At 32.0% G+C, this 268,368-nt stretch overlaps 9 protein-coding genes and 2 long non-coding RNA genes across 18 annotated transcripts; 3 read left to right on the top strand and 8 right to left on the bottom strand.

Moving 5' to 3' along the window:
* Positions 1-9,303: 9,303 nt before the first annotated feature.
* On the bottom strand, positions 9,304-16,412 carry LOC127714421 (mannose-binding protein C-like). 2 transcript variants are annotated; one of them, XM_052220473.1, is made up of 7 exons: positions 15,889-16,412; positions 15,189-15,347; positions 13,857-14,020; positions 13,248-13,358; positions 12,386-12,524; positions 11,375-11,572; positions 9,304-9,578 (listed from the first exon to the last, which is right to left on the bottom strand). In XM_052220473.1, exons 1-7 carry the CDS (start codon positions 16,397-16,399, stop codon positions 9,331-9,333), a joined length of 1,530 nt encoding a protein of 509 aa, XP_052076433.1. In that variant the 5' UTR covers positions 16,400-16,412; the 3' UTR covers positions 9,304-9,330. The 2 variants fall into 2 exon arrangements, with proteins under 2 accessions (XP_052076433.1, XP_052076434.1); XM_052220474.1 differs by lacking the exons at positions 15,189-15,347; positions 15,889-16,412 and having other exon boundaries at positions 13,857-14,086.
* A 4,645-nt stretch (positions 16,413-21,057) lies between these two features.
* On the bottom strand, positions 21,058-32,506 carry LOC127715357 (uncharacterized). Its single transcript, XM_052221388.1, has 6 exons — positions 32,339-32,506; positions 31,168-31,331; positions 30,508-30,618; positions 29,819-29,951; positions 28,276-28,473; positions 21,058-21,340 (listed from the first exon to the last, which is right to left on the bottom strand). The coding sequence occupies exons 2-6, from the start codon at positions 31,321-31,323 to the stop codon at positions 21,090-21,092; spliced, it is 849 nt and encodes a 282-aa protein (XP_052077348.1). The 5' UTR covers positions 31,324-31,331; positions 32,339-32,506; the 3' UTR covers positions 21,058-21,089.
* Positions 32,507-34,859: 2,353 nt separating this feature from the next.
* LOC127714165 (uncharacterized) lies at positions 34,860-37,618 on the bottom strand. Its single transcript, XR_007987590.1, has 2 exons — positions 37,554-37,618; positions 34,860-35,713 (listed from the first exon to the last, which is right to left on the bottom strand). It is a non-coding gene; the product is annotated as an uncharacterized LOC127714165 (long non-coding RNA).
* Positions 37,619-50,347: 12,729 nt separating this feature from the next.
* Positions 50,348-57,711, bottom strand: LOC127714167 (zinc finger CCHC domain-containing protein 10-like). The gene is made up of 5 exons (XM_052220184.1): positions 57,555-57,711; positions 54,925-55,086; positions 54,452-54,508; positions 53,448-53,504; positions 50,348-50,496 (listed from the first exon to the last, which is right to left on the bottom strand). The coding sequence occupies exons 1-5, from the start codon at positions 57,593-57,595 to the stop codon at positions 50,358-50,360; spliced, it is 456 nt and encodes a 151-aa protein (XP_052076144.1). The 5' UTR covers positions 57,596-57,711; the 3' UTR covers positions 50,348-50,357.
* Positions 57,712-64,213: 6,502 nt separating this feature from the next.
* Positions 64,214-68,470, bottom strand: LOC127714918 (uncharacterized). The gene is made up of 2 exons (XR_007988000.1): positions 68,205-68,470; positions 64,214-64,850 (listed from the first exon to the last, which is right to left on the bottom strand). It is a non-coding gene; the product is annotated as an uncharacterized LOC127714918 (long non-coding RNA).
* Positions 68,471-71,188: 2,718 nt separating this feature from the next.
* On the top strand, positions 71,189-84,648 carry LOC127714442 (heat shock 70 kDa protein 12A-like). Of its 2 annotated transcripts, none has more exons than XM_052220497.1 (7): positions 71,189-71,266; positions 72,597-72,737; positions 73,038-73,073; positions 77,255-77,571; positions 78,971-79,189; positions 80,191-80,326; positions 83,349-84,648. In XM_052220497.1, exons 3-7 carry the CDS (start codon positions 73,055-73,057, stop codon positions 84,452-84,454), a joined length of 1,797 nt encoding a protein of 598 aa, XP_052076457.1. In that variant the 5' UTR covers positions 71,189-71,266; positions 72,597-72,737; positions 73,038-73,054; the 3' UTR covers positions 84,455-84,648. The 2 variants fall into 2 exon arrangements, with proteins under 2 accessions (XP_052076457.1, XP_052076458.1); XM_052220498.1 differs by having other exon boundaries at positions 77,202-77,571.
* A 3,702-nt stretch (positions 84,649-88,350) lies between these two features.
* Positions 88,351-95,391, top strand: LOC127714641 (heat shock 70 kDa protein 12A-like). Its single transcript, XM_052220703.1, has 6 exons — positions 88,351-88,468; positions 89,063-89,094; positions 90,130-91,483; positions 92,198-92,416; positions 92,868-93,003; positions 94,031-95,391. Exons 3-6 carry the CDS (start codon positions 90,320-90,322, stop codon positions 95,110-95,112), a joined length of 2,601 nt encoding a protein of 866 aa, XP_052076663.1. The 5' UTR covers positions 88,351-88,468; positions 89,063-89,094; positions 90,130-90,319; the 3' UTR covers positions 95,113-95,391.
* Positions 95,392-103,980: 8,589 nt separating this feature from the next.
* LOC127714540 (inverted formin-2-like) lies at positions 103,981-132,323 on the bottom strand. Its single transcript, XM_052220620.1, has 16 exons — positions 131,944-132,323; positions 131,319-131,434; positions 129,030-129,189; positions 128,173-128,246; positions 127,871-127,972; positions 126,811-126,893; positions 125,628-126,091; positions 120,944-121,062; positions 117,267-117,437; positions 116,429-116,686; positions 115,210-115,388; positions 114,591-114,711; positions 113,565-113,729; positions 109,907-110,015; positions 108,502-108,759; positions 103,981-105,172 (listed from the first exon to the last, which is right to left on the bottom strand). The coding sequence occupies exons 1-16, from the start codon at positions 132,311-132,313 to the stop codon at positions 104,043-104,045; spliced, it is 3,879 nt and encodes a 1,292-aa protein (XP_052076580.1). The 5' UTR covers positions 132,314-132,323; the 3' UTR covers positions 103,981-104,042.
* Positions 132,324-140,774: 8,451 nt separating this feature from the next.
* Positions 140,775-187,834, top strand: LOC127714166 (tripartite motif-containing protein 2-like). Of its 4 annotated transcripts, none has more exons than XM_052220181.1 (3): positions 140,775-140,889; positions 179,915-182,119; positions 184,738-187,834. In XM_052220181.1, the coding sequence occupies exons 1-3, from the start codon at positions 140,848-140,850 to the stop codon at positions 184,888-184,890; spliced, it is 2,400 nt and encodes a 799-aa protein (XP_052076141.1). In that variant the 5' UTR covers positions 140,775-140,847; the 3' UTR covers positions 184,891-187,834. The 4 variants fall into 4 exon arrangements, with proteins under 4 accessions (XP_052076141.1, XP_052076143.1, XP_052076142.1 ...); XM_052220183.1 differs by lacking the exon at positions 140,775-140,889 and adding an exon at positions 146,265-146,347; XM_052220182.1 differs by lacking the exon at positions 140,775-140,889 and adding an exon at positions 156,726-156,930.
* Positions 187,835-200,908: 13,074 nt separating this feature from the next.
* Positions 200,909-222,871, bottom strand: LOC127714131 (inverted formin-2-like). Its single transcript, XM_052220105.1, has 14 exons — positions 221,602-222,871; positions 218,644-218,759; positions 218,003-218,162; positions 214,025-214,206; positions 213,632-213,711; positions 212,243-212,808; positions 211,659-211,822; positions 210,461-210,625; positions 209,442-209,699; positions 205,701-205,882; positions 204,797-204,920; positions 204,413-204,577; positions 202,697-202,778; positions 200,909-202,173 (listed from the first exon to the last, which is right to left on the bottom strand). Exons 1-14 carry the CDS (start codon positions 222,062-222,064, stop codon positions 202,013-202,015), a joined length of 2,868 nt encoding a protein of 955 aa, XP_052076065.1. The 5' UTR covers positions 222,065-222,871; the 3' UTR covers positions 200,909-202,012.
* A 16,058-nt stretch (positions 222,872-238,929) lies between these two features.
* Positions 238,930-257,874, bottom strand: LOC127714581 (uncharacterized). Of its 3 annotated transcripts, none has more exons than XM_052220648.1 (8): positions 257,813-257,874; positions 254,671-254,909; positions 253,060-253,125; positions 249,136-249,231; positions 247,727-247,783; positions 246,646-246,702; positions 245,861-245,956; positions 238,930-239,821 (listed from the first exon to the last, which is right to left on the bottom strand). In XM_052220648.1, the coding sequence occupies exons 2-8, from the start codon at positions 254,881-254,883 to the stop codon at positions 239,225-239,227; spliced, it is 1,182 nt and encodes a 393-aa protein (XP_052076608.1). In that variant the 5' UTR covers positions 254,884-254,909; positions 257,813-257,874; the 3' UTR covers positions 238,930-239,224. The 3 variants fall into 3 exon arrangements, with proteins under 3 accessions (XP_052076608.1, XP_052076610.1, XP_052076609.1); XM_052220650.1 differs by having other exon boundaries at positions 247,727-247,780; XM_052220649.1 differs by having other exon boundaries at positions 253,060-253,122.
* Positions 257,875-268,368: the final 10,494 nt, after the last annotated feature.

Below are 268,368 nucleotides of genomic sequence, written 5' to 3'. Positions count from 1 at the left end.
TCTTCTATAGCGTTTTCCAAAAATGTATAAAAGGGTAAAAATCACAATAAAAATACAATTACTCCTATAAGGAGTCGACGGCCAATTTCAGCCATGTTGACATGTCTGCATATCTTGTCCTGCTGATCATTTGGCAAAAATGGTGAAATCATCACTTAAGGACAATATCTCCTATAAGCCGTTGAATGACGAATTTCGCATGTTGACCTCTTCGAAGAACTTGTCTTGCTGATCATTCGCTGATTTCGATATTTTCAGAGATTTTAAGATGATAGACAAAATAAAATGGTAACCATTGTCGTTTAACATGTTTAATGGCCATAACGATAAATTAAGAAAAAAAAACCAGACGACCTAATTTAACAGGATATCTGTGATTAGTTTTTTCTGCATTATCATGTCGGCGGTTGTATTTCGGCGATGATTGCATACAGAACATTTCAGGATGATAAAATATTTTACAGAGTCTTGAGTAAATTTGTACAAAATTCCAATTCAAAACAATAATGAAACATTTTACTTTTGTTTCAAATACCAATATTGGAATTAATGTTAATTATTCTAAAAATAGCAGACCTGATTGAACTGCAACAGTATAATTATAATATTTCATTAATAAATCTATTAAATCAAAAAGAAAGATCTGAAGGAAAGTCATTGTACTTACCTTATAAAGAATATAACAATAAAAAAACTAGATGTGAAATAATACTTTAGAACTATATTTATGAGTTGTGATTAATTTATAATATCTTTATCCCTGTAGTTAAAGTTTTTTAGTACTATAACAAAATGATTTCTGTTTTTACGTAAGTGTAATATACAAGTATTTTAGTATTATCAAAGTATTAAGGTACATGATTTTTGATATTACGATAATTGAATATATTTGGTAACAAAAAAATAAAAAAGAAAAAGAAAAAAGGGGTATCGGTCGACATATTTAAGCCTTAGTAGCTGAAAATCCTCATAATGCATTAACAGCTGATATCTAAAATGTCAATTTACAAACATATTATAATCGGTTATTTTGATTGTTTAAAGATCTTCATAGAAAATCACCATTGTATTGATCGCTATTTCTGTTGTAAATTGTGCCATTTAACAAGTATTTACGAAGACTTCTTTGAAGGTTCCGAAATTGAAGGTGACATTGTAACGAAGTCAGTAAGTGGATAAATAATTTTTATTATGTAATTACAAAGTTAAGACTGGTTCTAAAGTTCAAATGTTAGATTGTTCACAAACTGTCTTTAAAGTGTTGAATTGTTCGAATGTTCATATCGTCACACGGACACGTGATCGTATAGTGGTATAACTGTTCGGTCCTGACTGAGTAATTCGGATGGTTAGTGAATTAATTCCAGCCTACCCACAAGGGGGGAGACCTTGGCGGAATCTCCTGTCGGAATCTATCTGTACGAATCTATCTGCCGTTCGAGTCCAAAGCTGGATCTTATATAGTTCAGTGGTCCATACAAACGGTCCATAGCTGTAGGCCGGTTACGTAGTAGTCTGGTTGTGGAGTAATACTAGTCTGTGGTTAATTGTCAAACTATGCAATTAACCCCTGACGGATACATGTTATTTCACAGAAGACATGGTCATTTATTGGCTGCAGGGTATATGTCTATAATATTCGTACAGATTGTTATTAAGTGTCTAAAGGTTACATGTAATCGTTTCGGATTTGCTGTATTTAGTTACTTCCTGATGATTAACGTATGGAACACAATTGTGTTACATAATGCCTTCCATCCAAAATAGAACGAAAGTTCAATAAAATACGGTATTTTTCATTTTTCTTCCTGTAGGTTATTCTAATAGTTTATTGTAAGGTTTCCGGTAACCATCACCACAAATCTAGTTCATAAAATTCGGCAAATCCAACATCTGGATACATAGAGTTCATATGCTTCATAAAGTTCAAGATTTGGGTATATATTGTGCATACTTTTTCCCGTCACCATTATAGCATATTGTTCATCAACTGCTGGAAAGGGCACACATCTTTGTACAAGTGTTGGTCATCGTCTGCTAGTGAAACCGGTCATCAACGTTGTAAGGTTTACAATCTAGTCCCATTACGAAGTAGTTGACGCATCTAGCTCTGGGTACATCCTTCTCACGAGACTGTTAACATCGGTCTCCGGTTAAATTTCGTCCCTGATCAATGGCGCAGAGGAAGACATCTCTCTGGAAGCAGCAACATCTGTTCCAACCAATTGCGTTAACACCATTTTGTACCCGTTGTTTCGTGGCATTAGAACCAGAACTCGCACTTTTCTTTTTGGCTAACCAAGATATATTCTTAATAATTTAACAGTACAAAATATGGCTATTCAAATGAAGATCGCACCTAACCCACTGATAAACTTATCCCAATTCGGAAAAACTAAAACTTGTTTACTACTTTTTTTTATTTATCAATCGTTTGTTCAATCGCCTTTAGTTCACTGGGTTATTCAAGCCTAGCAAAATTTAATAAAACAATGTCTAGGTAAAATCAATACGTTCTCTTAAATATCGAATTATCTGGTTAAAACAAAAAAACAAAAGAGGGAAAAAAACTGTCGTATACAACTTCTACAATTTTGAGAATCCTACATAATAAAAACAAAGATACGTTTATTTACACAAGACATGAGAAACATATTTACAAAAATACAAATTTACAATCAAATAAGTTTAATTCGATCATTCTATATAACCCCTACACCTACCTGATACCTATAAGAAAAAAATACTAAAAATTATATGTGTTACTTTGTTACCAATTGTAATACTTTTACGTCTTTAACTTTAGTTTCTCATTAATTAATCTTAATGCTAAATGTAGTCCACAAATTTATTCTCATCACTCTTAAAAATATTTAAGATTACATTGATTAAATTTAACTACGTCTTGCGCAATTTGTTACTGACTCTATATTTCCTATTTGACAACAACACCTTGTTACGAAAAAAAAATGCCTTTCTCCTTAATCTATTACATTTTTCCAAAACAAGTTTATAGTTTCTTCATCATAATCTTTCCTTTCTTTTTTATATACATCATTTTAATTTGCTTTAAAACATCAGCAACATACTGCCTATCTTTTTTATACATTTCATTATGACTGAATGTATATATGTTGAGATTTTATTCCTTCTATTTTTTTTTTAAACTTGACTTACTTCTTAAAACCCAAAACAATTTAAAGTTTTTACTATGCTTATTTATGAACAAAACCCATTGTTTAGACTCATTTTTTGTTTTACTACTAAATTAATTATTTTCTTATTCTTATTTTAATTTCTGATAATTATCCTCATAATTGTTTATAAAAAAAAATCAATTTTATTTTAATGCTAGTTTTCCTTTAATATCCATTATCTATTTCACTTAAAGTTTGTCATTAGTCATGAAGTTCATGTGTCTCTAATTTTTTACAAATATCAATCTACCACAAAAATACTGTAAATCCCTTAGGGCAAAACATATCAACATTTATCTTTAATGTGCTATTTTCTGAAGATACTTCTCTTTATCTATTAACATTTATTTTATGTAAATAAGGCGTAATCTAACACCATAAAACAACTTGCACCATTTAATTACTTAACATCACTTATGTTAATCATCCGAAGAAGGGGTTGGAATCTAAAATTATAGACTATTTGTTTTCTCTAAACAAACGTGCATACACACTACCCAACTGCGTAAACCATAATCGTCAATGGCTATAACATCGCAAACATGTGAACCACAATGTACCCTTAACTTCATCTACCAAAGGTTCTAAATCAACCTTCATATATACCGGTGCTCTACTAATTTTACGTAAGATATATATTTTCTAGAATAATTGAATGTATCTTCAAGAAAACAACCCATAATATAAATGCTATAGTATCAGACATTTTACTTATTTTTTTTATTACATATTTACTCTAAACGAAAAACTAGCTTCTTCAAACTTAAAAAAAAAGTTTTATTTTTAAGAATCATACTTATTATATATAACGTATCCTATCTATTAAATAACTGCATATAAAAATAACTAAAAAAATATCTTCAATTGTTTTAAGAATATGTGTATTCATAATTCTTAAATTGACGTACAATATCTAAAAATACTAATAAAAAATTTCGTGCGAACCACAGCTCGTGAACAAACTTCTGATTTTAAGCCTTTTAAATATACGGCCTCACTCCCTTTAAAATTAAAAACTGTACTTAACATGTGTGCCATCCCTTGAAAAGCCATTTCTACTTTTTGCACTGACATAGAAATATCTTGATTGTCCATAAAGAAAAAAATGAAAGTAACTTAGTTCTTACGTTTTATATTCCTTTGCGTTGTTTTAGCCAATCCAGGTCGATCCTGGTCTAAATGGCATCAAATTTACGACTTGTAACGAAGTCAGTAAGTGGATAAATAATTTTTATTATGTAATTACAAAGTTAAGACTGGTTCTAAAGTTCAAATGTTAGATTGTTCACAAACTGTCTTTAAAGTTGAATTGTTCGAATGTTCATATCGTCACACGGACACGTGATCGTATAGTGGTATAACTGTTCGGTCCTGACTGAGTAATTCGGATGGTTAGTGAATTAATTCCAGCCTACCCACAAGGGGGGAGACCTTGGCGGAATCTCCTGTCGGAATCTATCTGTACGAATCTATCTGCCGTTCGAGTCCAAAGCTGGATCTTATATAGTTCAGTGGTCCATACAAACGGTCCATAACTGTAGGCCGGTTACGTAGTAGTCTGGTTGTGGAGTAATACTAGTCTGTGGTTAATTGTCAAACTATGCAATTTACCCCTGACGGATACATGTTATTTCACAGAAGACATGGTCATTTATTGGCTGCAGGGTATATGTCTATAATATTCGTACAGATTGTTATTAAGTGTCTAAAGGTTACATGTAATCGTTTCGGATTTGCTGTATTTAGTTACTTCCTGATGATTAACGTATGGAACACAATTGTGTTACATAATGCCTTCCATCCAAAATAGAACGAAAGTTCAATAAAATACGGTATTTTTCATTTTTCTTCCTGTAGGTTATTCTAATAGTTTATTGTAAGGTTTCCGGTAACCATCACCACAAATCTAGTTCATAAAATTCGGCAAATCCAACATCTGGATACATAGAGTTCATATGCTTCATAAAGTTCAAGATTTGGGTATATATTGTGCATACTTTTTCCCGTCACCATTATAGCATATTGTTCATCAACTGCTGGAAAGGGCACACATCTTTGTACAAGTGTTGGTCATCGTCTGCTAGTGAAACCGGTCATCAACGTTGTAAGGTTTACAATCTAGTCCCATTACGAAGTAGTTGACGCATCTAGCTCTGGGTACATCCTTCTCACGAGACTGTTAACATCGGTCTCCGGTTAAATTTCGTCCCTGATCAATGGCGCAGAGGAAGACATCTCTCTGGAAGCAGCAACATCTGTTCCAACCAATTGCGTTAACACCATTTTGTACCCGTTGTTTCGTGGCATTAGAACCAGAACTCGCACTTTTCTTTTTGGCTAACCAAGATATATTCTTAATAATTTAACAGTACAAAATATGGCTATTCAAATGAAGATCGCACCTAACCCACTGATAAACTTATCCCAATTCGGAAAAACTAAAACTTGTTTACTACTTTTTTTTATTTATCAATCGTTTGTTCAATCGCCTTTAGTTCACTGGGTTATTCAAGCCTAGCAAAATTTAATAAAACAATGTCTAGGTAAAATCAATACGTTCTCTTAAATATCGAATTATCTGGTTAAAACAAAAAAACAAAAGAGGGAAAAAAACTGTCGTATACAACTTCTACAATTTTGAGAATCCTACATAATAAAAACAAAGATACGTTTATTTACACAAGACATGAGAAACATATTTACAAAAATACAAATTTACAATCAAATAAGTTTAATTCGATCATTCTATATAACCCCTACACCTACCTGATACCTATAAGAAAAAAATACTAAAAATTATATGTGTTACTTTGTTACCAATTGTAATACTTTTACGTCTTTAACTTTAGTTTCTCATTAATTAATCTTAATGCTAAATGTAGTCCACAAATTTATTCTCATCACTCTTAAAAATATTTAAGATTACATTGATTAAATTTAACTACGTCTTGCGCAATTTGTTACTGACTCTATATTTCCTATTTGACAACAACACCTTGTTACGAAAAAAAAATGCCTTTCTCCTTAATCTATTACATTTTTCCAAAACAAGTTTATAGTTTCTTCATCATAATCTTTCCTTTCTTTTTTATATACATCATTTTAATTTGCTTTAAAACATCAGCAACATACTGCCTATCTTTTTTATACATTTCATTATGACTGAATGTATATATGTTGAGATTTTATTCCTTCTATTTTTTTTTTAAACTTGACTTACTTCTTAAAACCCAAAACAATTTAAAGTTTTTACTATGCTTATTTATGAACAAAACCCATTGTTTAGACTCATTTTTTGTTTTACTACTAAATTAATTATTTTCTTATTCTTATTTTAATTTCTGATAATTATCCTCATAATTGTTTATAAAAAAAAATCAATTTTATTTTAATGCTAGTTTTCCTTTAATATCCATTATCTATTTCACTTAAAGTTTGTCATTAGTCATGAAGTTCATGTGTCTCTAATTTTTTACAAATATCAATCTACCACAAAAATACTGTAAATCCCTTAGGGCAAAACATATCAACATTTATCTTTAATGTGCTATTTTCTGAAGATACTTCTCTTTATCTATTAACATTTATTTTATGTAAATAAGGCGTAATCTAACACCATAAAACAACTTGCACCATTTAATTACTTAACATCACTTATGTTAATCATCCGAAGAAGGGGTTGGAATCTAAAATTATAGACTATTTGTTTTCTCTAAACAAACGTGCATACACACTACCCAACTGCGTAAACCATAATCGTCAATGGCTATAACATCGCAAACATGTGAACCACAATGTACCCTTAACTTCATCTACCAAAGGTTCTAAATCAACCTTCATATATACCGGTGCTCTACTAATTTTACGTAAGATATATATTTTCTAGAATAATTGAATGTATCTTCAAGAAAACAACCCATAATATAAATGCTATAGTATCAGACATTTTACTTATTTTTTTTATTACATATTTACTCTAAACGAAAAACTAGCTTCTTCAAACTTAAAAAAAAAGTTTTATTTTTAAGAATCATACTTATTATATATAACGTATCCTATCTATTAAATAACTGCATATAAAAATAACTAAAAAAATATCTTCAATTGTTTTAAGAATATGTGTATTCATAATTCTTAAATTGACGTACAATATCTAAAAATACTAATAAAAAATTTCGTGCGAACCACAGCTCGTGAACAAACTTCTGATTTTAAGCCTTTTAAATATACGGCCTCACTCCCTTTAAAATTAAAAACTGTACTTAACATGTGTGCCATCCCTTGAAAAGCCATTTCTACTTTTTGCACTGACATAGAAATATCTTGATTGTCCATAAAGAAAAAAATGAAAGTAACTTAGTTCTTACGTTTTATATTCCTTTGCGTTGTTTTAGCCAATCCAGGTCGATCCTGGTCTAAATGGCATCAAATTTACGACTTGTAACGAAGTCAGTAAGTGGATAAATAATTTTTATTATGTAATTACAAAGTTAAGACTGGTTCTAAAGTTCAAATGTTAGATTGTTCACAAACTGTCTTTAAAGTTGAATTGTTCGAATGTTCATATCGTCACACGGACACGTGATCGTATAGTGGTATAACTGTTCGGTCCTGACTGAGTAATTCGGATGGTTAGTGAATTAATTCCAGCCTACCCACAAGGGGGGAGACCTTGGCGGAATCTCCTGTCGGAATCTATCTGTACGAATCTATCTGCCGTTCGAGTCCAAAGCTGGATCTTATATAGTTCAGTGGTCCATACAAACGGTCCATAACTGTAGGCCGGTTACGTAGTAGTCTGGTTGTGGAGTAATACTAGTCTGTGGTTAATTGTCAAACTATGCAATTTACCCCTGACGGATACATGTTATTTCACAGAAGACATGGTCATTTATTGGCTGCAGGGTATATGTCTATAATATTCGTACAGATTGTTATTAAGTGTCTAAAGGTTACATGTAATCGTTTCGGATTTGCTGTATTTAGTTACTTCCTGATGATTAACGTATGGAACACAATTGTGTTACAACATTGGACTCTTCCGCTATATTGGTTTGTAAAATAGCAGAACACAATATGTTTAGATTTTGAATTGTCATCAAATTTTGTTGCAGGAATGCAATTTACTAATACAATTTTTCATTTAAATGAACAAATGTATGTGATTTTATCTTATCATTACTCATATTTCACAAAGAATATTTTTACTTATTTCGTTTTCTTTTTTTTCAATTTCGCGTAATAAAGGGAGGTTACTCAGAAATTATATAATTTATAAAGGAATCTACAGGGCATTTTGCAATTCTATGTTATTGTAGAAATTTATTTTTCTTGTATATCTTGAAAGAATTTTATAAGAGCTATCTTCTTATACTTTATTTCAAAATTAATCATTTGGTGTATCTCCTATTCATATAATGATGTTTTTTTGTGCAATCTATACAAAAATGTGTAAATTTTTCACAACTTGTAACTCTAAAACAAGCTCGTTGACCTATCATTTTAATTATATTCTAAAAATATCATAATATATACTACATTTTGGCAAAGTATAAAAAAATCTATAATTTTTTGTTCATACTCCCATACACTATAATGGAATTCAATCCGACAGTCATACAAGTGAGAGGTTTATCTATCTATAAAACCAGGTTTAATGCACCATTTTCTACATAAGGAAATGCCTGTACCAATTTAGGAACATGACAGTTGTTTTCCATTCGTTTGATGTGTTTAAGCTTTTGATTTTGCAATTTGATAAAGGACTTTCCGTTTTGAATTTTCCTTGGAGTTCGGTTTTTTTGCTATTTTACTTTATACTACCTTAAAAAAAGTATGAACAAAAATATCGAATTCCAAGGTAAATTCAAAAAGGGGGAAGTCCACAAAACCTGACAAAATCAAACGCTCGACTATATCAACCAACGGAACGAATAGAAAACCAACTGTCAAAAAAGACAAAGACAGTGAATAACAATCAGCATAGTACACTGTTGGAAATTTGTAATTACATTTACATTATTTTCCATTAAGGTTTTTTTTTCATCTTCATATTTCTTTCTAATTTATGAAGATATATCAATTATGTTTCAAGAAAAAAAATACATTTCATGGAATAGAAATTTATTGAGAATTACAACACTGTCTCGCAAATAAATGGATGTTTCTCAGAACATGAGACATCACCCCATTCATAATTACTCTCTGGATACTGCATCAGTAAACAATCCTGGTTGTCTCCCACATTGTTTGGTTGTCCCACGTGCCAATTTGTGTAATTGAAAGATTCAGGGTAACCTGAAGCTGTCCACTCGTATTTGTTTTCAGAATCATAATCGTTTCCATTAATGAAAAAACCTTTTTGACCAGCAGCTGTTAAACCTTTAAAAGAGATAAAGATACATTTATAAATCTGTTTTTTTAAGAACTGTAAAAGGACAGAAGACTGCCAGAAAAGTCATGCTATGTCGGAAGTCTACATTGTATTTTGTTATTATGTTATTCAAATATATCGTTGATATGAGTGCGTTACTTAAATTTTCATTTCAATAACTAGTATGTTAGATTGTTACGAATCATTTGTTTTCTGTCAATTTAACAAGGTTCCACTGCGCCAGTAACACTGCGTGAGTAGAAGTATTATTTTATAGGTTTTCCCCGATTGTGAGAGTTTGGATTCGCCTAGCGTGTGAGGCATACAGAACAGGAGACGCTTACCCTGTTCATGCACCCGGTCTCGCTCACTTTGGATTTCATGCGAATCCCTTGGTTTTTATTTGTTACCTTGATTTTTCTTCTTAGTCGATTTGTGAGATTTGAACATCTGTAAACTTATGTTACCTTAATTCAGCTTTCAAGCGTTGCTATTACTAAGTTTGCAACAACCTCGAGCAAAGTTGATAATAGACCAATTCAAAGGCTACTCGAAACGCTTTATTTATGTAATGAAAATTTGTTCTTTTCGAAGAACCGTACTAATTCCAAAAACGAATACACGGAAGATTATTTCATCGAAATCCTGGACCTTTTTGATCGACAACATATAAGTTGGGTTTAATGTATCGATATGTTAACAGACAGTCGGTATTTCCATGAGTACTACTTGTGCATCCCTAAACTGGCCGACTAGTTTTTGTACTCGTATGAAGCAGAAATCATACAAAACCTTATCAAAGTCAGAAAAAAAAACGTCATGTAAGGTTTTTTAATTTCATTTTCAGATATTGATGATATCCTGTAACTCAATAACCTACATTTCAGTGAATCCTTGTACCTCATATATTCCAGTGAACTTGAGATTAGGGATAATCCGAAACTAGAAGATCTGTTTTATATTTTGACATTTTGGCACAGATGGACGACTTCAAACTAAAATCTATGACAAACGTGATGAATTCAACTTCCCATTTTTCAAAAGTAAAATACCCTCTGCCACATTGTATGGCGTTAACATATCCCAATTGATACGCTACGCTCATGCATTTACACACTATACGGACTTCATAAGCAGGGTGTGTTCCTTGCCCAAACTCTGATCCAACAGAGTTATGAGGCAGAACGACTGAAATCGACAATACATAATTGTTACGGTCACCTTCACAAATTGGTTGACCGATATGATATGTCTGTGTCTAAACTCACAAATAGCTTTTCTTAGAGCTATTTTCCTAATGCTTGTAGTTTAAATGTTTGGTTGGCTTGCTTGCTTTGTTTGTATAAATGTTTGCTCAATCATTGTAATTAAGATTGACATCTGCATCAGCCGGGGCTTCAGCTTGTATACATTAACTGAAATGTTATTGGATGTTAAGTATGATGCAGAGCATAATGTATACAAGCTGAAGTCCCGCCTATCTATTGATTGCAGATGTCAATCTTAATTACAATGCTTGAGCAAACATTTATACAAATAAAGCAAGCAAGCCAACCAAACATTTAAACTACAAGCATTAGGAATATAGCTCTAATAGATTCATGAAAATTGAACATCGGTAAACTACTGTTGACCTAATTCATAAAATTTGCTCTAAAATTGTTGTGTTTTTACAGGACCTAATGCAGGCCAATCCAAAAAACTTGTAGTTCGCTTTGAAATCAGTATTCAAAGTTTTTATTTTCCCAATTTTAAATATTTATTGAAAGAAACGGAGAGAAAAATAGTTAGACAATATACTTACTGACATCTGACTGAATAAGTTTAACCAGATAATCTTGTTCAGCAGCATCTACTACAGAAGCCAGATTTGAATGGATATTTTCTTTCTTACATGTCTCTACAGCATCATACCAAGTTGTTGCTTTACCATGGAATGTATAATATGATGTTTTGCTGCCGGCTGTACGCATAAAGGATCCTGAGGGATATTTAGGTACATCTGTGCAATATACAAATATTTTAGTCAGTTTGCAACATACTTGTTTTTTTTCGTAGCTGTTATTGGTCATGTTAAGTGTATTTTTATATTGCCAATGAAAAGAGACCTAATGTCTACACTGAAACTACATTAGCTACATTAGAATAAAGGGATTAAACGCTCATTAAATACGGTACAATTATGGTAATGTCCACAACCACATTTAGCATATTCATCAACATGTTTTGGAGGAAACCATCTACACATTCTCTATTCGCCTTGCCCCTTGATATGGTAAGATTCAGACAACTGCCAGTTAATTTGAGTTTAAAGAACCATAACTATTACATAAATAGTTTGAAAGATTCTTTTTCTATTTACATTTACATACAATGCAGATATAAGTATTTTACTCTTAAACTTGTCTTACACTTTTCAGCAATTTTAATTTTTAAAAAGCTGCATGGATATAATGGGAACGATTCCAATGACATCAAGTAAGATACTAATATCATCACCGATCAACTCCCCATGCATAAATTTGAAAATCAAACTAAAGTCTTCATCGTTTTTGTGGTTTGGGACAAATTAATCTAGAAAAGTATTCGCTTTGCATGATTTCTGCATATATTTATTAATGTCTGGCTGAACTAGATGTAGATGTGAATTTACAGCAATATTAAATATATAGTCCGCACCTTTTTTCCAAATTTAAAAATGTTTAGAATAGGACAAACAAAAATGGTTGCAAATTATTAAGGCTCCTCCGAACGTTTGATTTAAATTTTACAGTCTTGGATATATCACTGCATTACTGTCATTATTAACTCTTACTTTGGCATGTTGTATTATAAACATATACATCATCAACAGCAATATTTCCATTTTGGTTATGGTTATCATAATAATAACGGCCACTGCTACTGCTGTATCTGTGTGTATGGTATGCGTCATGTGTTGCCTCAAACACTACCTGAAACAAAAGCAAAACATATTCTCTAAACTACAAACACAGCATATTTGTCCTTATTTTTTCAATATTTTTTCAATATTTGTTTTATACCACATCTGCTTCATTTTTATTTAGATCCTCAAATACTATACGAAACGATCCCAAAGGACACCCTAAAACACTACTTACTAAGAATTTCGCTAGGATGACGCTTATTTTGCAGTGTACCTGAATATACGGTGATCTCCCAAAGTTTTAGGAGGGGCGTAAAGGGAGGGTATGTGCATGGAAGAACGCGAAATAAAATTGCCATTTTGCGATGAACGAACAATTACAAATTTCTTGCACGTTGATCTTTTTACCGATTTCACGAAACACGGTGAATAATGAACCCTTTTCACGGCTGCACGTGAAATAAAAATGGCAAAACACGTTGCATGAAAATAAATCTTTACCACACTCTTTTAGACTTGACTGCTCATTAAATGAAAAATACTGACACTTCTTCGCTAGGTTGTTATTATCTTTATCAACTAATTCACTGTATATTATATTCGTATACATGCATTTTTTTCAAAGAATGAAAGAAGTTTGCAAAACTTGACCAAAAGATATTTTATTCTTTGAACTCTATTTAAATGCTTTTTCGAGACTAACATGCTCAAAAGAATTGGTTGCATTCAATAACTTGTTTTAATTTATAATTCATTTACAACTAATCGATCACAATATCTTCAAACAAACCTGAAACATGTCAGCTGTGTATTCTTTGTTAAGGGAAATCTCTGCCATGTGCCACTGATTGTCAACATTACCAGTATGTGTTAACACAGGATATCCCAAACCTCCATGTACCTAGTAGATATTTACATTTGGCTTTAATTTCAAAGATACATAATTTGAAAGGTAATCAACTTTCCGCACTTTTTATAGATTAATATGCTTATATTGAGTTAACAATGCACTGTCTCTTTGTCAGTGTCATTTACTTTTCTGGTTACAGATGTTTAAAAACATTTTGTTAAAAAGTTCTAAATGTTCGTTAAAATTGCAGTGAATGATTTTCTTCAATATTTTGTTTTTCATAACCCATGTTTTGGTTTCTTTAAGTGTACACACTAATGATGAAAATAACACTTTATTAATCGTATGCGTCCGAAGCGACTTTCTGCATTACCTCCATCAGAAAATCTCAAAGCCAAACTTGTGAAAGCCAAGGATTGAAAAGTACCGATCTATGGGAAAAGCTTCATGTACATGCCCAAAAGAGACTTTAAATAATAGCCAATTCATCTACTAGCTTACCTTGTACTTCATGAGTTAAACGGATATCTACTAGTATTCTATTCATACCTGTGCATAAACATTGAGTGTTTTGACATCTTTTCCATACATTGTGTACCAGAATCGAACACAGTAGTTGGAAGCTGGATTAAAGGTTGGCGATATTAGTCTTGATGTTGTTGTACCTGTACTTGATCTTACTGGTGATGTAGCTCGCAGGGCCATATAGTAACCTTTAAATAATTTGAATATTAAAGAGTTTAATGTCTTGATATTGCTATGTTTGATTTACACTTGTTGTCCTCGAGCCTAAAACGAAATCAAAACAAGTAATCAGCAAAGGAACAAATACCTCCGCATCCCCTTTTATGTAAATTAAGCACCAAACTCACCAAATGTAGTTATTGAAGATTTCTTGATAAAAGGTGTTTCAACTTGTCTAAGGCGTTATTTTTCTATAATACATTGTAAGTGTTGCTTAAGAAAGCAGCGTTGCAAGACATTCTCTGCATACAAATAGTTCCCTTACAATGGGGATTAAGCTTTGAAATCGTTTAACAGACAGCAAACAACGACAACCTCTGAATTACAGGATCCTTGCTTGGAACAGGCATGCAAAGAATATGACGGTGTTAAACGTGTTTGTAAGAGCTCAATCCTTCCCTTAATTTGGGACAGTGACGTAACAACACAACATAGGAACAAAATAAAAATGATTAGGAATAAGCTTGACTCATTTTATCGGCATTAAGCAAACACAAAAAAAACATAAAAAACTCATGCTACGGTACCGATCTAAGAGTACCTACGGTTGTTACTGAAAGCTAGTACAAAGTATTATTTAAAGCATTGAAGAAATTATCGTAAATACAAAAACCAAATGCTTTATTTATGTGTTATACATGCAATAATAATGGAACATTAATAGATCAGTAGAGTACATTAAATACACAAACGCCCTTTGATGAAAGTAGGAAATTTTATTTAGTTTTGGTACCACAAAAGTTAAATATATGATGAGGCAATCTAAAATAATTAGCCCAAGAAGAACTGACAAAGATCAAAAGGTACAAGTTAAAAAGACCAACATCATTCCACAAAACAAGCAAAACAAATAAAATTGAGAATGGAAACGGGGAATGCGTCAAAGAGACAACAACCCGACCAAAGAGCAGAAAACAGCCAAACCCTATCGAAATCCGGAGCTGAACTTAAATGTTTTGGAAAGGTGAGGAGATAAAAGTAGTTGTATGCACTGAGAGTAACAGTGTGTCATACTTAGCGCAACACTTACTGGAGCTGGGTTAATTTTTAAAACAATTTCGACTAGTTATTAAGGTTTTGAAAAAGACGTTAATATATTTGTTCAATGATAAAAGCATTTTTGAAAATCATAAATACCATAATTATTGCCATATGTATGATCCCGTTTAGGTCCTGTTTGACTTTCTTCCGTGTGGCGCCGGTCCCAGTTCGTATCATCGTGATGATCTTGTGAGAAATGACAAAGATCAGTGGACTGGAATCCACAATAAAATGTAGTAAAATCTTGGTGTATAGCTTCAAATATAAAAAAAAGATGATATGAATGATCAGATGAATTACTAGTTTTAGATTATTTTTGTAATAACAGGCAATTCAGAAAAAAAACCGCATTGACACATGTGGTAATTGTTTGTTACATGATAATCAAATAGGTCCTTACCATGTGCAAATTGAGAATTTTTTGATTGAAGCTTAAGTTAAGCAGATACTAAGGGCGAATCAAGGATATTCAAAAAATATATATATATGTATTGTGATAATTGAACTGCGATCGATTATTTCTCGATTTGAACCTTGTTCAAATAAATTAACCTTAATTTCATTAAAATTAAAATAATGTTTTGATATTATTGACAAAATAACTGCTTAATTACCTAATTTATTGATTGATTGCTTTAATGTTGAATGGATTGGTGACTGGATGCATGCAAGTATGAATAAGATTTACGATGATGATGATGAAAAGGATGTTGATTGCTTGAATGTAGAATTGCAATATTATTTATTGAACATATTTGAATATGAGACAAAATATCTATTTGAAAAAAAACCCTACCTGCGTTTGTAGAAACTGGCGTTCCAAGTGCTGTCTGACACAACGCCAAATTTCTAGTATTGGTCGCAAGTTTCTGTCGTAGGCCTGTTAGTTCAGAGGTTGCACTATGTAAAGCAGAGTTTAGTTGATCCTTTGTTTGATTGAGTTGAGACTCCATCGAACTTAAAGTATTCGTCAACCTGCTACCTTTTTGTGTTTCCGTTTGAAGTTTAGAATCGGTTGAATTTAATTGAGTTGTTGCATTATTTAAATATTGATTCATGTCAGCCATTAGTTGTTTTAGGTTACTTTCAGTGTATATCATCGCGTTCATATGAGTGGATAAACTCGAAACATCATTGCAAGTGCAAGAACCGGTAATATGACCACCAGATCCAGATAAAGATGTAGATGTTAGAGAATCACATTGTCCTTGGTGTCCTATCTTCATATCATAAGTGCATTGTCCGTTTTTTAAATTACACTGTGTTTTTCCATTTTGAATCATTGGCAAAACCAGGAAAGTATACATCCAAATTTTACAACCTAACATTTTCTCTTATTGTTTTATCAGTAATATAAGTGTATTTCACTACAACAATCACACAATTGATTTAGACATACGATAAGAAACTAATTGTTAGGTCACGAATTTATCAATGTACAGGGACAGATTGCAATTGAACTCATTTATAGATTGAAACAACCGTGAAACACAGTCCTATACAAAATCCCTTTACTTTTCTTTTTCTTTTTAATTTCATACTTTACCGCTGCTGGTAGACTATCAGTCCCCGAGGGTATCATCAGCTCAGTAGCCAGTACTTCGGTATTGACATGAGTTATGATAAACCTTTCTCAATTGTCCGTTTATAGATTTAGAAATTATTCCGAAACTACGGTTTCCACTCCCCTTCGGGAAAGGTGGACTTAGATGGAGTTGAATATTTTTTTCATGTATTTTGTTATTCATATAGCTCTTCAAATGTTTCGGTTCTTATGCATAAGTGGCTTCGAAATGTTCGGCTTTGAGCGTTTCTGATGAAGGTAAATCAAGAAAAGCTCTTCGAACGCATGAAATTTAGAAAGTGTTGTTTTCATTTCTTTAGATGTAAAAAAGTATTAACAAAAATACCGAACTCCAAGGTAATTTCAAAAACTGGGAAATCCACAAAACCGGACAATATCAAACGCTCGACTTATCAACAACTTCAAATTCGTTTGTCTGATTTTTAGCATCATTGCGGCAAACGTCACGAACTCCGTTAACCCAAAACGCTATATAAGATGGTACAATATTTGTTTAGTTTGAAGTTGTTATTATTTTGAGTTATGAAACATCGATTCTAACATAGACCATATACTATGCATAATAATTTTGTAATAACTTTTATGGAATCGTCGTCGTTTTGAAAAAAGTTTGAAAAGATTGTTCATTTTTCTATACCTATATGGAGTCATTTTCTTTCAGAACGATAGGTCATTCTTTCGAAGAATCAACCTGGACGATACCAAGTTTAAATGAAAATGCTTCAACGCATAAAATAATGACCTCTGTAAGGTCCTAAATATAAATGCAAACTATAATTTACTTACACATTTAATTCGTTTGATAGTTATCGTGTGTTGTTGTCAATTGTGAGTTTTCTTTAGGTTTAGGTGTAAGGCAGAAACAGTCCTTTCCCCGGTTAATTAGACTGAAATACCAATAATCGTCGTTGGCGCACATTTTAACTTTCGAAACAAATAACCTAATGTGAAGTTTTGTTAATTTATCATTACAATAAAGGGACATTATTTGAGATGAATTTAATAATGCAAAAACTTTTCATATTACTTTTAATTAAAACAAGCCAGATTTAACACATTCGTGAGTAGGATTTTGAAAATATTATTGATATACACTTTATTGAAAATCATTCTTTGAACTGTATGGATATTCGTTTTTCGTGTTACGCGTACATGTATCACGATTTCGTGCTCTCTTCATGCCAGTTCTAATCTTTTAACGTCTATATATACCTTTTACTCTATCAAACGAACAAATGACCAAATATTTCTATTTTCTATAGGATAACAGCCACGTACTTTATAATGGGTTGGGGGAGTCTAAAATTTTATCCTGATTCTCAGTTTAAAAAAAATTGCCACTATTGCCATTCAAAGGCTGAATAGTTCAATTCGTTAAAAATTGCTGAAAAAATAATTTGCTTTTCCGCGATAATAATGTCATGAGAAAGAAAAGAAAAAAAAATGGCATCCCCCTTTCCTAAACTAAGTTTGTAGAATAAATTACTTACAAAGTGACTTGTAATTTTTCATACACCGTTATCGGGCGGTAACTGTTCATTTGTGTCTTGCTTCATGCAGTTACAGTAATATTTTTGTTGTACCTGGATAATGATTTTAACAGTTTATATCTAGATTAATTACTGAGTTTCATTACTCATTATAAATGAGCTGTAGGGTGTATTTAAACCTGAACGCATCAGAAAAGAATATCCCACTTTAGTGTGGTCGGTAAAATAGAATGCAAATCCTGCAAATCTTTGCAGAAAATAATATTTTTTGACGATATATAAGTCAGATAATGCATATTTTAAGGTTTTTCTTGTAGTATAACACACCTTTGGGTGACAGGATTGCCCAAAGAAAGACCTCCCTACGGTCGGTTTTATTTGATCAATACTGACACCACTCGGTGTACATATAAACTTGAAGGGCCGTCGAAAATAAGGGGGCAAGGTAGTGTAACATCAGACTTTGTATAACAAACTTTTCGCAATACCTGAAATATTTTCTGTGGGCAAAATTCTGTTTTACTCTTTTAAATGTTATATGATTTAGAAAATAATTCATTAAGCATTAATCAGTCAACATCTAGACAAAATGAAAAAAAAAAACAATACCGAAGAAACAGACAATAATATATATATACAAAATACAGAAAACTAAACATTCAGACCTAAATCACACTACAATACAGGGTTTACTCATTTGCTCCAGAAGTGTAAAAGTTTTTTTTCGCTAGTAGCACCTTTCGTGTTGCTCGTTACCAATTCAATGATCAGGTATGAATGAGGAAAGAGAAAACAACACTGTGACTTTGATACATGCATAAAGCTGTAGTGATATGTGACATAGATCTTCGGTAAGCATAATGGTGTCTACAAATCTTTTGTAGATATGACTTTAATTTTGCCATTAACAACCATAAGTTCAGTAGTAAACCTATGTAAATTATGGCTAACGTATTTAATGCATATTTAATTTTTTCACCTGGTTTTGTGTAGTTATAACTTACATATTGAATGTTTTTCGTGTCTTTTTTTCAGAATTTTACATACCACTTTTATCGGTATATTCAAGGGTTTATTAGATTATAGAAATTTGATGATCCAAGACTTTCCCCATTCGATAGTAAAACCCATGATAAAGAACGGTGTCTCTTTGTTTATGCGAAATCTGTAAATAAGCAGTTATAACCGATGCGTTGTGTGAAGAGACTGTTACGCAATTTGTAAAGAGCCCTTGCAACATTTTTGTTCTAAATCACACATTAAAAAAAATATGGTCTTCAGAAACTAGAATTTCTAGGGTTTAAAGGCTATTTAAGCAAAGACCTTTCTGAATGATTCTTTGGTGCAAATCTTGTACACGTTTTTAAATATTTAAGATCGTGATCCTTGATTCAGTAAATATTGTATGTTCATTTTGCAGAGTTTTAGCAAGGTAAACAGTCGTCTAGTCAAATTATTACACATCACTAAATACGGCATTTGTTAAATAAAATGCAAGTAAAAATCTCTTAGCTTGTATGTAACAGTTTCGTTTTTCATTAACCAAAGAAATATGCAAAATCAGAAAGAAAAATACAATTGTATGATATCAATTTCACACAACACGTGTTACTGGAAGCGCCTTCATCGGGTTTGGTCGTTTCCAAACGTCCAAATATATGAAAAGTCTTTTAAAAAGAATTAAAATAAAGTCGGTCTAAAAAGTACAATATAGACCTCTAAGGTCAACTTAACCTGAGGCAGTTGCAACTTAAAATCACACATTTATAATGTGGTGTAAGAGGTTTTGAAAAAATACCGATATCGAAGCATTGGACATTAGGCTAATGGTGTCCTTGGCAGTCGACTAGCATCGCTACAGACTCGGTTATGTTGTAAAATGATGAAAACATATGATACCAATCTTAGTGCGTATATTTTTAATGTTTGCCCAACTTATGCCCAAGACAAAAAGTTTGGGAAGCTAAAAACATTTAACGTTTGTGAATATCAAAAAGAAAAGCTCAGACAATCTCAGGTCTATTTTGCCCGCTGTCATGAGTTGGAATCTTAGATTCAGTACAGTTAAATAATATTTACATTTCAAGTTTCAAGTCGAGTCGTACAAAATCAAAACAGGACAGTTGCAATAGCTCATTCAACAAATCATTACCGAAAGGCTAAACACCTATAATGATACTAACATCCCCCCTTCCTTGGATGTCTTATTACAAAAAAATGTAGACAGCTTACAGTTTACTGCAATAATGAACAATCGTAGGTATCGGATATTCTCTATCAAATGTTAGGTAATCATATAAGATATCTTTTGATAGTTTGCTTCAAAGATGAGTTGTTAACCCTGAACAGTGTCCCAAAATTTAGAGTTCATGCTTGAAGTTCAGTACACAGTGACAATATTTTCATTGTTAGAAACCCCATGGCTTTCATGATAATCAATAAAAAGCGTGTATGATTTTTTTCCACGTGAAAAAAAAACTAAATTGCAGACACCGCCTACCTCCAGATTAATGTACTAGTACTTTGAATGATTTATGTAGTGTGTTATATAGATATAAGATGATGTGGTATGAGTGCCAATGAGACAACTCTCCATCCAAGTCACAATTTGTAAAAGTAAAACCATCATAGATCAAAGTGCAGCCTTCAACACGGAGCCTTGGCTCACACCGAACAGCAAGCCCCTTTTTTTTAGGTCAATTCTATGTTGATATATCCCTTTTTGGCTACTAATACCCATGTATATTTAGTGTAGGTTGATCCATATATTCTTCTGGAACTATACTTTATGTAATGATTAAAAAAAAGTTTTAACAACAGTTTTCAGTTCCATTCGATGAATATTTTCGAAACCTATCAGAATGGGCAACTAAAGAATAAATCGATGTGGTATGATATGATCTATCGTTTATTTCATTAAGATCAAGGCATTGTTGTTTCACAGATAAATGGGTGTTTTTCTGTACAGGACACATCTCCCCATTCATAGTTATCTGCTGGATATTCCATCAGAAGACAGTCTTGGATGTTCCCAACATTGTTAGGTTGACCTTGATGGAAGTTTGTATAATGAATAGTTTCAGGATACCCGGTATTTGTCCATTTGAAATTATTTTCAGAATCCACATCGTTTCCATTAAGGTAAAAGCCATTCTGGCCAACAATGGTCAGTTCTAAAAACATATGTATAAACATCTTATATTTGATAAATACTTAACCTTTGTTTCGATATAAAACAATAAAATATAAATAAAAGTCTTGTCGCTACGAAAGTCCGATATAAATACACATAGTACTTGAACTTTTATACATATTTTCTTAGCGAGAATAATGTAATTTACATGTTTTAAAACATGTACACGAATATTTGCGAAGCTGAAATCCAAAATTGTCAATAGTAACTCTTCAAATACGATTCGTTTGTTGTTCGAAATAAAACGATTGAAGTACACAAGAAACATTGACTGCAATTAAAATAAAGAAATGCCATTATATGTCACGTTCTATTAGACAATTTCCTCCTTCAACTTAGGATTTGACAGTTTCAAATATTTGTTTTACGGGCCTTTTTAAAAAAAATGTGGATTTTCTTGTACAATCAATATTTCTAAAAAAGTGTAAATATTTTTATCCAATTTTTAGATACACAATTTAGTTTTTGGTGTGTGTAACAAGTTCCAGCAAATTCAATATGAAATTTAGCTAGAGAAGTTGCTTCCAGTGGGTTTCAAAGGGTCCAAAAAACCCCAAATTGCTTGTACGAAATTAAAAAACTAGTCTTTTTTACATGCTGGTTTTAATACCAAGCGGAAATTTTTAATTTTTTTTGGTTATTATGAATATATAGGTATCACTGCAGGTATGTATACACAAATACAGGGAATTATTAGATTTTATTAGCATTTTTTTTTACTTTTCATTTCGTACTTTAAAAAATAACAACTACATAACACAAATGAAATAGTGTTGCCAATAAACAACTGATTATATCCCTTGTAACTAAGGAAGTGCTCTCTACTAACTCTTCATCCTCTGATGACGTGCTAAAAGTTACAGGATGACATCATGAATTCATTTCAATGTAGATTAGTTTTGGTGAGTACAAATTACTCCGTAATTTAATTCTATGTCAACTTTGTAACGGCAAAAACATTGATTATGTTTTTGCATAAATATTTTTTTTTACATAAATCATTCAAAGTCTATAATACTGACTCTAATTCAATAAAAACCATTTATCTGGTAGTATTAGGGGCAAGAAAAACATCCGAAAACCACAAATAGGTCAACTACATAACGGTCAACTACACAACGCATCGAATCGTTATGTAGTTGACAGAAAGCGTTATGTAGTTGACAATGCTGAATTAAATTGACTTGAGGTCACCTTGTCGGGCTAATCATCGAACCTTATACTATGATTTAGCATCCATAATTTGAACTTGTTTATCTATTTGCTTTCTTAAACAGAATAATTGTTTTAAAACTTTTTGTGGTGTTTCCAAAGGTACATTTTATCGTATTTTGTATCCGGTAGCCCTGTACCACTAGAATTGGTTGCTTGGTGACTTTTATATACCGTGATTTTATAATGCCGTGAAATATACCTTTAAATAACTGTAACAGGTAACATTTTATCGTATTTTGTATCCGGTAGCCCTGTACCACTAGAATTGATCAGAATTGGTTGCTTGGTGGCTTTTATATACCGTGATTTTATAATGCTGTGAAATATACCTTTAAATAACCGTAACAGTTAACACCAATCGTCTGTGTGATTGATGTAGACATCAGTTTGTAAATATAATGATTGTTTATTGATTTTCTGTCAATCAGTAATAAAGTTTATGTATGCGTTATTTCAGAATCCTCGCTACTTGAATTTAGGATAACTGCGTGTTAAATTTTTGCGTGTGTTTTACCAATCAGCGAAAATAATACACAGCGAAAATTTAACATGCCCATTTTGCCATTAAATCGCGAAATAAACCAGACGCGAAAAAACCCCGATATATATACGGTATATATAAAACATGGTTTCACTTTGCTGCAAAAAATCTGTAATTTTTATTTTTTATCATTCCAGCTGTAATACAAACTAGCTACGATCGATCGAAAGGTAAAATGGGTCTAACAGTGAAAGAAAGACAACAACGTTTTAGGGACAAATTAAAAGGAGACCCAGACAGATTAGAGGCCTTCAGGGCAAAGGAAAGAAAGCGGTATCATGACTACAAAGAAATTGGTATGGTTAAAACTATAAGCGAGATGTCTGAAAGATCAAAAAGAAGTAAAAGAAGGAGATGGAGGTTATCAAAGAATAAAGAAAGACAACAAAAAAAAGACCTTGAAAACGACTTAACTCCACCAGCATCACCAGCTCATATAGAAATGGTAATTCCACAACCACACACATGTTCCCGTCAAAAAATCCAAAGTAAGAAAAAAAGAAACAGAGATCAAGCAAAATGCTATAGAGATAAAGCTATATTAAAGAAAAAGTTGGAAATCACAAAAAGGAAAGCTGAATTGTACAGATTACGTGTACATAGAATGGAAACAGAGAGAAGAAATGTAGATTCTCCAAGATCAAAGACAAAAAAACTGCTCAGAAACTTTTCAAATTATGATGCCAAACACTGTAAAGTGAGAAAAGCTTTAAACTTTCACCATGCACTCCTCAAGCAGCTAAGCGAGAAGTACAAATTAAATTCAGCTAAAAGACACCTATCTGAAGCAATTGTGGGAAGAGTTATAAGAAAATACAAATTTGTTTCTGAAGCTAGACGTACAATTGGAGTACGAGGTGGAAAAGATAGAAGACAAAAGAAAGGTTCAAAGACTGTGAACATGAAGAAAGCAGTCAAAGAGTTTTTTGAGCGTGACGACAATTCACGAATGTCGACAGGAATGAGACAAACAGTTACTAAAAACAAAGAGAAACGCCAAAAAAGATTCATGCTTGATACCCTTCAACATTTGTACAGGAAATTCAAAGCAGAGAGATATGAAACATGTAAAAGTATCAGTTTTACTACATTCTGGAGACTGAAACCATTCTGGGTTAAATGTCCTACAGAAAAGGAACGAGAAACATGTTTATGTAAAACATGTGAGAACTTATCATATATGGCTAAAGAGCTTTACGGAAATGATGTGATATCAACAAAAGATATTTCTGTTCTAGTGGAACAGGTTGCATGTTCAACGGACAGTATGAATTGTATGTTTGGAAACTGTAAGATGTGCAAGGAAAAACAGATTGATCTCAAAGAGTTTGACCAAAACAAACTAGTAACTTGGACTCAATGGGTTACAGAAAAAGAAAAAAGAGAGATAAAAGGAGACATCAAAGATGTAACAATAACTAAAAGAAAAGAAGAAGAGATAACCGCAGGCGACTTACTTGACAAAGTCCATGATGAACTTTGGCTCAAGTATAGGAGACATTCGTTTATGATTGATAACCAAATGAACCATTACAAAAATGTTAAAGGGACATTGAAACCATCAGAATGTTTTTTGCACATTGATTTCGCTGAAAACTACATCGCAAAATTGGCAAGAGAAATTCAAAGTAAACTTTTTGGTGCATCTCAGGTACAAATTTCTCTTCATACAGGGTATTTCGTTACAGGAACAATGACTTCTTTAAAGTCATTCTGTGGCGTGTCAGATTCATTACAACATGATCCCATCTCAGTTTGAGCATACTTGAAACCAATATTGATGCAAATTAGATCTGAATATCCAGAGGTAGATACACTGCATTTTTATAGTGACGGGCCATCCTCCCAGTACAAGCAGAAGATGAACTTTTATTTATTTAGCACAGAAGTATTTGACCATGGCTTCAAGCAAGCATCATGGAATTTTCATGCTTCAGGCCATGGCAAAGGAATTCCAGATGGAATAGGTGCATCCGTCAAAAGGTCGGCAGATCTAAAAGTGAAACATGGAGTAGATATTGTAAATGCAACTGATCTCTGTAAACAGATTTGGGAAGCTAATAGTTCTGTTAATGTTTATCTCATCAAAGAGAAGGACATTTTAGACATTGAGTCAAAAGTGAGGTCCTGCAACCTGAAAACAATACCAGGAACCATGAAGATACACCAGCTATTTACAGAGAAGATGGGTAGTGTCTGGTATCGATCTGTAAGTTGTGAATGTTATGAAAAAGTTTGTGATGGCCATGACCTGCAACCATTCACCCTTTTCCCGATTTGTACTGAAAAAACATTCGTTAAACGAACAAAGCAGATTGAAACGTCTGAAAATGAAACGAAACCCAAGGATGAACCTAAGAAAACAAGAATCGAAAATGATACTGTTGATGAGGACAGGACTGAAGGGAGAAGAAGAGAAGGCAAATACAGGAGATTTCTGAAATTATTGCAAGCATGTGAAACATTTGATGAACTGCAACTGAAGGGTGTTGAAATTCATGAGCAAATAGAAGAGGTGAGTGGGTCTGCAAGAAACAATGAACATTATTCTACAGATATTTTGTCCGTTGCACTTCTCCCAACAGATTACGAAACAAAGGGGGATGTACCCGTGACAGTGAGAGCAGATGGTGACTGTTTGCCAGCCTCTGGCAGTATGTTTGTATTTGGTAATGACAAACACCCATCAGAAATTAGAACCCGAATTATCATAGAACAGGTGATGAATGCAGAGTTCTATCTAAATGAAGATAATCTTTTGAAAGGCTATGATAGAAGCAATTTCAAAACAGGCACATTGATAAAAGGATACACCATGTATTCAGACGAATACATGCATGGCAATCACATCACAGAGACAGTGATAAAGGAAATCTATTCTAAAGAAGTTCTAAAAATAACAAAAGAAAGAACATATATGGGCATATGGCAGATCCATAGTCTTTCTTCAGTCATTGGGATGATGATTGATTCTATCTATCCTGAGAAAGGCAATCCGTCAGTCAGAAAACATCTTTGTAGACATATATATCCACGAGAGGTACGTTCATCAATGCCAGCCCAAATTATGTGGACCACAACTAGGCTTGATATGAATAACAATAACTGGGTGCCCAATCATTTCGTACCAGTCTTGCCAAAGAAATCGTCTTTTGAAAATGTTAGAATAAAAAATGCGTACAAAGAGCTGTTGATTTTGAGATCTCAAAAGCAACAAAACAAAGATAGCGGCAGGATTGAAGACAATACAGTAACCATTGATGCCTGTATTGGAAGTCATGTGCTTGTATTGTATTATGGTCAAGTATATCCTGGTCTGGTTGAAAATGTTGACATGGAGTCTCAGATGGTTTTCGTAGAATGCATGCACACAGTTGGGAAAAAAAATAACAACTGTTTTTCGTGGCCACGAAAGATGCGTGATAGAAACTGGTATGATATTGATGACATTCTCAATACAATTCCACCTCCCGAGGCTGTGAAAGGGAATGATTCACATTTCAAGGTTAATGATTCAGACTGGAGAGAAGTCATGGTACAGCTTGGTATAAAGGACTTTGTTTAATTACTCGATCCTCTGAAGATAGACTCTTTTATTAACTTTTGTTGTTGTTTGAATATATGTTGTTATCAGTCGTCAGTTCCATTGTCAGAAGTTTCAAGTTTACTTTACTCGTGATAATATTGTCCTAAATATGCTATATGTGTTTGCTATCTGATTCTTTTCAATGAAGGTCATTTTTATTCTTGTTAATCTGAGATTCGATTCGAGATTGAGTTCAAGGTTCATTGTTAATTTTTTATTTTCTAGTCAATTAACAGCAAGAAATGCTTTTTTGTCAACCACATAACGATGATGTCAACTACATAACACATATTACAACTACATAACACTTGTCTAATGTTGGTGTTTGTGCCTTATAATACTTGATTTAATCTATTGTTGATAGTTGTCAATATTACAATTGTCATATATTTCAATTTTATGGTAATTCAATTATAAAAATATTATTTTGGTGCAATCTATACTGAGTTTTATAGTTGATTTACACAAGTATTCTGACCCTTCCATTAAAAATCTGCATAATGTTAAAAATATGTTTCTAAAAAGTGTTATTTTAACTGTTTTGAAAAAAGTGTGATGGTTTTCATGGAAATATATATCAAGCAAAATGTAAATATTATTAAAAAAAATTAAGGGACCGAAACTAAATCCGTTATGTAGTTGACATTTGTCACATACTTGTTTCTATTTTATTTTTTTAAATATGTTTGTAGTAGCATTTAAGATTGCATATTTTTATTTCAGGTTGTATTGTTGTTAAACTATTCAATTTCATTTATTAAAGTTGAAAATTGAATATTTTTTTGTATAGTTATTTCACAACTGAAATATCCACATTTTTTGAAAATGACCCTTACTACACTTGCGACATTGTTCTCGTTAATAAGACATTTATAGGTTTCATAACTAGTGAGAATTGGATATAGCTTGATATCAACTCGAGAGTTCAATTTCAATGTAATAATAAACGAGCCTTTGGCAAGTTCATTATTACTATTTATTTAAACATTACGAGAGTTTATATCAAGCGATAGCTAATTCTCAGGAGTTTTTAAACCTATTTCTTTTATGGTCAACACTCTCATGATGTTAAATAAAACATTCCGCGATTCGTGAATCCTGTCTTTTGCATATTCATACCAGTATGACGTTCTATGTCATGTTCCGGTGTCTAACTTTAACATCAGATATTTTAAAACTTTGTGTATGCTTCAGAATGTAATAAAATTTGCCAAAAATAAGATTTTCAGGTGAAAAGTGTGAGTGTTTTGTATATAACTGATAAAAAAAATAACGTATTTATGTTGACGAAATGTACAGCGTTTTAACCTTTGAAAGTCATCAATGACCTAACGAATAGCAAATGGAAATGTCGTAATAACGTCGGAAAAACCAATGAAATTAACGCATTTATAGTATCACATTCTATGCAGTGTGATACGAGAAATATTTCTTCGAGCGAGAAATAGGTAACAGGCCATAACCATAAGAGAAATGGCAGTTCCTGATTTACACAATCAGCATATCGTACGGACAAAGTTAGATTCTTTAATAGCTTCATAAAAAAAAATGAAATTCTGGTAAGAATACATACCAACTTCAGAGTTGATCAAATTTACAAGGAATGATTGTTCTGACGCACTTTTGATGACAGCCAGACTTGAACGGGGATTTTCTTTCCTACATGTTTCCTGTGCATTATACCAGGTAGCAGGTGTTTTATGAAAAGTATAGTAGGACGTTTCGTTAACCGTTCTGCGTATAAAAGAATCTGCAGGAACAGCTGGAAGATCTAAAAAGATGCAAAGAAACATATTAGTCAATTAGATATAAAAAAAAAAAAAAAATTTACCAAACTTAAATTCTGTTACGCCAGACGCACGTTAGGTCTACTTAAGACTCGTCAGTGGTGTTCGAATGAAATCAGCTTGCAGGCCAAATTAAATGCGAAGTTGAAAAGCAATAAAAACACTATGTTAAACTATCGCATTATATAGTTGAACAATTATATAAATTATAAAGTTTGCTTTTACAGTACAACAAACCACCACGACAGTGAATAACGTCAACGTTCTAGGAGTTACCCTCGGTATATGATAAATTCAAAGCATCAATGTATGTGTTACTCTCGCTGTGTACTTGAGGTGAAGATGAAATTAAGAGTATCCATTGACTACTACCTGTAGGAAATAATTTAATTCATTTGAGAGAGTCAAATATTAAGTCAGAATTAACATTTGCTCTCCTTAGTCTAATGAATAACTTATCAGTTTAAATATTTCATGTTATATTTTGCAATCAAAGTCCCTTATTAGTGACCATGATGATGGAGCTTATTTCCTGTCGAACATTTTAAATACTACTACTAATAATAATAAAACTGAAACCCAAATAAAAATATCCTAAAATTTTAAAAAAGCTTGTATGATGTCTTATGTTTAGACAAGAAATTTCATCAATCGATATCTAATTATTCATAGTCACTGGATATGATGAACCAACGTAATAGGAACATTTGAATTCACTTTACTTTTTGGTGGAGTTCTTATTTTGGTGTAGATTTTATGGCTTGTTGTACGTCTTTTGCCGGTTTCATTTTGGTCAGTACGGTTTTGTCTGTTTGCTTCGACGTATGGTTTATGATTATCTTTAGAATGTTTCCTACCTTTTCAACTGATGAATAATCATAGTACAATTATTTTATAAAATATCACCTACAAATATGAACGAATTCAGAATGATAAAGGGGCCTCAGTGGCCGAGTGGTCTAAGTAGTCAAACTACTGTATCACTAGTCTGTCAACACTGAGGTTTTGAGTTCGATTTACGAATGTGGGTAGAAGCGCTAGACTTCAATCTTAATAGACTAGGATTGTCAGTTTTCTCTCTGGGTACACTGGCTTCTTCCACCAATAAAAAATGACCGCTTTGACATAGCACACTTGTGCTGAAAGTGGCGTTAAACACCAACCAATCTATCAAAATGATTGAAAGTAACATTTATTTCCTATAGTATTGTATATCTGTTTTGTGTATGCAGTTAATTGCTTTTGAAGAAATTACTTTCAACTAATGGTTATCTATTTATACTATAAAACATGTGACTTAAATAGATTCTGTGTTAGATAAGTACTTACTATTACAGGTAGTATTATAGATGTAAAAATCATCTATTGCGATATTACCATCATCATAATGATATATATAGGTATAATGTGAATTCGAATAATGGTGTACTTTATATGCATGGTACGAGCCCTCAAATGTTATCTGTTGAAGACAGAGAAAGACATTATAAAAAAACAATGAAAAAGCACGTTATAAATATCATATAAGAGATACAAACTATACTCAGTATAATACACTTTGTAATTATTTAACAGATACGTTCGTAAAAACATTGTTTTTAAAAGTGGAAAGGCACAAGGCAAAAGATTAAAAATGTTAAAATTAATTTAGGATCGTTATCCATGTTATTACTAAAGATAACAAGTTATCTTTTTATTGAAATCATCAATGACTAAGGTGACTAGGGGTTTTAAACTTAAGATAGATAATTTTCATACCTTACACACTGTATTTATTTTGAAATAGGGAGGATGCTCTTGTTGAATTAAATGTTTACATAATTCAAACAAAATGGGGTATATGAGAAAAATGGGAGAAAGGATGTCGATCTCGTTTTCCTGCTCGAAGATGGACATCAAAATGTTCCAAATATATTTAGTCCAAATAATTAGATAACACATAAGAACGATGCAAGAAAATAAAGATTCAAAGCTAATGAACCATATGATTGGGCTATTAAAATGTGACTTTAGCTTACTTGAAAAGAAGATTTCGTATATTCAGGTCCAATGTCAATCTGTGCTAGGTGCCAATAGGGATCAGCATTTCCAACACGGGTGTATATTGGATAACCTCTTCCTCCATGTACCTAAAATGTTGGCACTTATTTGAATATAACTTCAAACGAGGACGAAAGACAGGTCATGAGATATCTACAATTATCATATGTTTTGTACTAATATGTACGTTTTTGTATGTCCAATAATAGCCGGAAGTCGGAGTCGGCTATGTGTATTCGGAGCCAATATTGGTATTTGCCCTCAAATACCAACATTGTTACATCGAATTTAAGTTCCAGTAAAGCTGTCAATAAAAAACAATAAATAAAATATGTTATAAACAGATCAATTAATACATGGCACTTTCCATATTGTCAAATATGGAAAATGCCATGTAATATTTTATAAATACAAACTATATTGAATTAATCACTAATGATATTAGATATCTTAATAGGAAAATATGATCATATAACCTAAAACTTTAATGATTCTGGCATTTCATTATTTTTAATATTTCAAGTATATTGCTAAGTAACAACTGAGTACAATGATGATGTCAAAAATAACTTTTAGTTCAATATGCTACAAATGAACTCGCAATAGACACTAGGATTAATTTTTACAAATTAAAATACCTTTGCATATACATTAAGGGTATCAACATCTTTTCCAAACATAGTATACCAGAAACGAAGACAATAGTTTGAAGCTGGTTTGAATGTTGGCGAAGTTATACGACTGATCGTGGTACCAGCACTAGACCTAGGAGTGTTGATGGTTTTCAATGCCATATAATAACCTGTCGATATATAAGCTCTTTGATTAATATTTTGAATGCAATTTTCACTGGATGGATGGATGAATTGGTGTTTTACGTCCTGTGGCAAATATCACATACATAACATGACGATAAAATGTAAGCGTGATTTGAATTTGAATCCTGTTTATACTGGATCGACACTACTTTTAACGTGCTAGTTCACAAGGAAATATATATGTCACCCTACCCGGAGTCCGAGTAACCAGTCGTTGTTCTTACTCATTGATAATACGTGCGATATTCTCACGCTATCACGGGACAACTGAGGCGGGCATTTATATATTAGTTTGATGTTACATTCATTGATGCAGCTAAAAAAAATAATGGTCCCTAAATAGCTATAGCTATTGGAAAAGTCTGAATATAATTTGTGCGGCGTAAAATTTATCCAGGTTTTACAATTCAAAATAACACTTCATTTAAACTGTGAGCGTTCGAAACGCTTTCTGGATTTACCTCGATAAGCAACGCTTAAACCACCAAAAATGTAAGCCAAGGATGTTTCAGTAATTAGCTTATGAGCAAAAGGGAACTTAAAATATCCAAACACATACACACACATATATACATAATGTCAACTATGCCCCAGCGGAAGTCTGATAAAATTCTAAATTTATTAACGGTGAATTAAAGAAAGTTGAAAAAAGTTGTAAGCTCTATTTTGTTATTAACTTAACCTGCAGCATGAATGATTTAGAAAATTTTTATTTCTACCTCTACTTTTGTACAAAAGTAGCAACTTGAAAGATAGTCAGATAAAACAATTCAAGAAAAGATTGACAAAATACATGTTCTCGCAAGAATTGGCTAGCGTTGACGCCTTGACTTGATATTAATAAAAATATGCTTTAAGTATTTTTGGTGGATTTAGTTCCTTTTTACACTAACAGTTGAAGAACGTTTGGTTTATCTTAACCGGTTATTTTCAACCTAAGCAGTCTGTAAATTCGATTTTGATATTATATCAATGAGTAAAAAATACGAACCATAGCCATTCCCATATGAGTGATCAGTCTTTGGTCCAGATTTTGACGAAATTGATGACGACTGTCGAGTCCAATCGGTGTTGTCGTCACGGTCTTGTGTAAATCTACAGAGGTCAGTAGGCTGGAAACTACAGTAAAACGTTGTGAAGTCCGCCACAGAGGCTGAAAAAATAAACTTTTCTCGCAATAATTATGGAATGTATAGAACTTAATTGTAAATGATCGTTAGTGTTAAAGCTGCGGATTAATATGGCAAACAATTCTTGAATTTTGATTCTTCTTCACTGTGGATTCATTTATTTACGTGGGTACCAATTTTCGTTGATTCAGGAACTTGTACTTTCGTGGATATTTGATTTTGTGGTTAGTTGTGCTAAAGTTTACATTCAAACCTACCGAAAATATATACTGAGGTGAACATTTAAATTTGTTGGAAGCCTATACCTACGAAAATCCACAAAAATTGGTATCCCACGAATAGTAATGAATCCACAGTATTTGTAAATCTGCGAAGACTCTTAATAAAAACGTTTTCTTAAACATTAGTTACTTATTGTTTCGATAAGGGCGTTTTACTAACCTTTTTGGGAAGTCTGCGTCACACCCAAAGGAACCTGACATGTCGCCAATTCGCCGGTCGTGTTTTTCAGCTTTTCTCGCAAGCCTTTAATTTCTGTTGATGCAGTCTGCAATATTTTAGTCACTTCTTCATTGGTTCTATTCAAAATGTCTTGCTTTGTATGTAGTTTATCTAAGATCTCTAGATATTTCTGATTTTCTCCGTCTGGCTGACCTTGGAATGAATTTGTCTTTGGTGAAACGTTATTCAACTGGTTTTTGAAATCTGTCATAGATTTTTGTAGTTTGTCAACACGAGTTTGAAGATTGTTAAGGTCATTGGATACTTTGGTGACGTCATTACATGTGCATGCCCCACTAAGATCTCGAACTTCAGGTGCTGGATTTATGTTGCCTCCATGACAACTTTCTACGCTTCCTAGCTGGACATTATAAATACATTTTCCGTTATAAAAACTACATCCTGGAGTGAATTGTTGTCCATAAGTTTCACTTAAAATACAAATAACAAATGTCCAAATACGATATGGAATCATCATATTGGTAGTCTATGACACGTTTGTTCCTACCAAAACTATAATGTCTGTTTATCTGATCTAGATAAGGTTGGTTTTGAAATCGTAAATGGAACACTATATCAAAATTTAAGCTCAGTACATTACGCATGAATAATATTAGATAATATAATATTTGTTTCATGGCCGTGATATATCGCTACATACTTTTTTAATCAATTGATTTTTTGGTTAAATGATTTAAAACAATTCGCAAACAGTTTCAGTTAATTTAAGACATTTGAACAAATTGATTTTCAGATTGCACTGGTTTTGTCATCAGTGTTGAGGGAATAAAATTATAACAAGTATGCGTATAACCCCGGATTGTATCCCCAATTCGCAATCTCGTTTTTCATTTATAACATTATACTGCATGAAGTTATTATAGTGAGTCCAATTACATTTATTGCGACAGAATAAAATCTTGTACATTTAAAATAAGTGGAATTTATGACTTTTTTGTTATGCCCATTAGGTTCTGTAGCGCATTTATGTACTATTATTGACTTTTCAAGCCTTTAAAGCTGACTCTGAGCGCTCATAATGACGGTTCATCAAGAAAAATTCTTTGAAAGCAGCAAATTGCTTTTAATAGATAAGGCATTTAATTTACACATCTCAATTGATACGTTACGCTCGAGTATGTTTACATTATACTGACTTTATTTGCAGGGATTTGCTCCTTATACAAAAAATGCTCCAACAGATTTATTAGGAAGGACGACTGAAATCGACAATATATAAGTTATATGGTCACCGTCACAAATTGGTTGTCGAAACATACAAGCGACATTTTTACTAAGTCATAGATCTTAAATTACCAGAAAAGTCTTTTAATCTGTATTTTTAATAATTTTATGTGGATTCGCAAGGCGAGTGGTGCATGCATAGCAAGAGACAATTATCCTGTCGACGCACAAGGTCTCTCTCCTTTTATAGTATTTGTTTGTTACCTTGATTTGTCTTCTTAATCGATTTATGTGATTTGAAAATTGCAAAAGAAGTTCTAAACTGAACCATATTTAATATACTTTCTATAAATTTCTCCAAAATTTATTTTCCCTTCTCACCAGTGATAAAAATGTATCAACCAAAGTGACATGTTCAAAAGCATTCTATTCCATTTGCTCTCTAAATAATAATCATTTACCACAAAACAAAGTATGGATATTTGGTAGATATTCGCCAGACAAAAGCAATAGGTATTTTGAAAAAAAAATCGGGAAGATTACTGCAAATTGTCTGATAACATCGATACCACACAGCAAATTCAAAATAGGCCATTATATTTTCTATCTTGAATTATGAAAGTAAACTATATATGTATATCATTAACACACATTCACGAAATAAATGAAATGCAGACAGAAAGTAGTCAAAGGTAGTGTCAGTTAAAGGTTTTATTATTTATTAAACTATATTACATTGTTTTGTTTACGACAGGGTAATGCAGTGTTAAAGGAGATTGCATCTCTCTCTCTCTCTCTCTCTCTCTCTCTCTCTCTCTCTCTCTCTCTCTCGCTTGTCTGTTCGTTTGTTAATTGTAAATTGTAAAAACTTCACTTTCATGCATTTATAGATAAAATCAAAAGGATACCATTTCAACGACAACATCCACAGGCCTTTGGAAAAACTTCCGGTGTTTATTGCGAAAAATATAAGATGAAAGTATGCAAAACTAAGCTGACTAAAACACTGTATTTAATATCCTTTCCCTAGTATAGAATTAACATATTTACACTGTTTTAGATACACGCAAAATGCAAAGTTCAGAATGTTTTCCAATGTTCTTATTCAAATGTCACGTTTGCAATTTTGAGCAGTTTGTTTCAGCTTGATTACGGCAGATAGTTGACACTAACAAATTGTCACAACAGCTGAATAGTTACATTCATCCAGTCAGCATGTTGTCTGAATGTTTTTTCAATTTCACTGTTTTCCGATTATCATTTTCCTTTTCCTTGTTATGTGTTGTTTCTACCACACTAGGGTTAGCTTTCTCCTGAAAGTCTAATAGATTGAAATGTAATTTTGACATATACATGCTAACTTGGAAAAGATCACCCTTTGACACCTGGGCTACTGGTGAGATACGTCTCTTGTAAGGCTGTTCTTGGCATCCAAACTTGCAGGTTGCTATGACAACAATAATAATAACCGATAGAATACCAAAAATAGCAAGTCCTAGTAAGGAAGTTCTTTCCTCTAAACTAAATTCTTCTGTTGAATTACTCATAATCTGGAAAATTTAAACAAATATCTGTGATTACAAAACTGAAAAAGCATCTACAGGAACGTATTGTATTCTAGATAAGAGGTCATCGAGAGCCTCAATCGTTTACCTGCCAGAAGGACCACCCCTTTTTTCATGTTTGTTTTTTCTGTCTGAAATAAAATGCTTATTTCTATTTGTATATATTGAAAGTTATTTATTGATTGACAACAATTCCAATGAACAGTCAATTGACAGTTTCGGTCACGAGTTTAAATGTATAGATTGTCTATATACAAGAGGGGTGGTATTATTGCCATGCCAATATAGCAGGATCAAATGACAAGGATGTAAACAACTGTTGGTCAACGTTCGTGATCCAACAATGTGCAAAACGGATGATGATGATGATGATGATGATGATGATGATGATGATGATGATGATGATGATGATGATGATGATGATGATGATGTCATTTTATGGTTCCTAATAGGAGTATATTGATAATTGTGTAAGAATTGGAATAAGAATAGATTCAAGCTGTATTGCAGATCAATCTATTTTTTTGCGGTGCCTATTTATGTTTAATAATTTTTGAAATAAGATAGGCAAAATCATGAAAATTGATTTTAAATCATGATTTATTACCATATCTCTTATAATGTACAAAATTATGGTTTCAATCTTTCTAGTAATGTCATAGTTCCTAAATTGATGATTAATGGATGATGTTTGCCGTTTCTGTTTATATAATGTAGTTTTCATGTTTTTAAGCAAAATCACTGTTTGAGTCCAATAAATATTGTATCAAAAAGGATATGTATATTCGGTACTGACATGATTTATAACAAACATTTCTAAAATTGTTCGTTTATAAATTTTGAAATTATAAAGAAACTGAGATTTCAACTCCCTCAAGCAAAGTTGACCTTAGAAGGATTTGGCTATTTTTAGGTACTTTTTGGTCATATAATTCTCCACCTGTTTTGGTTCTTATACATCCTTGGCTTTCAAATATTCGGCTTTGGGCGTCCCTGATGAAGGTAGATCCAGAAAAGCGCTTCGGATGCATTAAATTTTATCGTGTTGTTTTCATTTTTTTTTTTTTAAAGTATAACAAAAATACCGAACTTCAATGCAAATCCAAAAAGGGAAAGTCCATAAAAGCTGACAAAATTAAACGCTATCAATCAACGGAACAAGTGGAAAACAAATGCCATATTCCCGACTTGGAACAGGCATTTTTCGGAGAAAATGGTGGGTTAAACCTGGTTTTATAACTAGCTAAACCTACCATTAGTAAGACAGTTGTTTATAGTTCCGTCATATTATCAAAATTGGAAAATATCATATAAAGTTAATGTAGATGAGTGAACACGGACGACGGCAAATGCCAGGTGACGACAATAGCACATGGACATTTGGTCGGGTGAGCAAAAACATATTGCAAAAAAACTAAATTTTATGTTGTCAATTTGTATTAATTCCAGTATTTTTTTATCCTTAAATTAAAATTTGGTATGTTTACAACACATTTTGAATTTGATATGTACACAACACATTTTCAATACTCAGTTAGTCTCACACTACTACTCACAATACTAAACATGTTTATAAATAAAACACACACAATGGTATATGACGGTTCTAAAGCAGACAAAACTTTATACTAAAATATCACAACTCATTCCTTTAACGTAGATATTTTGTCGATATATGTCTAAAATAACATTGACTTATATTGTACCAACACAGCTGTATTAATAAAAATAAAACAAAAGATATGATAATTGTTGTTTAAAATGTTGTATGTTCATATTATTTGTCAATATATATACAATGCAATGACAGACTACTAATACATACGGTTTAAATCATGCATTCCTGATTCTAGGCCAAAATAAACACCGACTGTAACTGGAAATAAAAAAAACTGCTTATTAAATATCAATTATCATAAAATATTTATAATGCAATTGATTTTCTATACTACACTTGTATTAAGTTACATAACGTTCGCTAAAGGAGATATTCAGCATTACCCCTCAATCATTATATTGCATGTAACACTATCGATTCAAACAATATTTTTTCTCTCTCATAATCAGGTAAATACTAAAAAAGTAAGAAGGTACTAAAATTATATTTCGAAGAAGGAAAGACATAAAAATCCATTATAAGTAAAAAGATGAAACGTTAATCAACAGTCAACGAAACACGAGCGCTTATCTTATCATTAGACATCACAAAATGCATAAACTATTCTTATGCCTCGTTCACACGTACATTTAATTCGAATTGAATTCGAATCGAATGCGAATCGAATTCGCTAATCGCGTTTACACACTCTTCTTTTTTAATTCGAATTGGCTAAATCGCATTATCCATGCAATTCGCATTAGAAATGCGTTTTTGTTAATACGAATTAAAAGTTAACGTCGTTAGGTCAGTAAAGCGAATTTGATGCGCAGTGCAATTCGAATTAGAATTAACGTTTGCACATTAAACGTTTCGAATTAGTTAATGCGAATCGAATTCGAATTACGTGTGAACGCAGCATCATATGTAAATAGTGTAACCTTAAATTATTAAAAAGAGCTATTCCCGGCGTGTAGCTCCATACAAATTAAAAATTTGGCAATGAGTAGCAAAAATCCTTGAGTTCATCTTTCTTTCCATTGTTTCATATTTGACTTTCTTTGGTATCTTATCGTCTATGTGCCTTTCAAGCACCCCTTTAATTAAAAAGTAAAATAACATAAATACCGAACTTCAAGGAAAATTCAAAACGGAAAGTCCCTTATCAAATGGCAAAATCAAAAGCTCAAGCACATCAAACGAATGAAAATCAACTGCCATATTCCTGACTTGTAATGCATAATTAGTGATATGACTCATTTTAACTCTGACCTCTTTTACTAAAACTATGTACGAGATATATATCTTGCAAAGTCTTAGCCGTGATAAAGGACATTTATCATTTCTTAATCATTGGATGCAGTTCTAAGTAGTAGCCATGAAAATACAAATTGAATACCACAATAACGATTTAGAAATTTCATCTTCTTTTATTATAGTTAAAATATTACTCGCTTTTTTTCATTAATAAATCTCAGTTGCATCCAGTTTTTAACGAACGTAAATGAAAATCGAAATACCATTTAAAACAAATACACATATCAAAATAATGGTATACTGTAAAAATATACCACTGATCTGTTTGATAATCTGTACATTTCCTGAAAATAAAATTCGACAGCAAACGGTAAAATGTCAAAACAGCAAATAATTTATTACACTGCGTCAAAACTATAACGGACTTCAGAACATAAATATGAAAAAATATCAATAGATCACATTTGAGGTTATACCTACGTAAGGATAATCGAAGTTTCAGGTACGTTGTCTAGTAAAATGACTCTTGCTTACAAATCAGACTACCCGATCAACTAAACTATCATATATTACTATCATAAAATGATATCTAATTATTGTTGGAGTATTATCATCGACCCCCTGATCAATCAAGTTTAACTGAACGCCTAGAGTTTATTCTCTGTCGGTTAAGAGTTGAATGTGAGATAAATCATAACATCAGTTCCATGGTCACAAATAAATGTCTGTACAAAGCATACAGCAAAGTTGTCAATTTGTTCGGTTTTAAGCAGATTATTACAGAAGCAACAAGGGTTACAAACAAACTAAATCATTGCTTGACCATGTTCTATGTAATTGAAGTGAAAGATTTGACAGTCAGGTGTCATCAGTATTGGTCTTAATGATCATTTTTTTTAACCTATTGCACAAGAAAACAACAAAAAAGTGTGTTTTAAGCAACATAATAATGTGACAATCAGATCAAATAAGAACTATGACAAAGAGGAGTTTTTTGGACTTTCTATCACAAGCTGATTTTGGTAAATGTTTCTATTCCTATAGCATCAAGGAGGGATGGCTCGCATTTAAAAACATTTTTGTGTAGACATATAAGACAAGGTAGTCCGACGAATTAAAGAAAGTCGTGTGAAACAGAAAACAGAACAATGGATAACCCAGGAGATTTTAGACAATTTCCATCAAAGAGACTTTTACATAGCAACTTTTAAAAAATCTGGAAAAAATGAAGACTACAAATCATATTGTAAAGTACGAAATTTAGTGCAAAAAAATGTAAGAATGAAAAAGCTGATTATTTGATGACAGCATTGATGAAAACAAAGGAAATCCTAAGAAACTATATGGTCTCATTTTAAAAATATAGGATATCAACAAAACGTTTAATCTGATTGTAATGTCATTCTCAGCATTGAAGAAGAGACATGTTTTGATAATGTTAAAATAACCAACCAGTGTAACAACTTTTTACCACCATTGGTGCAAAATTTGTTAAAAAAACTGCCGAATCCCCAGAAGGTTTTTCATGAGCTGCATGAATCTAATATTGTGAAAACAATTTTATAAAATACGAAAACAACACGTTGTAATTTCATGAGTCCGAAACGTTTTTCTGAATTTACCTTCATCAGGAACGCTCAAAGCATAACATAAAAAAAACAAATGAAAATGTGTTAAAACATATTTCTAAACATTTTGTTTTCAAGGAGTGTAATCTTTACATTACAAAAAGCACAGGTCTAGATGGAATACCAGCCAAGTTTTCATATATGAGACACTGCTCCTATTATAAAGATTCCTATTACTTTTTTGATAGATATGTTGATATCAGTTGTGCTTTAAAGCTTGCTAAAGTAAAACCTCTTTTTTAAAAAGGGGATCGATTAAAGCCTGAACATTATCGCACTGTAAGTATGTTTGTCCCCAGCGCGACGCGTTTAGGGGGACATACAAATACCTGGCTTCCGTCCTTCCTTCCGTCCGTCTGTCCGTTAGGTCTTGTTAGCACTCTCACGTGTACAATTCTTGCCAGATTTTCATAAAACTTAAATCATATGCTTATATCATCAATGTCTCGGACAAGTTTGCATTCTTTTAATTAACATTATTTTGGTTTATTTTTGGAACTTATCATACAACTATGCATTGAACCGTATACATCATGCCTAGACGTTATTTATCATGGATGCATACTCTAGTTTTATTTATGCAAAGTATGAATAAAAATAAATAAAAAAAATTTAAAGGTCTTACATATCTTATATTTGAACATTTCATCTATGTAAATGTAAGTTACCTCATTTGACATCAGTTAACCTCCTTTGAGGTCAAACAACAATCGTAGTTATGAGACATTGTCTTCCATTTTGACCAACAAATGGAAGCATGATTTTGATTTAACATATCCCTTTTTACAAGTTTTCTAAAATATTCATTCTTCACCATATATGAAACAGAGTTGATTAGTTTTCCGATATTAACTGCTAGTTTTTATTATGTCTTTGCGATAATGTGAATTAATAAGTTTCTACCAAAGGACAAATGAGTAATGCTGTTTCTTTGATACCAATGAGATCTTGTCAAATATTCTACATTTTGACTGGGTAAAGTTTGCATTCTGATAAAAAAAATAAAACCAGACTGAAATTTCAAATCTAAAATTAAGCATTATATTAAAGCGATAAGGTACTGACCAACAACATGCGGACAAAAATAAGTCTCATTAAAATAGTCTTGGAAATAAAGAACTGTTCATGATAAAAAGAAACTGTTCATTATGCATCCTACTGAACAAAAAAAAAAGTCTATACCTACAAACCTTGCCTTCCTGGTCATCTAATCCAAACATTATAAAACATGAAATAATTTTGAATCATCGTTAGGACAAAAAATATAAACAATAAAGAATCTATATGCAGTAAAAGTATAAAACGATATAACTATAAAGTTAAAGTACCATAAATATATCTGACGTCAGCCACTTTAACTTTATATTATTGTGTTGGAGCCTGTAGTTGGGTATTTGTCATTGGTTCATGTCTATCATATTTGTTTTTCGTAAATTGTATTGTATAAATTAGGCCGTTAGTTTTCTCGTTTCAATTGTATCACATTTTTTATTTCACGGCTTTTTACAGCTGACAATACGGTGTGGGTTTTTAATTCATATTATGAAAGCTGCACTGTGGCCTATAACTGCTTTTGTCTTCGTCATTTGCACTCTGGTGGATAATCATCCAATGGCATTCAAACACACACACACACACACACACATGATAATGTACCTACAAAATGATTGCAAAAATAGTTTTAGGTCTATGTCAAAACTGAAATAATCATATTTATTTTTGTTTCGGGCAGTTACTTTTAGTATACGTATCAATATGTGCATGAGATGACAAAATAATTTTATAAGTTATATTATTGTACTCAGATTAAGAATTTAACTCCCTCGGGCAAGTTGATCTTCTACGATTTTGGCTGTTCTGTTTAGGTAGTTTTTGTTTCCAATAATATTGGATATTCTGTTAATTTGAATTCCTAAGCTTTTTGATTCTGGACGTACGTACATGAAGGCTATTCCAGAAAAGAAAAAAAAAACATTCCATAAGTTCTGAAATCAGTTTCATATGCACGCTTTTCTATCTTTTTGCAACAACAATTTCTAGGGTATTTGTCCAGGATTTCTCCGAAACATTTACCCTTTTCCAATATAAAGTTTAGAAGACGTGGTATCATTGCTAATGAGACAACTCTCCACCTGACATAAGTTAGAAAAAAATGGTTTTACAAATCAAAAGATAAAGTGTATTCTTTATATGTACGATAATGCTCACTATACAGATGTTATTGTACAGCAATTGCCTGGCAGACAGTGCTATTCCAGTAACAATACGTATGTCATTATCAGTAAATTCTTTAATCGTTGGAAAATACATCCTATACCTGCCTATACCGGTTGACTGTAACCAGCTCAGTATTGAGCACTCCGGTTCTGGCAGGAAAATACGGATTTTTGTTTTATTTTAATTGGCTGTTATCATATTTGGAAAGCATTGGAAACTAAGCAATTATCTCCCTCGTGCATAGCTCTGATTCCTTTCCGGGTTTGGCCTTTACTTTAGATCCTTTTTTTAAGGTTGTATCAGCTCTTCAACTTTTGTATTGTTTTGATAGGATTTTTTTTTGACTCGACCATCGCTGAATAGACATAAATTGTCGAAACGCTCACCTATAGCAGTTAAAGTGGTACCGTTAATGCTATTCCTACCATTCTGGTGGACTGTTAGTACCCGAGTGTATCAATAGCCAATTACCAAGTGGCAAGTGCTTTAGTTTTGGCATGAAATTACGGATTTTATTTTTATTGAAATACGCTGTTATAGAATTTTGAAAATCCTTTGAAATTAAGGAAATATTGCATACCTCTGATTCATTATCCGGGTTCGGCTTTTAGTCTAAAGTCCTTTTTATTTTATCATTTCTTTTACAATGAAACTGGTACCGTTAATGTTGATATTTACCAACATTTCTAAAACTATACAAGCAATTCTGAATTGGAAGTGCAATTGCAGAAGAGAAATAACTTTTTTATTTAAACACGGTGTTGAACGTATAACATTCAAAGCACTAGTTAATGAATTTTAGTCCTTCACTGGTAAACCAATTCTGATCTGAAACGGTCATTTTGTTCTTAACATTATCTGAAAAGTCCGAACAATGAATTACTCAGTCATTTTTAGTCTTTCAGTCAACTTTCAGAATTATCCACTACGGTCAATTAAGTACTGTTCAGACAATTCTATAGCAGTCAATTAATTACAGTTCAATATCTTTTCAGACAATTCAGTATCATGTTGATGTGTACAGATAATTAACAACTACTAAAAAGTCTGAACATAGACAACATCTTTATTGAATGCAAGCGAATTGTCTAAACAGTGCTGAATTAATCGCAGTGGATAAGACTGAAAATGACTAAACAAATTATTATTCAGTCTTTTAAGGGCCTATAGATCAAAATGACTCTTACAGATCAGAATTGGTTTACTAGTGAAGGATTTTATCAGGGTTTTTCATCAATAACTTGAAATGCACTTTTCCGTTGTTAAGTTTCTTATCCTTGATGGTGATGTTCAACTGGCTTCTTCATGTGGAATGTACATTTCACAGTTGGTTCGAAATTTGTGTTTTTAAGTGAGGTTTATTTCAATAAAGCTAATATTTCTAAAACCTTTTAAAACAGAGATAAAGATTACTCGGGGCATTGCACAAGTACAAATGTCATCAACAACTGTAGACGATGTTGCTGTATGAAATCTACTATTCTACAGGTGCCAATTTTGTAGTATAAGATTACTTTTTTGCCAAAGATTTGACTTTTCTACCTTAGGATGCATGTTACGGTTTTGGTGGTAATTGACTGATTGATAATAGCTCACAAATAGTAAATGCATATACATGACACAATTCTAATCCTATTTCCTGATTTGTTCTAGATGCTGCATCGAGGTTTTCTCATATGTTAGCTAATGCACATGTCTATCTATGCTTCTCTGCTTAGAAAGAAGGACTTGGGAGTAAGAGCAGACTGGTCGGCTCGGATGTCAGAACAATGTGTCAAGGTAGGGTGACATGTTTTTCTGCATGGACTGTTATCTTGTTGATTTGTACAAAGCAGTTTATATTACAAGAAATGATTGTAACAGGATGCTGTTACGAAGTCTCCCAAACGAAGCTCCCATAATTCGTAATTCCCAGGGTCGCCTGACATTGCGCAACGTCCAGTGAAAATTGGTTTGGTCCAGTAAAGTTATATGCATTAGTGATGCCTGGGGACTAACCTTGTATATCATTCAAATCATCTTGGCATGACAAACCAGAATATATATGGTTTAGGGGTGGGGATCTCGACCATTTACAAGATACTAGAACATTGGGGGTGGGGAGGAACCCCTGGGGACTAACCCTGTATATCATTCAAACCATCTTCGCATGACAAACCAGAATATATGTGGTTTAGGGGTGGGGATCTTGACCACTTAGTAGATATTAGAACTTTCTTAAATGGCAGGGGGTGGGGGTGACCCCTGGGGACTAACCCTGTATTTCATTCGATGTGCTTTATCATGACAAACCAGAATATATATGGTTTAGGGTGTGGATCTCAACCATTTACAAGATATTAGAACTTTCTCAAATGGCAGGGGGTTGGGATGACCCCTGGGGACTAACCCTGTATATCATTCAAACCATCTTAGCATGACAAACCAGAATATATATGATTTAGGGGTGGGGATCTTGACCACTTACAAGATATTAGAACTTTCTTAAATGGCAGGGGGTGGGGGTGACCCCTGGGGACTAACCCTGTATTTCATTTGATGTGCTTTATCATGACAAACCAGAATATATATGGTTTAGGGGTGGAGATCTCGACCATTTACAAGCTATTAGAACTTTCTCAAATGACAGGGGGTCGGGATGACCCCTGGGGACTAACCCTGTATATCATTCAAACCATCTTAGCATGACAAACCAGAATATATATGGTTTAGGGGTGGGGATCTTGACCACTTACAAGATATTAGAACTTTCTTAAATGGCAGGGGGTGGGGGTGACCCCTGGGGACTAACCCTGTATTTCATTTGATGTGCTTTATCATGACAAACCAGAATATATATGGTTTAGGGGTGGGGATCTCGACCATTTACAAGCTATTAGAACTTTCTCAAATGGCAGGGGGTTGGGATGACCCCTGGGGACTAACCCTGTATATCATTCAAACCATCTTAGCATGACAAACCAGAATATATATGATTTAGGGGTGGGGATCTTGACCACTTACAAGATATTAGAACTTTCTTAAATGGCAGGGGGTGGGGGTGACCCCTGGGGACTAACCCTGTATTTCATTTGATGTGCTTTATCATGACAAACCAGAATATATATGGTTTAGGGGTGGAGATCTCGACCATTTACAAGCTATTAGAACTTTCTCAAATGACAGGGGGTCGGGATGACCCCTGGGGACTAACCCTGTATATCATTCAAACCATCTTAGCATGACAAACCAGAATATATATGGTTTAGGGGTGGGGATCTTGACCACTTACAAGATATTAGAACTTTCTTAAATGGCAGGGGGTGGGGGTGACCCCTGGGGACTAACCCTGTATTTCATTTGATGTGCTTTATCATGACAAACCAGAATATATATGGTTTAGGGGTGGGGATCTCGACCATTTACAAGCTATTAGAACTTTCTCAAATGGCAGGGGGTTGGGATGACCCCTGGGGACTAACCCTGTATATCATTCAAACCATCTTAGCATGACAACCCAGAATATATATGATTTAGGGGTGGGGATCTTGACCACTTACAAGATATTAGAACTTTCTTAAATGGCAGGGGGTGGGGGTGACCCCTGGGGACTAACCCTGTATTTCATTTGATGTGCTTTATCATGACAAACCAGAATATATATGGTTTAGGGGTGGGGATCTCGACCATTTACAAGCTATTAGAACTTTCTCAAATGACAGGGGGTCGGGATGACCCCTGGGGACTAACCCTGTATATCATTCAAACCATCTTAGCATGACAAACCAGAATATATATGGTTTAGGGGTGGGGATCTTGACCACTTACAAGATATTAGAACTTTCTTAAATGGCAAGGGGTGGGGGTGACCCCTAGGGACTAACCCTGTATAACATTTGATGTGCTTTATCATGAAAAACCAGAATATATATGGTTTAGGGGTGGGGATCTCGACCATTTACAAGATATTAGAACTTTCTCAAATGGCAGGGGGTCGGGATGACCCCTGGGGACTAACCCTGTATATCATTCAAACCATCTTAGCATGACAAACCAGAATATATATGGTTTAGGGGTGGGGATCTTGACCACTTACAAGGTATTAGAAATTTCTTAAATGGCAGGGGGTGGGGTTGACCCCTGGGGACTAACCCTGTATTTCATTTGATGTGCTTTATCATGACAAACCAGAATATATATGGTTTAGGGGTGGGGATCTCGATCATTTACAAGATATTAGAACTTTGTCAAATGGCAGGGGGTCGGGATGACCCCTGGGGACTAACCCTGTATATCATTCAAACCATCTTAGTATGACAACCAGAATATATATGGTTTAGGGGTGGGGATCTTGACCACTTACAAGGTATTAGAACTTTCTTAAATGGCAGGGGGTGGGGGTGACCCCTGGGGACTAACCCTGTATTTCATTTAAAGGGCTTTATCATTTAGAACATTTTCAATTAAAAAGATTGTGTCTATCACAAACTGTTTTCAATTTATAATCATTTGAAAATTTTAAAAAATAAAATCCCATAGGGTTCTATAGTAAAACCCTCTTTTCATTTTGCCCCTCAAAGTACCCCTTTATAAACCCCATTGCACAAACAAAACCCTGATTGCACCACTAGACATGTTAGTCTAACATATTGTGAAACCCTAAGTTAATCTGACAAGCGGTTTTGGAGAACGGGTGCGGACAAGTTCAAATTTAAAAGCGGCGGAAGAAGAAGAAGAAGAAGAAGAAGAAGAAGAAGAATAATAATAATAATAAGAACTGAGCAAAAACAATAAGTCTTCCCAAACTTCGTTTGGGAGACTTAAATATCATACTATCATGTTCTCGTCCTGAATATGCACTTAATTTGCCACTGGACTTCATCTATCATTATCATCATCTGGCACATCATATATTGAATGGTATTTTGACCACTGAAAAGGCAGGACTGCAAAGAAATGGAAAAGGAATCAATATATCGGGGTATATATAAGTATATGTTTATATAAGAATTTTGCAAGACCGTATTTCTTTTTTGTCGATGAGAAGGTTTAATATGAATTTTGTTTCATATGAACAAAAATAAAATCGACCAATAGTTGTGATCAATTAGTACCCACTGAAGCAACTTCTGTAATTTTTTTTTTTCAATCCACCATACTGTACAAATTATCAAATATATTGTCAATTACTAAGTTCAGAATTTTTATGATAATGTTGTCAGTGAAATTGTTTTTGGAATCTGGAATGTTAGAATAGAATGTAGAAAATATGTAATGTTTTGATATTGTTGCAATACTGTTATTATATATTAATATCAAAGGAGAGGGTTTTTGGTTTTCTAACATCTCCTCGTTCGTGAATGATATAGGTGTATAAGTGGAAATCCCAAAATTGATGTGAATTCCAAGTTCATTTGTTTGTCAATCAAAATAACTATTTTGCACATAAAAACAATACTGTTCAAGTCTTTGTATGCTGGTACAACAACATACTTGTTGTGAAGAAAGGACATTGCACCCACAACCTCGGACTCCTTCAGATGGTTATATACATGTATGCTTATAGTTCAAGTTAGTTTTTTTTTTTATGTGCTTCTGAATGTGTGACTGAATATTTTTAATCAACTCAGTGACCAGTTAAGATTCATCTAGATGATACTTCACCCCTATTCTAGCATAGTCCTCAACTCCACTAATCGGCAACCTGAAGTTCTTTTGCCTGTTGATAGGATGAAAAATATCATATCTGGTCTTTGGCTAACAACTCTTTAAGTTGTTCCTTTTTTACAAGGTCAAGGTTCCCTGTAATGACATTGCCAGAATGACTATAGTTGTATAGGGACAATGAACAAGAGCAATCTAGAGGTTTGGATTTCACATCCTTGAGGATAAGGGTCTCTGATACCTTTTTATGGTTAGAAATCTTGGATGCAATTGGTTTGGTATAGGTAAAGCAGACTTTTAAGAAAATTCAAATAGAACTTAGCATCATTATACAGTAATATTAGAACATATTGTTGTTAATTCATCAAGTAACATTCAAACAAGAACTATGACTTGTAATTTACCAGTCATTGAATTAAAGATAAATTTTTCATTGGTTATTTAATTTTAGAATTACCTTCAGTAAGGTATAGTTTATTTAAAAATCTTTTTTTAAAAACCACAATTGACAAAAGACAATTAATGGAATCCTCTTTATATTGTTTCTTTCATGAAAACCATTCCTGGTTATAAAAAAATAGCTGAAATCAGTTACGAGTTAACAGTTGTATATGACTGTATAAAAAAAAAGTCTTAACTAAAATATATATTAAAACTCTTTAATAGCCTATTATCACAATTTATGAACCCTGTTCATTACAATTAATTACCAGAAACATACATATTTCATTAATGCTCATGTTTTTCAAATTAAAACTTTCCTCTATGAGCAATTTTTATTGACAATTGAAGTTACATAAGCTGTGTATTATCTAAATCATACCATATAAAATTCTGGATGATAAAAAGTGAAATATAACAAAATTTTCAAGTATTAATTCAAATCACTGAAGAGTCTTATTATTAAAACATGTTTTTGTTTGTATTCCACAGAGAATAAGAAAAAAATGATATTTCATCTTGATGTGTTATTATGTTTCAACTGTGCAGAAGTTGCATTAAACATAAAAATTATAAACTAGAATATAAAATCATGATATCAAAAACATGTTTTATTCCATATCTTTTGTTTATTAAGTTACAAGTACATTTTTAATACCAATGTAAATAAACACGTCAAAATTAATACCGTAGATTCAGAAATTATTGTGATGTTTTTATTAATGCCTTAAATGTGACAGTAAAAGGTTTGCAGTAATAAAAACTTGCATTCATAATTTCAGTAGTGATTTTCCTTCGAAAGACTTTTGCAATCACATTAATTAGAATTAGCATTTTTACCAATGGTAAAGGATTTGCAATAATAAATGCACACATTAATTTTTGAATTTATAGAACTAAAACATCATACACAGTAAATAGTTGAAACAATATCATGGAAAATAATCCTATTATTTACATATCAAAAAATGTATCTACAAAAGCTTCAATATATCCATGAAAAGAACAAACTAAGACATTAATTAGTTATCAATTAATCTTCAAAACCAACTGAGAAATACGATGCATGTAAAAACAAATTTGAACCTTAATCCCAATTTGCTTTTCTGTCAAAGAACTTTCAGTTTCGGTCATGACTGGAAAAATTGACTGTTTCCAGATCCTTGCATTAATTAAATTCCCAAAAATTGTTGTCATGATTTATTTCCTTGTGTTTAGACATATTCAAAAGGTTATTCAAATGTAAACAATTGTTCAGATTTTTCTTTTCTATTCATAATGATTATCAAGACCATTTTATGAAAAACATTTGTTAAATGCTTAACCATAGCCAAATTAGTTACTTTTGCAATGAAGTATCTGCTGTGAAAAAGGTTATCTTGTCAAATGTTTGAAGTCTTTCCTTTTACTAAAACTTAAAATCCCAATTTCTGTCAACAATTTTTCAACTGAGATGGAAAACAAAATCCAACCAAATTAATTGCTGCCTCGGTGAAAGTGAATTGCTTAGCCCGACTTTTTCTATGTATATCAAACAAAGAATTTTTTTATGAATATTTACCAAGAATCTTCAGAGCTAAAAGTATAAAAGGAAAAATATGTTTTCACGAGAAAGGTGCACTGAAATGAATAGCCAAAACCATACAACAATGTGTCAAGTTTTTTTTAGTAGTTTCTGTAGGAAAATAAAGATTACTCTAAAATTTTGTATAAAAACCATAAGGTATGTAAACCTGAAAATTTTTAAACAAATACTGTCTCAATTCTTCTTTCTTTAGCATCCAAATTCACATACTAAGAGCTAGAATGTTATTCATTTATCTTTTGTTAACTATATTTCATAAATTCAGCTTGATTTTCTTCTCCTCTTCTTTTTGCTGCGTTTCTTTACACTTTCATCACTACTAGAATCTGATGAAGATGATGATGATGAACTGTCTGAATCACTGTCTGAGGATGAGGAAGAACTTGTATCACTGTCTGAACTGTAAAATTAAAGAACTAGAGGCTCTAAAGAGCCTGTGTCGCTCACCTTGGTCTATGTGAATATTAAACAAAGGACGCAGATGGATTCATGACAAAATTGTGTTTTGGTGATGGTGATGTGTTTGTACATCTTAATTTACGGAACATTTTTCCTGCTTACAATTATCTCTATCTATAATTAACTTGGCCCAGTAGTTTCAGAGGAGAAGATTTTTGTAAAAGATTACTAAGATTTACGAAAAAATGGTTAAAAATTGACTATAAAGGGCAATAACTCCTAAAGGGGTCAACTGACAATTTCGGTCATGTTGACTTATTTGTAGATCTTACTTTGCCGACATTTATTGTTTTTTACAGTTTATCTCTATCTATAATAATATTCAAGATAATAACCAAAAACAGCAAAATCACCTTAAAATTACCAATTCAGGGGCAGCAACCCAACAACGGGTTGTCCGATTCATCTGAAAATTTCAGGGCAGATAGATCTTGACCTGATAAACAATTTTACTTCATGTCAGATTTGCTTTAAATGCTTTGGTTTTTGAGTTAAAAGCCAAAAACTGAATTTTACCCCTATGTTCTATTTTTAGCCGTGGCGGCCATCATGGTTGGTTGACCAGGTCACGCCACACATTTTCAAAACTAGATAACCAAATGATGATTGTGGCCAAGTTTGGTTTAATTTGGCCCAGTTGTTTCAGAGGAGAAGATTTTTGTAAAAGATTACTAAGATTTACGAAAAATGGTTAAAAATTGACTATAAAGGGCAATTACTCCTAAAGGGGTCAACTGACCATTTCGGTTATATTGACTTATTTGTAAATCTTACTTTGCTGAACATTATTGCTGTTTACAGTTTATCTCTATCTATAATAATATTCAAGATAATAACCAAAAACAGCAAAATTTCCTTAAAATTACCAATTCAGGGGCAGCAACCCAATAACGGGTTGTCCGATTCATCTGAAAATTTCAGGGCAGATAGATCTTGACCTGATAAACAATTTTACTTCATGTCAGATTGCTTTAAATGCTTTGGTTTTTGAGTTAAAAGCCAAAAACTGAATTTTACCCCTATGTTCTATTTTTAGCCGTGGCGGCCATCTTGGTTGGTTGACCAGGTCACGCCACACATTTTTAAAACTAAATAACCAAATGATGATTGTGGCCAAGTTTGGTTTAATTTGGCCACGGAGTTTCAGAGGAGAAGATTTTTGTAAAAGATTACTAAGATTTACGAAAAATTGTTAAAAATTGACTATATAAAGGGCAATAACTCCTAAAGGGGTCAACTGACCATTTCAGTCATGTTGACTTATTTGTTAATCTTACTTTGCTGAACATTATTGCTGTTTACAGTTTATCTCTATCTATAATAATATTCAAGATAATAACCAAAAACAGCAAAATTTCCTTAAAATTACCAATTCAGGGGCAGCAACCCAACAACAGGTTGTTCGATTCATCTGAAAATTTCAGGGCAGATAGATCTTGATCTGATAAACAATTTTACTTCATGTCAGATTTGCTCTAAATGCTTTGGTTTTGAGTTATAAGCCAAAAACTGCATTTTACCCCTATGTTTTATTTTTAGCTGTGGCGGCCATCTTGTTTGGTTGGCCGGGTCACGCCACACATTTTTTAAACTAGATACCCCAATGATGATTGTGGCCAAGTTTGGTTTAATTTGGCCCAGTTGTTTCAGAGGAGAAGAATTTTGTAAAAGATTACTAAGATTTACGAAAAATGGTTAAAAATTGACTATAAAGGGCAATTACTCCTAAAGGGGTCAACTGACCATTTCGGTTATATTGACTTAATTGTAAATCTTACTTTGCTGAACATTATTGCTGTTTACAGTTTATCTCTATCTATAATAATATTCAAGATAATAACCAAAAACAGCAAAATTTCCTTAAAATTACCAATTCAGGGGCAGCAACCCAATAACGGGTTGTCCGATTCATCTGAAAATTTCAGGGCAGATAGATCTTGACCTGATGAACAATTTTACCCCATGTCAGATTTGCTCTTAATGCTTTGGTTTTTGAGTTATAAGCTAAAAACTGCATTTTACCCCTATGTTCTATTTTTAGCCGTGGCGGCCATCTTGGTTGGTTGACCGGGTCACGCCACACATTTTTAAAACTAGATACCCCAATGATGATTGTGGCCAAGTTTGGTTAAATTTGGCCCAGTAGTTTCAGAGGAGAAGATTTTTGTAAAAGTTTACGGACGACGGACGACGGACGACGGACGCAGGACGACGGACGACGGACGCAAAGTGATGAGAAAAGCTCACTTGACCTTTCAGGTCAGGTGAGCTAAAAATACAAATAAAAAAAAAAACAATTGTTTGGGGTTTTTTTGGTTTTCTATTTTCATTTTATTTTTTTTTTCGAGGAAGGGGAGGTGAGTAAATGTGAAAAATAAATTTTACAGATTAACCAATCACCTAAGGTAAAGAACAGTAAATTGAGATTGTTTGAGAGCATTTTATCAATTTTTTCAATACACTTTGGCATGCTCAATCAAATATCTGGACAGTTTGACAACAATTTATACTCAAATGACTATGCAACAACTCAATTATAAAATGTCTATTTTACTGGTGGACCAAATAAAAGTGTCCAAGGTTAATGATTTTTTTCTGTTACTGAAAAACTATTACATACTTGAAGATCAAATGCATCATGTCATTATGATAATTATACTAATGGTGATAGACTCATGTTACCTATACACATACTATAAATATATATTTAGTAAGAATATCACAGAAGCCTAATACTGAAAGAATTCCACAACTTATAAAATAATCTTTAGTAAAATAATGCATGTAGCATTGAATTTGTATATTTATCTGCTGTTCCAGAAAAGTACAATCTTTCAGTATTTAAATCGATCTAATGCAAAGGTTTCTTCTTTTATTCACAAATCAAACTACCTTGAGCTTGATGATGATGATGAAGATGAAGAAGACTCAGAACTTGTACGACTTGACCTGAAATTAACAAGTAAATATAAATATAGACATGAAAACTAGTGTCATACTTGGTATCCAAATTGGCAAAACTACAATTAGAAAATTTTTTTTTCTATTTCTACCAATCCCAAAATTTAAGTGTTATACCAATAAATTTTTAGATTTTTAGACCTAGTCAACAGCCCTACAACATGTACAAAAAAAATGGAACCCCGTTTGAAACCAGGTTACCTATTAGAGAAGCATCCCTTACTTACCCTTTTAATATATGAGTGGTTGGTTTTATTTTCAATACCGCTATAAGATTACCTAGACCTTTATCCTTGGTCGAACTGACATAGATATATCAAGAAGAGTCCATCTTCTCTTCATTTAGAACAATTGTAAAGAAGGAATCCCTGTTGTAATCTTAAATATGCCATAAAGGTTTTATAGACATAAGGAAAGACATTAAACATAATATCAATATGGCATAAAGGTATAATGGACATAAGGTAAGACATTAAATATAATATCAATATGGCTTTGTGCGATGTAAAATAAATCTAATGTGCATTTGATCAATTCTTATTGGTGGGGATAAATTTTGCTCAAAGCTATAGTTTTATGTTTTTGCAGTTTGTATCTGTCCTTTTTTATTCATCCTTACATTTGTCCTTTTGACTGGTGTCGTTTTAGTATTGTTAACTGGATTTAAATCTCTGACTCCCACTTTTAACATATTTGGTTTGGTATCTCACTTGAGTAAAAACTTCCATTTATATATTTCAAAATTTAAATTGCTTTGTTCCATGATGATATAAAACTTTTCTGTCTTTGTACAGATGATGGCACAGCCAATTCATACTTTTTTTCTCAATTGCCTTCTGAAATGAATTATGTCACCCCCTCCTCCTTCATTAGATGAATGGTCAGTGCCAAAAAGCCTCTTCTACATATTTATCACTTAATGTACATGTACATACCTTTTCTTTTTTCTTTTTCTTTGTTTCTTTTCTGGATTTTGTTTCATTAATTCTTTCCTACAATTATTAAAAGGGATCAAGATATCAAATGAGGTAAATAGTTGCAAAAGAAAACAATGCACATGATAAAATTTTACTTGCAATTCAAATATTTTAAACGATTTTAAATTATAAATGATGATTTGCAATTTGTCAACAAATATGTGATTATTTTTCTCAACCAGTCTGAGATACACCTGTATTTCTATAATTCTACATAAATTTATCTTGAAATTATGATTATAATTATTTATCAATATGGCAGTAACTGTATACATAGTAAGGTTATTCCTTTCTTGTCATCAAATTTTTAAACAGACACCCACTTCTATCGTTGTTTTTTTATGTGAATTAGATATATATTCAAACTGGCATAAGGCTAAAACTTGCAATATCAATTTTATATCCCTTATTTTACAGGTACTGATACTTACAATTTCATTTCTCTTTCTAATTCTTCATCTTTCTTCATTTTTTTAATCATTTCTTTTGTTCTGGATGGACGGTGAACATACTTTCTCTTCCCTGTACATTCAAACGTAAAATGGCCCTTCTCTAAACATTTCTGGCATTTATATTCATCTGCACTGGGTTGGCTGTAAATGTAAACAAAATATTTTTATAGAAAAAAAATAGAACTTAAACATTGTTAAAGCAATGCACAGAAAAATTTTTAAATAAATGTGGATAGTGTCCACATGTGGACACAGATGATGCCCCCACTTGCATATCATATAGTTATAAAGGGACATAACTGAAGAACGGTAAAAGTGACGCTACCCAAATTTGAACTTGATCTTAGTTTTGTGGTAATGAATATTGTGTATAGGTTTCATAATGTTTGGTTGGGGCAAACTTAAGTTACAGAATGGAAACTAAAAATTTTGCAATCTTTCGATGTATAAAGGGGCATAACTCAATAATGGTTAAAGTGACACTACCAAAATTCAACTTGATCTGTGTTTTATCAGTGGAAGTCAAAATTAAACATTGCATTGTATAAAGCATTGATTGTAGTTGATTCAATTATAATCATGGACAAAAGAAGATAACTCCAATTTTAAAAATTCCTTGATATTTAGAAGAAAATAAAAATTTTGCAATTTTTCCATTTATAAAGGGGCATAACTCTAGAACGGTTAAAGTGACGCCACCACATACGTACGTACAGACGGACAAGGGTAAAACTTAATGCCCCCACCGCTACGGCAGGGGCATAAAAAATTAAACACACTTGTAATACCTTATATTGTATATTTTGATCATATAATATATTGTTTCTCAATTTGATTGTATGTCAACAATTTGTTAGAAATAATGTTTTAATTGTTAAATATTCTATATATATATATATATACATTGTACATTTGTACAAGTCTAAATTAAAAACAACCTTCAAACCTATGATTGCGTTGGATAAAAACCGCAATTTTTATACGTGTGCATGCAAAACAAATTTCTTATATTTATATATATATCTGTCTTGTATCATTGTTGAAGTTTTGAATAATGAGCTACACTAGGGACAGCATGATAGCACTTCAACATGTCATCTAGGCAGTTATGAGTGTCGACACAGCACTGAATCACAGAATTTTATTTTTGGTACCATATTATTTTAGGTAATCAATTTCCAAATATTATATTTTTTTAATATAATAATTTAATTTAGATCATAAGATAAATATTCATAGAAAACAAGAATACTATAAATTAAAGGCCAAATAAATGAAAAACAATTATGGCATATAGTTACCATGGTTACCATGATAACCAGTTCGTATAAATTAATGATTACATTTATATTAATATACATTTACAGCTAAATAATTATAAAATAAGGAGATGTGGTATGATTGCCAATGAGACAACTTATCCAACAGATCATAAGTGAAGCGCATTTAAGTCACTTGAAAATATACCAATAATATAAGATTACCAATGAGACAACTTTTCCAACAGATTCCTAATGAAGCAGATTTAAGTCTCTGGAAAATTTACCAATAATATTGTCATCATGGTAGTATATATGATTTTACAATTTTGACTCACTTATCTGCATTTTCGTGCTGAAATCTGATCATATCTATCTTCTGGTTTTACAAAATTTGAAGTAAATTTTTTCCAACATTGTTTTTTTACAATGATTTCAGGATGTAAAATAATAACAATTATCAATCAGACACTTTTTCGCATATAAACTAAATATTTCTATAGAATACATTTAGATAACCATGAATCTAAATATATTATCGTTTCACATCCTATTAACAGATTAATTTTCATTTTAGATGGACTAGAAGTGAAACTGGGAGACAACTGCATGAATTAGTTCCTATTGTAGGTAAGACCCAATTCCACTTGATTATCTGAACCCAACTATAGGGAGAATCATGTCTGAGTTTAGAACCGGCTACAATAGGCTAAATAAATATCTCCATTAGATAGGGAAATCCCTCACGCCATACTGTGAATGTGGTGAAGAGGAAAACACTGAACACTACCTACTAAACTGTCCGATATACCACCAGGAAAGAGAAGAAATGGAAAGACAGCTGGAGATTCAAAACATCAAAATAGATCTTCAAAACCTGTTAGCACCAGCAAGTAAGGAGACATACGAAAGAACAGCAGATATAATTGGAGAATATGTAAAAAGTTCAGGGCGATTTAAAGATTCATTTATCCCTGAAAACCCCCGATCCTGCGCCTAACAAATTAACCAATAAGTACCTTGTGAAAATAATAACTGAGAAATTAAGTACCAGGATGAAAAAATCCAGCACAAAGAGAACAGTTGTGTCATAATATTGACCTTAGGATCAGGATCAGGATTTCAAAGAGATTTTTGCAGATTTTTCTATTAATTTGAAACAGCAATCTTGATAATCATATTGTAATGTTTTTAACACAAATTAATTTCAGGTTTCAAAATTTATTTATCTATGTGTTACTAAGACTTTAAAACTTGTCCAGCTGCACAGGTTAAATTTTTCTTTAATTCGAAGTTCGAGTAAACACAACCATTTTTTTGTCCATTTGTTATGATTAACTTTCAATATACCTTTTACGAAATGACGGGGGTCGAAACGTGAAAGAAGTCATTCTGTTGCTGCAGTTTGATCTTGTTATCTAGCTTAGTGACTCAAAAAACCTTTACTGTCTGATAAAATAAAAAGAAATACGTTTCCCCAAATATTATGGGGAGATAACTCAAATTGAAAAAGAAACTCTGAATCGGACGCGGTTAACTGATTTACAGAATTGCCAATTATTCTGCTCCTTACGGAGACACCTCCACTACGATACTCCATCCTCAGAAGATCGAGAAAAAAATGGCTTTAACTTCGTGATTTCTTTTCTTATAACCAGATATTTTAATGGATCCGAAGGTCGGTATTTATTTTCACTTAAGGTTGGAAAGTGAAACTTTACAAAACTTGAAGTGCCATTACATTTTCATTTATATAAATCATTATTGAGACAGAAATAAATAGCTTTTATGTGCAGTCTTATGTTAACTGTCAGCACTTGTGAGCAGGGTAATATGATAAGTAACAATCCTCTTTTTTCATTATCTTGAAATGTATTTTATTAAGAATTTCAAGCCCGGCAATGTTTTACGTATCCAAGTCACAGTTACATTGTATAATACATTTGACGCTTAATCGAAATAAATCTATCCATCAACTTTTACATGTGCTATCTTATATTAGCTTTTCTTGCATATAAACTGTGCCAAATTGCACCCATTATAACAGTTTTTCCACATTCGTTTATTTAAGAAACAGACATTTTTTTATTCTGTCGGTTTATTTGGTAGAGTGTATTTTTATTTAAGGTGGCTCGGCCCTTTAACAGTGCGCATATTTTAACGCATGTTACTAACGACGAGCGCCTTGGAAACGGTCGCCTTGAGGGGTTTTCTCAAAAATAGTTTTGACGACATTGGAACGCGGGCGTGTATGAAAGCACCCTTTCCCGATGTCAACAAACCATGCAAAACGTTCTACAAAAGCCACAAAACAGGAAATACGTACGGTCAGGACTACAGAGTGGTTTGTTCATTTTTCACATAAAAATGACAGAATTATACATGATATATTAAAGCATAACATTTAAAAAAAGAAAATATAAATATTGACTTGTACGACGGTATCTGGTGCGTTCGCTCCAAAAACACATTCTCACCCTACACGTTCGCCCCTTGGATCCGTTCGCACCCTATTTTCATTTAAATACTGGTTGAATATATCAAAAGATGTCTTTTAGATGTATTAGTATATATATGAAAATATTTTGCCAATGACGCAATGTTTAACCGTAAACAAAGGATAGCGATGTAAACTGCATGTCACCTTTCGGCTTTCAAAAACAAGTAAAACCCATATAGTATGCTATAGTATAACGGCATCGGGGTTCATCTGCACGCTATAAATAATAAATAAATAAAACAATAATAAATAAGCTTTATTTAGAGTCGGCAAAGTGTACAAACAGAGTCAACATAAGCTCTAATGAGCTTTTAACCGTTTTATCCGTTTGGCGTTTTTTAACATTTTGTTACCGTCATAAATCTATTTTTTACTTGAAATATCTTCATTTCCAAGTATTGCTGGGATCTTATTCCGGAGTATGTGAAATATTTTCCCACTGCAAAATTTTGATAATATATGTAGTTACGTATTTTTTATTTGCCAAAAATTTTTGAACATAACAATTCCGGAGTATGGGAAATATTTTAACACTGCAAAATTTTGATAATAGTTAAGTATTTTTTATTTTCCAAAATTTTTTTTGGACATTACAATTTTCAAACAAAGACTAAATACTTGACAGTCACACATAACATTTTTATTTAAAGATTTATATACTTTATCAAATAATGGGCACGAAAATATCTAACAAATTTTCTCGTATCATGATTCTATGAAATTTGGAACTCTAGTACTATAACATGAGACCTCGGGGCCAATGTTTTCTATTTATAATATTTTCCTTTTACTTATTTTGCTATTTGTTAATTTTCTATTTTCTGTTGTATCTATCAATATGCCAACAGAGTTCGCATTAAAAAAAGAAAGAGGAAATATCAGCGTAAAAACTTAAATAATTGATTAAGAATGAGTTATCATAAAAGACTAACGGAACTCGAGCAACACATTTTTTGTTTTACGCAGAAAAAAAACCGGACATTTCAATAATTTGCAGTTTTCAACCTTTGATCATGTAGATGAAAGAAAATTGGTCAATAGCAACCGGGACCTTACTAGTATTCCGGCCTTATATATCGGTATATGATATTATCCCTCAATACCACATGCTTTGCGGCGCAAAATATTTGGCTTGACCAAGTCGGGATTTTGCCTAGGACACACATCCGCAGTCTATCGGGCAGTTCCAAACACTACCAGTTAAAGACATTATATATGCACAAAATCTATACTACTTACTAGGTTCAGGAAAAGTTGGGATTGTAATATTAAAACTCCGCCCAGTACACAGGGACGCTATAATAGTCGGTGATATTGGCAAACTTTAACTCCTGTCTTACTTTTTGACATGCGTTTTTTTCAAAAGGGAAGCTAATAAGGAAAGTTCTTGATTTAAAAAAATTAAAGTGGAGTGTGTCATTGCGGCAAGAGATATGCATGACAACTTTTTTAATGATGTGTGAACACTGGTTTGACCCACCTGCTAGCTGCAAAGAAACGTAATTATCGGCCTATGATGATAATATGGAGATGCAATTTTTTATACCTTTTCATATATTGAGTAGGTAAAAATGTAACCTTTTCCCTATTATGCTTGGGTTTCATGTAGTGTAATGTAAGACTAGAATACCAAAGTCTTAAAAGAGAAAATTTGGTTGATAAAATCACACCCGGGAACACCAAGAAAGATGACAGACGAAGAAGTTATGGAAACTTTATTGACCTTATCATATATTTTTGATAGTTTTCCCGACCTTTTCACATATTTTCAAGCTTGAAAAGGTGACCTATTCCAGCGGCACGTCCCATCACCTTGAATATAGGAAGTGCCCCCTCCCCCACCCCACCCGAGATAAATACGCAGCCTCGTATGGTAAAAAGGAGGAATTTTGTCCATACCAAGCATGCATTGTCCATTCATTTTCTAGCGACAGTCCATATAATTTTTGTGTTAACAAGAGTGCACAAGCTGAAATGTCTCACCTGCTTTACTAATCATCATTCATGATTGGTTTTATGTTGATATTCCTAAAGATAAAGTTTCACTACAGGTATCAGAAAAACTTAATATTATCAATGATCATGAAAATGATCAGATAAACCAATCCAAGCCAGCCTTACACAGTGGCGGAGCCAGAATTTTTCATGAAAAGGGGGGGGGGGGGTGACTGTCTAAGAGAGGCCTGCTCCAGTCATGCTTCAGTGATTCCCTATATAATCAACCAATGGGCCCTCCCCCTAAATTCGCCTCTGTTACAATCACCCCATCAACCAAATATTTTAAACATATATATAGTATGCCAGTAACAGACAAAACCATGAACATAAGGTTAAGTTCAGATAGACCCTGCAAGACAGGCATATTTGTTTTTCATTCATTATTTTGTACATAAATATGCCATTAGTTTTTTCATTTGAATTGTTTTAAATTGTACATTTGTCATTTGGAGGCCATTGTCGAAGGTTGTATGATGACATTTAGTTGTTTATTTCTGTGTCATTTGGTCTCTTGTGGAGTGTCTCATTTACAATCATATCACATCTTTTTACTTAATATTTCAATATATACATTTAATAATCATACCATACACCAAATATAACAAGAAATGATTGTAACAGGATGCTGTTACGAAGTCTCCCAAACGAAGCTCCCATAATTCGTAATTCCCAGGGTCGCCTGACATTGGGCAACTTCCAGTGAAAATTGGTTTGGTCCAGTAAAGTTATATGCATTAGTGATGCCTGGGGACTAACCTTGTATATCATTCAAATCATCTTGGCATGACAAACCAGAATACATATGGTTCAGGGGTGGGGATCTCAACCATTTACAAGATACTAGAACATTGGGGGTGAGGAAGAACCCCTGGGGACTGGCCCTATACGTCATTCAAATGTTCATTACATGACGAACAGGAATATATATGGTTTAGGGGTGGGGATCTCAACCATTTACAAGATATTAGAACTTTCTCAAATGGCAGGGGGTGGGGGTGACCCCCTGGGGACTAACCCTGTGTTTCATTTGATGTGCTTTATCATGACAAACCAGAATATATATGGTTTAGGGGTGGGGATCTCGACCATTTACAAGATATTAGAACTTTCTCAAATGGCAGGGGGTGGGGGTGACCCCCTGGGGACTAACCCTGTGTTTCATTTGATGTGCTTTATCATGACAAACCAGAATATATATGGTTTAGGGGTGGGGATCTCGACCATTTACAAGATATTAGAACTTTCTCAAATGGCATGGGGGTCGGGATGACCCCTGGGGACTAACCCTGTATATCATTCAAACCATCTTAGCATGACAAACCAGAATATATATGGTTTAGGGGTGGGGATCTTGACCACTTACAAGGTATTAGAACTTTCTTAAATGGCAGGGGGTGGGGGTGACCCCTGGGGACTAACCCTGTATTTCATTTGATGTGCTTTATCATGACAAACCAGAATATATATGGTTTAGGGGTGGGGATCTCGACCATTTACAAGATATTAGAACTTTCTCAAATGGCAGGGGGTCGGGATGACCCCTGGGGACTAACCCTGTATATCATTCAAACCATCTTAGCATGACAAACCAGAATATATATGGTTTTGGGGTGGGGATCTTTACCACTTACAAGATATTAGAACTTTCTTAAATGGCAGGGGGTGGGGGTGACCCCTGGGGACTAACCCTGTATTTCATTTGATGTGCTTTATCATGACAAACCAGAATATATATGGTTTAGGGGTGGGGATCTCGACCATTTACAAGATATTAGAACTTTCTCAAATGGCAGGGGGTCGGGATGACCCCTGGGGACTAACCCTGTATATCATTCAAACCATCTTAGCATGACAAACCAGAATATATATGGTTTAGGGGTGGGGATCTTGACCACTTACAAGATATTAGAACTTTCTTAAATGGCAGGGGGTGGGGGTGACCCCTGGGGACTAACCCTGTATATCAATCAAACCATCTTAGCATGACAAACCAGAATATATATGGTTTAGGGGTGGGGATCTTGACCATTTACAAGGTATTAGAACTTTCTTAAATGGCAGGGGGTGGGGGTGACCCCTGGGGACTAACCCTGTATTTCATTTAATGGACTTTATCATTTAGAACATTTTCAATTAAAAAGATTGTTTCTATCACAAACGGTTTTCAATTTATAATCATTTGAAAATTTAAAAAAATAAAATCCCATAGGGTTCTATAGTAAAACCCTCTTTTCTATTTGCCCCTCAAAGTACCCCTTTAAAAACCCCATTGCACAAACAAAACCCTGATTGCACCACTAGACATGTTAGTCTAACATATTGTGAAACCCTAAGTTAATCTGACAAGCGGTTTTGGAGAACGGGTGCGGACAAGTTCAAATTTAAAAGCGGCGGAAGAAGAAGAAGAAGAAGAAGAAGAAGAAGAAGAAGAAGAAGAAGAAGAAGAAGAAGAATAATAATAATAATAAGAACTGAGCAAAAACAATAAGTCTTCCCAAACTTCGTTTGGGAGACTTAATAACCCATTGATTACACAATGTAGCATGTTAAAAGAGGACTTACCATTGACCAATGAACCATGCAAATGTGGTCAATGACAATTGCCAGACAGACATGTACTCCTTACAATTGTGAATCATTGCATACATATAGTTTATCTACTACATGTACTTTTAGTATTAGAAAAAACAGACAAAAACACAAAAACATGACATTGACAAATGACCTATTGCTAACAGTATCTGATAAACAACCCTAATCAGGTAACTTTAACCTTGATCACTGATCCATGAAATGTGCTTGAGATCTTTGTAGCAATCTGTATTAATTTGAGTGCATATCTAAATTTACAAAACAAAATTAATCTGGATTATTGTGATACTATAAATTTAGAAATTATTGTGAGGTTATTATTAGTGCAAATAATACGACAGGGTGAATATCGCAAAAATTATAATAAGAACTTGCATTCTGATAACTGAATTATAGATCTTTATGCAGATTTTTTTTGTAATCGCAATAATTAAACTCGCAATTTAGTCCATTTGTCAAAAAATCGCAATAATAAATGCACGCAATAATTTCTGAATTTACAGTAGGTAAAAATGTTGTCAGTTAATAGTGAGACACAAGTTTTCCCAGACAATATATAATTCTCTTGGGTTGTTTTGTTTGGTTGCTGTCTCATTGAACAAAACTGTATTTTATTTCTCCTTTTATCCAGAAAATATAACTTTTGAAATAGAAACTGAATAGCATATGGATGGAAAACAAATGCCAAATGATGTAAAATAATTCAAGTGGCCATTTAGGTCAGGGGTTGGTGAGGTAAAAGATGAGGCAAAGGCATGCGCATTTACCACAACTGCCACTTGGTATTATGATTTCCAAAATTTCCAAATCTCATAGCTACCTTCTGTATTAAAGACAACTGCATATATTGCAGTTTGCATATCATGAATTGTGTTTGCAGCAAAATTCACTACAGACAGCAAAAAAAGCTCTATTAAAATTCATTTTTTGAAACATTTTTTATTTTTATTCCTAAAATGTCTATGAGATCAAATTTATAAAACATTTATTAGCATTGTAAATTTCAATATACTAGTAATTGTTGACATGTATACATCATGATGTACATGTACAATCATTAGCTGATTAGCTCTATATTTTCATTATTTTTATATCAATATTCTTCATCAGTGTTTTTTATAAGACTCAATAATCTGTATTCATCATTGGGACAGGTAGGTAAAGTAGGTCCTTTTGATCTTGGATTTTTTTTTTTATGGATTTTGACAGCACTAAAGCATATAGTTCCAAATTATAGTTGATCTTGGCTTTTTAAGTGGATTCTGACAACACTTTGCATATAGACACCAAGTGTAGATGATCTTGGGTTCTCTCATATGGATTCTGACAGTACTTTGATTATACATGTACCCGGTAGTTCTAAGTATTGTTGATCTTGGCTTCTAATGTTGTTCTTAAGTTTCTGCACTTTACATATAGTTCCCAATTGCAAGACAAGATGATACTGGCTTCTCGTGTAAGTTCTGTCAGTTCTTTGCCAATAGTTTCCAAGTAAAGTTGAACATTCCAGGATCTTTCACAACAAATCACTCCTTTCTCTTACATGTACTTGAAGCCTGAAATTAAACGTCAGAGTAATTCTGTCAGAAAATCAACCATGATTGACATTTAAAAGCATAATGTAGTTCATATTTTAAATAAATGGGGAATGTGTCCATGGGACACAGATGATGCCCCCACTTGCATATAAAGTTATAAAGGAGCATAACTAAAGAACGGTAAGAGTGACACTACCCAAAGTTTTACTTGATCTGAATTTTGTTGTAATAAGTAATGTGTATAAGTTTCATAACATTTGGATGAGGCAAACTAAAGTTAGAGAACAGAAACAAAAAATTCAGCAATTTTTTCATTTGTAAAGGGGCATAACTCTAGAACAGTAAAAGTGACACCACCAAAAAAAAATCAAACTTGATCTGTGTTTGTTGGTAATAAGCATTGTGTATAAGTTTCATAACATTTGGTTGAGGCAAACTGAAGTTAGAGAACGGACACCAATTTTGGGACATACGTACAGACAGACAAGGGTAAAACTTAATGCCCACTCCACTACGGCGTAAAGAAATGAAGAATTTGTGGCAACAATAATGAGCAAACAAAATAAAATTACATGCACAGCAAGTGTAAATAGTGATTTTTTTATTATATATATGTTGAATACAGACTTCTCAGGGCATGCTGTTTCGATGCCAGGGACAAGTTATTTCTATGCCTAAAAATTCTAAAATGCAGCTGAGCTACATTTGTACTCCTCGTCAACCAAATTATGCTGAGGTGTCTTGTAACCTGTTTGGAATATGGGATAAACAAATTTTGTGTTTAAAAATACTAAGCACAAAACAATAATGAATTTTTCAACTCAAATGTATGTGTTATTTGGTAAACAAGATAAGCCCTACGTGTATGTTTAAACCTGATACTTGACGTTATGAAATTTTTTATACAAAAGAGAGACGGGGGGGGGGGGGGGGGGGGGGTGTTTAATTGTTAACAAATTGTGATCAAGACAAATCCATCAATAAAATGTATTGCCTTGTACTGTAGTGGTTATAATTTACAAATCAGGCCATTTATATATTCTCAAGAAAACAAACGAAACAATCGAACCCCTTGAGCGGGTAGTCCTATAATATATGCCTTCGCATTATATATTCACTATTTAACGTTTTCATGCTGATATTTTCATTTTTTTTTTTGGAGGCACATTGACAATAAAAAAAAAAAGAAGAAAAATAGCAAAATCAGTAAAAAGAAAACAGAAATAGAAAATAATGCCCCCGAGTTCATATATTATAGGATTACTTGAGCGGGTGGACAGGGATAAGGGAACATGGGAATGAGGGATCAGGAAGCGAGAAAAGGGGGAATCATGTGCAGGTCCATTACCGTTAATTAGCCTGGTCGAAGTGAAAATAAAAGTAACCAATTTGGTAGAAGTAAATCTTATGAAGATTATAAATAGAAAAAAAACCTTAGATCTCGTGTGAGTCACTTTATTTTTAAACAATAAAAATAAACTTAATATATCTTTATTTTATTGTTATAGAACTATACTAACAAAAGCATGATTTAGATAAAAGGAAGAATACAAAAAGACTCAGGGTGGGAATGTAAAAGGGATGAACGTGAATTGGAGCGAACATGATTTTGGGTGAAAGGACAAGAATTCGAAAAGAGGGGGGGATGAATAATCTGGGAAATATATTTTGCAATTTTTTTGTCTGGGAGCAAGGGGGATGGAAGTAGAAGTTAGGGGAGAAAATTTTAGAGTAAAAGGGAAGAGAAATGGGAGTTGGGGATAGGGAGTGGTAATCATGAACCCCTGTCCGAGGGAAGTTATGGGGTACCCCATTTTACAGGTTGGGACCAAACCCTCTATATGGTTTTCAGGGGTGGATCCAGCCATTTATAAAAGGGGGGGGGGGTCCTAACCCAGGATAAAGGGGGGGTTCCAACTATATGTCCCCATTCAAATGCATTGATCATCAAAAAAAAGGGGGGGTTCCAACCCCCGGAACCCCCCCTGGATCTGCCACTGGTGTTTAAACCTGTATAGAGGAATAATCCTTCTATAGAGGGGAATTTTTGTTTAGACTGGATTTAAAGCAAAATAGGGCAGAATGGCATTTTCTACTTATTATGGCAGTAACCTGCTACATATGATGCACCAATTGATGTACTAAATTTCATTTCACATGCCCAGTTTACTGCTAAACTGACTGAATATACAATCTATTGTACACCATAATTGAAAGCTGTGATGATCAGGTAAATTCCACTCAGTTATGCCTCACTGAACAGAATTTCTATTGTTAGATTTAACATAAAATTTAAAGGTCAACTGCATGTCCCTTTTGTTGTTGATCAGGTGTTCAGATAGGTATACAATAGATCGCAAGTTCTGTCACTTTAGCAGAAAACTGGGCATCCCAGGCCATTTTTTGGTAAAGAAATACAGAATACAGTAAAGTGCAATAATTGATGCATATATAGTGCTATAGATTATAGCAAATATAACTAGAAAATGCCAATCTGCCCCATTTTGCTTTAAATCCAATCTACACAAAAATACCCCTCTTTTATCCCTCTATAGAAGGATTATTCCTCTCAGTATACAGGTATAAACACCATGTAGAGGGTTTGTTCCCAACCTGTTTTACTAGTCATTATAGACGCTAACGATAAATATTTAACTTCATTTGACCCTAAGGGAGCTACCATTTGATTTTTATGGGGGGGGGGGGGGGGGGCACTAGGATGAAATTTGAAAAAATAGGCAGGACAGGATTTTGGAGTATAAAAAAAAAGCAGAATGAGCAACACGGGTAAAAAAAAAAAGGCAGGATGACAATTTGTGTAAAAAAATTCAGGATAAACTAGTAAAAAAAAGGCAGGACCAAATAGAGTAAAAAAATAAAAAGGCAAGACAGAGATTACAACTAAAAAAAAAAAGCAGGACAACATTTTTCATCCTAGCCCCCCCCCCCCCCCCCCACCCATAAAAATCAAATGGTAGCTCCCTAACGTGGCTACGAATTAGATTTTACGAATGACGATATAAAATCAAGACTTATTTGACGCTAACGATAGCGCAGATTATCATGATCATGAGATGCTGAAAATGACCATCCCTAGCTCCTCTTTGACACGGATATTTTTTCAAAACAGGCTATACATGATCACAACTTGCCAGTTAACATGTTAAGGGTCAAGTAAACACATAAATAAGATACCAGCCATAACGATTATACATAGAATAGAAATTTAGCCCATGCAAGGTTTCAGCCGCAGTGATTTTCTACAGTATCGAGTATTTTGAGATAACCCCCCACTTTGTATTTTTCGTGATACTGATTACATTTGGCTGTCTAATATATTAAAATCTATGTTTTCTTATGTAATGACTCTACCTTCATCGTTGTCTATTCGCCACTATGTCTGTTATTCATGCACATGGTCGTATTTATCAGTGCAGTATGCTGCTCAGCAATGGCGACCCTGAAATTTCTGTTGTCCGATTATGGCGCCAGATTAGAGGGAAGCAACTCGCGCCAGACAAAATTACCGTATTTCAACAAAATAATCAAAATTTCGCTTTTTTATAACAAACAGTAAAATGTTCATCACATTTATATTCAGCTTTCGTCCATTGATATAATTACAAACATTATTTATTTAAAGATATTAATAAAAAAATCACAATAAAGTTATTAATGGAGTGCATTGAAATCAGACCTCATGGGGTAGAGGGGTTAAACAAAAGCTCGTAACTTTTTTAAAAGCCTGGTGACCCCCATTTTATTTTACCTTAAAATGCTCGAAAAGTTCATAGCTTTGACATATCCGTTTTTTAAAAAAATCTACCGGGGAAATTTTACGAAAAATCGATTTAACCAATATTTTTAGCCTTAAACTGAAATTAAAAAATGCCAAATTTAGACATAAATCTGAAAATAAAAAGATTTTTAAGTCTAAAACAACCAAGGGGAACATTTACATTTCAAATTTAATTGTTTTTTCACATAATAATTATACTGACATGGTTCTTAAAGTCTTTGAATTTGATGTAGTCGTTATTGTTGAAAGGGTGTAAAAGTTTGGAAATAGGGTCAAAATCGCACATTTCGCTTCCATTTGAGGGGAAAACGAGCCTGGTGACCCCCTTTTTTCTTTGCATTTTTGGATTCAGCATAAAAAAATCTACAAAATATGTGAAAATAAAAAAATTCTACCGGGGGTCCTTATTGGGGTGAGCCACCTTAATACTATATAGATCATATACTAGTAGTTCCACAAATTTGATTTGAATGCTCACTGAATCATCTGTGTTGAGGAGTACCTAAATTGCACACATACATTCTTGACTATACTCATCCGCAAAAATTATATTAATAATTTTTTGTCTTATTTCTCCAAAAAGAACAATTGACATTATATATTTGGTAAGAAATGAATGCATGTGCCGTATTTTAATTGCTAACTTTCAAAAAAGTAGTGGACGTCGCATGCAACGCTGCTAAGAATTTTACTTTTTTCACTATACTTCACCTGTTTTTGCAATCTAGAAAGATCATAAACGTGCATTTTTTAATATAAAAAGTAGCATCTAAATGTAATAAATTGAAATTTCAATATGTTTTGAAAATGTATAACTGCTTAATCATATGAAGATAGCTTAAAAGGAACCAAACAGAAATATGTTCTTGTCTGTATAGCCAGGTAAAAGAGATATTATAACCACATTATAAATCCATCCGTCGATTGCCGCCCGTCGTCCGTTTACTTTATCAAAAATCTTCTTCTACTGAGCCAAACCAAACTTAGCTACAATCATCCTTGGGGTATCAAGTTATTCGATGAACCAATTCAGTACCAATCAATATGGCCACCAATGCTCAAAAGAACATAGCGATAGAATGTCTTTTATCTTGAAAACCGTTGTATAGATAAAGCAAATCTGACAGGGTCAGACGCGTGTACAGAGGACGTGAAGATATATTTATTTTCCATTTTATTTTGATTAAAATTGTCATGCGACTCCTTATTGGAGTAATTGCCATAAAATGGCAAGTTATAACATTTTTTAATTTTTTTTTTTATTTCTAGATATAGCCGGGAAGATGTGGTATGAGTGCCAATGAGACAACTCTCCATCCAAGTTACAATTTATAAAAGTAAACCATTATAGGTCAAGGTACGGCCTTCAACACGGAGCATTGGCTCACACCGAACAGCAAGCTATAAAGGGCCCCAAAAAATTACTAGTGTAAAACCATTCAAACGGAAAAACCAACGGCCTAATCTATATAAAAACGAAAAACGAGAAACACGTATGAAATTATGTCTGGAAAGCTTAAATAGATAGAATGAAAAGATTTACAGGACAAGGTCTACAAATAAAATGACAGAAATCAGCACTCGACTCTCTACTGGAGTATTTGACATTGATAGACAATTTTAAGATATTTTAAGTTTTTTTTTTGCGAACTATAGTAGAAAGAGCGAAACTGTACATATGAACAAATAGTCAGCATAACATTGGCGGGTCCAAGGAGATCCCGGCGGTTGGAACCCCCCCTTTTTGTTTGACAACTAATGCTTTTGTATGGGGTCATATGGTTAGAACCCCCCTTTTTATATGACTTGCCTGGATTTCAACACCGAAACTGAGGTTTACTCTAACTCTCTTAATTGATTGCGATGCTTGCTTGATTCGCTTTTCAAAGGTAGTTGTTTCTATCACCAACAAAAAAAAATGAAAAAAAAATCTATCTCGAGGACCTGCAAAGGAAAGGCAATTTTATATATCAGATATCATGAAAATCTATTTACTATATTTCAGAAATATATCAATACATTTAGTTCCGGATGTATTTTAAATATTGGTACAAAATTGTCTTCAACATCAATTTGAAGTACATAATTCTAACCTGGTTTCATCAACTTTCCAAATATGACCCATTGAATTGGTCGAGTGAACTGACAAGTACAGGAGAGAAATGCATTGAATTTCACAATTAACTCTTTTTAATTTTTACCCTTCAAAATTCAATATTCATTCCACCTCTTTTGATTAAATGAAATTGTACAAGATCATGAAACAAATATGTTTGAAGTTAAACCAAAGCAGACAAATGTTGGACAGATGTCTAGAAGGTTTATAACTTAAGATAAGAAACCATTAATTCCCATTTGTCCATGTTCGCATGTATGTGATATAAGCATGCTAAAGTATCCCACCCAAATCATTTTTGGCTATATAGTTTCAGATTTTGATGGATACGAACATTCTATTTAAATATACGGGTGAATTACTATCCCAAAATTTTATCGTCGTTGGTATTGTAAATGTGCCATGATATAAACGGTTTAAATATATTATCGATCGTTTTATACTGCTTGGTGACGTGTCTTCTCAAAAGATGTGTATATACCTATCTACATACAAATTTACTTCCTCTTTTCTTACATTGTGAGTATATTTTTTATTCCAATATCGTTTATTTTTTTCTATGCTATCTTCAAGCTTATAGATAACAGCTGTAATTCACTTTTCGACAGATCAACTTTTGCAAAACAATATGTCCAATTTTCTTCGAAGTTGGTCGTAAATCGGATATTTGACATCATTATCAAATTATTTAATCTGAATTTTAAAATATGAATCTTTGAATGGATGTTCCTTTATCAAATACACTTTCCTTCTATTCTTTAAACCTAAACATACATATCCTGGCCTTTTCTTAACATCTTTGAAACAAATGTATTATTCAACCTGACCATGCTGACATGTTTAAGTTATGTCGAAAGTTCCAGTTACAAGAAAAGATTTTGGAAAACATGTGCAATGCTTATCAACTTTAGGAATACTAAGTGTGTTTGTAAGAAAATATAAACAAGTCTAAATTGAAAATAACGTTCAAACCTAAGATTGCGTTGGATAAAAACCGCAATTTTTATACGTGTGCATGCAAAACAAATTTCTTGATACAGGGGTCTAAATACAGCACAAACAACATTTTCCAAAAGACCAAAAAATTGAAAAAGTATGTTTTAACAAAACGCATTTGACTAACAGGTCGAACAACAAATGTTCTTAAACCCTGCTGACTGCCATTGGCGATTGCCAAATAAACGGATCACCGATGTAATAAATGGATCTTAATTATAAATTTGATACTAAACAGAAAACAATAAACTTGCGGAAAAGATGATATACCGCAAACAAAAGGTGCAAAGATTTTTGTACACCATATCCGGATTTCGACAATTAATGTCTCTTCAGTGATGTTAGGAATCGAAACGGTATTTGGAAAGCCATACAATTTACCTCAATTTAGGATAGACTCTTGAATTTTGAGGAGTCAAAATAGGATGAACGGATCATATAAACCCGAAGGCAAATATAATACAAGCCCAAACGAAAATATAGTAAGAAAATATACACATACATTTCAAATTAACAAATGCATGGCTTGCTACCGAAGAAAACATTTTTTTTAACTTTTTCAACAAGTAAACAAGCCTAAGAAGCGCGACCTTTCTATAATTTTGATAGAAGTAGATACTGGAAATATGGGTGCTTATCACTTAAAAGAGACGACAATACAGAGCCTTTTTACTTGAACGATAAAAACACAAACAGTAATCATATGCCATGCATGTTATAAGATAAGGAGATGTGGTGTGATTGTCAATCAGACACCTATCCACCAAAAGGACGTAGATGTTATATATATATTGGTTGTTGGAATTAATATGCCTATTGATCGAAATTTGTAATTCCGATCATTTCTTTTTAGACGCAAGATCATAGGTGATGATAGGGCAATGACACGACACGATATTAAAACAGAAAAGGATAGCAACTTTTAAAAATGGAATGTATCAAGGAGATACTTCATTGAACTAGATTTTGAAAAGAGGGACTGCAGTTTACAGGAGTGAGTTATTGTTCGTAAGGGGGTTTATAATTGTTTTAATGGGTGCAGTTATTGTCAAGATTGGTGCATAGGAGATGAAATATGTCTTCATTTTTCTTTGTGGTTGGAATGTTATGGATCTTCTGAATCTGCAACTCTTTTAACTAACATCTTTGTTACTTTTAAACTATAATTGATATCACAAAGAGTCCTTTTTAGATGCTGTTATCTTAAAAAAAGTTTCATTTTACCAATCGAGAATAAGATATTCTTTGTCAATTTGTTGAATATTTTGCTAACGTTTTAATCTCTTTATTTCAGGAAGTAGAAGAGGAAAAATGTCGAGATCATTAAATAGTAATTATAATGCCAATGATATCAACTTAGTTAAAAGTGAAAAACAAAACGAACATTTAAAGTGAAACACTTCAAGTGTTTAAACACTTAACAGATAAATCTTAATATGCATGCGATGCATTTAGTGACAATACTGTAAACCAACTTTTTTTCGAGTATACTTTATTTCGCATTTAGCTCTATAGTATCAAACCCACTTCGTACCGATTTATTTTAGCGATTTTATGTTCTTGATTTTAATAGTTCAATATATATAAGGAAAGATCCACGTTTTATATATTCGCGACAATATTTATTTGCGTAATTTTTCTACTCGCGAAAGTCGCGAAGATTAGTTGGTTTACAGCAATTTTTATTAATGCAGATGGTCAATGTCCTGACTTGGTACAGGCACACTATGTGTTGGTGTTAACCCAGTTTTACGTGCATGCGCACAAACCTAACTTTATATTAATTTCGACCGTATGTCGTAAATCTAAATCACACATAAAAAAACCTGCACATTGCAGCTACCAAAAGGGTGATCACTAACTTGATTGAGGAAATGAAATACGACATCTTAGTGTGAAAACAAGGTCAAAATGTCCTCGCAACTACAAAAGGCTATTCACAGCTATTGTTTAAATACTACAAATCAAGAAAACAAAACAGAAATCAGAAACAACACCCGTATATAACAAGCTTCATGAAGTCTAATTATAAAATCCAATTGAAATTGGTATTATTCAGATCATCATCATTTAAACTAAATAAGTTAGTATATCACGCATGCAGGTAAACTCGAGCCAATTCGTTTTGGAAGCCAATCAGATAAAGTTGACCTTAGGCGGCAACATGGCCCTTTTCAATACGTCCTTTTAAAAAAGAAGTTCTTTCATAATATAAGTTGCAAATGTAAGAACAATTCTGTATCATCATTTTCACATAGAACAAATGTTACAATAATTGTTCCTAACGGAATATAGAGTATAGACTATGTGTTCTAACATGAACATATATTATTTCATTGTTTATAACAAAGTTTAGGGAAACTTCTCTTAGGTAAAACTGGCACCTTTTGGTCATAGATCCTTGTTATTCAAATAGTTATACATCCTTAGCTGTCACATTTTTCTGGGTTTGAACGTTTCTGATGAAGTTTAATCCAGTAAAGCGCTTCGGGGGGCGCACCGACATTTATAACATTTTAATTTTCATAAACCACCAATACAGTAAAAGGTCTACAAATAATAGCCCAAATATTCTTAGTTCAATTTTGCCTTAGGGTGTTGCGTGTATCATTTGTTTAAGTACAATTCAATGATTTTTAAACTGAATATTAACAATTATGGAAAGAATATTTTGCATTTTAGATATGGCATAAGTAACACAAAACATAATGACTGTCGCAAAATGAGTTTACATAGAGCAATTATTTAAAAAAAAAATATTAACCTATGAAATATATGACTCGTCCAGTTAAAACCTTCGATACTGAATCGACTAGCATTATATTTTGGAACGCCAGTAATGGAGACCTAACTATTTGGCAGACGATTCATTCGTCTGTCGAGGACTGTAGTTTTCTTGCAATCTCCAGCGCTAGTCAAACAAGTATGGCGCCGATCTTATATGTTTCCGTAGATAACCTTATCACGTACACTCGAGACCGAAGGGCTTGGAGGCCATATATAACAAAACATGAAAGAGTTCCAAAACCAAAGAGACCATAAAAGAACAGCGATGACCGTTTCAGTGATTGAAATAACACTTTATAAATTGTGTTTGTCCGAAGCACTTTTCTGGATTTACCTATCTCAGGAACTCTCAAACCTAAAATTTGAAAACCAAGGTTTTATAGATGCAAACATTTTCTTATTGAGGTGTAACATAATTTTGAGAAAAGTTTGATAAGAGGATCTATAGTGATGAACATGTAAATCTTGCATGTACCGCAGAAGTTGATATTTGCTGGATGGTACCTTTGAAGATTGACAGTCCACTGATGGTGGTATTGAAGAAAAAGAAGACATTCAAACGTAGCAATACCCTTTCAGTACGGATAGAGTATATGAATTTATAGGAACTGAAATAGTAGTGGTCCTCGGATGATAGTATTCTCATTACAATCATAACAAATCTCCTTATTTTTCTATTTGGAACGGGAAAAGGGGTAAATAAATATTTAGTATTACTGTCAATGGGAAGATTGTCGTATTGGTATGATCATAGATACAGCTTTACAACAGTTCTAACAAATCCCGCACTTTAAACTGGTCGCTCGAGTTTTTATTTGTTTCAATGGAAGTGCCACGTTTCTTTGATTAAACGTTTTTTACAGTGCATATGCAAAAGGATTTTGCCTTTCAAAATAACAATTTGATCAAATGTTTTACAAAGTTAGAGTCTGAAGTCATATCTACAATATCACCCATTAGTGTCTGAATGAGGGGTCCTTCAATTCTGTATTCTTCATATTTAAGCATCCCATTATGCTCTATTTTTTATTTTTCGACCTGTTTTTCTCTATTCTTTATTTGTTTTGGTCCATTTTTCTGTAGTATTGGCCCATTATTTTCTATTCTGTGAACCCCATCCAGACCCTCGCTTATCTTATAAATCAATTTTCACACTAAATATTAGTTTAATAACCAAGGAAACAATGATTTGAACAAATTACTTATTTACTGTCATTATGAAGAAGTTTATATATCAAAGTCATACTTTTTACACTAGTATTAAAATAAGATGTGGTATGGTTGCAAATGAGATAGCTATTCACCAGAGTTCAAATGACGTCTATGTAAGCAACTGTACGACCTTCCTTCAAGAATGATCAAAACCCCATAACGTTTAGCCAGCTATAAAGGGTTCAAATATGACAAATGTGAAACAATTCAAATGAGAAAAATCAAAGGACTGATTTATGTCAAAACAATTAACGACAGCAATAACGACAGCCACTGAATCACATGCTACTGACTTGGGACGGGCAAATAAAGAATGTTGCGGGGTTAAACATATTTGTGAGAACTAAAAAAAGTCAGTTGGAAACAGAGTTACTCAACAGATTGATAGGAAGTACAAAAATAACTAACATTAAAACAAAAGATACACAATACCGATCTAAGAGTACTCGCAGTTACTGTAGCTAGTGCAAAGCCAATTACAATTTATTAATAAATCATGGTCTCGTCTCTCAGACTAAACCAGTGTTCCTTGTACTTAAGTGGTCAAAATTACACATATCTTTCGTCAAAAGGTCCATTACTTGAAATGGAAGGAAAGAATATTTTTATTACACGTCACTTGCTTATATACTAACAAACTTTTGCATCCAGTGGCCTAAAGCTTTTCACAAGTTGATTAGTTTGTAGATATATTTTCTCTCATTTTCACTATTTTGTTTTGCTTATATATTTGTCTTTTCTTTATTTTATTTCTCGTAAGGTTCAAACTGCCCAGGCAAGGTTAAACCATGATATAACTGTACCCTTGCATGGCATTTACTCAACTTATACATTAAATGCATGCTTGTTTTAAATTACATCGTAAGACTACATTGATGAAGGTTAAACTACATCAGCTACGAATGAAAATAACACGTTATAAGTTTCATTCGTCCAAAGCGCCTTTCTGGATATACCTTCATAAGGAACGCTCAAAGCCGACTGTTCGGAAGCAAATGATAAATAAGAACCGAAACATTTGAAGAGCTATATGATAAAAAAAGACTTGAAAATAATAGCCAAATCAAAGTCATTCGAAGAAAACTATACAAAACGAATTGGTTGACCGATTAGATATGTCTAGGATTCCCACTGAACTAGGAACATGTTTGCGAGGTATGAGATCTTGAGACACCAGAATTGTCGTCTAATCTGAAAAATTATTGACTTTGTTATATTCCCAGTCGTATTATTTTACTGGTCTGGATGCGCATGACGGTTGATGCACAGCAAGAAACCATAACCCTGTAATGACGTCCAGTTCCACTCCATTTTGATTCGATGTGATTACCCCAGATTTGTTCTCATGACAATTTAATTCCAAATAGATTTACGAATATTTAACATCGGTAAACTACTGTTGCCTTTAATAAGATATCATGTTTAGAGCTATCCCTTGTTTAATATGTATCCTTTGTAGAAATTTTGGACATGAACGGACCAGACAACGAGGATTATTATTCTATTTTACAGCATCAAAAAGTAAATCAACAGAAAAAAGTGATTTCAAGTTGGTTGCAGCTATCGATTTTGGAACAACATTTTCAGGGTATGCATTTTCATCAAAAGATGACTACAAGAGCAATCCTCTTCTAGTGTATGCTATGGTGTGGCCAAATGAAGTCTACCAAGCATCGAAAACATCGACCACTATTTTGTTAGATGCAGACAAAAAGTTTCATTCTTTTGGATTTCAAGCTGAGACAGATTATGCGAGTCTTGCACAGGATGACAAACACAGTGACTGGTATTACTTTCGTAGATTTAAAATGGTCCTCTACGAGAACGTGGTAAGTATAGTCGAGTCTTTTTGAAGAAATATTAATTGCGAAAACAACTTTTCGAGGCGTTTCAACGTTTGTCTGATTATAGAGTGTTTTTTTTTGTTGCAAAAATGAATAAGAATCTTACATAGAGATTGTACTTATCTATAAATTATGCCATATCATACATTTAACAAATCAACATGCTATAATTTGCACCTCTTACTGTATATTAATTAAGAAATCGAATTTTCGAGCAGTTTTAACTTTTTGTCTGATTATAGATGTTTTTATGCAACAATAGATAAGAATCTTTCAAAAAGATTGTACTTATGCCATTTCATACATTTAACAAATCGACATGCCGAAATTTGCACATTCTCACTGTATCATTATTTTTAAAGAACGCAAAACTGTGACGTTTGAACAACCAAATGCTTATTTGGCTTCTTGATGAGTGAAACTTTAATTAAGATAAATAATTGTTAAGTCGATTAAGACAAATCAAGGTAACAAACAAAAACCGCGGAAATTGCATAAACTCCAAAAAGCGCGAAAGGTAGTGCGTCGACAGGGTATGTGTCTCCTGCTAGGCATGCATCATCGCTATGCAAATCTACACTCCGTCAAAATGTTACAATCGAGAGTTAAACACAGCCAGTAAAATACCAGATAAGACGACATTTCTGGTAACTAAAGTTCAAAGACTTCGAAAACATATCGCTACAGTGAGTTAAGACACAGACATATGGTGTCGGTCAACTCATTGTGATGCAACTCATGCAATGTCGATTTCAGTCTTTCTTTCTCATAACTCTGGTGAAATATTTTTTGTGAAAGGGAAACAATCATGCTAATGAAGTCCGTAGAGTGTAAACATGCACTAGCGTAAAGTATAAATTGAGGTATGTAAATGCAATACGATGGACAGATTACTACTGAAAAATGGAACGTTGAAATCATCACGTTTGTTGTAGTTTCTAGATTGAAGCCGTCCATTTGTGTCAATATCGAAGATAAGATCAAGAATAAAGCATACCTTTTCGTTTCGGTAGTATCCTTAATCTCAAATTCACTTTGATATACAAGGTACAAGCACTCACTGAAATTTCATAAAGCTTCCAAATTGCTAGTCAACAATTGTTTATTTCATAAAAAAGTTTCAAACTGTATGAAATCTGACTGTCATACGTATATCGTATGAAAAATATCCTATACTCTGGTCCGTTTGTCAATAGTCAATTACGCCCGTGGTTCATAACATACGTTTAAATACCCTTAACACTGAAGATACTATTCATTTGTTTTGAACTTGCAAAAAATGTTAGATGAGTGTTACTGGTATTTGGACAGGACAGCACCTTACTTCATATTAATTTTGGCATATATTCTTATTAAGTATTAACAAATTGTGTCCTTGTTTCAGAATATTGATATGGATATGATGTTAAAAGATGAAACCGGCAAAGAAATGCTAGCATTGGACGTGTTTTCTGCTGCTATTAGATATCTAAAAACAAATTTGTTAGACATGTGTAAAAGACAACACTATTTATTCAATGGAGATCAAATAAGATGGATTTTAACTGTTCCAGCATTATGGAATGATCGAGCTAAACTGTTTATGAGACAGGCAGCTAACCAGGTAAGACTCTGTTATTTCGAAAATTGTCGTTAACATTTCATGTTATACTATAACGTTTATTGAGTTGACCTACACGACAGGTACTGCTATATTTAACACAGCTTCTTAAATTTGAAATAGATAAGTAGATAAATTTAAAACTAAATTCTATAAAAAAAATTCAAACCAGTCTATATTTGATTATCCTTCTGACCATCTGATGAATCATCAAATATTGTAACGTAACTCAAGAAAAATATAGATATTCTTTGTCCGCCGTTTTCAAATTAAATGATTATATTGAACATGTTGAATTTGTTATGCAATCCACCCGAACTATTTGCCCTAATCATACGTAACTTTTTCCAAGTTATCTGATATACATTCTCATGTGCCTGTTTGTCAGATTTCCTTGCTAGATATAGAAAACCAAAAAAAGAGTAATCACGGTTAAACAAACCCAGAAACGATTTGAATTCAAACTTACTACCGAATAATTAATACTTGTCATATCGATTGAATAACTTTAAGAATAGGTACAAACAATAAACTACACATAACATTTTATTTTCCACCTCCAAAGGACAGAGTAATTTTTATGAATAATTCGATTATAATTTACGTAAAACATACGATTTATAACGTATATCATTATCAGAAGTCATCTCTAGTCTTAAGTTTGTATGGAGATTTTTGTTTTTTAATGGGGAAACTCTATGGTAAACTTTTAACGAAGTATATACTTCATAACAAAAGTCATAATAGAGAGGTGAAAGATATCAAGTGGACATTCAAACTCATATTTCGAAAACAAACTGACAAAGCCATTGCAGAAAAAGAAAAATGCCAAAAGACAAACAACTTTACACAACACACAACATAGAAAACTAAAGACTGAGCAACTCGGACCCCACCAAAATCCCGAGGATGATCTAAAGTGCTCCGGAATGGTAATCAGATCCTGCTCCACATGCTCCACATGTCGTTATCCCCTAAGATCATCATTGATTGATATGTTACAGGCAGGAATATCACAAGGTCAACTAGAGGTTGCACTTGAACCTGAGGCAGCATCTCTTTACTGTATTGAATGGATGAAAAGAGAAACCTCATTTGACTTAGAAAAGGGAGAAAAAGTACTTGTCCTTGACGCTGGAGGTAAATTAACTAAGTGGATGATGATTAAAGTCTGATTAAAATTTTGAAGTTAAAACATTTGCTACAGTGTCAAACTTAAGATGTTTACAATAATCACTTATAAAGTCATAAAGCTTCGCTGTATCATCAAAGCCAACACCAAGGACTGATTTTAACGGTTAAATTATTTGCAATAATATCTAGATATACTCTCTCGGGAAAATATATAATAGATATTGAGTATATTTTTTAATTCTTAGGCGCCATCATTCTTGACTGAAAATGTCAACAAAAAACCCGTCTCACCAAATAGTATGTCTTCTGTTCTTCCAGAGCACCTGAGATCACACCGGGTTCTTTTTATGGGGTTCGTGTTGTTCAATCATTAGTTTTCTATGTTGTGTTTTGCATACTGTTGTTTGTCTTTTGGTCTAATTTTTTGCCATGGCATGATTTGATAGATGCTTTTTGTGCTTCTTTGTTAAATATTTGTTTGTTTTGAGATTGTGACACAGTGATGACTGCTGTACCCATATTTTGACAATGTTACCTATTATGTCTGTTTCGTTCACGCATCGTTGTAAATATAATGGAATTTGATGCGACTGTCATACAAGTGAGAGGTTTAGCGCTATAAAACCAGGTTCAATCCACCATTTTCTACATTTGAAAATGCCTGTACCAAGTCAGGAATATGACAGTTGTTGTCCATTCGTTTGATGTGTTTTATCATTTGATTTTGCCATTTGATTAGGGACTTTCCGTTTTGAATTTTCCTCGGAATTCAGTATTTTTGTGATTTTACTTTTTATTGTTAGTTAATTTTCTACTTGTCAGTTTGAATGTCCCTTTGGTATCTTTTATGAGTTAATGTAGATACCTTTACATCTTTTCCTAGACCGAACAAATACCATTATTTATATCTGGACTAACGCCTATTGAAAAGTAAATTAACGAAAATACCCAACTCCAAGGAAAATTCAAAACGGAAAGTCCCTTATCAAATGGCAAAATCAAAAGCTGAAACACATCAATCGAATAGAAAACAACTGTCACATTCCTGATTTGGTACAGGCATGTAGAAAATGGTGGATTAAACCTGGTTTCATAACTAGCTATACCTCTCACTTGTATGACAGTCGTATAGAATTCCATTATTTTGACAACAATGTGTGAGCAAAACAAACAGACATAATAGGTAAAAATGTCAAAAATTGGGGAATAGCAGTCAACATTGTATTATAATCTTAATCACTATGAAAATAAACAATTATGTCAACAAAGAAAAACAAAGTGGCACAAGGACACTCTATAGACAAAGCACATTAGCAAAAATGAAAGACAAGAATACAGAAATGACCATAGCACAATAACACATTGATTGAAAACAGATCGATCTCGATTTTACACGATTGATACGAAACCTTACGGTAATTGTGATAGTTATGGATAATCCTTTAGATGAGAAGCGACATATTCCTCTTGTGTATCAGAATTATACGTTGTAAACATTTACACTGGCTTTATTACAGCGAAGGAGATGGCGCTGTCAATTTATTGACGGTTTCAGAGAGCAGAATTGAAGCTCTTAACACTTTAGGTGCACACAACAGTCTTCTGAATCTATCAAAGTTTTCAACAAACATGTGTTTGAATATTGTTGTATCTAGGAAAATCAAATCATCTTGTGTTATTTATTACTTACTTCTTTATAATGATGTTGTCTGAAAGTTATCAAACCTTTTAGTTGTAAAATTTGTCTTTGGTCGTGCTGATTTTAGATAATTGTCTGAACCCACAGCCGGACACCCCAAACAACCTTGTACAAAAATGTTAGTTTTGGCTTGAACGTTGTTGTCGGAGTCCTTGAAGTTCCAGTTTAAAAATTATGTTCAGATGCATCCATTCTCTCTTGATTTATAGTCGTCTTTGATAAATCGTGCTGCTGGTCGTGGTTACTATTCCTGTTGATTGATAAACTACAGTGTATGGCTCCAGACCTGTGCGCCGTACTCTAAAGTAAATCATACAAGCAAAGTACTGTTGTTTTCCTGCTTTCCAAGGGCAGTGATTAAGGCTTTTTCTCGTGAGCCGAATTTGCAGTTTTTCTTTTTTGCAATGTTGGATTTTGAGCCGAATTTGCAGTTTTTTTTTTGCAATGTTGGATTTATGGGTTGTCAATCGAAGATCTTCTGATATTTGCAGACCTCTTTATGGACTGTTATGAACTTTTAGAACGTGTCTTTTAAGGCTTTAAAATTTCCAGCATCTTATATGCACAGTATCTATACTAGTACTTGTTGTTCAATAATTTGTGATGTAAAGTATATACATATTTGTTGTTCAATAATTTGTGTAAAGAATAATAGCTTCCATGTATTAGGAATATCTTTTTAAGCTATGGTACTTTGGTTTGTACTGAATGAATAAAAACTAGTACGTGATAGTCCATGTCATGTGGTCATGTGCTGAAACAGCTAGTATCTCCTGAATTTCCTGCAACTCATCACAACAAATTTGTCAAGGGAGTGACCATTTGACCTGGCAAAATGAAAATACTAATGTGTGTAAATAGGGTTACTGCTTAGATATATGGTGAAATAGTATTTGGTAGTTACTGTATTAGTGCTTCTTGGTGACAAAGCGCAGCAAACGAGCTTAACGGATTATATTATGTGAAACTGCTGGTATTTTACAATATTGTTAGCTGAAAGATATTTTTGTTCAACTACGTTACAGGCGTTGGAATATGCCTGGTTCTCATCTGGTATGTTTGATTGTGTTTTGCTTACTTCCAAAATCTTACTAACATTCTTCTTAAATGGGACGTAAATATGATGAGAGGGGTCCTTAGAGTATACAATCGCGTTCGGTGAGAAGTGGGGCCTGGTCACAATGTTAACTTTAATAATAGGTCATGGTCTACAAAAATCTGACCTTCTGCGAGTTTTATATAGTCGTGACGAAAAAATTAGTCAACACAGTTATTTTTAAACATGTATCATTTAAAAGAATCAATCTCAACCAAGTTTTTACTTTTCAGGAGGTACAGTTGATATTGCCATCCATCAGATCAAAGAAAATGGTCGGATACAGGAACTTCACAGGGCAAACGGAGGTGACTGGGGTGGTACTAAGGTAGACCAAGAATTCAAACAACTCCTGATTGATATTGTTGGAAATCAGGTTTTTGAAGAATTCAAGTTAAAATATCATAATGATTACATGGATTTGTTTAGAGATTTTGAAGTAGCTAAACGCAGGGATTTTTCTGTTGCAGCCACTGGAAAGGTGCCAATTCGTCTTCCAGGTACAGTTAATGAGCTCTGTAAGGAAATAAACAATAAAGGTATAAATGAGATAGTTTCTATTAACAATACATTTATAAACCATATAGAACTGAAGCGGGATAAACTGTTAATTGATATTTCTATATTTAAAAAACTGTTTGAAAAGACCATAAATGAGATAAAAAGACATTTACAAGAACTGTACAAGAAAAGCGATATCAAAGGGATAAGAACTATATTCATGGTCGGCGGTTTCTCATGTTGTCATCTGCTATACGACTGTATCCAAAAGGAGTTTCCATCTGTGCGCGTTAAAGTTCCAATCGATCCAGTTTTAGCCGTAATTAAGGGTTCAGTGATATATGGACAAAGACCGGAAATATTTTCATCAAGAATAAGTGTCTACACTTACGGTATAGAGACTACCGAACCATTTGATAGAAAAGAACATCCTGCTAGCAAGAAAATGTCAGAAGCCATTGATGGAAAATATCATTGTGATAAAATCTTTTGTATTCATGTAAAAGAAGGTGAGACTGTAACTCTAGGAAGCTCGGTACGTAAAACATATAAAACCATTGACCCAAATCAAACTGGCATGGACTTTAAATTATATGCCACGAAGAAGAACAATCCGAAGTTTACAGATGAGCCTGGATCTTTCTACGTCGGGAAGTTGAAAGTAGATCTATCTAGAATTATACCGGGAAAGAATAAAGCAAGAGAGGTTGAAGTTGAACTTATCTATGGCGGTACCGAATTAGAAGCAGTTGCAAGAGACACAAAAGCTGGGAGGGAATTCAGAGGAAATTTTGTTCTTGGGTCAAGAACACGAAAAGTTTCTCATAAAAAGGAATAAAAAAACTTTATTTTTATTGCATTACTCAACTGACGTTCAGATAGCTTAAAAGACGTTAAATCTTCTTGCCAATATGATGATATTAATCTATACATACATGTATATGTAATAGTTTCATTAATATATGTTCAAGATATCATTAATATCGAGTAATACAATGAAAATATTGACTAGTAAAGACATCTTGTAACTGAGTTGGTTAGAACATTTGTTATTTCTACTAGTTTTTTGCGCTAATTAAGTTAATGAAGCGACGCTATGATAATGTACAAATGGTATTTTCTAGATGTGTTCTGTCAGTTATTGGTAATTCAAGATTTGAAATACAAAAACAATGAAAAGTACAAAAATCTAAGTCTCTGTCTCCACCTGGATTTGACACCTCGTATTTGCCTACTTTAAGTGTCATTGTTAATCTTATGCTGAGTAAGCTACTAGTAATATAAGTGGCAGTTGAACACAAAACAACATTAATATTTCAATTTCTCAATAATGATTTTTTTTCTGAGTAGTGGCATCATTGTTAACATTCCAAGTTAATTCGATGATCAACATTTTTTTTAAGTATCAAAACTTTCATTAGATTTGTCCTTCCATTTATTGTGGCTTTATTTTGTCATTCAATATCACTGCTATTGTTGAATGGGTGTATTTTATTGTTTCTGTGCCGTTAAGTTTGTTGATGTATTGACATGTACTCTACACCACCTTTTTTATAATTTTAACACGTAAAAAAATCTCACCAAGGATACCAGGCTTATAATTTTGTACGCCAGACGCGTGTTTTGTCAACATAAAACTCGTCAGTGAAGCTCAAATTAAAACAGTTAAAAGGCCATATAAAAAACGAAGAAGAAGAGCATTAAAAGCCGAAAAAGTTGTGCCAAACAAGACTAAGACAATCTATACCTGGGGTAGAAAAAAATGTTTATAAACAGTAAATTTAATGAAAAAATGGACATATCAATGATATTTCATGCCAACGCAACGTCCTGAACGTCCTTAAAAACTACCTTCGTCAAGCACAATGTCCATCACGGAAGCTACTCTTTTAATACTTTGTATACATAAAAGATCTTGAGGTCGATATGTCGTCTTAAATGACAGTTTAATACACAAGAGTGTGGCATCATCATTACAGAAATTTTATGTAAAAAGTAAAATAACAAAAATACCGAACTCCAAGGAAAATTCAAAACGGAAAGCCCCTAATCAAATGGCAAAATCAAAAGCTCAAACACATTAAACATGTAAGCCATTATCAGTTAGTGAATGGCTATGAAGTGAGATGAAAAATTGTCTTACAAAAGTTTGAAGACATTTTATTCAAGATATATAAGACTGCAAATTAGTAGTCCATTTATACATCAATTTCTTTTATTTTAATTCAACAAAAAGTATATTGACACAGCGTAAAATGTACGAGATAATTCAGGATGTTACAAACATTATCCATGAGGTTTATAAAAAACCCTAATATTTCATGGAAATATGTTTTAAAGTATTATGAACTTTACGATATGCTGATTTGATAAATAAAGTTTTAAATGTTTAATTTTCTAAAGACAACATTCACCTTTTTAACAAACTTAAGTATCACTTTGGTTATATACATTTCGGTCTCAGTTATTGACTTGCATTAAATGTATAGATATAGCTTTCATTATCTATTCACATTTCCAGTTGGTCTTATTGCTAGAGACACATAGAGATGCAACACAGCGTATCCATAAGACTTAATCTTCTCAAACAAGTCGAGAAGAAACGCAAAAGTAAGGTACAAAAATATATAATCTCATGCACGAATGATGTAATACCTGTTTTTGTTCATTGGCTTATCTATGCAAATACAAATTGGTTGAATTAGCTTTATAAGTGTCAGAAGAAATATGCTAAAGAGATACTCAGGGGATTAAAATAAGGAAGCACACTGTAAAAGGATGATGATTTATATGTTTCCCGTAAGACATTTGAAATATAGGAGCCCTTTATAGCCCAAAAACTTCAAATCAGTTTATGCAAGGAAATATTGATATTAAGTACTACGTGATAAACTTGCAAATAATTAATTCCAAGTAGGCAACCACCACCGTCTGAACTTTAAATTTAAATCTTCAAGATAACTAGGTAAACTTGGTATTATAGCAAGAAGCCATATTTCTAACCGAAAGTAGCTCAGACTGAAAAAAACAAGAAACCATATATAAGCATAGAAAAAGGTACCGAAACTAGCCATTAAATACAAAGTCTTGGGTAAACCTGAAACGGCAAGATAATCTAATTTGGTATAGAACTTAAACAGGGAAGACTGATCATACGTTTACACAAACAATGATTTGATAAAGATGCCCTATACAAAAAGAAAATGACTAAGTTTTAGATCTGATAGGAAAGCCCGATCCGACATACTGTAAATTCAGAAATTATTGCGAGGTTTTTATTTATGCGAAAAATGAGACTAAGTGACTATCGCAATAATAAAAACTCGCTTTCAGATATCTGTTATATATACCTGTATGAAGATTTTCCTGATATCGCAATAATTAATCTCGCATTTCTGTCCATTCTTGAAAAATAGCAATAATAAATGCAAGCAATAATTTCTGAATTTACAGTAAACAAACTATAATTGTATTATACATTACAGTGTAGTTCAAATACAACACAAAATGTCGAGGCGAAATAAGACGGCGTCAAATGTGTCAAATAATCAAATAACAAAGACTCATGGGACTAAAAACTAAACAACAAAAACCTACACAGGATCCCAAACTTTTTGAATGTCAGAGATGTAAACAACATGTCTGCATAAAAGGTTAAATAAAGCAAAAGTAGAATATGACAGTTAATCAGACACACTTTGGCAGACATTTTGAACAGCAGCTGCGATGAGCACAAAATAAGAAGGATCATGAAAAACAAAATTGCAAAACAAATGATTAAGTACAAAGGCGCCAAGGAAGAAGTAGTATCTACAGTGATCGACGAAACCCAAATGAAAGACAAACTTTGGATACAACCTGATATTTTTGTATAAAAGAAAACAAGTCGGAGGTAAAACAGAAAAGAGCTGACTATGATGTTGAATATGTCTCATAAGTCTTTATCGACTTTAAAACTCTTTAAGGCTCTTGAAATTATCAAAATAAATGCAAAACTACAAAAACCGTCAGAACAGCTTCAGTTTAAGGTCTTTCCATTACTATTTAGATAAAAGACAATGTTTTACCCAAAATACAGTTTCCTAGATCATGTCTTCTGCAAAGAGGTGGATGTGAGTTTTTTAAATATCGTTCAGTTAAGACATTGGTTCATATTTAGTTTTGACAAAAAATAATTAAGTGTAAAATTGTCATGTCAATTTCAACACATGTATAATGTCATTGCTACATTGCAACTGAACGTTCCGTTCTAATGTGTTGTAATGTGTTGTCTAGAATATATCTCCTTGTTTATTTATAAATAAAGTTCACATAATTGTAAAAATATTAAAGAATTTAATAATTTTGGAGTAATTTCATGGGTCAGATGATAGCCTTTATCGCACCTTCTATTTTGCAACATTGATTAACCATGCCTTTCAACACCCATGTGTTTATAGCTGAATAACAATTTGCTTTTTATGGATGTATGTAAAATTGCTGAAAAATCTGATAAGTATATTATTTAGATTCTTTGACATTCAATATTCTATTAGGTTTATTCAACTTTCAAGTTTCGATCCTGTAAGTAAATTAAATACAGAGAATTTTGACCATACCTGTCCAGTGTAACACCATACATATATAGTCAAAGAGTCTATTTATAAATACGTATAAAACAATAAACTAAGTTCAAGTGAACAAATACAAAAGTTACGTTTTCGTAAACAATATAGAGTGAAACTAATACCCAGTCAACATATGTACACAAAACAGTTATCAACAAAACATTTAAGTGTATTCTAACACATTCGACAATTCTATTATTCCGTTTAATTTAGAGGTAACAGTTGGAAGACCGGGTCTACTGGAGGTAATGACATTTACGTATAAACAAAGTCATTATAGGTTTGATAATATATAATAATTCACATCAACATTTATTATTGGTAATTCAAAAGATAAGTTAAATATTTATGAGATCAGAAAAATCACTTCAATGTTTATTTAGTTCTCTTCGTAACCGTGTATTTTCTTTTATAAACCAGCACCATTTAACTGGAGGCATAAAACTTATCAGGAGACAGAAAGATCAGCCACATTATTGTTATAGCCTTAGTAGTATTGGATGGAGCTATGTTCCCTGAAGTGTAAATGATTTATTCAGTCATGGCATCAAGATTTTCCTTTATGTATTTGACATGATGGAATTTTACAAAAAGTATTCATGTACATTTGTATATCAATTTAGAATTAAAAGTTACTTACCGTACAGATGGATCGTGTTTTCGATGTTATAAATTTGTTGGAATAGGGTTTATATATATATATATATTTAATAAACAGCATTATATAAACAATAAAGAGTGAAACTAATACCAGTCAACATGTACACAAAACAGTTATAAACAAAACATTTAAGTGTCTTCTAACACATTCGACAATTCTATTATTCCTTTTTATTTAGGAGTAACAGTTTGAAGACCGGATCCACTGGAGGTATTGACAGTTACGTATAAACATAGTCATAGATTTGATGATATATAAATAATCAGCATCAAAATGTATTACTTATTGGTAATTTAAAGTTAAACATTTACGGAAATCATAATAATCATTTCAGTGTCTATATAGTTCTTTTCGTTACCGTGTATTTATTTTATAAGCCAGCACAATTTAACTGGAGGGATACAACTTGGGATAAGGTGACAGAAATGTCAGCTATAGTATTGTTCCATCCATAGCAGTATTGGGTGGTATTAGGAATCTTGAAGAGTAAACGATTTATTCAGTCATGGCGATACGATTTTCCTATGTATTTGACATGATGCGCTATTACAAAAAGTATTCAGATATATCAATTTAGAATTGAATTGTATTTAACGTGTGGAAGGACCGTGTTTCGAGTGTTATAATTTTGTTGAAAACCTTTTTTCGACTATCAAACAGCCTTTTCTATGCTTTAATGAAGAGAAAGCCCTTTCAATATAGTGTGATTTAATTTTGTTGATACATATCAGTGCAAAATAGAACAAAATGGTGGTTTGAAAACATGAAAGTCCAGAAATTTGTAAAAATTGGCATTGAAGGCGAAAGCCCAGATGTTTTATCAAAAGAATGTAAATGTATCCATCACCAGTCATGTACGAGAGAAAAATATTTAATATATATATTCAAAACATTTAAACATATCTGGAATAAAACATAGTAAATGGGACTGAAATTGTCTTTCCATGGAACTTCTTTTCATAGTTAAATTTGATTGCTATACAGATCAAATGGGTTATGTGATACGTTTGACGTGGTAAATACATTCATAAGCAAGCACATACAGTTTCACGATAAAATTGTAGGTTACAAGTTTACAAGCAAATATAAAAGCTAGAAGTCATAATGCCGGCGTTTAAGAAAAAAATATTAAAAATCGAAAAAGGCAGCAAAACAATTTTGCCAAGGTAAAATTGATAATATAAAACAGCAAACATTGCAAAACAAATAGAAATACTAAACATATGCAAATACATTTTATTGCAGAATACCATGATATCAAACCTGCCTCGATTTCTCATTTCTCTGACAGTAGAAACGTCTTTGTTACACCATATTTAGAAGAAGGGTTTATGTGGGAAATCATTGTTATAGTAGTTTGATGAAACTAAAATACTCTTATGACAAAAACTGACAGAATCCTTAGTAATAAAAACAAAATACCATTAAACCATCAATGCAAAGTATGTTACCAAGACGGACTGAATCGATATATGGCAGTCAATTTGCAAACCAAAAGAAGAAATCAGTTAGGATAAGTGACGATACAACTGTTCATAAATTAGATGACAGAATTGTTAAAAGATCCCATTTGCGTTCAAAAACAACATTAGTAAAACGTAGAGACGAAGACACACTTTTTGATTCGCCCGAAATACAAAGCAATTATAAATCTTTATTTCCAAAGACAATAGATAATAAAAAAAGTAAATCACTTAACTTTAAATCGTTTGTAGATGAAAAAGTAAAAAACAAAATTAAAAGCGAAACAATAGGGACAGATTTCAGGAAGGAGGTCTTATTTAAAACCAAAACGAAAGAGGAAAATAATGAACAGCAGTCCAAATCCGTGGACTATAACGATAACAACGAAAAAGTTGACTTCAAGAAGATTGGTGCAGAATACATTCAGTCTGCGATGAAGAAAAAAGAAGATTTTAAATTGAGTAAACGGTCTTTAATACCATCAAAAGCAGAAGTAAGATGCATTGATGAGAAATTAAGTCCACTCAAATCCGAAACCGACTCTGAAACTATTAACCCAGTTACATTACCACCAAAATTATTACATCGATCTTCTCTTCCAAAGAGAGAAATTAAGAAAGACAACGTTACTGTATCAAAGAAATTAGAATTAACCGTCAGTAAGAATGGTATGAAACAAGACTCTGAAGGCAAACAAAGTACTATTAACATGTCTGAAAACACTAAACAAAAGGACAGAATGGAAGCACAACGGAAATCTGGCACACTTCCTGATAATCAAAGAAAAAAGGAAATGAAAGAAGACAAAATAGAAGAAGACGTAACAAATACGGAAACCGATAGTTTTCTTATGGTTGCTGCTATAGATTTCGGTACTTCTTATTCAGGTTATGCGTTTTCATCATCTAACGAGCACAAAAGAAATCCGATGTTAATAACCGCCAAATTATGGTCTAGTCCTCAGTTCAAAGCGGTAAAAACGTCCACTTCTATTTTATTTGACGAACAGAGACGATTTCACTCGTTTGGATTTGAAGCTGAAGAAAAATATCTGCGACTTTTAGAGGACGAAGATATTAATGTGGAGGAGTGGTTTTATTTCAGTCGATTTAAGATGATATTGTATCAAAACATGGTAAGAAAAGTTATGTATTTTAGGTATCAATTTAGAATACATTTGCATCTATTCACGTGATTGATTGTTTGATTGTTTGATTGATTGTTAGTTTTTCAACGCGAACTGTCGTTTATAATATCATAGTTAGAACTAAAAAAAGAAAGAAAGAAAGAAAAAGAAAAGAAAAAATACAAAAGGGACACCCGTCAAGTTGCTCAAGAAAAGTACACACTCGGTTTTAAGTATCATTCGGTGATGTCAGAATCGAGGAAAAGAAGACGGGATTGGTCATTTGTGAGACAGATATTCCATAACGGTCAAACCAAATCATAATGTCGTCCGTAAATAAAAATAAAACATTTGTCAACAGTGACACGTAGATATAAAACTACTTTGGGCAGTTACGAACAAGAATGAAAGTTTATGAAGTCAGTCAAGAACATAAAAAATTTGAGCATTCAAGATTTAGATAAGATGCAAAGACTGTTGCACTCTAAGAACGAGTCGCTTTCGACTTAAAGGGTCAATTCAACTGTGATGTTGACTGAAAATTAAACATTCTACATCGGCATCGGGTCTATAGTGAAATATTTCAATTTGGCTGCGATCTAAAAGTTGTAATTCTTTTCACAGCCACCTACGAGCTCTTAAAAGACATACAGTTGATTTTGTGTTATTTATCCTTTTTTGCTTATTGGACATTAGACATGTTCATGTCTGGTATATTTTCAGAACATAAATACCAATACTAAATTAAAAGACAACCAAGGAAAACGCATGTCAGCATTAAAAGTTTTCTCTGCTGCGATTGGTTACATGAAGGCAGATCTACTTGCTATGTGTTATGTGAAAGATTCTTCGATTGGTCAGGAACATATCCGTTGGGTTCTCACCGTTCCAGCTCTATGGAATGATAATGCTAAAACTTTCATGAGAGAGGCTGCAAATAGAGTATGTTATTCTGATATTTTATACATTCATTTTTACAAGATAATACTCTTAATGTATTTGTTTCACTCAACCCTTCAAAAGAGAAAACTTCCTTGATAAAATATCTAAAAATCTGGTTTTGAAATGTTTTTGATTAAAGGAAATACAGATCCAAAATGAATTTATTTAACTTCTATTGAGGCAATGCAAAGCTCTACGTTTTAAAGAATTTGGTTTTTGTATTAATGTCCTGTCATTTTTTAGAAACACGTAAACTCTAAAACTAGTTTAGAATCATCTTTAGGAAGTTATAAATCGATTTAATGTTAACAATTGCAAAACCAGAGAACGAAGGAGATATTCGATCATAAACTGAGAATCACACATTGCTGATTAAAATTCTAAGACAGGTTTCGAGAAAGAAATTTTAATAAACAAGTATAACGGTACATAATGTAGTATGTTTTCAAAGGCTGGTATATCAAACAACAGTCTGGTAATGGCCTTGGAACCGGAAGCTGCTTCGCTGTACTGTATAGAATGGATGAAGAGAAGTGATGCGACAGAACTTGAACGAGGAGAAAAGTTCCTAGTTTTAGATGCTGGCGGTAAATGTGCTAACTATATGTCAAAATAACAGACACTAGTTTTTTGTGATTTTTTTTGTTGAGTAACCTATCGTTTTGAGCGTAAACTATCTCAAATACACGCAAACCATGCAATTTCCAGTCAAAACAATGAAAAATTGTTTAAGTGTGCTATCTTAAGATTAACCTCATGACAGCATTCACTCGTTTTAAGCTTCTGTGATTAAATCATGTCACTGCTATTGGTGTTACTCCAATTGCATGCCCATACGCAGAGGGGAAAGGATGCGAGGGGTGCGTTTGCACTGCCCTTTGGAAACTATTAGATTCGGAATTACCCTTGTCAAGCTCCATCCTTGACATGGTTTGGGCAAAGGTGCCCTCGAAATCCGTTCTCTAAAAATGTCTGCACCTCTGCAAAAACCTCTTTGCCGGTCAAGATTTTTAGTGTATTTGTATTTGGACCTACGTTTCAATTGATGTCACTAGCCATACGGGGTAACAGTATAATGTCTCTACATGGTAGATTTTTTCATGTATTTCGTATAATAAGGAGAAAATGTGTCATATTCGTCAATAAGGCAGCAACTCAAAAATAGAATAAAACAAGAAAAGACATCTATACATAACATACAACCTTAATCGATAGATATTCAAACTTTGTGAAGCTCGAAATCGACTGGAACCCAAATTTAGGAAATCAACAGCAACTACCAAAGATCTCACATGTACCAACACTAAATTCTTTAAAAGACAATATACACAATAGAAAACTAAGACCACTGACGAGGTTTGGGGTCAAGTAGGATACAGTCGACAGGTTGACAGTCCAAATTTTTACAGATCGACAGTTTGAAAAGTCGACCAATTGAAAGGCCGACATAAATATATGGGCATTTTTGGTCAACTGTCGACCTGATGTAATTATATGGACACAATATGTATTCAATACATCTGATTGACTTACACTTATGTAGAAAATTAATAGCAAACTTCTCTCACATTGAAAAAAGAAACACAAACAATTGCCATTTCTTGTTGTTTTTAGGTGGAACGGTTGATATTGCAGTGCATCAGATTCAAGAAAATGGAAGAATCCGAGAATTGAACAAGGCGAGCGGCGGAGACTGGGGTGGAATCAAGGTCGACCAAGAGTTTAAGAAACTTCTAAAAGATATTGTCGGCAAAGACATTTTTTGTGAGCTTCAAAAACAATATATGTCGGATTATATGGATATATTTCATTCATTCGAACGTGCTAAGAGGAGAGACTTTTCAATTGTCGGTCATGGTAAGGTTCAGCTTACTTTTCCGAATACCATTAATAGATTATGCTTGAAAACTAGAGAGAAAGATGTGAACGAGCTGATATCAGAAAACTTGAAGTTTAAAAATAATATTCGACTAGTCAAAGACAAGCTAGAAATAGATCTTTCGTTATTCAAATCACTGTTCGCAGGTGCTATTTACGACATTGTAAACCATCTATCAATACTTTTTCGACAGAGTCAAGTAACAGATTTGACAACCATTTTCATGGTTGGGGGATATTCCGAATGTTATCTATTGCAGGAAGCAATTCGATTTAAGTTCAATTCGCTGAGAGTTTTAATACCACCAAATTCCGTATTATCCGTACTGAAAGGTGCTGTTCTATATGGGCATTCGCCGCGAACTTTTCAGTCAAGGATAAGTACTTTTACTTATGGTATAGAGACAACCGAACCATTTAGAAAAGGATATCCCGTAGATAAAAAAATATTTATAAATGGGAAATCCCACTGTGATAAAATATTCTGCATCCATGTTAAAGATGGTGAACATGTAAATCTTGGAAAATCAGTAAGCAAAACATATAAAACCATCGATCCAGATCAAACTCATATGGAATTTATTGTGTTTGCTTCCATTAAAAGGTCACCAAAGTTCACGGACGAAGACGGGTGTTTCCAACTGGGATCTTTGACAGTTGATGTCAGTAAAATGTCATGTAATAAATATGGAGAAAAGCAGATAAGACTTGAACTTATTTACGGAGGAACTGAATTAGAAGCGATAGCTACGGACACAACAACCGGGAAAACATCTAGAGAACATTTTGCCTTAGCAAGAGCTGGTCATCGTTGTTAAAAACTCTCAAAAAATATTCCTATTCTAAAATCAATTTGAATTTTTCTAAATTGATTTAAGCGTAAAAACAATACTTCATACCAAAAGGGCCTATAATAACTTTCCTATGATAATCGTATATAACGTTAATCTTTATCCTTGGAATATAATAGTGTTTTCTAAATCGTAAATATAGTATTTAAGTTATTAGTTAGTGGTGGTTATTTAATGTCATTTTGATTCATGTATTTATCTAAAAACGTTGGGACTATTTTTGTCATAAAATTACAAAATTTTAAATGTATTAAAAAAAAGATGACTTAAAGCTAACAACACTACTATAAACAAAAATGTATACAAAAATTACACAATAAAAATACATGAAGGTCAGCTATCACATGCTCAAAACAAACGGGAGAGTAACTGTATTGTTCAGCACCCAAGAGAAAGCATCAAGAGACATTACACTAAAGACTGTCACGATTATGTCTTGGATATACATTAAAATAATAATATATATTATCGGGTGTATATAATCCGTTCAGCCTATTTCGACTCTTCAAAATTCAAGAGTCTATCCTAAATTGATGTAAATTATATGGCCTTCCAAATACCGTTTCGATTCCTAACATCACTGAAGAGACATTAATTGTCGAAATCCGAAAATGGTGTTGCGGTATACCATCCTTTCCGCAAGTTTATTGTTTTCTGTTTGGTATTAAATTAATAATTAAGATCCATTTTGTTACATCTGGTGATCCGTTTATTTGGCAATCGCCATGGCAGTCGGCAGTGTTTAAGAACATCCGTTGTTCGAACTGCTAGTCAAATGCGTTTTGTTGAAATATACTTTTTCACTTATTTGGTCTTTTGGAAAATGTTGTTTGTGCTGTATTTAGACCCCTCTACCAAGAAATTTGTTTTGTATGCACACGTATAACAATTGCGGTTTTTATCCAACCCAATCATAGGTTTGAACGTTGTTTTCAATTTAGTCTTATATATATATATATATATATATATATATATATATATACAGTATACACAAAAACACTTTAAGCAACAAGGACAAAAACAAGAGTGTACAAATGAAATGGCTCACATGTCTTTTTGAATTTTGCTTGATATTGCAACTGGAAAATGTTTAAGATCACGCTCTCACAAAATGTACCGCAGATATGAGTATTATCAGTGATACATGAAACATACGTCAAGGTCATTTTAACACTGTTAGACGAACATGTGTGCTTTACAGTCATTCTCTATTTCTTATATAATATGAGAAACTGACCTAAACATGAAAAGATAATGTTAACCAACGAAACGTTATTATGATCTCAAAATCCTGCAATCCATGTTTTTGTACACAAAGTAATTATTGCATGCACCAATATATTGTTTTGAGTGGAGTTTGTGTGTTGTTTTTTTTTGTCTTTTTGACTATGGTGTTACTAAATTCTTTCTTCATTTTATGGTTTTGATTGCCCGTTGGTTTCGTGTTGCTTGTTTAAAAAATTTAAAGGACTTTGGAGGTCAATGAACCAGACAGGTCAAGGTTAATGTCAAATAAAACATCTTCGATGCATATGCACTTCTAGGTTGTAATGAATTTACATGCATAATAAATGTATGATGATGATGGACTGATTTTAAACATACAGTGGCAAATATATTTTGCATATCAGGACGGGAACTCGTTTATGTTGTATGAAAATATACCATTTGTGTATGTAACATGATAGTTTACAAGGTAACAGTCCGAGGGAATAAATGTTACCCTACTTGGAAACCAAATTCTGACTCCAAGACACACCGTCAATGGAACTAAAGATCAAGATTATTTTATCTTAGACGGACATTTTCACCTTTAAATTCTATAGAATAAATTGAATTGGTGTGTTACTCAGTCACCTAATAAAGATAAAAATTAAGGAGCACCATTGGTGCATATGCGGAGATGCGATCTTAATGGAACAATAGTAGAGGAAAATTTTTGTATCAAATACAATTAAGACTATTTTGCAGACAATGTATGTTAAATGGCGGGAAAAAAAACAAATCCAAATTTCAGTTTATTAATTGATGCTGTAACCATGACCTTGACCTAAAGTCAATAGGTCTTTTCATCCCAATGTGCTCAATCAACCAAAAAAAGTATATAAAAATCTGAGGTATGATCTGAAACATAACTTTTCACAACCTTTCAGTCTATGCAAAGGTAATGTGATCTCAACCTTTGACCTACTGACTAAAAAATAAACAATAGGGAAATTGTTCTTTCTAAGTGGTATTCTCCAGCTGAGTTTGGTGAAGTTGACAAAACCACATTCCCCACCCAATATCAGTCGTTTCTGCTTTAATCTTGAACTTTGATTTAGCGACCTAAACATCATCTCATAGAAGGGCATAAACAAAATTAAATTTGGCAAATTTGGAAATATAGTTGAAGACATATGGAAACCCCAATTTTGTCCAAATTTCAGTCTATTAATAGCTGCTGTGACCTTCACATTTGACCCAAAAATCAATACGAGTCTTTCTCATTTTATAGGCATTAACCAACCAAGTATAGCGGATACAAAGGATTTAACTTTTATGAAGCTTCATACAAACAGTTGTTGCTGTTATCTCTCTGACAAATTAGCATACCCATTTTCCTGAAATAACTAAGTTGTAGGCAAGAAAAAGTGTTTGAATTGTCAGTTTTAGTCAAATGTACTTTTTGATAGAGGTTATAAGTAGGCTTTTGTTGCAAGTACCTTCGTTTTTTTAAGGTTCTTTCCTGAAATCGTAATAATTGATCTTCCATTACTGCCCATTCTTCAAAAAATCCCAATAAAAAATGCAAGTAATAATTTCTGAATTTACAGTATATGATTTCCATGTATTAAAGAGTTTCAAGTTGATGTGACCTCATCTAAGAGGTACCTTAAACTAAAATAAATGGAGAATGTGTCGAGGGGACACAGATGATGCCCTCGCTTGCATATAACATTATAAAGAGGCATAACTCAAGAACAGAAAAAGTGACGCCACCCAAATTTTTACTTGATCTGAGTTTTGTGGTAATAAACATTGTGTATAAGTTTCATAACATTTGGTTGAGGCAAACTAAAGTTAAGAGAACCAAAACGAAAAATTAAGCATTTTTTCCAATGACAAGGGGCATAACTCCAGATCGGTAGAAGTGATGCATTCCAAATACGAATTTGATCTGTGTTTTGTGGTAATAAGCATTGTGTATAAGTGTCATAACATTTGGTTTAGGCAAACTAAAGTTAGAGAACAGAAACCAATTTTGGGACGTATAGACGGACGGATGTACGGACAGATAAGTGTTACACTTAATGCCCCCTCCAATGACAAGGGGTCATAACTATAATCTCATACCTAAAAAGAACCAAACAGATGGATATAAAGACAGATGCAGATCTGTAAACATTATGCCCCTTCTAATATAGGCATCACATAAAAATAAATAAGTCATATAAGATTATTCCCCTTCTATTGTAGGCAGTGCATAAAAATAATGAAGTCATATCAGCAACACAAACTTCTTTATTCATTATTTATTATGATTCTATAGCAATGAGAAGAAAATAGATCTTAGTTTGATTAAAAATATGAATATTAGAAACATGACTAATTATTTTATTTAAATTATGCTAGAAAAAATAACCAAATCAAAATTTAAGTCAGTTAACTTGTACAATTAAGAAATAAGATAAAATAAGTTCAGAGAGTAATATTTTTTTACAATTTTAAAGCTTTAACTACCAGGCAACGTTGGTACACAGTATATTTGCAAAAACAATTCCACTATTTGCATATAGTAAAGTGTTTTCTTTTTTCAAGTTAAACTTCAATAATTATGTTCTATACTTATGATTAATTCAAAAATAACACTAATTAAATTACTATCAGCCATTTGAAATTAATGTTTTTGTCTAGATCTTTTTTCAACACAAAATTCTGAAACATGTGTACTGAAGTAAATGTCTTATTTATTTCCTTAAAGCTTGAACATTAAAAAAAATATTCTAACAGATTTTTATTACTTGCAAATTAATAATTTTATCCAAATTCCAACATAAAAAAAACATCGATCTGAAATATCTAAAAGCAAACAGACAAGAAAAGGCAAAGCTAATTGAAGAAAAAATCCTCTCCCTTAACCAAAGTTAAATGAAAGCTCTATTTTGATTGGGAGAAAATTATAATCAACCTCCAATCAAAATGTATCTGGTCAATATGACCTCTTAGTATCAAATTTTAGGAATACCATTATCTAAACATGTGACATGAATTGATAAATCACAGCTTTTCAATAATATGATATTATAATAATGCATTTGGTAAAAAAAAGACTTCTTTTGAGTCAATGAAAATTGATTGAGTGTTGATTACTATTTGTTATTGATGAAAATATAATTTGGTCTGAACAACATTTAATCTATTAATTTGAACACAACCAGCACTTTCAGCAGTTCATTAATCTTGTGAAACTTTAAAACAACTAATTTATTGCTTTTATTATCTAATTTTTACGATATATCTAATCTATCATATAGTATAACAAGTATGAAATATGTTAAGAAATGCATACAAGTCATGATAATATTTTACTACATATATGCTTTAACAAAATAACGGTTGCTCTTACAATACAATTATTTCATTGTTCTATCAGACAATGCAAAAAAAAAAAATATGCAATATTGAAACATTGTAGGAACATTAAATTAATTTTTAAACGATTTCGAAACAGGAAGAAAAGCAATGCTCACTGAGCTTTTCTTCTGTTTAATAGTGAGTACAAAAACATTTTATATTTAACTACAATCATGAATGTACCCGTTTTTTTGTATCCTGCAATTATTAAAATATATTTTATTACCTCTAACACCATTGAATTCGTATTGTAATGAAATCAACATTGTTTCAAATGCTGACTGAGAAGAGGACCCAAATTAAACTGTCACAAAGTGTTTTGAATGTAACAGTGTGCTTTTCAACAGAAGCAGGATACCGGTAACTTATATTCATATACTATACATGTATTGCTTTGGTTTATCTCTATACCTGTATTGGTATGGTAAAATGGTTGAATGCAGGATAAATGCAAATATCGTGTCTCCTGTCACAATAAAGAGAGGGTAGATTAGATTAAAAAAAAAAAAAAAATTCTTTTAGACAAAATCTTCAAAAATCATGTTTTCTCAGAGTCCAGCGTGGGTTAACATTACACATCTACTAATTTGCACATGTGCAATGGAATCTTCAATATTTCAAATGTAATGACAACTTTTTATTTCCATTTTGGTCAATCTAATTCCAAATTTGAATAATCATTCAGTGGAAAAAGGATTCTTATTTTATTTAAACTACACAAAAACACTATTCCTTAAATGTTATGTTTTGGGAGCAAGGTAATTAAATGTATTTGGGTCTTTGGTCAAACATAAGGTCATTAGAGAGGCAGGAAACAGACAGATATTTTGCAAGTCTAGCTTGCATCTAGTGCATATTTTAAAATATAACATTGTATAAACATGAACACAGCTGGAAGTATCTCAACTCAAATACTGTGGATTCATATTTTTTCCTGGATACCAATTTTCGTGGATTGAAGAAAAATTGTACTTTTTGTGGATATTTGATTTCATAGTTATGCCATTTCTTTAGTCTGGCTACAGGCCTATAGAAAATGGGGTCTTTTTTGAACATTGAAATTCTTGGTTCCCCATCACTCATCAAAATTGGTATCCCACAAATAAAAATGAATTCACAGTAAACTAAATACATTTTAAATGCAAATAAAGGATATATTGATTAAAACATAATTTTTCAAATGTTCTTCGTAATAAATAAAAATTGGCTCATTAAAGAACATCTGATAAACAGAAACATATATATAATTTTTTACTTGTCACATAGCTGAAAAATAATACATCACACTTTTCTATAGAATTCACAAATTTTACAATCACAATTATTTTTCGTTTGCAATATACAACTGCAAATAGACTACATCTTAAACAGTTTAAATTTTGTAAAACAACTTATAACAATTAAATGAGTAAGATAGTGATGATATACCAATGTAAGAGGTCTATAAACACAGTAGACCCAACGGAACTTTCTGTTATTTGAAGCCATATTAATTATGTAAATCAGAAAGGAAAAAAATATAGAGCATATAAAATATAGGATATGCCAAAACACATAATTAACAGCTCCTGTGATCAGTTTCACAAAAAAACTTAAAACTAAAGTTGATCGTAAGTCCCGAACAATTCAGAATACTCATAATCAACTTTAGTCGTAAGATTTTTTTGTGAAACTGGTCACTGGTATGTTAACTATCTGTTTTGGCATATCCTATATTTTATATGCTACAACTTATAATAATTATATGCTCTGTTAATAAAAAGTGAACTATAGAAAACAGTATATGCTGATTAATTTGATGTGGCCCAAATGGTCCAGGAACACTACCAACAAATATGATCTACATTTGAGCTGTGACGGATAGAAATCGACCTAATGCAGATGAACATCAATAAATCTGTTAACCTATTTCGGGTTCCAAAAATATCTATGGAAATTCTGTAACTGTTTGAAAATTGAGCTGTTATAAGACAATCTACAAAACAGACCAAAATCAATCAAAGTCTTATATATGTACATGTATACGTGCACTTGTATAAGGTCTATTTCTATCCGACACAGCTCATTTGTAGTAGCAATCTGATTAAAATCAGATCTTTCAATCTGCTTCATTAGACTTGTTCCTCACTACAACTGTTGTAGAAACCAATGAGCCAATCTGATAATAATTTCAGCCAATGATTTAGGCTTGTACATCAGTTATGACTGAGCCAAATTTATCCTTTTAAAATATATTTTTGTACTATATTGGAAGAACAAATGGAAAGCAACATTCACTGAGGAAAAATATAAGAATAAAGATAACAACTACACACATTTTCTATCAATATATGAAAAAAAAACGCTCTCTTTTTATTTTATTGTCATTGCCCTTGAAGTCATTGTCATAGCAGGGGGTAGAGGTGGGATGGGTTTGGGAGAAGCTCCCCTGAAGCTGAACAGTTAAAGTTAAATTCTTATTGAAAAAAAAAGTTTTATAAAATTATTTGTAAGCACATGCTTCATTGAGTGCTACACTGGTGCTACACCACTGAATGCAATACCAGATCGGATTTCAGGATCAAAGAAAAAAAAAAAACAATTTGCTGACTGACCAACTGTATTTTTTTCTCTCAATAGGTTACATTAAACACACACATATTTTTTGTTGAGGCCTTAGCTTTAAATTTGGTATGTTATATTGTCAATGAAAGGGTCAACTATAATTGTACCAAGGGCATAAAATTTTTCAAACAATGTAATGGACGATGATAAGTGCTAAGTAATGGAAATAACTCCGTCTTTTAAACTTGAGCTTAAACATGCTAAAAAAATGACAAAACTAAATTTCTATCACAGCCTACAAAAAATCTATTGCACACAAATCACAACCCTAAGCAAAAAATATGATCATAAAGTCCATATCAAATTATAAAATAAGTGTATATTGAAATATAAACTGTTACAAAATATTGTTTATAGAGATAATTTTAATAACATTGTGCTTTTTATATTTACAAAATATGTTATCCTCACAATAAACTGTTTTGAATATTAAACTAATTCACTTTAAATAATTCTATATATTTATAAAAAAAAACCTAACACATGAAAAAAGGATGGCACAGAGGTTAGTCTGACAAGTAATATACATATAAAGAAAATTTCAAAACCATTGACATCTTTTTTTGTGTTTTGTCTATTCTGTATAATCAAAATTCCATCTTCATAATTTTATATCGTAATGATATACATGTATCAAATTTTTTATAACAATTTTTTTTGATATAGTGTCAACACAGCAGTTTCATCTAATTAATATTCATTCCAAGTACAATGTACCTACAATTGTGCTTCATTGTTTTAGGTACAACATTCAGCTAGTCTTTTAAATTTTTATCTGTTTCAAGAATTAATAATACACTAATACTGCTACAAAAGCTCAACTTTTGATTCTGCTCAATAGAAAAAAAAATTGCACTAAATATTTAAACAGGAAAAAAATCTGATCACAGCCTACAAACACAACCGCAAAATTTCACAACCTTAATAAAATTGTCTTTTCCTTCAAGGAGCAACATAGGACTAAATGAACTTAACCATAACCTAAAACTTCCCTTAAAGCAACTCTAATCCAAAACTTAACTTTACCTTGAAAGCAAAGACACCAAAAAAATGCCATTTACTGCAGCAGAGATTCATTTGAACAAAGCATGATATATATAGGTCTAGGCATTACACAAGTCTCCTCACTAGGTACATGTACATTGTAATCATAGAAAATTAAGCTCTGTTATGAAATAATCATCAAATTTGCATAAATCCTACACCATCAAACCCTATTCAAATTTTTTTTTTATATGACTCTCTCCCTTCCCTTATTAATTTTTATATATAATGAAACACTTAGTCATAGAGCAAATAGAAGCAACTAAGGCTTTACATGAATCCAGTATTTTTGTCGAAAATGACAAATATTCAAAAGTGAACATTAATTTCATGCAGGCTCATTGGACAAAAATTCCAATATTCACTGAGGTTTCACATCTATTACAAGTGTGCTGAGAGTCATATATATTCATGAGTAGTTTGAATATGTGTTCTATGAAACAAAGCAAAATTGATAGAAACAACTCTGACAGACAATAGCTTCAGACGAACTACAGTCAATGAATTATGTACAAATTTAAAGCACCAAATTAGCCAATACATAATTATAACAACTTTTTATAGCAACATCAAGTATGATAAATGTAATATAAAGCACTTTTTTCAAAATTTGAATATGAATATTAATTTCTCTACACTTTGGTATGTCTAACATCCTCTTTGCTTAGTTTTCTCAGCATCCTGAAATCTTCTTTGCTCAACTTTCCTGTTTGCCAAACATCTTCCCTGCTTGAATTAAGATGCTGACGTAAATCCTCTTTACTTAGTTTAGCTGTCTGACGTAAATCTTCTCTACTAAGTTTGGTTGCCTGTCGTAAATCTTCTCTACTAAGTTTTTCTATACGATGTAAATTTTCCTTGCTTTGTTTTGCCAATTTTCCTTTCTCTCCTTTCAGTTTCTTGTTTTCCCTATTACTTTTCCTTTCCTGACTTCTGTACAGCTGCAGTCGATCAGACTGTAAAATATTTTCTTTGTTTTCTTTTGTGAGACTCTTTCTGCGCATAAAACGCCCAAACATCTGAGACTTTGTTCCATCCTTTGATGGTTCAGTGTTTTTTGGTTTAAGAACAGCTCTGGATATCTTATTGAAGAAATTTGTGACCGACAATCTCTTTTCTGGTCGTTTAGGTTTGTCTGACCATGTGTCTCGTACATTTTCTGTAAAAGGGAGTTTTACGATTGGTCCTTCCTGTAAGGATAAGTGTTTCTCATCTTGTCTCTGGGTTTCTACATAGTGCTTGACATCATCCCTGTCAACAAACTTTCCATGATTTTCCAAATTAAGAGTAGACAGAGCACACATACTTTCTGGTTCAGCAAGGGGCGCAATCTGTTCTTCTTTGATGGAGTCATGGTTTTTCATCTCCTCATATTTCATCCATTTCTCTGTGACAAGGATTGAATCTGTGAGATCGCTACGACTACGATTATGACATTGTTTATGTTTACTTGTCTGACGTTTTAACTGTTCAAGTCTTAATTTACTGATTACTTCATTAGCTTCAGTAATTTCTTTATCTGACACGTTCAGTTTTGATTTATTAGTCTCATTCAACATGGCCACTGCAGCACTCTGGAATGGTGGTGCTCCATCAGATATATTTGCCACTTCCAGATGGCATGGTCTTTGTGCATGTGCCATTTCTTGTTTTAACTGCTGCAACTTGTTTGCCATATCTCTGTCTATCTTAGTATGCGGTTCATTTATCAAAACAGCCTCTTCTTTCTCTAGTCTTGGTTCATCTAGAAGTATCTCAGCTGCTGGAATAAAAAATGATACACTGTAGCTGGTATTAACTGTGGATTAATTAATTTTCATGGGTATCAATTTTTGAGGATTGAGGAATAAAGTCGCTTTTTCAACAAATAAAGTTCCATAATTCCTTAATGTCTCATCATAAATTTATAAAAAACTAAAGGGAGCTTATTTTAATAGATATAAACCAGTCACCAAAGTTTCATAAAAACTGCTCAAAGCATTATTGAGTTATTGTCCGAAAACTGGAAAATCCCCCCTTTTTTATGAATAAAATCCCATAACTCGGAAACATAAAATTTAAAATTTATAAAAATTTATAAAAATTGAAAAGGAGCTTACGTCAATAAATATATACATTCAACAAAGTTTCATGAAAATTGGTTTAAGCGTTTTTGAGTTATTGTCAGATATGTTGACGATGGAAGGACAACGGTTTACCATAATATGTCCCGTAAACTGTCGTATAAAAATGGCTTTTTTCATGGATATTTGATTTTATTATTTTGTAAAAGTTTGTATAAAAGCCTATAGACAATTGATACTTCTTTGAACACTTTAAGTTTGTGGTTTCAATATACCCACAAAATCAACGAAAATTGGTATCCCACGAATAATAATGAATCCAGAGTAATAAAGAAACAAACTGGATATTAGGTATAGTGAAGATAAAGCCTTTATTGGCCCTAACTATGAATAAGGGGACCTTCCAGATTCAATATTTTTTGGGGTTCAGTGGTTCAAAACAGCATGTTAAGTATTAAGTGAAGAACTTTCCTTGTGGAATTTCTCATTGGTCAAGATATATTTTGCACAGATCAGTAACTGATGAATTAAAAATAATCTACATAAGCATTTATGGTACTTTTGTGGACTTTTTGGGGTCTATTGTCTTTTCTTCGTTTTTCTTCTGGCCATGGTGTTGTCTGTTTTTCTTAGATTTATAATGTTTGATTGCCCCCTTGGTATTTCTCCCTTAATTTTGTATTTAATATACTAATGAAAAAAGAAAACGCATTTTTCAATATATAGCAAATATTTTAAATATTAACTTTATATATGTTCTATATGTTTGGTTTTAGATAATTGTAGGGAGTTTATGTTTTTAGAATGTTGGAAGGTTCGCAACTCCTCATTTAAAACCTCTTCAAGGTCCATGGGCAAATGTTGGCGTTCCATTAAGTAACATTCAAAGACCATAATACCGCTGGAATAAGAGTTTAGGAGCATTTATTTTATTCTTTCTGACATTGTTTTGATTTATAAACAAGATTTATCAAATTTAACCGGTACAAGTTGTTGTCTAACTTGCTACTTAAAGTGCTTTTTAAAAAATTTTTAGTAGAGATTTTGATGTCTGGATTATGTCCTGTCATAAGCGTATGCCATTTAACAAGAGTGCACACGCTGAAATGTGTCGCCTTCTTTACTTATCATTGATATTATGTTGATAGTCCTAAATATAAAGCTTTATTACAACTGTCACATAAACTTAACATTAACCAAGTAAACTAAACATTGACCAATGAACCATGAAAATGAGGTCAAGGTCAGATGAACCATGCTAGGCAGGCATGTACAGCTAACAATTCTTCCATACAACAAATATAGTTGACCTATTGCTTATAGTTTAAGAAAAACAGACGAAAACACAAAAACTTAACACTGAGCAATGAACCTTGACAAGAGTGCACACGCTGAAATGTCTCGCCTTCTTTACTAATCATTGATATTATGTTGATAGTCCTAAATATAAAGCTTTATTACAACTGTCACATAAACTTCACATTAACCAAGTAAACTACACATTGACCAATGAACCATGAAAATGAGGTCAAGGTCAGATGAACCATGCTAGGCAGGCATGTACAGCTAACAATTCTTCCATACAACAAATATAGTTGACCTATTGCTTATAGTTTAAGAAAAACAGACGAAAACACAAAAACTTAACACTGAGCAATGAACCTTGAAAATGAGGTCAAGGTCAAATAAAATCTGCGTGACTGACATATAGATCATAAAATATTTCCATACACCAAATATAGTTGAACTATTGCATATAGTATTAGAAAAAAAGACCAAAACTCAAAAACTTAACTTTGACCACTGAACCATGAAAATGAGGTCAAGGTAAGATGACACCTGCCAGCTAGACATGTACACCTTACAATCATTCCATACACCAAATATAGCTGACCTATTGCATGCAGTATTAGAAAAAAAGACCAAAACTCAAAAACTTAACTTTGACCACTGAACCATGAAAATGAGGTCAAGGTCAGATGACACCTGCCAGCTAGACATGTACACCTTACAATCATTCCATACACCAAATATAGTAGACCTATTGCATACAGTATAAGAAAAACAGACCAAAACACAAAAACTTAACTATAACCACTGAACCATGAAAATGAGGTCAAGGTCAGATGACACCTGCCAGTTGGACATGTACACCTTACAGTCCTTCCATACACTGAATATACTAGACCTATTGCTTATAGTATCTGAGATATGGACTTGACCACGAAAACTTAACCTTGTTCACTGATCCATGAAATGAGGTCGAGGTCAAGTGAAAACTGTCTGACGGGCATGAGGACCTTGCAAGGTACGCACATACCAAATATAGTTATCCTATTACTTATAATAAGAGAGAATTTAACATTACAAAAAATCTGAACTTTTTTTTCAAGTAGTCACTGAACCATGAAAATGAGGTCAAGGACATTGGACATGTGACTGACGGAAACTTCGTAACATGAGGCATCCAGGTCTTCCATCTTCTAAAATATAAAGCTTTTAAGAAGTTAGCTAACGCCGCCGCCGGATCGCTATCCCTATGTCGAGCTTTCTGCGACAAAAGTCGCAGGCTCGACAAAAATGAATCGATATCCAATCTAACAAAATCAAAAAGACCATATCACCATTAAGTCAGAATAATGTATACAATGTCTGTTAGCAAATTTCTTTGAAGTACTAAAACTCAAATCTCTGTTAGCATATAGATTCTTACTTTTCGTTTGTTTGTGACTGCAAGGAATGGTGTCTTTCATGAAAAACAATGCTTTCCTCTTTGATTAGAGATTAAAAGAAATGTTTCACACCTTATTCCACAAAACACTTTAAGTTTGAAATTTAAGGCAGTGTTTTAGAAGGCGCAATTTACTTTTTCCGTTAGTATATTTTTGGTCCATTTAACATAATGATGTTACTTACAATTAAAAATATCAATAGATTGCTCAGATTATTCTATTCAAATAAAATTTTGCAAAGTTTTGCCTACAATAACAAGATAAACGGTTTTCAAAACAAACATAAATGACCATACCTGAACTTGATCTCGGTCTGATGCCTAACTCTGTAGGTGACAAGATATCCTCCTCTGAGACATAGGTACCAGCATGCTGTCTCAATACATATGGACTCTCTACAAAACTGATGTTACTAAACTCAAAGGGGTCCAGCTCTATTGTATCAGGGGTATGGACTTCTGATTTGATAACAGGACGAAAGTTTCCACGGTGTAAATCATCTAAGATTTTTTCTAGAACTTTATTTCTATCTTCTAGTATGGATGAACTTGCTCCTGAAAATAAATACTGGATATTGATTTAGGTTTTTTTACAGATTCAACTCATTTTGTGTAACCTCATTAGTAGAGCCATCAACCTTTTTATGTGAAAAGGATAACAGTCATTAGCTAAATATGAACTTTACACCTGGTATGAACTTTACACCTGGTCATTCATGTTAAGAATGTAAGTAAAATTGTCAAAATATTATAAATAAAAGTGTATATATGCTGACAAAATATCATTCCTTAATCATGTGAAGTTGCTTATGTTGGGGTATCACAGTGAATCTTACCTTAGAGAAAGGATGATCAAACAACTGAAAGGATGCCTTTTATACAATTTTTTCTATGGTAAAAAGGCAAGACTTATTAGAAGTCCATTTTCCCAATAGTGACTGAGCCACCAAAACAACATCAATAATTAAATTTTGTGCATAAATTTTATTTTCGAACTACAATTATAAAAGGTGCAAGAGACTCCTTTAATTTTGTGCAACCATCATCAACATCTTTCATATTTCTCTTGAAAAGATACCATCTGAGGACCGTTCACACTCTAACTGGTTTGAACTGGAGAAAGAAGGTTATCCTTAAAGAACTATCCTCTACATTAGCATCTGTTAGAAATCTTGACTAAACACTTATTTTCAAGAAACGATCTTTGTTAGATATCAGTCGAAAGTCCCATTTCTTCATAATGATTAATACAGAAACGTTTCCCTAAGATCTAACAATTCCAGTGTTTTGATTGGTTGATTTCTGAGTCTGAGTACAATAGTCATACTCGAAAGTTTTATGACCTCAAGGCCAGGTTTCATAAGCCTTCATTACCAAGGAATTTAAAAATGTTCAGCTCGGTTTGTTTTTAGGGGGAGGGGGGAGAGAGTCATGTTATTTAGTGTTTTGTTTTACTCCACATGTATATAATCTGTTTATAACAATATAAAAGATGACAATGCAGGTCACTAGATAAAGATTGAATATAAATTTTTTAGACCAACTCATGGTATCTTCTGTCTAAAATCAGTCTAGCAATTTAATGTTTTTTTAAATTGGCTTTGTGTCTTTGAAGATTTCAAAGAGTTTGGAATGTTATGACAGCAGCTCATTTGCAAATAATAGAAATAAGTGAGCTAACTTGATGGGTCTTTTGACTTACCTGCATCTTTTCCAAATTCTAAAGCCATTAATCTGTTTTTGAAGGTACATTTAAGCTGCTCATTCTTCCTCCTGGCTAAGTGTGACTGTTTCTGAAAGCTTGCATTGTCCTAAATGAAGACAAATGGATAAAGACTGATTTATAATGGAAAAGAAGTGATATGGTGTATCAATTCATGACATAAATAACAGACAACCAAACAGACAGAAGGAGACACATATCAGAAAGCAATATGCTCCAAATCTATTGTAGGCAGGGCATTAAAATTCCTTCACACCATATAAGAAATAAACTGTTATCACAGAGATATGTCTCGCCTTTTTGTAATTTTGATAATGCAAATGTTGAAATTATAAAATAGCAACACTTTAACATTTAAGTTATGTAAATATTCAAAGTCGATGAACCATGACTGAAGGTACATGGCTAAACAATCTCCATGGAATGAGATGTGCCAATGCTAATACAACTGCATACCAAATACCATTGACTTATTATAAGTCTTTCCCTTTAAACAAACCTAAACACAAACATTAACTTGTAAACTATGTAAAAGTTTCAAAGTCAATGAACCATGATCAGGGGTGGCCAAATAATCCCCATGGTAATGAGATATGCCAATGCTTATACAACTGAACACCAATTAACATTGACCTACCACTAATGGTTCCCCATAAATTGACCTAATCACAAACTAATACATGTAAACTATGAAAAGTTTCAAAGTCAATAGACCTTGACTGAGGGGGCGGGGCCAAATAATCTCCATGGTGATGAGATATGCCAATGCTTATACAACTGCATACCAAATATCATTGACCTACCACTAGTGGTTCCCCATAAATTGACCTAATCACAAACTAATACATGTAAACTATGAAAAGTTTCAAAGTCAATAGACCTTGATTGAGGGGGCGGGGCCAAATAATCTCCATGGTAATGAGATATGCCAATGCTTATACAACTGCATACCAAATATCATTGACCTACCACTAGTGGTTCCCCATAAATTGACCTAATCACAAACTAATTCATGTAAACTATGAAAAGTTTCAAAGTCAATAGACCTTGACTGAGGGGGCGGGGCCAAATAATCTCCATGGTAATGAGATTTGCCAATGCTAATACAACTGCATACCAAATATCATTGACCTACCACTAGTGGTTCACCATGAACTAGACCTAATCACAAACTAATACATTGTTGACGCCGCCGACGCTGGAAACAGCATACCTATGTCTCGCTTTTTGACTCCGTCAAGGCGAGACAAAAATCGCATGAATAATTAAAGAACCTTTGTGAGCAGGCTCACATACCCCACGCCCCCACATTGTCATTGGGCAAACAAAATCTTGCTAGATTCCTAAGTTCAAAGACTCATTACTCCTACAAAAATCAACTGATAATAATTTCTTGTGGATATGCACATCTACATATTATGTCCTTATTATCTACAAAGTTACAGGAAATTCTGTTGTGTGGTTTCAGAGAAGTTGTGACGACAAACTGTTGCAATAGTATATTTAGGCCAAATATGTCCTAAATAAGACTAAATACTACTGTCTGAATTGTGCAACCACTAAAGATAGAAGTAACCACCTACTTAACTCATTCAATCTTTTGTTGTAGTATAAGCCTAAAAAAGGTTGCTTGTTTTCTTATTTGAATTGTTTCACATTTTGTCATGCCTTTTATAGCTGACTATATTATATGTGTTTTGCTCATTGTTGAAGGCTTACAGTGACCTACTGTTGCTAACATCCATGTACCTACTATCTCCATATACATGTTGCATTGTGCTAAATCTGAAGATTAAACAGACAAGGTAAGGCATCTACAGATTAAGAAACAGTTATATTTTATATACCCATATACCAGTCAAGGGTCTAACTTAAATAAGTTATTAGAGAAAAATAACATACATGTGTTATTATGGATAATTTCATGAGTTGTCTACTCTTTATTCCTAAAATGATCTTAATCTATAGTAACATATGTTTGTTATTTGTTAAAACAAATCTTTAATATTTTACTTTCTATTGGGAACTTGGGAATTCTTGAAACTTTGCACATAAACTTAATACATAGATATAAGAAGATGTGGTATGAGTGCCAATGAGACAACTCTCCATCCAAGTCAAAATTTATAAAAGTAAACCATTATAGGTTTATATTATTTAGACTGGATAACTCATTTTCCAATTAAATCAAATCATTTTTTATCAACCATGGTAAATCATTGAGACAAGGCTTTTAAGTGATAAACTTTATAGCTGTTATAACAAGTCTTAGTTTTTACAGGCATATAATTTAAAATTGGACACTTGGGAATTACTTGGATGCTTGCGCAGTATCTCATTTTATGCTCTGATTATTATTTATTACAATAAATTAAAATACATTGTGATTAAGCATGATAGACAAAGGCTTTGAAGTGATGTAGAGTAACTGTAATAACACCCTTAAGTTATAACAGGTATATTTTTTTCTGTAAATACAGATGCAATATGCATGATTGGCACCCTATATCTTTCTAAAGTTTAGTATGCAAATAGAAAATAATAATATCAATAGAACTTGTATATATTTTAACAAAACAAAACATGTAATATGCATTTTATCCCAGTTTTTGGATTTTTTAAGTCAACAATAACAAATGTATTTCTCTAATAACTTATTAAAGTTGACCCTTGACTGTATACTGCGGATTTAATTATCATAGTGGTTACCAATTATCGTGGATAATGATTTTTTTAAATTTTCATTGATATTTGATTTCATGGTTTTACAAAAGTCAATGTACAAGCCTATAGAAAATTTGTACTTCGTTGAACATTTAAACTCATGGTTCACATGTACACACCAAATCCACAAAAACCAGTATCCAACAAATAATAATGAATACACAGTATAGTAGATGGAATATACACTACACATGGATAAACACTAATAATTCAATTGTACTATAAAATTGAGAATGGAAATGGGGAATGTGTCAAAGAGACAACAACCCGACCACAGAACAGACAACAGCAGAAGGCCACCAACAGGTCTTCAATGCAGCGAGAAATTCCCGCACCCAGAGGCGTCCTTCAGCTGGCCCCATAACAAATATATATACTAGTTCAGTGATAATGAACGCCATACTAAACTCCAAATTGTACATAAGAAACTAAAATTAAAAATAATACAAGACTAACAAAGGCTAGAGGCTCCTGACTTGGGACAGGCGCAAAAATGCGGCAGGGTTAAACATGTTTATGAGATCTCAACCCTCCCCCATACCTCTAGCCAATGTAGAAAAGTAAACGCATAACAATACGCACATTAAAATTCAGTTCAAGAGAAGTCCGAGTCTGATGTCAGAAGATGTAACCAAAGAAAATAAACAAAATGACAATAATACATAAATAACAACAGACTACTAGCAGTTAACTGACATGCCAGCTCCAGACTTCAATTAAACTGATTGAAAGATTATGTCTTCATCATATGAATATCAGGCACAATCCTTCCCGTTAGGGGTTTATACTCATTTGTAAATTAACTTGTAGTCAAGTCTCTTATTTATTTTTCTGTATTCAAATTCTGCAAGTAGTTATTGTTAAAAATATATAAATGAACCGACAATACTGGATATTTTCAATAAGTACCTACCATTTGACATTTTCTGATTTGTTTACAGAATTTCTGTAAGATTTTGAATGTGTTTTCAAGGTCAAAGTTTGTGAAATCTTCACAGAAATAAGCAGCAACTTTTTCTGATAGGCTCCTTAACTGTAGTGTTGTGGCTTGTATGATGATCAGTTCTGCTCTCACAGTCTGAAAGGAAAAGAAAACATGTGGTCATCTTAAAGATTTTAACTGGGGAAAAAGTAACAACCATTATGAAGAAGGGGTAAACATTGAAGAGAAAGCAACCTAATAACAAGGGGTAACCATTAAAGAAAATCAATACCCCAATAAAAGAACAGAGTTCCAATGTCCCCCACTTTGCACATATTTTATCTATCCAAGGTACAAGGGCAATAACTAAATAAAACACTTTTTTTTTGTAGCGCTAACAAGGCCATTTTCCATAAATTTAATATTTCCAAGGGACATAACTCTTTTAAAAAAGTCGAACGGCCACCATTATAGAACTTGTCTGAGATATTGCTGATATTAAGCTATTTTATAAGTTTTATAAAAATCGGGCAAGAATTGAACCCGTGAGAGGGACAGACAGACGGACGCCCAGTATTTCCATGTCCCCCTCAACGTGTTACGCAGGGGGCAATAAAGATATCTTTATCATATGCTTATGCTAATTTTTAAAAACCCTTTTAATAAAAAGAAAAAAACCAAAAAAGTATTTTTGATGACAAAAACGGACAAGGAGGAGTTAATTTGACCCAGGAAATAAAAGATAAACAGCATCAGTTTTGTTCATATATGAATATGTAAATGAAACAATTCATGACAATGAACAGTTTTGGAAATTGAAGTCAGTCCTTTGTTCCAAGATCTACAGCTTTCCTAAAGAGCTTGTTGAATTCCAGAAAATCATAATGAAATAAGACCCGATTTAGAAATGTGAACTCATAAATCATGCTGGTTTCCATGAAAAATTTCAGAAATTAAAGGGCAAAAAAATAACAATTAAATAGTAAAGTGTCCACTTCCTAGCATTACAAATATTACCTCTATAAATTTGTTGAACTTGTCCTTCAGTTTGTGATCAGCCAATTGAAGATGTTGTATAAATCTACACATCTGTTTACTGAAACTATTTATATCTCTCCTTAAATCATTCAGTGATGTGCTAAAAACATAAAAAATTATAATAATAAATATTGTCCGTTTGACTTCTATATATTTGCAGAAAAAATTTATAAAAAAGCCATTTTTTAAATCATTATTTTTTTTCTTGATCATTGTTGATGTATGTTAATATATGATATATATACGAACTTTGACTTATTAAGTTTTACCAAAAATTATGAATTAATAGTTAGAGTTTGTATATATCATATATCAACATACATCAAGAAAAAAATAATGATTTGAAAAAATGGATTTTTAAGAATTTTTTGCTGCAACTATATACAAGTCAAACAGACTATAATCAAACTCTGAAGGGTAAAGAATGCATTCATTTTGCAGTAGGAACTAAGAATTAAACATTGAATTTTTGCAAGTATTGGAAAGCAATACTACGATTTTGATTCCATAATGGTAGTTGGTTCAACTGCTATTATAGACAAAAGAATATAACTCCAACTTTCTATGTTGGATGTGTCAGTATATCATACTATTATACCTAGCAACCTTATCCAATGACTGGAAGTCTTGGAGGAACTTTAATAGTGTGTTGTCAAGATCCTGTGCCATCTTGATCATGTAGTGGAGAAACGAATGATTGGCTGTCAATGATTTCACGTCTACCATTCTGTCCAGGCTAGATAGCTTAAACCCTGCTGCTTCTCCTTGTACATAGTCCTACAATATAGTTTAGAACTGCAATAGAACTCACAAAAAATACCCCTGCCACACAATACTTTTAATACACTGATTAAGGTTAATTCCATTATCTCCCCTTTAATATGATGGACAAAGATTATATAGATTCCTTAAATGCACATCCTATGGACAAGGATTATATTCCTTAATGCACATCCTATGGACAAGGATTATATTCCTTAATACACATCCTATGGACAAGGATTATATTCCTTAATACACATCCTATGGACAAGGATTATATTCCTTAATACACATCCTATGGACAAGGATTATATTCCTTAATGCACATCCTATGGACAAGGATTATATTCCTTAATACACATCCTATGGACAAGGATTATATTCCTTAATACACATCCTATGGACAAGGATTATATTCCTTAATACACATCCTATGGACAAGGGTTATATTCCTTAATGCACATCCTATGGACAAGGATTATATTCCTTAATACACATCCTATGGACAAGGATTATATTCCTTAATACACATCCTATGGACAAGGATTATATTCCTTAAGGCACATCCTATGGACAAGGATTATATTCCTTAATACACATCCTATGGACAAGGCTTATATTCCTTAATGCACATCCTATGGACAAGGCTTATATTCCTTAAGGCACAACCTCAGGTACTGTTCTAATACTGTTTAAACTTTTCATCAATACCAGTTTATCCTATTAGGCTTAAAAGGCACATGCATGAACAGACAAATAAATGACGAATGGACAGGGTGATTATTATATACCTTTACATCCTCTCTCCCCTAAATAAAGTCAGGGGTATGATCCACACAACTGGAATATTTATAGATTCTATTGTCAACAATTAAAGCAATTTAAGATTAGTACATATAAATTGCAAGCTATTCCGAAATTATCTATTTATATAGTCCATCTATTATTCCCCATAGACAGAGTTTGGATAAAAATATTCAACACTTTTTTACCATAATGTTAGTGTGTGAATTTGAAGTATGTAACAAAAATATACAATTGCAATAAAATCTTACATGATTCAGAAAGTTGCCTGCATTCAATAGGAAATGGAAGAATTCCTTGAGATGTGGATTTTCGAGTATAAGTTTACTGACATCCACCATCATATTAAGTGATCTCTTCAGTCTTTCCATACTTTTGTTATACTCTGCCATCATTAAATGACCTTCAATCAGAATTTCAAAGTCAGGGATATCTGCTAACATGAGAATAAACTGTTCAGCCATGCCTAACTCCAGACGTCTTCCTTCATAACTCAATAACATACCTATCTGTAAAAGCAAATAAAATGTGTAATTAACAGAGAAACTGAATTTTAAATTCACCTAGATATACCATTGCTAGCAAACAGGAACATATAATCATTTATCTAAAGAATATTGGAGAAAAAGTACAAATTTGATCATTCCCAATTTGGAAATAATGGGAAATATCCTTTCAATTTTTTTATTTCCATGGCTTTTAAGATACTTCTAAAATAAACCCTAAGGTACTTAGTAAACAAAATGAATTAATAACTATACATAGCACAATTCAATTTAGAAAATACTTGTCTCAGGTCAAACAATTTCAAGTTAACAAACAGCAGAAGTAATGAACAATTTCATACAGATTTGTGTTTAAAAATTGAATATGAAAATAATCAAAAATAAGCAATACACTGAAGTGATTCTACTATGGTTTCTAAGGAATTTGCAATAATCAAATTACAGAAGTCATTCATTCAGGTCTTGGTGGTTAAATTGTGGTCTATTGTACTGCCCAGTATTTTTGCTGATTTTGCTTATCCTTTTAATGTATCACCATTCTCTTTTGCACTATTTTATTCTAAGATACAAATAGTTGTTCTACCTCTTCTCTCTCAGGTAATACTTTAACCAGGTACTGTAGTGTTGGTAATGATATATCACAGCTGTCTTCATTCTCTAGCTCTAACCCTTGTATCAGCTCCTCTGGTCCAATCTCCATACGACTCAGGAACAGATTTATATTTCTTCTACTTTTTGAGTTCAATAGAACTATCTGAAAATGAATGTACATTAACAGATGCAGTACATTATTAACTTGTTTCATCAACATAAATTTTTAAATGTCACACATTCACATTTCTTTTATGAGGGCTATTCAATTAAAATGTATGTGGGAGGGTGGGAAGAGAAGTTTAATTATTGAATGTGGGTCATGGCAGGGCTTCCAAAATTATTTTTAGCCAGCCTGACATTTTATATATTATCCCGATTTTAATCCCTTAAGACTAAATAAACAAAAGGCAATTATGGTAATCAGTTGCCGAGTTGGCCATCCCAATGATTGACATTAAAAAAAACCGATATTAAACTTTCTTTGATTCAAATTCGAAGTTCTGACGTAAACTGTTAAATTGGCAGTGCATCATTCGAAGTGTGCAACATCAGCGTACTTATATCTGCCTAAGACTCTTTATTTATGCAAAATAACGTTGTCAAAAACTTTACTTTCATTTTTATACCGGATGTTATCTTGACAATGGTAAAACATGGACCAGAGACGGATACGTAAATTCTGTGTACATTTGCAAAGCGTGAATGAGTGGAAGTAGCTCTTTCTACGTTATTTCTTCAAGAAAATATTCGAAATAAACGTGAGATAAAGGTATCAATGACAATTTAAGCATTTTTTGAAGAAATTAGGATGCATAATTAAATTTCACACCTGGGCACATGCGCACACATGTACTAGTTCAAACAGAGACATGTCTCTAGGTTCAAACAACGTGGTTATGATGATTTTTCATTTTCACCTTTTTAATTTTTTCATCAAATCATATTTGTAAACGTATTTCTGATAATTTAAAACTTTTGACTAAATTAATTAGATGCAAACCGCTGAAATGTAAGAAAATTGACCGATCAATGTCCGGTTCAAAATAGTTTACCTGTCACCTGAACAGGTAAATTTCAGCTGTTTGACAACTAATTAGCCTTGATTAAAATGAGAAGGTATTAAAGTAGGGGTTGTTTTGATAGTACTTAATGATCATGTCACTTTTATGACCGGAAATGTGTGGCTGTTAAAGGCAAAACGTTGGGTCAAAAAGATCGCGAATTATGTTAAAATGACCGTCTCTTAAAGCCTTGAAAACTAAAAAGTAGATGACCGTTTCATGCTTTGCCCAGCCGGACTTTTACCGGACATTATACAAATGTCCGGCATATATGACCGTTTTGGAAGCCTTGGGTCATGGGTCTTTTTTCAGTATGCATCTATTACCATTATGCAAAATTATCTAAAAAATGGTTCTTGGTTAGGGATCATAGATTTATTTTTACGAGGAAGCTCTGAGCATGCTTGGAGGATGCTCGGAGCTTTTTAAGTAGGCTCTTCTCAGCAGTTTATGTGACAATAATTTTCATGATCCATTAAGATGTCAATCAAATCTATTGCACTTTTATAATAAGGAAAGTAGAGCATTATAGAGGAAGCTCCATTAACACCTGTGTAAACACCTGGTCTATTCAAACAAATCTTGCATTAATTTTACAAAACTATAAAATAGATGAGAAATTCTTCAATATTACTGTACAATGCTTGGTATCAAGTCTTCACAGAAGGAAAATGATTTTAAAACATTTTCTTAATAATTATTCTTTTTCAATACACATGATACAAAAAAACACTCAAATTTTATATTTGAAATATAAATATATTTTAAATTTATACTATATAAAATGAAATATAAAAGTCATCAAAGACACAAACTATGGTAATTGATTTATAACCATACTACCAAAACATAGTACATTCAGTTTCATGCGAAAAAGGAAAAATGAAAGGGTTGATCTTTTTTTATATTCCATTTAATTTGACAGTTGTTTGAAATTAACCCTCCATTTCATTGCAGAAAAGTTTTTTTGAGTCGTAAACATGTTTCTTGGGTGTTTCAAAGCAATAAAAATATACTATATTCTACAGGGAAAAAAGGGGGAGAGAATTTGATTGGTTAACTTCTGGTGATGTTTACTTTCTTATATGCACTGAAAAGTTATGCTATATTTTCACTGTAGTACAGGACATTTATTTATGTCGAGTATTTTTTTATTTAAAACATAGATAAATTCTGCACATTTTTTTTGAAATATAACAATCATGACAATTAAACAAAGACTTATAGGGGGAAAATAATTTTACTCATGCCAAGTATTTCTTTATTTAAAACAAAGCTAAATCTGCACAATTAAAAAAAGAATGCCAAGTAAAGAGAGACGTACTAGAGGGAAAACAATGGTGGTATTACCCCCTCAAACCAAGCTTCCACTAATGAATTACAACTTTTCTTAAAGTAGCCATAATTTTCTATAAAAGAGCTTAGTTTGCTATTTAAAAAAAACATATTACCAAATGTTTAGTTAAGGGCATTACTTAAACAAGTAATTTTCAAAATTACCTATACAACTTATGTTGAAAACGAGGCTGTTTCAAATATTAATTCTATATCATGAATAAGTAACTTCTGTTAATATTATTTTTATGGGTGTCCATTCATACAGGTTTTACTAGCTTTAACAACTTTTCACAGACATCTGGTTATTTTCCCCATGAAATAAACTGGTAAAACTATTTAAAATCTTAGAGATAGACAGTTATAACTAGATATGGAACCTTTGATTAAGACTTGAAGTTATTTATAATTTGAATCTTGATCAAACTATTTTTAAATCATATCATCTAATTATAAAATTTAAGAATTTTTTTATTATAAAAAAAAGAATGATTATTAAATATAATAAGAAAATATTTAAATGACTTTTACTTTTTGTGGAGACTTGAGATTTCTTTCCAAGCATTACACAGCACTGTTGAAGAATTTCTAACCTATTTTATAGTTTTGTAAAGTTTCATGCAAAATGTAATTGAATAGACCAGATGTTTACAAAGGTGTTTATGGAGCTTCCTCTATAATGCTCTACTTTCCTTATCATAGAAGTAGTGTAGATTTGATTGACATCTTAATGGATCATGATAATTATTGTCACATTAACTGCTGAGAAGAGCCTACTTAAAAAGCTCCGAGCATCCTCCGAGCATGCTCGGAGCTTGCTCGTAAGAATAAATCTATGATCCCTTATAGGGATATTTTGAAAATCCCTACCCTCCCACTTACATTTTAATGGAGTAACCCATACAAATTTTATGCCAAATATGAAAGAACTGTCAAATAGACCTAACCCAGAAAACAACTATAGGTATAAATATTTGGAATACTGTGGAATCTTTTTTTTTTTGGTGGTATACCAATTTTCGTGGGTTTCATGGGTCACAGCAAACCACGAATTTAAAAGCTATGATTATCACAATTCAAACCATTTTCAATGAATTTCTATCTTTTGTTTTATCATTTTTCAAACACAGATACATGAATTTATGTGTCTGAAACATTTTTTTTTTAAACAGCGAATTTACGTATACCACGAAGTGTCTTTTTTTCTCTATCCACGAAAACAAATGAATCCACAGTAACTGTATTTTACATGTTTATAGACATTTCTTACTTCACTTTGCTCCTGTACTATATTCTCTGATGATTGAAACAATCTCTCTAATTGACTGTAATCTGGTAAAATTCTTCTGGAAACAGCTGATGATAACCAAATACACTCTCCAAATCTATCTAAAAAATAATAAAAAAAATTCCTTATATTTTTTAAAGGTTCAATGCGCAACTGACTGATGCTCAATTATTTCTTGTGGCAATTGGGGATTTTGCATTTTTTAAATAACATATGGTGTCAGTGAATTATCACCAGAAAGGAATGCACATTATTGTAATTATTTGAACATGTCTCTACTGTTTTCATAGCAACAGCTGACAGTGTTTTGAAAGATATTCAACCCATTATGTGATGCTGTGGATTCATTTATTTTTGTTGATAGCAATTTTCATCGATTAATTAAAAAGGATATTTGATTTTGTGATTTTGTCAAAGTCTGTACACCAGCCATTAGATAATTTGCACTTCTTTGAACCTATAAATATGTGGTTAACCTATATCCATGAAAATTGGTATCCTGCGAATAACATTTAATCCACAGCAAGGATCCGGAAATTTTTTCACACAATTTCGGTCATTTTTAGATGATTGAAAAGTTGGTGCCCCTTTTCAAAATGTCGTCATCAATGTCGATGTCAAACTAGATTCATAGCATCAACGAACTTGAATTGCTGTTTCATCGCATTTACTACAAGTAAATTTCTTATCATTTTTCTAAAAACCTTCAAGAACAGTTAAGGGAATTCAACAGTTTAAAATAAAAATGATTTTAATGACTCAAAATGGTTAATTTCTCAGACATTGCAACCGTTTCTTTCGATTTGACCAAATTAAAACCGGAAGTTAAAGATAATATTAAAGTACGGAAAATTCCGGATTCATTTCCGGGATTCGTTTTGTTTATCAAATTGACAGGAAATCACCGACTTTTTAATTTTATTACCTTTAAAAGTGTTTGAATATAACAGATAATAGTTGCATTCGTTTACTTTAGCATGAAATCAATTTGCATTTTACGATTGAATATTTAATTTGCTGAAGACAACTTCATGCATGCGTATTACATAGTAAATAAAGCATATGTGTTACACATGAAAAAAGACTTTTTTCTACTTAGATAAAATTAACATGATTAAGGTTTAATTTTAAATCAGAATTGATGATTGTCTTTGCTGAAAAGTAATTAAATAATGAATACACTTGTCAGGGAATTTTAATTTCTTTAAGATATTATTCTGAGCTTGTGATCAATGTCAGGTGTGAATTAAAAACTCAGGTAAAAAGTAATTACTGATCATTAGCCAATGTTCCCGAAGGCATTGATATAGTTATTAGGAGGGCCCTCAGGATTATCTAACTATACTGGCTTAAGCTCTTCTTATCTGTTGTTGATTTCTACATACTTTCGTTTTTGGGTCACTCTCTTCCTACCGGCTGCATACTGGATCATGGTCAGGGCGTTGAAAGCTTCATCATGTTTCAGTAGTTTTATGAGTTTAAAGATGTTTGGATATGGTTGCTGGACATGTTCCAAAGGTGACTGTTCTGTTCGACCCAGTATGTTGTTACATTGTCTGTAAAGGGCGTGTAGTTGATGCTAGTATCAATCTGATCTATGTCGGTTAGGGCATTAAACCACACACCTTCGACTTCAGCAGTAGGTACAAGTGGAAGGACAGAGGCACAGCGTACAAGTTGATGAATTTTGTTGTCTTTCTTGTATGGAACCTGAATGCCTGTTTCTTGTGCTTTTCTCAGATACATTGTGTGTAGTGGAAAAAAACAGCCTTTTGAGTTGATTCCAGGAAATACAGAATATGCTGCATTTCGAATGGCGACTTCATAGTGCAGGAAGATAGTGGTAGGCTGAAGTTGTACATGTTGTAGTTGGTGGCATACATCTTTGAGTAAAGTCATGAACCTTGTGTATACTAGTTCGCTCTTGGCTGAAGGTAAACTGTGTACCAGTGGATACATTGCGCAGTCAACCATTGCGTGAAATGTGTAAAGTTGGAAGAAAAGGCTCAGACAGGAGTAAAATGTACCATCACCATATATGATATCTGCAGCTGCTAAGTGTGTTAGATTCTTTTGAGTACTGAAGATTAACAAACGCCAAACTGTGTTGTCGTCTGTAAGCAGAAATGGGTCACCTTTGGAAGTACGTGCCCAAATACCATCTATGTTGATTTCATCAACAGTTTTTGGTAAAACTGGTAGGTTCTGCTTGCGTTTGTTGGGAAAGTTTTATAATATTATCTATCATCAATTTATTTGTTCGGATGACAATATTTAAAGTTTACAAATTCAATGATTTTTTTAAATCTTACTTATTTTTTAATTTTTTAAGTAATTCAATGCCATTGAAGAAGAAAAAACATATTACAAATAAACTGTATTAAATTTTTTTTTAATAATATTATACTTAAACAGTGTAAGAAATATGTTTTCTTTTAAAAAATACAGGTGAATCTAAGGTGAATTTTTAATTAACCTTGATTGTTATAAAAACAAATTGTTTATCAAAACATCTATTGTTATTTGCATGTGGGAATAGAAGGAATAGTTATTTTTAAAAAGTGGGAATAGGAGGAAGACACCACTGGAGTGGCAGTTTTATTACAGGAAAGGGATTATTAACAAAAACAAGTGATCACAAGTGCAAAATGGCGATTAAGAAATCCGATTGCAAACATTGAGTCAATGAAATGACCGAAATTATTTCTGTTAAAAAATGAAATTTGTCCTAAATCCCAATTACTCATTTAGGACAAATACTTTCAGTTTAGGACATGACTGGCAAATATGACCGTTTCCTGACCCTTGATCCACAGACCTTATCCATTTCAAACAATAATTCTTGATTGACAAGCAAAAGGAGTAGGCCTATAATGGACCGTTATGAAGAAATCTGTTCCAAATGGCATTTAGGCTTTTGTAATATATCCATAAAAAAACAAAAATGAGACCTTTAAGATAAATCATAGTAAAGTTGAAATTCAAGGCCATATTCTAGCAAAAGTGAACCTTGTCCTTTCTTTACAGATGATGGGTCCGACTCAAAGTGTTCTTAAAATTTCACAAGAGTGCACACGCTGAAATGTCTCGCCTTCTTTACTAATCATTGATATTATGTTGATAGTCCTAAATATAAAGCTTTATTACAACTGTCACATAAACTTAACATTCACCAAGTAAACTAAACATTGACCAATGAACCATGAAAATGAGGTCAAGGTCAGATGAAACATGCTAGGCAGGCATGTACAGCTAACAATTCTTCCATACAACAAATATAGTTGACCTATTGCTTATAGTTTAAGAAAAACAGACCAAAACACAAAAACTTAACACTGAGCAATGAACCTTGAAAATGAGGTCAAGGTAAAAAAAAAACCTGCGTGACTGACAAATAGATCATAAAATATTTCCATACACCAAATATAGTTGAACTATTGCATATAGTATTAGAAAAAAAGACCAAAACTCAAAAACTTAACTTTGACCACTGAACCATGAAAATGAGGTCAAGGTCAGATGACACCTGCCAGCTAGACATGTACACCTTACAATCATTCCATACACCAAATATAGTAGACCTATTGCATACAGTATAAGAAAAACAGACCAAAACACAAAAACTTAACTATAACCACTGAACCATGAAAATGAGGTCAAGGTCAGATGACACCTGCCAGTTGGACATGTACACCTTACAGTCCTTCCATACACCAAATATACTAGACCTATTGCTTATAGAATCTGAGATATGGACTTGACCACCAAAACTTAACCTTGTTCACTGATCCATGAAATGAGGTCGAGGTCAAGTGAAAACTGTCTGACGGGCATGAGGACCTTGCAAGGTACGCACATACCAAGTATAGTTATCCTATTACTTATAATAAGAGAGAATTGACCATTACAAAAAATCTTAACTTTTTTTTCAAGTAGTCACTGAACCATGAAAATGAGGTCAAGGACATTGGACATGTGACTGACAGAAACTTCGTAACATGAGTCATCCATATACAAAGTATGAAGCATCCAGACCTTCCACCTTCTAAAATATAAAGATTTTAAGAAGTTAGCTAACGCCGCCACCGCCGGATCACTATCCCTATGTCGAGCTTTCTGCGACAAAAGTTGCAGGCTCGACAAAAACAGAAGATAAAAAAATTTAATGAATAAAAGGTATTCTATTGTTGACTTTTTTGTCTATTGATTTAAGGTCTTGGACCTTCATATTTAGATTCTTAAAACTCCTTACAACATTCCTTATGAAAGATCAATCTATCAATTTTAAGTAAATCTAACATAGAAAGTTTAATAGTATTCTTATTTTTCTGACATCTGAATTATTACAAAAATCCATCAAACTTCTCAATGGTTCTTTTACTAAAAAAAATAGGTTTTGAACCCTGGATCTATGTAGTTTTGAATCCCTGACTGTTACTTTGACGTATGATCAGTCTATCACATGGTATTCTATGCATCTTTTCAATCTAGAATTTCAATCCATATGAATTAGCATTGTTCATATGAGGAAAACAGCTATTGTCATTATTCAATGGGACAGTTTACCTTCCAAAAACTTAAATACATTGACAAACACCAACTGATTCTCATGAAAGGTTTTATCCTTTGCGATAAAATATATAAAGTAATAATTTTTTGTACCTACCTACAGATTCATCAGGAAGTTTCACCCACTGACAACTTTTCATCTTTTTCTTTGGTTTTGGTACATTTCTCTTCTGTATTCTGTACCTCCTCTGGAGAGCTGACTTATTTGTGGGTGTGTCTGTACTTATGTCTTTGACATCCAGAAACAGATTATCATATTGTGATTGGTCCATATATTCCATCATTTCTGCTACTTTGGTTAATTCATTAGAAATAGTATCCTTGTTATGTGTTAATTCTACCCCAGTATCATTATCCGTTAAACATATAGATTTAGATTTCTGTGTAGATAAGGCTGTCCGTGCTTGGAAGTTTTTAATGTATTGGATACTTTTGTGTAGAGATTCAGGCAGTGTATCTAGAACAGTGTCTGGTGCATCACATGTATTAGTACTGACATGAACATCACACGAGTGGACAGTCTGATGGACAAGGTTATCAATTGTCTTCCATATTTTAGACCTAAACAAACAAACAATAGCATATAGAAAATAAGTATGTTTCTGGGTTACAAACATATGGAATACAATATTGAACTACATATAAACTGATATCAATGTTTATAAAATAATTTCACTATTTTCTAATGTATCATTAAAATGTCAGAAGAATAACATCTGTAAGTTTTTAGTGAATTGTACAACTAAACTCAAAAGGTTCTAAAGTTAGAGAGCAATATTTTTGTACAAATGTGGCTACGTTGATTTTGACATTTTTGGCAATGACTTTAAATGTAGATTTTTCTTCCTTGTACACAACATACCCAACTCAAAAAAGTTTTAAAATTATACTGTTGAAAAAATTTGTGACAGACAACCTGCTGGATAAGCTGATTATTACAAGCCTTCTTCCAATTAATTAGTTGGCCTTAATAATAGATAAAAGATACTCTGCATGTTTGGTTGGCAGACAGAAAATAAAGTTTAAACTCATTTTTTTCATTAAGTAACAAAGGGAAGCTGTTAACTTCTACGTCATTTGGTCTGTGGTGGAGAGTTGTCTCATTGGCAATTATACCACATCTTCTTATCTTTATATTGTAATTCTATTTAAAAGAAATATCAAGTAACACAAATAAATTTAAGTATCAACTGGACAAGTCACAAACAACACTACATGGAATATACTTCCAGTTTTTAATTATGTTTGAATTGATTGAAAATTTTATCTACAATACATACGCATTCTTGCTGTAAACAGTTTCTATTGACAACAGATCTTGTAAAATGTTTACAAATGATACCATCTTAGATGTTCCAAATATCTGTAAATATAAATTGTTTCATATCAATATAATAACATGACTACCATTAATGTAACAGCTGACAAAAAAAAAGGGTATACAATAAACTTTTGTAGTTATGTCCTGTTCAACTTTTGGAGGTTCAGCCATTGCTTTTATTACAGGAAAAAAAAACCACAACTAACAACTCATTAATACCATTAATTTCCTTAAAATTGACATTTCTGTCCCAAAAATCTAGTCTTTTGTCTAATATTATATTTCATGCTAATCTATGTCTGTACAGCATTGACTGTATCTACCTGTATGTTAGATTCCTGAATATATTACTTTTTGTACACCTTACAGCATTGATCAGATCTTCATAAGTTTTGAAGTCTATGTAAATATGGTGTCTTGCATTGCATTGCAAACTTTTCTATGTAAATTATCAACCAGATCTTTTTGACTATACAACTAAAATCCAGTTTAATGGCAACATCATAATATCTGCATACTAAATATAAATTTAAATATTTTGCATACGTTTTTTAATGTATTTGTTGAACAATTGACTTGAATGCAAGATTCATTAATATGAATTCATGGAATGTTGCATTTACAAAATTCTATTTAATTAAAAAATATGCATTTTCACTTTTGCTAAACACTTCCTGTTTCAGTTTTTGTAATAAAAACATCACAAAAAAAATGTCTGAATTTACAGATTGGTCTATATTAGTTTCATGCCATACCTTACTCTGTATATCATCAATTAGATCTTCAGGTCTGTTAAAGTCTATATTAGTTTCCTGACATACCTTACTCTGTATATCATCAATCAGATCTTCAGGACTGTTAAAGTCTATGTTAGTTTCCAGGCATACCTTACTCTGTATATCATCAATCAGATCTTCAGGACTGTTAAAGTCTACATTAGTTTCCTGACATACCTTACTCTGTATATCATCAATCAGATCTTCAGGACTGTTAAAGTCTATGTTAGTTTCCTGACATACCTTACTCTGTATATCATCAATCAGATCTTCAGGACTATTGAAGTCTATGTTAGTTTCCTGATTAAGGATTTCTTCATCTTCATGTTTCTTATCATGGAATACCTGCAATATATCTTAAAATGAAGGAAAGTTAAACAAAAATATTTCAAGAGAATACATTCAAAGTTTTTATATGAGACAATTTTATTAAATATTCCTAAGAAAATTTGTAATAGATAGTTTAATAAAACATAGTAAGATTTAGTAGATGAAAATAAATGTAAACTTTACTGAGCTGTCAGCATGAATAAGTGCTCTCTTACCTCAAGCTGTAAATGTAGATCATCATCTGCTTCTTCCTTCCTTAGGAAAGTAAGAATGTCCAATAGATGTAAACCTATGCAAATAAAAGGTTAAAGGTTGATAACTTTTTTATTATAGAGTCAATATCAACCTGATCCTAGAACATAAACTACAGAAAGAAACATTTGCAGTTAAAAAATTCGAAGTTTGACAGCACTAGGGTTTTCATATTTTTAATTCGTTCTTATAAATAACTGAACTTTCCTGGATAAGTTTTTTTTATCTTTCTCCTAAATCATGTGTTCAACAATATGTCATAAGGAAAATGTTTGTGTGCCCAATATTTTATTTGATAAGTTCCTGTACCAAGTCAAGACAATGAAATTCCATTGTCAATTGTTCATAGACGATACATTTGATGAGATTTTCCCTAAAATTATCCATTATAAATGGACCCTGTTTTCTTTCAATAATACCTTGGAGTTAAGTGATTTGTTATTTCTTATTCCTCTACTATTAGTATTTACTCTAAGGTCAACTATAATTACACATTATAGAGAATTCTCAAAATATTGATCATACTTGAAAGCATATAAAAGAGATTGAAAATATAAATAGGCAATATCATGAAAGGTTTATTTTAGCGGAAAATTAATCCTAGTTTCGCGACGAGTGAGAATTTGATATTGCTCATCAACTAGTTATTTAATTCTAATATATTAACAAGCCTTTGGCAAGTTTATTAGTATCATTGAAATAAATAGCAAAGAGTTGACACCTTGCACTATCTGCATTTTGTGACATTTTCAAGGTCAAAGCCTATTCTTATGTAATGTGTACTTGTGCCATTATATATTTTTTATTGAGCACTACATACCAATAAATTCATTTCTTATCCTATTTCTTTCTACAGTGTCTGGTGTTGTGTTTATTATACAGTTAATCAGGGTCATCAGAGCTGTTTTATGCTGCACTGTCTCAGCTGTCTTCAAATCATTGACTATGACACTGAATCTGTTTGTCTGATCGGTTTCTTTCTATAAAAGGCAAATCATTTACTTTGTCAAAAAAAGGAATAAACAAGAACATATGTGTCCAATTCACACTTGGCCCTCCCACTATCACATTTCCATGTTCAGTGAACCCCAATGTCTGCGTCAAAACCATAATCTGCTATATATTTCAACTAGAGGCTCTCAAGAGCCTGTGTCGCTCACCTGTATTTACTGATGCTTTGGAAATCATGTAAAATAAGGTTAAAACCATAATAAATAGTGTTAGATATTAGATATTATAATGATATCTAAGATAATAACAAAAAACTGCAAAATTTTTGTAAAATTACTAACTCAGGGGCAGCAACCTAACAACGGGTTGTCGGATTCGTCTGAAAATTTCAGGGCAGATAAATCTAAATCTGATGAACATTTTTGCCACCTGTTAGATTTGCTCTAAATGCTTTAGTTTCAGAGATATAAACCAAAAACTGCATTTTACCCCTATGTTCTAATTTCAACCAAGTCGGCCATGATGGTTGGAAGGCGGGGTCATCGGACAAATTTTTTAAACTAGATACCCTAATAATGATTATGGCCAAGTATGGTTAAATTTGTCTCAGTAGTTTCAGAGAAGAAGATTTTTGTAAAAGATTACAAAAATTTACCAAAAATTGTTAAAAATTGACTATTAAGGGCAATAACTCCTAAAGGGGTCGACTGACAATTTTGGTCATGGTGACTTATTTGTAGATCTTACTTTGCTGAACATTATTGCTGTTTACAGTTTATCTCTATCTATAATAATATTCAAGATAATAACCAAAAACTGCAAAATTTCCTTAAAATTACCAATTCAGGGGCAGATTTGTCTGAAATTTTCAGGGCAGATAGATCTTGACCTGATAATCAGTTTTACCCATGTAAGATTTACTCTAAATGCTTTGGTTTCAGAGATATAAGCCAAAATCTACATTTTACCCCTCTGTTCTATTTTTAGCCATGGAGGCCATCTTGGTTGGTTGACGGGGTCATCGGACACATTTTTTAAACTAGATACCCTAATGATGATTGTGGCCAAGTTTGGTTAAATTTGGCCCAGTGGTTTCAGAGGAGAAGATTTTTGTAAAAAGCTAACGACGACGGACGAAGACGACGGACGCAAAGTGATGAGAAAAGCTCAATTGGCCCTTCGGGCCAGGTGAGCTAAAAAGTCCACATCAAAATGAATATGTATAATGAACATGAACATGTCAGGGCCTTTTATATATGTAGTTGACTATACGATATTAGTTTGCTCATTTTTGAAGGCTTTCCAGTGACCTATAACTGCTTACATCTATGTCCATTGATCTCTGGTGAATATTGGTATTCATACCACACACATTATTTTCATGTATGTCACCGTGTGTTATGTTATACTTTTATGTAATGACAGCTTCACCATGTTCATGATAAACTACCTTAAATGAAAAATCAACCTGATATGGGACTTACAAATGGACATACTGTATAGACTGGAAAACATGATACCCACTTTTTGCTAGGAACAAACTAAGGAATTATTTGAATCTGGAATAATTTTGAATTCTGGAAAATTGATAAGAAATGTTTGACACGTTTGATAAAAACTAACCAAACTAAAGAGGGTTAGCCATGAGTGCACGGCTAAGGTTAATTTTACTTTCACTGATATTTCAGTATGAACTAACGCCCTTCAGCCATGCATGCATCCTAAATTGGGTTAGTTTTCATCATACATTTCAATTTTCCAGAATTCCAAATTATTCCAGCTTCAAATAATTCCTTGTTTAAGATATAATAAAAGCTATTTCTTACTCCATGCATGCCTGTAATGCTGGCAAGTGGCTATGATATAAAAATTAATGCCTTTTTTTTTTTGGCTTCTCCTTTGGAAAATTTAACATTTCCTTGTCTAAATTTTTCATTACTTTTTAATTTTTTAAATTTCAGGTTGTTTTTTTTTCAAAAATATTTCACTGCTTATAAATATTATATTTTTAAATATGCACCTTAGAGTCTATATTGAATATGCATATAGTTATCATCAGACAAAATTTTGGTTGGATATAAAATATTTGCCAACCTACAGGATCTAGCGTTTATCCTACTTCAGTAGGAAACATACATTTGTTCCCCATAATTCTAACCTTAAAATAATTGAGTGCATTAAGAACACTCTGGTATCCCAGGTTATTGTACACACATATAGCTGATAACATCTCTATCACATGCTTTCTTGGTAAAGTGTTCCCAATATTCAGGGCTGCAATACAAACAAACAAAAAATTGTTTTAAATTTACCGTATAGACCAGTCATATGATTTAGCATTGAACAATTAGAAAATTCTTTTACATGTTTTTACAGAAAGGACTTTACTCTAATATCTGGTGCTCTTTTCACAAAAAATCTTACAACTAAAATTGATATTGAAATGTTCATGACTTACGAGTGTTTTAACTCATAAGATTTTTTCAATTATTTCTTATGAAACTTAGCAGACTGCACGACAGCTTAAGACCAAAAGTTGCACACATTGTTGTGCTAAGCATACCCCAATTGAATTTAAAGTATCAGAAAATAAGACAAATATATCCGACAGATCTGAAAATGGATGCCAATAATAAATGCTGGCAATATTTTCTTGATGTTTTAATAGAAGTTAGAAACATCAGACGAAAATTAATGTTATCGTACAACAAATAGGTGTATGCCCTATTCAATTTTAGTTTTATCCTGTTTAAAGCCCAGACCCAAGCTAGAAATGTATTTACCTAAAGATAATTTTGGTGTGTACATATCATGTCTAACCATGAAGTCAAGTCCTGTGTTGGTATTCAATATAGCCCTAACACAAGCCAGACAGTCTAGCTGATGAATGGCATCAGAGAAACTGGTGAAGCCTTTAGCTGTCATCTGAATCAGCGAGTCCAACAAACTCTCTAATCCATCTAGTTCTAGGAATTCATGTAGCCAGGCATCACTACAGGTCTCTAGACATGTTCTCAAGGCATAGAACATCTGAACTGATGGTGAACTGTGGGAGAGTGAGATACATTTTTCAGGGGACGCCTTCTTCATCTGCACTTCTAATTCTGTCAGTGAGGCATCTTTCATGTCTGTTGCATGTACTTGTACTGCCATTTTATTTATGATTCTCCTCTGAAAATAAAACTAGATGAGTAAAATTTTCCAATCTGCTGTCAATACATGACTGGAATCAAAGAAGTATCCTTTGTTTTAATGGAATTACTATGGCTAAATCGTTTGTTCTTGAGTCTTATTTTGTCTCAGAACTGTATCATTGGTACTTCATCTTTTTTCTTTAAGCCATTGTACATGTGTTGTCTTGTCTCTCTGTTTCAAGGATCTTTATTGCCTCCTTAATTTAGAAAATAGTCTTCACAAGAAATCCCTTAAAACCCAATTATGTACTCCCCCCCCCCCCCAAAAAAAAAAAGAAGGAGGTCCATGTCACATGCATGTGGTTATTCTATACCTAAAAGCAGAAAACCTTCATTTTTAAATGCTTTGAGATCCTGTTTCTCTTTTTGGTGCTGAACAACACCACAGTACATGTTTATATTCTTATTGCAATATTGTCTAGCAGACATTCTCTCCTGCAACATAACAGAATTTGTTTATCATGTTTATAATAAAATGATAAAATTCATGATTGTCAGGCAGTAGAATTTACATACAAATATACAGCATTGTTGACAACTGTTTTCAAATTCAACAGATTTAATAACGATATCAGTGTCTTTTCTGCGAATTTTGATTGCCTATTATAGCAACATACTTCTTCTTGTGCATCTCTTTTCGCCCAAAAAACCTCTAGTTTTCTACTTTTTAAGATGTTTTAGTGTCTTGTCACTGTGATAAAGGACTACATGACATGAACAGTGCTGCTCACATTTACTTCAGATTCTGACAGCCTTCAGTGTTGCTAACGTAAAATTTTGACAGACTTTAGTGTTGCTAACATTGAATGAGATAAATTTGACAGACATTATGTACATGTATGTATTCAGTTAAGTGTGTAGCCATTTCACTGAACTAGTACACATTATTTTTTAGGGGCCAGCTGAAGCCTGTCACTGGTGTGGGATTTTCTCGCTGTTTTGAAGACCAATTGGTCATGTTGGTGGCTTTGGGCTGTTTTATGCTCATTGGTCGAATTGTTGTCTCTTTGACACATCCCAAGTTTCCATTCTCTATTCTACGTTATATATGGTGTTTCAACTGACATTAGACAAGATTTATTCACAGCTGAAAGTCATTTTTTTGAGTGTGCAACTATCATGGACATTTGTTTATCAGGTTTATTGTTACATTTCGTCAATCTAACTATGAGCACACTGTCATGACTGTTATCAAGTTATATAAATGAGAGGCATAAGATACCAAAGGGATATTCAAACCTATAAATTAGGGCCAAGTCAGGCGACAAGGAACACGCCTATTTTTTTTTTTTTTGGCCTTACAGAAAAATACACCACTAGGTCAGTGTTCTCCCCAGGCCGATATGACGCTGCGGTGCCGCAGCGCCTTCATAATATTTTTGTAGATCCCGCAGCGTCTTAATTGGCCGCTGTCCCTTGATACTTGATCCCGCAGCGTGTTAATTTTCACATTTTCATTATAAATGTTGGTTAAAATTGTCAAGTTACTGATCACCGCTGATGGGTCGGTCAGTGTTACGCAATAACTGATAATTAGTTTTACCTGAGCTACCCTTATCTCAGCCTTATCGGACTATGTTATCAGGTAATAGCGTAAATGATCATCAAGAAGATAGATATTTTTTGAAGAAAATTAAAAATTTTAAAAACTTCAGTGCAGAAATTGAAGAAATAGATCGCAAATACATTGTATTTACGCATCGTGTGTGTGATCACTTGACCATTTATATAACGAATTTTTTTCATTGGTCAAGAAGAAGAATCTATTTAAACACGACCAATGAACGTGTTGAATACACATGATAAATTTGAATACACATTGCTAAAGATATTTACGATGAAAACTATGAATGGAAGTATTAGTAGTTGAAAAAATTAAAATAAAGTTTGATTAAAGATAATGAGGAGTAATTTACTTTAATAAAAAGTGAAAAAATGTTGCTTGCAAGGTAAATTCGTCTGAAACTGTCATATTTTTAGAAATAAAATGATCATTGAACATCGATCGTGAATCCGTGCGTCGGGAAATATGTGACAATCAACACGGGTACAGAATCGCCGCAGCTTCTGTATAATGTCACTGGTAAATAATTTCAATGGTTTTAACTTTAACGAATTTGTAAAGTTTCGTTTATATCTATCTGCCAAAGATAGGATTACACAATAATACGCACGGAAGCGTAATGTGAAACTACGGAAACTGGTCAGCTGTTCATTTATAAAAAAAAATTGTTTTAAAAAGTTGTATTCCAAATATCTTAACCATATTCGATTTTATTAATTCTGAATGAACATGTTCTCTGCAAATAACAAAGGGGTGAATTATAAGCAAAAGGTAGATGATGGAAGTAGAAGTTTTTTTTCACACCAATGACTTCTAATGAAAAGTGGAATACACCTCCGTCTACACTGTCAGTATAAGCAGATTTCATTGCTTCTCCTAATCCCAACCAAGCTCAAGTTTTAGCAATTGATAAAAGCAAGCACCATGTTTCTGGTTTCAATGACAAGTGGCTGACTGAGTTTTCATGGCTTACAAATGTTAAAGGGGGTATAAGCAAAAGTTATTGTGAGTGGGGGTTTAATTTTTAACCCTGAAGAGGATAAAGACAAAGTTGGGGAACAGACTGTCCAACAAAATAACACTATCTTGAAACAATATCCCTAGAAGGAGCAGAGAGTAGAAATGAATATTTATATTTTGACTTCTTTAATTGACTGAATATAAATAACTTTTGTGTTTAAAATCCATTTATTTCATATATATATTCTTGTAATTCATTAATACTCTGCATTATTAAACACATAACACAAAGCATTATAATTCATATTGCATGTCATGATTTATGACTTATTGCTTCAGATCACAAACGTTCACTCTAAATAAAAGAGTGGCGCGCCCTTGAATTTTGCGCCTTAAAAAATCCTGGGGAGAACACTGTCTAAGGTCATTCCATAACAGAGACAATTCATAACTGTTGTAATTATAGACATGTTTAAAATGTATGTCTTGAATTTTGACATAACAAAACAGTTAATAAAGAGAATATATATAAATCAATTTATAAGTTTTGCCTAATTAGTGAATTTGTCTCTGGAAGTTATTAAACTCTCTTCTCTTATGTGGCCTGTTATCTATTTCTTGCATGAAGAGATATATGTCTCATATCACACTGCACAGAGTGTGATACGAAAAAATGAAACGTAAGCTGCGTTCATTTGATGGGCTTATCCAGCATCATGAGACAATCTTACGACATTTCTATTATCTATTCGTTAGGTCATTGATAACTTTCAAAGGTTAAGACGATGTACATTTCATCCATGGCAACGGACATTTGTGATTTCTTCAATAATATACAAAACACTCACACTTTTCACCTGGAAATCTTCTTTTTATTAAATTTTATTACATTCTGAATCATAAAAACAGTTTTAAAATATCTGAAGTTAAAGTTTGATGCTGCAAAAAGACATATGATGTCATACTGGTACAAATGTATGTACAAGATTAGATCAACGATTCGCAGTTTTTAATTTATCACAATAAGTCTGTTTACCCAGTGTTTTCCCCAGGGCCTTTTAGCATCATGGTAATGTGATGCTATATTGCTAGAATGTGATACTATCTGAAATGAGTTTCTTAAACATGTAGATAGGGTTATAGGTGTGATGCTATAGTTTCTAGAAACAAGATGGTATTTCACAATTTCCTGTTTACCAGGATGATATAAGAAATTTCTGAGGAGAACACTGTGACCATAGGAGAAATAGATTGAACAACTCGTGAAAATTGGATACATTTTCTCGCTTGGTATCAACTCTTGTTATTTAATTTAAAATAGATATAAAAAAACTCGCCAAAGGCTCCTTTATTATTATATTGAAATCAAATAACTCTAGTAGATATCAAGCGATATCCAATTCTCACTCTGACATTATGAAACCTATAAATACCTGTCTTTATATATTAATTGAAGACAAAATATACTTCTTTATTTTTTTTTATCTTGATCTTTATTCAATAACTGAGTACAATACAGGAAAAGATTAAAATAAACTATTTTATTTTCAAATTTCTGCTTGCTTGGTATAATTGTTTGTACTATAAAATGTTCAAAGTGACAATATTGTAATAATTTTAAACTGTTATTATCTAATTTTGCACTGATTGATTACGACAGGTATTCAAACTTAATTGTTTTATGTCGGGACTATTGACAGGTGATTATCAGTACTTAGTAGTATAAGTAATACTCATAAACATCAAGAAAATGACAAACATATCAGAAAAAAAGATGAATAAAGATGAGTGGTGTTAAGTATTAAAGACATAAATGCACATAGCAGAAGCCAAAATATTTTGATAAAGACAGGGTACCTCCACCTACAATGAACTAATGTCGTAATGATGGACAGTTCAAAGTTTTCTGTTTTATCGATATACAAACATGCATATACCACGTGTACTGATGTTTACTTTCCAGATTCTAGTCCATTTCAGAGTTGTATTTTTGAGTATTGTAGCTTCTTAATGTCTTTCATTTTTGCCGTTGGGATATATACTTCAATTCTTTTTTATTCATAATTGTAATATTTTTGGTTGACAGCTTTCAACGTGTGTATTTGTTATATAACCTTACCTTATTTTATATTTTTTGCAGAACTTGCACGTCTGCACACCTTTTTGAGACAATTTAAAGGCGGTGAGACGATCTAACAATCGTATCAGTGATGACTCATTTTGTCAGCAAACCTATGTTGATATTTTTATTTTTTTGAAAAACGCGGCATATTACCAACTGACGATAGCTGCAAAATATACTTTTTGAAAACAAAAAATGGATTTATAAGTTCTGTTTGATATCTTATGAGGGAAAAACTCGAACATCATTATTTCTCATTAATCTTTTTATTATGTATTAATTCATATCCCATTTAATGAAACGTTGCGGTATTTTGCGACATAAACAAAGACACGTGGTTTTTGTGTTGCAAAACAACGCGAACAAGATTCTTTGAGTAATTACATGTATCTTATCATACAGAGAGAAGAAGATGTAACTGTTCTTAATTATATTGAAATGTTAACCTCCTTGTGTTTTCAAGGACATATCAAGACAAATATGCTATCTTTGAACCTTTAACCCCCTCCCCCCCCAAAAAAAAAAAATAATGATAAAATTCTGGTTACCTGGATTCAAGACAACTGGGACCGTCTACAAAAAAGACAACTTGGACCGTCTATGAAGACAACTAATTACTTGAACTCAATAAGTCAATTGGACGACTATAAAGTCCACACCACCATCTATAATGTCAACTCAGACAAAGTATTATGATAATTGAATGAGTGTATTCTTAAAAGACAACTCAGACCATCTATAATTTAGAGCTTGACATTTTGTTAAGACATTTATCTGTATATTGTTGATGTTTGGAATAATTAAATTTACAGTACCAATTGTTAATTTAATCTAATTCAATCATGACTTCAGGAAAAATGCAAGGAGATTATAATAAACATGTATAATGAATTCAATTAACAGATAAATTAAGTTTGTTTAATGAATTTATAAAGATTTTATTTAAAATATAGAATCACCATCATATGAAGTAAAAATTCAGATTATTTTTCACACAGCAATGTATAAAGGATACTTTTATGTGAAATATAACATTTAATCATTTAAACAGCACAAACTCTATGTTAAAACTCTGTCTAAATTTGTATTATAGACTGTCCAAGTTGACATTTAAAACCCAGTCTGAGTTGACTTTTTGACAGACTTCAGATAACATACAAAATAGATATGCAATAAGATTAAAAACATGTATAAAAATATATAATAAATAACATTTTCAACATATATTCAGTCTCAATTTCTTTTTTGGGGGTATGAATTAAGTTTTATAATAAAAAAATAAATATATAAAGTAGAAATAATATTTTTTTGTCAAATTCAGCATCATTTAAAGGATACTTTTATGTGAAACATAACATTTCATCATATATAATCGTTTAAATAGTCAAAACTTTCTTTTAATAATTTGTCTGTGTTGACATTATAGACGGTCCGAGTTGACTTTATAGACGATCCAAATTGATTTATTGGTCAGTCCAAGTTGTCTTCGGGTGAGTTGTTCCATATTCGTTTTCCTTTATGCCTTAATTAATATAACATGGGTTTTTTTCTAGGACAAGTGCTTGTGCACCCTAGAAAAAACAACCAAATGTACCAGAAAGTTATCCCCCTTAATTAGTCCAATTAATTATGAGATTTTGAAAGGCATTTTTAATTTATTTTTTTATGCCACACCTACGTTAGTAGTAGGGGCATTATGTTTTCTGGTCTATGCGTCCGTTCGTTTGTCAGTCTGTCCGTCCGTCTGTCCCACTTCGAGTTAAAGTTTTTGGTCAAGGTAGTTTTTGATGAAGTTGAAGTCCAATCAACTTGAAACTTAGTACACATATTACCTATGATATGATCTTTCTAATTTTAATGGCAAATTAGAGTTTGGACCCCAATTTCACGGTCCACTGAACATAGAAAATGATAGTGCGAGTGGGGCATCCATGTACTATGGACACATTCTTGTTTCATTATGACTTCTGCGCAAAATTGTTTTATTATGAGTTCTTGAGTTCGAAGACCACAGAATCCCTTAGTTTCAAACTCAGATTCCCCAAAAGGATTACTAGATTTACCAACATTTTGGATAAGCTACATGTAATTTTTATTGATAATAAAAAATCCTTAATTAACAATTAATGCTAACTTCAAATCAATCTTAACGAAGAAGAATGTGGCAAGGTTGAACATGTATGTTAAGGCACTATTCTTCCCCTAATCTGAGACTGTTGTAACAGCACAACATAAGATAAAGAACACTGTAAAGATCCATAGAGAAACACTTTTTGACTCATAAGATCAGTATGAAGCACAAAAAACAACTATTGATATGACAAACAGCACAGTAGACATGTTAGACTAAAACAAATATATGTTAGCTTCTTTTATTATTGAGGATAAATGGGAAACGGAATGCTTCAAAACTTTGAAGCTTTCTAATGTGTCATTGACAATAAACCTTCTAGCTGAGAAAATGACACATTTTTTTCTGCTTTTTTTTGGATATTACGGTCCTGAATTTATGGTATTTACCTAGAACCAATTCATGTATAAGTCCCAGTATTTACTAAATACATAAGTCATGTTAGATTTGTAGCTACATTTACACAGACAATAAAAAAAAGAAGAAAACTACAGAGAGAGTTTACTAAGAAAACAAGAGAAAACTAATACACATAAAAGATAAAAACATTCCATACAGGAAATACTGAAGACTAATATGTTTTAAAAGTATAGTAATCAATATCTTTATTTTTTTTTTAAAAGATTTTGCTACATGCTACATGCTACATGAACTAATGATGCTGTATCCAACACTTGCTGTATGTAAACATCTTGATGTAGAGGGAGAAAATGGTGTAACATGACATATATAAATAATTAATTTGAATTGCTGTGGTAAGGTAATACATGTACTTATGTTTGAAATACAGGTCTTAATCTAGTATTTTGATTGATAAATAGCATTGAGCATGTTCAGTTAGAAGGGTCAGGAGCAAAACATGTATTGTGCCTTTAAATTCATCAAGTTAAAATCTTTCGTTTAACATCAATAGAGTAAGTCTGAATAAAATAAGATTTGATGTGAATAACGTCAAGGAGACAGCAACTAAACCACAAGAAAAAAACAAAAGTCATTTAGGGGTCAAACATAAGATTTTCAACAATTATAGATGAATAGCCTGTTTTCAATTGTTTCCAAAAACAATTTTCATTCTAAGCATGTGAAATTTGTTTGAACAAACGACATCATCACAATTGAAAATGACATCACCACACAATTGCAATCTTTTTTTTTTCAAATTATGAAAATCTTCGCATACATTGAACTATGTTAACAATTTCTGAACTTAGATCTATGTAAAAACATCCATATTTACTAATATAATAAGGATATGTGGTATGTTTACTTTTCGGTAAGTTGGACACAGATTGGTGATCAGCAAGTTAATTTTAAGATGAAACTGAGTAAATGATTGTGAAAATGCTAATCTTTTATCTATTAAAGCAAAACATTGAAATCAAAGGAGATGTGCTAGTGTAATCAACATATAGACAGCAACCCAACAACCCATAAACATTTATATATATGTTAATGTGCATAGATTAAAAGGTTCATGTAATTGAAGATAAATGTAAATTCGATATTTTGTTATATTTTTTTCCTCAAAAGAATTATTAATAATTTGAATGTGCATAATAGTGAAATTTAATTATTTTCATTTAAGAATATATTTATTCATCTTATTCATTTTCAAAAAATATCATGGCTGCCTACAGAAGTCAATGAGTGTTAAAATGAAGAACTAAGAACTAAACAGAATTTGTGAAGCTACCATGGTAGAAAACACTCAGATGTATGATGATACATGTACATGTACTACACAAGACAAATGATCAGGTAAGTGGAACTGGGTATTCATTTATTTAAGAAAACAATAGCTTAATTTTACACCTGAAAACACAACTTTATGTGGTGGCTGAAATATTGGAATCTTCCTGTCTGTCTATCTCTCTTTAAGTTCTGTCATTGTGTCCAGATTTTGTTTAAAGACCAAACAGCCTATTGTTTATGCGCATCAACTAACGCAACTTGGTAGTGACATAAAAGCTCTATGATGTTGTTTTTAGCCATAAAAAAAACGTCAAATTATAACGTCCTATTTCGTGTTTTTCACGGACTCCAACATGGTGTACGCTTAAATCTACGTCTTCCAAGAAACATGGAATTAAGCATCGCACTGATACCTAGTTGAAATTAAACACAAGTGGACACAAAAGATATTACACTATCTGTAACCTCCGTTCTAATAAAAATAATAATAATCATATAAATTTTGAACTCGGCTTTTTGCATTTGCGCCGATCTGCATTTCACTTTTTTTCTTTCACTTGCACCGATTTTGTCTTTCATTTGCGCCGATTGTATACAGGTAAATTATAGGTGAAAGGTATTTTTTTATTTATCATATAAACCTCTTCCGTTAGCCAGTTATACATATGTTATGAATTGTCAATTATAACATGTATATAACTGTTGTCCCCTGCTCACAAAGAGGAGATGGGAGTAGAATTTCGAGCAGGATAAGTCAATTTAAAAGATATTTGTGCACTCTGTTTACATTCACTAAAATCACGGAGTAAAATTCTATTTACAGCATTTCAAAGAACCACAATAAAATCCATAAAAATGTAATACTAGTACAATGAATTATTATCTTTCCGAGAATTTATATGCCACACATCTGATATATTCCTTTCTTGTCATTTTATCTTTTCTATACTTGTTGTACTTGCCAATAACGAAGTCCATCTTTTCTTTCTCGTGTCAAAACGAAGTTCTCGAACGATATGACCAAAATTATCTTTAACATAAGGGAACACTATTTATATCCATATATAACCATGCAATATACATTATAGCCTGCGGCTGTTGTCAGCTCTATTGTCGGGTTGTTGTCTCTTTGACACATTCCCCATTTCCATTCTCATTTTTAGGTTTACTACATGTACATGTATTTACTCGTATAGCAAATAAAGTATCGGGGCAAGTGATAAAAAAAATAAAATAGGCGCTAATGAAAGAATCAAATCGGCGCAAATCTCGTACGCCCGTGTAACTTTACACGGGTAAATATATATGACTTACGCTTAGAATTTTAACTTAATATGTGATTTTCAAAACTGAGTTTTCAAAAGGTTAGGCCGATAAATAATACTTTCGATATACTGGCAACGTATTCATGTTGAGATTAACTTATTTCTTTAAGATTCTCGTAAAATAATGGTGATCTTGCAATGAAGTTAAATTTTATCTATACTGCTTAATTGACAAAATCTAATAGTAAAAATAAAAATGATAAAGGTTCATTGTCCTTTGTCATTTGTTTCATTTCAAATTGTCTCAAGGAGAAATGATAAAAATTTCGCCTGATCTCACAGAAGCTTAAGGCAAAAAATATAAGAAATTAATATACTCAGTGAATGTGAATTAAAATAAAAATTTACGGTTTTTAAAACTAAACTTGTTGTAAATTTAACTTATGACAAAAACAATTGCTTCAAGAATAAGATCCAACATAAAATTTCTCACTTTCAAAAAGCTACAATGACCGGAAAGATTGAAAACAAATTTCGATTTTCAATGCCGGCAATCTATACATACAACCTTGTCTTTGTTTTAATTTCCAAAATGAGCTATTTAGATTCATAATATTTCATCCAGTTTTGAGAAATACTTTATAGTTTTCAACGGAAAATTATTTCTTAGATTCTAAATCAATTTTTGAATTAAAAACTTATTTGTATTTTATATTTAAAATCAAAAACTTAAATTCATATATTATACCTATTATTTTAATTTTCTTATAATTTAAGTATTCAGAAATAATGAATCCACAAACTAGATGGAATAATTTGTATACGCTCGGGACATATAATGGTATAAAGAAGTCCGTCCGTGCTAATGTCTGTCCGTCTGTCAATAGTAATGAAAGAGTGCGCTAGGGCGAAGTTCTGAAATTGACGCCACAAAAAAACCCACACATCTAGTCTAATATAGTCAAATAGTCTGTAAGTTAGCCAGTGTCATCTTTCATTTCTCTTTTTATTTTCAATGATTTTGCTAATGAGGGAGAGGACAAAAACAGACTTTCCTTTCTAAAGCGTAGTAAAAGGTTATTTCGAACAATTTTTCATTCCGATGGATGGTTAATTTTGTGCGGCCAAAACATCATGAGATCTGATACTGATACATACATGTGATCTCTTGTATTACCGGATAATAAAGTAGATGAATACAGTTGTTATTCTTGATTCTTGAAAATTTAAATGTGGGTTTCAAACGTCCAATTTGCAATTTTTTTTTCAAACAGTACGCCAGCAAGGAAAACTTGTACTATGACGTCAGATTCAATGTTCTGAAGAAAGACAACTCTTTTCTTCAAAACGAACGAGAAAAAATCGTGAAAATTACTCATAACTTTTTTGAAAGGTCGGTGACATATACATTTTTTTGCTTTATTTTGAAGAGTACACATGTCACTTTCCTTCTTGAAATTTTTATGAAAAAATCACTGGTAGATATTTTTTGATACTTGAAACGTTTTTCATTCTTGCGTTTTATTTTTGGCGGGAATGAAATAAATCATATTTTTTAAGATCAAAACAATAAGAGTCTTAAACTCTTGAACTTGTATTTGATAGACACAAATCTACTGTTTAACGTGAAACAAGAATTATGCTTGTAGGTTTGATATAACGGGATTTTTTGAGAGTTTAAATAACAAGCAAATATCATGTTAATATTCGGGAAAACACGAAACTGAGGTTGCTATAGTGACAAAACTAAGTCGGTGACCCCCAATTTTTTTTATCATATTTTGTTCCTCAAATCATGAAATACCTTCACACAAAATTTTAAGGAAAAATCACTGGTTGAACTGAATAGGCTGTTTGGTCTTTAAGTACTTATATTTGTGTCAAAATTGTTTGATAATTTTTTGATAAAAAATACAAGAGTTATTTCCCTTTTAAAAGTAGATGACAATGAATACATTCTATAGTCTAAACATTGCTTAATTAAAAGAACCTTCAGAAATGTTTTTTGATACTTTCTAAATTTTGTGAATAAAATGTACAAGACTTTGTCACCTTTAAAAAAAATCAATAGATATAAGATTGGATTATTTTGCTAATAAAAACAAATACATCATGAACAGAAAAATTAAATAATGTGTCAGAATTGTTTGAATTTTTGTGGGGAAAAGTACAAGACTTATCTCCCTTGTAATAAAGACGTAGTCAAAGATGCAGATTATTAATGTAATATAAATAGTTGCAAAAACAGGAGCCTGTAAAAGGTATTTTTCAATTTCAATTAATATTTTATCTCAAAATGTACAGTTTTCATGATTTAGTAATATATATTTGTTGTTGTATTTGAAATCAGACAATTCAAATTGAATTTGAAAAATTTCATTGTTTGAATTGTTCAATTAAGATCACATTATGTTTTAGTAAAAGAATCTGGCTTTGTTATTGTTGACAATACATTCTATGTATTTTATGAGATAATTGAGTGTTATCTCCCTTATTTATTTAAGCTATTTTCAGTATATTTGACATCTCCTTGATTTTATTTTTACAACTGTAGTATATAATTGTTGAGATCACTACATGTGAGTTATATTACAGCAGTTTTTTTATATAAAAAAATGTCCCTTCACCGGCTGTGCATAGGGAAGACTTGCTCATTTCTGAGGTCAAATTAGTTCCAGATGGGTTTTACAGCATTTTTGAGATGCAAACTGTTGCAAATGACATATAAGTTTCATAAACATTCTTACTTTTTGGGCAAATACCTGCTGGGTTTAGAAGGGAACCAAAATTTAATCTGAATTTAGTTATAGAAGATTTTTCCACAAATGAAATATTAATGTCAAGTTAAGCATTATGTAACCTTTTTTCAGCAGTGTTGTTGAATGGCCAAGACCAGCTTACCCAATTTTTGTAGATGGGTTCCCCTTTCAAAAAGGGGTTTATAGATTGGGATTCCGTGGTTTTAAATATCATTATGCAGGTTTTTTTCACCTATTGTAGGAAGGAAAAGGATATTGGGTGAGAAGTACATAAGACAAACATTTCATAAGATACTAGAAAATAATCAATACTTCCAAAGGAACAGTGTTATATGTCTCTTTTCGTGCAATACTATTGATTTTATGCTCTCAAACCAGACTAGTTAGCATAAGAACATGAAATCCATGATTAAAATCCTTAATCAGGTTCAAGAAAACATTTTTAAAGTTGGGGGAAACAAGTTAGAGTTCTTCTTGAAAAAGCCTGATGGGCTCATGCAAAGCAAAGCAAAATTCAGTAGCATTAGGCATATTTTCTTTAGAGCCCCCAATAGATTTTTTTCTCCCAAATTGCATTCATTATGAGCTCAACTTTACTTCTTTGAGTTGCTCTTACCAGACCAAGTACCAGGATCTCCTGCCACAGAATAGGTAACCTGTCTAAAAATGATATACTCCAGAGTCAAAAGTCTGATATATGAAAATAGTCTATTTATGAAGTATTGCAAATCAAAAGACTTTTCAGGCAACCACCTTGACTTCCAAAGACAAATTTTCATTAGCCAACAAATTTAGGTTGTGTGACTGGCCTACTACTCCTCTGAATGCCTGTTGGTGTATACCCTACTCCTCCTTGTATTCATATTGTGTAATAGATGGCCTGAAGTTTTGGACACAATGGTGATAACTGCCTTTAACTATGATGAACTAGTTTTATTGACTGTCTGACACATTATATCTCTTGTTTTCCATTGTTAGATGGCTTTCATTAAAAATAAATTGTTTCTGTAAATAGAGTAACACTTTTAGGTATGGTGTTGACTGAAGCCTGATAATAATTCATATTACTTTGTAAATTTAATTGTTCTTAACAATTATTTTCATCATGTTTGACCTAACAGTAATGTCTCGCCATAATTGGTATAAATGATGAAATTAATTATTTATAGCAAAATTGTAGACTTAGACGATTTACCCCACCCAAGAGTATATCAATAATCAATAAAATAAAAAGGGAATTTTCCATAGAACAATACAGAATTAGTCTCTTTATGATGATTTTACTCCTAAACAGTCAAGTAGTAATCAATAGTTGTATATGAATCACAGTGAACCATTATAATATGACGTTAGAACATTGATTTTTTCTACATTGAATCTCTTAGTATGATTCCATCTATCCGAGGGCAGTGTCTTATAGTAATTGATCAGAATAGGTTTTCTGTCTGGGCTAGGTTTAATGTAGGATAGGTCAACCATCTACCATATTAATGAAGAATTGTAAGTACTTCTGTTAGGTCTTGCTTCTTGTTTTTAATTTTCTTTTGTTTTTAATAGCATGGATGTTGTAATTCATATACAAAATTTTAAGTTTGATATTGAATGGTAAATATGCAGACATATTGACCATTGTTGATACAGAATGGACCTTATGGTGAACAACAGATGGCTTTTTCCTGGTTGATGTTTCTTAGAATTATGTACTTAAAATCTATTTGATTCTAAATTAAAATTTTTTGGCAGCTTTTCCCGATACTTTTAACTTCCAATGGATAGTTCAGCGCTCATCCTTCTTTACAAAAACTGTGCTCTACATACTTGTCCTTTACTTGCAAAGCCACAAGGGAATTAAAGTGTTTGCCATCTGTCTGTCTGTCTGTCTGACTTGGATCAGTCTGTCAGTCCATCTTTTTGCAATTTTTTCAAAACCTTGTAAGTTTATAACTTAATATGTTTAAGGAGTTGCAACTTTGTCTTTGTCACGATCAGATGATTTTCAAAGTTCTGGTACTTGACTGTAAATAATTCATTGACTTTCAAGGTTTAAACTTCCCATTTTAGCTCACCTGGCCCACTTGGCGTCCGTCGTCCATCGTTTTCTGCTAACTTTTACAAAAATCTTCTCCTCTGAAACTGCTGGGCCAAATTTAACCAAACTTAGCCACAATCATTATTGGGGTATCTAATTTAAAAAATGTTTTCAGTGACCCTGTCAGATGACTTCTTATAGAAGTTATTGCCCTTAAATGACAAATTTTACCTCTTTTTTTCATTTTTTTGCCTATTATCTTGAAAACTATAATAGATAGAGAGAAACTTTAAATTGCAAAAATGATCAGCAAGACAAGTTCTACATGGTCAAAATCGTCAGTCCACTTCTTATTAGAGTTATTGCCCTTTGATGACGATTTTTACCAATTTTTTTGCATTTCTGCCTTATATCTTAAAAGTTATAATAGATAGATAGAAACTTAAAAAAGCAAAAATGATCAGCAAGACAAGATCTACAATTCAGATAAATTTGAGGAAATCGTCCGACGACTCCTTATTGGAGTTATTGTCCTTTAATGACAATTTTCACCATTATTTTTTTGCGTTTTGCCTTATATGATAAAAAATGATAATAGATAAATAGACTCTTAAAATCACAAAAATGATCAGCAAGTCAAGATCTACTAACAAGTCAAATTTTGCCGATATAGTTAGCAGACTGTCACTCTTTATAGGAGTGATTGCCCTTAAATGAGGATTTTTTTACCCTCTTTTGTGTTTTGAGCAAAAATTAAAGAAGATAGAGAGAAACTATATAGACTAAAAGATCAACAATACAAGATCAACAAAACAGAGATTTTTGTCATGAATTCTATTCTCATCTACAATGTTGGAGAGTGTCCTTTGTTGAATATGCACATAGACCAAGGTGAGCCACACAGGCTCTTTAGAGCCTCTAGTTTTTTTTAGGAATTAATTTTTTAATCTTCTTTTACATTGATAGTAACATTGACTTGATTTGTAGTATATCATTATAAATATATGAGATATTACAGATCAAGCTGAGTTTAGGTCTAGTTGATCATTTCATTACAGAACAGCCACTCACCCTTAAGATATAACAGGGAATACTCAATCTTCAGATCTTTATACAACCAATCAGGAATATTACATTGCTGTAGTAATGCTTTCAAAATCCTTGTAAACTTTTCTAAGTGGTTGCATTTTTTAAAAGTATTTCGACTGGATCTGATGTAGTATTTTATAAAAAATTAAAGGTTCAAGTGGCTGAGTTGTCTATGTAGTTTATCTCTATATAACTAGTCAGTTAAGACTGAGGTTGTGACTTCTAACCCCGTTCCTGGCAGGTGCATTCATCTCTATTCTTAATTGACTAAGATAGCCAGTTTTCCTGCTGAAGGTCGATGGTTCTCTCTGGGGACTGCGATTTCCTCCACCAATAAAAACTGACGACCATGAAATAGGCAATAGGACTAAAAGTGGGATTAAACACCATATGCAGATCCAGGGAGCCCCCCCCCCGTTTTGTGGGAAAAATTTGGTTGATTATATAGGGAATCACTGATGCATGACTGGAGCGGGCCCCCTCTTAGGGCAGTCAATGCCCCCCCCCCCTTATGAAAATTTCTGGATCCGCCACTGAACACCAAAAAATCAATCAAACAATAAAGGTTGAAAATATATTTTGTTTTTAAATTCTGTTATTTTTTAATTTATCAATACTTGTAAATAATAAATTTGGAAAAGTTTTTTGATAGTTGTCTGTTCTGATAAAGTTTAAAGGCTTTTGTTTTAGGGATTAGCCTCAATTCATTTATTTCATCAAATTTCATTATATTTTAAACTACCGTAGTTATTATATCAGGTGTTCTCTACCTGTTTTACGACACACCTTGTTGATCAAAGAAGTGGTAATTTTATTAGATAAGACTATATTATTAGAAAATTGACCGAACACATCCAAATCTCTATTACTAAACATTATATCATTTTAATCATCAATATTTAAATTACCGTGAGGATTTTTATAAAGTTCCCACAATTCTTCACCTTCGGTTATGAATGAAACTATAAAATACTGTAAAATGTTTAATTATAAGCAGCTTAAATTCTATCTGCATTATATAATTTTCATATATTGTAGTTTTTCACTATAAAAGAATTTATATAGATTTACTGGAAGACCTTCTGTTTGGTGTAACAGTCCATTTGACATAGTCCAATCATCCATACATGTAATTTTATATTGAAAATTTGAACTTTTGACATAAATTCATTTTTAATAGGGAATCAATTTAAATATACCTCAATTTTAGGTTTGTTGTCAAGTCATTTTATAATTGATTAAGGTGATATTAACTTTGTATTTGGATATTGAGTTATTTTGTTATGTAATGGGTTATCTAATGTGTTTTTAAGTTTTGTGATATTGAATAGATAAGATGAGAAATCTTTATCTTTTTTAAATTGGTAACCAATTAGGTTAGAGGAAATTCGGTTCTTTGATATTGTGACAAAAGTACATATGCATTTCGGTGCAATTACAGTCGTGGTGACCGAGTTTGACTTGAGTGCACACAGATTGACATTTGTTTACTAAACAGGTCATTTATTAAAGGAAGAGATGTACATTTTAATACTTGTATATGAAAAGGTCATACAATTTTTGCATGTATATATATATATAGAACTGAACATTATTTATGATGAATAGAATAATTTTTTTAATCTTTTTGTGTGCTAGTTGTAATTGCTCAAGATAAAACAAACAGTAGAATAATAATAAGGTTGAAAGGTTAATTTAGTTTATAGGTAAAGAGGCAAAACTCGAATTCACTTTAGATTACTGATGGGTTGACCGTTAAGTCTCTACAGAAAGAATAATGTCAGCTTCAGTAATTATGCCAAATTTTGATACAGATATTTTATTTCACTGTATGTGTATAATAAATCTGAAAATAAAGTTTAATTTCCAAGTGTAAAAAGGTGTGAGTAAACAGATGTCATAAGAATATAGGGCAAATCACACATTTTACATTATTGATCAATTGTATGTCTCTCCTAAAGTCTGGCTAAAAGATATAAAGATCAAATTTATAGCATACATATTATTACCTTTCATAAAAATAATGAGATGTGGTATGATTGCCAATGAGACAACTAGCTACCAGAGTTAAAATAAAGTGGTAGTGAGCAATTATATGCTAGCAAAGCTTTTGGTGTGTAAGTATACAGGGTTTTTCATTTGTCCATAAGTCCTTATGTCTGCAACTCCTTGTAGTGTGTATAAAGTATATAGGGTTTTCCATTTGTCCATAGTTGCTTATGTCTGCAACTCCCTGTAAAAATGTCTGTGAAATTCAGTAAAACTATCTAGCCATTTTTAATTGTAAGTTGAGTTTTTGTCCCTCCTACTCTATTTTTGGATTAGGATGATTTTTTGTTTGTTGGGAGAGGGGGGATAGCAAAGCATGAAATTTTGCCATTCATTGAAGAATGAAATATATTGATATGAAGAGCTGGTAGTAATATTTTGTCAACTAAACTCACAGTAGTGTACATCTGGTTTTATTATTGGTACTCCAGCATCAGGTTACTGCTGAATATGAGGAATTTCATATGTAAACAGAAAATAGTGTTCTAAAATATTATTGCCAATCCTTGACTTCTAGCAAAAATGTGAAATCTTATTAATGTGATTACAAATGTTTATGAAAGAAAATCACTACCAAAATTATGAATGCGAGTTTATCAATGCGAATCTCATATTGTCGCTTTTTTCTCATTAATAAAATGTAGCAATACTTTCTGAATTTACAGTAATAGTAATCAAGGACTGAAAGAGAGATTATGTGCTGTGTAAATCCTCAACCATACTCTCTATATATAAAGTTGAAATAAGGATTATTATTATTACGCAAAATGATTTGATTGGTAAGATTAGTAACCACTTTTTGTTGACTTGAGTTTGATTTTTCAACAAGTAATATCACTGTGCAGCATTTAAACCATGGTTATCTTCTTGCTATATATGGTATTATCACTATTTTGTGTATTTTTCCTTTAATCTTTTTTTTGTGATCATTTTTTCATAGCATGCTTGTTGCTTGAGATGGAAAATTATTGCAAGAAACTAAGAGCACACATGCCGTTGTCAATGTAAACATCAATAACGTCATAGGCTAAATATGACGATAAACAGATTATCAATAGTCTTACAAACTTGAGGATGTTTCTTGTCCACATCTCATCTCACGGCTGTCACCCTTCGATGAGATTGTAGCTGAGAAACACCCTCTCGTTTGAAAAACCATCGATAATTTATAAGTCTTCTCAATCTACTTAAAGCTGATAGGACTTGAAGATGACGTAAAACTAGGATTAAAACATGATAATCCTTTCCCACCAAGTACCATAAATTTATCATTATAACCCTGGTTAAATGTGCTGATTTTAAAATGTAGTTTTGAAAAATGCAATTTATCTTGTAGTTTTGATTTTCTGGGTATTAAATGGAATAATTTAAACAAATAAGGAACATATAATTGATTTCCATGTTGTCATTGTGCTTATTGTTAGGCTTAGATATGTCTGTATTTCAAGATCAACAATGACAACATATCAAGTACACCTTGTAAGAAATAATTTTATTCTTCAGGTGTGGAACTGTCATAATTTGTAACACTTAATAAATTATAATACACAATTGAATTCGTTTCAGGTATGAAATTCAAGTGTTTTCAAGTGGCACTCTTTGGAATTTTAACATTATATCAATTCTGAAGTTGTTCAATGTGATGTCAAGGTCACACTTCATAATTCAGGGGGACTTTATAAGATCTTTTGATCTTTTATCAAACACTGAAGTGATGTCTTAACATAATTCTTTTTCTGACAGTTGAAAGCAATGAATTACTGTATGAATTGTGTTTTATCCCTTTCTTAATTTTGAAAGATTTGGATTTGAAATTTTCAAAAGTTAAAATTTTGAATGTAATTCTTTATGAAATAACTCTTCCTTTCATGAATATACTTTACTCAATTTATGAGTGTACCACCATGTTTGAATATATACCACCATAACTGATAAGCAAAATTTTGATTTGTCATTTATAAATATGAAATATACAGTTTCGTTATCATATCATATCAAATAATCATGTTGCATTATAGATGAACATGCATTTGTATTTTTATATCAATGATAAAATGATATAATATTCAGCATATTAGGTTTTAGATTTTTTGTCCCTTTGTGAATTTTATTTGTGTTATTCAAAATATATTTAGAAACAGTGAAAGTACTTTTATTCAAGTTGTTGAAAGTTGTTTGTGCATGTCCTGTTAGAATTGTGGTTTTAGATATTTATTTAATTAAGGAGATTTATGTGAACTTAAGTAAGAAAGCAACCAAACAACAATACGAAAAACAAAATTAGACATCTTAAGGTCAGTATAGGTGACTTCAATGATGGTCAAGTAGGTATCTGAATCTAGACAGATTGTTGATAAATTCATTTTTAGAAGACCGAAGCTCTAGCAGTAGGCACCAATTTAGACTTTTTGTTTTAAACATCAACAGATGATCTTTCAGTGCCTGCATATTGAGTTGTGTCTCAGAAAAGTTGTGCTTAGACAATCTATCTGTTTTGTTAAATAATATTATGTCAAATTGCATATATCAATCATAAAAATTTTGCAAAGGAATAATAAACTATTATCTCACCACAACACATACATTCCAAATAGTTTCAAAACTTTTTTGTAGATTGTTGAATATTCATGGTCTTTTTGTTCAGTTGTTCAGATAATTTATCATCTAAACCCACAAGGCCACATTTCAAACTACATTTTGGGAAGCCATGACAACTGAATATGTGGTGCAATAGGGTTTAATAAAAGTCTTTATACAACAACAGTCAAATAAGAGGGAGCAATTTAAAAAGATAAAAACCAAATACATCATTATTTTGTACATAAATCAGGCCGTTAGTTTTCTCGTTTGAATTGTTTTACAATTGTCCTTTCGGGGCCTTTTTTAGCTGATTATGCGGTATGGGTTTTACTCATTGTTGAAGGCCTTATGGTGACCTATAGTTGTTAATTTCTGTGTCATTTGGTCTCTTGTGAAGAGTTGTCTCATTGGCAAGACATACCACATCTTCTTATTTTTATAATAACCATCCCTCCAATACACAAGGATGCATTGAAACATATATAACCTCATTCAATCCTACTCCAATAAGTCGTCAAGATGAATAACAACAATAATGAACTGTTCCTAGGAGATTAGGCTATTTCCAGTATGACTTTTAAAAGTTGTCTAGTGTACAACAAAACCAGTGTTTTCTCCATTACTCAATTATTAGATATTTGAAGTTCTATAAAAAAAAACTTTCACAGGAAGAAGAAGAGGGGGGAACATATAATTTTACCATGGTTAGTGCATCCATTGGCTATATAAACTATAGTTTGATATGGGATTAAAGAAACAATTAGTCTCTCATAGTTACAGGAGTAAGTAAATCTGATTCAAAAGTTATGTAGCCCCCACTATAATTACTTAATCATACTCTATCATACCGTGGTCATGATCTAACATACAACATCAGTTATTTGAAATTGCAGCAGATAATCATTATTACTTATGCATTGTCTTGAATCTGATAAATAGAATCTGCTCTACAACATCTAAAGATTTTCTCCTTAGTTTCTCTTGTCTACCTGTAATGACTTAGACTTATTGTTATATGTGAGGTGCACCAGGTGTTCTATAAGATTGATTATACTGGTATATGGTTAATTACAATTATAATTTACATTGAAAAACTTAATAGTTTGGGAAGACTGCAAGGGATGTGTGCAAGACTCACTTTTATATTGAAACAACTATAGTGGGCCTCTGGATGACAATTGATAGATAAATTTCAGGATGAGCTGGTGGACATCCAAACTGATATTGTAAGTTCAAAGAAACATTGTTTTTTTTAATCAATGCAGACTTGAAAAAAATATCAGTCGTTTGTAATATGTTTTTTTTATTTTACTTCAGTATTCTTTTGTCACCATTGATTGATCATTGATCTTAAAAGAACTAATCAGTCTCAATTTAAATTCTGATTACTTGATGATTACTCCTTTAAATGATATGTTTTAGGTTACAACTAAACATGACAAATAATCACCATTTCATCAATAGATCAACAGCTTTAAAATTTATGGTTTGATCAAATCAAAAGCTATTGATAAACCATATGTGCATAAAAATGTATTTTTCTAAAATTTTCTGTCATGACTGTGAATTTACATAACCCACCCATGTAAACAGTAACAATAAGGCTAAAAAAAACTACTTAATATATGGTTCTTAATTTGTTTGATGCCTCTGGCTCTGAAAATATATATATTTATTTTTTTTTTAAACAAATGAACTTAAGGTAGCAACCCAAACTTAAAATATGTCAAATATATCCTAATATGGTCAATTCAATAGAAAAACAAAGGATATGGGGTATCCATCCATGACACAAAATCAGTAAATGCACAACAACAAAACATACAAAAAGCAAAGGAACAGTGCTTTATTCAGTCTACAAAGTTGACAAAGAAAACTAAGATTGATATAAACGCTTTAAAATAGGAAAAGGATGATTCTAGTTCCAGATTTAGTACTGTTTAAATGAGAATTCATAGTACAACTCATCAAGCTGAAAAGATGGAACTGAAAAGATTAAATATTAAGACTATTTGTTTTAATCATTTAAAACATTGATACCCTTTAGTAAAGGCCTTTACACTTCCCAGTAAATATTTTAGTTATCATGGTTTTAGTATTGTCATGAGTATAAGTGAGCTGTCACAATGTCTATGATTGATACATTATATATATTAGACATGCAATTTTATTCCATATCAATATTTGTCTGACAGACTTTATGTCTGGGAAAAAGCCATGGTGCTTTGAGTCCTTACGTTATATCTTAAGATAACAGAGTTTAGGTCTTGGATGAAACCATGATGCCTTGTGTTTAGTCTTGATAAAGAGTAAAGGTCTTGGATGAATCTAAGATTCTTAAGATTGAATGTGGAGTTTGCCAGATTTAGGTCTGGGACAAAGCCAGGATGCCTTGCATTGAATTATTTCATCCTTAGACAGAGTTATTAAAGATATGGGATAAAGCTAGGATTCATCTGAACAGAACAGAGTTAAGTACAAGGACAAAGCCAGGAAGTCTTTGGTTAAAACTGAAGGTAGATCTAAGGTTTGGTTTAAAAACTGGATGCTTTGATGTGAGTCTTGAGATAGAGTTTAATCTGGAGGTCCTCAAGTTGATTCAGAGTTAGTTTAAACAGTATTTATTATTAAAAAATTATAACAATAAAGTAGTACAATTTTACATAGCAGTCAAATATTCAGAGTTATTAGGATAGAATGATATGTAGTAAAAAAAAAACCTTTGTCTTGAATATAATCTGTAGGCAGTATATTTATCTATCTTATACCATCAAAGAAAGGTCTCTGGAGTTTAATCTTGATCGATGTAGAAATTTGAAGTGGATGCACTGATCTTGTATGTTGCCTGGATGCCGTGAACATTTATTAGTCTAGAGTTTGAATTTAGATGTGCATGTACTGAAAAACTAAGGAAAACAAAGATTGTATTGTCTAATGGCCTTGAAATAGAAATTGAAATGAAGCTTTACAAATTGATTTAAAAGAAGTCACGATGGCAAGAGCTGATCAAGAAGGAACATTTTAGAAGTGTTGTATAGTTTAGTTTCATATCTTATAGTATCGTACTTATTGAAACAAATCAGCAATGTGGGTTTGATCATGGAAGAAGGTGGGGTGTGGGGAATTACAACACAATTTTACACTTACTTAACCAGACATTAAAATATGTTCTGCTTATCCTCTTAAAAGATTACTTGATTTCTGTATGTCAAGAGTATTAAGCTCACACTAGATCTCCTTTTGAAGCAATATTAAACATATATTTCTTGTCCATGTATATTTGATAAAACATCTTATACTAGATGTTAAAAGTGACTTTTAATGGTTTATTTATACTGCTGCTTTCTTTTCAAATAGGAACCTTGAATGTTACCTTATTTTTGAAAATTAACAAATTTGATGGCAGTGAATTGCATCAATTTGAGAAATTGACCACTTGACAGTAGGATCTGGAACTTACAAATCCTGTTTCAAAGACTCTGCTATATGGACACTTCTCCTGTTTGTAAAATAAAACATTCCCATGGATTCTATTTTGGCTTTCTATGGAATGCATATTTTTATACTTGTTACATTATTGTTTAGGGGCCAGCTGAAGCCCGCCTCTGGGCGCGGAATTTTCTCACTGTGTTGAAGACCAATTGGTGGCTGTTTCTCTACTTTTTGGTTGGGTTGTTGTCTCTTTGAAGAATTCTACGTTTCCATTCTCAATTTTATTGTTATTTCTTTTGCTGACTTCCATACAATCATTGAAAATTGATGCACCTTTTTGCTGACAGTTGAACATAATAATTTAAGGATTTCATGTATTATTGTAAAAAACCCATTGTTGTTACATAATGCATCAGTGTATGGAAACAGATTGCCGGGGAAATAATGTAATACATTATAAAGTCATAGAATTTATAGTTTTCACGGTAAATGTTCAAAAGAAAAAGAGTGACTCACACTCAACTTTATATTTTTTTTATATTGATTTTGGATTTTTTTTTTAATGACACAGATCATTTCCCATTGTCACATCAACATCCATTTAAGACACCTTAATTACAATCTCAGGATCGGTAGAAATAAACGGGAATGATGCAGCTTAATTTTTCCTAGAAATAATATTGATTTTCGCCTTGTTTGTATGTTGTAAGCTTCAGTAATCTAGTTAGAATATATGATGAATTTGTGAACTGTGTTTCATTGACATTTCACATTTTTTGCAAAGGAGACTCCATGTGAATTGATGGTTGTAGAATTATTGACTGGAATTGTATTGGCTATTGACTTTGCTATTCCATGACGTCTGGGATTCCAAAATGGCAGAAAGTCATTTTAATCTGATCAGGTGATGTAATATATGTTCTATTTTGTTGTTTTTTACAGGGTTTTAGAGAAATAACAGAATTTAATTATCTGTCATATTGGATCATATTGTTTTGAATTAAGCACACCATTCAGATTTACTATGAAAAAATAATCTTTTTATTGCTCCTATATATGCATTGGGTTTTGTCATGTGTGTGTAGGGAATTTGTGTCATAAATTAATTAATACTTAATATCGGTTGATATCATTACATCAAGTTTGTCTGTTATGCTGTGTGAAAACTGTTAAAAGTTTCTCTGTGATTTAGGTGTATGCTCCTATATGTTTACAGTTGTGGCATATCTATTCTTGTGATACCTTTTCTTATGTTTACTTCTTCATGTTTCTCTTTCAGTCTGTATGTTTATTCAAATTGGTATCTATGCAGTCCACCTGAATGTTTGCCCCATTCATTCATTATATCCTAAAAGTTAACAAACATCTTGATTTGCCCTGTCATTTGTTTGTTTCTGTATTTGACAATGATGTTGTCATGTTTTGTTAGATTTCTTTGCCCAATTTAGTCTTTAATTTGTTGATATTTAAGTCAGCATCTATGTGCTTCAATGCTCATATCTAGCATTGTCAACTTCTAGCAAATAATTCCCCTCTTCTTCTTGAAATTTGAGCTAGGTAAGCTTGTGATCCATGTTGACGGTCTTACTCAGTTACTGACTTTGAGATATAAAGTACTGATCTTATGCTTTGAGGTTGGTCAAGTGCATGTGTAACTTTTATTGTGAATACATATTATCTCTTGATTTTCTTAACAATTGATTTTATCCAGAAAGTAACACACCAAGTCCTGTTAGATTATTTCTTGCATTTAAAGATTCATTGATGTAGTTTTCAAATTATCAATTTCATATCCATGGGGATAATTTTGCCCCACCCACTCAGTCATGGTCTATTGATTTTGACACTTTTGCATACTGTGGATTCATTAATATTCGTGGGATAGCAATTTTCGTGGATTTCGTTGGTTTAGGTGAACCACGAATTTCAATACTCAACGAAGTGGGAATTTTCTATAAGCTTATATGCAGACATTAGCAAAACCACGAAATCGAATATCCACGAATACATGATTTTTCAACAATCCACGAAAATTGTTACCCACGATAAAATAAATGAATCCACAGTAGTTTACATGTTAAAGTTTGTGATAAGGTCAGTTTGAGGGGAACCACTGATGTTAATGATATTTGGTGTGTTGTTGTATAAGTATTAGCCCACTCGTTTCTATGAGATCCTGTGGCCCTGCCCCTCATTCATGATTCATCTACTTTTAATTTTTTTTCATAGTTTACATGTTATAGTTTTTGATTAGGTCAGTTTTAGGGTAACCCCTCATGAAAAGTCATTGGTATTTGGTATGCAGTTGTATAAGCATTAACATATCTCATTTCCACAAAGATTATTTGGCCCTGATCCTTCTGTAATGATTCATTTACTCTGGATGTTTTGCAAAGTTAACATGTTAAAGTATTATACACAAGACATATCTGTGTGTCAATAGTTTATTAAAAGTAGACTTTTTGTGGACATTGCAGGTGAAGTTACTGTAAATTTTACTTTTTAGTGAAAAATTCATTTATTGATGTATAATTTGATCCTTTTATGTGTCTTAAAGTATATTTAGTCATGCATAATGGTCCGAGGACACAGTTATCGGCCTTTGATTTTCGTTGTCTACAAATGTAGTCCCTACTGTGAACAATGTATAACTTGCAAATTTTTTTCATAAACTTTCCAAATTTATTTCTTTATTTTATGCATGAAATATTATTTAGGGGGATGAAAGAGCATGTTAAAAAAATGCAGGTGATGAATTTATATGTAAAGTAGTGATTTGGTCCAGTTGAAATAGGTAAAGAAAATAGTATGTCTGAAGCTGTCAAACTGAATTATAGACCCCCTTAATATAGAATTGTCCATATTTTGAGTAAGAGCTGATAGACTTTTCTATAATTTTGATATAGTCTGTCCCAAAGTTAGTGTACTATACTGTAAAAAATCTTTTTGAGATAGAGCAGGTGTGATTTTTATAAGACCGCCAAAATAAAAAAATTTTTGGTCGTATATTGGTATCACGTTGTCGGTCGTCGTCGTCGTCGTCAGCGTCGTCCGAAGACAGATGGTTTCAGGATAATAACTTTAGTATATGGTAATAGAAATCAATAAAATTTTAACGCAAGGTTTATAACCACTAAAGGAAGGTTGGGATTGATTTTGGGGGTTATGGTCCCAACTGTTTAGGAATTAGGGGCAAAAAAGGGGCCCAAATAAGCATTTTTGTAGTTTCCAGACAATAACTTGTGTTAAAGTGTATGAATCTCTCTGAAATTATACCACAAGTTTCCATACTACAAAAGGATGTTTAGGATTGACTTTTGGGGGTTTATGGTTCAAACCAAATAGTAACTAGGGGCAAAGAAAGGGGAAAAACAAGGGTTTTTCTGGTTAAAGGACAATTGAGACAATTTAAAAGCAGTGTAAGGGAGGTAATCCAAATCAATTAAAAGAACACTGTTTGATTACCTCCCTTACACTGCTAGTAAATTATGTATTAAGAAATGATGATTGTCTTGAGGTGATTAGCTGTCAATTTATTTTTAGCAGTTACTATTAATTAATATTAATTTTAGCCATGACTATGTATGTCATTTTATATTTTAAAACTTTTATGATGTATTTAAATGGGTAATTATGGTTGCAAACTCCATTAGAAATTTGAATTGAGATACTGACCATATCTTGAGGGAAAGATGTTTTTTTTTGGGAATAAGGGAAAGGGGGGAGGTGAAAAAATTGGAGGGGAAGGCAATTTTTTCTTATTTCAGATTTCAGAAATTAAAAGAAAATTTCTTCAAATATTTTTTTTGGGGGTTAATATTCAACAGACAGCATAGTGTATTGCACAAAAGCAAAAAACCCGGGTAAAATTTTTTTTTGGGGAGGGGGGGGGGTCAATTCTCAACAGCATAGTGTATTGCACAAAAGCAAAAAATTGAATATAAATTCAAATCATATAACCAATTTGAAGTTCTTTGACTACAGTTATTCTGTGTCAGAAACCTATTATGTGTCAAAAATTTAGTTACAATCCAAATTCAGACCTGTATCAAGCGTGAATATTGTGTCCATTTTGGCCCCAACTTTTCAGGGTTGGACATCTGCGGTCGTATCCAGCTGCGCTCAGCGAAGCAATTTATTTTTAATTTGAATTTATTGTCTAAAAGAAATGCACTAAGAAATAACTGTGTTCTCGGGCCTAATGACTTATGGTAAAAAACAGAATTGATAAGTCTCTAAGAAGATTCATGTCGCTTTTTTAGCAAATTGAGTACCCTGTGCAATTTGGGCACTGTGACTTTATATATACACATGTATATGGATAGACCTTCTAAAAAAAATGTCGAGGCATAAAAAATATGCATGTTCATAATGTAAAAGACCATAAGCAATGATCTTAAACTGTGGTTATACTATACCAGAGAAATCCACAAAAATTGTTTCGATTCTAATAGGACAAATATGGTATTTTTATAAGTCTAGGCATACGAAAATACCTTAGGAATGTTTGGCTATTCCCGTTTCCTCCCCATGAATTATGTACATTACAATTTGATATTTGATAAGTTTGAAAACTTATAGCAGGTTAAATATATGATGTTTTAATAACAATATATAATGAAATTTTATGTAAGCTACTAAAATATATATATTTTATTAGAATAAAAACGAAAATAGGGAGAATGTAAACAGTCAGTTTGTGCGCATGTGTTAAACATATTTTGTGCTAATTAGAACACAGCTTTGTTTACAAAGCGTAATAAGGACGTCATATTAGAATATCAAACAAATAATTATCCGCAGTACATTAATGCAAGATAAAAATTTTCTATTAGTGAATTAGGATAGATACAATTGTCTTGTGACACAGACAAACTGATGAATAGAAAAAAGTTTTACTTTGAATCAGCCAAAAGTATTTAGATATGAAACTATGTGACCCTTTTTATATACATTTTCTTATTATCTTATTATATCTGATACCGATTGAACCTTTTCTACCCTCCATCATATGCAAGGGTGAATATTATGACAGATATCATATCTTAAGATGACATTCTCCACAGGAAATAACATTCTAAATGATAAGGGGAGATAACTCAGATAAATTGTATCCCCTGTGAAGTGTGAATATATATGTCAATGTGATTAAATAATCAGGGATAATTTTAAAAACTGTGACTGTAAAATATGAAGAAAACAGAATGCAAAGAACCAACCACATGGAGAAATGTACTGAAATAACAATATTACTGTTGTATACCAATTATTTTCTTAAAATGAAATTTCAATATTTTTTTAAAAACTGGAAATTAGTTCACATTCATGCATTCTTTGAAGAAAACCTTCAGATTAGTATATATCTTGATTTCCAACTAAAAAGATTAAATTTTGTGTTTTGATGTAAAGGTTTACCATTAATTGATAAACACATGAAACAATTTCTATATTGAATAGTCTGAGTCACTTTTGTATCTTAATTGACCAATTACAAGAAATTTTAACCACTAAGGCTTTCACTAGTTCCAAAACCTTCTTTCCATTTTGTGATAAAAAAAGATGTGGTTAATAAAGATACAAAGGTAACATTGTTGATGCAAAATCCAAGGTTTGCTCTCTTTTCCACACAACAAAAGCTATACAGGTTTTAATTCTTGTGTTTTCAACCTAAAAAGAATTTATTGGCAATGTGTTATGTAAAAGGATAGAAATGTTTCAATTGGTTTATGTGCATTAACCATTGCAAGGTTGTTTTGTGTGTTTCATTTGCACATTTTCTCAGAATATTAGGTTTCAAATCAATACTTTAAAGTCAATACATGGTGCAGACACAGATTGTTTTCCATGAATATTTTTCATTTCTTTCCAATAAATAATCTTTTAATCAATATTCATCAATATAAATGAAAATAAACATGTTTACTCCATATTTACATGAATAATTAATTTTTAATATAAAATTATTAAGAAAATTGATGGATTATGATAGATGCACATTTTTGGAATGATTTAAATCAGATAAATTATTGATTGACTGTCAACAAGGACCAGATTTAGCAACTTGAAACACTATATACAATGACCTTAGAGTTAACGAAATGTAAATTAAGTTTTTGTCCATAATTTATGAGTCTATTGTAAATTTAAGTTTTTGTCCATATATGAGTCTAAATTCTGCAATATTTGAAAGTGCAGACATAAACATGTTGTCTTTGTCCTCACATGACCAAATCATATGATCTGACAGATTACAATTTGTTATAAAGTTCTTACGTCATACTCATCTCCAGATTTTTTTTTATCAGTAGGAAAACCACAAAGGGATATGTAATTTTTGTTAAGTTTGTACTGAGACGAGTTATAGGTACTGCTTTACTATGGTACATTGTGACATTGATGACTATCATGTGATTCTTTGGTTTTGTTTTTTTTTCTTTTGAATTTTGTGTTTTCTATTATTAAACATTTACTACAATGTTACTACAATGTAGTTCCACCATAAACTAACCAATAAATCTTTTGTAAGACATTGAGGTTAGACAAATATGTTTATTCTCACTTCACAAATTTTGCAGATGATATATGTATAGCATGGAACATATAAATGTATGCTCTCTGTAAATGAATAATTATTAAAGGAAATGTGGGGTGTATGTGTTAATGAGACAATGAAAAACCAACCTAACACATATTGAAATTAAAGAAGATTGTGTCTGAAGACACTACTGTCTGCGCTCAAGTTTTGCAATTTAACTAGTTAAAAAGGGACATAACTCTAGAACCGTAAGTGACTCGCTGCCCAAATTTGAACTCTGCTGTGAGTATTGGTTCTTAGCATTGTGATGAGTTTCGTAAAATGAGGAAAACTTAAGTTAAATTGCGAAACGAAAAATGGGATGGATGAAAGGACAGAAAGATGGAAGGACGGACAGACGGTCGAGGGTAACACTTAATGCCCCTTTGCCTATGGTGGGGGCATAATTAAAAAAATCATTAAGAGGTCTATATATGGTCTAAAAAAGGACACAGTGTTTTCTACACATATCCTGTTCCAACCAGACCATGGATTCATGACAAGAGTTCAACAGTGTTTTCAATATAAGAAACATGGTTCCATTTAAATGATAATATATGCCTTTACCATTTTTTCAAATAAACAAGAACAAATTCAACCATGTTACGTTACTGGTCAAAAATCCCCTGTCATGATAGTTTTATAAAAACCAACACGGGTGGATTTTTTTAAAACACTTTTTTTACATGGCCCTGAAACAGTGTCCTTGAACTTATCTCCTCCAGAAAATTCCTGATGTTATCAATCAAATTAACCATTACACCAAAATGCACTTTACTATTGTATTTACTTTGAACTTGAATGTATGGGTACATGTATAAACTTAAGTGCCCATGGCCTTGGTTCGCGAAGCCAAACATTATAGGTAAAATTAGTGTACATAAAAATAAGGAAATGTGATTTAATTCCCGATGAGACGACTATCCATCAGAGACCAATTGAGTAGATGTTAGCAACTAAAGATCACTGTATGCTTATTTATAAGAATTTTTTTTAATCTTTAGAAAAACTTACTACATGTACTATTTAGGACAAGTATCCATTAAAAATACATGTTTAATGAAGGACAGTGAGACTTAAAGATCTTTAAACTTTTACAGGGATTAATGTATTGATAAGCCCATATTTGAAACATTTTTATCGGAATGACTTTTTTGGTTATCTTTGTTGAAAAATAGCTTGCCTTTGCAATTATCATGATTACAACCTTTTTCATGAATAATTTGTTTTAGCTTACAAATTTAATCTGAGTAAAGCAATCCAGTGTGAAATGAAAAGAGTTTGGATTATTGGAAAAGAAAATTCATGTAATTTGATGCATGTAAGATAAATTCATGTGAAAAGAACAGTTTACAATCCAATCATGTGAAAAGAACAGTTTACAATACAATCATGTAAAAAGAACAGTTTACAATCCAATTATGTGTGTAAATAAGTAATATGCAAATTCCTGTAATTCAGTGCTCGTCATTCGTTCATGTTTGTTTTTTTCGTTATCATGTTTTTGGTTTTTTTTTTATTGAATTGTTACGAATAAGCCTGTTAATTTTTCTTGTTTGAATTGTTTCACAAACATAAAAAACCTAAATTTCAGTACAGAACTTGATGTATATTTTTTTTTTTTTTTTTTGGCATACCAAAGTGATTTTTATCTAACACATTCCAAATTTGTTTTTAACAGAAATCTTGAATATTGGAATTTGTAAGTGCTTTTACATTATCTTGATGCTGTTTTCAAAAGACGTGAAAGATAGTATTCTAAGAACATTAATGGTACTAATTTTATTGCACCAGATTACTATTACTTGACCAATAATATTTACCATTGTCAAAGTAGGAATATTTTCATGTTGTTTTTGTTAGTGTTGGATTTAATCACAGCTTGTCATACCAAAAATTTCAATAAAAACATTTGATTCCATAATTTCCATACATCACCCATGATATGAACTTGAACCATTGACCTAGTTAACAGCTATATGTACTTTGACACTAGATATCAATACTCACACCAGTTGTACAGACAGGTGCCTGTGGTTTGATTCAATAAATTAGCTTGGATTGTCAAAAAATCAATTGAGTTTGAACTTTTAATACAGTGGAATGATTTATTACCATATACATGCAGCAAAAATTCTTCTAGCTCAGACAAATATACCATTTGAAATGCTCTAGCTCTTTTTGCACCATTTATACTTTACAAACTCTTTATAATTTTTATGTTTTTCACATCTAAGGGATCAAAGAAAAACTGGTAAAATGAATTGTATAGAATGCATCAGAAACAGAATAAAAAGGAGAGATGCACTCTTAATTCTCAATTTTACTCTGACAGTGTAAAAAAATAGTTAAGAAACCTGCAGATTGAAAAAAAAATAATTTCAATTTAGTTTGTATCACATCTTAAAAAAGGGCAAGGGTTTTGTTTTATGAACAAACTTGCCTCATTGGTTTAATTTCTATAATTGCTGTTTCTGTTAATGTAGACAAAATGTGTGTCTGGCATATTAAATAACAAGCCTGGTATCTTTGATGACTTTTTTCAATCACTTAGTCAATGCCTCTGCTGGTGGACTACTGTCCCTGAGGGTATCTCCAACCATGTAGTCAGTGCTCCTATATCATTGACTCTCGGTTCCTGTATATTTACTGTAACAGTTAAAAAAGGATAAAACTATTCAAATCACGGAGGTTTTTTATCTGAGGCTTGAATTGCCTTATCCAACGTTGGCACACAATGACGTCTTTCTTATTTTTTGGTTTTCAGTGCTTTCAACTTTATCACTGATATTGGTCTTCTAACTGTTTTTTTTATTTGAGCGCCACTGATGAGCCTTAAGTACACAAAACCCAAAAGCCTTGCATATTAAATTATAAGCCTGGTATCTTTAATGATTTTTTGCTGATCCTTTTCCTCGGAAAATAATAGGCATGAACCAATATAATTAATCACAGTAAAGTCTGGATAGGAAACACAGTATAAGATAAAAGAGGACTATGATGTAATTTATTGCGCTGATTTGTGACATGCAATACTAACATCTTATTTGGAAAAGAACACACCCTGCATTAAATGCACCAAGTCTGTAAGATGTATGCATGCTAGATGTAACCTCTTGTGACCTATTTATAATATATTACTCTGCACTTGATCATTTTCTCCAATTGACATGTCTTTCTATTTGAAATGAAAAATCATTAATTGCGTTAAAACCATGTCGTAAGTAACTATTAAACACAATTTTCAGATTTCGTTTCAAATCTTTTTATGTAATTTAGAAATTCTATTCAGCCCGTCAATATTAAGGTTAATTTTAGTATTATAAAAAGTTTAAACCGTAAGACTGGTAATCATTTCCATTTCATTTCTGTAAAATTCGTAACCTCCGATGCTTATCACAGCAGAAAGCCATTACATCACTTGCAACAATTTAATGTAAAATGAAGATGTATCTAAGATGTTCCTGATCACAGGTGTTACAAGTGAAATTCGCACCTGGATTAACTAGAAAAGACACTTTATTTCTCTAATACAGCACTTCTACTTGTTCAAATATCACTTAATATTTTATCCATTAAAAATATTTACATATTTAATTTAATTACAATAAAATGGCCTGTCAGATCCTGTAAGTTTTAATGCATATGCTGTTGTTGACATTTGTGCATCACATGTAATAAGTAGGTCTGGTATATAATAGTACTTCAGCAAAAAGTTCATAGTTATAGAAAATTTTTACCTGCTACTTAGATTGTAAGGGTAAGTAGGTGTGTACTGAACGGGAGTAGTCACAGGATCAGAGGATAAAGTTTTTGTAATAAGGAATGAAAGTCATTAATTTTTTTGGTATGGAGTAGCATATTAATCACTTTGAAAAATTTTATAATCTTTACCTCAGTAATGTTCACTGAAAATCTATGCGCTATGAAATAATTATCTCCAGAGTCTTAATTTGAATAGGGTTTTGAATTGTATACATATTCATGCAGATATATGTATTATTAGAAAATCTTTTGAGATTATCTAAAAGAAATTTCAGGCAGCATTTGTTGTTCCCTCAAATCCCCAAATCACAAAGAAGTAAATCAAATTAACACAATTTTGAAACAATTAAGGAATTTTAGAATTTAGTTGTTTGAGTGGCTGGTAATTGCTTTTAGCATGACTGTATTTTAATACTATAGACTACTTCTATTTTAATGTCAAGTTTTCCCAATTGAAGTTATGTTCCTTGCTTGTAAATTCAGAAGACTACAATACCAAAACCTGTATTAACTGAATGTGTTAGACGCTGTTGACTACATAATAATTTTAAAATACTTAAAACATATAGATATTCATAGGGGAATTTTTGCATTAATTTGGCTGACTCACGAATTGCATTTTTCATTTGAATTTATAAGTATTTTGTATGTATTTGTGTTTTAAAAACATAATTCTTATATTTTTTTTTAAATTCTAAGAAGTTTTTATAACAAAACCATGAAAATATTGAACCTCATTATTTGAGCGAAATGAAATTTCTACATTTTCATCTTCAGTCGAAATTTCACACTAAAAATTAAAAAAGTGTAATATTAATTATCATCAATAATTTTTGTATATAGATCATCATCATGTTGTCTTGCTATAGCAATATTTGATATTTTCTTCCACAGATAAATACAATTGTTCTGTTGAATAAGTTATGATTATTTTATTGACAAAAACCACATCAAGACATTTACCTGTTAAAGGTACCGTTTACCTATATATACAACAACAGGTGATTGATAAGTCGTAGTATCGTGTTTAACCACTATTGGTAATAGACTTACTATATATGAAGGATGTGGTTTTCAGAATCAGTTTAACTTTTTATTTATGGATATAGAGGATAAAGTTATATTTATTGTTAAATGAGAAAAATGGATATTGAACAGTGGAAATCGCAAATTTTTAATGAACTTGAACAGGTATATATTTGAAAAATTAATTTTATTCTAAATAAGCAGAAAACTCTATAATAATTTTGTTCCTATTCTTTTAGATAAATTGGGAAATTTTGCTTTTTTTCAATATATTATAATCTTTTATTTGGAACTAATTGTTACCTAAAATTAGAAATATCATATACAATCTGACAATTTGAAGACAATGTGGAGATTTGATACAGAGATGTTATTTAGCAACTTACATCATTCTTGACAAATTTTACCATAATGTGGTATTTCAAAGTGAATACTCTGGCACAGCAGTTAAAGATGAAGGTGAAAGAATTATTTATTATTGGTATATACATAAAATTTTTGACAGGTTTCATTCATATTTTTTTTTATTTTACTGGGTATACTTTTGACCTAGATGTACCATTAGCAATTTCATCTTAAATTCTGATCGTCTTAAATCCATGTTTAATGAAAAATAGTTATAATGTTGACCACAGATGGATTTGGCTATTTTTTTAGGTTCTCTTTTATTATAATAGCTCTTCGACTGTTTCGGTTCTGATACATCCATGGCTTTCAAATATTCGACTTTGAGCATTCTTGAGGAAGTTAAATCCAGAAAAGCACTTCTGATGCATGAAATTCATAAGGTGTTGTTTTTATTTTGTACAATTGTTTTTGTTTTCATCAATATTTTTTAAGTTTCTTAGTTCATTCCTTTATAATCCTACCAGTTTTTGAAAAAGTAAACATGAAAACAAGAAAATTTCAAATCTGTCTTATTTTCTATTATCAGAATTTGTACAAAGCTTATAATCTGTTTGATTGCGGTATATCTTTCTTTAAGAATTTTTTTTTTATAATTCTTTCTTTGAAGAACATAAAAAGTTTATTTTTGTGGTAAGTTTGTTGTATACATAGTAATATATGTATTTGTTTGCTAGATAATTTGAATTGAGATTATAATGATTGATAATGTACAAATGTACATATAGTTTTACATGTAGATTATGTAATCCATATATAACTATAATTGGCTATTGCTATCTTATTTTTTCAAGTCGTTTTTGGAATGGCTGTAAGAAGTTTTATATTCTTTATAGAAAAAGTGGTTGTTTCAGAAAAGTTGCAGAAAAAAAAGGAATAGGCTTGTTAGATCCTACAACATAGTTTTTGCTTGTGCTGTATTTTTCTATCTTAATGTCATATTAATGGTATTGAACCACTGATTTGAACAGTATTGTTTGAAATGCATGAATAGTTCAAGAAACATATGTTAAAAAAGCTGCTGAAACAGTCATCACAGGAAGGATTAGATTAAAAAAAAAAGGCAAAGAAGAATTGGTGGGTTGCTGTCTGAATGATGTTAACCCTACGTTTCCCGTCATTCATTATTGTTGAAAATTGAATTTTATTCAAAGTATTTTAATTTTTTCATAAAAATTAACTTCTAGTCATGATTTTATTTACTAATGGAATGATAAACTAGTTCAAGAACAATTAAATTAAATTTATGTTCAAATTATGATAAATTTTATGGTTTGTTTATTTGTATTAAACTATCAGAGTGTATACCTTTAAGCTTGAACAGAGGTAAATTGACCAGTATGGACATGGCGATATACAATTGACACGAGAGTCTCCTAATTAGGTATGCTAAGGACATGATCAAAGATAGAAATCTAATTTATTGTTAGGGGACAAGAGATATCAGTTATGTACTAATTGATCTTACTTGTTCGGGTAAACACGGAAGACTGGTTTGGAGAACTGAAATAGGTCATCATTTTATACAATGTAAGATTCATTGAACCCATCCGCAACAATAATACTAACTGAGTCAGAAGTAGTTTAGAAACTGTAAAATAAACTCGTTTTATGTGGACAAACAGAATTGTACTTATATATTAGATTTCTGTGAATGACTAAATAAGTAAAGCAATATTTTCTGTAACCGTTAATTTATTTTTGTTATTTATTTAACTATTATACTACTTTTATGAGCCTTAGGGTGCCAGAAAGAACTCTTAATGATGTTTGGTATCAGCTTGCTAGAAATGTAACATTTGTAAAAGTAGATTCATATACAACATAAACCAAGTTAATTAACCCACTACCTAAACTTTTGAACATTTTTCTGTTACAAAATGATTTTGAATGCAGATTTTTAAAATTATTTTATTTTAATTACGATACTATTTGACCTTAGACTTAGTCTTTTGGTTTGATAAAAAAATATGACTAGCTTTCTCTTTTTATTTGAATATTATGACATAATGTGTTAAAACAATACCAGTCTTTTTTATCTGTCAATATTAATTATTATGGACCTGAGGTAACAGCATTGACCTCATCCTATGACCTCAGTGAATATTGATTAATTGGGTCCATATAAACTAATAAGAAAGACTCTGTTTCATTGACCATGCCCTTCATCTCTTGTCAATCATATAGTTGTATGTTAATGATGCACAAGGGGGATTATTTGTATATTAATGATGCACAAGGAAGATTATTTTCTTTCATGTGCAAAGAAATCAATTAAAGTACATTTTTTGTACATGTACCTTGAAACATATTTAAAGCTTGAGCTATGAAGAATTATTTTTTGAATGGTACCACAATATTGTGTTATTTATTTATCATGACTATTTCATTAAAGGTTACATGTTTATTAAACGACAATTAGGTTGTTTATTATGCGAAATACAATACATCAAAGTAAAAGTTATTTTTAGAAACTATATTCCATTAATGTAAAGAAACAACGCCATGAAATATTCCATTCCTTGTTAAATGGCAGTAGAAAGCTTTCAGTTTTATCCAAATTTATATAATAAAAATGTTTAGCCAGACAGTACAGTTTATATTTTATGATTTGTTGAACAAAAGCTCTTATTTTGCCAAAGAAAATAACAATTTACTATGGTTGTTTTTATAAATCTTTTAAGAAATTCTTTACCATATTTGATTTTTCCCTTATTTTTTGTAATTCATTTATTTGTAAATGAAAGTCACAACATATTTATCGAACACAATCATTAGCCCTAGGTCATGTACTGTCAAAATTTTAATTGAATTTACAAGCTACCCTAAAGATAACAGTATTGCATTACCTTAATTGAAAGTAATTTTATCACCTTCATTTGAAAACTTTGACGTTTTTAAAGGTGTGTTAAATTAAAGCATTGAATGAACATCGTGTATCATATTTATCAACTTCTTATATCCGGAGTCGGAACCACGAAAATCACATTATTTTTTTAATTTGATGAATTAAATGTTTCCACCTGTGCAGGTTGTCATGAATTTATCTTGTACCTCAGGCATAGGAAAAGATCCAATATTTGTATACACCCAAACAATCTTGATATTAACCTTCATATTTGTCAAAATGTAAATGCAAACAGGGTTGATAAGTGCAAAAAATATGTTTTGTTGATGGAAGTAAGAGTTGATGAATATCAATATAATAGTTTAACCACAATTTGAGATTTGATGGATTATAAATTGTCCTATAGGAAGTTCTTTAACAACTCATTTACCTTAAAAGTGCAGAACTTTGCCTAAAGATATCATGTTGATGTTGTCCTTTTATGTTCCGCTAGGATAGTAAATGACATTATGTTTTCTGGTCTGTAAGTCCGTCCATCTCAGATGCGGATGCAGGATTTTGATAAAGGGGGGCCCCTGGCAAGCCAACGTTTGGAGTGTCATACTTGTAAAAAGTCTATGCATTTATCATATAAGTGACTCCATAAATGGGAGCACAGGCCTGTTTCTCTAAATCTGCCTGCCTCTGTATCTGTCTGTCAGTAGTGACCATTACTCAATCTGTCCCTTATCAGATTAAAGTTTTTGTTTAAGATAGTTTTGTACACATGTTTATAATGAAGAGAACTTAAGTTATTTAATATTTATGCCAAATTAGGATTTGGACCAGGATTACACGGTTCATTGTACATTGAAATGTGATAGTGCAAGCAGAGCAGTGTGTCCTATTGACACTTATTCTTGTTTAGAAATAAAGTGGTAACTGTTGTTTTCAACTTCCTATCACTATATTTCTTCTAAGAACAAGTACTATCAGACTGTTTACTCTCAGGACAAATGGTTAAAAGTTATTAAGAATTTCCACTCACAAAAATTGCATAATTCTTACAAACAGTCATGCATCATTTGCATGCCTCTTTCTTGTGTCACATAAAATGGGGGACATTAGGCTGAGACAACTCCTTTTAAGGTGAAGCCCATAAAACTACCTCACCCCCTTTTTCAAATTTCTAGATCAGTTTGAAATTTATGTTGATAGGGAATGAACCGGTGGTTATATTCTTGGTAGATTGACAAGCAAATGTAATACTATCTTGCATAAATTGCAGAAAATTTGAAAAGGAGGCCACTTTTGCAACCTTGTGAAGTGTAAAACAAGTCAATAATAAAAATTAAAACTTATACAGTTGTTTTACCTACAGGTTGATATATAAAAGACTGTTTTGAAAAGCTATTAAACGAACATGCAATAAAATTTTAACCAATTTTATCAGACATGTCTGACGACTTTAGGTGACATCCTTATTATGTATTATATGACATAGTAATTATGAATTCAATAGATATGAAAGACAATATTGTACAAACATCGAACTTCAAAGGCTTTATTTGTACAGATTTGTTCTTTCATATGATGTGCAAATAACAGTAATGTTTTAACATATGCATAACATGGGGGTGGTGTATCATGTAAAGACTAAAGGTCTTGGAAACTTCTTACTTTGCTTTAACAACTAGAAGTTAGATTTAAAGGAGGAAGTTAGACCTTTTCTGCGCCTATTTTTCGGTGGAAAATGTTATGGTTTACTGTGATAGTCTGTAGACAGTTTTTACAATAAGTCATTGCTATGACCGATTTTCATGACATTATATTTATTAAGGATTGATTAAAAGAAAACGCCATTTCCATATTATGAATGTCTTGGGCCTCATATTGGAGTAATGTGGCTTGAATTATAACAGTTAATTGGAAGGCAATGGAGGTTTACGAAGGTCTAAAATTGATTCTAAGTTTTTAAGGTTTTTAAAATCAGGTCAAAGTACTAAAAATTTCACATAGAATTAGTTGTGATATTAGCTTTAATACAAAATAACTTTTTTTTATCACCTCACATTGTTCATTACAAAATTATGACCCCTAATTATGCATTATTTGTATTGTAACTTCAGTTTTGGTCCAATTGGTCCATAATTTATAACAGTTTTTAGCGTAGTTTACTTTAGCCGCCATCCGTAATCTAGAAAATTTTTGTGTCTAGGGATTTAATATTAACTTGGGCACATTTTGGTTACAGAACATTTTTTACCATAGATTGTGCCTAAGGTTTTCTTAAAGCTTTCAGGTTCGAAAAAATCCACAAAATCATGGTATTTTGACAATATCCCTAAAATGAGGTATATTTGGAGCCTATAACGTACTATTATGAAGAGATATGCTGTTATCTAGCATTAAGGCTTTTGAAATAGATCCATTTAAGAAGCAGGTTGTGGTGGCAATGTGGCCTTTTTGATAGTTATTGATAAAGTTGAAAATCAAGGCCATATTTTACCAAAATTGGACCTAAATTTTGTCTTTTTAGTATGTTGTTTGATGGAATGTGTAAAATGTTCCACACTTGAGGTCTCCGCTAGCTACAAAGGGAACACTGGGGAGGTCTTTTTGCATAAACAATGACATGATGACGAAGAAAATCAATACATAGTTTCAAATAGTTTTTTGCAAGGACTGAAAAAAGTAATCTTCCAGTTTATTTAAATAATGATATAACTATAGATAAAACAAAAAAAATATATATAATATAAAACAAAACTAAGAAAGGAATTGTTGATGCAAGATTATTAGCTTGTAATATCTGGCATAAATTTAACTATCAGAGTATCTCACGTTTGTATTAATTAGGTGTTGAAATGGATAGAATTTCTTTAAAATTTTCATATGATTATTGATTGCTATTACAAATATATTTATGAATGAAAATGACAAGTTTTTATAGTAAAATTTGATAAATTATTGTAACATTCATGTATTATTAGTGGTCTATTAGCATAAATCAATTTCTACGGTATTCAGTGTGATTTGAAATTTATATTGTAATTGAACTAAAGAGTATTGAATTTTGATCGATTGAATAAAAATTGAGAAATTGTGCCTGTTACAAGGTTTCTTTTATTAATCTCTCTAAAATTTATGTCAGAATTTGTAAGATTTATGGACTAGAAAAATAGTGATAATGTTTATTCATTAGAAAATTGAATCAGGATAAGAAATTCATTTCAGATAGATGAATTTCAACATAAATTGAATTTTCAATGACTTTTTTTTGTTCCCTGTGTTTTGATTTTTTTACTCATGCATTATTTCACATCTAGATAAATGAATTTCACAATGTATAGTTTAAAGATGTAAAGCTTTCGTTGCTTAAATTATCGTTATAGAAAATAAGAAATATCAGCAGTTTTATTTTATATTCAAGAGTATTTTTATTGTGAAGAAAATAAAACCTTCCCCAGAATAAGTACCTGTTCATTTGGGTATTTATTAATAAAAGTCAAATTCTAAACCAGAAAACACTATTTTAGAATTATAATCTACAGCTTCCACTGTAGCGGTGATACTAGAACTCTTTTGAAGCTTCATACAGAATATCTATATATTAACAGTGGATATGATGTTAAAACTTAATCAACATTTAGGATTTATGTGTGCTACATATGAGTCTTATTAATGTGCTAGCAATAATAAAAAGATTTTTTTTCTTTTTTAAGTGCTTTTCTGAAATAAGTTTTTTTTTAAGAATGCTTACAGCAAGAAGTTTATAGTAAGCCAAAGGAGTAGGGGCATTAATGCCCGGTTTTGGCCCAAGAAAATAAATGTTTGACAACTATTCCAAATTGGCACATAATGTTTGGAAATGCATAGAGTCGAGAAATGTAAATGAAAAACATCAGATTTTATATCTGATGACGTCACAATTATGTCATAGTATGTACCGTTTTCATGAAAACAATGAAAAATTCAGAATTCATGCAGTTTTCCATCGTTATTTCCATTGTGGAAACACTGTGCTCTGCCAAGAAATAACAAAATAATTCAAGAGGCGCTTTATTATAACTATTGACATAATGTCATAAAAAATAAAGTTGTTTCTTGGTTGCGCACATACTTTGCCAATCTAAAATTTACTTAAAAATTGACGTAAAACAAGGAAAATCAAGAAATTTTACAAATATAAAAATTTCGTTATGGTTTGTTGCTATGGTAACTCGTTAAATGTAAAATTTGTTTTTATTTTCTGAATACCTTGTACCTTAGTCTTATTAGAACAAATTTAAAAATATGTATGATAACTCTTAAGTTTGCAGTAATTTTTGGGCCAAATAAGAGCCTTATTGCCCCTACTCCTTTAGACCTCTTACTACACGGGGAACAACCTATATTTTACATTAAAGCTAGATTATTCATAAAAGTCAGGTTGTTAAAGTTATTTTGACCTGCTGTAATAAATAGATTTTATAAAAAAAAATCTTCTATAAAAGAGGCCCTTTTATTTTTTAATGTAGGATTTGTATTGTTATAGCCATGAAGTGTTTCCTTTCAAAAAGCCATTTAAATGACTAAATAAATAAGATAAGTATTAAATAAATTATTAACAGCTATGTCGATTTTTATTTTATCTATTTTGTTTAGATTTAACATAATCGAATATGACCTGTACAAATATTAGTCCAGTGATTTGGGTCCTTTTATGAGATTAATTTTATTTACTTAAAAACGAAACAACTACTAAGTTGAATGGGTGAAAAGTTCATTAACATTTCTCAATTGTAAGAATGTCACTATTATAAAATCATATATAATAAGCTTTAGAGTAATTAAATGTAGAAAATCGTACAATTGTGGTTTACAGAATAAAACCATTCTTTCGGAAGTGATCTATTAATGTCAACATTTATTACTTAATGGGTTACTGACCTGTATTATCAAAAATATTGAATGTAAAAAAATAATATTCAACTTAATTTTGCACTTTAAATAAAGAAAATATTTTATAATACAGATAATATCTGCAGGCTATTATGACATTGGAGTAATTAGAGCTAGAATTTGTATGGGCAGAAAATATGTTATTAATTTTCTTTGACAGTTTTAACAGTGCTACTTAAATTTCTATGACAGCTCTTTAGGCAGTTGATAGACACTTTTTTTTATTCTTTTTAACTTATAGTGCATATATGATTTAAATACCAACAATTCACTTTGTTTATTGAAAACTTTTTCTTGGCCCAAGCTGCAAGTATGAACTATATTGCTGCAATGCACTAAGTCTTCATTGTCTAGTAATATAATAAGTTGTTGCCTTGAGTTATCAAAAAAGGCCAAATCCTTCAAAAGTTTTCAAAGCTGTTTTTTTTTAATCAATTTAATTATGTTATTTTAAAAAACAAGGACTGAAATCATTTAAGATATGTCAGGTCAAAAGTATGACTCGAATGACTCCACCATCTTACTGTCATTGCCACCTTAACAATTGAAAGAGAATATCAGGGAAAAAACCACCTTATTGATAAGTTACTGAGGCTATTTCAACATATGTTGTTAATTTATAGTTGTCAAATTGAAATTCAATATTTCATTACATAATATTTTATTTCATTAAAACGCCAAAAAAAACCCTTAACAGTTAATATTTTGTATTGTAGCTGTTAAAGTATCAATGGTTTTTAATCAGGCATGCTTAGAATTCATGTTAAACAAGATATGACTTGACAATACATGTAGATTAGCTTTCTGCACATCTCCAGGTGTTATCTTATATCACAAGTACATTTACAATTAAAGTGGCTTTTTTATGAGGCGATGTTTAGTCCATTGCATGCTTTATTGGTGGAAATTTAGCAGTATTACAATTTACTCCTACCAGAATTATTCAGTCTATTGAATTTAAATGTTTGTTTTTTACATAATAAACCTGTATGACTTTAATTTTGCAATAAAAGGAGATGTTGAGTAAACATCAATGAGACAGCAGCCTAAAAACACAAAAAACCAATATGCCATATTATATAAAGTTCAGCGTACAATCAGCAATAAACAGATGCCCTATATAATATGTCAAGCTTTTAATTGCTCTGAGTCTAAAAATTCTGAATATGAATAACGTAAGAAGTCAGGTAACAAAGGCTATATACTTCTAAACTTTTAGTTAACTGTCTTCTAATTTTGAGAACCTTGCTATAGAGCTATCAGAGTGAAGTTCTATGTGATCGGTGTAAATGTTCAGTTAGTAAATTACACCTTACTCTAATTTAGTATGGCATTTTATCAATATAAAAGAGATCTATTGAGGTCTGTTGGTGTCCATATCACCATTTTTTTGTGGTCATAGTCATAGTGGTACAGTACTATGTTTCAAGTGATGACAAGATGTAAAAGTCCAATTTATAAAGTAGACAGTCTACTCAGTGTGAGCCAAGGCTCCGTGTTGAAGGCTGTACTTTGACCTATAATGGTTTACTTTTATAAATTGTGACTTGGATGGAGAGTTGTCTCATTGGCACTCATACCACATCTTCTTATATCTAGTCTAGACTCTTCTGTTTACTTAAACTGACACAAATTCGTTTTTCAATGAGGCAATTTTGGCAAAATTGTGATGTTTCTGATAAAAATGTATTTTCAAGTTGTGAAAAATTGTCTCTTCAGTTAATGTGATCATCACTTGTAACGTGAATATTATTAGATTTATGGCATGTTTGAAAGTACATTAGTAAATGCAACCTTTGTAAATAGATTTAAGTTCCGTGTATGGGACCCCATATTATTAGTTCCGACATGCAGTCTTATATGATAAGACATGTAAGAAATTAACATAACAAAAGTGTCAGCCCGTTTTGATGGTATTATACTCTTAACTTTCATTGTCAAATAAAATGGATCTGTTCTGCTGTGTTTATACTGCACTTAGAACTGAACAACCAAATTAGATATAGACATAAAAAAAATATATGAAATATCTAATGTACGATCTGTTGCTAAGTTTTTGAAGATTTATAAGTAATTTACAATTTTAGGTATTACAACATTTTAAGGTGTCACATCCTTTGAAATTGGTGAAAGTTGGATTCAAGGCCTTGACAACTTATAATACAAATCAATGTTGGCTTGTGTGGGTCTTCATTTTGGAAATGAAAGATCTGGCATAAAGCAAAAGATTACAAATGATGTCATATTATTATGGCAGCCTACTTATTATAACATATACAATGAAAGTTGAGTGTTCATATAAATTAGGTCGTAATTTGTCAATCAGTTACTGTAAATTCAGAAATTATTGCGTGCATTTATTATTGCGATTTTGTCATTTTAGACTAAATTGGGATTTAAATTTTTGCGATATTGAGAAACATCCTGCTTTATTCAAATAAAAAATGTCAAAATGCGAGTTTAAATTATTGCGAATATAACCCTGTCGCATTTTTCGCAATAATAAAAACATCGCAATAATTTCTGAATTTACAGTATTATTACTTAAATAGGGAACCAGTTATATGCAATGTAATTCTGATATGAAGTTTTCCACTTTAAGAGGGATTAAAGGCTTGCAGGAGACCTAGAACAGGAGACCAAATACAATTTCAATAAATAGTCCAGAGTTATTGTCAGTTTTATCAACCTTTCAAAATCTTAAGATTTACAAAAGCACAAATATTTGAAGTATGAAAACCTTCTTGTTCAAAGTAATTTTCACATTATTTGCTCCATGTAAAATTTAATTACACAGTTTGAAAATTTTAATTGTATGCTTAAAAAAGTTTGATTAAAAAGATATTTGATAAGAATTGATTATTTTGTTTGACAGTTTTAAGGGGTACAATAAAATGTAGTAGCTGTCTCACAGCAGGGCTGTTTACAATTTCTATTCAGTAATATCTTTTTATCAAAACTTGTTGAGATTAATCGATTATTCTGAGTTTTGAGAATAACAGTTTCATGTTGTTGTTTATGGGATTTGTTACAATGAGAATTTAAAAGTAAAAAATATTTATATATTCTCCATTTTTTAAGCAGTATATAATAACATTTTGTGCTGTAAGAATTTAGAAAGGAATCCCTTCAATCTAGTTTATAAGGGTGTGTTATATGCATCATATTGCTCAATTAGCATGCAATATTATTAGTACTTAAATTTTCCTTTTCAGAATTCTAAAGTTTGATTTTAATTGTTGTTGTTGAAGAAGAAAAGTTTTTGAAATGTCAAAACAAGTCTCAAGTTTTTGTTTATAGAATCAAAAATGTACTAGTTTACCCAGTCATAAAATTGTAATATTCTACAATTGAAAAAAAAAGAATTGATCAATTAAATATTTTATGTCCAAAATTAGATGATATTTTAATTGCTGTACTTCATTGAACTCGTTGAATTTGTGTATTAGAGAATTAATGGTTGAAATTTATTGTAAAATTTTAGTTATTGACACAAAGCGATGACATTTATGTTTTTTTTTAAATTTTGTTGTCGTGTGGATAAGAAAAGACAGAGAAGACATTATAATTGATACTATGATATTATTGGGCCATTACACATATCATTAGTCTACGTTTGGGTCTGTCAGTGATGGATAACTGTGTAATACACGTCCGATATTGATGTACAAATACGATGATGAATTGATATTAATAACAGCCTGTAAATTAATTCTAGTAATTATACTTATTTATATTGATGCACAATAAATATATCATCACACAGACTTTCGTAAATTCTTAATTATATATGTAAAGTATATGATAAATAACAGTGTCAGACTGTAGAGAGATTTATAGATATTTATACGTCTCAATTATTTCAAGGTAAAATAAACATTATTAAGATATCAGATTCCAATGATAATTTTGTCATTTTAAAGTTATGAAAAATATCCCAATGGTTTTTTGTCAGCATCTCTATTTTATCTTAATTGAAATTACTGCTTATATCATTGAAAAGCACTGCTAATTTCACTTGACTGTACTCTATGATATTTTAAAAACTACGTGTCTAGACACGACCCAATAGAGTGCTTACATAATGTAAAAGAAAATCATTATATTGGGAAAAGGTTTCATATATGTTAAGATTAGGTGCTATTATACACAAGAACTCCTTTTACTTACCAAAAATTCAGCCAAATCAGACTTAATCTGTGTACCTTGCTTCCTAGTTATTGTATTAGTTGCAGTAATATACAGCCAGTCCATATTTAAATTTAATGTCAAAGTTAATGTTTTTTTTTGCAACTTATTAGAATGAAGCTGTACATTTTTTATAAAATCTCTTTTGTTTATTTACAGGTCACCTTCAAAAGAAGGGACATTTTCATTATGGCTGACAACATTCCTGTCATTCGGCAGATTGACAGACAACTGTTGAACTGTGGGATTTGTCTGGAGCGATACAAAAGTCCAAAAGTTTTGCCGTGTTTGCACACTTTCTGCGCTACCTGTTTATCAGATTATATTCCATCAGAAAGTCTTTCGGTCACATGTCCCATCTGCAGACAACAGTCAATTTTACCACTAGAGGGAGTTTGTGCATTACAAACAAATTTTTTCATAACAAACCTAATGGAAGTTGTGGATCAGCCAAATATTTGTCGAACCTGCAGTGGACAGCCAGCACGTCCAGTGTCAAAATGTATGGACTGTAATGAATATCTGTGTGATAATTGTACCATGACTCATCAAGCTTTAGAACAAACACAGGAACATAATATTGTCTCATTACAAGATATATCTGGCTGTAGTGACAGTTTGGAAGAACCAACACTGGTTTGTCCAAGTCATGATGGGAACCAGTTACATTTTTATTGTTGTGCATGTGAAACAGCTATGTGTGAAGACTGTACAGCTGTAGAACATATGGGGCACAAAATGATCCCATTGGAGGACGCAATACAAGAACATAAAATATTACTTCAAAGTTTAATACTTGGTGCTCGAGAACAAGTCCCGTGTTTAGAAAGTTCTATTACCATGGTGTCGGAAGTTACTGAATCTCTACAAAATAATAGCAAAGCAGCAGAAGATAAAATTAATCAAACATTCAATGATCTAGTCAATGTTATTAGTGAACGAAAGACTGCACTTATTGCTGAACTGCAAACAATTTACGATCACAAATATCAAATATTACAAACACAGAAAGATACATTAGAAAGTATTCTGACCAGAATCAATAATTGCTGTGATTTCACTGAGGAGAAACTTAAAGGAGGAAATGAAACTGAAATCCTCTTAATGAAAACCGAAATGTCAGAAAAATTGCAGGAATTAGGTTCAATAAAATTACAGTATCAACCAGAAGAAAATACTTGTCTAGTCTATGATTCATCAAATTTGTCTAATCTACACAGAAGCATTGAAAAAGTTGGCTGTATTCAAAGTAATAGTGCAATAGCTTTTGAAACCACGGCAACGGGTGAAGGTCTTAAACTTTGTTACATTGGACGACCTTCTGTTGTAACGGTTACCACTAAAGACAGAAAAGGGGAACTAGTCAAATTGGGTTATGGAACATTAACAGCAGAAGTTAAAAATGAAACAGAAGAAAAAGTCATTCCAACAGTTCTAGATAATCTCAATGGGACTTACGAATTGTCATATTCGTTGTCAAAAGAAGGTACATACAAATTAGAGGTCAAATTGTATGATCAACATGTTAAGGGGTCGCCATTTAAGGTCAAATGTATTCCTGGAGGAGAAGAATTAGATCATTTTGGGGGCTCATCCAAAATTCCAAGGACAGTCAATGTCAAACAGAAAGGAACAAAAAGGCCATCAAGTTCAAGGTCACATGGGTCAAACAGACGTAGCAATCCAATAGAAGATGACTTGCTGATGAGAGTAGGCACTAAAGGAAGAAATAAAGGAGAGTTCACCAATCCACAGGGTGTATGGGCTGTAAATGGAAAAGTGTTAGTTGCAGATAGTAACAACCAAACAGTTTCAGTGTTCAATACAGCTGGTGAATGCAAATTACGATTTGGTGCACCAGGTAGAATAGCTGGAAAATTACAGAGGCCAACTGGAGTGTCTACAACTGTCAATGGGAACTATTTAGTTGCAGATTATGATAATAAATGGATCAGTGTTTTTTCCCCAGATGGGAAGTACATTAACAAAATCGGCACTGGAAAACTTTTAGGACCCAAAGGGGTTGCTGTTGACAAAAATGGTCACATTATTGTAGTAGACAACAAAGGAAGTTGTGTTTTCATTTTTCAATCAAATGGAAAACTTTTGTCAAAATTTGGCTCCCGTGGTAACCGTGATTGGCAATTTGCTGGACCTCATTTCGTAGCAATTAATTCTAACAATGACATTATTGTCTCAGATTTTCACAATCACTGTGTTAAAGTATTTAATAGTGAAGGGAATTTCCTATTTAGTTTCGGATCAAATGGTGAAGGTAATGGACAGTTTAATGCTCCAACAGGAGTAGCTGTGGACCAATTAGGAAATATCCTTGTAGCAGATTGGGGAAACTCAAGAATACAGGTAAATATGTTAAACATGCTTTAGGGGAAACTCCAGAATACAGGTAACTTAGTGACAACATGATTTAGGGGAAACTTGAGAATACAGGTAAATTAGTTAATATTGAAGTAATGAAGTACATTGACTGTTTTACTGTCAGCACTGTGTTCAATGAAAATTTCAGGATTTTTATTCAGTATGAAATTAAGGTGATGTGATATGATTGCCAATGAAACAGCTATCCACCAAAATGACAAAAGGACAAGGAAGAAAGAAGCTTCATGGCCTTATATAACTTGTTGCTGTCTCTTAGACATATACTCACCATCTCCTGTTGTGTCTGCTAATATGATAGCCAAAAATTATTCTCCTGAAGTTCAGTGGTTGTCATTTGTTGATGTGTTTCATAAGTGTTTCTTGTTTCTCGTTTTTTTATATAGATTAGACCGTTGGTTTTCCTATTTGAATGGTTTTACACTAGTCATTTTTGGGGCACTTTATAGTTTGCTGTTCGGTGTGAGCCAAGGCTCCTAGTTAAAGGCCGTACTTTGACCTATAATGGTTCACTAATTGTGACTTTGATGGAGAGTTGTCTCATTGGCACTCATACCACATCTTCTTATATCTATTAGGGTCAACCTTGCCTTATAGATTGCAACCATAGTTTTTGTCAAATTAGTAAAATTTGCACATTTAGAATTTTATACAAATGAAATGTTATAAATCATGTTAAATATGGAAACATTCATTTCTTGATCATTGTTGATGGATGATATACTTTGGTACTAACATTTCTAAAACAGACCAAATAATGTACTTTGTAAGTGATGAAAACTATCCTTTTAAAGAACATTTTGAATTAGTGTTCTTAAGGCTTGATTTTATTTCTCTTAAATGTACATAAACTTAAGCATGTGAATATGAGAAAATATTATCAATTTAGTTTCCTGTTTAGTACTTTTCCCATTTTAACAGATTATAATTCAATATATATATCTTTGATTAGATTGTAATGTACCATTTCCTGTTTGTTATTACCTTGCGACATTGTAATATGAAATCAGGTAGAAACATAGTCATGTCAAACTTTTAACGGCAACAAAAAATTTCACACATCCTGAATGAAGATCTAACTTTGTTAATATTAAAAGTACATAAAATGCAAATGCAAAGAAAGTTACCCTTCTGTATATTTAATTTTGTTTCAATTTTATATTACATGTATAAAGTGCAGACACAATTGATATTAAGTATCGGTAGATTTCTGTTTTAATTAAGTACTCTTGCCAAGAAGATATTTCTGAAGCCTTCGTATCTGAAATGGTTAAATGAATTTGCTTATACTGTATATCATGTATATTGTAACTCACTTCACAAACACAATTTTGTATGGAGAATTACTCTCTCTCTCTCTCTTTAGCATGATTAGCAGATCTACATATCACTTAAAAATATTGTGATTTTCATTTAAACATCTATGTTTGATAACCACCTTGAAATTATTGGTCTTATTTAGCCTTGAACAATGTTGAATTTCAGAGTTGTTGTAATTTGAGGTGACAGTTCTGCGAAATGTTCATGCTATATCTCTTGTAAACATATATAAAGACTGAATTAATTTGACAATATTGTACACTTTGACATTGAGATTCCATAAGACATTAGAAGACAAGGAAACTAAGTTTAAATGACTGTGAAGGTTCAAGGCTTATTCACAAAAACAGGATTAAAATTATCATTTATTTTGAAACATTTTATATTTACTTTGTTAGATCAGCACTGAACAGTTTATCTGTTTTAAAGATTTCAAAGAAATATTGACCTGTGAATTGTAATTGACCAAAGGTTCATTTACACCTGCCTCGAAGTAATGCTATTCAAAACAAACATCATTTGGTAAAAATTGACATTTACAGTCTTGTAAAACATTGTATGTCAAACAGAAGTTTAACTTTTAATATCTAATAGCATGAAATCCCAGTGAAAATACACAAGTGAAAGAAGACATTGCTGCTGTAATACACAAACTTCTAGTTCTTGGAATCTACTATGACTGCGCTTTGGTGCAGTGGCGGATCCAGAGGGGGGGGGTTCCGGGGGTTGGAACCCCCCATTTTTTTTTGACGATCAATGCATTTGAATGGGGAAATATAGTTGGAACCCCCTTTATCCTGGGTTATGAACCCCCCTTTTATAAATGGCTGGATCCGCCCCTGTGGTGGGTTGTAAAACCAAAAAAAATTGGTCTAAAAATAAAGGAAAATGGTATTTCCTTCAATGGAGGACAAATTCAAATCTGATATATAATTATATAAAATTGATTAAATAACCAAATTGAATATTGATGAAATTGCAAAAAGGTAAATTCTCAGTGCTGGTCTTTATGTTTAAAGTAGTTATAAGACCTTCAACATCAAGTTATAAAGTTTGGTATTTGTTCACACTAAATCTAAATTTAAACATTTTGTCCAATACAATAACAAAAAAGTTATTATACAAGCAGATGTTTCACTTTATCATAGATGTTATTGATTTCATGTATTCATAAGACTTAACAAGAATTCTAAAAATTTATCAACAACATATGTTTAATCTTGTGTTAGAATACTATAATAAAAAAATTGATCTTTTCTTTACAGGTTTTTGATAGCAATGGTTCATTCCTGACTTTCGTAAATACATCAGCAGACCCATTGTATGGACCCCAGGGACTGACAGTAACACCAGAGGGCCTTGTTGTGGTTGGTGACTCTGGTAACCACTGTTACAAGGTCTATAAATATCTCCAGTAGTTCTTTTAACACAAACATGTGACCAACTACCATTAATTTGCTGTTTCAGAATCAAAAGGACTATGGATCATTTCCTTGTTTGTATTCCAAATTAAGATCAAACATGTCATTGGTTGAATTTTCATTGTTTCGAACATTTTAAACCAATCCCAATGTTCTGATGTTCATTTTTGAAAATATCACCAGAATGCATTTGATGCTGAAAAAGCTGAATTGGGAAATCATTGAATGAAACATACACAAATATTTTGTAATATTTGAACCCTTATCAGCTGACATGTCACCAGTAGGACTGAAGGCATTTCTTAAAATATTTGTTTTTTTTAGGTCAATGTATATAAGTAAACAAGTGGAGTTGTACAAAGAATTGGCTGCAATCATTCTACAATAATGTAATAAGCATATAAGTGTTTTCAAAGGAGTAGGCACAATTTGCCAAAATACAATTCTAATTGTAAAATTTTATAAATATTAGTCGAAAATAAAGAGTTGTTGCAATATGTAGTTGCATGGCAATCAATTTGAAATTGTCTATTAACTGTTAATGAGATATTGTTTTCATATACTCAATGATTTTGTGGTAATATGAATAAAAAGGTCTTTATAAGTGGACTTTCAAGGAAAAATTACCAGTTATTAGCAAAATTTTAGACTAATTTCAGGTTGATTTTTGCAACAATAACAAAAAAGAAGCATCACATCAAAAACTGTTCACCATTGAGAATATAATCACATAATATATTTATTTTGTCAGTATCTTTTTATACAATGGTTGTGCAAGACACCATTTGTTAGTCAAATTATAAATACCAAGGTTCTATGTGTAATTTTGTCATTTTGCTTTAATTACTGTGATTTGACAGCATTTAACCTGTAAATTTGTAACATAGCTATATTGGACGCCTGCTATCAAATTGAAAACAAAATTTATTTATAGAGTAAATGTTGTCCCAAATCAAACATTCTTTTTTATGGAATTTTGCTTAAGATAACATGGTTTTGCAATAATTTTAATGATCAGATTGATCTTCAAAAATATTTTGGTAGATCATATCTTGATGTCTGAATGCAGTCAACTTTTAAATTGTACAAATATCATGAAAACAAATATTGTTGTTTACCTTGGCAATCTTAACTCTTTTTCACATAGAAAGGGAAGTAACTCTAATCATTTATTATAACTGAGTTTCTATTATAAGAAAATTTAGTATCCTAGGAGTTTTCATATTCTTGAATTTTGACAGTTTTTGAATTTAAGTTACAAAAATGACACATAAGAGCCAGACCAATATTGCAGTTTAGGGATACTATAAAATGCATTGGTATTTTTATTCTAAATAATGGTAAATCTTTTTGAATTATTTCACATTTCATATGTCATGTAAATTAGCGATTTAAGGTCAATGTATATATGCTTATTTATTGTGTTTCTTTTGTAAAGAAAATGACAATGTAATCTAATGCATTTTTTTACATGTTGATGTTGTAATGATTTGTGAAAAAATTCTCCTGACAAATGTATGTACATCTCCTTACTGTATCTTTATAAAGGAAAATAATTGTTTGTAAATGATTGCTTTTACACTTTGTGCCTTTGATATTAGTGCTAAAAGATCTTCCAATTTACTTATTGTTCAGTTTATATTTTGTTTTTTTGTTTTTAATGCTTTCAAGGATGTAATAAATCAATGCAGTTACTAATTATATTCTCTTGAATTGTTTTTGAAATTGATCTGCTGCTCTCCAATTTGACATCTGTTCTTTTAAGGATCATCTCTTAATGACTGTCAAATAACAGAAAAAGCCCCTAGGCAGTTAATATTTAAAAAAATGAAGAAATAAGTTATAAGCTAATAATGGGCAGTTTTTTTGTTTTAAATTTATTTTTATTTTCTACAATGTTTATCTGTAGATTAAGAGTCGTATTTAGATTTTGTTGGCTAAAAAGTAACACAAAATATTCTCTGATTTGCATTAATAGATAACAATTTATCTGTGTATGAAGAGGTATGTTTTTTTTTTGAATTTTCAGACCTATGAATGTGGAGGGTGTTAAAGTTTTAATTGATCCTTTAAACCCAATTTATTTTGCTGAATACTCCCTCTCCATATAACAAGAACTGTTAATTTGTTTGCCAGATGCAGTGCATATGTATTTTCTTTGGCTGTCACATGCAGATTTCATCATTTCTAAAAATGAAACTACAAGTAAAATCATATAGATTAGACTAGACATGCATTTGTATTTATTATTACTGCCATGCATGTCAACCTCGTCTCTCTAATAAATTTTATTCTTGGAATGCACATATATCAGTCACAAAAAGCATCATCTAGATTTAACACATGTAACAAGATATTTTATTGTGTGGTGTGTTTAATTTTATATGACTAGATATTTTTTTTTTTGGTTTTTGTAAAGAAATATGAATAATACAGCTTGCATTTTTATAACAATCATATTGCCCATCTACATTAATATAGTGTTTTTATTTTAATGTATGCTATTTTCTTTGTGAAGCAATTAACAAGGGAGTGTTTTTGATAAATATACCAGTGATTGAACAGTTATCTATAGATATACAACTTAACTTAACTTATACTGGAACTAGTTGTTGTTTTGATCTTTCTGCTTGGTGCTCTATCATTGATGAGGACTCCCATCAGTTTTCGGACACAATATAACCAATGCAAAGCATTATAGCCATTCCAAATAATCCCATCTTTAAAAGGTATATCTGTGATTTATGTAAATAATTTACTGCAGAACTGAGGTTGTTTACATAAACTTATAAAGCATACATTCCTCCTTTATTGTTTTTTTTTATTTATTGATGTTGTATGTTGCTAATTTATTGAAGAATATGTTTATTTATGATATTTTTTATTATGTTTTCAATTTGTGTTGCATTGTTATGAATAATAAATGTGATCCAGCTTTTAATCGAGTTCGTAATTTATCTTCAGTTATATATGAATAAAAGAAGATTTGAGGTATACATTGATGAGGTAGCATCCCAACAACTAAAACAAATTCAGAAAAGGCATCTAGGAGCCAACATTTGTCTTATAGTGACATATTCATTAGTATTAATACCTCAAAAAATACCTCAAAAAATAAATAAATGGAGAATGTGTCCATGGGACACAGATGATGTCCGTGCAGAGTTATGGTCCTTGGACTTTCACTTAAATAATCAGTTTTCAACACTTTTTTTCGTCATGCTTGAAGATATTTGTTACATAGTAACACCATAACAAGTTATAGATCAAGTTAGCATTTTCTTCCTATACAATGAATTTTTAACTGGTAGGGGACTATGTATTGCCATGCAATACTCTCGGAATGCTTGTTAACTTATTGATGGACTTATGTATCACTTTGTTGTAGTCTACTTAAAGCAATAGTATTTTACCGATGTTCAAATCTCATAAATCGACTTATGAGACAAATCAAGGTAACGAACAGAAACTGAGGGAATTGCATATTCATATATTGCGATGGGTCAGCGCATCCTGCTATGCCTTCATCACACGCCGTCCAAATTCATAAGTGAAAATGTCACAATCGGGATAAGGACACAATCGAAAAAACTAAAGATTAAACGACTATTTAGGTATATAAAGACGTAACAGTGTGAAACATAAGCCATATAGACATTGATGAAGAAGAACACACGTCCTTGTCCCCATGTCTTTATCTATATTGATCCACGTTAACGGAATTCTGGTGATGACCAAGATATTTCCTTCTTATTTTGATATCTTTACAGACAAATTAGAAAGGAATTATCAACACTTCGCTGTAACAACCTATCACTTGGTTCAGTGTCACTGCCAACGTAGGCATGACGTGAATCCTATCCTTTTCAATGCAAACGACACCCATCTATCAATAAAATAAACTTTATGAGAAATCTTCGTTTAAAATCAGGTGTATGGACTCCAACTTTGACATTTGTTTTGAGCTTCCAACCGGTTTGATTAAAGTGTAACCGAGGAGTTTCGTGTCGACGAAACTAAATCCTAAGCCTGTAATCTGTAATGACTTTTTTTCATTTGACACTACCACACAAGTGATGAATGGTATCATATCAACAGATTTATGAAACAAAGATTATTATCTTCCTCCCTCAAGTTGTCATCATTAACAGTGTACTAACAGCATTCTCCCTCAGCACGGCTTTAAGAATTGAGAACATTTGTACAAACAACGACACCGAGACAAAACAATTAAAATATCTATTCTTTGGTCATATAGCTCTTCAGCTGTTTAGGTTATATATATCTTGGCTTTCAAGGGTTGGAGGGTCAAATATTCGGCTTTAAGCGTTCCTGAGAAGGTTAATCCTGAAAAGCGCTTCGGATGCATGAAATTTAAAACGTGTTGTTTCCATTATTAATCTTCACATAACTGACTGATCAACCGATGTGATCTTTTACAATATAGAAGAAAAGTTAGTGCTCAACAAAAAAATCTCACCAGATACCATGATTATACTTTGGTACACCAGTCCATATAAGACTCATTATTGCCGCTCAAATGAAAAAAAAGTTGGAAGGTCGATATCAAATACAAAGTTGAAAAGCATTGAAAACAAAAAAATCCGAAGTGTTCTACCAAATACGAATATGGCTATCAGGAATATGACAGTGAATCGGCGATTACTTCCTTGAAGATCGTTTTTTTTTCTCTTCACTTGGCGTCCGTCGTCATTAACTTTCACAAAAATCTTCTCCTCTGAAACTACTGAGCCAAATTTAACCAAACTTGGCCACAATCATCATTGGGGTATCTAGCTTAAAGATTGTGTCCGATGACTGCTCCTGCCAACCAAGATGGCCAACATGGCTAAAAATAGAAGTAAGGGATAAAATGCAAGTTTTGCGTATTATTTTGAAAACCGCTATAAAAAAAGAAAATCTTACAAGGCAAAAATTTTCAGAATGTTAAGGTCTACCTATTTTTCGTTACCGTTAAAACTGTCAGACGACTTCTTGTAGGAGTTATTGCCCTTAGAAGATGAATTTTACCATTTTTAAATTTGTTGCCTATTATCTCGAAAATTATAATAGATAGATAGAAACTTTGAATAGCAAAAATGATCAGCAAGACAAGAGCTACAAATAAGTCAAACATTGTCGAAATCTTCAGTCGACTCCTGATTAGAGTGATTGCCTTATATTGACGATTTTTACATATTTATTTTGCTTTTTTGTCTAATATCTTAAAAGCTATATTAGATAGATAGGAACTTTAAATATCAAAAATGAGCAGCAAAACAAGATCTACAAATAAGTCAAACATGACCGAAATTGTTAGTTGAATCATTATTGAAGTTATTGCCCTTTAATGACGATTTTTCCCATTTTTGCCTATTTTCTTGAAAACTGTAATAGATAGATAGAAACTTTAAATAACACACATGATCAGCAAGACGAGATCCACAAATAAGCCATAATGGCCGAAATCTTCAGTGGACCCATTATTGGATTTATTGCCCTTTAATGATAATTTTTAACGTTTTTTGCATATCATCTTAAAAACTATAACAGATAAATAGAAACTTCAAACAGGAAATATTATCTGCAGGATAAGATCTACAAATATGCCAACATGACTGAAAATGTCAGATAAATCTTAATAGATTTATTCCCCTTTATTGCTAATTTTTACTAAAAAGTGACCATTGTTGAAGACGCAGGTGAGCGACACAGTCTCTGTCGAGCCTCTAGTTTTCAAAAGAAGCCATTGTATATGGACTTTTTGGAGTATACTGTTTCTTGAAGGCTTAGCGTGGTATTTTTGTTCTATTCTTGTACAAGTCCTGAGTTTGTGTTTTCTTCTTGAAGGCTAAGCGTGGTATTTTTTTTCTATTCTTGTACAAGTCCTGAGTTTGTGTTTTCATCTGATTTTTTTACTATTCTGAATTTGTAGAACTTTTAAAAATTAAATTATATTCAAGTCAATACCTTTCCGCTAATCAACGTTTGGTTTGTATGTCGTTTGCGATTACTAACGATGTGATATGTTGTGGTGGCCATTTTCCAACAGACAACTTATGCGAATACATGATATTCGTTATCCATATTATATAGTTAATTTTGTATTTATGTTTGATGTTATTCTAATTCCTTTCTATTTATTTGTATTGATGTTGTATAACTTTGAATCGCATTTATGAATAAGAATAAATTAATCTAGACTTAGATTTAAATAACTCTGTAGATTGATCATAATAGTAGAAGAGAAGTTGAGAGTCTTCCAACAAATTAATCTTTACTGTTTTTATGTAATTCTGATGCCAATAATTTCACATTCAACTCATATATATAAAACTACGTTTAAAAAATTAAAATAGACTTTCCGACCCTCATATCTTTTTCGACCAATATTTTCTCGTTTTCAATCGGACTCTCTCAAAAATTTATATTTATTATCATAGTTTGATTGTCCTGAATATTTGCAATAAATATTTGCCAGTAAACAAAAAATAAATCTTTTATAGTTGAGGTCATACATGAAGGCAATTTATCAATTTTAGTACAAAGGTAAAAATAGACAAACATGAAAAGGAAAATATTTGGAATCCTAATAAACCCCAACCGAAAGAAGACAATTTGTTAAGGAAGGGTAGGCAAAGATTCTATGACTTAGCATGTTATTTCAAACAAAAAACACCAACAAGTAATATAATAAAACTGGTAATAACGTCCGATGTACACGTATATGACTGGGTAAACTTGTTCCTTGCTAGATGATATGCTGAGGCACAGTAATCGTCAACCAATTCCTGATGGCAACCGTGGAATGGAGCAATGAACCCTGATGAGTGTTACATACTCGAAACGTGCGTCTATCTCAATAAATTATCAGCCTGATATGGTTTTTATTACCAAATAATTTCATAAACATTCTGTTGTAAAACAATTGACTCAACACTAGAACTTTGATGAACAGTAAGTTTATTGCAGATTTGAAGATGATTATCTCATAAGAATCACTGAACAGATGTAATCGTAATGCATAAAAAAAGGTATACGCTTCAATGTATAGAAGTCTACAAGTTGATTTGTAATAGGAATTGGCTGCAGTCATTCTACAATAATGTAATACGCATATAAGTTTTTTCAAAGGAGTAGGTACAATTTGCAAAAATACAATTCTAATTGTAAAATTCATTCATAAATATTAGCTGAAAATAAAGAGTTGCTGCAATATATAGTTGCATAGCAATCAATTAGAAATTGTCTATTAGCTCACTGTTAATGAGATATTGTTTTCATATACTCAATTATTTTGTGGTAATATGAATAAATAGGTCTTTATAAGTGGACTTTCAAGGGAAAATTACCAGTTATTAGCAAAGTTTTAGGCTAATTTCAGGTTAATTTTTGCAACAATAACACAAAAAAGAAGCATCACATCAAAAATGTTCACCATTAAGAATATAATCACATAATATATTTATTGTGTCAGTATCTTTTTATACAATGGTTGTGTGAGACACCATTTGTTAGTCAAAATGTAACTACCAAGGTTCTATGTGTAATTTTGTGATTTTGCTTTAATTACTGTGATTTGACAGCATTTAACCTGTAAAATTATAACATAGCTATATTGAACGCCTGCTATTAAATTGAAAAAAAAAAGATTTATTGATAGAGTAAATGTTGTCCCAAATCAAACATTCTTTTTACGGAATTTTGCTGAAGATAACATGGTATTGCATTTATCTTAATGTTCAGATTGATCTTCAAAAATATTTTGTGAGATCATATCCTGATGGCCGAATGCAGTCAACTTTTAAATTTACAAATATCATGAAAACAAATGTTATTGTTTACCTTGGCAAATTTTACTCTTTTTCACAGTGAAAGGGAAGTAACTCTATTCATTTATCATAACTGAGTTTCTATTATAAGAAAATTCTAGTATCCTAGGAGTTTTCATTATCTTTGCAGTGTTTTTACACAGACATCTTTTATGTACATGACGACATTATTGAATTTTGACAGTTTTTGAATTTAAGTTACAAAAATGATGCACATCAGAGGCAGATCAATATTACAGTTTAGGGATAATATAAAATGCATTTATTTTATGAAGTGGTATTTTTATTCTGAATAATGGTAAATCTTTTTGAATTATTTCACATTTCATATGCCATGTAAATAAGCAATTTAAGGTCAATGTATGTATGCTTATTTATTGTGTTTTTGTAAAGAAAAATGAGAATGTAATTAAATACATTATTTTTACATGTTGATGTTGTGATAATTTGTGCAAAAAGTCTGCTTTACTTTTTAACAAGGAAAAAATGTATGTACATCTCCTTAGTGTATCTTTTTTAAGGGAACTAATTGTTTGTAAATGATAGCTTTTACACTTTGTGCCTTTGATATTAGTGCTAAAAGATCTTCCAATTTACATATTGTTCAGATTATATTTTGTATTTTGTTTTTAACGCTTTCAAGGATGTAACAAATCAATGAAGTTACTAATTATTCTCTCTTGATATGTATTTGAAATTGATCTGTTGCTCTACAATTTTAATGATGTTCTTTTAATGATCTTCTCTTATTGACTGTCAAATTACAGAAAAGGCTCCTAGGCAGTTGATATTTAAAAAAAAATGAAGAAATAGGTTATAAGCTAATAGTGGGCAGTTTTTTGTTATAATTTTATCTTTCTTTTCTCCAATGTTTATCTTTGGATTAAGAGTCATAAATATATATATTGTCTAAAAAGTAACAGAAAATATTCTCTGGTTTGCATAAATAGATAACAATTCATCTGTGTATGAATAGGTATATTGTTTTTTAATTTTTTAGACCTACGATTGTGGAGGGTGTTAAAATTTTAATTGATTCTTTAAACCCAATTTATTTCCTAATGCTCCCCCTCCATATAACAAAAACTGTTAATTTGTTTGCCAGATGCAGAGCATATGTATTTTCTTTGGCTGTCGTATGTAGATTTCATCATTTCTAAAAATGAAACTACAAGTTAAAGCATATAGATTAGACTAGACATGCATTTGTATTTATTATAACTGCCATGCATGTCAACCTCGTCTCGCCAATAAATTTTATTTTTTGAATGCACATATATCAGTCACAAAAAGCATCATCTAGATTTAACACATGTAACAAGATATTTTATTGTGTGGGGTAATTAATTTCATATGACTAGATATTTTTATTGGTTTTTGTAACGAAATATGAATAATGCAGCTTGCATTATTATAACAATCATATCGCCCATCTACATTAATATAGTGTTTTTATTCTAATGTATGCTATGTTCTTTATGGAGCAATTAGCAAGGGAGTGTTTTTGATAAATATACCAGTGATTGAACAGTTATCTATAGATATAGAACTTAACTTAACGTATACTGGAACTAGATGTTGTTTTGATCTTTCTGCTAGATGCTTTATCGTTGATGAGGACTCCCATCAGTTTTCGGACACAATATAACCAATGCAAAGCATTATATCCATTAAAAATAATTCCCTCTTTAAAAAGTATATATGTGCTTTATGTAAATAATTTACTGCAGAACTGAGGTTATTTGCATAAACTTATAAAACATAAATTCCTCCTTTATTTTTTGTTATTTATTGATGTTGTATGTTGATAATTTATTGAAGAATATGTTTATATATAATATTTATTATTATTATGTTTTCAATTTGTGTTGCATTGTTATGAATTATAAATGTGATCCAGCTTTTATTCAAGTTAGTAATTTGGCTTCAGTTACATATGAATAAAAGAAGATTTGATATATACATTGATGAGGTAGCATCCCAACAACTAAAACAAATTAAAAAATGGCATCTAGGGGCCAACATTTGACTTTTAGTGACATATTTTTTATTAATACCTCAAAACCAGAAAAGTGGGACACAGATGATGCCCCCGCTTGCATATAACGTGATAAAGGGGCATAACTCAAGAACGGTAAAAGTGACGCCACCCAAATTCGATCTTGATCTGTATTTTGTGGTAATACGCATTATGTATAAGTTTCATAACATTTGACTGAGGCAAACTAAAGTTAGAGAACGAAAACCAATTTTTGGACGTACGTACCGATGGATTGACAGATGGACTTTACGTACGGACGGATAAGGTTAACACTGAATGGCCCAGGTGATGGCGGTGGTAAAAAAAAGGTTTGTGTTATTAGTTCACTATGCTACTGTATATTGTCCTCTAAATGTCTGTTATTTTTGAGGTGTGAATTTGTTGGTATCTCATTGATGTGTACCCTACACCTCTCTCTATTCACAGATCTAATTCAAAAAAGATCCGTTAAGAGATTGTCATGTTGTTTACAGTTGATACCTACCTATTGTCGGTGACTTCTAAAAAGAGTCAATTACAAAAGGGACAACCAAATGTCTTTTTATTTTTGTATTGTTTTGGAGGCTATTTCATCGACATATTCCACAAAAGTCATATTTCATAGAACTTAATAATCACTGAAATCCCCAACAATAAACATAGTGGAAAAGAAAGGATATGGTTTATAATTTCATGACAACAAATCACTACTTGCACATAATAAAACCCAAAGAAGAAGGAATATCGCTTCTGTTGCTGATTTATATCTAAAAGATAGAGGAACATGTATATATCAAATGTATACAAAAGTAGTTCTTCTGAATTTGACAAACAGTGTCAGATCTGCTAATGTTTAGTAACTGTGTCTGTGCATGGGATACCTTTTCTCGTCGTTATATTTTGTTGTAAAACAGTACATGATGTATGGTAGAAGATAGATGGAATGCATTGTAGTAGCTTTAGTCGAGTGAGGCTTTCCTGGTTGGCTTTATCTAGGATTGTAACACAGTTCGTGATGTATGGTGTCCTATATAGTAAATATATCTTCAATGCACATGATACATGTTTCCTCAATTCTATTCGTTCAAATTACCAGAAAGTCAATAGCATAAGATATCAGGAGCATACTGCTAAGAAAGATCTACATAGAACAAAAATTGGTTAGGAATAGCTTTGCCCAAAAAAGTTACAATATTTAGTTGACAAAGAACATTGAAATGAAATTCTTTGAAAGTAGATCTTTAAAACGGAAATCAAACAAAAACTTAATTTGATTAAGAGATGTAATGTCTTGTCTTTTTTCTTGTTGCATAAGAAGATTGATAAGTAATAACAAGGTTCAATTAAAATCATAAAAGGGACAAAACACACTGTTGCCTAATACATAGGGACACAGAGATCAATAACAATCCACAAAAAAGTAAAGATTGAACAATAAGAAATCTACCAAATAAAATTAACGGGTGAAATCATGTGCTATAGAAGGATGTGCAGCCCCTACTATACTAATGGCACCTGTCATGGCTGAGTGTCATGGTGATCACGAAAGAAAAAATATTGAAGATAAGTGGCATTCTGGGACGACAAATTGTTACGGGAAAGTTGAACAGGATTGCCGCTATGATTATTGGAACACATCCACGATCATCTATGACAGATATTCCGTGGCAGTCAACAAATTTTCATGGTGGTCGTCACGGTAAAAACTTTAAATGAAATAGAGGACTTCAACTTTACCAAGAAGAACACTTGGTTGAGTAGCTTCCTTGTAATTAGGTTCAATCCATTTATACCGAAAATTTCTGTAAAAGAGAGGCGAAAGATACCAAAGGGACATTCAAACTCATAAGTCGAAAATAAACTGACAACGCTATGGCTAAAAAAGAAAAAGACAAACAGACAAACAATAGTACACAAAACACAACATAGAAAATTAAATTAAGACTGAGCAACACGAACCCAACAAAAAACTGGGGGTGATCGCAGGTGCTCCGGAAGGGTAGGCACAAACTCTTGAATATCATAATAAGTAAAACAATGGAAAGTTTACAGAAAAAAAAAACTCATCAAAGATACAGACTAGTATCATATTGAATAATTTAAGTGATTTATCATGTTCTCCTTTCATCATCGAAGATTTGTTAAAGAATGTCACTTATCTCCCATTTTTTCTCGCATGACACCTTCAAAACGGTATTAAATCTGACAGAAAGGGGAATTTAAGGTGATACACCTGATTAGTTTGTTTATAATTGAAGAAATCACAACCAATTACATTTCGGAATTCATAGTGGCTGCTTCTCGTAGTTGAAGACCGGTTAACCGTGGATTTTATCCCCTCAAAATATGTGATTCTGTCCAATCAATATAGTGATCACATTTAAATTGCATTAGAATCCATACTTATCCTTTTAATGTACAAGATGACATCACAATACCTTCTCCTTGTATTCTCAGACCACCATTCTGTATGGTTTAAAGTGCGCCCAAATAAACAAAAAAATGTTGAATACTGGATAAGAAAAGTGACATGTTAAATGATTGGGAAAAAAAAACACTTGGCAGGAACAGAAAATTGATTCCCAATTTCAAAGATGCGTATTAACTTATTGATGGACTGATGTATCACTTTGTTGTAGTCTACTTAAATTAAGGCAACAGTATTTTATCGATGTTCAAATCTCATAAATCGACTTATGAGACAAGGTAACGAACAGAAACTGAGGGAATCACATGAACTCAAAAAGGAGCTAGACCGGGTGCGATGGGTAAGCGCATCCTGCTATGCCTCCATCACAAGCCGTTCGAATTCATAAGTAAAAATGTCTCAATCGGGATAATGACACCATCGAAAAAACTAAATATTAAACAACTATTTTGGTATATAAAGAAGTAACACTGTGAAACATAAGACATAAAGACATTGACAAAGGACGACACACGTCCTTGTTCCCATTTCTTTATATTGATCCAAGTAAACGGAATTCTGATGATGACCAAGATATTTCCTTCTTATTTCAATTTCTGTATAGACAAATTAGAAAGGAATTATCAACACTTCTGTGTAACTGGCCCAGTTTCACTGCCAACGTAGGCATGACGTGAATCCTAACCTTTTCAATGCAACCGACACTCATCCCGCAATGAAACATAATTTATGAGAAATCTTCTTTTAAAATCAGGTATATGGACTCCAACTTCGACATTGTTTTGATCCACAAACCGGTTTGATTCAAGTGCAATCGAGGAGTTTCGTGTGGATAAAAACTAAATCCTAAGCCTGTAATCTGTAACGACTTTTTCAATTAACACTTATACACAAGCGAGGAATGGTATCATATCAACAGATTTATGAAACAAAAACTATTATCTTCCTCCCTCAAGTTGTCATCCTTACAAACAACGACACAGAGACAAAACAATTAAAATATCTATTCCTTGGTCATATAGCTCTTCAACTGTTTAGGTTAAATATATCTTGGCTTTCAAATATTCGGCTTTTAGCGTTCATGAGAAGGTTAATCCAGAAAAGCTCTTCGGATGCATGGAATTTATAACGTGTTAACCGTTGTTTACATTTTTTATTTTCACATAACTGACTGATCAACCGATGTGATTTTTTACACTATAGAAGAAAAGTAAGAGCATGCTATAAAAATAAAATCTCACCAGATACCAGGATTATAATTTGGTACACCAGACGCGCGTATCGTCCATATAAGACTCATTAGTGCCGCTCAAATGAAAAAAAAAAATGGAAGGTCAATATCAAATACAAAGTTGAAGAGCATTAAAAACAAAAAAACCCGAAGAGTTTTACCGAATACGAATATGGCTATCAGGAATATGACAATAAATCGGCGATTACTTCCTTGGAGATCGTGATTTTTTTTCTCATCCTTGGAGTCCGTCGTCCGTCGTCGTTAACTTTTACAAAAATCTTCTCCTCTGAAACTACTGAGCCAAATTTTACCAAATTTAGCCACAATCATTTTTGGGGTATCTAGCTTAAAGATTGTGTCCGATCACCGCGCCTGCCAACCAAGATGGCCGACATGGCTAAAAAAGAAGTAAGGGATAAAATGCAAGTTTTGCCTATTATTTTGAAAACCGCTATAGAAAGAGAAAATCTTACAAGGCAAAAATTTTCAGAATGTTAAGCTCTACCTATTGTTCATAATGGTCAAAACTGTCAGACGACTTCTTGTAGCAGTTATTGCCCTTAGATGATGAATTTTACCATTTTTAAAATTTTTGCCTATTATCTCGAAAATAATAGATAGACAGAAACTTTGAATAGCAAAAATGATCAGCAAGACAAGAGCTACAAATAAGTCAACATTGCTGAAATCTTCAGTCGACTCCTGATTGCAGTGATTGCCTTATAATGACGATTTTTACATTTATTTTATTTTTTTGCCTGATACCTTAAAAGCTATATTAGATAGCTAGGAACATTAAATATCAAAAATGATCAGCAAAACAAGATCTACAAATAAGTCAAACATGACCGAAATTGTTAGTTGAATCATTATTGAAGTTATTGCCCTATTATGACGATTTTTGCCTATTATCTTAAAAACTGTAATAGATAGATAGCAACTTTAAATAACACACATGATCAGAAAGACAAGAACCACAAATAAGCCATAATGGTCGAAATATTCAGTCGACTCATTATTGGATTTATTGCCCTTTAATGATAATTTTTAACGTTTTTTGCATATCATCTTGAAAATATAACAGATAAATAGAAACTTTAAACAGAACAAATTGTCTGCAGGATAAGATCTACAAATATGCCAACATGACTGAAAATGTCAGATAACTCTTAATAGATTTATTCCCCTTTATTGCTAACTTTTAATAAAATGTGGCCATTGTTGAAGATGCAGGTGAGCGACACAGGCTCTATAGAGCCCCTAGTTTTCAAAAGAAGCCATTGTACATGAACTTTTTTTGGAGTATGCGGTTTCTTGAAGCGTGGTATTTTTATTCTATTCTATACAAGTCCCCATTTACAGTCTAATATTGTTATTTTTAAGGAGTTTGCGTTTTCATCTTATTTTTTTATTATTTTGAATTTGTAGAACTTTCAAAAATTAAATTATATACAAGTCAATATCTTTCCGCAAATCAACGTTTAGTTTGTATGACGTTTGCGATTACTAACGATGTGATATGTTTTGGTGGCCATTTTCCAACAGGCAACTTATGTGAATACATGATATTTATTATCCATATTATATAGTTAATTTTGTATTTAAGTTTGATGTTATTCTAATTGGTCCTAATTCCTTTCTATTTATTTGTATTGATGTTGTATAACTTTAAGTCGCATTTATGAATAAGAATAATCTTGACTTAGATTTAAATAGCTCTGTAGATTGATCATAATAGTAGAAGAGAAGTTGAGAGTCTTCCAACAAATTAATCTTTACTGTTTTGATGTAATTATGATGCCAATAATTTCACATTCAACTCATACATATAAAACTACGTTTAATAAATTAAGATAGACTTTCCTACCCTCATATCTTTTTGGATCAATATTTTCTCATTGCCATTGTTATATTATAGTTCGTTTCTGTGTGTGTTGCATTTTAGTGTTGAGTTTCTGTTGTGTCGTTGTTCTCCTCTTATATCTGATGTGCTTCCCTCAGTTTTAGTTTGAAACCCGGATTTGTTTTTTTCTCAATTGATTTATGAATTTTGAATAGCGCTATACTACTATTGCATTTATTTAGTATAAAGGTCAAAATAGAAAAAACATGGAAAGGAAAATATTTGGAATCCCAATAAACCCCAAACCGAAATATGACAATTTGTTTAGGCAGGGTAGGCATACATTCTATGACTAAGTATGTTATTTCAAACCAAATACACCAACACGTCATATAGTAAAACTGGTGATAACGTCCGATGAACACGTATATGACTGAGTAAACTTGTTCCTTGCTAGATTATATGCTGATGCACTGTTATCGTCAACCAATTCCTCATTGCAACCGTAGAATGGAGCAATAAACACTGATGAGTGTGATGTACACGAAACGCACGTCTAGCTCCCTAAATTATAATCCTGGTATGTTTTTTTTTTTAATTTCTTATCATCCAGTCTCATAACCATTTCATTGTAAAACAACCGACTAAACACTAGAACTTTGATAAACAGTGAGTTTATTGCAGATTTGAAAATGATTATCTCATAACAATCACTGAACAGATATAATCGTAATGCAATAAGAAGTATGAGGTGTTGTTACAATAAAAATTCTGTTCAATTGAATACAATTGGCTGATAATATTAGAGTGAAACACCCGAATGCTAAGATTAATAAATAGGACATTCAAATCATGATAAGTGTACGCTAAGTACATTCAAATATAGGTGTACGCAAAGAACATTCAGATACAAGTGTATGCTGTTTGGTGCGTTCGATGCGCATTTCTTCACTTTCATTAGGAATGAACTTTTGGGGTAGAAATGTTTTGTGCACGAATGTTTATTGTTTAATCATTTCATGGAAAACTGTTAATGTTTAAGACAATGCTGCATGCACATTTATTTTTCCTTTTCGTGCAACTATTCCTAACATCTTGTTGGTCAGGATATTATGCTGCTCTTAGAAAGATTTTTATTTTTGCTGTGTGCACATCGCGTGTTTCTTGAGTAAACTTCATGAGTCCAACATATGGAAAGTAAAACAAAAATACATGTCGTTTGAAAGCATAGCAACATAACATGCAATATTCCATATTAAATCAACATTGCCCGAGGGCCTTGCATCCTTTATTTAGAACAATTGAATAACTTAACGAGGTGGTGATGTACATTCACAGTTTTTACCACTGCTCTGACAACTAGATGGATGGTATCTTCCGAGACTGATACCTCCATGCATCGATACCGATTCATTGGAAGTATATAATGTACATTGTATCAATGTTTAATATACTTATAGCTTTATACATCCTCATTCGTATATAATACTGTATAAATAACGTTATTCTACTGTTTTTAATCCATGTCCACACCACATGTTTTATAAATATAATAACATATATATATATAAAAGATTCATAATAACATTTTATTCAGCAACGACCCAAATATAACTGATAAATGAAGTTTGGCAAGAAAATTTATTTGAACACTGTCAGTTATAAAAAAAAACTGTAGTTTAAAATTGCATATCACAAAATATAATTATCGTTTGGTTAAATGAAATGGCGTTATTGCTACTGAATCTTCTATAATCTATAACTACAAATGACTGACTTCGCGATGTATATTTAATTTGAGCGGAGTAGGTTCCTTCTTCCTTAAGGAGAGACGACGAAGAACTTTTCCTTGTTTTATTTCATTAACAATGCTATCAACAATCTTCTTATCCTCAGATTTACTGGGATGTAAATAATTACCACCTGAAATACAAAAATATTTGTTATAGCAATTTGGCTTTGCAAATACCAATATTTATCGTATTAAGTACAGAAATTGTACACATCATTTATATTACCATTGTTGTAAAATGTGAGAAATAGGTATTTCGATTCATTTTTAAGCTACATGTTGGTCTTCGATAAATGTTCTGTCGTAATGCCACGCTTAAGTCATTTATTCAAAATATTGTTTGAGTTTGGGTTTTATATACACAATTAGCTATTTTATTGGACCATGCCTACTGACACTTTATTTAGTTAGTGAGTATGTGATAAGAATCAACCATCAGTTTATGTTCTTGAGACAATTGGCTCCAACTTTCAATAATTAAAGTTATCTAATTTAGTTTGTCATTAACTTAGAGTTCACACGTGTTCTTGATTTACTATCAAATAAATTTGATGCCATTGTAAAATCTGTTCAATATTTCTGCATCCGTTTGTATTCCTCTAGAAAGTACAAATGCATTGATATTACTTTCTTTATTTTAGTAAGTTAACTTACTTCTCCGTTTGCTAAATATTTCTTCCTGTGCTTTCCGTCTTTTCTCTGCTGATTCTTGTTGTTCTTTCTGTGTTGTCAATTCCTTTAAGCAATAATATGCATTACATGTGTGGTATACATTAATGATTATACATAAAGAATTAGCCTAATTTTACATTTCGATATTATTGTTGTCATTAATTGCTTTTTTTTCGCAAAGCTAATTTTTAAAACAGGTCTGAAATATATAACAGTACACCATACAAATGTTTGACAACGGCTGAAAGAAAGATAACACAATTTGTAATTTATCTTTGTCAATATGACTTTTTTTGTATTGTCATGTAAATCTTTTGAATTTTGATAATCATGCACTTAAATTCAAATTTAGATTAACAAAATCAATTAAATATAAATGTAGGATAGCGATGTCAGTTAATTAACATCTATAGATTTAGTATAACAATATCAGTTAAATATAAATGTAGTATAACAAAATCAGTAATATGTAGATGTATTCTAAGGATTCAATGCAAAACAAATAAAACATCCCAGTGACTAATTTTTTTTGAACGTCCTGTGTTCAAACAATTTTAATTATGGATTCGTCTTTGAATGAATGCATCTATCTCATTGAACTTGAAATAGTGGAGACCACAAAAACAGTAAAGTCTGTTTCATATCTTGGTTAAAATCTAGAATTTTGCAATGAAGGTATGTCGAGAACTAAATTTTCCGACAAAAAAAATGATTAAAATTTTCGATCGTGAACTTTCTTTATCGGTGTAGTAACATTCCAGCAGCGCCTCCATATGAAGCATTACCTTCAAGTTGATGCGCTTTCAATGTTTGCGTTACCAATGATGTTTTTCTTGATAGAGGGTTACTGTTTATATAGAAACTTTTTAACCAAGAGTTTCTTATGGTAAAACTGAAGTCATCCATTCGAACGTTATATGGATACCATCAGGATTTGGTTGACCGTTATGGAATATGTGTATCATAGATGACAACGGACCCCCCCCCCCCCCCCCCATTTTCTTTGGCCACAATTCCGTCCCCTTCAAACTAAATTGTGAGATCACCAAATACGACTTATCACCCACTTTTTACTTGCTATTACCAACACGACAGTAGTAGAGCAGGAACTATCTTATCCTTCCGGAGCTTCTGGCTTCAACCTCGGATTATAGTGGGCATAAAGACTGCTATATCATTAAGGTTTGTGGTCTAGAACTTGTCTTTTCCTTGTTTCTCTTTTGACCATGGTGTTACCTGCTTTTCTTCGACTTAATTTGTGATTTTTGATTTGCCCTATTGGTGTCTCCTCACTATTCATAGCGTCTTTCATTTAAAATGTTCTTTTAATGTACCTCTATGTTTCACTGTATGCGACGATAAAAGAATACATCAATTGCAGTTCGAAGTGTGCAAAGGCAATCATGCCACAAATTGAATTTGCCAACAACTGTGTCTATATGTCATTGGAGAAACTATAGTGTATATTGAAGACATGACATGCACTTCCTATGAAAGTAGTCAAGTTCTAAACAGCGATTTATGATAAATAAATCAGCCAACATTGTTTATGTGTCTTCTGTATGTTTGTTCCTTCCGACTGTCTATGATGTATTTTTACAACGAAAGATACAAAAAAGACTTTTTTAGCAACATCTGGCTAGAAAAGACTGACTAATATAAAATGCTTAACCTAAAGTTGACGTTAATAATTCTTACTTGTTGGCAGGTCTTAATGTTTTCAGTGAATTCTTTGAACGTATCTAAAAATTCATCCAAACTAAATGATCTTTCATTTTCACAGAAGTGTTCGGCCATCTTAGTAGATAATGCTTTAACACGACTTATTCCCTCTTCTACGTCTTCCAAATCATTCATAGCTTCCTATTAATAGAAAAAAGGATATAAATTCCAAACTTACTGCATTTGGTATATTATATGTATTTTGTTGTAGAAAGAAATCGATATAATAATTGCAAGGTCTTTTGAACGAAGTTCATTTTATATCAGAAAAAAAACAGAAAATATTAAAAAATGTAACCTTTTATACTAGTAGTTAGAGACAAACTATTCTTTCAAATTAAAGAAAATATCCTAACTTACATCCATAAAATCTGCAAACTGTCCTTTCACTTCTTCATCTTCTACCTTATCTACTTTACTTTTTATGCTTTGAACGTGCTTCTTAAGTTGATTAAATTCTGTAACGGTTTGTGCTAATGTAAATCTGAAAATAATAAATGTACAAATACGTATGAATAAAAGTGATAAACGTTAACAATACTAAAACCAAAATATCTAGGGTGTAGAATTAGCATATGAAATATAATATAATAAACATTCGTTTTTTTTTGTTTGTTACGACAACAATAGTGATTATACATGTCAAATTCAAATAGTTTGGATTTAGTTTTTAAAAAATGTTCCGTAAGCTGTTCTCTATAATTGTAGCGCATATTCGACGAATTTGATTATTTATTTCAATAGGACTGTCAACAGCCAGAGGCTACGTGTGGGTCTCTTCGAGGTTTTTTTTTTAAACTGTTTATGTCTTGGTACATGTATTTTTGTGGTTTTACTTTATGTCAGTGGTGTTGTCTGGTTTCATTTGAATTGTTATCTTCTCTCTCTGTTGATTCGGCAGACTCTAGGTCGCACAAAGCCGAGTCTGAACTGTACTGATAAATCAGAAAAAGCTGTACATTCTAAAACGTACTCGCAACTGTCCACTCCAATCGTACATTATGTGCTTAACAAATATCAATGGCTTTTTTTAAACAGACTATTCTCGTAATTGAGCTTATTATCTACACATTCTTGCGGAAATCCGATAGCACTTTTGGCTGAATTTTCTATCAGAGTTGTTCTTTGGCTCTAGGTTTTATGAATTTTGGACGTTTCATTTATCAGTTAGTTTCTGTATGATTGACTTGCGTGTACTAGCTTCAACTTATTTTTTATACAATGTTCAGATAAGTTTTCTCAAAATTGAGTTGATTAAATTTACCTGGCAGCTTTCTGGAGTAGGTCCAGTAAATCGTCAACAAAACCTAAAGTATCCCTATTTTTCTTCTCAGTTTCTTCAACAAGATGATGTAATAATGTCATTCTAGGAACATTAGATTTAGTGTTTACAAGCTTTTTCAATGAGCTAATTCTAAAACCTACTGCATTTCCACAATTATTTTTCTACAACATAAATGACAAAATATCTCATATTGTCTAATAAGTAAGATGGCAAACATTTCGAAATTATTACAACTAATAACTAAATCTAAACTTAACCCTTTGAGAAATAAATGTTTTGAAGAAACTCTTTGTGTAAAAGTCTGTCTGAATTGAAATAAAAGTTGAAATATATTGACAATTCATGATTTGGTTATGTGACGGAATATCTTTGTCATAGATGACCATGGATATGTACCACTTGTCGAAACCCCAATCCCATCTTCTTTTTCTCGAAAGGGATAGTCTATGGATTTATACTTGTAGGAGCAATACGACGGGGGCCACTTGTGGCACAGAAACTACTTATCAAACTCGACCATCTAAGTTCACCCCCTGTTTATTTTGGGAGCGTGTTGATCAATCTTAAGTGTTTTTTTAAGTTTTGTTATTGTTGTTCGTCTTTTCGTTGTTTTTTTCTTTTTGACCACGGTGTTGTCTGCTTTTATTGAACTATGAAACAAGTATCCAACAACATTAGACTTACTTAGTTTAAACTACATTTAAAAAAAAGTGATAAACAAAATAGTGAGTCTATGCAGTACACGGTAACGTTGAAAAAGTATACAAAATTATATATAATTCATAGATGCATGCACAATATTACTGGAGGCACAGGAAAGTTTAATAAAAAGTCTTCCTTACAGCCCTTACGATAAAAAATTAAACCGTGCAAAACAAATGAATGTAAATAAAATCGTCTCCGTTTGTTATTACATTAGTCGATGCATCTGGACTCGATCCGTTCGGAGATCATGCGATTCATTCAGTTTGTTTATATTTATTTGTATTTTAGATATTGAAATCGGTATATTACTGTTGCCTTTTATCAAAAAGTGAGATAAACAGTATTCTCTAATTCTTCGTCAATTTATCCCTTTCTGCACCCATTGTATAAAAAAATTTAATCAACGTGTGGTTCGTTTGATCTCAGTTCTTCATTGGTTAAAATCCGATTATGACGTCGAAATTTCTTGTTTTCCTCTGAATTTCCTATTGTGACGGCATGAAAAAAGGCGACCATGCCTGATGACGTCACATAGAAAGAACACATCTTTTTGCAGATCAGTCCCAAAGAAGGAATAAGTTTGCCTGCGTATTGTTTGAAAATCATTAGAGAAACAGATTCTACCACCAAATCTCGTGTAATACGATATTTATCCACTCTCGACAGTTAAATTTTAAATATTTAAAACGCTCGGCAAGCCTCGCGTTTTAAATTTGAAAATTTAACTGTCTCGAGTGGATAAATATCGTATCACACTCGATGCAGTGGTAGAATCTATATCTATCTAGTTATCGAACATTTAATAAAATGATAGCGCCAGAAGGATAAATATTTTGTTAACTGAAAGTGCGATTTAATTCAAACGTTAGATAATTTATTTACTTAATCGTTCAAATCAAAGTATTCTTTGAATTTGAAAATATATTACTAGTATTTTTATCCCCCCTTTAAAGCTAAGATATTACTTTCTTTTTTCTTTTTATTTATCAGTTAAATTTCGTATTCCTATAAGATATATCATAATTTGAAATAAAACAAAAGTTGTCGAAAATATTAAGGCTATTATTTATATACTGTATGAGTGAAGATGAAATTATCAAAATGCTGGACTTTTTAATCGACAATATATTTGTTGAGTTTGGAGGATTGATATTTCAACAGACAGTCGTATTCCAATAGGTACTAATTGTGCACCCCTTCTGGCCGATTTGTTTTTGTACTCGTATGAAGCAGAATTCATTCAAAACCTTCTTAACGACAAAAAGAAAAAGCACCTTGCAAAGTTCTTTAATTCTAATTTCAGATATATTGATGATGTCCTAATCACTGAATAACCCATATTTCAGTCAGTACTTGCATCTCATACACCCCAGTGAACTTGAAATTCAGGATACTACTGATACAATAAGGACTGCTTGCATACCTTGATCTTTTCCTATATATTGACACAGATGGACGACTTCACACTAAAATCTATGACAAACGGGATGATTTCAACTTCCCAATTATCAATTTCCCATTTCTCAGCAGTAACATACTCTCTGCTCCGTCGTATGGTGTGTACATATCTCAATTGATACGTTATGCTCGTGCATGTTCACACTATACTGACTTCATATACAGGAGTGTGCTCCTTACGCAGAAACTGCTCCAACAGAGTTATGAGGAGGAAAGATTATAAATGACACTCTGTAAATTTTATGGACACCATCACGAATTGGTTGATCTATACGATGTGTCTGTGTCTAAACTAACTAATGACATTTTTACCACGACTTAGATTGTGGTTAAACATCTATGTCGTCTGTCTGCTAAGAACCGAACGTGACCTAATCCCGAATATGACTGTTATACCGAGAGTGAATTTACATTGCTATACGACGTGTCTCGGTATTTTGTACATCCAACATTCAAGTTTTTATTTTTTGATGTTTTTGTTATGGTTTCGGTTGAATAATGTGTTATGTCGTATCGTTTGTTGTCCAAATAATTATAAAATTGCCCTACAATACCATCATTGTCATATTCCCGAATATGACTGTTATACTTAATGTGAATTTACATTGCTGTGCGGCGTGTCTCTGTGTTTTGTACATCCAACATTAATGAATTTATTTTGTTGTTTCTGTTATGATTTAGGTTGGATAATTTGTTATGTCTTATCGTTTGTAGTCAAAATAATTATAAAATTGCCTTTCAATCCTATTATTTTCATGAAAATTGTTTGGACCAATATTGTGAAAATAATTGTATAAAGTTCCAGATTGCATGTTAGTTACGTAAGCGCGTCACTGTTTTTGATATCCTGTGGTGTTTTTCGTTGATTGAGAATATGTTCGTTGTTGTTCTGTGGTTTGTATGTTGTGTCGACTATTATATTATTTGTTTCTGCGTTTCTCTGTTATGAATATTTGTGCTGTATTTCTGTCACGTAGTCTTTTAGCGATATTTTTTAACATTGTCATAAAACGGGAGGTTTGGCATACCATTAAACCAGGTTCAACCCACCATTTTTTCTTAAAATGTCCTATACCAAGTCAGGAATATGGCAGTTGTTATCAAATAGTTCGTTTCTATGTGTGTTGGCGTTTGTTTTTGTTGCACTTCGGTGTTCCTGTTGTTTCTTTGTTTTCCTCTTATAGTTGAAGTCTTTCCCTCGATTTTGGTTTGTAACCCGGATTTGTTTTCTCTAAATCGATTTATGACTTTTGAACACCGGTATACTACTGTTGCCTTTATTTATAATTGATATTTTATATAAGTATGAGATTAGGACATCTTTTCGTAAGATTTGTTCGATGTGAAAAAGTTATGTCAAGTATCAACTAATAAAAAAATAACACTTTATTAATTTCGTGCGACCGATGCGGATTTTTGGGTTTACCTTCTTCAGGAACGCTCAAACCCAATCATTTGAAAGCCAAGGATGTATCAGACCAAAACATAGGAAGATAAATATGAAAATATTCATTGGCTTCGAAAGCAGCAATTCAGTTGTAGATTCGAAAAACTTACCTTGTTTATGAAGTTTCCAGCATGAAGTATATAACGAAAAAATGATTTGATTGAATGATTGTCATAAAGCTTTCTACAAACTTGATTCAGAATTTGAATATTTGGTCTTATTGATCCAATTAAGGAATTAAATTCTCCTTTCAAAATTATTGCTTCAATCCGTAATTCATATTCTGAAAGTTTAATTAGTTCCATGAAAAACTTTTCAGCATCACCAAGTCTCTCTTTGTCACCTTCAAACTGTGTAAATGTGTCTACCTGTAAGAGATATTGCAATTCAAATAATCAAAATTAAAGAAATAATAAAGCAATTTTCATTACAAATTCAGAAAAGATTAAAAAGAATATTACCATACTATTGGTGAAAGGTATTGTAAATTCAAAAATTATTGCATAGATCTATTATTAGAGATTTTGAAAAATGGACTAAAATGCGAGATAAATAATTGCGATTTCAGGAAAATCTGCATACAGCAATGTGTATCTGATATCAGAATGCGAGTATTTTTGCGATACTAATTCAGTCGTATTATTCGCATTAACAAAAACCTCGCAATAGTTTCTGTATTTACAGTATTCCAATTCAGAAAAGTTTCTGTATTTACAGTATTCCAATTAAGAAAAGTTTCTGTATTTACAGTATTCCAATTAAGAAAAGTTTCTGTATTTACAGTATTCCAATTAAGAAAGAGCGTTACTGTAATCTGATAACCACCCTTAGTGTTGACATGAACTTATTCCTTACCCTTCCGGAGATCACCCATATTTTTTGGTGGGGTTCGTGTTGCTCGGTTTTTAGTTTTTATGTAGTATTTTGTACTTGTTTGTCTTTTGTCGTCTTTCGTATTTGCCATTGCGTTGTCAGTTTCTTTTCCGATATATGCATTTGAATGTCCCCTTGGTATCGACCGCCTCTATTTTTCAAATCAATATCTTGAGATGAATTGTCATTTCTAGCTTAGCACATAAAAAAATCTCTTACTCTTTATAGACTAACAAAATAACGAATCCCGCCTTACCTCATCAGATGAAGGAAGAAGTTTATTCAAACTTTTAAGCTTTTCAACGCCAACTGATCTAGGATCTCCTTCTTTTATTAATTGTATTATCACATCTGGTGGTTTACGGAATTGTTTTAGGAATATATTTACATTCATGCTTTTCTTTGCATCTAGTAAGGAAATCTATAAACAAAACATATATGTTAAATGCAAACTTTTCAACTCTCTCACAATATCTATTTAAGATGAGAAGATGTGTTATGATTGACAATAAGACAACTATCAACCAGAGTTCAAATGACGTGGATGTACGAAATTATAGACCATCGCACACCCTTCAACAATGAGCAAAACTCATACGGTATAGTCAGCTATGAAAGGCCACGACAAGAAAAAGATGAAACAACTCAAATGGTGAACGTTTCGGCAATAAAGTTTATCGACTGCTTGCAGCTATGGGTAATGAATGTGTCTCTTAAATAGCGGACTTGGTCCTGTATTGTTATGAATGAGCGTCTAAATTCCATATTATTTAAAAATTAAATAGCACTTACCGTTACCTTGATGATATTTTTCCTTTAAACAAATTCGTCATACTGCGGACGTTTACACAAAGGAACTGACTTAAAATAAATCTAATATAAACCACAATAATAACTAGAGTGAAAAAAAAGTCCATTTAATTCTTCAAATTTGAGAAGTTTTGTTATACAGTACGCTCATATTTTCTCCTCAAAATGATTAATATATTAAAGAAATCATGTCGTACTTGACTACTTGACACATTGAACCCTGATGTACCAGCAATATATCATTAATAATGTAGACCAAGTGGCTGTTGTTCATTATCAAACTTAGCAAGTTTCCAGTTTTCGACGCATTTGTTTTTAACTTAAAGAACGCTAACAGCTTAAATCTTAATCATTAATGATTTATTGTTGGTTGCTTAACGTTCAGTGGCGAATATTTCATGCATGTTAATAACGAACTTAAAGTTTAAAAAATGGATTAAAGTACTCAACGCATGTCGAACGAAATGTATATTTAGCAACTGAATTAATATTAATGACATATGTATTTGCTAAAAACAAGCAGTACATCAGTGCTCATAAACTTGCTTGTTTCAGAGCATTTCTTAATTACATTTATAAAAGCATGATAAGAAACTGTTTTTGCAACCTTTTATTCAGAACGTTTGCTTCTGTCAATATCATACCTCATGTGAAGTGGAATGCTTTCTTGCTAATTGTGCTTTATTATTTTCTGGTTTCAGAAGAGCAGCTGGCGTCGTTTGCTTTTGTGAAAACCATTCCTCTAACTTCTTATATTCTACGTCCACCTTGTCATCCATACCAAGGACATCTGCCCAGACGCTGGTTTCTGTGAGTATAATTAGATGTCAGTATAAAAATTGCACGATGTACATGTACTATTCGTTATTGAAAATATACAAACCTAATGTATGGTGTTTATATAATATGACCAAAATTACAAAGGCTAACTGGTCTTGGCATATTACTTTAAGTTTGATTATAACGCATCAACTAATGATAGTTAAAAACTGTTGTTGAAATAGGTTAAATGTAAGTTTTTTAATTTAAAATATCTAATATAATTGCACAATCATTTCGAAGTATCTTAAACTATCACATTTGTTTTCGTTCTAAACTATAAATTACGAGCATAAAATCAGAATCATCTTATCAGAACGTTATAGGTACTCGTTACAACAAAAAAATACTTAAAAGATCAATATTTTGATTATATTGTTGATTTGAAAGGTGTAATATCCATATTTACTTTTAAAAGAAGCAGGAGGTAGTTTGTTCCAGTTGAAGATCTTCATTTTACAATTTGGATCGGGTGTTGAGATTGCTGGTGGAGGAGGACTTGGTGGCTTCAGTGTCCCTGGTACACCAGGCGGAGGTGGAGGACCTCCCATTCCTGGTGGTGGCGGCGGTGCAGGAACTCCACCAGGCGGAGGTGGAGGAGCCGGAACACCGCCAGGCGGAGGCGGAGGTGGCGGAACACCGCCTGGTGGTGGCGGCGGAGGAGGTGGTGGGGGTGGCACAACAATTGGTCCAGCAGCAACAGGCAATGCAGCAGAAGAACCCTTATATTCTTTAGTTGGTAGATCCGCTGTTGCTTGTGAATATGCTGATGAAACGGCTTGTATTGCTTCTGTTGAGAGCTTGTTTCCCCTAGCTAATGACATTCGCATGCGTGGAAGGTCATCATCAGTTTGAACTTCTTTATCCTCTCGTCGGAGTGTCTTTATTGATAATCCTCTTTTGAGGTGAGGTTCTGTTGAGTCTAAACTTACTGCTTGTTGCGTAAGTTTTTCTACCAATGTCCATGTGGCTTCACTACATTTTAAAATAAAAAACATAAAATGTTTTAAAAAATGGAAGCTAGTATTGAAATGAAATTCAGTTAAATTATAAACTTATTATTCTAATGCAGCACTATGCAGAATGTTCATTTTGTTTGGGTTAAACAACCAAATCCAAAGCATTAATTACAAGATGAATGGTTTAAAATAGTGCGCACAAGCGGAGACGTTATGTAACTGATTTTAAAGTTATGATTTAACTGTTCTTTCAATTGTGTAAGAATTGAGATAACTGCATTGCATTTAATTATTTAACTTTCATTGTTGGAAATAAATGTTTGCTGTCTACGTACGCTTACGCATCGCTCTCAATTTGCGACCATAAAATCTTTTATTGATACCCGCAAATATTAAAATACAATACTCTCATATTATTGGTATGGCAATGTATAGAAGGAGATAATCTCTTATTATGGGGAGTAATCTATAAAAATAAAACAATTAAAATCGAAAACCATATTTTCACCCCGTAACTTTCCGAATGAAAGCAGATCTCGGGTTTAAAACAATATGACTATGACAACACAGCTAGACTAATTGTGTTATTCAATGAAGTTTGTTTTCCTGAATAAATCCTACTCTTTTCTGAAACTATTCTAAAATAAATAAACTAAAATCATAAAGCATATCTTTAATTGACTCAATTAAACATTTTGTGAATTTCAAAATAGAAAGTTTATTTAGTTAATAAAAGTATTCTTTAGTATCTAAAATAAGTTGTAACTTATTGATGTCGTCAAAGATTATCCTGTTTGTAATATTGCAAAAGTTTAATATAAGTTTGAAACAGACTTTACCTGTTACTGTGATGTGGATCAATTTGAAACAGACTATACAGTATACTCAGCAATGAGTAAGACAGGGGTGTATGAGAAACCTGTAATAATAAAGTCCAAACGAATTTTTAAAATTTTCGTAGAAGTTTTTCGACTTTATATCAATTTATGTTTACTGTGCGTATTCCTCAACTCTCGTTTTCCATTACAATTAACGTGCAATATTTACTTTCTATTTTTACAAGATCTAGGAGTTATCTGCAAAAAAAATATCTTTTATTTTTTGGTTTGAATCGAATTGAAATTATAGTCGTACGTTCTAAAATAAGATTGCTATATATCTTTATGTTATATGCATATTAATGTTTTTAACCAATATAGCCCAATTTGAAATATTAAGTAAAATATTTGCACCTTTTTGTCTATGGCATCAAAAAGTGCTTTGGGATCCTGAATGTTAACTGTACTTTGTTCTCTAAGGTCTTCTAGAGCCTCGTTGTCAGCGGCTAATTCCTCTTCAAACACGTCACACTGCACGGCTAAGATTGGATCAACATCTTGTCGTAAAAGTATTAAAATATCAAGAATTCCTAGAGCTGTAAAATAAATTTTTCAAAAGTTATTGCTGTACATTTTACATTTTATCATCAATAAAAACAATTATTGCAGGATTTGATCTCGTCAAGATTTGATCGAATCAGATTTATTTGCATGTTCCGAGGGAAGAGATCGGTATTACTCTGAGTGGTTTTGTGTGTTTGTTTGAGTTTAAATTTCGGTTTTGAGTCTGTATATATTCATTAGCTCATAAATTTCATCCCGAATATAATGTGATTAAAGGAAGGTATATTTGATTTCGTTCACGTTACTATTGTTAGAACGTCTAGACAGGATATATATATATATCAATGTACTTTTCTTAAAAATATTTCACTGCGGACAAATGAATTTAGATTTGCAAACATCTATGATCGTACAATAAACTGGGTCCGCTGAAATCGCAAATAGATGCAATGTCAAATACATTACTGCTAAAATTTAACAAAATACTAAACTATATCCTCAGTAGTTTCAGTCTTTTCTTTGCCCTTTTAACGTTCTAATCAGTGTTTATTTTGAACTGAAAACAGCTGTTTACAAGAAGATGAACAGATGTTGCACATTTATTCCGTATGAAATGAAAAGTTTACAACTGTAGAATCCTTAAAAGTTTTATTAATCAAACAAATCAAATTAAAACAACACGTATTTCTCACATTATAACAACACGTATTTCTCACATTATAACAACACGTATTTCACACATTATAACAACACGTATTTCTCACGTTAAAACATCACATAAATCTTCTCCTCTGTGTTAAATGCACAAAAAAACGGAAATCATGTTTTCTTCAGTAATGTAACGTATTTATTACTTCATATTTTTGAATTGCAACAAGTATTCACAGCCTTTCAAACAAAAGTAAAGTAGGGTATAGCACAGTTTCAGGAGTACTAAAGAGACCCTTAAACAAGTTAAAGTAATGAGTGCATTAGCAGAAGTTGAGGGTGGATGAATTAATGTTAAATGACGTTATTGCAGAGTTTATAGATATAAGAAGATGTGGTATGAGTGTCAATGAGACAACTCTCCATCCAAGTCACAATTTGTAATGACATGTATGGGGTTACAAAGAGAAGATGGAAAACTCATTTACTAATCCATTACGTTCTAGCGTACTTTGAAGCGTTTGAGAACGAAAAGTTACACATTGCTCTCGCATATGGGAACGAAGAGTTATGCATTGTTCCACTGTACTCGAAGGAACTTGTTACGCGTTGCCTTAATTTATGCAAATGAAATATTAAGCGTTGCTCAAGAGAACGAGTGAAAAATTTCGTTTTGAACCGAATGGCACTTCATAGTCATACAACGTAATATATACAAATTTTATGAACATATGTCAAATAAGGTTAAAGAAGTGAAATCGAATAATAAAAATGTACCTTTCGTTAAACAAATACTTAGCCCATAACATAGAGTAATGAATCAAATAAAAACTGACAAGTGATTATACATAAATGTTCGGATGCCATGTTTATAAAATACGATATCTATAAAAAGACAAAGTTTTTAGTAGGAGAAGTTGAGGGTGGTTAAAATGATTAAAATGTCTCGTACTTTGACCTATAATGGTATACTTTTTAGAACCCAAATCCACACCTTTTAGTATCTATCCGTATAATAACAAAATTGTACAATAAAAATCAATACAAGATAAAAGCCATATCAAAGAATAGTCGCAGGTTAAGAAATGAAAACTCTGATATCGGTGGCTGTACTTCCGACTAAATTTATAAAACAACGTCATGAAAACGTGCAATTAGATTCGATCTTGTACAATATCCGGTTTTGTTTATAGAATAGAAACACAGAAAACATACAAGAAACATTTTAATCTTATTTTAAACTACAAATGAGCTAAAGGATCTTAATCAACTCAAAATAGACGAAATGATTTAGCAATACCAGTTACAACAGTTTAATCAATACTGTAACCCTTTTCAATAGGACCTTTTAAATAAATAAATTAAAAAAAAGAATGATTTGAAGGGCAATTGGTAATTTTGAATAAAAGTGTCACCACATTCTTAAAGTATGACTATTGAAAGAAGAAGTGGGGTATATTTCAACAAGACAGCAACCGTACGACAAAAATAACCAAAAGGCATCTACAGTCTTTAACAATCGACATGTGTCTATGCAATATGTCAAACTCTAAATCGTCCAGGGTCTATAAAAACAAACAGAAACATTTAAATCTGACATCAACACCAAATGCTTCAAATAACAAAAAAGCATTAAGATATGACATAAGACAACACCAGACAAAATTTGTTTGATTTATAAATATTATTAAAAAAGTTGGCTGTGAAATGCTTTTTCTATTCATTAATTCCTATTTGAATCATACTTCTGTAATAAATATCTAAAATATTTATGCCCCTGCCCAGGCGGAGGGGGCATTAAGTGTTACCCTTGTCCGTTAGCACGTCCGTCCGTCCGTACGTTGTTTGCCTCAACCAAATGTTATGAAACTTATACACAATGCTTATTACCACATAACACAGATCAAGTTGGAATTTTGGTGGCGTCACTTTTACCGTTCTGGAGTTATGCCCCTTTATAGATGAAAAAAAAATGCTGAATTTTTCGTTTCCGTCCTCTAATTTAGTTTGCCTCAACCAAATATATACAATGCTTTTTACCATAAAACACATGTCAAGTTCGAATGTGGGTGGCATCACTTTTACAGTCCTCTAGTTATGCCCCTTTATAACGCTATGTATATGCAAGCGGGGGCATCATCTGCGTCGCATGGACACATTTTCCATTTATTCTCATTAAATTTAACAAGACTATTTATTACCAATGTATGATATCTTTATCTTTTAGAATTGTTTCTACGTCCATTTATTAAAATCTCAGACGTCACTGCAAACACGTCCATATCGAACCAACTGTGAAAAGTTTTCTATTTTGGATACATTCACAACTTATCTAGACTCTAGATACCTTACCGTGTCATTGTATATATATGTGTCTTTTCAAGGAGAACTTGTAGTGTTCGTTTAGTTAGAAATTTCTTACTAATATGAATATGTCTAGCCAGGTTAAATCCTGATAATCACATATATTACATCATACAATAGTTATATTTAATAGTATAGGATACGGAAACATGTGAAATTATAAAGAATAAATGCGGGGTAAATGTCAATCATCGACTTTTATTCATGTACCACAATGGAATTAGTTACTGTAGGTTATTCTGCATACGCCTCATAGATATAGCTCCTAATGTATGATGACCAGGATGGGTTTACAGAATAGAGAATAATGGGCTAAAATATATTAAACAAAGAAAAATGGGCAAAATTTAAGAAAAGAGAATAATGGGGTGCTAAGATATAAAGAATTGAAAAAATTGGCCTAAAAAAAAGAATACAGAAATAAGACACCCCTCTCCAGACCCTCATTTCATTACGTATCTTTGTCCTTTCATTTTTTTGTTCATTTAGTGTTTATGAAAAAGGTTTACGTTCACAATTTCTTCAAACTTATCAGTATGTTTCACTTTAAAAATACAGTATACATTGCTGTAAGGAAGCTGGGAGATATAAAGGTTAATAGTTTCTTGATTATTAGTTAAATGGGAAACGATTTGGAAAAGCGAACGACGAACAAAGGAGTAGAAGTAAAACGACTATCACCTAACCATATATGAAGCTCCATACGCTCCCCCTTAAATAAGCCTCAGGTCAATTATTGTACATCCAAGTCAATTTTGCTCCATGGAATTAACAAAATCAGACATAAAGGAAAAAAAAATATAAAACTACACGTACATACAAAATCACAGCGTACACGATGTCTGTCTTGAAGTTCTTCATTTGATACCACAATAGAATTGACCAAGGCCATTAGTGTTGTCCTGTATGACGTCAGATCGGCAGCACGAAGTTCCTTAATCAGAAGACTGAATTTATATGGCAGCTTTCTCCAAACCTAGAAAAATTCACATAAGAATGTAAGTAGACTAATTCATGTTGCAGCCATAACTACCAATAGTTCATATATTCCTTAGGTTTTCATTCGCATTCTCTTTCAAACTAATGCTCCCCAAAAGATTATATAAACATTAGTATAATAAAAGTTCGTAGGTTCAGGTATACTGTATTGTATATCAATATCTAAAAAGCAGTGTAATTGAAGAAATAATGTGTATTGCCACTTATCTCATTTGGAAGAAGGCTTAAAGGTCTTTATAATCCAAAATATAAGATATCATATATTGGTCAGCATAACCACTTCTGTATTCACTTTCGAACATAGCTCAACTATTTCATGATAGACATGGTAGAGTCCGCACATGTGTACATCTTTTATACTATACAAAGTTATGGCAATAGCCAAATAACTCTTACTGATCTTTTCAAATACGAAATTAACATTAAGAATAAAATAAAAACGTGGTTATTAATATTACCCTGTATTGCTCCATAGCATCTAAAGTCAGATAGAAACCTTCTTTAGAGTAAACACACAAAGCTGACAAAAGTTCAAACATTTGCATCTTGACCATTACATTGTTTGTGTCTAGGGCTGAAATTATAAAACATTTGCACCTTGACCATTACATTGTTTGTGTCTAGGGCTGAAATCATAAAACATTTGCATCTTGACCATTACATTGTTTGTGTCTAGGGCTGAAATTATAAAGCATTAAGTTGGTTAGTCAATTAAGAAAATAAACTAAAATAAATGTTGATTCATTAAAGACCTTTTTCAATTAGGTTTTTATCCCAAGGGTGACTGGGGAATAGAAATAAGGTAACTCTTGGTCTTCTTCAGACCGGCAGTAAAACCCTTGCCACAGTGGTGCGACCGTCCAGTTGTGCGGGGTGTATAAATTCGCAGCCACGTTCAGTCAGACCCTCGTGTAGAGAGAGTTCTAAGAACCCTTGCAACAATTATCTGATGGCTCCGCAGGTGGCCTGTTGCAAAGCTAAATTTCTGACCCTATCTGATTTACCCTTATTTTTCAGTGTCAGTCGAAATTTGCCGCCCTTCATCACGGACCCCTATTAAAGGACATACCTTTGTTTGTATTGTTAGTTTGTACTCGTCCTAAACATGCATATTTGCCACTGGACGTTAAGCAACCAAAATTCAATATATCAATCGGTGTAGAATTTGTAAAAACCTCATTTGAATTTAATGTTTGCCCCTTCATCTCCTAATAACCTTTGATAAATAAATTACGACGTGAAATTGATAAAATTATTACATTTACATCAATCAAACACTAAAAATCAAGGGTATTCTAAGTCAATGTGATTACATAATTTATAGGCCAATTATTCTTAAATATCACTACGAAAGATTTGCAAAAACCAATTTTATACAGAATTTTGGCTATAACGATAGACAAAAGAAAGACATGAATATCAAGGTAAAATAAATCATGTAAAGATGCACACGTGCATAACACAAGGTAATACACAATGTAAAACTTGAGAAACAATTTATTTCTCACTGTCTGACATCTTATCCATCATAATCAAGCGATGTTCTTTCTGTTGATAAAAGCATTGTCAGTTACACTTTCGAATGTACTAGTACATGTTATGTAACGAAATATACAGAATAAACGAAGCAATATACAAGCGAATAATGCATAATGATTAAGTGAAATAAAACGCAGTAAGACTTTGTTTTTCACATGTGTTGATAAAACTTTATTTTGCTTGTGTAAATCCAACGTGTTATGACAAATATCTCTCTTTTCCACACGATATGGTGCATTATTTGAGAAAAGCAATTCCAAAAGCTTATTAAATATGAGCATAAAAAATGTTCATCGAATTCAATCACGCGGTTTAGCAGGGGATCGGGATAGGGAAGTCTCCCCTTTTGCAAATTTACTCAGTATAGATACCAGGATTAAAAATGTGTACGCCAGACGCGTGTTTCGTCTACAAAAGACTCATCAGTGACGCTCGAATAAAAGTCAAACTGCAAGTCATACTACAAAACTATTATATAGATGCCGTGTATGCGATCATTTCAATTTCCAACTGATAGCTAGATGATAAATGGTGCAATTATCGGTAAATCTAGTTTGTCAAGCTTACTTTTGTTTTTGTCTTCCTTGGCAACATATGTTTTGATTTCCATTGAAAATATTAACCTTGAAAACATTCTGTTTGATTTATTATGACCACAACTGAACAATCTTATTTATTAGGAATGATTTATGATACCGATATTTGCATTTTAGAGCATTATGATAAATGTCACCGGACTCGATAAAATTATTTTTATATCAATCCATGCAATTAGAATTATCTTTTAGTAGAGTTTCACAACATTGATATTTTAGTCTGGTAAAAACGTGGTTTATTTATTAGTTGAAAATGGCTTTGGATTTGAACTACCTTTCAGTAATTGAGAGTAATCTTAGATCGGTGCTTTTATATTTTTGTTCTAATCTGACAAGTCAAGCATTTTCCTACTGAATTTTACAATTTGCTCTTATGTTGTGCTGCTTTACCCCTGTCTCAGGAAAGGTGAGAGTTTGAGCGGTAACAAACATACTGAACCCGCCACATTCTGTGTGCGGGAGCTTGTCATAGATTGCTGTCTGTCATATTTGCTGTTCATTTATTGTTTTAGCATAAATTAGGCTTTTGGTTTTCCCTTTTGCATAGTTCACATTTTGTCATGTTAGGGGCTTTCATATCTGAATATACGGTGTTGGTCTTATACTTATTGCTGAATACCGTACGTTGACCCTTAGTTGTTTATAATACCCTCGCCCTTTTGTCTGGTGAATAGTTGTCTCAATGTCAATCATACCACAATTCCTAATTTTTATATTATATGCTCTCTATTTGTAAAGAAGACAGATTAAAAATAGACTTTAATAATGTTAACATGATTAATTTACATGGTGTATATACTTTCCTTTTTACTAAGACTGATTACTAATTGAGATAATAGATAAGCCATAGTGCATATTTACAGACAAGGAAGGGTTGTACATCCTTGTATATTGTAGTCTGTTAATATCAAAATAAAGATACTTCACAAAACTTGCAATGACAAGTACAAACAACTTCATCATCACTTGTAACAATAACTATAATTAGTGTAAAAAGAAAACACTCTATGATTTCCGCAAAATGTGACTATCAAAGTAATTTTTATAACGTTCTTAAGAATATCAGGAAAAGAATAAGTCGAGGAAGAATTTAAAACTCGTGATTTAATTATAATTCAATTATTTCAGTTATTTATGTAAAAATCGATATGCTCCTCAAAATTATTTAAATCTATCGGTATATATAACCTTTTATGAGTATAGTCCTGGTTTAATCGACTAAACGAAATCTACACCGTTTAAAAATAAAAACTTTATTGTTCTTTTATACGTGAAACATACCTGAAGCAAATCTCCGCCCAAAAATGTTGTCTTTTCTTTCCTTTATTTTCAATAAACAATCTACACCACTTTGTGAGTTTACTACCTCTCTAATACACATTATACATTCTAACTTCAGAACCATATCCGACAAATGATGGGTCTTGTACGACCCTAAGTTTTTCAGGCATTGGAATAGCATCCCTAGGCCGTCAAACTGGAGAAATTCTGTCATCCAGTCAACATCGTTTGATTTAATGCATTTCCTTAATTTTACTAAATTTTGAAGATTTGGATTTTTTAGCCACATGAGAAAATTAACAGCATCCATTTTAATTTCGTCGTCATCTTCCAAACTATCGATATCTTTACCAACCATAAATCCATCAGATCTATGTCTCTGTGCCCGTTTTTGTTTCCTTTTGTTTGCAAAACGACTGGTTTTCTCCTCTTTTGATAGCTCATTTTGTCCTCTCATACTCATCTTCGACTTCTGTAACTATTCCTTGATCAAATCAGATCACCGGTTCCTTCAGAAATGTTATCACAATCTAAGTATACCTTGTATATCAGTCAAAACATAAAATATCAATATTCCTATCTTCAGTAATCCGATAAAAGTTTTCTTGTTTATCTATATATTTCAACACGGTTCTTTGTAAAATTTTGAAGATTGTATACACACTCCTGTTTACTGATAAACATGCACTTCAAATCTTACACAGTACTGCATCATATGCGTTTGTTGTTATTCATGCACGTGCTTCAAATTCCATCACAATGATAATTTGTTCACCCACAGACAACCGTTAATCTTTATTTCAATTATAATATTTTTCTTGGTTTAATGCCCAAACTATTCTTTCACTAAGCTATCTTCGCATACATATTTATCAAAAAAGTTTTTATCATTTCACAACTTTCTAGTGATACACAATATCCGGCAGAACATGTATATAGGTGGAACACAGCGTAAACCTTTCTATAGAGTGTACGAATATTATCCTAACCTTGAGGTTGGTTTACACTCTATACAATGACCATTATTATTAAGCGTTTTCTATAACTTCCTTCATTTCACGCCTTACTTAGCTTCATTAACCATTCATATCTTTACTTTATCTACATTAATTTAATGAATTTCTTACGATGTAGTTGACTCTATCCATTGAATAAATTTTCACAAGTGTACACTTTTCACCTGTTCTTTTACATGCAGTTACATGCATATTATACCGTTACTTACTTCATTGTGTATTAATGTACATATTTCACAGGAAAATCATAAGTATCAAAAATGTTAAAAGTGAAAATCACTGAAGCAAAGCATGTTCGAATCAGTGACTCGAAAACACATTTCAATAACGAGGACGTAGATGTTAACATATAAATTTTAATCTTAGGACAACAAAGTTTAAACTATTTTTATGATTGAAATATTGGTCGTTTCTTTTTTAGTCCCAGGTAACAAATCTAATCAAACAAGGAAGATCCTTGACAAGTTGTACTCTGCTATGTTTTGATTTTACAACACCGAGACTAATGGAAGACAGAGGTGAAGTGAATACAAAGTTAGTATAAAAAATCTTTGAACACTGAATCTAATTCTCTTTAAATTCATTCTTTTAATTAAAAAATATTGTATGTTTATACACCCGCGACTTACTACTGTAGTTACCGGGACATATACAGTGTTGCCCTTGTCCGTCGTTCTGTTCTGCTGAAATTTAATATAGGTGTCACAATATGCATGGATGTACTCTGCTGTTTTTATTTTCATCTTAAAGTTTACATATAATAATACAATCTAATTTAAATTAGATTCTGTAATTGTTCTCGTTCTGATATGTCGCACAGGAACATTTATGGTCATGCCATATCGAGATGTCTTTTGATTATTCTTTTTTTGGGGGAAGGGGAGGGGGAGAGGGGGGTTGTTTTCTCATTGACACATATCCCAACTGAGACTACTTATACACTGTGTAATAGTTGTCTCAGACCCCACATCTCCGTTTATTCATATTATGTTATAAACATACTAGTCCGATATCATCTTCTGATAGTAGCGACTGGTGATATCTAAATAACTGTATATAAATGTACGTCACTGCTCATTTTGGTTTCCTCTTCACGGTCGGTCCGGTTTCAGCAATTTCGATTTAGAAAAGTAAACAACGACTGAAACTCAAAAACTAACCATTTACACGTTGTACCTGATAAAAACAATTAACGTGAATTGCCGGATGATTAAAATTTTATAAGCCGGAATCGACTACGGTGCCTATAACGTTTGGAAATGTATCAGTTGTGCCCTGTGTATAGTCTTTAAGGTATTTGCATTGATGAACGGAATTTAATTTCACCATAATATTGACCTGTAAAAATGCATAACATGTATTTTACTCAGTCATTTAAAAAATAAATAGTCCAAAAATTCGTCAGCAACGAATCAATAACAATATAGGTCTTTAGCACGGTTTTTCATGATAACAAAGACAAATTTGCAAAACTTTTATATTTTCCGTATTTCCATACCTTTTTCAGGAAATAATTGTTACATACAAGTTTTCATTGCAAGATTTGTTATCTAACCACAGTCGAGAACTGCTGGGAACTTATCCCGCCACGGGCCAGAGTCAAATCTGTACGTCCGTTGAGACGACGGGATCAATTCTATGAATTAACTTTTCCCATATCTTTCCTAGTACGATTACAAGATAAAAAGGGGAGGCAGGCGCGGATCCAGAGCTTAAAGCGGTTTTTTTTTAGAAGCATATTTGAACATTATAGAAGTTTTCTTAATTGTTCACCAAACCTTATGTTTTCAATAATTGGCACACTTTTTGTTCATCCGTCATATGGTTACTCAAAATTGAATTTTTAGATTAGTTTAATTATTCAATTCCAGATAAAAATACTTCAATAAATGAAAATTGGCAAACATTGAATGTACAAAGTTATTCTAAAAGGTCTATTGTTGATAATTTCACCCTGATGTTATAGCATACTGATCGATCACTGCACTTTTGACAATTTCCGTGCTGATATGAATATGCATTAAAGCAAGGCCATTGAGTCTCTCGCTTGTCATGGTTGCTATACATATCAGCACTAGGTACAGATGTGGAAATAAAGTTTGCAATATCCTTAGATTCAGAAGGTGTCGCAGCAGTTACAGAATTAAAAAAAAAATTATAAAAAAAATATTGTGGATATTTTAGAGTGAGAAAGTATTTTTCTTCAAATCAAGCTACCAGAAAACGTTGTTTTAATTATTAAACCAACAAAGTAATAAAATATAGGATAGCAGCCTTTACCTGTGTTTAAAGTTATTGCAAATGGCTGATATTTTTGTTCGAGCATATTGTTTTTCTTTAATTGTTTAACATTTCATACCGATATAACATGTTACTTTTATTATTCTTCCCTTAGTTTATTTATTTTGTATTTACATTGTATCATAGGTCAAATTTATTTGTTCAGTGTATGTTCAATAGTGTTAATATGTCCTTTGATTGAGTTAAGCTATTTCAGTTGATATTTTATAGTGTGTCTTTCTATGTTGTGATGTTACACTATTGTTTCAGAAAAAGGGTGAAGGTTTGGTACCATTAAAACGTTTAAACCCGCTGCATTTGTTTGCACCTGTCCTAAGTCAGGTATCTGATGTTCAGTAGTTGTCGTTTGTTGATGTGGTTCATAAATGTTTCTCGTTTCTCGTTTTTTATATAGATTATATCGTTGGTTTTCCCGTTTGAATGGTTTTACACTAGTAATTTTTGGGCCCTTTATAGCTTACTGTTCGGTGTGAGCCAAGGCTCCGTGTTGAAGACCGTACTGTGACCTATAATGGTTTACTTTTATAAATTTTGACTTGGATGGAGAGTTGTCTCATTGGCACTCATACCACATCTTCTTATATCTATTGGATGGTCTAAATTAAATCCTTTGATCCTCTAATTATTTCCCCCAGGCCAATGTAATTATGACATGTGTGTATTTAACGGAGTGTAGCGACAACGTGTCACCCAATTAAGTGCTCACTGAATATTCAATTTTTAATAAAGATAACATTAAAAAAAGAAATGATTAAGTGATTGTATGCATTTTGCTCACAAAAAATATTTCAAGATTTTCAAGCGGGGAGGGGGGGGGGGGGGGTTCCCGAACCCCCCTAAATGCGCTAGTGGGAGGGTTGAGATCTATATAAAACTTTTATTTTGACCCCGGTACATTTTCATAAACCTACCTGTTCAACGTCACCAACCTTGTCAGTAGTTGTCGCATGTCATATCGTAATGTTTTTCCTTTATTTAGAGAATTGAGTGTTTACAGCAGATCTGTGGAATTTATATGTATCTTCGGTGGAATCGAGGCAATTTAGAGCGAGATATATATTGTGTGGTCACCTGTCCAATCTAGATGCTTGTCTTTATTATTTCTGTCGTTTGGCTGCTGTTCTGTTGACCTAGTATTTTCTGTGTGAGGAAAGACAGATTTTTCCAGAAACGCAAAAACGCACTTGCTTTTTTGGGGTGTTAAGTGAAAAAAAAAGACAAAAAGACTTAACATACACACACGCACAATTTTGGGGAATAAGCGCAGACATCTTTGTACGCTCTACGTACGTCTTACTAATTTTCTGGAGAAAAATGATAGAAATCAGGGAAAACTAAAAGAAGAGGAAAATGAAAAAAAAAACCTCTCCATCTTTCGTGATTCTATGTTTTTATATCAACAATATTCAGACTCTTTTTGAAAATATTTTGTGACTCTAAAAAGATCCGTTTCAATATTCAATTATCTTTGTTCTGTAATATTCTGTCTGGGTGTAATTACTTTAATTGATTCTTCAGCAGTGTTAACATTTGATTCATCCTCTTACACTGCCGATTTCTCAGATCCTCTCCCTGTTTTTTATTTATCAGCCGATTGATTAAATTGATTTCCTCTCTTCTTGGTCAACTAAGTGGATTGTTTCTCCACAGGTCCGTTACATCTGATACCATATTGACGTCAACTTCGACTTACGACCTTTTTTCTTTTGCTCACGGAATGGTTATGTCAGTGTGACTCTGACTTTGACAGAAAATAGAATTTAGCAGTGTTAATCTTTACTGCTGTAATTATGTTGTTTCTTTGTCTGTTGCCGATACCACAATGTGATAAAAAAATGTACATCTATACTCTGATTGACGGCATTGCACACCACTGTACCTCGCCTAATTTACGTAGGACTGTGCTAAAATTCTAAGTGTTTGCTTATATACTTCACTATAATGACGTCATAATTAAAACTCCATCCCTTGCACGTGAAAAGTGGTGTATATTTAAACTGACAATCTAATAACGTAAAGACAGTGAATGTCATATTCACCGTTCAGTTTTGTGTTGTTGGGTTGCTGTTTTATTGCCGTATGTCTTGCATCTTCTTTTATTCATGTTTATGGTTTATGTGTCAAAATATTGTAACGTATTTACCAACGATTGGAAATATTATTGAATTGTATATTAGCTGATGTTTACCATTAAAAATAAATCTATTTCACGGCACCCCCTTTGTTAAAAAAACGATACTAAAAGAAAAGCTAGGACAAAACGCAAAACAAATCGTTTTCCACGCATAATAAGAAACAAAAGAAGCTACTTCTTTCGGAGGTTAGCTTACGATGTATAGTGTTTGAAAACCTTATATAGTACACAATTTGCGAAATTTCCTCATTGAAGGTATTGGCTTAAATTTGGATCATTATATACGTATTATATACGTTTATAGGTTTTTTTGGCATTTTTCATCTTTTTTTAAAGTTGTGAAATGCGCAGATTAATATCAGATGGTCCAAAAATTCTTGAGCAACAAATCAATCATAAAATGAGTCTTTATCGTTGTTTTGTCATGAAAAAAAAAGACAAATTTTGCCAAACTTTGATATTTTCCGTATTATCATATAGTACCTTTTTCAGGAAATAATTGTTACTTATAAGTTTTCATTGCACCATTTGTAATCTTACCACAGTCGAATACTGCTGGAAACTTATCCCACCAAGGGCCAGAGTCAAATCTGTACGTCCGTTGAAGCGACGGGATCAATTCATATATTTAACTTTCCCCATATCTCTCCTAGTACGATTACAGGAGAAAAGGGGAAGGATTGAGATCTATATTAAACTTTTATTTTGGCCCCGTTATCCTTTCATAAACTTGTTCCAAGTCAGCAACCTTGTCGGTAGTTGTCGTGTGTCATATCGTGATGTTTTTTTTTTAATTTAGAGAATTGAGTGTAAATAGCAGATCTCTGAATGTTTCTGTTGAATCTTTATATGTATCTTCCATCGAATCGAGGCAATTAAGAGCGAGACATATATTGTGTGGTCACCTGTCCATTTGTCGAAGGCTATTTGTCTCCATCTAGATGCTTGTCTTTATTGTTTCTGTAATTAGGCTGCTGTTCCGTTGACGTATAACCCACATCTGATTCTCTTCCTATTTCACACTTAATTTTCCGTGTACACTGCTGACTTAAAAATAAATCATATATAAATCTGGTAGTACTTATACATGTTATATGACATATTGTTAGGACACCTGTCGTTGGGCTGCTGTTCCGTTGACGTATAACCCACACCTGATTCTCCTATTTCACACTTAATTTTCCGTGTACACTGCTGACTTAAAAACATGATATGTAAATCTGATAGCCATTATATGACATAATTATGGAATGACATGGAATGAAATGGAAAAGTACAGTGAAGTCGTGTTCTGCTAAGTATTCTACTGCTGAGTTCTGTACAAGTATTTCGAGTTGTAAAATAGGCCGTACTTATGGAGAAAAAAAAACAAAAAAAACAAAAACAAAAAAAACCCCAACATATTTTGAGATAAGGATCAAAAGAAAAGCAGATGATGTGTTGTCTTAGCGACATTCTTAGATAAATAACCCTAACTCTTCAAAATTAATGTGGGAAAAAAAGAATAGGGAGATCTGAAATATGTTCGTCAATGCATGTATATGTATCTTTAAAAAAGTATGAAAATCAATAAATTAATCAAATAAGCACAGTTGTATTTATATAACTGTTAATGTGAAACCTTTAGCAAAATGAAGTTGGGGAAAAGAAGTACTTATTACAAAACATTTCTTTTCTTCCTGTACAATATACAGCTTGCACAAATACATTTTAATGTTCCGAAATGTGTTTGTGTTACGATATTGTATGCAGAAACGTGTTACGCCAACTTTTAGTACGCTCGAACTTAATTTCTTAAATGAAATCTCATGTTCAAAGCAAAAGTTAAGAAAGGAATAAAAAAAATAAAATAAAAAAAACCAACAAAAAACAACAAAAAAGTAAAAGCAAAATGGGAGCATCGCAGGAAGTGTGTTGCAACCTTAGTTTTATACAATGGGGACAATAAACTTACTATTGTCCTCATAGCCAGTTAAAACGTATATAATATTTACAACCAAGACCAATTACAATATATTTAAGTCCTCTGTTAATTGAGTTCTAAAAAGATTTTGTAATCTTATTTAACATCAATTTTTTTTTCAAAATAAAGATCCCTGTAGTAGGCTGAAAAAAAAACCTGCATCTTGATAGCGCATTATGTTTAGCCAAATTGGTAAGAAAGAAATCATAATTAAACCTCTGAATTGCTTAAAAATTGTAACATGCTATTATCCTTGAAAATCATGCTAATTAGGATTATAGAGGTGTGTCATCCATGATTTCTCTGGTACCTTATAACGTATAGTTAGCTATAAAAAGTCCCGTAATGACAAAATGAGAAAAACAATTCAATCGAAAAAACCAACAATCTTATTTGTCCAAATAATAAACGAAAAAACGATATAACAGATGGCAACCAACGACAACAACCGAATTACAGGTTCCTGACTTGGGACTGGCACTAACAGAATGAGGCGAGGTTAAACATGTTTGTGATTGCTCAAAACTTCCCCATACCTGATATAATGGTATAACAGCACAAATTAGTACATACTGAAAAAAAAAATAGTTGGAAATAATTTGATTCATCAATTCGGCACACATTACAAAAAAATCCAAACATCTAGAATAGAAAAAAGACACAAAGTACTCACAGTTACAACTAATCAATAAATCATGTTCTCCCATAATCAATCAGTACACATCTAAGGGATTGGGTGTAAAGACATCATTAATAGTCAGAGAAAAAGCATGGCTATGTGCAATGCCAAAATATATGTACGCAATATAGGCAGGCTGTAGACCCATACAGTTTCTTAAATGCAAAACAATACATATATATAAAGTAGTTATTTTTTTAATATATCAAAAACAAAACCAAAGTTAGCTCCGATAAAAACCATATTCTTACTATGGTTTTGAACAGGTATCCTTTACGAATAAGTTTATTCAAAGGATCAATAAGTTTGCATATATCGTATTTAAATGCATGTGCTTTATAAACATTAACAGAGTCCAACCATTGACTGTTCTAAACCAAAAAAAAACCCCAAAAAACATTTTGTTTATTTGTGTATTTCTCTGTCCTGAATGTTCTTGCATTTATTTGTACTGTATCCCTGTCATGTAATGTTGTCATTTTAGTGTTATATTTAACATTGCCATAAAAACGCGAGGTTTGGCTAGCCACAAAACGAGGTTCAGCCCACCATTTTTCTTAAAATGTCGTGTACCAAGTCAGGAAATTGGCAGTTGTTATCTTATATAGATATAAGAAGATGTGGTACGTATAAGTGCCAATGAGACAACTCTCCATCCAAGTCAAAATTTATAAAAGTAAACCATTATAGGTCACAGTACGGTCTTCAACACGGAGCCTTGGCTCACACCGAACAGTAAGCTATAAAGGGCCCCAAAAAATTACTAGTGTAAAACCATTCAAACGGGAAAACCAACGGTCTAATCTATATAAAAAACGAGAAACGAGAAACACTAATGAACCACATCAACAAACGACAACTACTGAACATCAGATTCCTGACTAAGGACAGGTGCAAACAAATGCAGCGGGTTTAAACGTTTTAATGGTACCAAACCTTCACCCTTTTTCTGAAACAATAGTGTAACATCACAACATAGAAAGACACACTATAAAATATCAACTGAAATAGCTTAACTCAATCAAAGGACATATTATAATAACACCATTGAACATACACTGAACAAATAAATTTGACATATGACACAATGTAAATACAAAATAAATAAACTAAGGGTAGAATAATAAAAGTAACATGTTCTATCGGTAAGAAATGTTAAACAATTAAAGAAAAATCAAAGAGCTGAAAGCTCTAAGTAAAAATGACGCCATTGTCTCTCATATTGGGATATTTTTTATACAAGTCTTGATTTTTACTTAATTTACCTACTGAATCTTAGGCGACGTTTCAATTTATGGTAGGTAGGGTGACTGATAGAATAGATATGAATTGTTTCCACAATCTATAGCGTTTTTATTTGTTTGTCAAGATATATATATATGTGTGTGAAGTGAAAATAACTACTAGTTGTTCTGCTGTACAAAGAAATAGCTCAAGACTACCTGAACAATCTACAATATTCAAAGTAATATGTGAATGTGTTTCCCTTATTTGTAGAATTATTTAACAAAATGATAATGAAGAGCCTGTAGTAAGAAAGCTCTTATACCCAACATTATTCAAGAGATAAGTTACAGGTGACCTATTGACAACATCACATTGTTATTTCAGTTACTTAAACCTGATCAATTTCTATAGATTTAGACAATAGTATTGTTATACTAGTTTCACAATTATAAACAAAGTGACACCATCTATACAACTTAATTTCATTGTGAAGAGGCTGTAGTAAGCAAGCTTACACTGAAATCTTAAAATGACAACATAAATTATTGCAAAATTATTTATTTTCAAATGATTTAATGTTGAGTACCGTAGTCATTTATTTCAAATAATTGACCCGTAATAAAATAAGGAGATGGGGTGTGATTGCCAATGAGATAACAGTCTGATGTACTATCTACCAGAGTCCAAATAATGTGGCTGTTGGCAGTTATAAGTCACTTTCAGACACCAAACCGGTTTATTGTTTTCAGGTACCACAGGAAAAAGAGGAGTTGTGGCCAGGTGCTGCCAGGATTTAAAACTATTAGAATTACACAGTTTTGTCTGCATTCAGAGAAAATTTCATGGTGTAAACACAGCCATTTTTGTTGGTGTATATTAAATGAACCTTAAAGGTGGATTATCAGATTATTGGTCACAGGAATATTAAAGTGATTGTTGACTTTTCAAATATAAAAATATGCACAAAGAAGGAAATATATCTGATTCCTTGTGAAAATTAAAAGATAGAACATTGTACTTTAATTGATTTGGTAATTTAATTTCAAGAATCATGTATGATCTGTTACCATAAGGGAGCTACCATTTGATTTTTAAGGGGAGCTAGGATGAAATTTGAAAAAAATAATCAGGACAGGAGTTTTGAGTAAAAAAAAAGGCAGGATGAGACACTTTGCAAAAAAAAAGGCAGGATGACAATTTATGTAAAAAAAGTCAGGATAAACTAAAAAAACAAAAAGGCAGGACCGAATAGAGTGAAAAATAAAAAGGCAGGACAGAGATTACAACTAAAAAAAAATGCAGGACAAATTTTTTCATCCTAGCCCCCCCCCCCCCCCCCCCCCCATAAAAATCAAATGGCAGCTCCCTTAGTGTAAAATTTGTCCATTAGCTACTGTTTATTATGTTTATGGTTGAACTGTATCATTGAACTTTGTCAATCAGTCATGATTTACTTCTTAAGCTGTGTAAGAACCTTCTTGTAATTGAAATTGGTCTGCCATGATCACGATTTCTACAATATTCTGAGTTCCTAACAAGTTCAAAATTTAGCACATTTGCAGTTTACAATACCCAAAGATCAGGAGAAACAACGATTTTGATTGGCTGATCACAGTTGTCTCCCTTGGGAAAAGTTTGAGGAAAGTTCGAAATATTGGGAACAGTAGAATTTAGCAATCGTGACAAGGGGTCAAAATCGAGTATTTCACGCCTGAATCCTGCAAGTTGGCAGGTATGACAGGTTAAGAAATTAAAGAATGAAAATTACAAATTTAATTCTGTTACAGTTGTATTTCCAACAACATGATTGAAAATTGTCCGACGGTCACGAAGGTTAATGACCGCCATTTTGTACACAACAAGACATATTGAAGGGAGACGACACCATCTGTTATTTTAAAATGTACATTTGCAACGCTGGAGTTGTCTTTCTTTTACCAATGTATGAGCATACTAACATTCACTTTAAGTAAGTAAAATACGGAACCGAGTTCCGAATGCGGGTTGGAAGTCTGGTCAATGGTAAAAGAAAATTGACTGCGTCATTTTCTAACAATATGTTCGAACAAAAATATCAGCCATTTGTAATAACTTTAAACACAGGTAAATGAAAATAATTTTGTTGTTAGGTATACGTGTACAGTACCAATAGAGAAAGGAAATATTTTTACAAAATAAATAATTTTGATGTTCATAGTACGAAGTGAAAATTTATAGTTATACTTAACTTTGATAGTTAACACTTATCAAAGCTGGTATATAGACCAGATATAACCCTGAATAACATTAAATAACAAAAAAGCAATACAATTAGTATCAACAGGTCAAATAAACAAGAAAGTACGATTTGAGAGTACTCGCAATTACTGACAGCTAGTTAAAAGCCAAAACAATTAATAGTAAAAAATCATGCACCAGAGACTAAAATCAACTAAAACACATCCCAGGGATTTAGTATTTTAACGTCATGGACAGTCAAAGAAGACATGACTAGTGCAATGCCAAAAATAAATGTATCGACAGACAGTAGGATAGTTAGGAGTTTAACCTCTTTATATAGATCTAAACGAACGTGGGTGTGTCTTTATACATCCCGCTTGAAAAAAAATACAAATTTAGTTATGTTTTAATTTGCTGATGACAAAATCGATATTAGTGCCAATGTAAACTATATTCAAAGATCTAATTACAACATTGGTAAGATAACCTTTACTAATAAGTTTGTTTAAAGGTTCGATGAGTTTACACGGATCACATAGTGATTTCCGCGCTTTAAGTACAATAAAATTTAGGATGTGAAATACCGTTTTTAATCAGTTTTCTACAAGTTCTGCCAAATTTACTAATCAAATCTTGTATCTATGAAAGAACTTAGCAAAAGTTTTACGTAATTTATGGTAACGAAATCCTTGATTTAATAATTTACCAGTGATGCATTGATTACGTTCGTTAAAATCTATGACATCACTACACACACGGGCATAACGAACGAGTTGGGATATATAAACACCGTACGATGGAGCCAAAGGAACATCGCCGTCTAAAAAAGGAAAATTAACAATAGGGAATGAAAAATCGTCTCTTTTATAGTTCGTTTCTGTGTGTGTTGCATTGTCGTTTGTTTTTTGTTCACTTCAGTGTTTCTGTTGTTTCGTTGTTTTCCTCTTATAGTTGATGTGTTTCCCTCGGTTTTAGTTTGTAACCCGGATTTGTTTTCTCTCAATCGATTTACGACTTTCGAACAGCGGAATACTACTGTTGCCTTTCTTTATAAACATTAACAGAGTCCAACCATTGACTGTTCTAAACCAAAAAAAAAAAAAACCCAAAAAACATATATACTCTTAGATTTTTTTGTCAATAAAGCAGCAGCTTCAACATTTTAAAGTAAATATTAGTTAATGCCACACACACTGGGATGCATTTTTAGCCATAAGAATTTTTTTATTTGAATTTTGAATTGCAGATCATGATGTTTTTAAAAACACAAAATACATACAATTAAAATTTTTACTTTAAAGTTTCCAACTTTCAAATATTATTATGAAACTAACATGTTTTTTTGAACAACAGAAAAAGCAGTGGTGATATATGTTCAGATTTTGTAACAAGAACAGTGGAAACACATGAAAAACGGACTTTTCATTTAACATTTATAACGTTTTTTAAGTTTGTTTCTATGGCAGCCATTACTTCAACTTTTGAAATAAAAGTTATTTTTTTATCAGTGCACCAACAAAAAAAAAAAACAACCCTTGATATATACATAAAGGAAATTTTGGAGTATGCATTTATCATTTTTCTTTGAAATTATTTGATGCTTACAGGGACAACATAGAAAACTAAAGACTAAACACCACAACAAACCGTGCATGATATATGTTGTTCCAGAAGGGAAAGCAGATCCTGCTCCTAAAAATTTTCAAGGGATGACTCAAATTTCAACACTTGGAACTCTTGGTTTAATAACTTCCTTGTTAGCAGCAACCCTCTTTCAAGGAAATCATGATAGGAAGTGCATGCTCTAAAATATTGTATCAACTGGGAGAAATATTCTCCATAGGCAGACACTGCTGAAAGTCTGCTTCATAGAAAGGGAAATTTCACAATTTGGAAGCTAAATTAAATCATCTATTTTGTCGTAAAGTTTTGTTCTCAACCGACCCTCATTGTCAATTTCTAGATGTAAGTCAAGATTTGAGACGGTCTTAACTGTATTTGTTTAATCTTTTATTTGAAGTCCGATGGGGTAGATCCGTTCAACGTAGTCTTCAAACTTATTTAGTAAGAAGACATCATCTATATAGCGGAACGTCAAGTTAAAGGATAAGGAATATTTGGTTACAAGCTAACTTAAGAAATCTTCCTCATATGAATAAAGGAGCAAGTCAACAAGAAGAGGGGCACATCTTTATAATGCCAGTTCCAGAGTATTTTTTTGTTTGCATCAGAGTGTTTTTTTTTACAAGTATGATTTTTCCCTGCCTCAAAAATATGTTTGTATCTGCGTTGGACATTTTTTTTCATGAAAAAGTAGAATTAATTCTTTCGATAATTTTCGATAAGAAAATTGTTAGAGAAAGGATAGAAAAGTCAACTGTTTTTATTCTCTTGCAAGAGAAAAGAGACTTACCTCGATGTACTATAACAGATATTTTGAATTTTAAAGTGTTCACATCTGATTCAAATCAACCCTAGAATATGTAGTTTCGCAATAACTCTGAAGGCTTTGATTGCTGTTCAAAGAGGTTTCGAGGAGCACTAGATGGCCCATCAATATAGAGTTGTTTGTAAGGACACTTAATTAAGTAATTTGGGTATCTAACAAAAAGAGGGAAGATCAAGTTCTTTATCTTTGGTTGAAATTCCAAAGGACCATGGAACATACGTATTATTATTTAGGATTTCCTTTTCGGTTATTGTCTTGGTAATGGTAATTTCCATTTTAAGCTATTTTGTACATTTGAATATCAGGGAATGTCTTGTGCAAAATGTCTTGCGAGGTATTATTGTATTTGCTTCGTGTCTATCAAGTGAATCCCGACCTTTTCAACTGATATTTAATGTTTATTCTTATATTGTTCTGTTACTTCATGGACCAAGTTTAAGGGAAGGGTTGAGCACTCACAAAGACATTTAACCCGCCACATCATTTCTTTGCCTTTCCAAGTCAGGAGATCCTGCAATTCAGTGTTTGTTGCTGGTTATTGACATCCAAATGTGTAAGTCTTTTATTGTTTTTGCTTAAACTAGGTCGTTGGTTTTCTCGTTTGAAATGTATTGAAATTTGTCATGCCTTGGACTTTTATAACTTACCATGTAGTATGAGTGTTTTGCTCATTGTTAAAGGCCTAACGGTGACCTACAATTACGTACATTCACATGCCTTGGTCTCTGGTGGATACTTGTTTCATTGACATTCATACCTCATCTTATAATTTGCCATTTATCATTAAGTTATTTATTAGTCTGATTTTAAACTACTGGGTTACAATTATCAACCTGGTATCTTTACCACTGGGTCAATGTCACTGCTGATATACTGCTGATGTACGTTTCGTCCGCAGGGTATCTCACGCCGTCCAGGGAGTGCACCTGTGCCGACAGTAAATAGGCTAATACTGCGGTCATTTTCTGTAAATTTACTGTTGATAAAAATTTTGTATCATTCTTAACACTGAGGTTTTTCTATCACTAGGCGTAGATGGCCCAGAGAGTGCCACGCTCTTTGCACGTAACGAATCCTTATTTTTACAGTCATTACAATTTGACTGCTAAAAAACCCTCTATAATTTAGTTCGTATGAAGCTCTTTTCTTGATTCACCATCACCAGGAACAATCCAAAACAATCAAGGCCAAGGATGTACAAGTACTTGAGTAGGTATATGATCAAGAAAAGCGAAATCCATCTAAAGTCAATTTTGCCGAACATTTCAAATTAATCTAAATTTTATAATTTGATAATAAATGTTACTTATAAGTATGTAAGTATACCGAAATCTTACTACTGAGCTAATGAGCAGCTGATTGACTAGCAGTCCACCAGCAGTGGTATCGACCAAACGCAAAGAAATAAAAATAACTATTTTAAGTTCGTCTGAATCGCTTTTAACGATTGGACTTCACCAAGAACACTGAAACCAAAACAAAAATGATAACCAAGGATGTATAAATAATTTAATTTCTTGAGACAATTCTGCATAAGTTAAGATATGATTGTCGGAGTTCCTTAATTTATCAACATAGAATTGAAGATTTTTATGTTAGTTCAAACAGTATTTATTATTGAAAAATATAATAGTACAATTTTACATACAGTCAAATATGGGATTCGGAAGCAAGTTTGGAATTTTTTTTATAAACCCGTCTCCCGAGATTTTATGTCATAATTATGACAAACATTATGATGGCACTATAAATCTAAATACGCTACACTTATATTCAAGTATCTAGGATGGACCTTGACCAAATAAGTAAGACACTTAGGGATGATTAAAAAACTATTAGTCGATTAAGACGAACGACACTGTGGCAAAGAGAAAATAGTAACACATGTTTTAAAATACACATAAAACTTATCATTGTAGTTTAACGGGCCTTGACTAAGAGTCTGGCGAATGAATACTTTTAGCAACACGACGGAGCACCTGAGATTACGCCCGGTTTTTAGTGGGGTTCGTGTTGCTCAGTCTTTGTTTTTCTATGTTATGTTTTTTGTGTACTGTTGTTTGTCTTTTGGTCTTTTTTCTTTTTATGTCATGGCGTTTTATCAGTTTGAATGTCCCTTTAGTATATTTCTCCTCTCTTTTTTGATATGATTCGAGCAGGAAGGACGTCTTATTTTTTTCAATTATCTTTATTGTAGGATTTATACGCTTTTTGTCATGACTTTCCTTCAATTTCTTGTAAATAAGAACAAGTAAATAAACATATCCGAAAGAATTTAAAGGTACATTGAAACGTCCTACGGGATTGCTAGAACGGAAAAATGGCTTCCAGTTAGAGGTCAAGGGAGACATCACAGCTGTAATTATTTTTTCTTCTTTTAAAATGTCATTTTAATATGCATTAACAATCAGCCAAGCGATTAGATGTATAATAATTAGAATAGACGATTACACACACATGCAACACTTCATTTGTTGCCAACAAAAATATTACTATAGGGTTCGAAATATACATAAATACAAATGCAATGGAAAACATTGCATGTTAATTTTTATAATAAACAGTCTAAAGAAGTCTTAAAATGTAGTTAATCAACGAAAAATGCAGGCAAGATTATGACAAATATTTCTAGAAAACAAACATTAAAAATAAAATATCACAACAGACAACTAACGAGCAAAAGTAATACAAACCATGAATCTAAAGTTAAACTCTGGTGCTCCACAAAGTTAAGTGCTTCACTAGACTAAATGGCAAACATATAAAAATAAGAAGATGTGGTATGATTGCCAATGAGACAACTCTCCACCAGAGACCAAATGGCATAGAAGTTAACAACTATCGGTCACCGCACGGCCTTCAACAATGAGCAAAACCCATACCAAATAGGCAGCTATAAAAGTTCCCGAAATGACAAACGTAAAACAATTCAAACGAGAATACTACTGGCCTGATTCATGTAAAAAACAATGAACGACACAGAAATATGATACACATCAACAATCGACAACCACTGAATTACAGGCTTCTGACTTGGGACAGGCACATACAGATTGTGGCGGTATTAAATTAGTTTGCTGGCGCCAAACCCTCCCCCTAACCTGGGACAGTAGTGTAACAGTACAACATAAGAACAAACTATACAAATCAGTTGAAAAGGGCTTAACTGATCAGATCGATACAAAGCAGAAAAAATTTAACAAAAACACAGACCGGACGTGACCGGATGTTTATACATCCCCACAACAAAAACGACACTAAGTACAGATCTAAGAGTACTTGCAGTTACTGACAGCTAGTTCAATGCCAATAACAACTAATAAAAATGAAAATCATGCATCTAAGACTAAAACATGCGTGTTTAAGTAAAAATCTGTATAAAAAAGTCACATTAGGTGATGTCATCAACGAGGAAAGGAAAACAGGATTGTTGCTATGGCAAGAGGAACACATTTTTGGCCATCCGTGACACAGACATTCCAAATCATAAAATGGTTACCGTAAAAATTTGAGAAAAAATCTTCACTTTGCTTTTTCCTTTGTTCAATAAAACACAAGCACCAGAATATTCTGTCAACTTGGATATCTGAATTCCACATGCAACTGCGTCTATCAAACCTTTGATTGTTACGTTTCACATTTCATCGTTGACTGAATACATTTTTATAATGTTTACTTTTTTAGCTTTGTATATTATTGTGTTTCCATATAGTTCATTGGAACTTATTGACGAATCTGTAGCATTTGAATCTGTTGATACTGAAGAAGTAGGACTTGTATCCGATATATTTGCATAATCTGATTCTAAATTTTCTCCTTCTATTCCTTTCTCGTTTGAATCTGCTTGCCTCAAGATAACATTTTCATAATTTTGTTGAATATTGGGAGAAGATTTATATCCATAAGACCCTAATTCATTATGTCGTGGACCACTAGTTTTTCTTTTCTCCGAATGTTGTTCTATTTGTGATTGACAACACGAAGTCTGATTCATGTCCATGTATACATCACTTTGAGATGTCATTTCTGTACTCCTGTTTACGTCAACTTTCTTTTTTAAAGGATTAACACAGTCTTTCTTGGAATTGTTTGCACCTCTCTCCGCCCTATGTGTTTTTTCTTTACCAACTGGACGCTTAGATGTCTCGAATGCACCTTTTGTTTCGGACTTCATTGTTTCATCAGATTTGCCAACTTTTGGTGCACTTTGCTGTAGTTTTTTCTTACGAGTCTGGAAGAGATAGCACATATAAAATAGAAGCTTTTTTACGATATTTATTCTTTATTGAGTCGTCTGAAAAATTTGAGACATTACAGTAGGTTCAACTGTTTAAAAGCCAATAATAGTGTGAAGTAATTATTGTAATCATAGTGAAAAATTTTATATTTTGTACACAAAAACTTTCATTGGAATATTTCTGAAATCATACTGACCAACCGTTGAAATTTTCGTCATAAACAAATATATGATCATTAAATGTTTTCAGAAGAGGGACGAAAGATACCAGAGGGACAGTCAAACTCATAGATCTAAAACAAACTGACAACGCCATGGCCAAAAATAAAAAGACATATAGACAAATAATAGTACAGATGACACAACATAGAAAACTAAAGACTAAGCAACATGAACCCCACCAAACACTGGGGGTGATCTCAGGTGCTCCGGAAGGGTAAGCAGATCCTGCTCCACATGTGACACCCGTCGTGTGGCTTATGTTATTACAAACCGGTAAATAGTCTAATTCGGTAGGTCACATTCGTGAAAAGGGAAGGGTATTGTAGTTACGACATAAGGAACATATCCGATATCATCTGTGAAACGGTTATTCCATAACGGTCAACCAACTCGTGATGGCGTCCGTACTATTTACGAAGGGATGATTTCAACTTCACAATTTGGAACTCTTGGTTTAATAGCTTCCTTGTGAGCAGCAATCCTCTATCAAGGAAATCATGATAGGAAATACAAGCCCGGGAATATCGTATCAATTGGGAGATATATACTCCGTATGCAGATAATCATCTCGTTAAAAAATAGACACAGGGTCATACGGACGGACAAAATATGATTTATAAATTTCCAATTTTGAAAACAAAATGTCCATATAAGTTCTGCCTTTTCACATCCAAATTTTACATTTTTCAGTAGCTGCTTTTTTGTTGTATGTGTTATTTGAAGAAAACAAAATGCTGAATAGTTTTAGCAATCTTAAAGTCTTTTTCATTCTAAATATGAATATATTGTTTGAAAACAAATTATATTATATTATACAAAAATTAATTTCCATAATTTTTTTTAAATCGTTATTAATACAAAGAATTAAATAATCGTGTTTTCCACAAAAAAGTAAATTTTTCTAGACTCTACATCTCAGGGGCCGTGTCAACGAAGCTGCTTTAGGACTAGGACATGTCTAAGGATGGTCTTAGGACACATCTTATTCCTAATTCAGGTTAATGAAAGTCTCCTAAAATAAGATATGTATTAAATTTGGTCCTAAAACTAGGATATAAACATAGTTGTCTTAGGATGGTCTTAGGATAGATAGTCATAAAAGTAACTATGTCCTTTGTCGAAATAAAAACAAGATAATCAACAAATATGGCCTTCAGTCAATATTTGAAGAATTTATCCTTGTGTAGATACTATCCCATGTCTTCTACTTAATATTATTCGCCGCCACATTTGATAGTTTGCTGAATAAAATTTCTATATGTTTATTTACTTCGGCAAGCAGAATTTAATAATACATGTGATAGTTATTTCCTTTATCCTACAGTTTAACATATTTAGTCTAAAGACTAGTTTACAATAAGGTCCTGCATTTTATACATACATTACAACATAAAGTATAAATTTAATAATAAGAATACTTATACAAATATTAAACTATTATACTGTTATTAGGAGTAAACAAAATATTCTTTAATATATGTTTTTTAAAAGATTCAATGGTGTTACATTGTTTTAAATTTGAAGACAACTTGTTCCATTAAAATACTTTCAGATATCAACAAGGAGAGTTATCGTATTAATTTTTTCGTTTTTGAATCAAAAAAGCATATTACAAGTACTTTATCTGGTTGTTCTAGAATTTACCTGATGCACATATCTAAATACATTGAGATATTCCGTATTCATTTGGTGAAGTACAGTCACTACTTTATTTTTACTCTCAAAAATAATTCGTGCTGCGTTTTTTTTAAGCTTATAAGTTCTATCAATATTAGCAACATGTGTTGCACCTGACCAAATTGTACAACAATAATTGAAATGTAGAAAACATTTTAATTTCGGTTTGAGAAAAAATTGGACATCTTTTCTTATTACGGCTGATTCAATACATGCAATGAAATCGAGTGGACCTAAGGACAAGCCTAGCTTATATAGTTTAAATTGCAGCACCATGTTAGCCTCAAACAAAGTTTTGTGACAATTTAGTTTAGTTGTTAATTAATGTTTGTTTATTTATCATTTTTGATAGTTAATAATAATGTATTTATTAGTATAACGTTAAAACTTTATTTTGCGTGATATTTTTTCTCCATAAAATATGCTACCTCCAGCCCTTTACATATATACTGAAATACATTGAAATATATTTCATCTAATTCTTTACATATTTCTATTAATTACATAAATGTGTTAGGATGGTCCTAGGACAATCGTAGCTACAGTATGACTGTTCTAATATAGCTTTGTTTTACACCCTAAGACATAAATAATGCCCATAGACATATCTTAGGACAAATCCTAGGATACTCTCATTGAAATGGCCCAATATCTATAACACATTTCAACCTGCAATCAGCCACCCATTGCACAAATAATTTATTGCTTTATTTGTACTTGTACAAATAAAGTCTCATATTACTCCGCTTCCATATTGAGCAAACGGTAATGTAAATATTTCTCTTTGTGTGACAGTTAATTTTTGGGTCCTCTTCGCGATCCGCGTTTCAAACTTTGATATTTTCCAAAACTATGGATTTTCTGCCCCAGGAATAGATCACCTAAGCTGTATTTGACAAAACCTTCGGGATTTTGGATCTTCAATGCTCTTCAACTTCGTACTTTATTTGGCCTTTTAACTTTTTTTTATTCGAGCGTCACTGATGAGTCTAATGTAGATGAAACGCGCGTCTGGCGTACACAATTTTAATCCTGGTATCTATGATGAGTATATTTAAACTATGAGACCACTTTTTGAATTTATACAACTGCACCTTAAAGTGCCGTGTATAGATTGCAGGATAAAAACAAAATATTTACATTGTCAGAAAATATAAAATTCATTACTCGCTACGAAACAAGAGAAAAGCTCGGCGAGCCTCGCTTTTCGTCCTGCTTCTAAAGCTCGCACAAATAAATTTTATATTTTCCGACAATGTATATCTGGTTCTTATTAGTATAAGTTGTTTCCATTACAGCTTTGTCTGTGCCACTTTGTACTTCAATCATTATTCGTTGTTTTTGCTCAGATTCATGTTTCTAAAAGTGTGAAACGTTTTTATTATCAACATATATGTTTTATCATTTTTTATAAAATTTTGATTTTTCAATAAAGAAGAAAAAGGACCAAGAGAGAAAGAAAAACCATAAGTCGAAGAAAAATAGACTTCATTGCCAAATGCAAAACGACCAAAAGACAAAACAACAGTTCTCAGAATATTTCACAGAAAACTAAAAATTGATCAACACTAATTCTTGATAAAACCTAGTTGAACTCAGCTGTTCCGGCAGGGTCAGAAGCTTTTGCTCAACTAGTAAAAACTGCCATGCTCCTCGTGTTATAATACGTTAATGAGTTTTGGTAAGTAATGAAGCATCCAACAACAGCGAAAAGGTAACCCTAAGACATCACTAAATTTATAAACCATCTGTATATGTAAAAGAGGGACGAAAGATACCAGAGGGACAGTCAAACTCATAGATCTAAAACAAACTGACAACGCCATGGCCAAAAATAAAAAGACAAACAGACAAATAATAGTACAGATGACACAACATAGAAAACCAAAGACTAAGCAACACGAACCCCACCAAAAACTGGGGGTGATCTCGGGTTCTGGAAGGGTAAGCAAATCCTGCTCAACATGTGGCACCCGTCGTGTTGCTTATGGTATTACAAATCCGGTAAATAGTCTAATTCGGTAAATCACATTCGTGAAAAGGGAGGGTATTGTAGTTACGACATAAGGAACATATCCGATATTATCTGTGAAACGGTTATTCCATAACGGTCAACCAACTCGTGATGGCGTCCGTAAAATTTACGAAGGGATGACTCCAACTTCACAATTTGGAACTCTTGGTTTAACAGCTTCCTTGTGAGCAGCAATCCTCTATCAAGGAAATCATGATAGGAAACACAAGCCTGGGAATATCGTATCAATTGGGAGATATATACTCCGTATGCAGGCGCTGCTGGAATGTTGCTACATAGAAATGGAAAGTTCACAATTGGGAAGCTGAAATCATCTCTTTTGTCGTAAAGTTTTGTTTTCAACCGACCCTCATTGTCAATTTCTAGATGTAAGTCAAGATATGAGGCAGACTTAACTGTATCTGTAGTATCCTTTATCTCTAGTTCGATGGGATAGATTCGTTCAACATAGTCACCAAATTTTGTATTATTTAGTGAGAGAACATCATCTATATAGCGGAACGTAGAGTTAAAGGATATTGCTAACTTCTTATCTTTCTTCCTAAGAAGTTCCTGTATGAAGTCAGCCTCATAATAATAAAGAAACAAGTCGGCAAGAAGAGGGACACAATTGGTTCCCATTGGAATTCCGACAGTCTGTTGAAAAACACGTCCTCCAAACGTAACAAATATGTTGTCAATCAAGAAATCAAGCATCTTGATAATGTCAGTTTCAGAGAATTTTTTGTTTGAATCAGAGTGATTCTTTACAAAGTAGGATTTATCCCTCCCCAAGACAAGATACTTGTATCTACGTTCGCCATTCTTTTTATTGAAACAAAGTAATACCAACTCTTTCAATTTGTCTTTTAGTTTGGAATGGGGAATACTTGTGTAAAGTGTAGAAAAGTCAAATGTTTTAATACTATTGCAAGATGAGAGAGTCTTAGATTGTATGTACTCTAAAAGATCTTTGGAATTTTTTAGTATCCACATCTGATTCACGCCACCTCTAGAATAGGCAGTTTCACAATAACTTTGGAGCCCGGCTTTGATTGCTGATAAAATAGATGTTAATAATTTAGAAAGAGGTTTCGTGGAGCACTTGGAAGACCCAACAATATACCGTTGTTTGTAAGGACACTTATGTAGTTTAGGTATCCAATACTGTGATGGAAGATCCAGTTCTTCATCTTTGGTTGAAATTCCAAAGGAACATAGAACAGACCTATGATTATCCAGGATTTCCTTCTTTGGTAAGTGTCATGAGGGTATATGTTGAGTTTCCAAGTGAATTGTCAATACCTAATTCATTTATCAAGCAGTCTATGTAATGATATTTACACACAAAAACGATGTTGTTTTGGGCTTTATCTGCGAGGCCAACAACATATTTGCCATGGAGGTAGGACAAGTGTTTTGCAACATTTGGGTCTTTAAAAATTTTAAACTTTCCGGTATGTGAAATTTTGAAATACGGATAGGTTTTGAAAATTCACATAATTTTTAAACAAGATTTCTTAAGATTAATTGTAGTAAAAAAAATATGTGTTATTCTAATGTCAAAGTAGATTACAGAACTAAGAAGAAGCATGTCCCAGTATTTGACAAAGGTGTATACATGGAGCAGCTTTTGATGTCAATGAAGACTTTGAAAAAGCAAGATTTAAAATAAAAAAAAAGAAAAATACCAAAGCTAAGTGAAAACAAAGATACATTCTATAATCTGAATATATGATCAATCAAAAACAAATTAAGATTCAATATCAATTTGAGCTTCTTATCCCTTACCGAGCCCCCTTATTTTGGAACTGGAAAGAGTCACATCAAATCTGTCTTAAAATGTAAAAAACGCATGCTATATTTGCAAGGAAATGATATGGTGTATAATGAAAATTAGATTGCCAATTATACAACTTTTCACCAGAGACAAAATGACATAGAAGTTAGCAAATATAGGTCACCGTACGACCTTCAACAATGAGCAAAACCCATAGCTAAGGCGCCAGTCACCTTTATTTACTTCCTTTTGACATATCTTAATTTTCTAAAAACCATAACTGGCAAACGTTTGAATTTGATAAGATGCAGAAATTGAGTATTAAAAAATAAGTTATTACCTTGTCCACAAACGTTTGTGTTTTATCTGTTTGAGTTTTATCTATGACTTCCCTTTCCTCATTCACATAACCGGTATCATTTTGAGATGATAGTTTCTGAAAGTATAGAATATTTTCTAGTGGTTTGAAAACTGTAACGATTTGAATCTAAACTTTTGGTTATATACTTAAGGGAAAAAGGACACTCACTACTGTTGTCATCTTCATGACGCTAGTCTATGATAAACGTTCGTTTAAAACATGATGAAAAGCGATATCCAGGGACCAGATCTAGAAATTGTAAAATACATTTTTAAAGTTGCTAACTTAAATATTTTATTGCCTTTGCCATAGAAATTCATTTATACTGCAACCAGTTGTGTTTATTTCCTAATTATAGTAACACAGCTTTATTTTGTGCAATGTCAATTTCATCATGGAACACTTTTTCCACAATCAGGGGTTCATTAAGGGATGAGAATAAGTTTGAAATTTGTGCAACAATTTAAATAGCTATCAATGTTTTAATTCAAGTTGCAGTATAAAAACAATATTAGGTCAATGTCATAAAAATATAAACTTTTTTGTATTCGGCACAAAACTGAGGAAGGGCTCGGTAAAACCTCTCCCTTCCCCAGTTTCTCAGCCTCATACAAAAAAGTTTATATTTTTCTGACATTGACCTAATATTGTATATGTATCAGAAACTTATTAGGTTGAAAATCAGATCTCAATTTAGCACTAGAAACACATATTATATACAGTGTTTTTGACAAAAGAAAATATATTTATGTATCAGTAAATACCTTGATAGTTTCTAGGTCGACATAGTCGTACGTCTGATTGCCTCTTGCATCTGAAATCTGTTTGTGGAGATAAAATATCATTTACATACATCAAATATCTATACTGTCATGTAATTAAGTGCTACAAAACTCCAGTAATAAATCAAAGAAGCCACAATATCTGCCTATTCATTAAAAATAAGGACTTAAACAAACATTTTTTTCTTAAGACATTATAATTTCATACTGTATTAAACATGAAATTTTGGCTTTTTGCTTAGGAGCAAAATTCTGTTCTGTAATTTTAATAATCCTCTTTTTTTTTCATCTTTTTAAACATATTTTTTTCGGCATTTCGGTATGATTTTGACATAAGATATTTTTTTGCTTTGCTGAGAATATTGAGATTTCGGTTTTCAAATAGGTTATACTATTTATCTGAATCAAATATAATGAAAAGGAAATACATTAACAAAAGTCTTATTTTTTAATTTAAATAATCAAAATGTAATGTTCAGTGGATGAGGAACGACTTGAAATAATTTCATAAACAATAACGGGTGAATTTTCAAAACTGGTGAATTTGCCAAGTTGCTAAAATATTAATGTTTTAGCTTAACATTCCCATTCCCAAAATAAGTATGCTTTTGTGTTGCTTGACTCCTTAAAGTTGCCAATTAGACAATAAATAGATTAAGTAAGACAATGCATAGATGGCTTAAGGCAGATTTGTCGAAACTTTTTCCAGGTTTCAACGCTCTTCAACTGCTTAATTGGTGAGGGCTTTAAGTTGTTTGATTCCAGCGCACATGATGAGTGTTATCTTGACGAAGTCTGGTGTATTAAATTATAATTAATGGTACTTTGATGGGTTTTTGCTTGCTTATACATTTAGCCCCATATAAGGGTTAACAAATTTAAACAATTGTCAATGTTCGATTAAATCATTATTAATAAAGAACAAAACCAATATAAATCCTTTTTTCAGTTTTGTTTTTTCATCATTGTTTTATAGGTGTAATGAATCGCTCAGTTTTTATTTGGTCTTTGAATGCAAAATCTATATTATTTTTGAAAACTATGGAACGAAATAATTACTAACCTTTGTTACAGCGTAGTCGTACGTTTGGTTGGGGTCTTTCCTTTCAATCATTTTCTGCTAAAATTGGATATAGTATCATTATTATTTGATAATAAAAGAGTAAAAACCAATTTTCCATGAAAATGTTTCACTCACATGGTTAAATTAAAAAACAAATGATGTTGAAATTCTATATTTGAATATGCAAGAGTCTAAACAGTACAGTATATTAAGAAAACTTTTCAATGATTGTAGTCTTGTGTGGACGAAACGCGCGTCTTGCGTATTACATTTTAAACCTGGTACCTTTTGTTAGCTATTATTCGTATGTTTCTCTGTCCTATATGTTCTCCCATTTATTTGTATTGTAGTCCTGTCATGTAATGTTGTCATTGTAATGTTATATTTAACATTGCCATAAAAGCGGGAGGTTTGGCTAGCCACAAAACCAGGTTCAACCCACCATTTTTTTCTTAAAATGTGCTGTACCAAGTCAGGAAAATGGCCATTGTTATATTATAGTTCGTTTCTGTGTGTGTTACATTTTAATGTTGTGTTTCTGTTGTGTCGTAGTTCTCTTATATTTGATGTGTTTTCCTCAGTTTTAGTTTGTAACCCGGATTTGTTTTTTTCTCAATCGATTTATGAATTTCGAACAGCGGTATACTACTGTTGCCTTTATTTATGTAGCCATATCAAAAATAAAAAAAAATCTGATTTGATGTATCCTTTTGTTAACTACCCATTTCTTAGCAGTAACATACCCTCTGTTCAATTGTATGGTGTTCACATATCTCGGTTGATACGTTACGCTCGTGCATCTTCACACTATATATAATTCATTAACAGGGGCGTGCTCCTTACACAAACAATTGCTCCAACAGATTTCTAAAGAAAAACGACTAAAATCAACAATACCTAAGTTTGTCGGACACCACCACGAATTGGTTGACCGATACGGTAAGTCGATGTCTCAACTCACTAGAGACATGTTTTCGCGGTCTTTAGATACTAGCAGATTCGTCTGATCTGTAATTTTACCGATTGTGTCCTATTCCCGATTGTGACTTTTTGACGGAGTGTGAATTTACATGGCGGGTGATGTGTATACTGTCTTCCTTTTTCTCGCTTCGAAATTGAGGTCAAGGTCAAAGATTAATTTCACTTTCTAAATTTTATAACGTCATGCTAAAGCCATAACCTCTTTTGTGTTACTTTGGACGACATATGACATTAGAAAGTTCAATCGGACCTGACCTTGTATAAACCGGAAAAGGCCGTTTTTTAACGAGATAAAAAGGGATAAAAATAGGTACGGATATCCATGAATGTTGGCTGTATTTTACGATTTATTTGCGTGGCAAAAATCGCAGGACAGATTGGCTTATTTCGATATGAACAATAAATGTTACTAAGATAATGTTGTTTACCTTTGTTGGATCCTCGATATAACGTGTTTTAGAAATGTCGAAATTACCATGTTGACTGCTGCTTGACTTATCCAATATTTCAACATCTACTGTCATCTGCAGAATAGTCATATACAAAATTCAACATTCGATCTGAATATGCACAAGGGAGGAAAAGCTTACTCTGCTATTATACAAAAATATTTGCTTCACAAAAAACACAAATATTGATTGTATAAGCTTCTTTTACTGTACTAGAAACAGCATTTCTATTATTTCAATTACATAAAATGATACCAAAAGAAGCAAGAGAAAAAATTAGAAATTCAATATATAATAGAACATTTTGATTATCTAAAACAAGAACATGAGGTTTTATTTACTTAGAAAAAAAGAGTTTACATTTGTCATGCAATAATTTTAAATAAACCGATTGGCTAGATGCAAATAGGTAAGTGAATATCCAGGGTGCAATCAAAAACAATGGTTTAAAGAAAGACAGATTCCACAATGAACAAAATATGAGAAAAAACTAAATTCTCTAAGGTGTCTGTATCGCTCACAATTTTTCACGACCGAGTGTCTGTCTACCCATTACAGTTTTCAAGTTAATAAACACAACTGAGGTTGAAATTGTAATCTAGGAACGACAATTGTTGACAGGAATCGATTGATACTTTTCTTCACTTTGTCTTGTTTGTAAATCATGTGATGCTGATATTTTGTTCTGTTCAAAGTTTCTGTCTATCTTTTATAATTTTTTTTATATATTATGCAGCAATATTAGAAATGGTCAAAATCATAATTTAAGGACAATTAACTCATACTAAACAACGAGGTGTTTAACGACATTGACTACCCATGAGGGTCTGGCACAATCTACACTATCTATCTCCTTTAGTTTAGAGCAAACGTGTAAAAACAGGAAAAAATTGTCATTAAAATTTTCATTCATTGGAATCAACTCCTATTAGGTGTTGACTGACAATTTTAGCCACGTTGACTTATTTGTGGAGCTTATTTTGCTTATCGTTTTTGATATTCATTGTTTATCTTTTTCTGCTATAGTTTCCGCAAAAAAAAAAAAAAATAAATAAAAAAAAACACAAAATTAATGTTCAAGTTCTGAATATAGATTTTTTGGTATATCCAAAATGGATGTTTTTTTCACTACGTGTAATTGAAATGATTTCAGAATTTGATAAATATAACGATGTTTTCAGATGTAAATATACCCAGAGCTATATCTTTAAGAGACCATCGACATTTAAATAGGGAAACATCACATGTGAGAAATATTGCTTAACTTTTAACTCTTTGACGACGAAAACGAAGCATTTTTAGTTCAATGATGATAATCGTGCGACCGTGACAGGTTATACAACAGCAATATATACAAACAAAACAAACAGTTTTCAAAGACACGTCTTTAAACTACTTTTTTTGGTATGCTAAAAAGTAAATTAACAAAAATACCGAACTCCAAGGAAAATTCAAAACGGAAAGTCCCTTATCAAATGGCATAATCAAAACCTCAAACACATCAAACGAATGGAAAAGAACTGTCATATTCCTGAATTGGTACAGGCCTAGGCACTTCCTTATGTAGAAAATGGTGGATTTAACCTGATTTTATAGCTAGATAAACCTCTCACTTGTATGGCAGTCGTATAAAATTCCATTATATTGACAACAATGTGTGAACAAAGCAAACAGACATAATAGGTAAAAATGTCAAAAAATAGGGGTACAGCAGTCAACATTGTGTTATAATCTTAATCACTATAAAAACAAACAAATGTCAACAAAGAAAAACAAAAACGCATATAGACAAACCACATATGCAAAAATGAAAGACAGGAATACAAAAATGACCATAGCACAATAACACAATGGCGGGATGTATAAGAACCGAGCACGCCAAAAGGATATTACCAAAACTGGACTAAACTTGCTGGCTCCGTGTTGAAGGCCGTACTTTGACCTATTATTGTTTACTTTTTACACATTGTGACTTGGATGGATAGTTGTCTCATTGGCACTCATAACACATCTTCTTATTTATATAAACAGTTAAGGTTAATAATTTACAAAGACAAATAAAAGAACACTATAACACATTATTAGGTGATGAACAACGTCAGTACCTAGAATCTATACTTCAAAACCATCATGTATTATTTGTGAAGTTGATACGGAATATTTATTAACATGGTCTTGGTATCTTTCGATGAACTTTTTTAGAAAAAAGATGAGACCTTCTTCGACATAACCCTGGTTTATCAACTTTTTGCTCCGACACTGGTGACGTTTTATAAAGTCTGATTAGCAGCTGCAAGCTCTTGAATACCGAATGAGTTGGGAATGTATATACATTGTACTTCGTCTATATGTTGGTTTGATTATTTTCAATATTAACAAAAATAAAAAATAACAGAAAAGACTGCTTTATTTGAAAAAAAATGATAGAGTGGTCCTTCCTTTTTGCTGCTGTTGAAGTACATATTTTAGTAATTGACAAGTTTAACGTTACCACCGATTATAAGTAACAATACAACTTTAAGCTCTAAAACTAGACCAATTGACATTATTAAGTATTGTAAAGAGAATGGATAACAATAAAATGACTTTAAATAAATAACAGGCATTAATCATTGGGATACAAGGAGAAATTGTATTTTGCGAGCAATGAAATATTATATGATATCAGTATTTATTATACTTCATGTCAAAATGCCGGATTTTGATTGGTTAATACGAGGTAGATAATTTACTCTATCAGTGGCAAATACTCTATTACCCTTCATGGAGACGCTTGATCAAGTGAGCGCTTTATTAAATACGAATTGTTGTTATGTACAAGACGTTATAGTTTATTTCTTTGAATTTGATATTTAAAAGACAGTAATAACAGAACATTCAGTATAATAAATTAAATAACACATATCTGAGAGGGTGATAGAGTAGATTTTTACCCCTCGAAAAGACATTGTCAACCTTGGCTTCGCCTCCGATGACAATGTTTTCTCGGGGTAACAGTCTGCTATATATCACCCTCTCAGCTATGTGTTATTTATATTCTGTTACAATTTTTAAGTTCTGTTTGATGGTTTAAAGAGATGAACTTATCTTTGCCATTCATTAGACATAACTACTTTTTGGTCATAATTAAAGTAAATTACATTGTTCCTGTTGTTGAACACTAGAAATGTTTTACCTTTAAAATTTAAAAAAAATTATTGGAATAATAAAGCATTTTTGGTTTAATACTGATAATCATACAAGTGTTACATACATTCAGGTTATACAACAACAATATACACATACAAGCCAAAACATTATTAAATCAATATTACCTACCACTAGACGATTAATGGTGAGGCTAAAAATATAATATTATATGTATTTAAAAGAGAGGCGAAAGACACCAAAAGGATATTCAAACTCATCAGTCGAAAACAAACTGACAACGCCATGATAAAACAAATAACGACGAAAAGACAAAAAAAAAGTCTACAAAAGTACACATCATAGAAAAAAAAAAGACTGATAAATTGTATATGTAACAATTTTTTCCACGATTTGATCAGGTACTGAAAATGTATCAATAAATGACACTTAAATTATAGTTCAACTTTAATCACTTTATAAGGAAAAGTAATGATAACATAATTATTCTAATCATGCTAATTGCTGTGCATTTGATTTCATATACACTAGCACTTTGTCTTTATTTAAATATTTAGCGAAATTGCATGGTCATTGATATTACATATTGTTTGATTTTATCATTTTTTACGAGGAGCAAGAAAGTATAACACTCACTTCTGAGATCGAATTTTATGCACTGGTCTAAGCTTCCCTTATTCTTTGCCTCCCTTTTGAGAGCGGTAAACAGCGGGATAGGATAGTGCTATGTGAAAAATAAAGAAACAAAGTTCAAACCTCAACAACCTCTTCTTCAATCACTGTGTCATCATTCTTTTTACGTCTCTCGTGAACTTCTGCCTGCTGAAAAAAAACTCTATTATAACCTCAAACAAAAAAAAAGAGATTCGGAGTAAAACAACTTTATGTATTTACAAATTGAAAATTCGAGAGCTGTTCAAAGAATAAACAATATTGATATTTCCTTTTGTCCATTATCTTAATTTACAAATTATTTATAGTTTGAGATGGCTAATGTGCAGTTGGAAAAAAATCAACTTCATGAATCGATTATTTCCCCAATAATTTTGTTGATCTACAAAATTCTATTTTTGTTGATACGAACCGAAGAAAAACCAAAAGTCAAAAATCAAAAATAACTTACTAGTACCCAAAAATGAAATAGCTTGTGAGCTATATTGTGAATGCAATACTGTCATAAATCACAATGAAAACGAATAATGCAACATCAGAACTTCAAATACATTAAATTAAAGCAACAGGACTTAACCGATGTTCATATCTCATAAATCGATTAAGACAAAATTCAAAGTAACAAACAGAAACTAAGGAAACGCTCGTACGAAAAATTATCTGTGTAATTGAATTGTATTAAAAGTTCCATACATGCATTACAACAACCCTTTTTATTCAAATAACGTCATATTAGTACGAAATAGTCAAGCACATCTATTTGGTCTTACTCGGCTTTACTCATTTTAAAGTATAATTTTCCTCATAACATTTGCTACTGTATTTCTATTGAAGTATGAAACGTTTTAAGTGATCACTGTATATAGATGTTCTGAACGAAAAAAGCTGATAGAATACTTCTAATCAGGATTTATAACAATGTAATAACAAAAAAACTAACGAACTCCAAGGTCAATTCAAAAAGGGATAGTCCATAAAAACTGACAAAACCAACAGGCCGATTATATCACCAACCGAACGACTGAAAAACAACTGTCATATGCGGAATTGGTACAGACACAAAGGCATGGTATAGATAAGAATTGTTTGGCTGCCCTAATACTGATCTGTGAGCATTCCTTATGAATAAAAACTATATATAAAAAAAATACGCATCATACGCATCAAACGTGACAAATATGAATATTGAATATTCGATTGTGTAGTAATTGATTTTGGTCAAAACATTGTATCCTATGTGTCAGCATTTTATTAGATATACTAGTAAAATACATCCAAATGACTTATATACCAACTACTGCGGTTTGCTGTAAGAATTAACAGACATTAAATAATCCTAAAAGAAACCAGGCTTATATTTTTTTACGTAAGACGCCCGTTTCGTTTACAGACACTCATCAGTTATGCTCGAAAGGAACAGTATTTGATTTGATTTTCATATAAAATACTATCACATCATGCGTTACTTTAAACATTGCAACACAACTTGCTTGTGCTTCTGAAGTGTCGTACATAACTTTATCTTGTTTTTCAGAAAAGATATGAAATCTGCTACTGTCGCTTGTTAATAACATTAACGTACCAATTTTACTGCACCAGATATGCATTTCGACTATTACTTTTTCTTCGGTTACTCAAGTTCAAACGTAGTATAATATTATAACATAAATCGAAAATCAACGGGAAATTCATTACCTCTCTTTGGTCTATGTTATCTGTAGAACTCTCTGAATCACCCGACATGCATTTTGTGAATAACTTTCGTCGAAATAGGAAAAGTATAACTATAACTAGAGTTATTACAAATAACACGATGCCAATCACTCCAAAAATGAGCCATTTTGGTGATTCAGTTGTGTTATCATTGTTATTAGTCGGTGTCAAAGCAGATTGTGTATCATTTAGCATGTTCGATTCTTCGAAAACAAATTCGCCTAAAAATAAAGTCATCGATAGTTTGTTAATGATGGTAATAGTAATTGATAATTATTTTTTTCTTTATTCTTTATTATACAATGTTAGTTCTTGTCTTTTATGAGTTTTTAATCGCTTTGTGCTACACGTCGGGCTGCTTATTCCATTCAAAAGAATATTTGATAACCTTGCTTCTACTGAAATTGTACGTACAGAGTATAATAAAGTTTAAACAAGTGATCGATACATATTCTCTGATTTTTATAGTGTTTTTTTATCATTTATCAACATGACAAAGCTCTGCTTTAAAGAATCTTAAAGAGTTATTTTTCTTTTGTGAATACAAATCCTTTAGAATATGTAGACTTGAACAGACTAAACTTTATATCGTTTTACTCAGAAATTAAATAAACTGATATCGAAAATTTCTTGGCAAAGCAGTGTAATTTGTACTACTTCTGATGTACTGCATCAAGCTTAGACCTGTCAGGTATTCTGTGAAATAAATATACAAACTCTTTCAAATTAAATTTTTGAGTAGTCAATTTATAATCAAATATCGAAGGAACAACAACAACACAAGAACCGACGTAAATGTTCGAATAACTTAACAATAAAAAAAAAAACTTATAAAACTTTTTGTTGCATGTGTTCATTCTATACATAAATTGTCGGAGATACTGTTTATTTCTCGTACCAGAAACGGAAGAAATGAACAAGGTACTGCGGAAAGAAGAAGAAAAAAAAAAGAAAATTCAATTAGAAAATGAACAAATAATGTACAAAAAGCAACTTCATTTTTTGTAGATCTTTTCTACATAAAATTTTGTTGAAACTATATGCACTCCCAAAATTAGAGGCGAAATTTTTATAAAATTGCATTGCTTGATTGATTTATTGGTGTTTAAAGCCACTTCTACGACTATTGGCTCTTTCGTTGCGGTCAGTTTTTATTGGTGGAGGAAGCCGCAGTGGACAGAGGGACCCACATCGACCTTCAGCAGGAAAACTGACCAATCCTTATCAATTAAGATTGGAGTCGAGCGCACCTGTCACGTGCGGGGTTCGAACTCACAACCCCAGTTATAATAATGCATGTTATACCTGTTATGTTAAAAGGAAAAAAAACAATAAATGCCGTCAATCAATGTAGTGCTTCATCCTGGTTTTGAAAAAATAAAACCAAACTACAGGTGATAACAAAAAAGACACATCGCCCCTTTATTTGTGTACAACAATCCCATACAGAAAACCTATCATATAAGCTGCAAAAATACTGATGAAATATGGGATCTTTGATCACATTTACTAATGTTTTCATCAAAATGATTTGCACAATTTCACTTTTCATATTAAACATTTGGATATTACACAAAACGTAGCCGTTTTACATGATCGATGATGGTTTAAACTAATGGCGAATTTTTATATTCTTTTGAACTAAATACTGCATTATTATAACTCAAATACACGTTAGCAAATAATTAAATGCCTTTTTTATTATCATTTACACCAAGATGTTGTTAATGAAATTAGATACCCTGCATTTATCATGCTTTTCAATAACATATGGTCAAAGCGCTGAAAGACCCGCCTCCTCAAATATCGAAAACTATCATTCTGCATTGACAATTATATTTAGATACACCCAATCGGGGTAACATCCTCATAGGTGTATCTAATACATGCTGTTTATTCATTATCAACGCATTCATGCAAACATTACCACCTAGTATTAAGAAAACAAAACATGTGATATTTATCAAAGTACTAACATTAATTATAATAAGAGTTACAGATTTATATCAAAAGTTTGTGTTTCGAAGTGGTATGGATCAATTTATCAATTATAGAACATTAAATTACTGTGAAAAGTCGGGAAATTTATAAACTTCCTTAATTTCCTATTTTTATCATATTCGGTAAAAGTTTTACAAAAAGGAAGTACAATTTGAGAAAGTTAGTTCTTGTAAACATAATCTATTACAGTCACATGGGTTTTATTTCCATAAATTTAGAATACAAATTTGAAAATTTTCGATTTATCATAAAATATTCATGTTCATGTTAAAATTTACTCTAAACTGTGGTGTCGTTTTATACTGTGTATTTGCACACTGAATTAACCTAGTTCAATATACTTAACAATTATTATTTTGCTGGATAGAAAAACTGAGAAGATATAGTTCGACTATTTCATAAGCTTACAAACTAAAACCATAATTAATTTGTTTTGCAATCATATATCTAGAGTCAATTAAATTCCGATGGAATTTAAAAACATTCCATAATAATTACAATACATAGAAGTTTCATATGATTCCTAAATTTTCCTTGGTCGACATATCACAAAAGTTATATTGTTTATATTATAAAATGCAACATCCTTGACTGCACGTGCTCTTCGTGACAACGTTAAAAAATGCATTAAAAAAAACCACCAAACAAATACTTGATTAAACATGTTATTTTAAGAATCTTGATTTTATAGTGTTAAACATGCGAACATTCCAGGATTGTTACGCGCTTCTTACAAAGTATGCTTCGTTCAACGCTTTTACGCCACAATCAAATTAAAAAAGATTTCAATTCTTAAATAATGATTCATTATAATTCTCTAATATAAAACTCTATCTCCTTTTTCTCAACCGATGTTAACTGCAGTATGCAAAGTCCTTACAATGTCACTGTTGGATTTGTTTTAAAATTTCAAGATACTATATTTTTTTTTCATTTATGTGTTCTGATTATTTTAAGTGATAAATATCTCTAAATTATATAAAATTTAAAACGTCTGAATTTAGTGTTTCTATAATAATATTTCATTGTTCATTTTGCATTTAACATTGCGTTGTTTATGTATTGTAACTCAATTAAGGATATGTATACGAATAAATCATTAAAAATTGGTAGAATGACTTACATGATCACTTAACACCTTTGCAATACTGCCTTGAAAATACTTTCTAACGCTGAGATTATTTTACGTTGAAATGAGTAACATATGACTGTATGAGTAACATATTTATAAAAAGCACATAAGGAAATTTAAAAGTTTTATCTTTATAAACGCTATTTATAGATATAACCGATAGAATCATTTGAATTGGAAATGCCTGTACCAAGTCAGGTTTTATAAACTTCCCCTTTTTTAATTTGCCTTGGAGTTAATTATTTTTAGTATAAATTTTTGGGTAATATTTATATGTAAAATTGCATCTAACATTATAATCATTGACAATATACTTAAAAAAACACAAATTACTTAGACTGACACTACTGAAAAATTCTTATTTAAAAAATCATGTTAAATACAAAGGGGTCTGGTTATTGATGCTGTTCTTATGAATGACTTAGGATAACTTTTTGACAGATTTATGACATGACTAAGCAAGCAAATCGAAGATATTTTAGCTAGGATGACATAAACTGTGTCCTTAGAGTTGGTGTAAAAAAAAAGAATAAATTAAAAATTGAAAATTTTTAATTTAAAATAAGCATCGAATGTTACGAATAATGCTTATATCTAGATCAATAAATATAATACTTTGTTCTATTAAGTTAAAGATAAACAATAATGTTTATTTAATAATGGTACATTTAACCTTTATGAAAAAAAAAATAAATGTAACTATGTTTGATGCATGAATTGAATAAATTATTTATGAAAAGTAACAACTAACTGTAATCGGTTTAAACCAGTACATATTTTGAGTGAGATAATTTTATTCGGTAAATACGTTACCATCATAACTTTTGATAAAACAGTCACTTGCTGCTCACTTGAACAGAAAACAGACATAACACAAACAAAACCTCCCCTAGACAACCCCAACAATATGCGGCGCATGCGAGCCCATAATCTTCATCACTTTTCAGGTTCTCCTGCAGCTAAGAGCATGCGAAAAATTCACACGATAATTGATTCTAGAATTAAGTAAACTGACAAAACAAGTATTGTGCAATTATATAAGTATCATAGTAAGGTAATACAGTTAGTTATAATACATTATGGACAACAGAAGAGAAGAAATAGGCCTAGGTCTTTCTCAATGGTGTTCAGCCACCACTTCATATGAGTTTTGGGATAGGGGTTTAATTGACAACTCACAGTTTCCCATATCTACTACTGCTGCAGTAGGTGAAACTGTTGATGATTCCAGATAGGTATACTGGCACCTGCTGATTCTAGTTAATAAATCCCCTCTCTAGTTCCCAAGAACCATTTGCGTCATAATTAAAATTAAATTGTCTTCAGAGCACTCATACCTTTAATAGGCCTTTTTATGCACATGTCCTAAGTCAGGAGCCTGTTGTTCAGTGGTTGTCGTTTGTTAATGTGGTTCATAGGTGTTTCTCGTTTCTTATATAGATTAGACAGTTGGTTTTCCTATTTGAATTATTTAACACTAGTCAATTGGGGGCCCTTTATAGCTTGCTGTTCAGTGTGAGCCAAGGCTCCGTGTTGAAGGTCGTACTTTGACCTATAATTGTTAACTTTTATACATTTTGACTTGGATGGAGAGCTGTCTCATTGGCACTCATACCATATCTTCTTATTCATACTGTAGACAGTAGTGTGGTGAGTAGCTGTGTATTTCATTCAGGTTTGAGGAGCGATGCTTTCCATATGTTTAGGTGGCCGTTTAACTATTCCTACCGTCTAAACCAGCCATACCTCTTTCTGACACATATACAGTGCACTATATTCGATTTAGGTCAAGTCAATCCTTTAGGATCTTCTATTAAAGAAGATATAAAGGCATTGCATTATTCTATGACCCAATGTCATAGAAACCGCTAAGGCACAATACCTTGAATGGGATAATCGCCTTTCTCTTGAAAAGAAAAACAGCATTATATTGGTAGCTTCAGAGCCAGTGAAAGTGACAATAATAGAGAAACTGACATGGAAGATGTTATCTCTGTTACACTGAAAAGCCAAATGTGCAAGTGTTTCAGATAGAAGGCACATTCCTTCTAGAGCTTTGAATTGTTAGTCTGCCACTTAGGGAGATAATTATGGTTTTATGTTGAAACTCGGGAGACTCTGAAAAGTAGGGTTTACCTTATTAGTCGTGATATGTCTGAGGTTCTCATGTCCTCTCCTCCCCTTTATACCCTTCTGACTTAATTTCATGGTATGCTCAGGTTAGGTAAAGGAGAATATCCTTTCAGCCCTTTATTTTGTGAATGAGACCTTTTCTAAGTTTCATTCCACTAAGATTGCAGGGAACAAATACAATGGCTTTGGTCTTACAACTTTCGCGTCTCAGATTATGTCCATGGATTTTAATATTCACACGTCTTCTCTCTTACCCGTCCAGTGATAAGGTATATGATACCTTATCAGCTATATATAGGGACAAAACCTGTAAAGGGCCTGGTTCTTAACCATTCAACCATGGTAGGTTGAAGAGTACTGTTAATTCAGAAATTATTGCGTGCATTTAATATAATTGCGATTTTTGAAGAATGAACGTTCATGCGATATTACTAGTATTGCGATTTCAGGAAAATCCGCATACTGATATATGTTTAAAAAAAAAATCAATTTTAATGCGAGTTCTTATTACTGCAATACTCACCCATTGACATTATTGGCATTTTTAAAAACTTCGCACTATATCTAAATTCATAGTAATCACAGACTTGCGTCTTGGAATCCTTGGCACAGCAAAGCATTTTTAGTTGCTGCTGGATCTTTATTAAAGGACAAATGAGTGAAGTTCAATAAACTCTAATCTTTCCCTCTAGAGGTGGAAACTATCCTTGGGGTTTCACAACTTTTTCTAATGGGCACCTTGGCCAACCTTACTCTTAATCGTGGTACAGCAGTGGCGAATGAAAAAACAATGTCTGATGCAATAGATCTCAATTTTTAAAGAAATAATCAACACAACACATTTACCTCGTCAAAGAAGATAATTGTATATATTTGTTTTCCATTTAAAACCGTTCATACATTGTACACTTTTAAAATATTCTAATCATAAAAATGATTTTAAAGATGTTTATCATAAAAGTAAACTTTACATAAAGAAGCATTACTTTAAAAAGGCGATTTGACAGAAACGTATAATTAACCACAATGTCATACAGGTTTGATAAATATTTTGTATAAATCGTCAGAACATGGACATATTTTACCTTGAATACATTTTTTGCAAATAGTTAAACCTCTTCTCTTTTTTTTTTAATTTTGAAGTATTATTGTATTTATGATATTTAACGTGAGGGTATTCAAATCACACCTATTTTGACAGTTTTTTTACCTACGTTTATTTATGATCCAGGCAAAAGTTTCCATTCTGTGTTTATTTTATAGACGTCCCCTTATTTACTATATAATTATACCAGTTTAATTTTGAATCCATACTGAATTATAGAAAAACAGGTTTGAACCGACCTCCAAACGATCCATGATTCTGTAGTGAGGAGTACCCAAATTGCATCCATGCTTAAATTCACATCCTTAAAAATTGAAAAACAGATGTTTTGTTTTATTTCTTTAAATATTTAGAACAATTTGAATTTAGTCCATGCTTAATATTCCTTTTTTAAGAAATGGATGCTTGTAACATATTTTATTTGCTCATTTTTAAAAGATGACTTTTGTGCATGGCGACGTTTCCGTAGATTTGACTTTTTCAGTGAATGCTTCATCTGTTGATATATACTGTGAAAGTTTTGTGTATATATTTAAAGATATTTACCTATGTCAAAAGACGTGAATAATGTCAAATAATAAAAACACGAATTGTCAGTCTCAAAGAAATGCCCGCGGCTATTTTTGTTGAATATGTGCAATTTGGGTACTGTGACGTTAAAAGCCTTCTTAATTTCATGTTTACATTTTTAGGAGTAAAGAAGTACCTAACTATTACGAAATAATTGTTCTTTTTATGATATATATTTTCCATTAAAATCATTGTAAAGTATTAGTTTTGGTGACGTAAAAGAAAGATACACAACCTTTAATGATAAACAATTTTTAATGATACACAAACTTTATCACTGAAAATATTTCTCGATCATATTCAAGTATAGTAAATTAATGTAAAAAGAAAGAACTTGTTGAAAACAATAATAAATTCGAAATATATATATATCCGTTACAGGGATTTTACATATATATTTTTAGACCAAAAATTATAAATTTTCAAGCTATTTATAGTATTCTACCGAAATCCACAATCCAGTGTCGCTGAATTTTAACTTAGTGTGGCTATGATGGTAATTGCGATACACATTCATTTTTATTTTGCAACATGTTTTTTTTACCTTAAACAGTCTTTAAATTTAAAAACAAATAATTTGCAACTGTTTCCCGAAAGTTGATCTAATATATTGTAAATCCAGGTTTAAAAGATTTTTTAATATACAAACATTTGTTTGAAACTATTCATTAAACTCCGATTTTGAAAAATATGGTATATCCAAGGGCAATTTATTAGATAAACATTTGGAAGTCAGTTGCACATCTTCGAGAAGTCAAAGAAATTGTGCTTAGTAGATTGTGAATCAAACCAATGCGTCTTGTTTACATCTTGGTATCTATGATGCGTTTATTTACATATGAATGAAAGAAGAGTTAAGGATATCAATCCAATGAAACAAATTATATAAAGTAGAGAAAATACTACTTTTTTTAAAATTTTGTTTTTGAAATTGCCAGCATGATAACATTTTAACATTTTAAATGCTATAATTAACATTCAGATTTTAATGGTTGACACTTTATCTTGTGTAATCTAGTAAAATGTAGCATACAAACGAAAAATAAATAAACTCCTTAAAACTCCTTAAATTGATAGGTTCGTTGACAGTGGAAATATATAACAGAATTTTCTATCTTGGATATGTTAAACGAACCCCATCATATGCAAAATTCTTTATACTGATACGAATTATTGATAGATATTGGTCCTATATTATCCAATGAAAATAGCACTTTCTAAATGTATGCGTCCCAAGCCCTTTTTTGGATTGACCTTCATTAGGATCGAACAAAGCCAAAAAATGAAATTCAAGGATGTTTAAACAAGTTGTTGACCATCAACTTACTTTCCCATCAAAGGCTGTGTAGCCTGTCGTTCTCTTAATCACGTCAGGACTTACTTTTAAAAAAATCTTAAATTTATTTGATATCGATGTTTTAATTTTTATATTATTTTACATTCTCATAATTGGCTTGGGTATAGAAAAATTGTCACCTCGACTTCCTCCGTCTAGCAGTAAGACCAAAACAGAGGTTACGTCCATTTAACAGTGAGGAAGGTATTAACATACATCTATTGTCGGAATGGGAATATTTGATCCGGTATCCCATATTTGAAGAGTGAAACGCTCTTTCAAAGTGAACTACACCTTGAACGAAAATTTGTAGAAGCCTTGCAACTAATTGAGGGGTCAGAACGTGTCATGCTCAACATTTTTGTTCAATCCTCTTTTCAAATTTATCCTGGCCGATTTTCATAAAAATAACCCGATGTCTTTCATTATAAATTTTAAAGACTTTTTGTAATATACATACAGAACATTTCAATCATTTCCTTTAATTTTTTATTTTCAAATTTTAATTTTTAATAACAAAAATTAAAACTTACACTTATGATGGCAGATTTCCACCATAATACACTCAACTTGCAAAATTTTGCATTTGATCCACCGTGGTCACATTTGAATAAAAATTTGTTAGTTATGTTTCTGAACTGAAAGAGTCGATGCGAGACCAAACTGTTAAAGTAACATATAGCCAAATGTTTGAGAAATGCATTTAAACGCATTTTAGTATTGTTATCAATAAAAGGGACCAAAAGGGGCTTGGAATATGACTTGTTTCGTTTCTACAGGAACTTAGTATTTAATTGGTCTCTAAAGTTTAAGAAACAGTTAAAAATCATCACACAACATATATAAATTAAATAACTCAACACAAACACAAGCCGAGTGATTAAAAATACATTTCATTCTTGTTATTGTGTAATGTGTTTGTAAACAACAAACCACTTTTAATGTTTAGGAAAAATTATCAGTAATAGTTATACACTGAGGGATTGGTGTGTCTGGATCAGAAACCAGACACACCGTATCCCGAAGTGTATAACTAACTTACACCCGAAGCTAAACCATGTATTTGTTTACATTGCATATTAAATGAAAAGGAACGGATAGTATCTTTATTGACATTATCAAATCAGGATAAATAAAAAAAAAAAAAAAGAAGAATATTTTTAAGTCGTTTGAATTGCCTCTCACATGATCAACCAATTACGGTGGTTTGGAAGTAACATGGAAGCTATTATTACAATTGGTATTTTTTTTTTTAAATTCCCCTAAAGTTATAATTATTTAAATTACCAAAAAAAAAAAAAATAATCGACGCTCTTTTTATGAAAGTTAAAACTTATGTATATATGATTTATAATATTTTTCTGCATATCATTGGATCTTTGATTAGTCAATTTGGACTGAGATTGTAAATGCACTTTAAGTGCTTTACGGCAGACCGGGGCTCTTTGTCTGAGCATCCTTTATGAAGATGTTTCTAAAATATTTACTATCTAAAATATTCAGACAAAATCCTTCTAAAATCAAGGTTAGATACGTATTATAGATACAATGAATAAGCGTTGATTCCTGAAAAAGAAACCATGAGCCCGGAGGGCGAATGGTTTGTTTTTCATGTATCAACGCTTATCCATTGTATCTATAACTTAGCACATACTTACAACTTCTCGTCCAATCAAATTGCTTGAATTTGCCTTTTAATTTTCATAGTACATAATTTTTCCGTGTACTAAGTAACTACGCATGAATGACCACAAGGGTGAGATTTCATTGTATCATAATCAAGATATTAAAACAAAAATTGCTACTGGCTATTTTGAAATAAATGCTGTGTTCCAAATTAAATTAAATAGTTTGTAATTAGTTTTCAAATTTATTTTTAAACATCCTACTATTTAATCATTGGGTGTAAAAATGTTTTTGACGATTAAAAGTTTCTTTCATTCTTAATAAAGAGTAACAAACATGGTTATTTATACCTTGATTAGAGTACAATGCCATCTAAAAATTGTAATAATTTATCTTCCATGTGATTACTTTGTACCCAAAAATTGTCAACCATGAAACCTTGCGAAGGGAAATTAAAGCAATTTGATCTATTTCGTCATGAACTGATTGATTATTGGTTGCTTAATGTCCAGTGACAAATATTTCATGCATGTTCAGTACAATGTGAATTTAAAAAAAAACATGATAATGTCTGAAGAGAATATGACACCTACATTGTGTATATATATATATATAAATATATCAGATATTTTTTTTAGTTTTTATTAATAATAAATAAACAAATCATAAGCCCTAGTATCTTTGATCTATTGGTAGTTGCTTATTAATAACTATCCACTAGACTATCTATGGGTACATACCAGGGGCAGTGAGCTCATTTCAACGACAGATTCACAAAGCGTTGATTCTAGAAAAAGAATCCACGGCAAATGAATAGGCTGACGTCACGACAATGGTTTATTTTTTTTGAAATTGATTTGAAAATTAGTATTTTATTGACTTTCAAGAAAATAAGTCTCGTGACCCTTTATGCTTTTTGGACTTTTTTGGCAAATGCCTTCTGATATTGACCTAACTGTTTGTATATAGTTATTTTGCGTTTCGCCAATTTTTGCCGTAATTACGGGATTTGGACTTACAAAATTTCTTGAAAATAACACATTCCGGACTCTTTGTTTTGCAGCACACATCTAGTTATTTGCTACTTTAAAAATATTTACAACAAAATTCAAGTTTTCCCATATATAACCAATAAAAACTTATTATGATTATGATAAACCGAAAAAAAAACCAGGACTGTGGCCCCATTTTTTATTTCAAAATGTTTACATATAAAATACATTCACCCAGAAGTCTTTTACAGCAGTTTAAGAAAAATCTATCGTCAATGTTGAGACACCCCAGTTACATGTACCTTTAAGTTTTCTCCTCAAGCAGGAATGATACCAGACATCAAGGATACTATCCGATTTCAAAAATTTATAGGGATTTTAAAATATTGTATGTACTAAACTGTTAAACAAATCTTTTAAGCTGCAATCTAATAAAAATTAGATCTCTCACTTGTTCTCAAAGATGCTCCCCCTTAGGTCATATTGCAAAATAAGTGGGGGAGGGGTGAACGATCTTATTCAAATTAAATTGCCTTAGCCGGGATAAATAAATAATGTTTTGAATCTAAAAACAAATGAAACACGCAAACAGATGATTTAATTACTCCTTTTTTGCAATTACAAGCCGAGTGTAGAGAAAATGATTTTTTTCCTTCTCCTTGATCGAATTTTTTGTAAAGAAAATATGAAAATTGGAGTGGGACTTGTAAAAAGTCTTTGCATTTACCATATATGACAAGTTCCATAAGGGGCGGGCTCCTTGTTCCGCTGAATCTGCCTCTGCATTACATTTAAATTTTACAAACATTGTGTGTTGCATTTGGTGATTTGGTGATATCTTCGTGTCATTGCCTCACACCTTTCTTTTTCATATAGGGGCTAAAATGTAAAACAACTGTTCGCCTCGTAACACTTGTCCTGGATCCGTTCCAAAATATCAGATACACTGCATTTTATTAAAAAAATATTATTTTCAATATTAACCTTGTTTTAGAAAAAGACGATGAATACTAGATTCAGGTCATACTTTGGCGAAACAAGCCACAACCAACAGCGGCCCCTATCGTGTCAAAACAAGCCACCACCAACAGCGGCCATACTGTACCAGCCACCTCAATTACCGCTAACTCCGACTCAATTCCGTCGTTTGTCTTCAACAATTCAAACATTAAATATTTATTCAAGCAAGTGATGATTTATTATGTTCTTAAAGACATTGACATATGGAATTAAAATTTTACCTTTAAGCAAAGATTATTTAGATGAGTTTGTTTTTATTCAAAATAGATGCTAAATATTTATTTTACTATTAGGAGTCCTGAAAAATGTTTTTGGGGCAATTTGTAGTGAACACTATTAGTAATCACTTCTGTTCATGCTATTAAAAAAAAAATCTATTGTTATGAATAACAATGGACTGTACTTTCGGGATGTAGAAGCAGGGGTTTCCAGAAACCCCGCATGTCACACCATGTGGTCAAAATCCATTGTTATTCGTATCAATAGATCTATTAAATTCACACTTGTTTAAGAAAATAAAAAACTATGAAGTATAACAATAGAACCAGGGTGTAATAGTAGATATACATTTGTTTACAATGGCACAGTCTAATCTTCGCTTTTAATCTTTTTTTTGTCGTTGCTAAACGATTTTATCAATGAACATCATTATTGATGAATAATAAAATAATTCACATATCCGTATGATTAATACTGTAAAGATGCTTTATTCATAAAAAGTTACACGACAGACTCGCTTGGGATCGTACCTTTTTTTCTGACGTACGCATGGTACAAACGTGTAAGGTCTCAATCATAAATTTGGGCGTACTTAAAATATTTAAAAAAAAATAATTACTGATTATTTTGTAAATGAAGCAAATTCTTTTTTAACAGTCATCAAAATTTTGTTTTAGTTTCTCACAAATATCAATACGATAAACAGAGTTTACAGTTATATTTAGTAATGTATTTAATGCATGAATTTTAAAGCAGAAGACAAAATCAATGCACATTAATATTGTTTGCAATATTGAAACAGGTCGATATTACATTGTACGCACAAATGAAAGATAACGTATACTTTTTAACGATAGATTATTTGAAGGATGTGTATCATACGTAAGCGTATTAGGGCCATCCATTTGTTTTCAAATTGTCGACTTAAATCCTGGAATTTCCAACTTTAATCTTGGAATTGTCGACTTTAATATTGGAATTTTTAACTTTAATCTCAGAATTTCCAACTTTTATCTTGGAATTATCAACATTATCAACTTTAATCTTGGATTTATAAGAAAAAAAAAAAAACCGAAAAGCTACAAACAAGATGAATGACATCTGTGAATTCAATACTCTTTAAAATAACTCATCAAAGATACCAGGCATAGCTTACTTTTCGGTGTGAGCCAAGGCTCCGTGTTGAAGACCGTACTGTGACCTATAATGGTTTACTTTTATAAATTTTGACTTTGATGGAGAGTTGTGTCATTGGCACTCATACCACATCTTCTTATATCTATATACAAGTTTCAACGCCAGACACAGTCTACAAAAGTCTCATCAGTGACGCTATTTTTGACATTTTTACCTATTGTCTGTTTGTTTTGTTCACGCATCGTTGTCAATATAATGGAATTTGATGCGACTGTCATACAAGTGAGAAGTTTAGCTAGCTATAAAACCAGGTTCAATCCACCATTTTCTACATCAGAAAATGCCTGTACCAAGTCAGGAATATGACAGTTGTTATCCATTCGTTTGATGTGTTTGTTTTTTTGATTTT

This window comes from Mytilus californianus, unplaced genomic scaffold (genome assembly GCF_021869535.1).
Source record: "Mytilus californianus isolate M0D057914Y unplaced genomic scaffold, xbMytCali1.0.p SCAF_9, whole genome shotgun sequence".
NCBI lineage: Eukaryota > Metazoa > Mollusca > Bivalvia > Mytilida > Mytilidae > Mytilus > Mytilus californianus.
This window is presented reverse-complemented; position numbering and strand designations above follow the sequence as displayed.

Coding starts and splice junctions, on each gene's coding strand:
- LOC127714421 (XM_052220473.1), bottom strand. CDS start 16,399: ATGTATACTTTCCTGGTTTTGCCAATGATTCAAAATGGAAAAACACAG. Junction 14,021..15,188: donor TACATATGGCAATAATTATG/GTATTTATGATT, acceptor AATTATTTAAAG/GTTACTATATGGCCCTGCGA. Junction 12,525..13,247: donor ACACAGCTGACATGTTTCAG/GTTTGTTTGAAG, acceptor CTTTTGTTTCAG/GTAGTGTTTGAGGCAACACA.
- LOC127715357 (XM_052221388.1), bottom strand. CDS start 31,323: ATGGCATTGAAAACCATCAACACTCCTAGGTCTAGTGCTGGTACCACG. Junction 29,952..30,507: donor ATACGAAATCTTCTTTTCAA/GTAAGCTAAAGT, acceptor TGTCTTCAACAG/ATAACATTTGAGGGCTCGTA. Junction 21,341..28,275: donor TTTGATCAACTCTGAAGTTG/GTATGTATTCTT, acceptor ATATGTTTTTAG/AACTGACCATTGTTGGCCAG.
- LOC127714167 (XM_052220184.1), bottom strand. CDS start 57,595: ATGACTTCTTTCACGTTTCGACCCCCGTCATTTCGTAAAAG. Junction 54,509..54,924: donor TTAGAAAGAGAAATGAAATT/GTAAGTATCAGT, acceptor TAATAATTGTAG/GAAAGAATTAATGAAACAAA. Junction 50,497..53,447: donor TCATCATCATCAAGCTCAAG/GTAGTTTGATTT, acceptor TTAATTTTACAG/TTCAGACAGTGATACAAGTT.
- LOC127714442 (XM_052220497.1), top strand. Junction 77,572..78,970: donor TGGTCCTCTACGAGAACGTG/GTAAGTATAGTC, acceptor TCCTTGTTTCAG/AATATTGATATGGATATGAT. Junction 80,327..83,348: donor ACTTGTCCTTGACGCTGGAG/GTAAATTAACTA, acceptor TTTACTTTTCAG/GAGGTACAGTTGATATTGCC.
- LOC127714641 (XM_052220703.1), top strand. CDS start 90,320: ATGCAAAGTATGTTACCAAGACGGACTGAATCGATATATGGCAGTCAA. Junction 91,484..92,197: donor TGATATTGTATCAAAACATG/GTAAGAAAAGTT, acceptor GTATATTTTCAG/AACATAAATACCAATACTAA. Junction 92,417..92,867: donor TGAGAGAGGCTGCAAATAGA/GTATGTTATTCT, acceptor ATGTTTTCAAAG/GCTGGTATATCAAACAACAG.
- LOC127714540 (XM_052220620.1), bottom strand. CDS start 132,313: ATGGCAGTACAAGTACATGCAACAGACATGAAAGATGCCTCACTGACA. Junction 108,760..109,906: donor AGAATTTGGAAAAGATGCAG/GTAAGTCAAAAG, acceptor ATTTATTTTCAG/GAGCAAGTTCATCCATACTA. Junction 105,173..108,501: donor CAGACCGAGATCAAGTTCAG/GTATGGTCATTT, acceptor TTTTTATTCCAG/CAGCTGAGATACTTCTAGAT.
- LOC127714166 (XM_052220180.1), top strand. CDS start 167,500: ATGAGAAAAATGGATATTGAACAGTGGAAATCGCAAATTTTTAATGAA. Junction 167,557..179,914: donor TTTTTAATGAACTTGAACAG/GTATATATTTGA, acceptor GTTTATTTACAG/GTCACCTTCAAAAGAAGGGA. Junction 182,120..184,737: donor GGGGAAACTCAAGAATACAG/GTAAATATGTTA, acceptor TTTTCTTTACAG/GTTTTTGATAGCAATGGTTC.
- LOC127714131 (XM_052220105.1), bottom strand. CDS start 222,064: ATGAGTATGAGAGGACAAAATGAGCTATCAAAAGAGGAGAAAACCAGT. Junction 211,823..212,242: donor ACCTCCTGCTTCTTTTAAAA/GTAAATATGGAT, acceptor TTATACTCACAG/AAACCAGCGTCTGGGCAGAT. Junction 202,174..202,696: donor AATATTTAGCAAACGGAGAA/GTAAGTTAACTT, acceptor TTTGTATTTCAG/GTGGTAATTATTTACATCCC.
- LOC127714581 (XM_052220648.1), bottom strand. CDS start 254,883: ATGCTAAATGATACACAATCTGCTTTGACACCGACTAATAACAATGAT. Junction 247,784..249,135: donor ATATCGAGGATCCAACAAAG/GTAAACAACATT, acceptor ATCCAATTTTAG/CAGAAAATGATTGAAAGGAA. Junction 245,957..246,645: donor TCGACCTAGAAACTATCAAG/GTATTTACTGAT, acceptor CTATACTTTCAG/AAACTATCATCTCAAAATGA.